The 207,321-nt window shown below is 38.6% G+C and overlaps 1 protein-coding gene and 1 pseudogene across 4 annotated transcripts; one reads left to right on the top strand and one right to left on the bottom strand.

The window, feature by feature from the left end:
* Nucleotides 1–17,525: 17,525 nt before the first annotated feature.
* Nucleotides 17,526–178,645, top strand: LOC138753443 (ena/VASP-like protein). 4 transcript variants are annotated; one of them, XM_069916444.1, is made up of 15 exons: nt 17,526–17,895; nt 19,698–19,758; nt 80,568–80,638; nt 116,136–116,304; nt 125,715–125,892; nt 150,091–150,160; nt 153,539–153,597; nt 160,426–160,667; nt 163,559–163,695; nt 169,523–169,583; nt 170,216–170,276; nt 171,541–171,601; nt 176,952–177,021; nt 177,192–177,249; nt 177,988–178,645. In XM_069916444.1, exons 2-15 carry the CDS (start codon nt 19,741–19,743, stop codon nt 178,023–178,025), a joined length of 1,293 nt encoding a protein of 430 aa, XP_069772545.1. In that variant the 5' UTR covers nt 17,526–17,895; nt 19,698–19,740; the 3' UTR covers nt 178,026–178,645. The 4 variants fall into 4 exon arrangements, with proteins under 4 accessions (XP_069772545.1, XP_069772547.1, XP_069772548.1 ...); XM_069916446.1 differs by lacking the exon at nt 19,698–19,758 and having other exon boundaries at nt 17,528–17,895; XM_069916447.1 differs by lacking the exons at nt 19,698–19,758; nt 80,568–80,638 and having other exon boundaries at nt 17,528–17,895.
* LOC138755938 (U2 spliceosomal RNA) lies at nt 172,425–172,591 on the bottom strand (annotated as a pseudogene).
* Nucleotides 178,646–207,321: the final 28,676 nt, after the last annotated feature.

Genomic DNA, 207,321 nt, shown 5'->3' with positions numbered 1-207,321 from the left:
CATTAGTGGATAATAATTGAGTTTATATAGATGGCCGAGATTTTTATTTATTTGTACACCTAGGTATCTTATTGCTTGCATTTGCCATCTGAATGGTGATTCCTTCTTAAATTTTGAGAAATCCGCATTATTCATTGGCATTGCTTCACTTTTATTTACGTTAATCTTGTAACCCGACACTTCTCCATATTCCTTTAATTTCTTATATAATTCTTTTATTGATAGTTCTGGTTCTGTTAAGTATACTATAACATCATCCGCAAATAAACTGATTTTATATTCCTTGTCTTTTATTTTTATCCCTTTTATATTATTTTCTGTTCTTATCAATTCTGCTAGTGGTTCTATAGCTAACGCGAACAATAAGGGTGATAGTGGGCATCCCTGCCGTGTTGACCTGCTTAAGTTAAATTGCTTTGATATATATCCATTTACTGTCACTTTTGCCAATGGCCCCTTATATAATGCTTTAATCCAATTAATATACTTCTCCGGTAAACTGAATTTTTGCAATACTTTGAATAAATAATTCCATTCTACTCTGTCAAAGTCCTTCTCTGCGTCTAAAGCAACTGCTACTGTTGGCGCTTTACTCCCTTCTACTGCATGAATTAAGTTAATAAATTTACAAATATTGTCTGTTGTGCGTCTTTTTTTAATAAATCCAGTTTGGTCTAGATTTACCATTTTAGGTACATACTCTGCTAATCTGTTTGCTAATAGTTTAGCTATTATTTTATAATCTGTATTAAGTAATGATATTGGTCTATATGACACTGGTGCGAGTGGATCTTTCCCTTGCTTTAGTATTACTGTAATTATTGCTGTTTTACATGAATCTGGTAAGCTTTGTGTTTTATCAATTTGGTTGGTTACTTCCAGGAGGGGAGGAATTAATAAATCTTTAAATGTTTTATAGAATTCTATTGGAAATCCATCCTCTCCTGGTGTTTTATTATTTGGTAATTTTTTTATTATCTCTTGTATTTCTACTATTTCAAATGGTTCTATTAATTTATTTTGTTCCTCTATTTGTAATTTTGGTAGTTCAATTTTAGTTAAAAATTCATCTATTTTCCCTTCTTTCCCTTTGTTTTCAGTTTGGTATAATTGTTCATAGAATTCTCTAAAGTTTTCCTTGATCTCCTTTGGATTATATGTGATTTGTTTGTCTTTTTTCCTTGATGCCAATACCATTTTCTTAGCTTGTTCTGTCTTAAGCTGCCATGCTAGAATTTTGTGCGTTTTTTCCCCTAGTTCATAATTTTTCTGTTTTGTCTTCATTATGTTCTTCTCCACCTTATATGTTTGTAGTGTTTCATATTTTATTTTTTTATCTGCCAATTCTCTTCTTTTAGTTGTATCTTCCTTCATTGCTAATTCTTTTTCTATATTTACTATTTCCCTTTCCAACTGCTCTGTTTCATGATTATAGTCCTTCTTCATCTTGGTTACATAACTTATTATTTGCCCTCTAATGAACGCTTTCATTGCATCCCATAGTATAAACTTATCTTTCACTGATTCCGTATTTATTTAAAAATACATTTTAATTTGTCTTTCAATTGATTCTCTAAAATCCTGCCTTTTGAGTAGCATGGAGTTTAATCTCCATCTATACATTTTTGGAGGGATGTCCTCTAACTCTATTGTCAATATTAAGGGTGAATGGTCCGATAATATTCTAGCTTTATATTCCGTTTTTCTTACTCTATCTTGCATACGAGCTGATAACAAAAATAGGTCTATTCTTGAGTATGTTTTATGTCTACCCGAGTAATATTCCTTTTCATATATCCAAAAGTTGCATTTCTTCTATCAATTTAATTATAAATTTGGTTACTTTGTTCTTTCTGTTAATTTTTTTCCCAGTTTTGTCCATACTTGAATCCAAATTCAGGTTGAAATCCCCTCCTATTAATATGTTCCCTTGCGTATCTGCTATCTTCAAAAAAATATCTTGCATAAACTTTTGATCTTCTTCGTTAGGTGAATATACATTGAGTAGATTCCAAAACTCCGAATATATCTGACATTTTATCATTACATATCTCCCTGCTGGATCTATTATTTCCTCTTCTATTTTAATTGGTACATTTTTACTAATTAATATAGCTACTCCTCTTGCTTTTGCATTATACGACGCTGCTGTTACGTGTCCTACCCAATCTCTCTTTAATTTCTTGTGCTCCAATTCAGTTAAATGTGTTTCTTGCACAAATGCTATATCAATTTTTTCTTTTTTCAGTAAATTTAGCAGTTTCTTCCTTTTAATTTGGTTATGCATTCCGTTAATATTTAAAGTCATATAGTTCAGCGTAGCCATTTCATACTTTGTTTATCTTCCCTTTCTGTTTCTCCATCATCACCTTTCCTTCTTATCCATTTCTGCTTTCTTGTTTTGAACACTTTATAAGACAACATTTCTAAGACATCAAAGATTTTCCTTATTCTCCTATTTAAAACTTCTTTAACCCCATTCTCTCCTCCCCCTCCTGAGTTGCCCTTTATCCCTTGTCGGGCAACCACATCCCCCCTCTCCATTTGGATTTGCGAATTCACTCGCAAACGTCAACTGATTTTGTAGTGACCGTAACTCCTCCCCACCCAGCACCCCCCCAGAAAAGATTTCAATTTTCATATGTAACAAAGGTCACTCTTTTAATTCCCTCCTTATTCCCTCTATTCCCTTTCCCTCCCTTATTAATTCTTGTCTATACTCTATATATTTTCCTCTAAATATGCATACATTCATGTATACACACTATATATATACACACATATACCCCTTTACACACATACATATAGTTCGTGGTCATTTTTGCTCTCATTACATGTCTTCATCTCTCTGCTTGTTTTGTAGTTGTTCTGCAAATTTCCTTGCCTCCTTTGGATCCGAGAATAGTCTGTTTTGTTGCCCTGGAATAACTATTTTAAGTACCGCTGGGTACTTTAACATAAATTTATATCCTTTTTTCCATAAGATCGTTTTTGCTGTATTGAACTCCTTCCTCTTCTTCAGGAGTTAAAAACTTATGTCTGGATAGAAAAAATTTTTTTGACCTTTATATTCCAGTGGCTTTTTGTCTTCTCTTACTTTCTTCATTGCTTTCTCCAATATATTTTCTCTTGTTGTATATCTTAAGAATTTTACTAAAATGGATCTTGGTTTTTGCTGCGGATGCGGTTTCGGGGCTAAAGTTCTGTGTGCCCTCTCTATTTCCATTTCTTCCTGTAATTCTGGTCTTCCTAGGACCCTGGGGATCCAATCTTTTATAAATTCTCTCATATTCTTGCCTTCTTCATCTTCCTTAAGTCCTACTATCTTTATATTATTTCTTCTATTATAGTTTTCTATTATATCTATCTTCTGAGCTAACAGCTCCTGTGCCTCTTTAACTTTTTTATTAGATTCTTCTAATTTCTCTTTTAATTCCTCTACTTCCATTTCTACAATTGTTTCTCGTTCTTCCATATTTCCCACTCTTTTTCCTATCTCTGACATGGCCATTTCCATTTTATTCATTTTTTCTTCTGCATTCTTAATTCTTCTTTTTATCTCATTAAATTTGTAATTGCCATTCTTTCACTGATTCCATATATTCTTTAAAAAAAGATACATCCATTGTCTTGCCTTTCTCTTCTTCTTCCACTTCTTTCTGTTCTTCTTCTTCTTCCTCTGGATTGACCATCTGTTGTTTCCTCGTTTTCTTTTTACCCTCTTCTTTCTTGTTGTCATTATTGTCTGTGTTCTGCACCTGCTGCTGTGCTGCAGGTGTCTCTCTCAGCTGTGGAGATCGACTCCGCAGCTGTTCCCCCTCCCATCAGTGTGTTTTTTTTCATGCGCATCGCGCATGCGCGACTCCTTGCGCGTGCGCGGTTGCGCACTTTTACTCGGCTCTGCGAGCCATTTTTGTTGTCCCGATCCCGGGACTTCCACTGACCTGCGGGAGCGGGCTTCTCTCTCCGCGGTGGGCCTCTTCGGACAGGTAAGGCCTTCACCTTCTTCTTCCGACATTCTTTCTTCCTCTTTTCTTCCCGTTGTTTTTGACTTTTCTCTCTTCGCTGCCACTTTCTTCTCACCTTTATTTTTACTTTAATATAAATTTTAATCTTGTACCTTTGTGCTTTGTGTGTTTTTTTTTAAAACTTTTCGGGAGAGGGCTGGAATTCCCTGACCGGCCACTACTCCATCACGTGACTCCTCCCAAGTTCCCGCTGCTTGCGGCAGTCTCAAGCAGCTGCACCCGGTCCTGGCGGCAGCCCAGCACCTGAGTCTAATGACTCTTCATGTTATATCTGGACTCACGTTAAATCGGGGTTCCACTGTACGAAGATTATTGGGGAAGTAGTTAAGGGAGAGAACATTTGAGTCCGCAGCAGTGACTTTGAAGAACAAGTTTTGGAGATTTCTAATGATTTTTTTGATAACATATTTTGTAAATTACCGTAATGAGTGCTTTACCTCTGGGACTCTTGCATGTCCATGAACAGGGAGAGGAGGTCAGAAGGAAAAGCTCCTTCAGAAGAAAAAAGTGGGAGAAGATATCTGGCCAGAAAAGCAGATTTTATCAGGCTCTTTCTTGAACAATGCTCCTATCCCAGCTGAACTATTTTCAACATTATCATTACTTCTTGTATTCAAACTGCAGAAATGAAAAGCATTACAATTTAAAAAAATTCACAGGCATGGAAACCCTTAAATCGTGGGTTGTGCTGGCTAGAAGAAGATTGCAAATATAAGATAAATTTAATTTTGGCTTAACAAAATCTACAATAATTCTGCACTTCCAAGGATATTTAGCAAAATGGTATTTTTTTTATTGTAATGTCAGTAAGTGTCTGAAAATCAATTAATTTGGCCTTTGAAACTTTATAGTCAATGTACATTATAATTATACTTTATTTCTGATTATATTTATCTAGTGGTTTTAAAGTTCATAGCCTCTTGAATTTTTTTCTCTAAAATATTAATTCCAAAAAACAAGGATAAATTTGTTACGAATAGAAACCATAATTGTAAACATTAAAGCAGTTAGATATCTGATTCAGATATTTGAAATGAAGCTTTCCTTTCTTCATTTAGTAGGGCAAAGGATACAACTCTTAGCAGTGAAGCAAAAATTGGCATCATTCCAATCTTTCCATTAACATTGCTTGAGACTAATATTGTGAGTTAATAAATCAAGTATTTTTTTTTAGTAAAGACAAGTACATTTGCCCTTGTAAGACTGACAAGCCAATTGATGTTTATTTTTGGAAAACCAAGGCCCAAGGTTGAATTGAACCAAGCTGAAAATTTGAGTTCAGAAATCCAATCACACATGAAAACATAATGAAGTTATACTGTATGGGGAACTGAAACTAAGGTCCTGGTGTCATTTGTCCAGGGGGTTTGTGCAATGCAACGATTATGCAGCAATAATTGGCACTTTTGTACATGAGTGTATAATAACCATGAGTAAATTCAGGAGTTCCCTGGTCCATCTGAAACTAAGCTGACCTAATCGATGCCCAGCCTGCTGCTCTTAAACTGCAATTGGAAGTTATTATGCTATCTTTTAAAGACAACTTTTTCAAATTTCAACGTTTTTAAGGGGGTGAGTCCACAGATTGGGCATTATGTTAAAAAGAGTGCCCATTCAGTGTAGTAAATCAGAGGAAACTCGAGTTTTGAGAGATGAGTGTTTTCGAAGTATTGTCCATTTTCCCAGAGTTTTCAGATTGCCAGGCACACAGCAATACTTCACAAAGTAACTATGAAATTATTATAATATTACATCTTAGAGTCAGGCTATTTATGAATGTTAAAATGCATATTTATCCAAAGGATGGTCAAAATCCTGGAACTTTTTCACCAAAGAGAATATTTTAATGTTGTGAGTGAAAGGCTTTCATTAGGTCAGGGTTTCAGGGATTGGACTGAGAAGCAAGGTGGAGTTGCAGAGCAAACATGAGTAGCCCAACTGCAGTTTCTCTTTCTCCTTTTCTTAAGAGATCTTTCAAACTTCAGGAGTTAGCAAATTCTTTTTACTTGAGTGAAGTATACGCCAGAAGAACAACATGTTAAACAGTACTTCATAACAAATGAAAGTAATTACTGCATACTAAATATTGTACCATATATTTTGCTAAAACAATGCACCTAATAGTTTCAGCAATAAGTTACACTTGGCCCCTGGACGTTTGTCCTACTAATTTACTGAAATAGTGAGATGACGATAGCAGAGAGAAAAGCCACTTTATCTGGGATCATTATAAACAGTGTAACAAAAGTTTAACTGTTGAATAAAAGGAGAATTTATTTATCAATTAAATTCAAGATCGGGGGGCGGGGGGAAAGATCTGAAGACTGGGCAGGGTAAATTAAATGAGAAGGATTCAACATTGAAACGAATACAGAGATTTTAAAAAAAACACTAAGTAGGAAACCAACTGAAAAGAGTATTTTAATTTGTAAGTGGTCATTAGCCTGAAACAGGTACTTTGTTGATATTGATCAAATACATTTCATAACTCCAATGCAAAAGTGTGTGGACTTACCAACATGCAGAATATTTGCCATTAACTACATTTCTGCTTGTTATCTGAATTTGCAATACCATTTACTCATGAATGAGCACCATTTATTGTGGCACAAAATGCTGATGCAGTTAGCTGGTATTTTTTTTTCTTACAGACCCAATAAGGTTACAAGGAAAGTGATCTAGGCAATGACCACCAGTAGAAGCTGTGTTCAATAAATCAAGGCTTCTCCTTGAAATGCAAACATCATTACTCTTAAAATTTTGGATTCTTTTTTTTAATCTTAGATTTTCTTCAGCCTTTTACATCTTGGATCACCTTTCTAGTTAAGATTTATTCCTTTAGGAGGATTTCTACCAGCCTTAATCTGTCACTCAAAAGTGGCGGCGTTGCTGTAATGACAACACAGCCGCTGGTGTGAAGAGCACAGGTGCAAAGACAAAGCACTCCCCCCTGGGGTCCTACTGCTCAGTTCTACTGCTGATAGGTCCATACAGATTTTTGAATGGCCTGTTAAAGGAGCCATTGGTGTTTTATTTAAAATCCTGCGACCACAGGGTCTGACGCAAGATGGTGAAGCTTGTGTTAAGCAACAGCCTCGAGGGGGAGCAGCAGACTGGCACAGGGCACCAGAGACAGGGAGAACAACCCACACTGACAAGGAGAAACAGAGGAGATGACCCTAAGGATGTTGACCGTGTGGTGGGCCAGCAAAGGGGTCTGTGGCTAAAGGACACAGACAGACGGTGAGCTGTTGGGGACTTGTGAGCTAGGAACTTGCACTAGGATGCGGGCTGCTGGAGACTGGCTCATGGGAACCAGGTATCAGAACTGGGATTCAGGAGGATGCTGAGGACATTGAGGGCGACCGAAGGCTTCCTCATCATGTCAGAGGTTTGGATCTGCGGTTGGGTTGTCAATGGTTTGAACGGAACTTGAATTTTGTGTGGCTGCGGAGTGCTGGAGTCAAATCTATGGATCATTCTAAATTTCCATTGGAAACTTCTCCATTTTATGATACCTTATGAATTATTACAATGCCTAACCTTGTTTCATTTTGAATTCCTAAGTAAATATATTTCTGAAAGCTAAGTTGCTGGAGTTCTGCTTCAAGCCTCAGAGACTACCAGTTGAAGGTGGTCCAGTGGCACAGCAGATAACTATCACTGCTTTACTGCTCCTGTGACCCTGATACAATCTTGAGAAGTTTAGAAGTTTTTTTTTGTCACAGCATGGGTGTCCTCCCAGATGCTGCAGTTTCCTCCAACTTTCAAAACTTTCAATTGGCATGCGCGTGAATACATTACTTGGAAAATAGGTGAGGGATTAGAATTAATCTTAGAGCAGGTAGAGACTTGGAGGCTGAATTGGTTCCTTCTACAATATAGGGAAAAATAAACAATATGAATATGAAACCATTTGTATATTGTTAAACTTATCATAAAATTTCAGGCATTTCAATATTTTATTGCAATTCTATTCACATGGAGAGCTGCCCGTGGAACAAGACAAAAAAAAATCTTATTTTTGTTAACAATTTCATTCTCTTTGAAAGACCAATTTTGAGGAGTTAAAGAGCTAACACTAGTGAACCATCACATTAATAATAACGTACATAAATATAACTTGTATCTTTAGGAGATCTCAATGCCTTCCAGCCAGTTTGTGGTCATTTTTGACAAAATGTGGCAGAAATGCACACACTGCAGTGTCATACAATTAAGAATGGAATATATTACCTGTAGTATTCAGTTATTACTTTTAGATTCTTTGGCTTGGCTTCGCGGACGAAGATTTATGGAGGGGGTAAAAGTCCACATCAGCTGCAGGCTCGTTTGTGGCTGACAAGTCCGATGCGGGATAGGCAGACACAGTTGCAGCGGCTGCAGGGGAAAATTGGTTGGTTGGGGTTGGGTGTTGGGTTTTTCCTCCTTTGCCTTTTGTCAGTGAGATATGCATGTACTAAATATATAGGTTTGTTGTAGTTATTATAATGGTACTGTAATAATTTAATTTTAATTTGGGGATACAGCACAGTAACAGGCCCTAACAGCAAAGGAGACCATGTTGCCCAAATACACTCATGTGACTACTTAACTCTATTAACCCCGTATATGTTTTTGTGTGGAGGATACTGGAGCACCTGGAGGAAACACACATGGACCTTGGCAGAATGTCCAAACTCCTTACAGACAGTAGTGGACTCAAGCCCATGGTGCTGACATTGTAATAGTGATGGACTAACCACTACATTAACCGTGCCACCCTTTATGCTTTAATAATCCATGTCTTTGTTTTTCCAGAGTCATTCAGAATAATGTTGGTTGAAATAGACTTGTTGGGGGGGGGGGGGGGGGGTAGTCACCCTCTACCCCTGAGCAGCAGGGATCATGGCAGTTTCCTTTCCAAGTTACACAACAATATAATTTGGAAATGTGTTGTTAGGTTCTAATCTAGGAAGTCCTCACCTAACAATGCTATGGTTGCAGCTTCACTGGAAAAAAATATTATTCAAGTTGGAGACTTACTACAATCTCTGAAGGTCAATTAAGGGTGAGCAATAAATTCTAGTGTTGTTAATAATAATTTTTAAAAGACAGATGCAGCAAATAATCAAAGAGCCCAATAGAATTTAGTCTCTAGCTACAAGACTGAAGTATAAGGAAAAATAACTTATTCTACAGTTGCAGAAGGCCGTAGTTAGAGAACTCCGGAACTACTGCAATCTAGTACATCTGAAAAACCATTGCTTATCTTTAAAAATAGTAGATTGGATTATTGAATCCCTTAGATTTTATAAGGAGAGATTTTGGAAAGCAGGATTGTATCTACTGGGAAAATTGATCTGAACTAAGTTTTCAGGATATCAAGATGAGATGATAGAGTAGCTGGAGAGAAACTATTTCTGTTGCTATGGGAAACTTGGATGCAGAGACCTGATCTAAACGCTGCTCAGGAATAAACCTAAAAAACATCGCCATGGCAAAAGTAGGTGAAACTCTCTTCTGCAAACAGCAATTCCTGCTAAGTCAATGGCTTATTTTAGTTTTGAGACTGTCAGCTTTTTGATATCTAAAAGTATTCAGGGATATGTGAAAAGGCAAGTTTATGGAGCTCAATCACATTAGTCATTGTTTCAGAATGCTGGACTACGTTTAAGTTTAAATTAAATAGTTTATAGTTCTTGTTAAGTTCTGCTGTTCTCAAAAAGGAATAGCCTAGGTAGTGTTCCCTCTAAGCTGTGCACGCGCACATGCGCCCAAACTAGCCATGTGCACGCACACACATGCGCAAAGGTGCGCATGCTGAGTTCCATGCGCATGCACAGCTTAGAAGGAACACTGACGAGGGTACTTGATGAGTGACATAGACTTGTTGGGTCAAAGGCCCTGTTTCCCTGCTGTATGACTGTATAGCTCCATCCCTGTTGGGAAGCCATTCTCCAGTTGCTGCCTGTGGGAGGGCTGTTTTGAATCATCCTAAATTTTTAACTGACTGTTTTCACAGAGAGCAATCTGGGTCAAGGGTTAAGACAGCCTGTCTGGGCTTGATACCTGTTTTAAGTTAAAAACGCACACATTTTGTTCATTTAACAGCTGTATTTTAACGGATTTTTATTTTGCAGACTTTCCCAATAATAATTAAAAGTGTTACATTTAACAGTACATTGTGAAGATTTTGCTTTTACACAATTTCTTTACTATAAGAGAACAATAAACAATGTATGAAGAATTAAATCTTGATAAGAGATGGTTGAATGTGACTATAAATAAAACCACTAGAGGGTATATTGTCAAAGATACATTGAGCTAGCATGAGTTTCAACAGCTTTCTGTTCTATTCTTTTCATTACTTTCCATTTTGCCTAAATACTGAATGTGGATAACAGCATGACTTCAGGGAATTGGGAAGCTCCACAATGCAATGGAGTTTTGTTTGCATGTATTTCTTGATGCAGAAAGAGTCTGGACTAACAAGATGCTCCTTTATACATTTAAGCCCCTTAAGCCCCTTTCACACTTGCATCCCACTAAATTGGCCATTCAGTGTCCTGGGATAGGAATGGGGATTTGACTTTTCATACTCGACCACTCCTAACTGGGACACTGAATGCTTTCACATTTGCAAGGAGCCATCCCCAGGGTTAGGACTGTTCTACCTTCTACTGGTGCAATGACCTATTTAACACTTGCCTGATTGCAACGCAGGCATCTGCAGATGCCGGGGATTGTATTAGGGGTAGAGGCCCTAATCCCTGGAATGAGATGACAGCATCTGATGCTGGGTTTGAGCTGATTTTGCTTTCACAATTGGCACTTTAAAGGCTGATTGACGTTTGATTCCTGGGATCACTTGCAAGTGTGAAAGGGGCTCAATGATCCATACTCTTTTAAAATCTCAGTTTATTTAAAGAAATGCACAAGAAAATTAAACTAGAAACCTAGCAGTGATATAAGGCAACTCTATGGATTTTCCACAGCATTGCCTGGATGTGAAATGAGAATTAATTTTTTTTGCTAAACAATTCCATTTCCTTATTTATAGATTCACTATTTAATATATAAAATCCAACTGTTATTCTCCATGGTTAACAGCTTAAAGAAAATGTATTGTAACAGTACAACAATTCCCTTAAATGGCATCATTGTTTCTCTTAAACCTCTTTCACACTTGCCAGTGATCCCAGGAATCGAACGCCAATTTGCCTTTAAAGTGGCAAGTCCGAAAGCAAACCCTCAGTGTCCCAGTTAGGAGTAGTCTAGTGTGAAAGGCCATCCTATCCCAGGACACTCAATGGCCAATTTAGTGGGATGCAAGTGTGAAAGGGGCTATGGACTTCCAGACTTCTGCAGCCATTCATCTACAGACTTTTTGCTTTGGAGAAATATTTGTGTGGGGTGTCACTTTTTTAAACTCTGTAGCAAGTTTATTCTTCAGTTCTGAGCTACAAAGCATATTAATGAATAAATATGCATTTTAGTAATTGAATTGCATTTCTCCTGCCTTTATGCCTGACAATGAATAAGGAGATAGTTTTTTAACAGATTATTAGTAAGCCTAAGGTTGCTGTGTTCAGTTCATGTCACAAGTTTCGTTCACTAGGCACAAAATCCACCCCTCATGGAGGAATGAAGTAAACTTCTAGCACACGAGAGGCTGCTGATGCTGGAATTTGGATCAAAAAACAATCTGCTGGAAGAACTCAGAGGGCCAAGCAGCATCAGTGGGAGAAAAAGAAATGCTGATGTTTCGAGTTGGAAAGCTTCATCAAGGAGAAGAGTGGAGAGGAGAGATATCCATTATAATGAATGAATGGGGAACTAGGAAAGGGTTGGCCGATGAATGAGGAGGTGGAGGCAGTTGATTCGAAGGAGCCAAATAAAGGAAGAGAGAGGCAGGAGAAAAGGGAGTCAGGTGAAGGAAGACAAGTCATGCGTGGTGATGTAGGAGACTGCTAGAGGACGGATAAGTGGAAAACCTGTTGCTGACATGTGAGTGGAAAAGGATGGAACCTCAGAGGGGGAGGGATGAGAATGGGTAGGGGACTGGGTCAAGGTGGGTAGGAAACTGCCTATAAATAGGAGGAGGGATGGAAATTCATAATATTGGGTTGTAGTATGTCCAGGCAAAATTTGAGGAATTGTTTCTCTTTTTTGCAATGGGTTTTACTCTGACAGTGTAGAAGGCCAAGGATGGACAAGTTGATGTGAGAATCAGGAGGGAAGCTGAAATGGCATTGTACTGACAATAACCAGACCAGCAGTGTGAGTATAAGACAGCTTTAATAAACTAATATGTACACTAAAAAGTCTTGTCTCTCTGCAAGACTAACCTGGAAGGCTAGACTTTAGCTCTGGACTGCTTTAGATACAAGGTCACTGGGATGACCCCTGGTGACCTAGTGGTGTAATTACATATCACCACAGGCATACACTGGGAGCTCCGAGTAACAATCTCTGCTTCCACCTCTCCATCATCCTTCACTACACCCTGGTTCCCCCATCCCCTACTATTCCCCATTCAACCCTTCTACCTTGTCCTCATTGTACTTGCTATCTTGTCTCTGCACTCTCAGTCTTTAAATTTAAATTTGGACATACAGCACAGTAGCAGCCCCTTCTGACCCAAAAGCCAATTAACCTGCAACTCCTGTATGTTTTTGAAGGGTGGGGGAAAAAAACCAGAGCACTCGGAGAAAACCCACGCAGACACGGGGAGAACATACAAAGTCCTTACAGACAGAGCTGGATTTGAACCTGCGTCGCTGGCACTGTAATAGCATTTTAACACTGCTATGCTAACTGTGACACCCCACTGATGAAGAATTCTGACCCTGTTCTTTTTCTTCCTCCACTGATGTTCGACCAGCTGAGTTCCTCCAGCTGACAGATCTTTGAAGTTGATACTCAGGTAACCTATTCATCACTTATCCAAAAAAGCTTACTTCCATCTCAGCTACAGTGTGTCATTTTAACAGCTGCTGAAAGAGTTGAGGGAGGAGCAAAAGTGAGAAATCAAACATGTGTTCTTTATGTAAAATACAAATCAAGCAGAGGTTTAGAAAGCTACAGGTAATCTTATGTTACCAGTAACTTTGCTGTGTGGAGTGAAAAATCCCTCATCATCATTAAAATCAGATTCAGAATTTATTGTTCTGAACATATGTCATAAAATGTGTTGTTTTGCGGCAGCAGTATTGTCTGTTATAGGTGCAAACATTAATATAAATTGCATGTCCATAACTACACTATTTTTAAAAATAAATAAATTCGTGCAAAAGAGATGAAAGTGACGTAGCATCTCTGTTTCATTGTCCATTCAAAAATCTGATGGCAGAGGGGATGAAGCTGTTTTTGTACCATTGGGTGTTCGTCTTCGGGCTCCTTCCTCCTGACGGTAGCAATGAGAAGAGGGCATAGCCTGGGTGTGGGGGTCCTTGATGATAGAGGGTGCTTTCTTGAGATACTGCCTCTTGTAGATATCCATGATGGCACTGGCTGAGTTCACAACTCTCTGTAGTTTGTTTCCTGTCCTGTGCATTGGGACCTCTGTACTAGACAATGATGCAACCAGTCAGAATGCTCTCCACAGTACACTTATAGAAATTTGCAAGAGTCTTTGGTGACATATCAAATCTTCTCAAACTCCTAATGAAGTATTGGAACTGATGAGCCTTCTTTGTGATTTCGTTGACCTGGAGACCCCAGGACTGATCCTCGGAGATGTTGACACCCAGGAATTTAAAGTTCTTTATCCTTTCCACTGCTCATTGAGGAATGGTTTGTGTCTTCTTGGTTTCCCTTTCCTGAAGACTACAATAGGTTCCTTAATTTTGTTAACAATGAGTGCTAGGTTGTTGTTCTGACACCACTCAACTACCTGATCTATCACCCTCCTGTGCACTTCCTCATTGCTGTCTGTAATTCTGCTGACAACCATGGTGTCATCAGCAAATTTGTAGATGGCATTGAATTGTGCCTAGCCCCCCCCCCCCCAGTCATTGGTGTAGAGAGAGAGTAGAGCAGTGAGCTAAGCAAAAATCCTTGAGGTACCACTGTGTTGGTGAGGAGTAGACCTTATTACTGATTCCCACTGACTGTGGTCTTCCAATTAGGAAGTCATGGATACAGTTGTAGAGAGAGGTGCAGGGGACCGTTTAGAAGCTTGCTGACCAATATTGAGGGGATGATAGTGTTGAAAGCTGAGCTGTAATCGATAAAAGCAGCTTGATATATGTGTCGCTTCTGTCTAGGAGATCCAGGATTGAGTGGAGAGCCAGAGAGATTGCATCTGCTGACAAGCAATTGCTATGGTAGGTGACTTGCACTGGGCCCATATCTTTACTTAAGTATGAGTTAATTATGGCCGTGACCAACCTCTGAAAGCATTTTGTTATAGTAGATGTGAATGCTACTGGGCGATAGTCATTAAGGCAGCTCACACGCTCTTCTTTGGGCACCAATATGATTGATGTCCTTTTGCACCTCCAGCAACAGCAATGAGAGATTGAAAATGTCTGTGAGCACTTCATCTGATGGGTTGACACAGATTTTCAATACCCTACCAGAAATGCTATCAGGGCCTGACACCTTATGAGGGCTCACCCTTGTGAAAGATGTTGTAATGTTAGCCTCAGAGACAGATATCGTAGGGTTGCACGGATTCTCATTGATACCATTGAAATCTCATTTTCAAAGCAATTATTAAATGTATTCAGCTCAATGGGGAGTGAAGTATCACAGCCATTTATGATGTTAGGCTTTGACTTGTAAGATGTAATGGCCTGGAGGACCCACCATAGCAGTCAAGTATCAGATTCTGTTTCTAGCTTTACTCAGAATTGCCTTTTTTCCTGTTAAAATAGCCTTCTGTAGGTCATACCTGGACCTCCTATAAAGATCTGGATCATTGGTCTTGAATGTCAACATCCTAGCCCTCAGCAGGTTGTGAATCCTTTGATTCATCCACAGCTTTTGGTTGGGGTACTTCCAATATATGCGCTCATCCAAACAGGTCCTGATGAAGTCAATGATAGCTGTGGAATTTCATTCAAGTTTGAAGATGAGTTCTTCAATATGGTCCAGTCCACTGATTCAAAGCAGTTCTGCAGGTGCTCCTCCACCTCCTTTGATCATACTTTCACTGTCTTCACTACTGGTGCTGTAGTCCTTGGCCTTAGCCAGGTGACCAGGGGATGGCTCAGTAGGAGTTCTTGATGGTGGTGTCGCAGTGGTCAGGTATGTTGGCTCCTCTGGTTGCACAGATAATATGTGGGTGAAGGTTTGTCAGAGACTTCTTCAAAATAGACTTTATTTATACATCCTTTTGTGAATGATACTGATCTGGAGGACATGAGAAAGCAGTAGATTTTATTGACCTGGATTTTTGAAAGGGACTCATCACACCAGGACATCACGACAGAGAATGGAGAAGGAAGAGGACCAGCATTAAAGAGAAGGGGAGAAGTCAGTGAGTGATAGATGGATACAGGATGAATTAAGGATGGCAGGTAGATGGAGGTGGAGTTGAGAAACAGTGATAAGTAGAAGCAGACAGGAAAAGGCTTAATTCTGTCACTCAGAACAAGCTGTCGCCACAAATTTGGATGTGCTGACAATGCCAGATGGAAAATATATCATTCAAAAATACAAAATCATTCTTAAAAATAAAAAAAATAACTCAACAATTAAAATAAAAATATTTAAAAGTTAAAAGTAAAAACAATCAAGTATTACCTATTTAAAATAATTGGTCTAATTAGTTGCACCACAGCCTCTCTCTCTCTCTCTCTCTCTCTCTCTCTCCAGAGATCCATATGTTTTGTAAATGCATCATGAGTGATTAATTTCTCCAGGTCAACTAATACTTGGTCAGGATTGCTTTATATTTTAGTATTATAATGCATCTATATCTCTCATTTATGTTTATGGTATGACATCTGAAGATTTCCAGTCCATCAAATAGATCCTTCAGTAATCCAAGATCTTCCCATGTTAACTGATGCCCTTTTCTGATGTTAATAAGGCAGGAATTTGTCCTTGATCACGTGCAAAATATGTCTAATTTGGATGTGGATTTTGGAAACACAATACCAAAGCCTCAAAGGATATTCAGATTTGTGGGCAATACAAAATTTGAACGAACTTACCAGCAGGGCTGGTGGAACAAGGGTCCATGAAAGAATTTAAAAGCACACTGAAAAAAAAATGATATTTAGGGAAGGAGATATGGGATTACTACTTTGTAAGTAATGGCAAGCAATCTTTTGGCTTGGCTTCGCGGCTGAAGATTTATGGAGGGGTAATGTCCACGTCAGCTGCAGGCTCGCTTGTGGCTGACAAGTCCAATGCGGGACAGGCAGACACGGTTGCAGCGGTTGCAAGGGAAAATTGGTGGGTTGGGGTTGGGTGTTGGGTTTTTCCTCCTTTGTCTTTTGTCAGTGAGGTGGGCTCTGCGGTCTTCTTCAAAGGAGGTTGCTGCCCGCCAAACTGTGAGGCGCCAAGATGCACGGTTGGAGGCGAGATCAGCCCACTGGCGGTGGTCAATGTGGCAGGCACCAAGAGCTTACTTTAGGCAGTCCTTGTACCTCTTCTTTGGTGCACCTCTGTCTCGGTGTCCAGTGGAGAGCTCGCCATAGAACACGATCTTGGGAAGGCGATGGTCCTCCATTCTGGAGACGTGACCCAAAACGATCTGCTTTGGATTCTAGATGAAACAATAACTATTTTGAACTATTGCAGGAAGGATATTTTCTTTTCTTGAGATGACTTCATAGGGTGGATCAGGTTAAGGTTGCAAACCGTTAAAAATACAGAGCAAACAAAGAATTTCTGGAAATATACTGCTCTACCATAGTCCTACATACTTACCGCAGACACACACATCGACCACACGCGTTTGGCAGTGAGCAATATAAGAGGAGAGGAGGGAATATTTCTTGCAGCAGCTCAGAGAGGTAATACTGAACTCAATCTTCATTTAGATGATGTTTTTTTTTAAAACAAAACCCTCCAGAAATGGGGAAGTTTTCGATTTCAAGTGATCGTTCCAATTGGTTTGATTTCAAAATGTGTGCGAGAAATCAGTAAAATGCAAACACTGGGGCGAGAATTGGAGGGTTTCCCACCGAGAGTTTGGGTCGAGCCCAGCCAATGTTTAGTTTGCCTGCATGTCACTTCGATCATTTGCTATTGGGGTCCCTTCCCACTGTCTGTCCCCGCTTCTTTCTGGTTCCTTGGTTCTAATTCATTGCTTCTCGCCATTCCCTTCTCTTCGCGCCCTTAGACGAAGAGCCGCAGTTTCTTCCTGCAGCAGGTCAGTGTCACCACTCCCCGCGCTCGCCCGGTTCCCCAGCGTCGAACAGAACTGCTTGTGTTAGGTCCGCGTCCCCCTCCTCCTCCCGCTTTGCAGCAGAAGCCCCCGCCTCTCTCGCTCTCGCTCTCTCTCCTGTCAGGCCATGTCTCCCCCTGGGCTCCTGCGGCTGTGCGCTCGGTCCCAGAGGGGAGGAGGGTGAACGAATCGGGCGAGCCCGGGGAACGCGAGCCCGCCGCCACAATCGGCCAAGCTCCTCATTGTCAGCCATGGACGGAAGGGAAGGGAGTCGAATAAAAATGTGGGGAGGGCAAAGCGTTTGAGAGGGGAGGCTGGAAAGTGCCATTAAATCGCAGCGGGAGTCATCGCCGCCAACAGTGCAATCCCTTGGAAGCGGGTGCACGCGGGCGAGGGTGCGCGCGGGCGGCGCGCGGCGGGAGCGGACAGCTGGGCTGTGTAAACACAGAGGCGACACCGAGCCGCTGGCAGCAAGCGGCCCCTTCCCCACACGGGTGGACACGTTCACACACAGCACACGTACATTCTCCTGGAAATGAGGTAAGATTTAATAGCATTAACCCCCCCACCCCGCCTGGCAGCAGAAGAATAACTAAACCAATTTTTTTTCCGGCAGTGGGGCTCATGCTGAGAGGAGGCGTTTGAAAGGGTGGGCGAGTGATGGGTTGTGCGCTTCCCCCCCCCCCCCCCCCCCCTCACTCCCCCCTCCCTCCCTCGCACAGTCGCCGCTGCCCTGGGGAGCCCCGGCTGATCGGTGCTGGAGCTGAGGTGACTGTCTTCATTCGGCATCCACACCTGTCCCGAGATCAGCCAAGTTATTCCAGTGTGGTGGTCTCGCCGAACTCAACCCAGAACCTCTCTTTCGGTGCAACGTGACCTGGTCACAATTGGATTTAAAACAAAATGAACGTGACGGTCCATGGACTGTGAAAGAAACCAATGTCCTTGGAGGGATTGTTTCTTTCAGGACACGGTCCAATCGCCAGGTGTGGTTTGCAGTAACCCGGGTTGGCAAAGGAGGAACCGGATGGGCCGAACTTCAGTCGGCAGCAGACCATTGCGGGCTCGTTTTTATTCTGAGTTGCAATATTTGAAATGGACTCGTGGCGAGCAAGAAGAGGAAGGTTGATCTACTGATCCCTGCAAGCTGGCAAAGCCAATCTGACAGGTGCATCGCCTGCGAGTCAACGATTCAGGATATGCATCTCACCAGAGGGGGGGAAAAGCCCTTTTTTTTTGCTGGGTGGGGGGGGATGTTCGTTTTCCTTTCTGGCAGTTTGCTTAATTAAGCTTTATCAAATCAAATGATAACATCAAAATAAATTTCATACATCCCTGCCATAAACTATATATTTTTTTATAAAATAGCTGATCTTGTTACTTATGCGGCTGTAACAGTTGTGTATTTTATTACAGCTTATGCCAGATTCTTTAGAAAATGATAGGAGAAATTAATGTGTGTAAAATACACAGTACTTTTGAACAGTCTACATGTATGTGTTACATAGATGGCATCAGGATTGTGAAGGGCTCTTCATATTTTAGCTATATCCATAGTCCTACCTTTTGAATGGGTAAGGCAGAGGTCATGCCAAAGGCATGTATTTGAATACCTATTTCTGGATGCTTGCCGTGACATAGTGGCATCTTTTGTAATAATACAAGACTTTAAAAAGAATGTCTGACCGCCATTTTTGAGAGGGGAACCTCAAACTGTTTCCGAGCATGGACTTGAAGAAATGTTTTCAGCCTTCAAAAGTCCAAGCAAAGGAGAGATTAATTGGGACAAGAGATGATGAGAAGAGACTCCTTTACAGATTATCTGGAATTCCGGGGATCGAAGCCAGGTGGGATACGATGAGGATTTGGTGAGAAGCAATTTGGCTAAGGGGCGTGAAAGGTAAAAGTTTCAACAAAACCAGAGGAATGAATCCAGAGCCAGTTGGGGAAATGTTGTTCAAAGTGGTAGAGGGAACTTAACTGGAGAGGAAAGTGGAAATGAATATATCCTACTGGGTTGGAAGTAAATGTGAAGTGCAACCTGAGAGATTGAGCTGCATAAAGCAGAGAGAAGATGACCTTTGCTTCGAGCTTCAGTGTTTCTCGTCTCAATTCTAACCTCTTGAGTTTAGTCTCAGAGATGATGGCAGGTCCTTGTATCACATCCAATTGCTATCCCTGTAGCAGGCTAGACTTTGAATGTCAGCTAACTATTTGATCACTGCTAAGGGTATGGCTGACATATGTAGATGGACTCCTTCCATTAGGAATCACTGGGTGGATAGCTGTTTGCAAAATAAATCCTGTTGATTTTTTTCTTATTGTATTTACTTTTGCCCCAGTTGAAGTCAGCTAATTTATCACAAACCAGAGAATGAATGAAGAATGTTCTGCATGATTCAGGTAAACCTGGAGTTCATTTCATACTGTCCAAAAGCAACATACAGAATTTGGGTCATAATTTCCTTTGTGTCATAATTTTTGCCCATGTTTAGGTGTGTAAGATAATTGTGTGTTACTTTAAGCTCAAACTGACATTCATCTGTTCAAAAAATTGGGAACAAAGTGATTCTTAAACCTTAATATGTTTTGTACTAGGTACAATAGACAATTTTACAACAGCACTTGAATTATTGTACTATTTAGTTAAGTCTTTATGTCATGCCCAAAGATGATAAACTGGTATTTTGTTTGCAAACCTATGCCAGTTCTGCTCTGTAACTCCAAATTAGGACATGTTGAGGTTTCATTTTGGCTTCTAATTTTTCCTTCCTTCTTAGAGAAGTGTTATTAGAATTTATAAGGATGGAATTTTGACTCCATATCCCTGCAGTGCAGTCTCTGGACCATTATCAAAAGCTATTTAAGGACAAATACTAAATATATGTCTTATAGTTGGGTTGCATGTTTCAAAGATCATACCTTTGCATAAGTTGAAAGGGGACAGAGATAGTTGCTCCCAACTTGACCACATTTACTGTACCCCAAAAAAATTATTTAAAAGGCTATTATTTATCCTAAGCTCCTGCTTCTCAGAACTCAGTACATTTAATGGAAGTTGCTTTCCACTGTTTAAAGAAAATGCAAGTTTGAAGTGATACAATTTCCAAAATGTAATTTCCATGACTACCTTCAGTAATGTAAAAAAAAGAATTCACCCCTATGAAATGAACTTCAGTTTGAAGTTACATATGCTTTAAACAAAGGACAAAAAAGAATGGGCATTAAAATCAAGTTGCCAAAGGATCTCAGTGGGTCAGGCAGTACCTGTGGAGGGAAATAACGTCGTGACATTTTGGCTCAATACCTTTCGTCAATACTGCATATGGAGAGGGAAGATAGCAAGTATAAAGAGGAGATGGGATCGGGGCATTATGTCTGCGGCCCCAATCCAGGCACAGGGTGAACTGCGGCGTCCTCGGCCCTGGTCCGGGCAGTATGGACCGACCTAGGAGGGGAGGCAGGCCCCTCCAGCCCGGGTAAGAAACCTGCATAGGAGAAGGCCACTCCGATATAAAACCTACGACCCAAGGACCTCGCTGCCACGTCCCAGCTTGCTTGGCCACGGCACACGAACCATGGGTGTAAAGGGTGGGGCCAGTACTGCGCGCACTGCACTCCACCTAAAAGCTCCTTTGCGCAGGCCCGAGGACAGGTCCACGTCCTCCCCCTCAACGTCCTCCCCCTCCACATCCTCCCCCTCCACGTCCTCCCCCTCCACGTCCTCCCCCTCCACGTCCTCCCCCTCAAAAGATGCTCAACCTCACTGACAAAAGGCAAAGGAGGAAAAACCCAACACCCAACCCCAACCAACCAATTTTCCCTTGCAACCGCTGCAATCGTGTCTGCCTGTCCCGCATCGGACTGGTCAGCCACAAACGAGCCTGCAGCTGACGTGGACTTCTTGGTCTAATCAATCAACATGCCAATCAAATACTGGTCCCTTGACCTTGTCCCCACTTCTCTTTATACTGCCTACCTTCTCTCTCTACATTGATGAGGGGTCTTGGTTTGAAAAGCATCTCCATAGATGCTGCCAGACCTGCTGAGCCTCTCCAGCAACTCGTGTTTTGTTTCAGATCCAGCACCTTTAGTCTTATGTCTCAAGAATAATGATCACCTGCACTGTTTAGTAATTCACACCAATATTGCCTGTTAGTACAAAATTCTGATGTCTATTATTGGATGATATTACAAAATTGGTAGTGACAACATATTTCTAGATGTAATAATGGGAGGTTATTAGTTGTTAAAACAATATTACACATCATCTAAAAGCGAAAGATAAGATAATTATTGGATTGATGTTATAAATCATAAAGAGGTTATTTGTAACTTGGAAAAGTGAATACGTCATAGGGTAAGGATCAGAAATTATGAACATAATGGTTATCATTGTGAAGCTCCCTTACTGTAGCATTTTACTGGATTTCACAATTTTGATCCAGTCAAATGCTGTGTTGGGAAAAGTATCAGGTTTGGTGGGTTCACAGAGAGATGAGTCTGGACACAAATGTTACAATCACACGTAACTTGAATTAACACACGGGAAACTAACAGGGGAGAATGTTAAATGGTGCTCAATTACTATTTCACTTAAGCAACAGTATAGGCATTCACCTCAGACCTAGGTTGGACTCCAACAATAGTTAACACACTCACACTCTTGATTATACACATTACAAACAGGGACTCTTACACACACCCAATTCCCTGTACCAGTGCGGGGTGTGCCTCTCTGCAAGTACTGATCTATCGCAGTATTATGGCTCATCTGCAGTGACACTTTCACCGATGTCCACAGTAGTGAGCTGGCATGGAGGAATGACTGGGGCTTGAACCATGAGGCAGAGAGAAAGAATGTGCTGTGCGTTGGAGTTGTATACAGAGCCAGTCTGTGCTTCTAGCCAATAATGACCCAAGGGCATTTAAATTAGCCAATGACAAGGTATGCACTAATGGGTGGCTGGAGTCCAACCTTGATTGACAGATAATATGGTAAATATGTGCACCTTTCCACTTGAGCAGGCAGGGTCATTCATGAGGTGTCAGAGCCCTCTCTTGGCATGCACATCCCACACTTGAGAGGTCCCTACGCAAAGAGCCCAGATGCCTGTGACTATGCTTTCTAGTGAGGCAGAGGGCAGGCTGGCATGCATACAGCCAGGGTGTTCCCGGAGCGCCTCATTTTTCTGGGCTGTCATTTAGCACCAGGATGCCGTTCCTGTTCGCATTCTCTTTACACGGGTTCCACAAGTGCCTGTGTTGGATCCTTGTAACTATAGCCAGGAGGAATTGGGAATGAAAGTTAGCCAATTTGTGATTTTAAATAAAAGCCCTTGAAGCACCCACCCCATGGGTATTTGTATCTGTTAATGGAATTGCTGGGGTGATAGCGTCATTGTCAAGTGAAACAAAATATGTATGTTTCTTTTCAGTATTTGATCTGTGACACTCTACTTATAAACTGTAACTTTTCAACAGTGAATTGTAACTCCAATTCCCTGAGTGTGCTTAAAGATATTATTAAGACAGCTTGGGGTGATTAAAAATGAGAAAAACAAAACAAAAGGTCCATTACAAAATCTGCAGCTGGAATGTGCATAACAAAAGATGTGATCGTATGTCCAATAATGAGGTTTAGGTTTCCATGGTAACAGCTATTGCCTGTCTTGCTGAGAGTTCTTTGCATAATAAGTGACAAGTGTTTCTTGTTGGTTGCTGGAATGGTGCTGGCTGAAATCAGTGATGTGATCGCAGCACTCTGTTGTGAAGACCAGTGTGGGGAATTGCAGCTTTGTGTTGTGCTTGGTCCTGCAGGGTGGTCTTCTATACCGTCAAGTGGTCTTTGCCCTGCAAGGCGGATGGAATTTTTCAAGGGTCTTGAAGGTCAACCTCATCTAATTTTTGATGTGCCGATGTGGCCAAATGTCTAGAAAGTGAAACCTCCACACCCCCCCCCCACCTCCATCCTGTTCAGAGGGGCATGAATTTAAATGGTCTACCACTTCTTGTAGCACTCTGAGCCACCCCTTGAACATGTTGTTGGGTGTCAGTAAGTGCATCTTTTGCCTGAGGAGACCATTCATGCGCTCTATTAATCCTGATGCTTTGGGTGGTAGGGGATGTGAAAAATCCCTAAGATACTTGCCTTTGTGCCCAGTTTTGTATCTTAACCCCAGTAAAATGTGAGCCCTGATTAGACTGTACCTGCCATGGTGTTCCATAAATGGGTATTTCAGCCCCCAAATGGTGTTGTCCTGGTTGACCCACTCGCAGGGCACCACCAAGACATCAGAATAGGTATCCACCATCAGTATATATGCTTTTCTTTTGGTATGGGAGAGGGCTAGCATAGTCTACTTGCCAGACTTGGCCTGCTCCTGTGCGTGTCAAATGTGCCCTGGTATCCCCATCGGCCAGCCCCATGGTTTATCCTGCTGGTATGTGGGGCAATTATCTACCACTGTCCGCACTTGATCCTGGGTTAATGCCACCCTAAACCCTGTCGAACCCCAGGTGACCCCTCTTCCTGTGACTCCATGTTGCCAGGCCACCCTGTCTTGTGCTAGCGAGACATCCACACCGCCATCCCATTCACCACACCCCATGAATCAGTATAGATATTCACCAGACCCATCATCGATTTTATTGCCAGTGCTACTGCAGCCAATTTTGCGAGCTGGCTGGATCCCACCCCCCCACCCCCTCTTGAGTAACGGTGCATGGGTGTAGTGCCGCTGCTCGCCATAGCTGCTTCCCATTCTTCCAATAACTGGAGCCATCCAAAAACTAGGCTTGTTGCTGTTCTTCCTTGGTGAGGGAGTCAAATAGCTGACCCCAGGATACAGGAGAGGGATTGATGGCAGGGACTTCAGATGGGGGATTTTGATTCTCAGGGAGGGACATGACTTTCTCATGCAGCCTGCTGACTCCTTCTGGACCTACGTCGCTCCTTGTGGGTGGCATCAGAGGACTTGATCCACCACATGATGGGGAGGTGAGGCTAGAGAATAACAATCTCATTGGCAGTTTGGTGCTCTGTGGTGAGGAGGGCCAAGTAGGAGCTGGCGTTTGAAGGGGGTGTAGCGTGAGGCAGGCTCGGCTAGGGATTTCGTCCAGAAGCTGAGTGGAACTCTGCAGCCATTGATTTCTTCCAGAGGCTCCACTCAGCTGCTGTGGTGGAGGCTGAGACCTGGAGTTCGAAAGAGACTCTGGTCTGTCACTCCATGGCTTGTTTTACCATTTCAAAGGCTAACTACTGTTCAGGGGCCCAGTGAAAGATGGTATTCTTGGTGGTCGTAGGCTGGGCAGTGGGTGCCCACGATGTGGATGCCACACCAACAGGGCTACAGTGGAGTCCATCCACAATCCCGCTGTGGACCGTGCAGCTCAAATAGTGTTGGGCCCATTGACCTTGATGCCCTCATTAATGGTGTGCCAGTGAATTTGGTAAGTCAGGTCCTAACAGCATGGGGAACCTGGCCTGCACTTCAGTCACTACCCGGATCCATAGCAGGTTTCACTCCTTGATCCCCTCAGGTGGCACTCGCAGGGAGTCATTAACTGAGTGCATTTTAGACAGTGCTAGCTTCTAAATGGGAAAGGTGAATATGGGGAGCCCTCTCATCCCACAGTCAGAGTAGCCAGGCAGCTAAATGGTCACCCAACCGCTGGTGGTATCTGTCCTCCAGTGCAACCAATTCCTTGGTGGTGTATTCCCTCTCTATGATCTTGCACCATCCCTTCTCCCATCCACTTGGACTCTCATCATTCTTGGCACTTTCCCCATTGTGGAGAACCAATGGGGACCCTCATGATGGGGCTAGGACCATGTGGTCATTGGCTGGGCTTGCAAGGTCTCCAGGGTGCATGTAATTTTGGACTTGACCTCTGCAGAGTCAACAACATCCAAACACTCATCCCTATCTCCCAACCCAGCATCACTCTCCTCACCACGCATAATGATCATTTTGATCTTAATAAGGTCAACCTGCCAGCCATATCGGCGGGCTGCCTGAAGCTGCCGTGCTTTGACCAGCTGGCAGGCAGCTTCAGTGTACTTAGTTTCTAAGTGACTGATGCGTGTCCTGGCAGCATCCAGTGCCTCCCACAGGGATCCGTGCTGGATTGTAGGGATTCTATCTGCTCATATTTCTGGATGCCCTGACTGCTTAACTCAGATATGATACCCCAGTGGTTCCTCAGTAGAGATATCAGTAACTATAGGGCTCCCCCACCATTCCCCCAGTCTCAGGAAATCCTGATTTCTTCAGAAGGGAGACCACATGGTGCCCTATCTTCTCTCCATGGGGGTCCAACCTGTCAATCAAATCACATGGGATGGTGTGGCTTGTTAGTCAGTTAGTCACACTGCCAAATGACTGAACCCTTGACAGTCATTGGTCCACCTGAGGGTTTTATGATCCTGCTGCCCCTGTTGGTGAGCAGATACACAATCAACATGCACCTGACAGGACATGCGCGCGCGCACACACACACACACACACAAACACACACACACACACACACACACACACACGCTCACACTCACACACGCTCACACTCACACACGCTCACGCTCACACTCACACACGCTCACGCTCACACACGCTCACGCTCACACTCACACACGCTCACACTCACACACGCTCACACTCACACACGCTCACACTCACACACACATGCGCACACACACATGCGCACACACACACGCGCACACACACCACACACACACACCCCCACACACGCACTCGCACAACGCACACACACACACACACACACACACACACACACACACACACACACACACACACACACACACACACACACACATATTAGTAGGATCTCCCACATTGTTAGTACAATCTCCCATTCCCATATGGTTAAGACTCCACATGTGTCCAGCTGAAACTCTTTGAACCCTGCTCGCAGCACCAATTGAATGCCTTTCGATGAGTATCAAGTTTAGTGGGTTCAGAGAGGGTTGAGCCTGGACACAAGTGTTATAATCACATGCAACTTTAGTTTACACACGGGAGACTAACAGGGGACTAAATGGTACTCGATTACTACTTCACTTAGGCAAAAAGATAGATTAATCTCGGACCTAGGTTGGACTCCGACAATAGTGAACCTATACTCAATACACTCACACACCTGAGTACATGTGCTACAAACAGAGACTCTTACACACACCCGGTTCCCTATATCAATGTGTGGCTCTCTTCATGTATTGATCTATTGCAGGGGTGTCAAACTCAAATTCACGGAGGGCCAAAATTAAAAACTTGGACTAAGTCGAGGGCCGAACTAAATATTTATTGAAAATTTTCAACAACGTCTGCATGTTTTCTCTTCTTTCAACATATGTAATGTTAAACTTTTTCTTATTAAAATAAATGTTTAATAATAGTTTTGGATAAACTCTTTCCAGAAGCATTAACAAATGAGAAATAAAATATTCAATAAATAATATTTCTCTATAGAGGATTTGTCAAATGTTGCTAGTGTGCTGTCGAATAGTAATATCTGAGGGCTATTGAGAATGTGGGAGAATAACATGATTCCTGAAACAATCAAATGGGTGACTGATTGTGGGCATGAACTCTAGCAGGGTTATTTGCCATGCCCTTTTTCCATTGGTACAGATATCCTTTGATTTACACACTTTTCAAGTTTTATGCCTAATGAGCTTGTATCCAGGTGCAGGACCATTTTTAACCAGGAATATATTTATCACTGTGACATGAAACTATTGGAAGATCGTTTTATCCTGAGATTAAAGTTCATAATACTTACTCAGGCCTGTGTGTGGGAGGGCGGGGTTTCCGGGTGATCGAGTTGGACAACGACAGTGCGGGGGCATCGGCTCTCGCTGCAGGGTGGCATCTTGGTGGATCAGCGGCCCCGTCACCGTGAGTCGCGGGTCGGCCTGCGGCAGGGAGGGGGAGAGGGCAATGGTCCTGGCGAGGTCAGGCCCGAGGCCTCCAGTTCCGGGCGCTGGGAAGCGGCCTTGGCTTCCCCGACACCGGCCAGGCCCCAAAACCAGAGTCCACGGTGAGACCCTGCAACATAAACAGAGGAGGTGGGGGCGATTACCAGGCTGACGCCAATGCATTCTGGGATTTATAGTATTAGCTGTGCATGCGCTATACTGGCGCGGCGGCCAGCGGGCCACCTCTAATAGATTTTTGAAATGATCTTGCGGGCCAAATATAATTGGCCCGTGGGCCAGAGTTTGACATGTGTGATCTATTGCAATACTATGGCTCAGCTTCAGTGTTGTGCACACCTTACCCATGACACTTCCAGTGATGTGCTCAGTAGTGACCTGGCATAGATCGATGCTTGGACCACAAGGCAGAGAAAAAGAATGCGCTGTGCATTGGTGTCATATACAGTGCTAATCTGTGCTTCTTGCCCAGTGGTTCTCAACCTTTTTCTTATCCACTCACATACCACTTTAAGAATTCTATATGCCTTAAGTGCTCTGTGATTAGTAACGGATTGCTTAAGGTGGTGTGTGAGTGGGAAGGGAAGGTTGAGAACCACTTCCCTAGACCCAATTGTTACTGAAATATTTTACTTCATAAAAATTGTCATTGGCCCATTTCCTTTGGAGCTATGAAACCGTGCACATAATGAGTCAATTCAGTACAATTAAAACAGTGGTTTTCAACCTTTTCCTTTCCATTCACATACCACCTTAAGCAATTTCTTACTAATCACAGAGCACCTGTGGCATAGGGAATACTTAAAGTGGTATGTGAGTGGAAAGAAAAAGGTTGAGAACCACTGTTCTAGCCAATAATGACCGTAGGTGATTTAAGTTAGCCAACAGCAAAGAGTGCACTAATGGGTGGCCATAGTCCAACCCTAATTGACAGGTGATGTGCCTTCCAAATAAGTTTCAGACATGGAGAACACATGACCACCCACAATACACATATTCCAACAGGCAGGGAGCCCACGTTTCCTCCACACATAACATCAACCAAGACCAAATTTTAGAATTGATAAAATTATGAATTATACAGATCAAATTAAATTGTAGTAATCTAAAAGAAAGAATGAAATATGAGTATATGACCTCTTTCCATTGACACACTTTTCTTTATTTCATAAATGAAGTACTTTGGAAGTGTTGACACTGTTACAATGAAGGGAATGTGGCCACAAAATTTTACATGTAGCAAATCCCCACAAATATAAAGATTTCAATGACAAATTCCTTGTTGGAAACATTTGAATGAAGGTTAAATATTTTTTAGGACACTTCAGATAATTCCTCACTTCTTTATGAAATTCCATGGCATCTTTTAAGACTGTCTGAGGATGCAGAAAGCACACCAATAATTAAATTTAAAATGCTATGCCAGTGATGGAATTTTATTCCATTTGTTTTGAGAAGAATATTGCCATGTAATTTCCTCATTGGCTGGTATACTATTGCATGTTGATCCATACCATTGAATTAAATCAATAAAGAGTTAATATAATCCTACTGAAGGGCCACTGATTTGATGGTAATATATTTAGAATGACTGTGATGAAATTAACTGCACAGCTTCCAAGCAGGCAAAACTTAATATTCCTATATAAAGCAAACGTACTTGCTTTATACAATGCTGTGGTATTCAGAACATCTTGGTTCTTGTTTAAAACTGTATTGTGATCTTCATTGAGTAGGCTTTGCAATTTGATATGTTCTTTTGGATAATTTCTACTGTCAATCCCTGACAAGATTCTGATGCAACAGTATGTTGGGTGCACACTTTAATGTATATCACTTGTAATTATGTGGTACCATGAAACACTTCATTATGCCCCCAAATGACTGTAGTTTCAATACAATGACATGTTACATACACACCCACTCGAAAGATCTAAAAATAAATAGGATCTAGTTCTTCATTTAAGGGTATTTTTACATAAATGCCATTGATTTAATTATAAGTTTCAATTAATAAGATGGCAAACTGGAGCTGATATTTGCTTTACAGTTTTATGTTCTTTAACTTAATTTATGCCACTCAGTAGCAAATTATTTTTGATAAGACATTAATAATTTAAAAAGCTTGGCATATATTAATGTTTGAATTACTGTGCTGGAACCTTGGTATCAAAAATACAAATTCATCAAGTTTTAATTTTTGTCTTTTATAGAATATAGTGATTTATTTAAAGATGTGTTTTGGCTTTGTTTATAACCTGCATAGTAAAGTCATCAAAGAAATATATGGAACTGAGATAGCTGAGGAACTTTTTCCTGGTGTTGTTTATTACACTGAGTTAAAAATGAACATGTGTGAATCAGCCAGACAAACCTTCAGAATCCAGAAGGTTCAACCAGAGATTTCTCACCTTGTTAGGTATGCAAATAGTCCATGCATAAAAAGAGGATGAATATTCTCCAAATATATAACAAAATAAAAGGATATTTTGGATACACATGCACTCAAAACAAATTGCGTTTGAGTTGAGCATTGCCCCTTTCAGCCATAGAATAATCAAAGAGTTGCTAACTAACCATGGACTGATGAACAAAACATTCCAAAAATGGAATAGGCTTGACAAATGAAAAATGAATGAAATGTTAATTTAATTTAACACCACAAAAGGAACAAAATCTAACTATCAAAGGTTGTAAAAGTCTGGAGAACAGAACTTTAAATGGAAATGTTGCTTCATCTCAGAAACTCCTTATTTTCTTTAATAAAAAACAAAACATTGTGCACAATTTATTTGACATTTTATTATTTTAACTTGACTGAATTTGATCAATTACAGTAGGGTGCTACATTTGTATCATTTCCCATGGTAATATTGAATACAGTTGTGTAAAGTTGTACCTTTCAAATTTTTATGGATTCAGGAAGAGTTTCACCAGAAAATGTAGCCCTATTATTTAAAAAAGGGGGATAGAGTTTTGGCCTGACATCAGTAATGTGGTAATCCATGAAACAAATGGTAACAGGACACTTGAAAAGAAATAGGGTGTTTAGGCAGTAATCATGGAATTATGAATTCATGTTTTATGAGCCTGTTGGAACTTTTGGATGTGAAGTTTTAATGAGAGAATGTCTAAAGCTAAAGCAGTTCATGTGCCAATTTCAGAAGATTTCAGTTAGGTGCTACACAAGAAATGATGTTGCAAAATTTGAGTGCATGGTATTGGATGTAATATATAGATGTGGAAAATGAGGAATTTTGATGAACAGAAAACAGGGATGCTGAGGCCATTGGGGGTCACACCATAGGCATCAGCCCAAGGGCCCGATCTGTTTAGACTTTAAAACAATGTTTTGGATGATGAGATCAAGTATAAGAAATACATGCTTGCTAATAATACATAGGTGGGTGGAAATGCGGGTTTCATGGAGGGTGGAAAGATGCTCAAAGGAGACATTGGCAGACTGGGTAAATAGGCAAGGAAAGTGGCCAACGGAACATAATGTAGAAAGACATAATGTTGTCTGGTTGAAAAATGTGCGATGGAAAAACCTTTTTAAATGGTAAGACATTTAAAGGTATTGTATTTAAAGACACCTTAACATCTTGTAAATAAATCACTTGAGTTGACATGTAGTTTCAGCAAGAGGATTTCAGTACAAGATTTGAGGTGCCTTGCTTCAGTTTTAGAGAACTTTGGTCAGATCACATATGGAATATTGTGCCTGGATCTGATCTTTCTACCCAAGGAAGGTTATACTTGTGACTGAGAAAGGGCAGCAAATGTTCATGATATTGATTCTAAGTTTGGTAGGTTTGTTGTAGGTTTGTAGGTTAAGTGGTTTGGGCCCATCATATCTTAGGTTTGAAGAATAAGAGTTGATCTCAATAAAACAGACAACATTCTTATGGTTCCCAATTCCAATTGTAGTTCCATTTTCAGATAACCCTTAACTTCTCTGTTTCCTGCTGCTGTTAATCAGTAGTCTGATTTTGTACTGCATCAAGTTTAGTTTGCATAGTCTGCATTTCCACTTTAGTACTCAAATATTGGATGGTTTCTGCTGAAGCTACAATACTCCTCTATGGTTGGGTCAAGGGTCTGATGCCATTGATCACCATTTTCATGATAAAATGGACAGGCTGCATACTTTATAAAAAGACAGTCAAATGATTGATGCCCGAGTTCTTTCATGCTACTTAACCATTGATAAACAAGAGGAAGTTATTGGATGAAGGGTTAAATGATGTGGTATGCCATCTTTAATGATGAGGAAAGTGTGTTAGTGAGTGCTATACTTATGATAGGGTGATGTGTATTCATGTGTGCTTGCAAGTGAATGTTTGTGGTGGTCAAATAATATGTGCAATCTGTGAAATCTTGGTGTGGGTACTACAAAATCTTTGAGCCTGTAAGCCTGATGTGAAGCAAAGAATGTCACGGTTGAGCCTTTAATTATTGTTGGGTGCATGTTATAGAATGGGAGGTGATGTTGCTGTATTGAACAATGTCTGATGTAGTTGGTGGAATGTGGCATTTGAAGGAGCAAACCATTGATTCTCATACTACTTGTGTGAGCCATGAATCCAGGACATGAGGAGCTAATCTTTCCAACAAGTTGAATGTTTTTTTTTCTGGAAAGAGTGCTGTCTGTATAGGAGTAATGGGTCAATCTTGTTTGTCATTCTTGTGACTATTTTTGGAGTTATACATTCCTCCTTTTGCCTTGTCCAGTAAATCTTCGATAATCTGGCATATGGCTATTTGGAAACTTGATGGATTGGTTTCTGGCTCAACTCCTGCCTTCCTATGCTTTATTTAAATGCACTGAAGGCCCATTTCCACATTCTTAAACCTAATGGCGGCAATTTCTACATTTCTTTTAAACTCGCTAGGGTTCTGTTCCTTTAACACATCATCAATAACCTAGGCAACTGGGAAGTTTATCATGCTGTAGTGCCATTTCTAAAATATCAATTGAAAGTGTGCCATTTTCATTCAATTATACATAATCAAAACACCATATTTATGCTGACCAGTGCATTAATGCCATCTTCCATCACTTGGTCCATTGTGTTCAATGCCTAGTGATTTAAGTGTTCATCAAGGCACATTTTAACTTCTATTTGTGACTTCCACCATTCCCTTAGTCTATTCCAGGGAAACACTGAAAGAAGCTTAAATATCTGAGAGCATGTGCTTAATGTGAAGAGTTGATGCTGAGTGAAAATGATCAAAGTCAATAGAAATGTGAATATTAAAAGTTTAAAATTTGAATATAAATAGGGGGCAGGGGTTCACATTTGTGGATCATTGGGATCTCTTCTGGGGAAGGTCTAACCAGTACAAAAGGGATCGGCTGCACTTAAACTGGAGGGGGACCAATATCCTGGCGGGCAGGTTTGCTAGAACTGGGGAGGGTTTAAACTAGTTTGACAGGTGGATGGGAATTAAAATGAGAGTGTGGAGATTAGGGTAGAAGAACACCAAGATTTGAAGGGAGAGAGGGAGAGAGGAACCAGAATGTTAAAGTTAATGAAGGGTGTGGGGTTGTAAAAGTAGATGGTAATCAAAGGAGTGTATGTGACATTCTCTTAAGTGTGTATATTTCAATGCAAGAAGTATTATAAGATAAATGGATGAGTTTAGAGCTTGGATTGACACATAGAAATATGATATTGTAACCATCAGTGAAACTTGGTTGGAGGAGGGGCATGATTGGCATCTAAATATTCCAAGATTCCTTAGTTTTAGGCATGATGGGGGAACAAAAAGTGGAGGAGTCACATTGCTTGTTAGAGAAAATATTACAGCGGTGCTATGGCAGGAGAGATTGGTGGGCTCGTTCATTGAGGCTATTTGGATGGAAGTGAGGAATGGGAAAGGCATGAAAACACTAATGGGCTGAGGGAATTAGAGGAGCAAATTTATAAGGAGATAGTATATATGTGTAATAAATACAAGGTGGTGATTATAGGAGATTTTAACTTTCTACACATTGACTGGGACACCCATACTGTAAAATTGCTGGATGGGTTGGAGTTTGTCAAATGTTGTTCAGGAAAATTTTCTAAATCAATACATAGAAGAACTGATTAGAGAGGGGGCAGTATTGGATCTCCTATTAGGGAACGAGATAGGTCAGGTGACAGAGGTTTGTTGGGGAATGCTTCGGGTCTAGTCATCATAATACTATTAGTTTTAGGTTAATATCGAGAAGGATAGGACTAAGGTTGATATTCTTGATTGGAATAAGGCAAATTTTGAGGATATGCAAAAGGATTAAGAGGGTATGGATAGGGATAATTTATTTTCAGGGAAGGATGAAACAGACAAATAGATGATATTCAAATGGGAAATTTTGAGAGAACAGAGTTGATATGTCCCTGTGATGATTAAAGCAAAGGTTAGAAAATTCAAAGGATATTGGGAATATAGCTCTGAGGAAGAGGATGTACAACAGGTATAGACAGCAAAGAATAGATGAAGTGCTTGTGGAATATAAGGAGTGTAAAAAAAATCTTAAAAAATAAATTAGAAAGGCTAAAAGGAAATATGAGGCTGATATGGCAGGTAAGGTAAAAAAAAATCCAAAGGGTTTCTACAGGTACATTAAAAGTAAAAGAAGAGTGAGGGATAAAATTGAGCCCCTTGAAGGATATAAACAAAGTTATGCATAAGAGGTTAGTTAGGAAGGTTCAAGCATTAGGTATTAATGTTGAAGTAGTGAAATGGATTCAATGATGGTTGGATGGGAGATGTCAGAGAGTAGAAGTGGAAAATTGTTTGTCAAATTTGAGGTCGGTGACTGGGTCCATTGTTGTTTGTCATATATATTAATGATCTTGAAATGATAGGGTGGTAATTTAGGTTAGTAAGTATGCAGATCATATGAAGATTGGTGATGTTGTGGACAGGGAAGAAGGTTATCAAAGCTTGCAGTGGGATATCGGACAGTTAGAAGAGTGGGCTGAAAGATGGCAGATGGAATTAATACTGATAAAGGTGATGTGCTACATTTTGGTAGGACTCATCAGCAATGGTCATACACATTAAATGGTAGACAGTTAAGGAGTGCAGTAGAACAAAGGGATTTAGGAATTCTAGTACATACCATGAAAATTGACTCACATATAGATAGATGGTGAAGAAAGCATTTAGTATATTGGCCTTCATAAATCAGAGTATTGAATACAGGAGTTGGGATGCTATGCTGAAGTTGTATAAGGCATTGGTGAGGCCATATTTGGAATATTGTATGCAGTTTTGGTCACCGAATTATAGGAAGGATATAAACGGAATAGAGAGAGTGCAGAGGAGATTTACAAGAATGTTACCTGGGTTTCAGAATTTGAGTTACAGGGAAAGGTTGAGCAGGCTGGGATTTTATTCCCTGGATTATAAATGATTGAGGGGTGTGTTGATAGAGGTATTTAAAATTATGAGGGAGACAGAGAGATTCAATGTGGACAGGCTTTTTCCATTGAGATTAAGGGAGATTCAAACAAGAGGACATGGATTGGATTGAAGGAGGAAAGGCTGAGGGGAAACATGAGGGGAATTTCTTCACTCAGAGAGTGATGGGAGTGTAGAATGAGCTTCCGGCCAAAGTGGTAGATGTTGGTTTGATTTTAATATTTAAGGAAAAGTTGGATAGGTATATGGACGAGAGAGATGTGGAGGGTTATGGGTCAGGTGCGAATCATAGGGACCAGGTGGGTGAAGATGTTTGGCATTGACTAGAAGGGCTATATTGGCCTGTTTCTTTGCTGTAATTGATGTGTGGTAATATAGACAAAATCTGTAGCCAAACAATTCAGTACTCTATCTGGGGCATCCTAAGCCTACATGTTTAATCCCCTACTCTATTCCTTGCACATCTATGACTGCATAGCCAATTTTAGCTCCAACTCAATCTACAAATTTGCTGACGACACCACTGTTGTTGGCCAAATAATTGGAAATGATAGTCAGAATAGAGAATAGAAATTGAGAAACTGGTTGGGTTGTGCCAGAGCAACAATCTTGTTCTGAATGTCACCAAAACCAAAGAGCTTATTGTTGATTTTAGGAAGGAGAGGCTGAGGGGCCAGATACTCCTGTCTGCATTGATGGGAAGGAGATGGAGAGAGTCAGAACCTTCAAATTCTTGGAAGTTCAAGACAACCATGAAGAAGGCACAACAGCCCTGCTACTTTCTAAGGAGTATGAGGAAATTTGGCATGATGTCATATACCCTATCAAATTTGAATTTAAATATTGTAGCAAGAATAGAGCATAGGAGAATGCTTTAATTGAAAAGCAATACATCTTAGACTGTAAAGAGGGACATCAGAGCTGCTGGTACTGGAGTGAATCATGAAATCTGCAAATGCTGTGATTGTAATAAAGACAAAATGTGCTATAGAAATTCAGCAGGTCTTACAGCATTCATAGGAGGTAAAGATATATTACCAATGTTTCAGACCTGAGGCCTTTTTCAAGATATGATCAAAAATGAGGTAGGCATCTAAATAAAAGGGCTGGGGAGAAGGGAAAAAAAAGAACAGGGGGAATGAGCACATGTTAACATCCCCTCCAATTTCAGGATAAAACTACATCAATTTAAAACTGAGATGTTGAAAAAATTCTTTAGTTAGAGGGTTGTGAGTCTGTAGAATTTGTTACCACAGGCGGCTGTGAAAGCAAAGTCGATGGGTGTATTTAAAGCAAAAATAAGCAGGTATTTGATTAGTTAGGGAATCGAGGGTTACGGGGAGTGGGGCTGAGTGGGAGGATGGATCAATTCATGATTAGAATGGCAGAGCAGACTCAATGGGCCAATAGGCCCTTCTTCTGCTCCTATATCATGATCTTGTGAAGTAGATGGTATTAACATCAACTTCTCTAGTTTCCGTTAGCCACTTCCCTTTCTCTCTACTTTCCCTATCCTGATTTCTCCTTTCTGTCTCTCTCTTTTCCTTTCCCTCCCTCTCCTTTCCTCCAGGTCTTCCCTTCAATTGTCATCTTTGCTCTCCTGTCCTTCTAGCCATGTCCAATTATCACTTTTTGCCCATTGGTACTGGAGTCCTTTGATTCATCTTTGAGTAAAAGGGTAAAATAAATATATTTTAGAAGATTAGAAAGTAGGAGAAAATTTATAGTTTTCAAAACGATGGAGGAATTTGAAAACAAGGATAAAGGTTTTAAAATTGGCTCCTCGTTAAACAATCCCCCAATGTTGAACAATTTTACAGGGTTAACAATTTATGGTTTTTAGACTGCAATGCCAGGAAAGTCACGGAAAAAGTTAACATAATTACTACCCATGTAGTCGTTCACACCGGGTGCCTTTTTGGATTGCAGGTACCTGTATGCAACAGTCCCGGTGGTTAGACGTGCAGTAGTGAATGACAGACAACAAATTTTTCTGCAGGGGTCCTGCAGGATAAATCGCAATGCAGGAATTGACTCAAAATTTCTGCACATTCCTTTTTAGACTGCCCGTGTAGCAGCAAAATTCCTTGATTGTGCTATTGCATGCCTGAAGTCTAAAAACCATAACTGAATGGGATTTGCTGTGAGTTAAGACAGGAGTAGCAGAGTTTTAGATAAGGTGAAGTGTGTAGGAATTAGAATGAGGTAGTTTACTGGTTCAGTCACAGGCTAAAACAATAAAGGGCTTCAGCAGTCGAATAATTGAGGCTGTGATGGCTTTGGGTGAAGACAGAGTTTGGCAATTTTGGTGATGGGTTAGATGCAAATTCTTGATGTACTTTAGTGAATGGGTTTAAACATTGAAATAACTGATTGAATTGAAGAAGGAAGCAGAGCACTAATGAACAGAAGAAGAATAGATCTTCTGCAGCTGATGTCAAACAGCATGTTTAAGCAAATCTTTGATAATAAAATAAATAGCCTGGGTTTTTGTTGCTACTGAATTGTCAAGGAAGATGACTGTTTCATCCCTTTCTTTCATTCAGATAAAACCTCTTATCTTAGCAAATAGCGGTTTCATAAATATTCCAAGGTGTATGTCTTTGCATCCTGCATAAAAACATTTTTGGGTTAATCTTTATTCAAAAGCTTTCTTCCTTGTGTCGTAAATTTGTAAGTTGGCAATCAAACATGTATCTGCTCATTCCACTGTCACAAATTAATTTGAATTAGAATTCCAAATATACCTTCTTATAACTCCTTTTATATAATTTTTTAAGCCCTATTTTTTTTCTAGTCATGTCTACTGATGCCTCTTCAAGAGCTCGAAGTTAAGTGATTCAGCCTTCAGATATGCAAAGTGTTGCATAGTTTTGGCATAACTTGGATGGTGGGGTTTCTTTTTGGTCCATAATTCAGCATTCTCCTTGCTCTAATTATTGTTCCAGTGTCCAGATAAGTGAACAATCTACTCAATCACAGAACACTCTAATTGTGTTTATACAGATAGAATTCCATCCATATTTGTTCCTAAGTACAATAATTTAAACATAACAATGTTACATTTCATCAGTTTCCAGTCCACCCTTGAAATAACATTCACCTAGTATTAAAGCTCCTTGACCACTGCTTCACAATGAAAACACTGTTTCCTTTACCTGCTAATTAGATCAGCTTTCACTGTCCATTTTTTGTTGTAAATTAAAAGCTCTCGGCTAGAAATACAATTTATAACACTTGTCTTTTCCAGGGTGATAAGTGCAAATAACCAGTTCCCTGTCTGTTAGAATTCAACTGGATTTTTCTAGACACAGTTATCCTTGAAACCTTGACAATATTTTCACATTAGGCCACAAGGAACGGTGGAATTATCTGTAGGATTATCAGTGGGATTGTCTCTTACATTGTTCGGACCATGTTGGTACTGAAATTACTTTCTATGGAAGGTTTAAAATAAATTTATATATATTGCTTAGAAATAAACATGTTTTTATATGATATAAAAAATATGCAGTTAACAGTCAGGGACTTACCACCTGAATTGTGATATCTATGATTCTTATTCTGGGGATGCTTAGATGTCTGCCTTGTTAATGTGTGGGAGACTATGCACTTGGACTCTACATCTTGGATTTTCAGTGGCTATTGAATGGATGTACCATTTGTGACCATTGTCAGCTTTTGCATCATCTAAAAATAAATCCTCTGACCAAGTTCTAGGCTGATACTATAAACCAGATCCTCTATCAGTCTTGGAGTTTATGGAGTCATATAGGACATAAATAGGTCCTTTGGCTTATGACGCCCATGTTGACTATGTAATTGTGGTATGCTGTTAGCCAGAATCAGACACACACAAGGTAAAGATTGTACAACAGGCTTTAATCCACAAAGACTTCCACAGAGCCACGCTGGCTGTAGCTGCAGTAACTCTGAGTGAGCTTCGGGAGGCCGGTGCAGGCTTATATCCCAGAGGGTGATTGACACTCGACCGGGTGGGGCTTGATCCCTTCAGACAGCCAGCCAGGTGTTGTCCTGTCCCCTTACACTCCTGCAGGTATAGAGGTTGCCCCCTGCAGTAGGCCGGCAGTACACTCCTGCAGGTACAGGTGTTGACCCCTGCAGTAGGCCGGAGGCGTACCACCACAGTAATACACAATTTTCCCAATCCCAACTACCAGTACTTGGTATGCAGACTTCTATGCCTTTGCAATTCAAGTGTTTGATGCATTTTAAATGTTATAAAATTCCTTGTCTCAGGCAGTGCCTACCAGATTCCCACCACCTTTGGGTGAGAACAAAATATTCTCAGATCCCCTCCAAACTAGCTAATCTTATCTAAAACTTATACTTTCTGATTTTAGAAACCTCTAACATGGTGAAAAGTTTCTTAGCATCTATGCCCTCATAATTTTGTATAGCACCTTCAGCCTCCTCCACTGCAGAATGGAACCCCGTCTGCCTTCTCTGCTCTGGTGTAGAACTCTGTCAGGCTCCTCGATTCCAGAGTAGAATCCTGTTAGCCTCCTCCACTCCAGAGTAGAACCCTATTGGCTTCCTCTATTCCAGAGTAGAACCCAATGGGCCTCCTCCACTCCACAGTGGAGTTCTGTCGGCCTCCTCCACTCCGCTTCACTTCCTCGTAGTTGAAAAACTTCATCCCAGGCGACATCCTTGTAAATCTCTGCAACCTCAATTAACTAACTTAATTAGCTTGCTCTCATTAATTCTCCACCAACCCTCTACACTAATACCTCCAACTCTCTTCCAATCTCAGAGACTTGCCCAGCATTTTGGTTCTTGTTTACCAATTTGTATTTCAACATCTACCCCACCCCCACATCAACACCCAAAAGAAACCCACAGGCAGATTCTTGATATAACTACCACATTTCCTAGCTGTCAATTTCTCTGCAGACTAGACTACATGATTAGCAGTAGCCACCCCTCACCTTGATTCTCCTTCCTACTGATTCTCATCATGGTGCCCTACTTAGCAAATGTAGACCACACAATTCCTGACATTTTCTTCTTTGTCTCATAGACCAATCAATTTATTTTCCTTGGTCCAAATTCTTGTAGGTATCCTTCATGTAAAGGAATGTTCTTTCCTTATGTTGAGAATTTCCAGTAATAGACCCTTGGGTCACTGCTCATTGACTGATGAACATACCTGTACAAGTGCCATGCAATTTTGATGCTACACTCTTTTATTACAAGATTGAAAACACTGGAATATATTCAATGGCTGTTAAGTGCCCTACAGTTTATAACTTTGTGTAGCTGATTGCAGCCAACCTCACTTTCAAACCACTTTGTAAGTATTTTAAGATTAATGTTCAGATTGTGGATAGAGAAGGCCGTAAAATAATGACCCAACATTATTTAACTCCTCTAGTTCCAGAGTGAAGTATATAATAGCTGTTTGCAATTATCTTTCTAATTTTGTTTTAATTTTTGCTTTGTCTTTTGGAATAAAATGTTTTAATTAACACGGCTGCACTGCATACATTTACTGAGAGTTCAGGCAGTGTACTCTGTCACAAACCCTTCTGTGCTGCTTTATTAAAATTGTAAGAAGTGAGTAAATTCTCCAGCATATATTTTTTTTAAATTTAATACCTCCTTTCTTATCAGGCAATGTTTGGACTATACAAAGTGCTCATCCCAAAGGAGGTAGTCAACATTGAGAATTTATGTAGGAAGTCTCAAAGTCTCGTGCAGTTTTAAGCATTTGAGATACAACTGCTTCCTCCTTTTCTGTAAATATATTTTTTTCAACTATAGGAAACTTTCCCACTATCAGCTGTCACCTCCATACCAAAATGTGAGTGAATAAACAGATATTTAAAATGCTTGTTCTATTTTTTAAAAATTTGTGAATTGGCTAAAAATCAATTGAAGTAAATTTGTCCACTTCATTTTCATGTTTTGTTTTAAGATAATTTCTGGCAGATACACTAAAGTGGATAGATGTAAAATGTGGCATAATAACTAATTATGTATCATGTGGAAAAATTAACTGTAACAGTATTTTGTCACATGATGCAAGACAACACTATTTTCTTTTGTGAGAACACATGCATATCCGCTACACGTCACATTTAAAAATACCGTGCATTTTCATGTGTTGTCTAATCTTGCATTTTATTTTTTCACAGCCAATTTTAGTTCATATGAGGCAATAATCCTTTAGAATGTGTCATCGTTCTTTCAGCAATGTTAAATACAAATGCGGTGCTAAATTCTAGCAAACGTTAAGTGATAAGCAATAACCTCCCTAAAAGTCTAGGCTTCATTGTTACAACGATTTTAACACATTTTAAATTGTAGGCCATCAGGATAAACATAAATTTAACAATGAATTTTAGAAACAGCATATAAATCAAGGCATGGATAGCAGTACATTGTTGAAATTAAACCTCAGTGTGATAGCATTTGAAAATTAATAAAGGGAGAATATTTAGTATTTAAAGTTCATGCTCGTTTATTATCATCTGACTGTACATATACAACCAGATGAAACATTACTTCTCCAGACCACAGTGCACAGACATACTCACATAATGCATAATACATAATAATAAAGTATATACTTAAAGATATAATTTGAAATAAATACAGTATATTTAAATATTTGGGTATGATTTACTTGGTTACAGGATACTGTACATCAATCTCACAGTCTGCAGGCAGAAGCTATTTCCCAGCCTGGCAGTCCTGATTTTGATGTTCTTGAGTATCCTTCTTGTTAACATTAAAGGTTAAGGAAAAGGTTCCATTATTGTCACGAAATTCTTTGACTTTTATATACCATAAGGCAGACAGGGAGTCATCACTTTGTTCAGCCCAATCACAGAAACGTACAGCACTGGTGTTCCTAGGCAGTCTTCACTCCAAGTACTGACCAGCCTGAGCCTGCTTAGCTTTGGAGATCAGACAATCACAGGTATATTCCAGCTGTTAGGCTTCCGTTAGTAGTAGGTCCAAGATACTGTGCTGGAAAGAGTCTTCAATAATTCTTTGAGATCTCCTTAGGCAATGGTTGTGGTAAATGTCATCAATAGAGGAAAGGGAGACCCCAGTGATCTTCTTGGCTGTTTTGATAATCCTCTGTATTGACCTTCAGTCCAATGGTTTGCAGCTGCCATATGACATGATACAGCCAGACAGGACACTCTCAATTGTACTCCTATAAAATGTTGTCAGAAGTCGATGCTTGTATGCTACTTCACATAATGCAACTAAGAAAGCCTAGACATTAAAGCTGTTTAAAATTACAGAAAAAAGTTTAGGAATTAAGAGAACAAAGGAAATGTTTGTAATATGGTGAGAGAGACCAAATATATTTAAGTAGTGGTGTGGCATCTGAGAGAAAATTAACTTCAAGTGTTTTGCATAGAAGTTCCCTGGTCACATTTAATTTCCATCTGTTCATGCAAGAGAGTAATCTGCTGATCTACAGCTTTTTGATGTTCACGGAGAACATTAAACTGCTGCTGTGTAGCATCCTTATGCTCTTGTTGAACTGCACACTGCATGGTGATAAGATCTCTTGTCCACTGAGAGCAGCAATCTTCTCATTAATGGCATGAACACAGGGGATTCTCAAGGATGCATGGTTAGTCCCTTGCTCTGTTCTCTACATGTTCACGATTGCGAAGGAGCTTCAACACAACATATTAAATTTGCTGACAACACCATCATTGTTGATTGAAAAATGGGAAATGATGAATTAGAATGCAGGTTGGAGATCAAGAATCTGATGGGGTGGTGCCAGAACAACAATCTTGCTCTCATTGTCAACATTACCAATGTGCTTATTGTGGATTTTAGGAAAGGGAGGCTGAGAGCCCATGTGGTGGAGATAGTTAGTACCTTCAAGTTCCTTTGATTCTACATATCAGTGGATTTCACCTGAACCAGCAGATTAAGGCAATTGTGAAGAAGCCTGAAGTCAAGGTTCAAGAACAGCTTTTATATAAAGGCTATCAAGCTCTTGAAACTCTGCTTGATACCCTAAACATAAATTACTCCAGGATTACCTAAAAGATTTGATGACAGGACTGAAACACCACTATTTTTTCTCCTTGCTCTGGCTATAACTATGAATAATTATTTATCTCTCTATCCTTTATATTTATTTATTTTTCCATCCTGGGGTAATTTAATATATGCTATTGTAGTTGGTGTACCTTTATACATGCTTGGCTGCAGCAAGTAAGAATTTTGGTGCGTATGTACATTGCTCTATGTAAATGATAATGAACATTTGCTCCATTAGCATTTGCTCCATCTTCCTGCTGCATTAAGACATCATGTTGATCCCTTAATGTAGCATGTCAAGGTTTCTGAAGAGCTTCAAGTTTTTCCTTGTTGCCAAAGACCAGGCCTTAACTTGGATGTGTATGAAATTCTGCAGAGCTGGAAAGAGATCAGGTGACCACGGCATATCTCTCCAAGATCGTTGTCACTTGAACATCTTACTTCTCGGACAGAGTGTTGTTCTGGATCCGCACAACCTTTGCATGAGAAGATATATTCCTTGGTCCATGTCATCTCTTGAATTAGGTCAGGCTTGACAATGTGCTCACTATCTCAGTGAGCATCTGCATTTGTCTTGTCACAAAATCTTCTCAATCACAGTACCCATCCAAATTTGCTGAGGAAGATGGATGCAGGGTCCCGCCCTCAAATCCTTCCATCTATCTGACTTGGCTCATCTGTTTCAGTGCCAAACTCTGAGATAGTACAGGGTGGTGCCAGATGTAATGAGGCAATGTGCTCAGCACTGACATCTTTCCTCTACTCCTCCCTCTTGGTGTTATATCTCCTTTTGGTCAATGTCCTGATGTCTTGGTGAGTGGGAGCCTCTTGGTCACGTCCTGAAAAGTCGAAACTGAGCAAAGGTGCCTTGAAGCACAGCAAGTGGAGAAGTGAGTCACCCCTAGGAGGCACAATCCCTACAGCAGCCAAACAGCAGTGACACGGAGGAAGAATAAGTGGTGAGCTACATGTCAGAAACATGTAGCTCACATGTGGGGGGTGGGGGGGGGGATAGTGGGGTGCACAACAAAAATCTTAACTTGCTTCCTCCATGACTGAGGCCAAATGTTTGCTTTGTGGGGCAACTTTATAAATAATGTTTCAAATGACTATAAATCTGATATTAAATATGATGAAAATTATTTCACTAAGTTCAAATTTGATATAAGCACTTCCCCCAAATGAACAACATTTCCGGGATATTCTTCTATGACAACCAGACTAAATTCTAAATGAAGTATTTAGTTAAAATAAAATGTGTCCCAATAAAAGCTTGAATAAACTCAAAATTATCATGGGTTCAATGCTCCAAATGTATACTTCAAATAGTTTTTTCTCAAATCTCATAGAATTTAATCGATTGGCACATACCAATGTCAGTTTCTATTATTCAGGTTTCATATTGGAACTTTATTCTAAATGAGCTAGTGATTCACTGATTCACTAAAGCTATATTTAGAGCTCTTCCAATAACAGTTTTTTAAAATAATTATTCACATTTTCACAAACATTCTGTTTTCCTTTGCAGTCATGCAACAAAGACTGAGTTCAAATAGACTGTATTGGAGTTCATGAGTTTAATGACAAAGCACTCAGTGTCTGATTATTATTTTCATTCAGAAGGCTGATTATACTAAATTCTTTGAAATTACTGATAAAGTAAAGGAAGCATTTCAACACTATTAGTTTGCTGTATTGGCCCTATCTAGATCCATACTCACTGCAGTAATCTGGTGCAATGTGTGGTACTGGGCTCGTAGATAGTCCAGACTATTAGATGCCATTCCAAATAATACTTTAACGCACTTTTAATTAATTTAAAAAAAAATTACACTGCAGAATAATTCATTTTCCAGCAGCGGTGTTAAATTTAAAGGTAGTGTGGGAAACGGAATACAATGAATTTAAAGGAAACATTGGAAATAGTTTTTTAAAGAGAGTGTGGAGCCCAGGGCCTCATTGGGTTAATGGGGAACAAGAATCAGCACTTGCGAAGTCAGATATAGCATAATCAGGATTTCAATGAAGTGAATAGTGCATTACCAGGGTATTACAGTGCTTCTTGCCAAATGTGATAAATTCTTGATTTATGACGTTTGATATAGGTGTCTGATAAACAATAGGCATCTTCCACTAAAAATATCTTCACGGTCGACTAGTTGGTTCCTTGGCATGTTGTTCAAATTATATAAAGATCAAAATCCTCCATAATTATTGCACTGCTTCCCACTTATTTGTTGATATATACCCTTTCCCACAGAGAGGCTTTTCATTGGGAGCCTAAACAATGCTTCCAGTGTCTTTTTTCCTTGATGTTCTTAATTACCCAAATGAAAAATACGATAATTCCTCAATGGCTGGTTGAGAAATTATCCTCGCTGGGACTCAACACCCCTCTCTGTAATTGGATCCTAGACTTCCTTATAGAAAGACTACTGTCTGTCCAGGTCAGTAGCAGAATATGGAGCACAGTCATGTTGAGCACGGGCCACCTCAGGGCTGTGTGCTCAGCTACTGTTCATGATACTGACCCATGAGTGGATTGCCAAATCCAGCTCCAACAAATGGCGCACCATTTAGCCAATTTTAAAATCTCCCTCCCGTATGCTGACTCATTGCCCCTTTTTGTACAACCCACTAGTGTGGTATCATCAGCGAATTTTTAGATGGTGGTGTTGTCGTACCGAGCCACACAGTCATAGGTGTCAAGTGAGTAGAATAGGGGGGCTAAGAATGTAACCCTGCGGTGCTCCATTACTGATGGAGATTGTGGAGAAGATGTTCTTACCAATCCTCACTGATTGAGGTCCATTTGCATCTGAGCATTGTCTGTTTTTAAACATGGTAACATATGATGTTAAATTCTAATTTTCATGTAAATGATGAAATATTTTCTAAACTCAATTATGATAATTATTTCAATAAAGTCAGTCCTACTGCTTTATTGCTGTCAGTTTTAGCCCTGCTGGATTAGCTAAATATTAGGTAGGAATCATATGAACACATGTATTGATTTACAATGTCAAACTATTGGGAACAAGATTTCTTGGTTCTAATTCTTAACACTTCAAGATTTATCAGCAGTAATTTATAAACCACAACATATGGGAAATAATGTCTGACATCACATGTAATGTAAGTGATTAGAGCAACTCAGGGCCAAGTTTTTAATGAAAGCTAATAATAAAATACAATAATTCAATAAAGAAAATGAGATAAATAATTTGATTAACAATAAACAAATTATTTAAATATGTAAAATTATGAGTTGTTGCCACAATATTTAAGAGTTTGTGGACATTTTCATACATGGTAAATTTATTTCCCGTGAATGTATGCAACTTGAAGAACTTCAGCTCTGCGTTGATGAGCTGGAATCTAAGCTATGACTTTGGAAGACAGGATGGAGAACATTATCTGCATCTTTTATTCCTGTTCTTTTCTTAAATACTTTAGAATTGATGTGTGATCAGGGAGAAGAAGGTGTTTCTGTGTGTAAGGCAGCTATAGGGATCAGAAGCTTGTATTATACAAGCTTCAGTCCCTTCATTTATCCAACTGACAGGAGATTTTATAGGGTTTAAAATCAATATTGAGAATTTCCAGGGCTACAATTTGAACAGGTTACCACCGTGCAACCAACTTTGGATGCTGCATAATTAAATCAGGGCTCTGAGTTTGTAATATTTACACAAGAGCAGATAACTCCACTTGTGCAATGATATCCCATTGTCCTCCATATCATTGATGCGATTGTAAAAATACTTTATATATAGATCTTCCTTTCAACAAATACTTGTTTGCAAATCCACCCAGCCTCTCTAAATTGCTTCAAATATATACAGTTTATTCAAAAGAAATCATAAATCTGATTATATTTAGAAATTTTTTACTAAACAGCATCCCTGTATTCATAAATAATCAAACAAGGACAAAAATCATAGCAGAAAAGGAAAATATATGGATTTTTTTTTGTTGCTTTCAGTGGAGAGACACAAGGAATTTGTTTTCACCTTTCTCCCTGAGTTGTACAAAATCATTTTACAGACTAAATATCCGTCTTCTGTAAAATTATTTAAAATGATTGAAGCAAATGATTTAATTTATTGTTTATCCCATCAAAGGTGCCATTTTAAATTTATGCACAATAAAATGGATGTTAAACATAGAAGACCTCATTAAAATTGTTTCAGTGAATGAACAGCTGCCACATTAATGAAACTTGCTAGAATAGTCACATGGTTAAGAGCATTCCTCCATACATGCTGGTCATGGAAGGCAGCATCCTGGCATGAAGGCTGCAGGCATTCACTTGGGTGCTATTCTGTAGAACATCATATTGACTATCTGTATGTTCCTCCACATTTATGGCCCAATACTTCTGATGTTGATTGTTTTATTTGTTATATGCTCTAGGATTTATCCTTTATATTAGACCATGTACCTAGCTGAAGAATTCAGGTAGGAATCATGCTTGCTCAGTGTTTTTTATTATTGAATTGCCGAAGGCTATCACTGTAATATTTATAGAAAGCAACAGAATGTCAAACCTTTTTTTATGTATACTTAAACTTGGTGAGTAGATTTAAACCCTCATGTTCCACAATGATTCAAAATTAATTCCACATTGAATTCTTGATTAATTTGCTCAAATAGGGTTCAGCATTGTACATTTAAGAAAATATACTTTTTATTGTCTTTCAGTGTGTTTTTCATTAAAGATTTCCACATGTAGCTCACCAAAAATTGAATATTTAATAAATTACAAACAACTGTGGAAGCCCGATTGATGTAGTTTCAACGCAACGCTGGTACAGCGCCAACAATCAGATTGAGGTTCGAATCCTGCACTGTCTGTAAGGACTTTTTACATTCTCCTGTGTCTTCGTGGGTCTTCCCCAGGGACTCTGGTTTCCTCCCACCATTCAAAACATACTAGGGGTTGTAGGTTAATTGAGTGTATATTGTTTGGCACGGGCTCATGGGCCGAAAAAATGTCCTGTTACCGTGCTGTATGACTAAATTTAAATAAATTTTAAATTAATTAAAAAATGGTCATCTGCCACAAGTCAGTAATGAATGAATTCTTCCCTCAACACTGTACCATATCTTATATTATAATTCAATTGTATTAACACATAGTAAACTTATCTGCAGTTCTCAGTTCAGGAAGTCAGAGTAACATGTTTATTATAACATTATAATATTAATAACTGACAACTGCTATGTGAATACAATACTACGAATTGCCAATACAATTCACTGTAACAAGGTAAATACAAATGAACCCTGTGTCCTGTTGAAATATACACCATGCCTAAATATACGAGTTGTGAGAATCCATGAATAGGTCATTTTCTCTTTTGAGGTAATAGCTTTTACTGATCAGGAAATCTTCCATTTATTTAACTAAATCCAATGCTGTATTCTGTGTCATTTCATGTAAAATGTCCAACATTTTGTAATATAATGCTTTGTATCAATACCAATTGGTATATATTAGTATATGAGGGAATAGTTAATGAAAAAGTGATTGCTGTATAAATTATTCTGTCTTCAGCCTTCATTAATAACCTCATCATGGATTGTCATAGTTCATGTTTTAGATGTGGTGTATTATTGATTCCCACAGCTACCTAGATTACAGGTAGGCAGTAGACCCTGACATATGATGGGGTTTGGTTTTGGGGCTTGCATCGCAAGTAGATATTATCCTCCCTGCTGGGAGGCCGATGTCCCTGCTCCTGCCAGGACGCCAACGACCCCGCTGCTGCCGAGCCTGGGAGGCCAACATCCCCGTTCCTGCTGGGCCTGGGAGGCCAACATCCCCGCTCCTGCTAAGCCCGGGAGCCTGACCCTCCTGCTCCTGCTGGGCCGACGTCCTCACTGCTGCTAGGATCCCAATGTGGCACCAGGTAACTAGGGGCAATGACATCACCTGGCAGCCTAGGTTATGACTTGGAATGCATGCACAGATTGCCATTGTTTTCTCTCCTTCTTCATTCTCTCTTTCCCTCCCCAGTGACGGCAATCTATGCGTGTGTTCCAAATCACCTTTTTTTTGGGTCTGTCAAATCACGTTTCCTTGATGTCACTACAAGACAAGCATGAAATGATGATGTTTATGGGCGGAGGTGGCAATGGAAAGTGATCTGATTGCACTGATTGGACAGAAGCATTTCCTTCAGAGAAGGAAAAGCAACCACATTGATACAAGTAGACCCAGACTTACCTTTATCCAAAACTGATTCTGATCATTATAACTGTGAAATATCGTAAGTTGGAACATCGTAAGTCAGAGTCCATCTCTATATCACTTCCCTCCCTGTCTCCCAATTCCTCTGCTGCATTTGTTTTCAGCATGAAACCTTCCACTCCAGGATATCTATATGGCCTCTTTCTTTAATAAATGTGTATTCCCTTTGACTGTCATTGATAAAACCCATTCTTATATCTCCTCCATTTTTCATATTTTCCCCCTCACCCTGCCTCTCGCCAGATTGATGAAGGGCACAGTCCCTTTGGTTCTCATTTTTCACCTCACTGGCCTCTGTATCTGTCACATTATCCTTTCACACCTCTGCCAACTTCAGTACAATCTACCACCAGCCACATCTACCACCCCATCCACTTTTCACAGGCTAATTCTCTCTGAAATTCCCTGGTCCACTCTTCCCTCTCAATTTACCATTCCACCCACTAGATACTCCCCCCTGTGATCACAGTGTTACGAGCCCAAAGGACTCAAAAACCATCAGCAACACAAATTCACCAAGATAATGATTACTTAAACAAAAATAGTTTTATTTTCTTAATAAGATCAATATTTAACTTATTACTATTAACTTAACCACCCCCTCCCCCTTCTAATTCTAATTCTAAGCGCATGTGTATGTAATGTTTTTGAGTTCAGGAAAGTTCTTTTTCACTTTTCACTTCTCCAAGTTCACTGGTATCAGGCAACCATCCATACTGTGCACAGAATTAAACATTTATTATCTTCACCAGGCTCTGGTGCTTTAACTTAAATTATTACTGCTCAGAAAAGGTCTTTGTTGATATCAGAGAGATATTCATTGCTCATTGGACACACACAAATTAATCTCCTTCAATCAGCCACTGAGGTGTCTTACCTAAGAAATTTGCTTCTTCTTGGGTTTTCCCAAAAGATAGCCTCTTCTTCCAGGTTACCATAAAGAATTCTACTTTTTCCTCTCTTTTAGGAGAAACACATTAACCAGCCACAACCTCTGCAATTGACCTCAGAAATTTATAAAGGCTGAACTTGGAACTCAAACCCCGTCTTGAAATGGGGTCTTGCAGCAGGTCTGCAAACTTGCAGTCTTCAACGCCAAATGCTGCTGAATCTCTCAGTCTCTCACTGTCTCCCAAAAATAAATGTTTTTACTATCTGTTTACAAAACCACATGATCCCTCTTAGAACAGCAACATTCAACCAGCAATTTAAACTTCTGGCACCAGCCTTAATAGCAAAATCTTATCAGTTCTTCAGCCTGGGCCCTGTACAAACATGTTGATTGATTAACACCTACTTGTAAAACTCTCACAGGTACTCTCCCATCTTCTCAGAAAAGCCCATTGAAGTCATGAAGTCTACTCCTGTATTGCAGTTGAGGTGTTTGTGAAATGTGATCTAACAACTAACCTCATAATCTTATCCCTTTTAAGATATATTTTATCATAATTTTATTAAACTATTCCATAACAGTCGAAAGTATGAAACTTGTTCCGACATCTCCCTCCCTTCATTCAGGGCTACAAACATCTTTCCAGGAGAGGGAGAGCATTAGATGTACATTATCCAACTTGATCTACTTGCTTTTACACCTATGACTGTTTGGCTTGGTGCTGCACCACATACATATTTGCTGATAATACCAATGCAGCAGGCTATAAAAAGAGGTACTGAGACAGCATACAGGAGGGAGATTGAAAACATGGCTGAATTGTGTACTAACAACAACCTGGTGCTCAATGTCACTAAAACCAAGGAGCTGATTGTGGACTTGTGGAAGGGAAAACCAGAGGTGTATGATCCTGTTATCATAGAGGGAATCAGTGGTAAAGGAATGAGCAAATTTGAATTCCTGGAGGCCACTATCTCAGAGGTCCTTTCCTGGACCCAACATGCTAATGTCATTGTGAAGAAAGCACATCAGTGCCTCTACTTCCTCAGGAGTTTGCAGAGAATGACATTGGAATCCTTGTCAAACTTCTACAGATGTGTAGTAGAAAGTCTGGCTGCATTACGGCCTGGTATAGGTGCACCAATATCTCTGAGCGAAGGCCCTGCAATTTGTGATGGACACCGCCCAATAAATCGCAGGGAAACTTGCTGCTGTCATAAAGCATCAGGCAATCATCAAAGACACACTCTGTTCTTGCTGCTGCCATCAGGAAAGAGGTGCAGATGCTACAAGACTCCTACCCAGGATCAAGAGCAGTTGCTCGCCCTCCACTATCAGACTCTGAAATCAATCAGAGACTTATTTAAGAGCTCTTACTTTGCACATTATTTATTGCTAAATATTTAATTTTTCTGATTGCAGTTTGTTTACATTTCTCTCTTTGGTATACGTATCTTTTTCTTGAGTGCACTTTGCACTACCGATAAGTAAAAATTCTGTCTGGCCTGCAGGAATCTTTGGGTTGTATGTGTGTCATATATGTACTCTGACCATAAATCTGAACTTTGAACCTTTTGCACTGATTTACTACATTTGATGTACTCGGTGTGGCCTTCTCTACATTGGTGAGTCCAAACACAGATTGGGTGACTGCTTTGCTGGATGCCTGCACTTTGTCTATGGGTCTAAGCTGCAGCCAACCATTTTAATTTCTCTCAACATTCCTATGCAGACATATTTGTACTTGGTCTTGCCCATTGCTAGGATAAGGCCAGATATAAACTTGAGGAGCAATGTATCATATTCTTCTTGGACAAATTAAGCCAAACAGCATGAAAATCGATTTTTCTTATTTTATGAAATCCTCACCTCTTTCTGGTCCACTGTTTCCATCTCTTGTTTACTTGTTTTTATTTTACTCTCTGTTCACCACACCCCCATGATCTTTCCTTCTACCCTCCTCCACCTCTCCCACCTTCATTCCAATACCCTATTACTCTTTAGCCTCTGTAGACAGCCGCTTTTATTGGCTGTTTGCACCTGCTGCAGCCACTGTACTCGCTATGATGCTATTGTGCATGCGCGAGTCCCTGCGAAGCACACTAGTTGGTTGGTGAATTTAACAGTAAAGTATTCATCAGAGGTTGCCGTTTTGTGTGGTCTGGTTATTTGATGCATCAACAAACATGGTGTCAGAAGTTTGAACCTAAAGCCTTCAAGTGAAAAGTGAGTAACCAATGCCACGTTTGCAACACATTTGTGACTGCGCCATAATGGCAGACTGATTCAGAAGGCCTGACCCGCTCGTGTTTGAAGGCAATGTGGCTTAGAACTGCAATGTATTCGAACAAGAATACAACATTTTCATTGCGGCAGCACATAGTGATGTCTGCCCGAGTCAAAGAGTACATTTTACTAAATTTAGTGGGCTCTGAGGTCATCGAAAGGGAAAGGTCATTTGTATATGCAAATGAGGTGCATCATTATCAGCCCTGCTGAGTCAAGAGAGGACCCTGAGTGTTTAAAAAGAAATTTTCGAGACACATGCAATCCACAAAAGAACTTAACGATGGAAAGGCACAGATTTAATACCAGAAACCAGTGGCCTGGCGAGTCAACTCAATCATAAATCAGTGACATAAAAATAAGGACAAGGACCTGTGACTTTGGAGCGCTCTGTGATGGGTTGATGGGTTGCGACAAAAGCATGAGAAAGTCACTGTTTCAAGGTAATGAACTAACGCTTACAAAGGCCATCTCCACGTATCTAGCTTACAAAACCATGGAAGAGGACAGCAGAAAGCTAGCCCCTCCGCAGCAGCAAGCCATGAGCATAGATGCAGTCCAGACAGGACCTGCAAACAGGCAGTGCCGGAGGTCAGAAGGAGATGAAGCCAACCAAGCCCTGGTATGCTCTCACCCAGGACAGAGTGTGGCAACTGCGGCGACGACCATGTGGCAAGACACGAGATGTACCTGGCTTTGAGCCAGCAGTGCAAAGCATGCCAGAAATGGAACCATTTCAGCAGATGATGCAGAGCTAGGCAGCAACTCATCCCGAGACCCAGATACTGAAAGATGATTAACCAGTTGGAACCTGAGCAAGGACAAACCAACTCGGATGCTGATGGATTGACTCTGCAGATGGCAGGAGACCCAACAAGAATCAGCAGGAAATAGCGAAGCATTTGCAACAATAACGATCAATGAGAAAGCAACAGACAAGAAAGTTGACACTGGAGCCAAGTGCAACAGGTATGTCATGAAGAACGTTTATTCTACTGAGTCCACAAGTCTAGTGGCATATAAGGACAGCAAAATTAGAACCGACAGCTAAAGAACCTGCAAGAAATTAAATCCCAACTGCTGAACAGGAGGCTAACGCAGAAAAGGTGCTATGACAGAAACAGCCAGCCGTTCGTGCCATTAGCAGGAGGGCAAGTCATAAGGATGAAGAGTCCACAGGGCTACGACCGTATGGGCATAGTCGAAAGGAGCTGCCAGGAGCCCAGGTCATAGCTGGTAAAATCAGAAGAAAGGGTGTATCGGAGAAACCATCAACACATCCTATCTATAAGGGAGCCACCCCCAATCCCGAACCATTCCTGATGAGACTATAAACCAGGATCTAGAACATGAACGGAGCTCCCTCAGTAACAACCTATGAAACAAATGGCCACAACCCCTACACCACGGATGGCACATCCTTTCAAGCTGAAGCACCCCAAGCATCCATTTCCACCAATGGCTACTACATAATACATTTTGGGCGCACTTGTAAGCCCAACCCAGAATATCAAGATTAAACTGAGCTGACTGTTCACTGCTGAACTATAATTATTATAATCTATGACACCTACATGGACTGAGGTGTCACCTGCTGCAGCCACTGTACTCGCTACGATACTATTGCCCATGCACGAGTCCCCGCGAAGCACGCTAGTTGAAAAAGGAGACAGATTTTGGTTGGCGGTGGACGCCATTTCCAGGGGCTCCTGTTATACATTGTTTTGTTGAATTTGATACATCAATAAACAGCCCCTCCCAGCTTCTTTCACCCTTTATATACACAATATCACCCCTTCTTACTTAATTCTCGATAAAGGATCTCAACCCAAAATCTTGATTGACCTTATCTGCCTCTGAATGCTGACTGACCTGTTGAGTTACTCTGTGTTTCATTGTTTGCTCAAAATTCCTGCATCTGCAGTTCTTGTGTTTTTCATTAAAATGTCTGCAAGTTTTGAATTATCTATTCTACTTATTGTCGTTGAGGATTCTGATGGTGGAGGGGTAGCAGATGTTCTCTAACCTGGTTGTGCAGGTTTTGTGGCACCTATACCTCTTTCCAGAGGTATAGGAGTGTGTGTTGGGTAGTCTTTGATGATTGCTGCTGGTGTTCGACAGCAGTGTTCCCTGTAGATGTACACAGTAGTGGGGTGGGTTTTGCCTGGGCTGTGTCCATTACCTTTTGGAGAGCTTTATGCTCAAGAGTATTGGTGTCCCCATACCAGACCGTGATGCAACACCATACCTCTGTAGAAATTTACCAGGGTTTCTGGTGTCATACCAAACCTCTGCAAACTCCCAAGGAAGTAGAGGCACTGATGTGCTTTCTTCATGATGCCATTGATGTGTTTGGTCCAGGAAAGATCCCATTAGATAGTGACTCCCAAGAATTTAAAATTGCTCACCCTCGCCATCTCTGCTCCCCAGTGATCACTGGATTGTCTACCTCCGGCTTTCCTTTCCTGGTCAACAATCAGCTCCTTAGTTTTGGTGACATTGAGTTTTCAATCTCCAACCTGTATACTGACTCATCCCCCTCTTTTATACAACCCACTATCATGATATTGTCAGCAAATTGTAGATGATGTTATTGTCACACCGAGCCACACAGTGGTAGGTGTAAGATGAGTAGAGGAGGGGGCTAAGAATACAGCACTGTGGTGCTCCAGTACTAATAGAGATTGTGGAGGAGATATTCTTATCAATCTTCACTGATTGTGGTCTGGAGGTGAGGAAATATATGATCCAATTACACAGTGGGTCAAGTCCCAGGTCTTGGAGTTTGCTGCTCAGTTTTGAGGGGCCAATGGAGTTAAATGCCAAACTGTAGTCAATAAAGAGCATCCTGATGTTTGGACCTTTGGTGTCCAGATGTTCCAGGGCTTTGTGTAGAGCCAGTGAGATGGCATTTGCCATAGACTTATTACTATGATAGGTGAACTGGAATGTATCCATGTCATCACTCAGACAGGAGCTGATAAACTTCATCATCAGGCTTTCAAAGTTAAATTCTGGATTTCAATTGGATTTCATTATTCTTTAAGCTTTCAAGGTGAATATATTCCCTCTTAGCTCAGACCTTGACCTTGTGAATCAGTTCCCTGCCTCTGCACAGAGTTTAAAATATCTCTCATATATTTTGTACTAGAACTGCTGCAATATTTAAGGTGTGGTCTGATCAGAGTACAAGACTATTTGATTATTACTTTCATGACTTATTTAGGTTATAGTTTTCAACACCCTACTGCCTGTGGCTCAGTGGGTTTGGCTCCAAAATCCAAATTCCTCTTTTATACAGCACCACAGTTAGTAGAGCTACTGTCAATCTTGACCTTTGGTGTCTTTGTGAGTCTCCATGTTTTGTCTGTCACCATGTGGGTTTCCACCAGGTGCTTTACTTTCTCCTACATCCAGTTAATGTTTTGGTTGTTAGGTTAATTGCTGCTGTAAATCACCCCTCCTGTTGATGATTATTAGAGTTTGTGGGGAAAACAAATAAGGTTAGAGAAGTATTTCTATGTTTTTAATTTCTATGTGTATGGGTCCTCTACCGGCATCACCTACGGCTCCTAGAACGCTTCCATCAGCGCTGTCTCCGCTCCATCCTCATCATTCAGTGGAGCGACTTCATCACCAACATCGAAGTACTCGAGATGGCAGAGGCCGACAGCATCGAATCCATGCTGCTGAAGATCCAACTGCGTTGGGTAGGTCACGTCTCCAGAATGGAGGACCATTGCTTTCCCAAGATCGTGTTATATGGCGAGCTCTCCACTGGCCACCGTGACAGAGGTGCACCAAAAAAGAGGTACAAGGACTGCCTAAAGAAATCTCTTGGTGCCTGCCACATTGACCACCGCCAGTGGGCTGATATCGCCTCAAACCGTGCATCTTGGCGCCTCACAGTTCGACGGGCAGCAACCTCCTTTGAAGAAGACCGCAGAGCCCACCTCACTGACAAAAGACAAAGGAGGAAAAACCCAACACCCAACCAATTTTCCCCTGCAACCGCTGCAACCATGTCTGCCTGTCCCGCATCGGACTTGTCAGCCACAAACGAGCCTGCAGCTGACGTGGACATTTACCCCTCCCTAAATCTTCGTCTGTGAAGCCAAGCCAAAGAAAGAAAGATGCTCAGAGGACCAAAGGGCAGGGCCTGTTTCTGCACTGTAACTCATTACTCGATGACTTAAGGGCATCATTTAGGCTAACACTTCAGGGGTGTTTGAGGGGTACTCTACTATAGAAGTAGGAACCTAAACTTTGATATATTAAATTAGTAATTCAGGTGGCCATATCATTACAGCATATTATTATTTTAAAAGAGATCAGGAGGGTTAGGCACAGTGCCCAAGCCAAGATTTAATCCTTCTTGTATATAACTGAAATTAAATTATCTAGTCATTAAATTATCCTACAATGCAGAGGCTGGCTAGGGTGTTCCCTAAGTTGTAAATATCTATCCACATGTCTTTAATTGCAAAATGCTTTGTACAAAAATTGTACTATCATGAGATTGTAAAAGGGACTCAGGCAAGAAATTCTGTTGCATTCACATGGGTGGACAGCAAACTTCAGCAGTATTTCAAGGACGAGGGCATAGATCAACAGATTTTTGCATTTTGAAGGAAGAAAGTGCTGCTTGCTACCCATTCCAAGGTTAGATTGGGAATGGCTAGTCGCCATTTACTGAATTGAGATTGAGACTGAGGGATTGTATGGGTTAAGACCAAAAGACCAGAAGACATTGGAGCAGAATTAAGCTATCCAGCCCATCGAGTCTGCCTTGCAATTTTCTAATATTTCTCTAACCTCACAAATTCTAATAATCATCAACAGGAGGGGAAATTTACAGCAGCAATTAACCTAACAACCAGAATGTTAATGGGATGTGGGAGACAGTAAAGCAGCTGGTGGAAACCCACATGGTCACAGACAAAATATGTAGACTCATAAATAAACTTCAGCCTCTGCAGCAGAGTGTGGCAACAAATTCCACAGATTTACCCCCCTCTGGCTAAAGAAATTTCTCCACATTTCTATTCTAAGCAGACAGCCTTTCAATCCTGAAGTTGTCCTCTTGTTCTACATTCTTCCATCATGGGAAACAACCTTTCTACATCTACTCTGTCTATGCCTTTTAAAATTCAATATGATTCAATGTGACTCCCCCCCCCCCCCAATTCTCCTAAATTCAAAGAAATACAGGATGAGCTGTCATATGCTCCCATATGATAACACTTTCATTCCGGGAATCATCTTTGTGAACCTCCTCTGATCCCTTTCCAATGTCACAATACTCCAAATGAGGTCTCACCAGTGCCTTATGAAGCCTTACCATCACACCCCCTGCTCTTACATTCTAGTCCTGAAATGAATGCCAGCATTGCATTTGCTTTCTTCTCCACCAACTCAACAAGCAAGTTTACCTTCAGGCTATCCTGCACGAGAACTCCCAGGATCCTTTGCATGTGGGTATTTTCAATCTTGTACTCAATTAGAAAATAGTCTTCCTGTTTATTTTTTCTACCAAAGTGCATTATGTACACTTTCCGATATTGTTTTTCATTTGCCACTTCTCTGCTCAATCTCGTAATCTGTCTGTCTTTCTGCAGCCTCCCTGTTTCCTTAGCATTAGCTGCTCTCCACCTACCTTTGAATAATATGCAAACTTGGCCACAAGGCCATTAATTTCATAATCTAAATCATTAATATACAATGTAAAAAAGAAGCAGCCCCAACACCAACCCCTGTGGAACATCACTAGCAACTAGCAGCCAACTAGAATATGATCCCTGCATTCTCACTTTCTGCTTCCTGCCAGTCAACCAATGCTCAATCCATGCAGGCATGTTTCCTCTTATACCATGTGCTCCTATTTTGTTATGTAGTCTCATGTATGGTATCTTCTCAAAGCTTTCTGAAAATCAAAATAGACTGTATCTCCTTTATCTAGCCTCCTTGTCACCTCTTCCCTTAAGGAAAATCATGCAGTCTTTGGCTTATTTTGTCTTGTGCCTCTGTAACCTCATCGGCTCCAACATCTTCCCATTCACTAATTTCCTTTCTGCTGCCTCCCTCCCTTCTCGAATAGTGGGGAGACATTTGCAATTTTCCAGTCCTATCAATGCCTCCACAACCTCTACTGCTATATATCTTTCAGAAGGCAAGGGTGCAATCCATCTGGTCTGGGATGACCACCCTTAGACTATTCAGCCTTCTGAGCACCTTCTCCTTTGAAATAATAACTGCACTCACTTCCCTTCCCTGATGCTTTTCGACTTCTGACGTATTGCTCATGTCTTCCACAGTGAAGACTGATGCCAAATTCTAATTTAGTTCTTCTTCCATCTCCTTGATTCCCATTATTATTATTATTATTTCTCCAGCTTCATTTTCTAGTGGTCCTAACCTAGATCATCTCTTTTACTCTTTTTTTAATCCTCTTTAATATTATTTGCTAGCTGACTTTCATACTTCATCTTTTCCCTCCTTATGAGTTTTTAGTCACCTATGGTTTTAAAAACTTCCCAATACCCTGTCTTCCCACTAATTTTTGCTTCCTTATATGCCCTCTCTTTGGTTTTACTTCCTTTGTCAGTTGTAGTTATGACATTTTTCCATTTGAATTTTTTTCCTTTTTTGGTATGTACATATCTATCCTGTACCTGCCTCGTTTCTTGCAGAAACTCCATCCATTGCTGCTTTTCCCTTTTTCCACTAATAGCCCCTTCCAATCGACTTTGACCACTGTAATTCCCTTTACTCCACAGAAATACCAACACTTCTGGCTTTAGTTTCTCATTGTTAAATTTCAAATTTAACTCAATCATACTGTGATCACTGCCCCCGAATGACTACTTTTCGCTCTCTAATCACCTCTGCTGCATTACACAACACCCAATCTAGTATAGCTGATCCTCTACTGCAGTGGTTCTTAACCTTTTTCTTTTCACTCACATACCACTTTAAGTATTCCCTATGCCATAGGTGCTCTGTGATTAGTAAGGGATTGCATAAGGTGCTATGTGAGTGGAAAGAAAAAGTTTGAAAACTACTGTTTTAATCGTACTGAATTGACTCGTTATGTGGACAGTTTCATAACTCCAAAGGAAATAGGCTAATGACGATCTTTCTAAAGCAAAATATTTCAGTAACAATTGGGTCTAGAGCAGTGATTCTCAGAGCAGTGATTCTCAACTTTCCCTTCCCTTACTAATCACAGCACTGATGATTAGTATATAATTCATTGCATCATGCCTGCTGATCTGTAATTGCACTACAAGGTCATCCACTTTATTTCTTGTGCTGTGTGCATTTAAATATGAAACCTTTAGCCCTGTATCTGTTATTTATTTGCCCCTGTTGTGTTGCAACTCATCCCAATTGGCTGCAATTTTATCCTTTCTGCCAGTCATTCCACATAAATTCCCTACCATCTGTCTCTACTTGTATGCCAACCTTTGCCTCTTCACTTTGGTTTTCATTCACCCCCCAAATCCCCCACAAATTTAATTCAACTGTACCCCTCTCCCCGCCCCCCCCCCCACCCCACAAACAGCATTAGCAAACCCCTCTGCCAGGATATTAGTTCCCTTCCAGTTCAGGTGCAATCCATCCCACTTGTACAGGTCACCCTTCCCCAGAAAAGGTTCCAATAATTCCAAGAAGCTGAAACCCTTCCCCCGGGTGAGTAATAGGGAATACTAGGACATTGATGGTTGGTCAAAGAGATTGGCAATGTGGCCAAGGTGATGAATGTTCAATTTCTGGCAGTGCTTGATTGCTTAGGTGACATTCACAACAGGAAGAGACGGCACGCCGCGTTTCCGATTTTTATTGCAGCAGCCTTCGGAGGAGGACAAGAATATGGCGCTCAAGAGTCCGCTCGTCCATGCTTTTGGCCTCTCAAGTGGCCCATTTACTTCACTTGGATGGCTTGGGAGACAGGACCCCTTCTGCGCTTGTGAATGAAATGCTGGCACTAGCAGAAGGGCATAGGCCCTGCCTCCTGTTGGAGCAGGCTTTCTTGGAGCAGTTGCCAGAGATAGCCACATGCTGCAGGCCGATGAGGATTTCAGTGACCCACAGAAAGTTGCAACTGTGCTGACATTCTATGGCGGTCTAAGCAAGAAAGCGTGACATCTGAAGGACAGGTCACCAGATCCTGCTTACAGCAGCAGGACTGTGCAACTCCAACGTTTGACTGGCAGCAGGGTTGATCAAATCCATTGTCAGACCACCAGTCAGCTAGGAGACAACAGGACAAAGATAGCACCCATTGGTATTTCTACCATCAACGATGGGACACAGAAGTTTGCCGCTGCCGACCTCCCTTTTGCATTTCAGGGAAAATACTGGGGTCAGCTGTCGCTAATGGCTGTGGCAGCTGGGCATTGAGACAGCCTTTTATATGACTAGGATGGGCATTCTGACTGGTGTTTCTTGGTAGATAAGGGGCTGAGATCAGTGTGTTTCCCCCTTCGGGGCATGATATACATAACTGAAAAGCTGGGCCATTATTGAAAGCCACAAACTGCAGTACTATCCAAACATTTGGCATGCGAGGGATCCCACTTCAATTCGGTGATATTAAATTCCTGTGGACGTTCACATTGGCCACGGTCGCACAACCGCCACTGGGAACTTATTTTCTCAGAGCTCATGGCCTGTTCATTGATCTAGAGGGACGAAGGCTTGTTCATACCAACACTATCCAGGCCTTAGCCCTAGGTGAGGCCAGGCTGCCAGACCCGCATTTAGACTCTTACTCTTTTGGAAAATGAATTCACCAGTTTATTGACGGAATTTCCTGGAATAATTACACAGCAATTCACCTCGGCAATGCCAAAACATGAGGTGCAGCACCACATACCAACCAAAGGGCCACCACTGCATGCCCAAGCTCTCAGGCTCTCTCCAGATAAAGTTCGTCTGGTTAAACAGGAGTTTGAAAGGATGGAAGACATGGTTATTGTACAATGGTCCAATAGCTCCTGGGCTTCCCTGCTCCACATGGTACCTAAGGCCACAGGTGAATGGATACCCTGCGGTGATTACCGCAGGTTGAATGAAGTTACTGCACCAGATATCTATCCGGTGCTGCATTTATAGGACTTCGCATCCAACGTGCAGGGAGCCCACATCTTTTCCAAGGTAGACCTGGTTCAGGGGTATCATCAGATCCTGGTCCACCCAGATGACATTCCAAAATGGCTATTATTACACCCTTTGGCCTTTTTTCAATTCAGAGGATGTCTTTTGGGCTCAAGAATGCCACACAGACTTTTCACCATTTAATGGACAGATTGGGACACGATCTCAACTTTACCTTCATAAACCTAGACAACATACTTACCACAGTCGTCAGGAACATCTGTCCCACCTGCGCAAGTTTTTCTACTCGTTTGAATGAGTTTGGGCCGACCATCAATCTAGCCAAGTGTCAATTCGGGTTAGCAACCATCAACTGTCTTGGCCATAGAATCAACAAATGCAGAGCAAAGCCACTTACCAGCAAAGGTCAAGGTAATCCGGGCATTTGCACAGTTAAAGGCCTCCAGGAGTTCATTGGAATTATAAACTTTTATTGCTGGTTTCTGCCATCAGTGGCTCTCATCCTGCGCCCCCTCTTCACTCTGGTGTCAGGCAAGTCAAGGGATGTCACCTGGGACAAAGAATTGTTGGCAGTATTCGAGAATGTCAAGGAAGCACTGGCTAATGTTGCATTGCTGGTCCACCAAAGAACGGATGACCCAACAGCCCTGAAAGTGGATGAGTCCAATACAGCAGCAGGAGGGATGCTTGAAGAGTACATTGATGGGCATTGGAAACCTTTGGCTTTCTTTAGCAAGAACCTATGACCACCAGAACTCAAGGGCAGTGCTTTTAATCGAGAATTGTTGGCACTGTATCTAGCCATCAGATATTTCAGGTACACGAACACAATCCTTTATCCAGAACCCTTCCAAATTTCGGATTTTTCCGGATTTCAGAAAGTCCACCTGAATCGTGCTGCCGTCTCCCCCAACCGTGGACCCTCAGCCGCCCGGCAGTCTCCCCTAACCGTTGGTCCCTCCGCTGCCTCCCCCAACCGCCGGTCCCTCGGCCACCTGGCTGCCTTCCCCAACCACCGGTCACTCGGCCGCCTCCCCCAACTGCCGGTCCCCACTTGCTGGATTTTGGAGCTTTCCAGATTTTAGATGTCCAGATAAAGGATCATGTACCTGTACACGGCAGGCATTTCATGGATTTTACAGACCACAAGCCGCTTACATTTGTTTTCACTAAGGTATCAGATCCGTGGTCAGCTCATCAACAGAGACATTTATCATATATTTCTGAGTTCCCGATGGCCATTGAACACATCTCAGAAAAGGCCAACATTGTGGCAAATGTACTGTCTCGCCTGGCCATACAATCCATGCAGACTTTAGCCCAAGGGGTGAACTATATTGCAAAAGTGCACAGGCAGACAAAGAAATTCTGTGTTATGGAACAGGAGGCTTGAACCTGCAGCTGGAAGAAACTCCTGTGTGACATATGTACAGGACATCCTCGTCCAATCTTTCTGATGGCCAGAGGTGGTTCCATTGGCAGACATGACTCTGACACCTCATTTCTGCCTGAATAGCATATTTTGGTCTGTCAGCACACATCATGTCTGAGAGGGTGCCCAATTCATGTCAACTCTGTGATCAGCAATGGCCACCCTGCTTGGAACCAGGTTGCACCACCCAACTGCGTACCACCCACAATCCAACAGATTAGTAAAAAGATTCCACGCATTTGAAATTGGCCCTTATGGTGCATCAGCAGGGACCTAACTGGGTTGACAAATTGCTGTGGGTACTCTTGAATATATGAATGGCATCTAAGGGTGATATTGGTGCCTCATTGGTAGAGCTGGTCTATAGCATGCCCTGATGGTTCCAAGAGAATTTGTATCAGACTCACAAGGACGAGAGCATTCACCCGCAGCTGTCCTACGCAAGCTCCACAAGAACCTTGGTTCTTTAGTGCCCCTACCAACATTTCCACATGGACAGTCCAGGTCCTATATACCTCAGAACTTGCAGGACTGCAAGTACATTTTCGTACAGAAAGGAGCAGACTGAGCACCATTCCAGTGTCCGTATGAGAGTCCCTTTGAGGTACTAAGACACAATGGTTCGACGTACTTTTTGGACATTGGAGGTAAAGAGGAAGCTTTTGCAACTGACCACCTCAAACCCGCGCATCTGGATCTGAATGGACTGGTCGTAGTTCAGGCACCTCGGTGGAGAGGAAGGCCACCCAAACAAAAAAATATACAGACTTTGGGGGTCCATTCAGGATTTCCAGTTCTTTGGGGGGGGGGGGGGGTCATGTGGCAACCCATTTACCAGCAAGTGAACCAGCTCCCAAAATGACAATCGTGTCTGGAAAACACAGGAAATTGACTTGCATTTAACTCACTGATGGTGTCACTTCCTGTCCAAGTGACAGAAGCAGTGATGTATATAAGCCCAGCATGCAAGCCTGGAGGTATCACTCGGCTCTACAGCGTGTACATTGACTTCCCTGCATATACATCAATTCGACAACATGTACACTGATGTCTATAGTAGCTCAGTATCGAATACTTCGCTACAATGCAATTGAATTTCTAGTCAATTATAAATAGATTCATTTTTCATTTTATTGGCTCTACTGGTGCACTCCGGATAGGACATTTTTAATGTTTAAATATTTATTTCTATAACTCGCTACATCAATACTATTTGCCTGTCTAACTTTTATTCATATAATTAATATTTAATTTATCAGCTTTCTGCATATTTTTATATTTTACTCAACTGATTAAAGAGCAGTTAAAGAGCCCTCCAAGTTGAGAACCTTTCAATGAACTTTTGAATCCAAAGCATTTTTGTAAATTAGAAACTTTCATTGGTGCCACGCCAAACCTTGAAACACATCCACATTCATTCCTTTTGAAAAATACTCATCTCTTCACCACCCTCTCACCCCAGCCCCCTAGCATTTTTTGTCCATTCCCAAGTTTTATCTGGAATTCCTGTGGCATTGAATGGTGTTATTAGTATTTTCTGAGCAATTTTAATGGTGCTTAAATGCTAATTTACTGAAATCCTGATCATCAGATTACATATTCAACATGGATCATCATATAATACACTCTCACTATGATAAAGATTTTTTCTTATATACACATGTAAAGATTTGTAAATAGTTGATTCCCAGCTCAGTGAAACAACAGAAGAGTACATTGCAGCATAAGGCTAGAAATGCAACTGGATAAACCATAAATCTGAGATGTGACCATGCACATTTAGGTAATAGTACAAATAAATTGTTTTTAAAAATAAAAGTTATGACTCATTCTGTTTTCTGTTGTGCAGCTAGTTAGAAAAGTATAACACATTTATTGCGATTTATGAGCAAAATGTCAATGGACCTACGTAGCTAAATATACCTGAATTAATTAAGTCATATACATAAGTACAATGTGTAGATGCAGAAGTTTTCCTTGCTGCAGCCACCCATATATGTAAAAGACAAAATATGAGGCAGATAAAATGAAAAAAAAGTAATATAAAAGCAATAGAAAATTAATAAAAAAATAAATATTCACAGTTGGCTGTAGTGCAAAACTATATGCTGAGTCAGTAGTGGACAGATTTTGATGGTCTTTGATTAGATGAGGAAGTCATTGATCAAAATGCCAAGTGAGGAACAGAGTCCAAAATCCTTGAGTTTGATCATCAATTTAAATGGTATGATAGGTAATTCAGACTCTTGTATGTCTAAACTTTGGTCAAGTGAAGGCAATCTAATGGAGAAATTGCAAAAATTGTTTATACCGGTTTGGCATAAAAATAAACCAAAAAAGGTGACTCAACCGTGGATAACAAGGGAAATTAGAGAGAGCATTAGGTCCAAAGAGAGAGCATATCAATTGGCCAAAAAAAGTACCACAACCGAAGACTGGGAGCAGTTCAAGATGCACCAAAGGAGGACAAAGGGATTAATCAAGAGAGCAAAAATAAATTACGAAAGTAAGCTTGCGGCAAATATAAAAACCGACTGCATAAGCTTTTATAAATATGTCAAGAGGAAAAGATAGGTGAAATCCAGAGTAGGTCCTTTGCAGTCAGAATCAGGGGAATATATAATGGGGAATAAGGAAATGGCAGACCAATTAAATTCTTACTTTAGTTCTGTTTTTACAAGAGAGGATACAAATAACCTCCCAAGGATGTTGGGAAACATAGAGACTAATGCAAGGGAGGAACTGAAAGAAATCAGTATCTCTAAGGACATGGTCTTGGGGAAATTGATGGGATTGAAGGCAGATAAATCCCAAGGGCCTGATAATCTACATCCTAGGGTACTTAAGGAAGTAGCCATTCAGATAGCAGATGCTTTAAGAATTATTTTCCAGAACTCGATAGACTCAGGATCGGTACCCATGGATTGGAGGGTAGCTAATGTTACCCCACTATTTAAAAAGGGGGCAGAGAAAAAGCAGGGAATTATAGGCTGGTGAGCCTTACATCAGTAGTGGGCAAAATGATGGAATCCATTATTAAGGATGTAATAGCGGAGCATATGACTAGCAGAGAAGGGATCGGACAGAGTCAACATGGATTTACAAAAGGTAAATCGTGCTTGACAAATCTATTGGAATTCTTTGAGATGGTGACAGGTAAAATAGATGGGGGAGAGCCAGTGGATGTGGTGTACCTGGACTTCCAAAAGGCCTTCGATAAGGTCCCACATAAACGACTGGCTTCCAAAATCAAGGCTCATGGGATTGGGGGCAAAGTATTGATGTGGATTGAGAACTGGCTGGGAGGTAGAAGACAGAGTTGGGATAAATGGCTCATTTTCTGAATGGCAGGCGGTGACCAGTGGGGTGCCACAGGGATCTGTACTGGGACCCCAGCTGTTCACAATTTACATTAATGATCTGGATGAGGGGATTGGATGTAATATCTCCAAATTTGCAGATGACACTAAGCTAGGAGGGGTTGTGTGCACGGAAGAGGGGGTCAGGAAGCTCCAGTGTGATTTGGATAAATTGAGGGACTGGGCAGATACATGGCAAATGCACTACACTGTGGATAAATGTGAGATTATCCACTTTGGTAATACAAACCGGAGGGCAGATTACTATTTGAATGGCAATAGATTAAGAGATGGGGAAGTGCAGAGAGACCTAGGGGTACTTGTACACCAGTCTCTGAAGGCGAGCATGCAGGTACAGCAGGCGGTTAAAAAGGCAAATGGTATGTTGGCCTTCATATCAAGAGGGTTTGAGTATAGGAACAAGGATACCTTACTGCAGCTGTACAGGGCCTTGGTGAGACCCCACCTGGAGTATTGTGTGCAGTTTTGGTCACCTGATCTAAGGAAGGATGTTCTTGCAATGGAGGGAGTGCAGGTGCGATTCACCAGGCTGATACCTGGAATGGCAGGAATGACTCATGAGGAAAGTTTGCGCAAATTGGGATTTACTCGCTGGAGTTTAGAAGATTGAGAGGGGATCTCATAGAGACATATAAAATTCTGGCAGGACTGGACAGAATGGATGCAGATGGGATGTTTCCAATGATGGGAAAATCCAGAACACGGGGCCATGGATTGAGGATAATAGGCAAACCATTTAGGACCGAGATGAGGAGGAATTTCTTTACCCAGAGGGTGGTGAATCTGTGGAATTCATTGCCACAGAGGGCAGTAGGGGCAGGTTCATTAAATATATTTAAGAGGGAATTAGATGTATTTCTTCAGTATAAGGGTATTAAAGGTTACGGAGAGAAGGCGGGGACGGGGTACTGAACTTTAAGATCAGCCATGATCTCGTTGAATGGCGGAGCAGGCTCGAAGGGTCGAATGACCTACTCCTGCTCCTATCTTCTATGTTTCTATCTTACTCAGTTGTTCAACAGAAAACATTTTTTTTTAAAACCTGGACATAAAAAGCACTTTCCAGTGTGTGGACATATCAAAGTATTTTTCAACCAATTAAGTATTTTTCGTCACTTTCAGTCTGTTGAATAGAAAAAGCCAATTTATATAAAGCTGCCCACAAGCAGGAATGAGATAATCAAACGATCTGTTTTTGTGTTGGTGATTAAAGGTGACATTTTGATCGGACACTAGGGATAATTCACACGATTATTCAAAACACAGTAAAATCAGTTATCTGGAATTCAAGCAACCAGCAGCCTCAAAATAAATTACAGAAAATAAATAGGTAAATAATATGAAAGTTTAAAATTGGCACCTCTTAGCGGTTAGTTCGTCAATCATGCAACATGCAATCTCAAGCAACCAGAAAATTCACTTATCCTGGAGATTTTACTGTGCCAGAAGATTTTTTTCCATTCAATAAAGAGAACAGATTCCATATCTCATACATCAGTACTGTGCAGGATCATGTAGTTGTCTTCAGGCCTCTCTGATGTCTTGAATCCATGGCCGACTCAAAGATGATAACTAAACCACAATTGCCACTGGAGGAGGATGGTCCACAGCAGGGAGAAACATTGTACTGACAAAGGGGATGACAGTTCACTTCTGACTTCAAATTCTATTGTTTTATTGCTGCAGCCAAGGTGGTAACTTAAATGAGGAGGTTCATGAATGAAGTTGCAGGAAAGAAGAGCTTTATTATATAACACTTTCATATATTTTCAAATGGACATTAGTTTACAGAGTCAGTGAGGGTGCATTTTTATGGAGGGTTGATGAAAGATTAGGGCTCAAGGACCTGAGCAGAAGGAAGTGGGAGCCATATGAGTAATCTCTGCTCCTTATGATTTTGTAAATTTCCAACTGGAAGTTATATGACAATATGAGAGGCTTAGATTAGGTTTATAATAAAAATCTTTTACCCATGGTAGGGATCTTCTTTGGCTTGGCTTCGCGGACGAAGATTTATGGAGGGGTAATGTCCACGTCAGCTGCAGGCTTGTTGGTGGCTGACAAGTCCGATGCGGGACGGGCAGGTACGGTTGCAGCGGTTGCAGGGGAAAATTGGTGGGTTGGGGTTGGGTGTTGGGTTTTTCCTCCTTTGTCTTTTGACAGTGAGGTGGGCTCTGCGGCATGATAGGGATATGAAAACAAAAAAGGCAAAGATTTAAGTCAAGGGGAATATGTTTTCATGGGCATTAGAGGGAATGTTTTGAAGAGAGTGGTTGAACTGCCACAAGAGATGGTGGAGACTGGTACAATCACTATATTTAAGACACTTTAAACTGCTATTTAAATAGAGATGGCATGGAGAATATGGTTTTAATGCAGACATATATCTTGGTTGGGGTACACTAGCAGAAAGATTGGTATAAATATGAAGGTTCCATTTACCTGCTCTACTAATTACAGAATCACTTGGCATAAATTTTGGAATCTTACACAAACTGAGTTTTAATCTCTGTGTGGCATGTGGCTATGCTTTAATTTGCTTTGGCCCTTGAGCCTGGGATTCCTTGCTAAAATTCTATCCCTTTAAGATGTTCCTGTGAACATTACTTGGTAAATTGTCCATCTCTTCCCACATCTTGGCATAGATATTTGATTACTTCTGCTTTGGATTTTTAAAAAAGTGTTAATGATACTATATTAATGCAAACTATTGTTATAACTTATTGGGTGTACTAATAAGATTTAAAAGAAAATTGGAGGAAAACTAAAGAAAATAATTGATTCAGGTCTAGGCCTTAGGAACTGAGGGAGACATATGAGATAAGTGGGTATGGGCAAAATCAGCTAAACAGATGATTTCAATCTTGGTGATAAAGGTTAGTTTATACTGAGCTTTAAGGGCAATAATATTGGGAAGGGAGGTTGAAATGGCTCTTAATTGCAGAAAATGACATAGAAAAGCATTGTTGGTTCATATTTATTAATTGTAGTGAGGAAACAAGTTTTGTAGGTCTCAAAGGCAAGGACTCTGGACACAGTTTTGGTGGGGAAGTATTTTATTTACAGAAGGCAAGTGTGGGAAATGGTAACTGATGAAGCACACACACACACACAGAGTTCACAGCAGCTGTGAGAAAGATATAGTGGACAATTAATAACAAATGTGGGTAAAATAGCATGGGAATGAAATATATACACACACACTTACAATGAACTGGTGCATTCAATGATCAAGGAAAAATTACTACAATGCTCCACTACCCCTTGACTCAGTGCAGGCACAGCTCTATGCTAAAAGGGACACTAATTAAACGCTCCCAACCCTTTTAACAGTGCACATCTTACCAACAGTTTCTCTAGCACCCTTCCACATTTCTAGGCTTGGAGTGAAGCAGGGTGGTCCCAAGCTGGCAAAGAGAGAGAATAAAGAGCACATGGCACCTTTATAGTGCTGGAGGGACAAGCCCAGATCATTTACAGGGATAAATGGCTTGGTGCCAGGAGGATTAATCCAATTACAACAGCTCATGGCCCAAGTACAGGGAGACAGAGAGTACAGAGAATACAGAGAGTGCAGTCCAGATAATTTACATGGATACAACAGCAAGTTGTCCCCTAATGGTTGAGGCAGAACCAAATCTTTATTGGCAACTGATATGTCCTCTGTCTAGGTAGGGGGACAGTGCTGTCACATGACAGCCCCAATAGAAATGTGCTATTGTGTAAATAACTTACTGCTAATGTAAATATTTTAACCTAAAATAATCAAATTATGATGAGAACTTTTTCATATTTTGAAGAACCTTCTGGAGATGGAACATTTATTATATTGTGTTTGAGAATATGAGTAAGAAATAGTGATGAATAAATTTGTGAAAACATAATTGAGATAAACCAACATTGTGACCTTTAATTTCAGGAAGTCTGTAAAGTCAAATGCACTGAGACATATTTTAGTATATTTTAGAATATATTAGAATAGTATATTAGAATTAATATAGAATTAATATATTAGAATTTAGTATATTTTAGAATAGTATTGAGAAGAAAGGTGCAGGCTATCTAAGGACAATGTACAAAATCAACAAAAGTTTCCACACAAATGGTGCATAAACATTGCTAAATCATGTTCAATATGAGCATTCTGATTCATCTATTAGGTTTAAACATTTAACAAGTCACAGTCGATGATTGGTACAACTTACAGAAATAATAACTTCAATTTTGAATTTTACAGAATTAAACAGTGGTGTGATTTTGTCAGATTATACAGTATGTCAAGAGGAATAGAGAGAAATGTAATGGTTGTAAAAATCACAGAACAGCTCACCCAGTCAAGCACATGTGGACTACATCAGGACATGGTTGAAACAATTTGAGTTTTAAAAATGACTAAAATAGTGTTTGACATTCATTTAATTTGTTTCATTTATTGATTTGAAAAATATGAATAATGCATTTTAAAATCAAGCACAACTGCTGTAGAGCTGCTTTTTGATTGTGGATTGTTCTTATTGAGTAGAGACTTATTTTAAATAGATTAAACTATTAATACTTATCAGCTGTCTCCATTGGTAGAAGAAATAAACTAAAAGCTTTGGTACGAATTATAACATTACATTCAGCATGACACCAGGCTATATTTCTGCGTCACTTTGGTTTATCATCTGGAATGCATAATATTAATGTAGCAAGTAACCAAAACTGAGACTCTTACACAAAATAATCATTACTATTAAAATAAATCACCCATCATTGATAACTACAAAAAGGAATTGGTAAAAATCCAGAGTAAATCAGCAATTTGGCAAAAGTCTAAGGAATAAAAATGGCATTAAGGTATTTTAAGGGAAATATGTGTACATCTAACTCAAAATCATAATATAAGATGATCAGAGTATGGATGTATGAAATATATTTTAGCCTGCATGCCACTGAATCAGGAGTTTCAATTCGAGTACCCCAGCAAATTTTATATATGTTTATACTGAAATTTTAGAAGTGCTGTCTGCAGCAAAAAACAAATAATGAATCCATTTTTTTTTATATATCCTCATGTGGCAAATAAAAATAACTTAGTAGAAAGAGCAAATGATCAGACAACCTTTGTAAGCCACTTCTGTCGATGCTGAAATTGCTGGATAACGTAGATTTTGCTTCCTGAACACTTTTAGGTAGATTTTATTGATTTTGGCAAATGATCATGAAAATCAACAAAATTTTTGTATCATGTACCATTTTTTACATATATTGTTATGAACTAAAATAGCAGCAATGGGAATATATCACAGACAATGATATTTCAAAATCAATCATTTTTAATATTAATAACATAAAACATTACATAACTTTAAACTTAACCTCGCTACATGCAAATGTGCTAAAACCCAGACCATTACAATTTAAGCTTGATTCTGAAGAGTTGCTTTCGAAGTTCAGTGTCAAAAATCTTTTGCGTTGAAACTCAAAATCTTTACTGCTCTTCAAAAGCAATTCTGGAGTAAGAGTGAGACATCAAATTTCTTTAAATTGTTGTTCAAAAGCAAGTATTTTGAAACATCAAGTCATCAGACCTCTTTAGAACACATAAGTCTTTTGATGAGTTGTTTTTCAAAGCAATGTTTCTTCATATGAATGATTTTTCCTCTCTTGCTTGGAGATTTTGGAATCTGTGTTCCACATGATGAATCTCTTCTCTTAAAGAGACAGTCAGAAGTGGTCTTCCTTATTTCAAAAGCCACTTATTCTGTGTTACCTTTTTCCTGGAATAACACACAACAGTGCCTCTTCTAGTTACTGTATCTTCAATCCTGAAACTATTCTCTTTTGTCCAAGAGAGACAGTGAAGTGGTTCTTCTTTATTGCCACTGATTTTGCATATCTTCTATGACAAGGAAATACACAATACAGAACATCTCTCTCTCTCTAGAAGTTAACTGTTTATCAATCCTGTCTTTTACAGGATGGTCAACCTCTTTTGGTCTCAAAATCTCTGGTTCCAGTGGTATCTTTCTCTGAAAATTCTCATCACATGACACATGACATCATTTCTGTCTTTGATTCATTTAAAGCATGAATCATGGGAGATGGCCTTTTTGAAGACACTTCACGTATATATGCTAAAAGTATCTCTGGGCACTTAGAACCACTTCAAAAGTATGAATTATGAGTCCATGGACTCTAAACTGTCTGCAGACTATTGAATTAAAAGTCCTGCTTGTTTAAACAACTGCCAGCAGAATGCTGTGTGTACACACAAATGCTTTTAAGCCAACACCCATTGTTCTTGAGTTTCAATTAAGAAACCACTTCAGCTTTATGGCTCTCTTTTTCCAGACATGTCAACTCCATAAATGACCTCTCTTCTGAATGCAACTTTGTGTCTCTGGGTGACACTGAATCCAGCTCACAACTTCCCTCACTAAATATAATTCCATAACGTAACTTTACTCAGAAATATATATTTTATAACTGAAGATTTTAACTTTACATATGCACCGATATTCTTGCTACAGCCAAACAGGTACTTTTAAAGGAAAACTATATTAATAAACTAATTAAATGAAAAGATACAGTAAATACACAAGATAGATAATTAATATTCACAGTAATCCTCATGCAGAAAAAGTGTCTTGTGCTGTTGGACCCATATATGATTAGTGTTTAAAAGGGAGATTCAAGAGTCAGATAGGTGTTGGAAAGAAACTGTTCTTGAACTCATCACCTCATCACCTCTTTTTATGCAACATACAACATGGCATCATCAGTGAATTTGTAGATGGTGTTGCTGCTGTACTGAGCCTCATAGTCATAGGTGTAGAGCAAGTTGAACTAATTACGCAGCCCTGTGGTACTCCAGTACATATGGAGATAATGGGGGAGATGTTCTTCCCAAACCTCATGAACTGGGGTCTGGAGGTGAGAAAATCCAGGATCCAATTACACAGATGTTGGAGTTTGCTGATCAGTTTTGAGGAATTGAATGGTGAACTGTAGTCGATAAAAAGCAGGACTTTGGTTAGAGCCAATGAGACCTGTTGCTGCAGTAGGCAAATTGGAACAGATCCATGTCATGATTCAGACAGGAACTGATATATGCTTCAACACTAGCCTTTCAAAACATTTCATCACTGGATGTGAGTGCCACTGGTGGGTAGTCATTTAGGTAGGTTACCTCACTCTTTTTGGGCACTGGTATGTTTGAGGCCTATTTGAAGCAGGTGGGTACTATGCCCTGCCAGAGTGACGAGTTGTCAAGCATAACTTCAATCTGACTATTTACATCCCTAGCTATATTAAGATGCCCCAAAATAATTCAAGACAATTTAAGTTTGACTACTTTCACCCAATTGTTCAAATCAGCATTAAAAAATAAACAAAATTCTAAATAAATATGTTATTATGAACATGTTTCTCTCTCTACAGTTCCTGATGAGTTGTTCTAGTTTTTTTAAATTTTATTTTACATTTCCAATACCAGCAGAATTTTGTCTTAAAAAAAGATTTACTTTTATCATTCCCTGCAAGACAAATTGCAGTTTTAATAATCATCTTGAATTATTTATGTTAGAGCAAAGGATGAGGGGGATTAATGAAGATGTACACAATTATGTTAGGTCTAGATTGGGTAAATGGAGATATAGTTCTATTAGCAGAAATAACAAGAACTGAAGAAACCAGATTTTAAATAATTTCCAAAAGAGTCATGAGTGAAGTGATAAATACTTTTTTTATATTTGTAAAGTGACTAATCAATACATTGCCTCAAAGTATTGCTTTCATAAGTTAATTAGATAAATATTTAAAGGTTGAAATATTTACAAGGTGTTGGTAAAAGACCAAGGGGAATGGAACAGATTAGTTTGCTCTACCAGGATGGCATAATGTCAAAAGGTTGGCTGGCTTCCTTCTGCATTGTAATAATTCTGCTTACATGAAGATTGTCATAGTTGCAATTTGTTTAAGACAGGGGAGTTTTCTTTTGTTTATAATTTAGTTAAGTGGAAATTTAAATATGTACTGTCAAACAGAACCAAGCGATATGATATTATAATGATTCCATATTTGAAACTAGGATTGACATTGTTATTAAAAAAAGTTTCAGATGATGACCAAATAAAATCATTCAAAATGTGAATAAGAGCTGATTTATTTCACTTGTTGTAAGATTAGATCATAGACTAATTAATGAATCCTTTAATTTGGTGTTCATTAGTTTGATCTGAAAAATGAGAAATGAATTAAGATGCTCAAGATGTTAATTAAATATCCAATCAAAGCAACCCAACAAAGATTTTCAAAACAAGATAGACACTCTGACAAAAAGGAAGATATAGATATATTTTTTTAAATTTTGTAAAAATGAATTCAGACTTCTTCCCTAGTTGGAATCACCTCTGTGGTTGGTGATAACCAGAATTGGTGCATTCAAGTGTTCTCATCAATTGTAAGTTAGTCTTTAATGAAACTGTCAATTTGTGGTTTACTGATGCTAATATTATGGAGTTTCCTGTCTAATTTGGGTGGCACAGTTGGCATAGCAGTTTGTGCAGTGCCTTTAGAGCACCAGTGATTGAGACACCGGACTGGGGTTCAAATCCTACACAGGCTGTAAGGAGTGTACACATTCTCCCCGTGTCTGGGTGTGTTTTCTCTGTGGGGTTTGGTTTCCTTCCACTGTACCAGGGGTGTAGGTTAATGGGGTGTAAGTTAGTGGGGTGTAAATTGGGTGGAACAGACTCGTGGGCCGAAGTGGCCTGTTACCATTCTGTATGTCTAAATTTTTAAAACATTTAAATTCTTGGCTTTTTTTAAAATATGAATTATATTGCCTACTTCAATGGTTGATGAATTCGTAATTGTCTCAGGCATCATATCTGATTTTCATGATCCCGTACTGCTTTACAGCTTCATTGACAGATTGCAGCAATCTTTCTCTGCAACAGTTGACCGCTAAGTGAGGAGTTGATTGATAACTGTTGGATCATACTTGATCTGACTTGGTGCTTGAACTTGCTGTCTACGATGTCCACCCACTCAATCTATCTTGATCAAGATATAAGATGGTCATCAAAGTGGGTAACATAATTCAATCAGTTTATTTAAATAGATTTAAATAATTTAAAAGGTAATGTTTGAAAATCCAAAAAGAAGTACCTTAAAGTCCTAAATATTAATTAAAATCATTAATGTGAAGAAAGATAAAGAAATAATTTGTCAAATTTACCTTTTTGCTCTGTTTCAATGAATAGGGTACTTCAATTGAGACTGGTGAAGTTCATTTTGTATTCAGTATATTAGTACATTTTCATTGGATATAATGGCTAGTCCAGTAACAGAGTAGGCGATCAGATCGATGATGCTTCACCTCTAGCTTATCCCTACTCTGTATTTTAGTGCTAACCAGCAAGGAGCATGTGGTACCTGATTCAAGAGTTTTACTTGAATGTTGACTCAAATCTAGTTGTTTTGAATTTTCCAGAACCATGAATAACTGCAGATGCTGGAAATCTGAAATTAAAACTAGAAATAACGGAAACATGATGAATGTCAGAGGGATTCATGAAAAGAGAGAAACAGAATTAATATTTCAAATCAATGACTTTCACTGTGTTGCCAGTCTATATACCGCTGACCCAACCTCTGTGCATTCTTTGTTTCTCCTCCCTCCTAATCAACTGGCCCCAATCAGGCTTTCGTTTATGGCAGTGTCTCATCAAAATATCCCAATAACAAACCCTTTAACCAGCCCTGGGCCCAGACTTTCTGTATTTTCATTTTATGCTGTCCAAAAACATAGAGAATGGTGTATAATTCTGAAATTGGCATAGGCTTACAGAGTTACTGAAGTCTTCTGCAGTGGGAGCAAAACCTAAATTGTTGTTAACGCATTGAGCTGAGTCCCTCAAAGTGTCAACCATTTTGTTCCCTTCCTGTTCCCACCCCCTCCCATCGGCCACCCAATATTACCATCTTAAGCCAAAAAAATGCAAAATGAAATTATGAAAGTTGACATTGAGATCAGAGTGTTCCAACTGCAAAATTGTTGTTAATCTTCGAAATTACCTTTATCTTGGTTAGAACAAAGACAAGTGAGATCATAAAAAGTAATACATAACCTGGGTTACTCCTCCAGATAGAATGCAGGTGTTTGATACTTACCAAATTCAGAGTTTGAGAGTGATGTAATGGAAAAAGTATAAAAAAAGGTTATCATTTACATAAAGTGAGAAGATACTTTTTGGTCTAGGATCCATATAACCATTTACGGAGCGGAAACAGGCCGTGTTGGCCTTTCGAGTCCACACCGGTTCACTGATTTTGTGCACCCTCTTCAGGCTTTGGTCCCAGTAGATCTTCATTCAATAACGATGGGCGAATTCAATGCAGGGGGAATCAGTCGTAGAAATGTTTGTGAAACGTGCAGTTCAATACTTCTGGGCACATCCACCTTAAGTATTCCCATGTTCAAAGAGAGAGAGAGAGGTGGATAAAGGAAAGGTCTGTGATTGGGCAAAGATCAAGAGAAACATGTGACTTTCCCATATAGAATTTTTTATGGTTAATATAACACTTTACTGCTTTGGCTCTTTATATTTACCATATGTATAAATGCCCTTAATTAACTTTCTGTATGTCATCTATAATATCACAGAAGACATTTTACAATCTTTTGTTTTTGTCCTTCTAATAATACTCAATTATTTCCTATCTCATATTGTAGCTGTGTGTCTTTGTTCAATTTCTTTTTAAAAGTTGATCATCTGTAATTTTTGTGCCAAAGGAATACCTGAATTTTTAACTTGTTTAGCTTCCCAACATGAAGGTGGAGGTGTAGAAGTGGTTAGTGTAGAAGGTTGTCATAGGTTACTGCAGGATATAGCAAGGATGAAGAGTTGGGCAGAAAAGTGGCAGATGGAGTTCAATCTGGATGAGTGTGAAATGATGCATTTTGGAAGATCAAACATGAAGAAAGAGTCCATGGCTAATGGCTGAATTCTTCACAGTGTGAAAAAACAGAGGGACCTTGCAGTCCAAATCCATAGATCTCTCCAAGTTCCCGCATAGGTTAATAGGGAAGTTTTATGATATACTGGCCTCCGATAGTTGGGGGATTGAGTTCAAGAGCTGCGAAGTAATATTGCAGTTCTATAAAACTCTGGTTAGACACACTTGGAATATTGTGTTCAGATCTGGTCACCTCATTACAGAAAGGGTGTGGAAGTTATGGAGAGGGGGCAGAGGAGATTTACCAGGATGTTGCCTAGATTGGAAAATTGTCTTATGAGGTGAGGTTAGCAGAGTCAAAAAGTTAAGAGGTGACAATAAAGGTCTACAAGATTATGAGAGGTGTAGATAGGGTGGACAGTCAGCACCTTTTTCCCAGGGCTAGAGTAGCACACACCAGAGGGCAGCTGTGGGGCAAAGTGAGGGAAGGAAATTTTAGGAGAAGTTTCAGAGGTACATTTTTTATACAGGGAGTAGTGGGTGCTGGAGTCCATTGCCAGGGATTGTGGTGGAGGTAAAAGAATCCACGCTGCTGAAGATCCAACTGCGCTGGGTGGGTCACATCTCCAGAATGGAGGACCATCGCCTTCCCAAGATCGTGTTCTATGGCGAGCTCTCCACTGGCCACCGTGACAGAGGTGCACCAAAGAAGAGGTACAAGGACTGCCTAAAGAAATCTCTTGGTGCCTGCCACATTGACCACCGCCAGCGGGCTGATGTCGCCTCAAACCGTGCATCTTGGCGCCTCACAGTTCGGCGGGCAGCAACCTCCTTTGAAGAAGACCGCAGAGCCCACCTCACTGACAAAAGGCAAAGGAGGAAAAACCCAACACCCAACCCCAACCAGCCAATTTTCCCCTGCAACCGTGCCTGCCTGTCCCGCATCGGACTTGTCAGCCACAAACGTGCCTGCAGCTGACGTGGACATTACCCCTCCATAAATCTTCGTCCGCGAAGCCAAGCCAAAGAAAGAAGAAGAGAGACAGGCACATGGATGCAAGAAAAATAGAGGGTTCTGGGTGTGAGTTAGGGAAGGTTGGTCTATTGATTAGGTTTATCATATAGGTTGGCACAACATCATGGACTGAAGAACCTGTTCTGTGTTATAATGTTCTATGTCCATGTTCTATTGACAGGTAATGACTAGTTCCAGTGCTGAATGTTTTCACTCTACATCCAGAGTTGAATATCTTCATATTTCATCTTGTTCTTTGTTAGTAGTCCAGCTATTTTGTGAACATGGCTCTTTGTTCTTGAATAAGACCCAATTCATGAACATGTGAAAATAAACTAACCAAACCATCTCATACATTAAAACTTTGGCAGAATTTAAGCTAAGAACATAATTATAAAGTGGCAGACCTAGATAGAAAAAGGAGTTGTCATTCATGTAGAAAAGGAACATAATTTAAAATATTGAAATAACAGTTCTAGACCCATCACTCTTCATTTTTATATTTCTTTTTGGTTGAAATTCATGACAGCGGTTATTTATGTAATTTCAACAAAAGAGATAGCTATGGTTGTTGGAAGACATTCATCTTTCACGTCTGGGCATCACTGCTAATTCAACTTTCATCTTTAAGTCTGAAGTGGGGGTGTTTACCTGATGATTATATAAATGTTCAACACCTTGGCAAATGAATTAAGGATTTCATATCTGTATGCAACAAGATCTGGACCCATTCAGGCATGTGGTCATAAGTGGCAAGAAGCATTCATAACACAAAAGTGCCAGATGATGTCCATCCCTAACAAGAGAGAGCCTAACCATCACTATTGACATTCAACGGGACCTCTATCCCAAAGATTTTGATCATCAATATATTGAGAATTATAACTTGCGGAAACTCTACACATTCAGCTTCATAAATACAGTGGCAAATGAGAGGTTGGCGGTGGTGCATTTTATAATGAATGCCTCACCTCTTGACATTTGAAAACCTTTCTACTGTGGTGGTACACATCACAGACGGCAAACGAAGCGGCTTCACATGTTACGGTCACATTAGCAGAACAGCTGTGTCAAGATTGCACCGCCGGGGCCGTCTTTTCTGTTGGCCGGGTTAGGCCTGCATCCATATGGGGCAATGTCATGACATCATTTCCAGCGCAAGGGTGGGACTCACCGTAGCTTTACAAGGTGCATTGCGGGAAGTTTCAATAAACAACTGGAATGCAAACGAGCCCATTGACTACTGGTCTCATTCTTCCTGGCTCCATTTAGCTGCTGCAACTCTACCATCCATAATGCATGCTAGAAATATACTAGAATGTTTTCAACTTTCCAGTATAATTATAGCTCAAACTACATTCGAGATCAACAGCAGCTAGGATAGATCCATGTCCTTTATTAGCATCCCATTCACTCACTGAAGCATGCATTTTCTCCATAAGAGTTGCAGTCATTTCAGAATGCACTATCTACAAAATGAACTATCATTATTTCAATCGTACCTCCTGGAAAGACAATTGTAGCAGGTGACCACTACTTGCAGCTTCTCTATAAGTTGTATGTCATCTTGATTTTGAAATGTAATTTGATGGGTCTAAATCTTGAAAGACTCTGTCCACAACAGCTGAGAAATAAATGAATGATTCAAGATGATGTCTGACTATCACCAACTCTAGAATAATTGGTGAAGTACAGTAAATTCAGGCCTTGCCAATGATGTTTGAATCCCATGAATGGATTTAACAGAAAAGATTTTATGGTGAAGTTCGGGCCATAATCTTCTGATTTCCAGATTATTTGCACCCATTCATTAAAAGGCAATAAACTGCAGATACTGGAAATGTCACATAAAACCAGCAAGTGATGGACTTGTTCAATAGGTTTTGAGAAGAGATTGGGCTTATAATCACAGGTGATGACTTTGCATCAGAACTCACTAGATCTGACAGGATGGTATGGTTATCTGAACTTGTTCCTCAAGGAAATTTAATCTTTAGATTTCCACGAACTATTTTGTTTTTCATCATGCAGTCCCAGCTTTTTTTTTTAAATCAATTTTTTGCATTCATCTGCCTTTAATTATATTTCTCTTATACTTCACGGAGAGGAATTGTCATCCAGACAACCTCAGTCTCCACCCCATGACTGATGTTCTTTTATTCTCAATATGAAGACAAAGGGGATTACAAATGTTGCGTTCAAGAATAAAGAACAGGATGTTTGAAAAATTCAGTGTGTCACGAACCATCTACTATGTGCAGGCAAAAGGTGTATGCCATTATTTTGGGTTAAGACTCTGCAACAGGATGCTTCTTGACCAGCTGATGACCTCCAGTGTTGTTTTTATTCCTTTATTCTCTCTCTCTCTCTCTCTCTCTCCATCTCTGCAATCAGCTTGTTTTTTCAATTGAACAATTTTGATGAAGAGTCATTGATCATAAACGTTAAAATTTCTTTTCATCCATAGATTCTGCCTGACAATTTAGCAACCCCAACGTTTTCAGCTTTTCCTTCATCACGTATATTGCATATGTATCCGTGAGTATTACTTGTACTACATAGGGTCTCTTTGTTTATTTGAATGTGGAGGAAATAGACTCCATTAATGTTGAAGGAATAGATCTAAAAATCATATAGTTACCCAGTTTTTTTGCACTTGTGTATCTTTATAATTCTCATTGTTTGTTAACAAGAAAAATTGCAAATGCTGAAAAATAATGAATAGCAAGAAAAGGGCAGAAGTCCAACGGAAAGGTAATCAGGAATAGCAACTGTTTGTTAAGTTGTTTTGAGAAAGCATAGATAACTGCCAACTTTACAAAAATGTAATTAATACAAAAAAGATCAGCCAGAATTGACTAAAACACCATGGTGATATCATATGACAAATGACAAGTGCAGGAATCCAATGATTCTATGTCCACGTTTGGAAATATAGATGCAGTGTAATTCCAACTAGTAAAGGGCCTGACTGAATTTCTGTCCCTTTTCTTTTGCCTCACCAAGGTTTTGGTTCGTTAAATAAGCTTAACATCCTGTGAAATGCTTTCTTGTACTTCCTTTTCCTGCTTTGTTCTCGAGACTTTTTGAAGTTGAAATATCATGTAGCTTAGTCAGTGGTAAATATATCTTACTGGATTGCATGCAGTATTAATTAGATCCAAGTTAAAGCAATTATCTCTAGAAAAAAAACTTCAGTCATGACGCCAACTGGGTAAGTAAATATTTAAGTTACTTTGTAAATAAAAGTATTTAACTTTTCAAAAGTTTTCCCAGATTCTGTACTGATCTATATTAATCAGCTGCTTAATTCTATAATGTCATCTGGGTCAGTTATCTTGTGTATCTTTATCTATGTGACTGCGTTCTACCAATTTATGAATCCTGACTCAGTATTGAGTATTTTATGAAGTTGAGGCAATGAAGAATAAAGTCACTGAAGACAAAATTGATCAACATGAACAGGAACACAGATATGAAGCTCTTATTCAAAATTGTGTATCTTTAAGGGATTGTGTTTTTGTGTGCCTGCGTTTGTATGCATGTTTCTGTAAACATTGATTTTGTATGTGTGTATGCACACTTATTTTATTTTGATGAGCCTGATCTTTGTTAGATCTGAGTATCCTCCAGACTGCTCTCGTGTGGCTCTGTGCTAGGTTGAATGCATATGACTGAGACAGAAATAGATAAAATAATTGTACTGTGTTGGGACAAACTTCATCAAATGGACATAGAAACAGTCAAAGAAGAAAATATTTTTCAACCACATACACATTAATACTCAAGCATGAGTGATGAGTGAATCCTTTAGTCCTGAACATTTCTTGGATCTGAAAATGTGCCCATAATGTGGCAATATGTTTAAAGACACATTGAAAATCAAAGGAAAAAAGATATTTCCTGCCTACTCGTCAGGGTCTTTAGTTTGCCACAATTTTGCAGATGTAGAATTTGCATTTGATTCAGACATTTCTTACCACTACCAACCAGGTTTTGGACACAACTTCATCAATTTGAAGCAATGTCAAAAAAACAGGTTTATGCTGATGTTTTAAGTTATCAAAAAGCTTAATTCTTTAATAAATGAATGCATAAACACAGTGGACATATTTAATATTCGCTAATAGAATTATTGAATCAATCTAATTACTGTTGAATGCAGTGTTCTTGGACAATGCAAAAAATAAGTTGATTCATACAATTTATTGAAATGGACTATTTTGTATGTTGAAAATAAGTGTATAACAAATAGATTGTTACTCTACAATTACCGAGAAACCAATATTTTCATCAGTTCCAGAGGTTTTACATTTAACTCTATTACTTTGACAGGAAATAATTTTGTACATTAATGGGAAAATCTAATATCACCTTGAAAGTTTTAAAAATGAAGATTAGAAAGAAACATGTGGAGTTATTGTCCCTCATCTTTGATCTTCACTAAAGGCGTTCTTGCTGCTACGTTGGGAAGTTGACATCCTTTAGATTCCAAAGGCATTGGTTTGGAATAAACATTGCTACACTCAGAATCTTCATGGTAGTTGAGAGCTGCTGATGCGAAAATGATTTCCAAATAATGGTCCCTACACCCTGAAACCTCCACATGTTTATAGTGGCCCAAAAAAGAAAAGTAGAAGATCCTGAAGAAATAGCCTAAATCTTTATGAAGGTAACATTTCTGCAGAAATAGAGGAGCTGGATTTCTCCAAGTTATTAAAAAAAATATTGTGGGCAGCTGAAGTCTTTTATGTCCTTCCCAGCTTCATCCTACACTTATCTCACAAAGTCAGCCTTTTGGGAGCATAGGCAACGACCCTATAGGAAGGTATCCACAGCAGTGGACCATCGAGGGGCTCAACAGCTGAGGGATCCCCACAGGCTTGCAGGCTGCTAGTGACTTGCAGCTGAAGGTCTCACAGCCACCGCTGGCTGCTGGCGACTCAGTCAAAGGACCTTTCCAGGCTGCAGGCTGCTGGATATTGGCTCATGGGAATCAAGTATTGGAACTGGCATTCGAGAGGGCGTTGAAGGCAAGAAAGGATTCCCAAAGGGCCTCAGCGATGAAGACTTCTGAATCATATCGTAGGATTGGACCTGGAGCTCTTCCTGTCCTTGGATTAAACAGAAGTCAGTATGGATGCAGAGGTTGAGGGATTGCTGAAGGCAAATCCACAAACTCTTAGAGTCTCTGAAGATTCTCCTTTTTGCTTCTCCTTCTCTTAATGTTAGGCCACCAGGAAATGCTCATGACAACTCTTTGTTTTCCCTACAGCAGACAGAAGTTAAAGTATATCATACATTACATTTTTAAGTATTATTGTGTGACAATAAAAGGAGCCTTGAACATTTTGCTGTCCTCATACTCTGGCTTTATTTGGTGTACTTGTATTGTGTTTAGAAATATATAACCAGATGCTGTGGTATAATTCCAGAATTTGACTTTGTTACCATGTAAAATCACACATGATGTTTTGCCTGATCAAAACTAATAGGTTTCTGAAATATTTTTAGTGTTAATATTAACTCAATATTAATATAAAAGAGCAAAATAGTGTATCAACTTACTCATTTTATACCAGCATAATAAAAAATACATTTTATCTTGAATAATTTGATGTGAAAAAAAATCCTTCAGGTTTGAAGACAGTTTCATGATGAAAAGTAACATGATGGCACAGCAATGAATGCTGCTGCTTCACAGCTTCAGGCACCTGGTTTTGATCCTAGACCTAGTTACTCTCCATCTGTGTAGAGTTTGCATTTTTGCCCTGTAACAATGTACTTTGGTTTCCTTCCAAAAATGCCAAAAGAACTAAAGGAGAGTTGATTGAAACATGAAAGTCTGCAGACGCTGTAATTGTAGTAAAAACTCAAAAATGTTGGCTGAACTCAGCAAGTCTTGCAGGGGAGTTGATGATCTGAGAGTGAATAAGTCGTAGGGACACGGAGACAGGGTTAGGACTGATGTAATCGTCTTCTAATATCGGTTGTGGATCCGATGAGCTCAATGGCTTCCTTGTGTGGCGCAAATAAGTAATTTAAAGAAATATGTTGAGCTAACATAGTGATTCCCAAAGTGGGTGCTGCTGTCCCCCTGTGGATAGTGGAAAGATCCAAGGGGGCGGTGAGGGAAAAGAGAGCATTCCAAATGCTCAAGTCTTGTTATTATTCAGTCTGCTGCAAAGTTTAATGAAGAAGCCAGGGCAGTAATTTTCTGGCCAGATCTCATGAGAGTTTGTTTCAGTAACCACCAAGTTGTACTGGCGTCACTACCCCTTGCTTCGCACCGCCACTACTCCCCCGCTCAATGCTGCCAGTACCCCCCACTCAGCACAGCCATTACCCCCTGCTCAGCGCCACCTCTAACCATCCTGCTCAGTGCTGCCACTTATCCCCCTGTTCAGAGCTGCCACTACCCCCTCTCAGCACTGCCACTACCCCCCACCCCACTCAGCACTGCCACTAACCCCCCACCCCCACTGTCTTTTCTATGAATAAATTTTCTACAGTGTGGAAGGAATTATAAAAGTATTATTAAGGAGCCTCACTTTTGTAAAAATTATTTCACTTCAATATTGGACATCATTGCAAGCCTGAATGGTTCACCCATGCCAATTAATTCAAGGGCAATAGAGGAGCAGTTTTTGATCATGAGTACTTTCATTTTCTACTCATTGATCACTGGCCAAAGAGGGCAAACGGTGCAATTATTTAGAAACATAGAAAATGGAAGTAGGAGTATGATCTTCAAGCTCAATACATCATTAAATGCAATCAATGCTGATCCTCTACCTGAATACCATTATTTTCATGCCATCTCCATACTACTTGATGCCTTTTGTGTGTGGAATTAGAAATGGATTCAGTCTCTTGAAGTTCACTGCCTTCTGTAGTAGTGTATTCCATAAATTCACTACCTTTTGGGTGAAGAAATTTTTCCTCATCTCAGTACTAAAAGTCTTAAACTTTATCCTGATATTGTGACATTTTAATTCTAGACCTGTAGGCAGAAAAATAGTTTCCCATATCTAATTCATCTGGTCTTGTGAATTTTTGAACATTGCTCTCATGTTTCCAAGTACTGTGCAAATTGTCCATAATATATTCATTTGCTACAGATATCAGTCACACATTCTTTATTTTACTTTGGTTCTAGGTAGCACTTTATTGAGCTGTACACCTCTATTACTCAATGGAAGCTACATATTCTAAATCTATTTCTGTAACTTCCTCAATATATGTATGTTGAGGGAAAATTTCTCTGTCCTGACTTAACCATAGACAATTCATGAATGTAGGTTAAGTCCAAATTGAACATAAAACCTAGAAATGTGCAGCAGAAGGACATGCTATTTGGCTCAAGATATCTGTGCTGTACATGATGCTAATATTCCTTCTATTTCCTGCATATTCAGGTATTTATCTGGATGCCCCAAGGTAGCCTATTCCGAGTACCAGAAATGTTTCCTGGATTATGAATTTTCTTTTTTGAAAAACTATTTAATTGCTTCTGTATTCTTAATAAAGTACATCACAAGAACAAGCTGAAAATAAACATACGAAAGTAAGCATATTAATTCATGCCTCAGCATTTCAATTAATCTCCCAGTTAAAATTAGAATTCTATAACATTTAAAGTTGAATGCAGTAAAAGTTGGAGAAATTGTTTTGCTGCAGAATTTTGAACTGTTGCTTAGCCCCCATTCAACCAATTGCAGCTATTGCAGAAAAGCCTCAGCAATGTGGTTTCCTTTTGCACTCTTTAATATAAAAATGCTGTGCTTTCAAAAGCAAGTCCCGGATATGCATCTGCACACATTGGCATTGTGTTTTGGAGCATAAAATTGTGGGTTTTTTTGCTCAGTTTTTAGAAACTATTAGAAAATGACAAGAGGGAAATACAGTTAAGTCAATTAATGCTATATATTAATTTATTAATTTGGCATCCTAGTTTTGGGCCACTTGGAAATATCATAAAATTCATAGTCTATAAATGATGTGCTGTTTAATGTTAACATAGGCTATCATATAGAATTTTATTCAAAGCCCCAGAAGCAGGAATCTAACATATTGATTTAAAAATCCACATTCTTCTTTTAGGATCTTTTATTTGCTAACAGTCCAAGGCAGACAGATAAACATAATGAGATCCAAAGGGACGAGCCATTCATGCAGAAGCATACATGAAGATATTTTAGTCTGAGCAGTGCTGGGGTCTAATTTCAGATGGTCGGCTAAATGTAACAATAGTTCTTTTCCAATGTTTCTTGCCTCTATTTAACCAAGCTGGAACCCTGACCACCTTACCCATCCCCAATCTGATCATGTCCCAATTCCAGTGCATCCTCTGACTATTAAGACACCCATCACCTCTTGATTGACAGTCCAATTTGTCCTTGCCTGGCAGATGTTCAGTTTGACTCTGTTCAACCTGACACCAACTGCTTTCCTCCACTCACTCTACAATAGCACAGCAACTGGAAGAACGTTTTTAGAGTGCATTAATGAAGCAATGCCTGTCCTACAGCTAACAATAATTAAACTTTGTGCACAAGAAAATTTTGCAGCCACAAGTCCTGACTTGTTGGCCCACTATGAATTCTACATTTAACATACCTTTACATGACTTTTTAAATTTCTAGGCCTAAAATTCCATTCCTCTCAAACATGTTCTATGGAGAATGAAGTTAAGAACTCTTGCTTCATTCCCACTGGATTCATATGTTTTTATTTAAGGATGCTGCTTCCAAAACATTTATATCACTGAAATAGAAGAATAATTTCCAGCAAAAATGCACAATTCTTGTTGGAATATTAACTTGCATCGATTTCTTACTTGCAACAAATAGATGCAATTTAGTGTAGTGTAGGTAGCACAATTAAGCGTAGCGGTTAGCACCACGCTATTACAAAGCCAGCATCCTGGGTTTTAATCCTGTGCTGTGTGTAAAGAATTTGTACATTCTCCCTGTGTCTGTGTGGGCTTCCTCTGGGTGCTCCGGTTTCCTCCCATCCTCCAAAAACATACAGGGGTTTGTAGGTCACTTGGTGTATTTGGGTGGCACAGGCTCGTGAGCCAAAAGGACCAGTTAGGATGCTGCATATCCACATTTTTAAAAAAATGTAAAATCTTAAATATTCATATTTAAATTATATCTTAAATATTAACATGATCAGCTGTGAAAAGGTCATTGATCAGTAGGTTACTGGTGCTTGTACTTCTCTGGTAGTTTCTGATTTGGACAGGTACATAAATTTGAGAAATTTACTCTTCAAGATGTAGCTAATTTATTTTTCAATTCCGGCATTTCTAATTGCTCCAAAGCTATTTAGCCATGTAACTATATATTTTAATGTCTTTATGGCTTATAGTCTCTTCAGATGGTGTTAAAATCTAATCCGAATATTTGGCTTCTAAGTGATGCATGCTCCAGACAGTGTTGGAGGGTAAGTGTGGCCAGGTTCTACTCACTAAAGAACATTAAAGAAACCTCTGAGTTTTTTCAACAATATGGTAATTTTGCAACAAACCAAAATTCCACCTTTGGGTATACAATATAAAAAAAATCGTAAAAGTTAGTTTAAATTCAGTTGTGGTGTGAATAATAAATGAGTCATCGAATCATAGTCGGGTCACTATAGAAGGAACACAATCATCCCATCACAACTCAATAAATTGCCTTGGATCCCTCAGAGTCCAAAGATTTTCTGGAGATCAGGTTTCTCAATGGCACAAGGAATGATTGTGTACAAGCATGTTACATTGAAGGATCCACCTGAAAGTTGAACCACCAAGAGGAATATATATCACTTCCACACTGCAGTTTGTCTGGGATCATTATACCCATGCAGCATTCATGGCACCAGAGCTCACTCTCCCTGTGAGTTTTACCCAAGGAATCAAGGCAAAGGGAAACAACATTCATTAACACCTATCTAGATGTTTAGTTGACCTGCCCTCAGAACAAACTTTCTCATTACACCTTGTTACATCTGACAATAAACTTGAACTTGAACACCTATTAGAAATACATGGAGGTAAATGTGAGAGAGATGTTGATGCTTCCTACATGACTGACCTAATGCATCACTTGCCCACCCAAGACTGTTTTGAAGTGGAGTACAGAATGGTGTCTCATCTGTTTATTGTGTTGGAGCAGGGTGATCACAAAAGTCTTCAAATGAGCCTTCTGAGGTAGAACTCTTGTGAAATTTCAACTTGTAATGGAATGATGCTGAGGCTATCATTTCCCCACTTTGACCAATTACAAGGAGACTAATTAGGTGGCAATCCTAATGTATTTAAGAAAAAGGTGAATATATTTAAGAACAAGCTAAATAGACACAATTAAAAAAAAATTAGACATACAGTATGGTAACAGGCCCTTTCAGCCCACAAACTCATACCCCCCCAATTGATCTACAATCCCCAGTACATTTTGAATGGTGGGAGGAAACTGGAGCACCTGGAGGAAACCCACCCAGACATTGGGAGAATGTACAAACTCCTTACAGATAGCATGGAATTCAAATCTCAATCATTGGCTCTGTAACAGTGTTGTGCTAACCTTGCTGCCCTCATTAGGAGCTAAGAGCAGGAATACGATACTAAGACTAACAGGCTTGTAGGGGTGAATGGTCTATTTCTACTTCTCTTTTCCTGTGTTTCTATGAGTAGAAATGGAAAGCGAGAGGTCAAAGCCAGATATTATCAATATAAGATGGGCACTTCTGAAATAAAAGATTCTTTGCTAAGATGTTGAGAATATGATACATGCTGGAAGTATTGATGGTCAGAGAAACCACAACATATGAAGGATATAAGAGGTACACTGATAAGAGTTTAATGAGAAAGGAAGGCACGAGGCCTAAATTTTAAAAAAAAGCTAGTATGAACTAGTTGAACCAAATAGCTTGTATCTTTGCTTTTTATTTTATATAATTAATATAACTTTCATTTAAAGATGTTTCAACTTTGCAGCAGTCCACGCTGATGTGACAGTGATGTTATTCAGCATTGTCAGTCTCTCCCAGTACTGTGTGAAGATTAGAGAACAAACAAGGATCGATTCAGGCACTCTACAGCTTTTGCTTCTCATATTACTATTGATTAAACAGTTGGTAATTCATTCCTAGAAAATACATCAAAAATATTTCCCCGCTTCTACAAGTTCAATTTGTCTGATACTGGAAATGGTAAGTAGAAGATTACACTTCAAGGAATTATGACTTCAGAGTTAAATTTTCAGACTAGGGAGTTTTTAAACAAGAGTCTCAATGTGTAGTTAAAGACCCTACCTCCACAGCCTTGCTAAAATGTTTTTGAACATTATGTTCAATTTATTTTAAGAAACTGAACACAATTATAAAACAGAAAATTGTATAACCACTTGGAAGAGCCAGGTTAATAATGATGTTTAACAAATTAAATTTATCCCAGAGAACATGAAATGGTACGTTTTGATATGAAGAATGAGGAAAGGAAATTGGCCCAATGTATTATTAAGATATGTCAGTAGTTCTGTGTGTAACTGCTCAGTTTTCCCCACATAATTCTCAGGAATAAATGGAAGTCCAATTTTGCTGAGAGGCCCTTGCCAGCAATTTATCCACCATGATTCCTATAGTGGAGTGCTAACTTTACCGACTAAATTTGCATTTTTATTTCAATGGAGAGGATGGCTGAAATGAAGAGACATCATTTTTGGACAACTTGCATCATTTTGACATAGTTTGCAATTATTGGTATTTTATTGCTTTGATTTTTTCTACTTTTTTTAACTTTTAATTTAAAAATAATTTGTATATTAACTTTTAAACTGAGCTGTCTGACAACTTTAATAAGCAGGATATGTGCAGCAGGGAGCCATTTCTGCGGGCATTAAAATCAAAATGTTCTGCCCTATCCAGATCATATTTGATTTTACAATTGATGCTTCTGTGTTATTAAGAACTACATTTCCCAACATGCAATGGGCATGGTTTGGCAGAATCTGAAAGTAGAATATGATGGGAGTCGGTTGAAGCAACGAAAGGAAAATAAGTTGGTTAACTGATAAGCCCATGTAAAGTCATTCTTCTTGAAAGAACAGGCATAACATGGTGTCAGACGTGTCTGAGTGAGTAAGAGAAGACAATAGTTTGTAAGCATGGTTAGTTAAGTCCTCCCACATCGATGCAGTTTACCAGCAATCTAGCTGATAATTAGAAAGGCTTCAAACAGCAATTCAACATTTATTTAGAAGCTGGTGGAATTAGATAGATTGATCGAAAACGGAAAGCGTCTATGTTTCTGCACGTGATGGGTGAGGATGCCTTGGACATCCATAACAATTTTCAAAATGATGAGACAGCTTTCACGTTGGACATTCTAATGTTAAAATTTGAGGAGTATTTTGTTCCAAATAAAAATGTCGCATTTCTCCTGTGACCAAAAACAAGGTATGAGTTTTGACCAATACTTAGCTGAGTTTCACACAGTGATTAAGTCCTGTGAATTTGGAGATTTGAAAAATTGACTCATTAAAGGCAGAATAATTTGCAGAATCAAATTATTGAAAGACTATTGAGTGAAAAATATTTGACTCAGGAAAAGGCTGTGAATATGTGTAGGGGAGCAGAGACCACATAAGCACAAGCTAAGGAGCAGCACAAGATAGACATGACAGTTAAGGAGCTGCACAGGATACATACAACAGTGCATGTGATGAAAACAGATATGCGGAGTACCAGGGGTTTCCCAAAGCAACAACAAAACAAAGTAGTAAATTCAAACAGCAAATGCAGCAGGTGTGGAGGTAGATATATACCAAAGATGTGCCCTGCCTATGGAAAGTCCTGCTATAAATGTGGGATGAAGTAATGGAGGAATTGGTTGTGGATTCACTACACACTGCTTCTGGCAAAATGAAATAGATTGTTCCAGTGACTGTGAATATGAGACAGTAATTCCATTTAAGATTGACATTGGAATTCAGGTGAATCTGTTATCTATGGACGATTACAAGACCATCACCGTAAGAGCAAGATATATCCTGTGAAATTAAAAGTGACGGGCCACACTGGAGAGAGCATTCCAGTAAAAGGGGGCTGTATGGTGACCTTCAAACACAAAGGGTGGCATCTAAAGTCACAGCTACTGATCGTAGAAAGGGGAGTACAGCAATATTAGGTCTGAGAACATGTGAAGAGCTCGACCTGGTGAAAAGAGTTTTCATAATGGCTTCATGATGAAGCCCAAGATTAATTGCTATTGGCAAAACAGGAAAATAAGAGTGAATAAATATTTGGATGAAATTGTGAAAGAAGTGGAGATGAAAGCTCAGCTTGTGAAGTGCCTGTGTGAAGAATATGAATGTGACCAAAAATCTGTGGCAAATATCTCAGCTAAATTAGAAGATGCCATGAAGGAAATTAACTGTGCACAAAAATACTCTGATGAGACGAATAAGCATGCTTCATTATTCAACAGGGAGAATCAGAGATACAAAATGCAGGTGTCATGGCGTTCTTGATGGAACTAGAAGATGTGCAAGGAAATCATATTTTACATGAAGATGAAGTTAGTTCTGCTGACATAAGCAGTTCCTCTGAAGCAATTTCTCAGTATCTGGTGACCTATTATAATGCTGAGGAACTACAACACCAAAATCAACAGCTACTAATGACTGTTCATGACCGCTGCTAAACAGGAAAAGGAAGAGCAGAAAATAAAACCTTTTCATGGATTTCTGAACTTCAGCTGAATCTCGTGGATGCCTTGAATAAACTTGATTGACTTCATGAAGGCAGAAGTCATCAGATGCAACTGGTAGAAAGAGACTGACCACGGAATGTAGATACTTTTGCTATGTTAACAGCATTGTGTCTGTACTTTTTTTAAAAGAGAAAAGATTTATGCATGTAAATAAGAATGACATTTCCTAGTATGCAATGTGGTTGGTGCTATCTGGAAGTAGAATAAGACAGAAGTCAGTTGAAGCAACACAAAGAAAATAAAGTCGTGTAACTGATAAACCCATGTAAAAATCATTCTTCCTGAAAGAACAAGCATAGCAGTTTCCACTAAGAGAAATGCATCTGATAAGTGTGGACTTGATTGAGTATGGCTAGAACTGACAGCTGCCCACTCCTTAGCAGTTAAGGGCCCATGTAAAGGAGACATTTGCAAAGAAAGTGTTGGAACAAACAGATCAAGATGGATATAATCACAAGTCTTCGAAGGTGGCAGGACAAATTAATTTTTTAAATAAAAAAAGTTAAAGTAGAAATAGAACCAAAGAGTGAAAAGACCAGGAGGCCACAAAGAACAAGAGAATTATGTACAATTATGAGACTCCTTCGCTATAGGATAGATGTAAGATTTTACAGGTGGTGGCGGTGGGAGCGAAGGCAAGGGGGGGGGGGGAGTCCTGCAGAATATGAGGGAGAGAAGTTTTTATTCCATCCGGACATAAGAGTGACACTATTGAAGCACGAGAAGGAATTTGACCCAATCAAAAGGAGCCTGAAACAAAAAGAAATTGAGTTTACCCTCCTTCACCCAGTCACGGCGGGAGGGCAAAGAAAGTCTTTTAGGGATCCAAGGGAGGCAATGGACTTCATAAGAACCCTGCCATCAATTCGGGATTAAATATAAATGTAAATAAGGGGGAAAGAGGGAATCAGGGGAATGATGGACTGTAAATACCTAAAAAAGGCAGATATCCTTTGAAGCCAGCCTCATATAGGACCATCTCCTTATTGAACACAGACTATAAAAATTATTGCAAAGCACTGGCTAGTAGGTTGGCAGAACATTTGCTGAGATTAACAAACCTGGATCAAGTGGGTTTTGTAGAAAAGAGGCAATCAGCAAACAACACAGCTAGATTTCTAAGTCTAGTACACCTGGCACAGTTGGGGGTGGACCCAGGAGTAGCCATTAGCTTTGGATGTGGAGAAGGCCTTTGACAGATTGGAGTGAGATTTTTCTGTTCAAGGTACTGTAGAAATTTGGACTGGGCCAAACATTTATGAATTGGGTTAAGATACTTTATCATAAACCCCAAGATAAAATTATTACCAATGGGCAGATGCCTCTAGTATTTCCATTGAGCAGGTCAAGCAGGCAAGGGTGCCTATTATCCCCAGTGCTGTTCATATTAGCCATTGAGCCAACTGCTGGTGGAAGCCATTTTGTGGGATCCAGACATAAATGGGTTCAAGGTGGGCCAGGTGGAACACAAAATTTTGCGGATGATGTGATAGTATATTTGACAGACCCAGGGGGGACGTTGGCCAGGTTGAGTACACCACTGGAAGATTATGGAAAGGTTTTGGTATAAGATAAATTTGAACAAAAGTAAGATAATGCATTTGATGAACAGGGATTATAGGCAGTATCAAGTAGGAAGCCAGTTTAAATGGCTGCAAGAAGGCATTAAATATCTGGGGTTAAAGTAGATAAGGATTTGCATAACTTACACAAACTTAATTTTATCGCTGCTCCAGGAAGATTAAGGAGGACATGATTAGGTGGAAGACTCTGCCCATAACATTGATGGGCAGACTCAACTTTGTCAGAATGAAGGTGTTGCCAAGGCTCCAATATCTTTTCCACTCGTTACCCATTTCATTGCCTTGGGGTTTTTTTAAAAGCGCTCAACGAGGGTGTCAGAAAGTTTCTATGGAATGGAAAAGTGGCTAGAATCTCCATGGAAGAGTTGACATGTGGCAACAACTTGGAGGGGGGGGGTTAAATTACCTGATTTTTATAAAGTATTATTGGGCACCTCCCCTCATGGGTGCAAATTAGATTACACTTTATATATAAATTAGATATCAAGTTACTCTGAAAGAAAATGGATAGCCCCATCCTAAAGCATGTACTCCAGACATGGAAATTAGTAAAACAATGTATTGGATGGAAGGTGGGGATATCCCCCCAAATGCTCTTGACCTAGAATAAGTTGATACCCTTGACTCTGGGTAATAAAATCCTGGATACCTGGTGCCAGAAAGGAATCAGGTGTATCAAGGATAGTTACAAAAGAGGGCAGCTAATGTCTTTTGAGCAGTTGAGAAATAAATATGATTTGTCTAACAGAACATTCTTCTACTATCTGCAAATAAGATCTTTCTTATGGGAAAAATTAGGACCATCCATGACTCTGCCTGTCTGAGGTGACATGGAGATGATAATTCGAAAGGGGAATGTGAGCAAATTTATTTCTAAGGTGTATTACATATTCTAAAGTGAGGGCCTGAAGGTGGGCTTACACAGGTCGAGGGATAGATGGGAGTCGGACTTGGGCAAAACAATTAATGTAGAGTGGTGGCTAGACCTGTGTCTGGACCGCGTGACTGGAGTAATCAATGCCAGGTACAGGTTTCTTGCATCGCTGTACATCACACCACAAAAATTCCACAAATCAAAGCCAGACATTTCAGAGATGTGCTTTAGATGTGGTGAGGAGGTGGGAACTTTTGTCCACTCCACCTAGCTATGTACTAAGGTAAGATCTTTCTGGGAAGACCTGGGGACATTCTGAAACAAATCACAAAGGTGGATTTTCTACAGGATCTGGAGTTGTACCTTCTGGGAGATATACAGTTTAGATTGACCAAATACCAAATTTCATTTGTAAAGGTCCCCTTGGTGGTATCCAGGAAGTGTATAGCGGTTTCATGGAAGTCTGACTCCCAACTAAATACTACATGATGGAATGTGGAAATGCAGAGTTGCATTTCCCTGGAGAAAATCACATACAATCTAAGGAGGAAGCATTACAATCTATTGGATGGAAGGCATTCATTGGAGTACCTGAGATATATTGACACTCAGAGAGATTAGTTCCCCCTCCCCCCTCCACCGAAATAGAGATACTGTAACAATCTGTCCTCAGTAGGAAAAAAAGTGTGATTGGTGAAACAGGAAATGGTGCAATTGATGTGTTTTTTTTTTCTTTTCAGTTGTCCTGGGTTTTATTTTTGAGTCGCTTTTTTGCATGTTTTAATCTTTGTTTCTTAGTAATTATCATTCCTAGTTTTCTTTTCTGTTTAGGTTTTTGTAGGAGTTGATGGCCCTATTGATTAACATAAATTACTTGACTGTATGTTAAATTGCATGTGGGAGGGGGAGGGGATAAATACAGACTCTGTATACAAAGGGATGTTGGAAAGATTGAATGGTTTGCTGAGTTTTGTGAGTCTATGAAAATCATAAATAAAATATTCAAAAAAAGAAAGGGATTGTCTATTAACTTAGTTGAAAGTGGAAGCCGAGAACCACTTTACATTGGAAAATTTGAGAGGAATTCAGCTCCATTGATACAAACAATGGGCAGTCAGAATGATTGTGATTGTGTAAAAAAAAAGACCAAAATGTGATACATTGTATATTGACTGCCCTATAATAACATCTAAAGTTAGGCAGAGCCATACCACCATCTCTCTTAGATATCCGTAGAAGAACTTCATTAAGGCAAGGGTACTTACCCTTCCATATGCAAGACAATATAGCCAAATAAAGTAAGTCAAAAAATGATTTAGGAACAAAAATGGGAACAGATTGAAAAAGATATAAAAAATTTAGTTTAGATTTTCATTTTAATGGAATTTATATGGCCACCTAAAGTGGTCGACAATTATAGGAAGGATATAAACGGAGTGGAGAGAGTGCAGAGAAGGTTTACCAGAATGTTACCTGGGTTTAAGCATCTAGAGTATAGGGAGAGATTGGACAGATTCGGTCTTTATTCTTTGGAGCGTAGAAGGTTGAGAGGGGATTTGATAGAGGTATTTAAGATTATGAAAGGGATAGACAGAGTGGATGTGGATAGACTATTTCTGTTAAGAGGAGGAAAGATTAAAACAAGAGGACATGAGTTAAGAATTAAGGGGCAGAGGTTTAGAGGTAACATGAGGGGGAACTTCTTTACTCAGAGAGTGGAATGAGCTTCCGGGAGAAATAGTGGCGGCGGAGTCAATTGTTTTTTTCTTTGGCTTGGCTTCGCGGACGAAGATTTATGGAGGGGGTAAAAGTCCACGTCAGCTGCAGGCTCGTTTGTGGCTGACAAGTCCGATGCGGGACAGGCAGACACGGTTGCAGCGGCTGCAGGGGAAAATTGGTTGGTTGGGGTTGGGTGTTGGGTTTTTCCTCCTTTGCCTTTTGTCAGTGAGGTGGGCTCTGCGGTCTTCTTCAAAGGAGGTTGCTGCCCGCCAAACTGTGAGGCGCCAAGATGCACGGTTTGAGGCGTTATCAGCCCGCTGGCGGTGGTCAATGTGGCAGGCACCAAGAGATTTCTTTAGGCAGTCCTTGTACCTTTTCTTTGGTGCACCTCTGTCACAGTGGCCAGTGGAGAGCTCGCCATATAACACGATCTTGGGAAGGCGATGGTCCTCCATTCTGGAGACGTGACCCATCCAGCGCAGCTGGATCTTCAGCAGCGTGGACTCGATGCTGTCGACCTCTGCCATCTCGAGTACTTCGATGTTAGGGATGAAAGCGCTCCAATGGATGTTGAGGATGGAGCGGAGACAACGCTGGTGGAAGCGTTCTAGGAGCCGTAGGTGATGCCGGTAGAGGACCCATGATTCGGACTCGAACAGGAGTGTGGGTATGACAACGGCTCTGTATACGCTTATCTTTGTGAGGTTTTTCAGTTGGTTGTTTCTCCAGACTCTTTTGTGTAGTCTTCCAAAGGCGCTATTTGCCTTGGTGAGTCTGTTGTCTATCTCATTGTCGATCCTTGCATCTGATGAAATGGTGCAGCCGAGATAGGTAAACTGGTTGACCGTTTTGAGTTTTGTGTGCCCGATGGAGATGTGGGGGGGCTGGTAGTCATGGTGGGGAGCTGGCTGATGGAGGACCTCAGTTTTCTTCAGGCTGACTTCCAGGCCAAACATTTTGGCAGTTTCCGCAAAGCAGGACGTCAAGCGCTGAAGAGCTGGCTCTGAATGGGCAACTAAAGCGGCATCGTCTGCAAAGAGTAGTTCACGGACAAGTTTCTCTTGTGTCTTGGTGTGAGCTTGCAGGCGCCTCAGATTGAAGAGACTGCCATCCGTGCGGTACCGGATGTAAACAGCGTCTTCATTGTTGGGGTCTTTCATGGCTTGGTTCAGCATCATGCTGAAGAAGATTGAAAAGAGGGTTGGTGTGAGAACACAGCCTTGCTTCACGCCATTGTTAATGGAGAAGGGTTCAGAGAGCTCATTGCTGTATCTGACCCGACCTTGTTGGTTTACGTGCAGTTGGAGGGCGGCGGAGTCAATTGTATTATTTAAGAAAAGGTATATGGATGAGAAGAAGATGGAGGGTCATGGGCATTGTGCAGGGAGGTGGGACTAAAGAGGGGTGTTTGGTTCGGTGTGGACTAGAAGGGCCTAATGGCCTGTTTCCGTGCTGTAAGTTGTTATGTTATGTTAAATGCTTCACTTGTTTGAACGTAGAAAGATAATTCTCCTTAAAAAGGTGTTTATAATTCTTTGCAATTATAATACCAAGGGAGGTCAGTTGATTTTTAATGATCTTAATATGCAGGAGAATTCAACATCAGTAGTTCACATTTTGCAAATTCAATTTATATCTTGAAAATTTAATTGTGAAAGTAATGACCATCATATGGGAGAGGGAGGCAACTGGATCTGAAATAAAAAGTAGGAAATCATCTGCATAAAGGGAGATCTTATCTTAATTTCCGTATCACTGAAATGTTCCTGCAACTCACAAAATGTAATGCTAATGATTCAATCGCCAGATCAAATAATAAAGGATGCAATGGCCATCCTTGATGAGTGCCACATTGAAGATTGAAAGGCTAAGATTAGTGAGAATTGTGGCAGATGGATGTGAACACAATAATTTAACCTGTGTATTAAAATTAGAACTAAAATTAAATTTTTCGAGTTGTAAGCAGATAATCCCATTCTGTTCAATCAAAAGGTTTCTCCGCATCCAATGAAAGAACACATTCAGAAGTTTTCCCGGAGGACAAATTCATAATATTCAATAAGTGACATATATTAAAATAGGAATATCAGTTTTTAATAAACCCCGTCTGATCTTCAGAAATAACTGACGGTAGAATGTTTTCCATCCTATTAGCTAAAATAGGATGGAAAACATTCAGTAAGGAAATTGATCTATAGGAGGAACATTTGGTTGTGTCTTTACCTTTCTTCGCAATTAAACATACGCAAGTCTCACTAAATGAATCTGGAATTTTACCCTGTTCAAATGAATCCACAAACACCACCTTTAGGTAAAGTGTGTGAAATTGAGAAAATAATTTGAAAAATTCTACAGGAAATCTATCAGGTCCAGATTATAATGAAGAAATAGCAAGATAAATTCATCCAGCCTAATTTGAATAAATGAAGAAATCTTGGGGATATCCAATCAATCTAGAAAATTTTTCATCAAATTTATGTCATTCATGCATTCAGAAGAGTATAATTTAGAATAGAATCTTTGAAATGTAATAATTTATCTCAGAATGATTTGAAGTCATAATAACATTATCTTTAAGCACTTTTGTTATTTGCTGCTTAACATCAAATCCTCTCAATTGATTAGCCAAAAACTTGCTTGATTTATCACCGTGAATGTAAAATTGACTTTTAGACTTTAAAAGTTGGCATTTGACTAGATATTTTAACAGAAGATCAAATTTAGTTTTAAGTTCAATCCGTTTTTTGTATAATTCTGAATTTTTAGTTTGAGCATATTGTTTAATTTGTTTAAATAACTCAGATCTTTCTTTATTAGACTTCCTTTTTTTAATTAACTATACAAAAGTATCCCACATAACAAAGGTAGAAGTCTCTGAAGAGACATTAGTATCAAAAAAACTGTTTTTCCATAAATTTAATAAAATCCTTATCTGATAATAATACTGAATTAAAGCGCCAATGTCTTTTAACTTGAGGAAAATTAGCAAGAGTCAATGATAATGTAACAGGGGTGTGATCAGACATTACAATACTGTGGTATTCAAGATGTGAGTAAGAGTGATGAACATGAGAAAAGAAAGAATACTCTTTATTAGTAGGATTTTTTAAAATGCCAGACATCTGAAATGACATAATCCGATAGAAAATAATGTATTAATAGGCAGATTTGTTTGATGTGGCATGATTACAAGATGAACAATCCAAGTTAAAGGGCCTATCTCACTGGCCTGGAGACGAGGTGGAGACCTGCTGGCGACTTGGGTCTCCGCTGGTTGCGGAGACTAACCGGGTTACCGGGGAATCGCCGGAAAATCGAACATGTTCGATTTTTCTGGAGACATTTTCCAGTCTCCACCAGGTCTCCGTGATGTCTCCATCAGTCACAGTGCCTAATGTTGTCCGCGACTGGGGAGACATCTCCGCAACCTCTCTGTGGTGTCGCTGGGACCTCTCTGCAACGTCTCCGCGACGTCGCCATGACCTGCTGGAGACCAAGGAGAGGTCGCGGTAACGCTGCGGAGAGGTTGCAGAGACGTCTCCCCAGTCACGGACAACATTAGTCGCCGTGACTGATGGTAACCTCGCCCTGGCGTCGCCTTGGTGAGAACTCAAGCTGTGTTTTGGTCACCCGAATTGCCACGACTCATCATTCGTGGCAGTCGCAGCAACGTCTCCACCAATGAGATACTACCTTAAGGTCCAACTAGCAGTTGAAATCCATGCCTAAAATAGTGAATATAAACTTAAACCTGGCAAAGTAGTAAAGAAAATTTCAAAAAATCCTGGATCATCAGCATTAGGAAGAATAAACATTTGCGAAAAACACCATTTTATCATTAATCAAGCCATGAAACATCACAAGCTAATTTAAAGACTTGAAAGCAGAATAAAGTTAGATGCTAAAGATAGTTGCCAGGATATTGTAGAGCAAGGATGTCAAACTCAAATTCACAGAGGGCCAAAATTAAAAACTTGGATTAAGTCGTGGGCCAAACGAAATATTTATTGAAAATTTTCAACAACATCTGCATGTTTTCTCTTCTTTCAACATATGTAATGTTAAACTTTTTCTTATTAAAATAAATGTTTACTAATAGTTTTGGTTAAACTCTTTCCAGAAGAAGCATTAACAAATGAGAAATAAAATATTCAATGAATAATATTTCTCTTGCCTTTAAGCTCCTTTTAAATGTATTTTTTTTCACAAGCCAACAAGTCAAAAAAATAACAACTTTCTTCAATGAAAATCCAATCTTTCAACGATGAACAGTCCAAAGTGAACCAAAGAAAATATGAATCCAAGCTTAGCTTGCTACACTGTGATTTACTCTGATGCACCTGGGTCTAAAGCAGATACTTGGCATCTCTTCTTAGATGCAAGTTCATCAAACTCTGGGGTCAGAGTTTGCCTCCCACTTGTCTTGAAAGGTCCTGTTTTCTGTCTTTGGTTTGGCCATTTTCCGTAAGGGGTTTATTACACGTGAGTTGGGCGACAGGTCGCAGATGTTAATGAAAGTAAAGAGAGGAGGTGGGGGCAATTAGCGGGCTGACGCCAACGCATTTGCAAAGCATTCTGGGATTTGTAGTATTAGCTGTGCATGCACTATACTGGCGTGGCAGCCAGCAGGCCAGCTCTAATACATATTTGATATGATCTTGCGGGCCAAATATAATTATATCTCGGGCCTGAGTTTGACATGTGTGTTGTAGAGGATTCAAAGACAAATAGATGAAAGGAGAAGAATGTTGCTGACATGGAGTGAGAGACAAATTATTGTTATGATTTGGAGGGTTTTGGGTCTCTTCATAGTCCACATAGTTAGTGTGCAGGTACATCAAGCAATTAAGAAAACAAATGACATTTTCACTTCTATTGTGTGAGATTGAGCACAAGTAAGGTAAATGTTGTAATCTTAAGGACTTAGTATGGTGCTGAGCTATGGTCTCCTTATCCAAGAATATATTTGACCTGTTGAAGGTTCCTAGCTTGAGAGCATTGTCCTTATGATAAGATATTGTGTAGAATGAAGTATATTCTCTGTATCTTCAAATACTGAGATATACTCTAATCAACAAAAACAGTCTAAAACTACAAAACTGAGAGCAACTGTTTGTAGGCAGTAGGGGAATTGGGGATAATAGTGAAATGAACATATGACTTTTTATTTAGTTGAATGAGCACGAGAAGTATGGTCACATACTTCAGTTTTTCATATTTAAGCAGGCTTGGAAAATATTGGAAGAATGACTCACATTTTTGGGAGTTCTGCAATTATCATTGCAATGTTCTCCAAGTGAATTATACCACCACCAATACATTTTACATATTTAAGCTCGGAGTTTTTCAAATGGGCAGCTACTATCTTTTGACATCAAGATCCCACGATTTCCTAGGAGTATCATAGCTGAGGCAGTGGATCTAGCAGAGAGGGAGTTTTCATTCATATCCCAGTGCTTGTTAATGATGCTCCATTCTGCTTCATAAATTTGTCATGATTCTGAATTAATATTTTCTCAAAACTGCTGCCAATTTCATAAATTACATAGGTCTGCCCTGATATTGTGCATTTAAAGATAATCAGTGCTTTTTTGTTCCATTTTGAATATTAATTCTTCAACTGATTTCAGCGAGTCAGAAAGCTTAAGATTAGGAATTGCAGATAAGAGATACTTATTACAGCCATGGACTGAAGAAATTACTCGGTTTATCTGATTAAGTGCTGCTTTCTTGAGGAAACTCAAGTTCTGGAAATCAACAGATTCTAACCTTAATGCTCAATTCACACAGTGTGCTAATGAGCACTTGGCTGGTTTTATTCATTGTGTGGAATTATTATTAAAGCTATAAAACTTCTTTCAAAACATTGTGGCAGTATTTCACCAGTAACTTGGCATGAAATCTATGTTAAAAGTAATTTTAGTTTATGAGCTTTGGAGAAGAGTTTTGCTATATGTTCTCCAATATTTATTTTCAAATATTTTTTTCTGAATGTTTCATTTCTGATCTTTGTGTCCCCCTGTTCTTCAGCTACACTTTATTGTCAGAAGGACAATTTGCATCTTGTTGTTTTGTTTGGTTAATCTCTAAAAGAGAGGATTTTCTTGAATTCAACTCACAAAAGAATAATAGCTTTTACTTCATCGATGGCCAGACGAGCAATTTTGATAAGATGGAAAGACAGCAGAGCACCAACTCTTATGCTATGGTTACAGGATGTTATGTCTTGCTTGAGTTTGGAGAAAATTAGATATAATGTTAAGGAGATCAAGGTTGAATTTGACAAGATATGGGGCCCATTCATAGACTGTTAACACAATTTGATGACTTAGGCAGGGTTGCTCTGGGGGTTTTCTATCCGATGTCCGAGAGCCAATACTTGATTCTTTACAATTTATTTGCTGGTAACCATATTTAGTGGGATGGTTTAGATTAGTATGGATGTTTTTTTTCTTTTGTTTTTTTTTAATATAACTAGAACAGATTGGTCTATTTAATATAATCACAATGTATATCTCAATATTAGTATATGAGGTGAATTTCTCATAAGGATATTTCACTTTTTTAGAATTATACAAGACAATATAATTGATATGTGACTAATATTCTGTATTGCATTATGTAAAAGCAATATAATTAATATCTAAACAATATCTACATGTAATATTTTTCTCTATCAAATTATTTAAAATGTTTTAAAAAGAAAAGAAAAAGCACAATTCTTAATTGAATCTGTCAATTGGATATAGAGAATGAACAAACTTGAGTATTAGAAAGAAAGACATTTCCATCTGCAGTAATCTTGTTACACCTTGCCTTGCCCACCAAGCTGTTCGTTCATAAAGACCAAGGCTCACAGATTTTTGTTGATTTGGCAACCTACAATGTGTGATATGATAGCCAATGTAAATCTATGAAAATGTGGAACCTTACTTCAAAGCAGGATAGAAACAGCTATGTCAGTAACTTCCTAGGTAACTCCTCCTCATGCTATCATTCAGTCTCTCATAATCCCCATCCAATCAGAGACATTCCCTTGGTCTCCACAACTTAGTACATCTTTGATTTCTAACTTTGGTCATTGTCTTGAAACTTTAAATGTTTTTCCCTGCTGATTCTGCCTTATTTCCTGAGCATTTCAGTTTTATTTAAAGTCTCTAGTAATTTTTTGATTTTCATATTTCTTGTTTCCTTCAGCTGTAGCAAAAATTAATTGTCCAATTTCAAAAGAAATTTTGCAAATACAGGGACAGCCATCTCCCATTTAATGGCTGACTTTCATTAGTTTCTACAAGTGACACATTCAATTGCGCATTAAAGCACACTTTGATTCATGCACGTGGTCTCTGAGCTATCTATCTTCCTATATTATTTTTGCTGTCATAATTTGCTTTCCTCATTTGCAAAAATTCTTATCTACTCCCTTAAACTCATTAATTTTGGGTTGGCTGTAGAAAGTGCAGAAATTTGTTGAAGGATGTTTTGCTCTCCATCCCTTCAAGGAATGCATTGACAGCCTGAATACTTCTTTAAAAACTTTGCAATGTATTGAACTTGATGGTAGGAAGTATATGGCTCTTACAATGAGCAAGAAGGAAGAAAATGACATGACACTTGCCTTAAAATTCAAAGATCTTTGTGCCTTCTCCTTCCTCTCTGTACCTGTAATTATTTATGTAAAGATATGGAGATCAATCTCTTCAGTGGGACTTGAGATTCTGTGATTCATGAACTTTTCAATTTTGGTCAACTCTAGAGAGTTATAGAAGTGAAGAAGTACTTCTGATGTAGGTGGCAGCACTCTGTTAAAATATTAAAAGCACTCATTTGAAATATTGAAAATTTGAATATTGAAATATTCAAATAACATACATAAAATTTTTCTGATTTTCTTTGGACACAAATAGTCTTCTATCTGGCATCACTTGTTGAGTTCAAATAATTTAATTCCAAAATGATACTTGTATGTTCTCCATCTCTACTGGGCTGCCAAGGCACATGACCTTGTTAGAAAAAGCTTTTACAAATTCCTCATTAGCTCATTCATTTCATGAATGGGCCCAATGACTATCATAATTAACATATTAGAAAAATTGAAAAAATTTATAAATCAAATTGTCACTACTGAGCAACAGGATCCCAAATCTCAAAGTGTTCCATTTTATGTGGGCAATGCTGCAACCACATTGATGCCGGACGCAGGGGGATTTAGTATTCAGAGAAGTATCAACATGAAAGTGCCCTCAATTATTCTTCAGGAACAATTAGGCATGTACAATAGATGCAGACCATGCTGACTATAACAGTGAATGGAAAATTAGTTAGAAACAATAATTTTCGACTGCCTTTTATTTAATCTTAAATATAGGGCTTGACATTTCATCACCATATACTAAATACCTATTGGTCAGAGGTGACACCATTTTATTCAAACATAACTTTTATTGAAACTTTATTCTGGCAGCAAGTACTCCGCTGGCTGAATGTTGGCTCTCCCTCACCAATGGGTTGTGCGTTACTTCAGAGAACATTTACTTTTACCATTTTAATCTTTTATTTAAATTTTTATTTATTCTTATTTATTTCAATCTATTTATTTCTTTCCTCCGTTTTTTTTGTCAGTTGCCTGGGGTTACTGCTTGCTTGAATTCCAGATACAAATTCACTTAACCTAGAGTAAATCACATTTCTGGGTCACATTGATGGGGAGATTTATCCATCCTTCTGATTGTGAGTTTCAAAGAATTGCAAGGTATTTTGGCACAAGATGTCCTCAGGGTATGTGTCATGAACGTGCTGGAAAAGCAATTGTTTTGCTTTTGGCTCAAAGACACATTTTCTGTTTCTTGATTCTTTTCTGAAACCGCATTCAAAAGGTCAGTCTTGGGAGCATGTTGGTAACCGTGCAGTTCTTGTATGCTTACAAATAAATTATTTACCTAAATTGTAAACCACATGCTGCACAGAAAGTATCCTCAGCCACAACATCATGGTCTTGTGATCAGATCCTATGTGAGTGCAGAATATGTGATCAGGTGAGGTTAGTCTTTTGTGATGTACAGGAAGTGTACCCGGACCAGTCAGACGAAGCGAGAGGAAACTTCCAGGCAAACCTCAAAGCAAAGCTCGACGTTGCAACCCGCCTCACGGACCCGTCCCCTGAATCCCTCTGGGATCAGTTGAAGGCTACCATACTGCAATCCACTGAAGAGGTACTGGGCTTCTCCTCCAGGAAAAACAAGGACTGGTTTGACGAAAACAGCCAGGAAATCCAGGAGCTGCTGGCAAAGAAGCGAGCTGCCCACCAGGCTCACCTTACAAAGCCGTCCTGTCCAGAGAAGAAACAACCCTTCCGTCGCGCATGCAGCCATCTTCAGCGCAAACTCCGGGAGATCCAAAATGAGTGGTGGACTAGCCTCGCCAAACGAACACAGCTCAGCGCGGACATTGGCGACTTCAGGGGTTTCTACGAGGCTCTAAAGGCTGTGTACGGCCCCTCACCCCAAGTCCAAAGCCCGCTGCGCAGCTCAGACGGCAAAGTCCTCCTCAGCGACAAGATCTCCATCCTCAACCGATGGTCAGAACACTTCCAATCTCTTTTCAGTACCAACCGCTCAGTCCAAGATTCCGCCCTGCTCCAGCTCCCTCAACAGCCCCTAAGGCTAGAGCTGGATGAGGTTCCCACCCTGGATGAGACATATAAGGCAATCGAACAACTGAAAAGTGGCAAAGCAGCAGGTATGGATGGAATCCCCCCAGAAGTCTGGAAGGCTGGCGGCAAAACTCTGCATGCCAAACTGCATGAGTTTTTCAAGCTTTGTTGGGACCAAGGTAAACTGCCTCAGGATCTTCGTGATGCCACCATCATCACCCTGTACAAAAACAAAGGCGAGAAATCAGACTGCTCAAACTACAGGGGAATCACGTTGCTCTCCATTGCAGGCAAAATCTTCGCTAGGATTCTACTAAATAGAATAATACCTAGTGTCGCTGAGAATATTCTCCCAGAATCACAGTGCGGCTTTCGCGCAAACAGAGGAACCACTGACATGGTCTTTGCCCTCAGACAGCTCCAAGAAAAGTGCAGAGAACAAAACAAAGGACTCTACATCACCTTTGTTGACCTCACCAAAGCCTTCGACACCGTGAGCAGGAAAGGGCTTTGGCAAATACTAGAGCGCATCGGATGTCCCCCAAAGTTCCTCAACATGATTATCCAACTGCACGAAAACCAACAAGGTCGGGTCAGATACAGCAATGAGCTCTCTGAACCCTTCTCCATTAACAATGGCGTGAAGCAAGGCTGTGTTCTCGCACCAACCCTCTTTTCAATCTTCTTCAGCATGATGCTGAACCAAGCCATGAAAGACCCCAACAATGAAGACGCTGTTTACATCCGGTACCGCACGGATGGCAGTCTCTTCAATCTGAGGCGCCTGCAAGCTCACACCAAGACACAAGAGAAACTTGTCCGTGAACTACTCTTTGCAGATGATGCCGCTTTAGTTGCCCATTCAGAGCCAGCTCTTCAGCGCTTGACGTCCTGCTTTGCGGAAACTGCCAAAATGTTTGGCCTGGAAGTCAGCCTGAAGAAAACTGAGGTCCTCCATCAGCCAGCTCCCCACCATGACTACCAGCCCCCCCACATCTCCATCGGGCACACAAAACTCAAAACGGTCAACCAGTTTACCTATCTCGGCTGCACCATTTCATCAGATGCAAGGATCGACAATGAGATAGACAACAGACTCGCCAAGGCAAATAGCGCCTTTGGAAGACTACACAAAAGAGTCTGGAAAAACAACCAACTGAAAAACCTCACAAAGATAAGCGTATACAGAGCCGTTGTCATACCCACACTCCTGTTCGGCTCCGAATCATGGGTCCTCTACCGGCACCACCTACGGCTCCTAGAACGCTTCCACCAGCGTTGTCTCCGCTCCATCCTCAACATCCATTGGAGCGCTCACACCCCTAACGTCGAGGTACTCGAGATGGCAGAGGTCGACAGCATCGAGTCCACGCTGCTGAAGATCCAGCTGCGCTGGATGGGTCACGTCTCCAGAATGGAGGACCATCGCCTTCCCAAGATCGTATTATATGGCGAGCTCTCCACTGGCCACCGTGACAGAGGTGCACCAAAGAAAAGGTACAAGGACTGCCTAAAGAAATCTCTTGGTGCCTGCCACATTGACCACCGCCAGTGGGCTGATAACGCCTCAAACCGTGCATCTTGGCGCCTCACAGTTTGGCGGGCAGCAGCCTCCTTTGAAGAAGACCGCAGAGCCCACCTCACTGACAAAAGGCAAAGGAGGAAAAACCCAACACCCAACCCCAACCAACCAATTTTCCCTTGCAACCGCTGCAATCGTGTCTGCCTGTCCCGCATCGGACTGGTCAGCCACAAACGAGCCTGCAGCTGACGTGGACTTTTTACCCCCTCCATAAATCTTCGTCCGCGAAGCCAAGCCAAAGAAAAAAAAAACAGGAAGTGTAGATAGAGTTGTTGGGAGGTGGGGGGGGGGGGGGGGGGAGGTGTGCTTGTGTGATGACCTGAGTTGTGTTCACAACTTTCTGTAGTTTTTTTTTACTGTCTTGGGTAGAGCAGTTCCCATATCATACAGTCTTGCATCCTGCACAGGTTACTTTTGAGGGCTCATCTGTAGATGTTGTTGAGTGATACACGTGAATTTCCTCAGGCTTCTGAAGAAGTAGAGGTGCTAGTATGCTTTCTTGACTATCATATTGGCATGGTTGGAACGTGACAAGTTGTTGGAGATGTTTACCCCATTAACTTAAATCTGACTACTATCTCTACTTCAGTGTCGTTGATCCTCTTCTGGAAGTATGTGAACAACCTCGATAACAAGATGCAGCATGTTCACTTTCCAAAGACCCTGAGGAACTTGGACACACATAATGATTTAAATAAATTATTTAAACATAAATGGTATGTAAGAAATGTAGAGCTCGTCGAAAGAGCCAAAGACTTGTTGATCCAAACCAAGGCTTTTATTAGCAAAAGACAGGAGCTCTTCACAGGTGGCCGACCAGTCCGGAATGATCTGACCTGGCTAGGGACACAACCCTTTAAAGCCCAGACAGTAGGTGTGGCTAAGCTCTCAGCCAATCGCTGTAAGCACAGTCATTACATACTCTAGATACTGTAACTATACATTGGTGATAGGTCTGTACTATCACAAGAAACCATTCTGCCATTCACAGATTGAATCTTCTGCATCTATGAATACAAGCTATGTAAAGCAATTTTAATGAAGGAGGTGATAGAAAGAGGAATGTAGACATTTTTTACATACAGAGAAAGCTTTTCCTTGTCTGAATGATATCATGTGAATAGTATTAAATAGGTCTGAAAGCAATTGCCAACGATTTTGTATGAAGAAAAACTTCAATCTATTTTTATTAAACATGTTTTCTTAGTTTGCTGATTTTGTTGTATTCATTCCTAAATTAATAACATTGCTTAATTCTTTTTATAAAAATTCATTTGTTTTATTTAAGTTGACTCGTTGTTAATTTCAAACACTTCCAGACAAGGCTTTGAAATTCATTCCTATGATTGTCTTGGGGAAGCTGCTTAGGAGAAGTTTAATCAGGTTGATACATTATCCACGATATTGGAGGTGTACAAGCTATTTCAGCTATTCACAGTTGTCTCCCGTACAAATTCTATTCCATGGTGATGACATAATGCAGACGACGTGTTCAGTGCCATGACTTTTATTTCTGAATCCCAAAATACTAAGGAAATGTGATTCTGCAAATATTTTTGTTCTTTATTTTAGTGGTGGATGGAGGCAGCAATTTTTGTTTCTGTTTGGAGGCTAGACGATGGAATGATTTGTGTATAGGGTCAGAATGATTGTACCAATACAAGTTAATCATGGTGGCTTAAAAATTTGATTTTGTGGTGCTATATATTGTGGCATTACATGATTGAATTTGGACCGTGGACAAAGCAAAACATAATAGCAATAATTTCTTGATTATTTGGTGTCACTCTGAAAACTCCACTGACATTATTTGCCAATGCAAGTTGCACTAGTGAATTTATCACAACATTAGCATCAAATGCATATATGGCGAGCTCTCCACTGGCCACCGTGACAGAGGTGCACCAAAGAAAAGGTACAAGGACTGCCTAAAGAAATCTCTTGGTGCCTGCCACATTGACCTCCGCCAGTGGGCTGATATCGCCTCCAACCGTACATCTTGGCGCCTCACAGTTTGGCGGGCAGCAACCTCCTTTGAAGAAGACCGCAGAGCCCACCTCACTGACAAAAGGCAAAGGAGGAAAAACCCAACACCCAACCCCAACCAACCAATTTTCCCTTGCAACCGCTGCAATCGTGTCTGCCTGTCCCGCATCGGACTTGTCAGCCACAAACGAGCCTGCAGCTGACGTGGACTTTTTACCCCCTCCATAAATCTTCGTCCGCAAAGCCAAGCCAAAGAAGCATCAAATGCACATTATTTCATGAACAGTTTTTCAGGGTTGGGGGGGGGTGTTGGGGAATTAGACTCATGATCCAGAAGCAACCATCATTAGTCACTGCTGAGGCCTCACTGACACAAGTCCCACAATTAGCTTCTGAGCTTGGTTCCTTGTCCCTATTATAATATTGGGAATATTGTGTGCAGATCTGGCTGCCACACTACAGGAATTACATTGGGACTTTAGAGAGGGTTCACAAGGATGTTGCTTCAATTTGAACAAGTTAGCTACAAGGAGACTTTGGATAAATTTGGATTGTTTTTCTAGAGCAGTCTTTCTCAACCATTTTTTTTTAGCCATTGTCTCCTTTGGACTGCTCAAAGTTTACAGGCCCCCTTCTCTGGAAAGCAGTAATTTAGTTGGTTTCTTCTGTACTTCCCTCCTACTGACTACATAAAAATATGAAAAAATATTTTATGATTTCAGTCCATGGCCCCCTTAAATGTACTGTGGCCCACAGAGAGGCTGTACAATCCCTGTTGAGGATGGTGGTCTAGAGCATCAAAGGTTGAGGGGCAACCTGATAAAAGGTTTTTGAATTTTGGGAGGCATAGATGGGGTAATTGTTTGCCAGTTTTTTTTTTTAACCATGGTGGAATTTTCACTTTAAGGTGAGAGGGGGAAAGTTTGAAGGAAATGTGAGGAGCATATTTTAACATGAGGGTGCAAGGTGCCCAGAAGCAGGAGGGATAGCAACATTTAGACAGGCACATGAGCAAGCAGGGAATGCAAGGTCATTTAGCACCTGTGCAGGCAGATGGGATTAATTTAAATTCAATCATGACTGGCCCGAACATCATAGGCTGATGAACCTGTTCCTGTGCTATACTGTTCCATGTTCTGTATTGTAGGCCTAGGCCTCAAAATGCTGACATCTAAATGCCCCTGGCTCTTCCCATAACTTGAGACCATTAAAATATAAGAGCAGAAATATACTGTTCCATGTTCTATATTGTAGGCCTAGGCCTCAAAATGCTGACATCTAAATGCCCCTGGCTCTTCCCATAACTTGAGACCATTAAAGCATAGGAGCAGAAATAGGCTATTCAGCCCATCAAGTCCACCCCACCATTTAATCATGAGCGAGCTGATCCATTTTCCCACCCAGCCCCACTGCCAGGCCTCTCCCCATAACTAATGCCCTGACTAATCAGGAATCTATCCAATCCTGAAAATTCTATTCCTGCAGTTTTATCTTTATTAGCCCAATTTAGTAATTTTTCGGGATATAAACTGAATTTAAATAAAAGTGAATTATTCCCTTTTAATGGATGGGTCCCTATTTATGATAGTTTACCTTTTAAAATAGCTAGAGACCATTTTATATATTTAGGGATTAAGATTACTAAAAAACATAAAGATTTGTTTAGGACTAATTTTTTCCCTCTATTGGACCTGATCGGCAGTTTACTTACCAATTGGTCACCATTATCCCTATCCATGATAGGCCGAATTAATGCTATTAAGATGATGATCTTACCTAAATTTTTATATATATTCCAAGCTATACCTATTTTTGTTCCTAAATCTTTTTTTGATAAGGTCGATTCTAAATTGTCCTCGTATATCTGGCAAAACAAGAATCCTAGATTGGGGAAAAAATATTTACAGAAATCTAAACTAGAGGGAGGGTTGGCATTACCCAACTTTAGAATTTATTACTGGGCAATTAATATTAGTTACTTAAGGTATTGGTTGAATTATTCAGAATTATCTCTAAATCCCCATTGGGTAAATTTAGAAATTAAACCGATACAAAATTTTTCAATTAGCTCTATTTTGGGAGCTGCTCTCCCTTTTACTCTTACTAAATTATATAAACAAATTGATAATCCAATGGCTAAACATACACTACGTATATGGTTTCAATTCCGGAGATTTTTTGGCCTAAGTCATTTTATCTTGGAAACTCCTATTGTACTAAATTTCCTTTTTCATCCCTCTCTAATTGATCAAGCTTATTTACTCTGGAAAGTTAAAGGTATACATGCTTTTCGGATTTATTCTTGGATAACTCTTTCATGTCATTTGAACAATTATCCATGAAATATGATTTACCTCGATCTCATTTCTTTCGATATTTGCAGATTAGGAGTTTCTTAGTTTCGACTTTACCCTCTTTTCCTAATCGGGAGACTACGACTGTTTTAGAGGATATATTATATTCAAAATTCCCTCCAAAAGGTGTGATATCTAAATTATATAATATAATTACAAAAATAAATTCTGGGACTTTTGAAAAGTTTAAAAATTATTGGGAAAGAGAACTCAACCTTCATATTTCTAATGAAAATTGGAATAAAATTCTGCGACTGGTAAACTCTTCTTCTCTATGTGCAAAACATTCACTAATACAGTTTAAAGTTGCTCATATGTCTAAAGATAAACTCCATCGCTTTTATTCTCATATCGATCCTATATGTGATAAATGTCAATTGGAAATAGCTTCCCTTACACATATGTTTTGGTCCTGTCCCTCTTTACAGAATTATTGGAAGGAAATTTTTTCCATTATATCTACTGTTTTGAATATTGATTTACAACCACATCCCATTACTGCAATTTTTGGATTACCTATGATAGATTTGACTTATTTATCTCTTCCTGCGGATCGTATGATTGCTTTTCTTACACTAATGGCTAGAAGATCTATACTATTAAATTGGAAAGAGGTAAATCCTCCCACTGTTTTCCAATGGTTTACCCAAACTATACTATGTTTAAATTTAGAGAAAATTAGAAACTCTGTCTATGAATCCCCTTCTAAGTTTGAGTTAACCTGGCGACCATTTATTCAATATTTTCATTTGTGGTGAGTTGATCTGGCTCTGTTTTCTTTCTATGATTATGTATGATAATTGGGCTGTAAGATGAGATCGGAGTGATCGGCGTGGTTTAGCTATATCTGTAGGTTTTTTTAAAGTTTTTTTTAAATTCAGATTTGTTTTTTCTTCTTTTTTGGGTTTTTTTTTCTCTTTTTTCATATATTGTTATTAATTATATCTTTTTTTTAGAGATAGTTCACACCCTAAACTGATTAAAAAAAATTTTTTTAATGATATATTTTTATTCTGTAATATTATTGTTTAATATCTCTGTATTAATTCATTGCTTACTATGTATTTTTTTTTATCTCTTTGAACTGTATGTGTTTATAAATTATAATAATAATAAAAAGATTGAAAAAGAAAGAAAGGAGTCTATCAATGTCTGTCTTAAATACACCCAATAATCTAGTCTCCACAACCACCTGTGCCAACAAATTCCACAGATTTACCACCCTCTGGCAAAAGAAATTCTTCCGCATCTTTGTTCTAAGCAGATGCCATTCAATCCTGTGCCCTCTTGTTTGAGGCTCTCCCACCATGGGAAACACCTTTCTACATATATTCTGTCCATGCCTTTCAATATTCAAAATGTTTCAATGAAATTCCCCATCATTCTCCTAAATTCTAACTAGTACAGCCAAAAAGCTGTCAAACGCCCCTCATTTTATAACCCTTACATTCCTGGAATCAAGTTTACCTTGAGTGTCTCCTGCATGAAGACTCCCAGGTCCTTTTGCATCTGAGTGTTTTCATTTTTTTTTCCCCATTTAGAAAATAGTCTGCCCATTTTTTCTACCAGAGTACATGACTGTATAAGTTCCATTATTGTATTTAATTTGCCACTTCTCTGTCCGTCCTTCTAATTTGTGAAAGTCATTCTGCAGCCTCAATGTTTCCTCAGCACTACCTGCTCCTCCATCTACCATCTGCAAACTTAACCACAAAGCCATTCTAAATCATTAATATACAACATTTTAAAAAGTGACCACAACACCAACCCCTGTGGAACACAATTAGCAACTGGCAGCCAACCAGAATATGATCCCTGTATTCAGATTCTCTGCTTCCTACCAATCAACCAATGCTCTACCCCTGTGTGGTATGTTTCCTACAATACCATGTGCTCTTATTTTGTTAAGAAGCCGCATGTGTGGCACCTGTTAAAGGCACAACACCCATTTCATCTCCTTTATCTAGCCTGCTTGTCACTTCTTCAAAGAATTCCAGTAGGTATGTCAAGCAAGATTTTCCTTTAAGCATATGACAAGATAGGCTTTGGCCTATCTTGACAATTGACTCCAACATCTTCCCAACCATTGACATCAGGCTAACCAGTTGATAATTTCCTTTCTGATGCCTCCCTCCATATTTGAATAGGGTGACATTTGTGATTTTCATTCTTCCGGGACCATAGCAGATTCTACTGAATCCTGAAAGATCATTATCAATGTCTCCAGAATTTCTACAGATAATTCTTTCAAAAACCTAGGGTGCAATCCATCTGGTCTGGAAGATGTAGCCACATTTAGACCTTTCAACTTTCTGAGTTCCTTCTGCCTTGAAATAGTAACTGCACTCACTTCCCTTCCCTGATATATCTGCCACATTGCTAATGTCTTCCACAGTGATGACTGATGCAAAATACTCATTTAGTTCCACTGCCATCTGCTTGTCTCCCATTATTATTTCTCCAGAATCATTTTCTAGTAATTCTTTACTGACTCTAATCTCTCTTTTACTCTTTATATACTAGAAAAAGCTTTATATACTTGAAGAAGCTTTTTGTATCCTCTTTGATATTATTTGCTAGCCTAGTTTCACACTTCATATTTTCACTCCTATGAGTTTTTTTAGTTACCTTCAAGTTTTTTAAAATTTCCCAATCCTCCATCTTCCCATTAATTTTGCTTCCTTCTTTTGTTTTCACATTGGCTTTGACTTCCCTTGTGACATTTTTCCATTCAAATTGTACCTCAATTTTGGTAGATAATTGTCTAGCCCCTTCCTCATTTCTTACACAAAAACTCCATTCATTGCTGCTCTGCTGTCTTCTCTACTAGTGCTCCCTCCAATCTACATTGGCCAGTCCCTCTTCCATGCCACTGTAATTCCCTGTACTCCACTGAAATACTAACATTTCTGACTTTAATTTCTCCTTGTTAATCCTCAAATTAAACTCACTAATATTGTGATTACAGCCCCCTAATGGTTTTTTTTTTAACTCTAAGCTCTCTAATCACCTCTGGTACATTACACCACACCCAATCCTAGTGGGCTCAACACTCTCTACTCTAAAAGCCATCTCATAGACATTTGTCCTGGGTAAACTTGTACCTCTCACTTTGTTCATTTTAGATTGGTCACAGTGTTTGAGCTACCGAAAGAAAATAGACACACACACCGAGAGCAGTTCAGTTTATACAAATGTTTATTACAAATTCAAAAGCTGATTTCAAACTACAATATGCTAGCCCTTCCCAACTATATTTATCAACGCCTGGATTGGTCCCAACTGCCGAAGCGAGGCAACGACTGCACACTTGTAGTAGATTGTCGGGGCGCCAGTAGCAGCTTCTCCACCTCCCCCCGACTGGGACGTTGGCTGGACTCTAGAAGTTCTTCTTCTTGCTGAGAGATGTTGCCACCTCTTGGAGAGTCTCAAACTTCAGCAGCGGGACCATGACTTATATTACCCAAAAACTGCTTACCCAAGCACCTATTCCCAGCACAGTAAGAAAGATAAGCGAGCAAGCTAGCATGCTTAGGCTTCTATCGAATAACATAATTTTCAGATTATCACTTTGAATACAATGGTTTATTTTGCATCAAGGCTAGGCCTCTGACAGTCTGTGACCAAAACTAGCAGGAAGATTAAATGTTCTTGGTACACAGATGTCCTTTCGTCAGATAACTGCATCTCTGGCCCATCGGTGGAATTTAGCTTATGTCTGCTGATTCTAAAAAAACAAGCAGGTTCTCAGCCTTGCAGAAGCAAAGGCTGCAAAAGTAAAAAACATGATTTAAATCTTCCATTACAACATTCTAGAAATTAAAATGGCTGGCAACCGGGAGTTCCAGTTTCTTCCCAAGGACAGAGAGCCTCTTTGCAATTTAGTCCTGACAATGGTTCCCGAGAGAAAATGTTGACTAACTGTTTCTCTCCATGAATGCTGCCTGATTGAGTCCCTTCCACTTTTATTTATTCACTATAACTTTCACATCAATGTTTACTGGTGTATCTGTGTTTAAAAGTTTTGCAAGTAAGCTTGGTTGAGTTGGTATTTGTATTAACCTAGATTTCATGTTCTCACTGTAGCTGTTGTTTATAATGAGTAAACCCTTATTTATCATTTTGCAACAAACAACCCGAACTTTGCAGACACTTGCTTTTTTAAAAAATTTTCATTTGTGTAATTTAGTAGATCCCACAGTAACAGGCCATTTTAGTCCATGAGTCCGTGCCACCCAATTTGCACCCAAATAACCTACACCCCCAGTACGTTTCGAACAGTGGGAGGAAACTAGAATTCCAGGGAAAAATCACACAGACGTGGAGAGAACATACAAACTCCTTACAGACAGCACGGGATTCAAATCCCAGTCCCGATCACTGGTTCTGTAAAGGCGTTGTGCTAGCCGCTACGCCAACCTTGCTGCCCTGTAAAAGTATTCCAGAGAAACACACCAACACTCATTTTTATTGCTATTTGGTTGGGCTAATTCCTTAGTATAATTGTCATTCATTCCTCATTTCAGTGAACAGAGCATCTGCCAAGCACGTGCTTCGGTTATGGTCTATGATGATTCAAGCAAAAAATGGATTCCAGCGAGACCTGGACAACAAGGATTCAGCAGAGTTAATATCTATCACAACACCTCCAATAACACCTTCAGAGTTGTCGGAATGAAATTACAGGACCAACAAGTAGGTAGAAATAATTAACTTAGTCTACACAGTCACTTTTTAGATTGTTGACTCAATCAAATTTGCAACAATCCTGAATGTATTCTTAATTAAGAACATTTCTCTAGAAAGTAGGTCCACTTGCTAATTTTCTTTATGCTTACTTTTCACAAGAGCTACTGTGTGCCTGTTAATTGTGCTGGAAGCCATTTCCAGGCAAAATAGTGTATGTTCTGAGAATATTTGGAGGAATTTCTGGTACTAATTTCAACAATGTCTTCTGTTTGTTGTATATAGCAAGGACATCTCAAAACACAATGGGAAGCCTTCACGTTCTCATATCACATTGTCATTATATTGAAGGCCTATTTGCCACTGCATTCCCTTTTAAATATGCATGTAGTTCCTCACTAATATTCTGTATAAATAAGCTCTATGCTTATTAATTGAAAAGAGCAATTCTTCATTTAATGTACATTTTTAAACAAGAAACTATACTTTCCCTGTATAAGTATCAACATAAAACTGAACAGTATTTAGGCTTGTGGGCTGGCAAAGATCATTGGAAAGTTGCCATTTTATTTATGTTTGCATTTGAATAGCATGTTTATCTGAAAATATTTGCTAAAATGTTTATTATTGAAGTATTCTAGAAACAACCATCAACAAATTATCCAGTTGATTAGACAACTTCACAAGTTTAATAGACTGTTTCACTTATGGGCAAGGAGACATTTCTTATGTTTTCCTTAAAATTATTCTGAAAATTATGCAGTAGATTCGAAGTAAAAATAAAGTGAGAAGCTGCTATTGCATCAGAAATAATTGAAGGTGCCATTAATCACTGCAATTTCTATGGATGTAAATTGGGGGCCATTAGGTGTAAGCAGAATATATGGAATTCAAATCCAGAAAGAATTGTTTGTAGGTTTTTCAAAGCACTGCTTGTTGAAATTGAAGTAATTTTAACACTTTAGGAACGTTTCTGTAATAATCATACAAAGCTGCCATTGAACCAGGACTGAACATTATTGGAGCTGTATTCAAACATAATATGAGATAACCTTTCTTTACTCAATGACCTTTTATGTGCCAATCACACTGTGAGAAACACAAATATTGCAGATACTAGAATTTTGAACAAACAATGAGGTGTTAAAGGAGGGGGTAGCCATGGACACACACAATTGTCCCAGCTGTGTCCGCCTTTTTGTTGGGTATGTCCAAGCTTACTGGGTAACATTCCCCAACTCTTCCTCTGCTACATTGGTGCTATCTCTTGCACATGTAGAGAACTCTCCCTCTACCTGTCTCTCCACCTCTCCCACCATCTGTCCACCCCCATCACATTTCAACAGCTTGATATAGTTTTTATCACCTCATCCTTCTTTAGTCTCAATGAAGGGGAGAATATTGCTAGAGATAGTCCAAGCTTATCTTTGCCCCTCATGATTCTTTAAGGTCCCCCCTCAGCCTCCTATGCTCCAAGGAGAAACATCCCAGTTTATCAGGTCTCTTCTGAAAAACTAACCCTAGTAACATTCTTGTGCATCTCTTCAGCATCATTTACAACTTAATATCTTCCCATAAGATGGGTGATCAGAACCATGAATAACACTCCAAGAGTGGTCTCATCAACATTTTGCATATCTGTAATATGCAATGCCTTGAACTATGAAGGCAAGAATGCCAAACACCTTCTTCTCCATCCTACCTGCCTGTATCACCACTTTTAGGTTAAGGTTAAGTCAAGTTCATTGTTATCTGATTGCACAAGTACAACCTGACAAAACAGTGTTCTCTGATCCTTGGTGCAAAACACGCAGCCAGACATAACACACATTTAGAGAAGCAATATGTATGCAGGACAAGTATTGATATATAAAAATAAATAAATACTGTTTCACGAATATGAAAGTCTCAGATGGTTAGTGTGAGCAGTTCCTTTGTCGTTCAGCATTCTCACTGTTTGTAGGAAGAAGCTGTTCTCAATCTGGTGGTGCTGGCTCTGATACACCTGTTTCTCTTTCCCAAAGGGAGCAGCTGAAAAATTCTGTGTCCAGGGTGGAAGGGGTCTTCGAAATCTGCCATTTCTTGGCCCACTTTCTTAGTTCATCTAGATCCTTTTGTAATCTCAGATAACCTTCTTCATTGTTCAATATTAATTTCTTTGTTGATAAAATAAGAAATAAATGTTACCCTGAAGCAAAATTTTGCACAAAAATCCATAAATTAAAACAGCCAACTAAGGTTCGCCAATATTGTACACCATTTCCTGGTTCAGGGAACATCACACTCAAAATATGTTCAAAATTCAGATTTATTGACAGAATACATACTTGACATCCCTGAGATTCTTTGTCCTGCAGACCAGGTAGAATTTCTACTTATTGATGGTGCACAATATTGTACTCAAGAGAAGATAAACATACAAAAGAGAGAAATGTAACAAAAAATATAAATAAACTGACTATGTAAAACAGAAAAAAAATTAGTAATAAAGAATGTGCAAGTAAGAGTCCTTAAATGAATCTCTGAGTTTGTTGTTTAGGAATCTAATGGTGGAGGAGTACCAGCTGTTCCTGAACAGTATGAGTCTTGTGGCACCTATATCTCTTTCTTAATGGCAGCAGTAAGAACAGAGCATGGGTGGTGTAGATCTACAACATCAATGTTCCATGTAGATTTTCTTGATGGTGAGGAGAGTTTTCCTGTGATATACTGGCCTGTGTCCATTACCTTTTGCAGCACTTTCTGCTCAGAGATATTGGTACATCCATACCAGTCCATGATGTAGCTGGTTAGCACAATCTCCACTACACATCTGTAGAAGTTTGCAAAAGTTTTCAATGTCATACCAAACCTCCACAAACTCGTGAGGAAGTAGTACTGATGTGCTTTCTTCACAATTACATTAAGATGTTGGGTCCAAGAAAGGTCATCCGAGATAGTGGCTCCCAAGAAATCAAATTTGCTCATCTTCTCTACCACTGATTCCCCCTATGATCACTGGATTGTAAACCTCTGGTTTCCCCTTCCAAAAGTGCACAATCAGCTCCTTGGTTTTGGTGACATTGAGTGCCAGTTGTTAGTGCACCAATCAGCCATGTTTTCAATCTCCCTCCTGTACACTGATTCAATACCTCTTTTTGTACAGCCCTCCTAGCCTGTAACATTGGTAAGCAATGTAAAATATCTTTCAAAAAGCATAACAAAATGATAGAAGAAAATATTTAAACACTGAAAAAGCTAAAATGTTGCCTGGTAGTTATTTGCTTGAATCCTAAGGTGTCAAGCTGAAAATATATTTCAGAGCTTTTGCTATGAGATTCTCAGGTTTTCATAGATGATTAACATAATGAGCTATGAGATAAAAAGGCACATTAATTTAATCATGCAATATTTTTTGAAGTGTTCAGAGTAGTAGCAAAACTATTTGCACATTAAACAAATTCCTATTTTGTTTATGGTAGCATAAGAGTTCTACTACTGTAATAATTACTAGGAGGCTTGCAAGTTGATGTGGAGACTTGAGTTAAAATCCCACTGTAGTATTAAAGAATTTAAATTCAGTCAATCAAATGAAATAATACATTAGTGTCAGTAAATAGTGACTGTGAAAGTACTAAACTCACAGGATCCAGGGAAGGAAATCTACTGAACTTATCCAGTCTTGCCTAAAAATGTGATTCCAATTCTGAACAATATCCTCTTTCCTTATTCCTTGAAGAAGGGCTCAGCCCTGAAATGTCAGCACTATATCTTTATCTCCTATGGATGCTGCAAGATCAGCTGAGTTCCTCCAGCATTTCGGTGTGTTTTTACTACAATCACAGCATCTGCAAACTTTTGTGTTTCACTCTGAACAATATGGTTGACCTGTATCAGTCCTCTTAAATATCCCAGCAAACCATTTAGTTCACTGGTGTTTTCACACAGACAGTAATTGTTGAGCTTGCCATTTAATAAGTTATCCTCCAATTAAACTGTTAAAACCGAGAACAAATCCATGTTTCACGTTTACAAGTAAATAGAAAATAAGAACCATTACATATGTTGTAAATGTGAACAAATGACATAATGCTGGAAACATAGCAGGTCAAATTGTCATATGCGGATGGGGGAACAATTAACATCTGTCAGAACTGGGAAAGAGAGATCAAATTAGTTTTAAGATGCAGAGAAGGTGTGGAGGGATAGAAAAGGCAAATGGAATATCTCTGAAAAAGGTATAGCCAGGTTGCTAAGGGGATAAGCAGATCAAGAGGTTGTAAAGTATTTGGTCCATTGGCTTGCTGATGGGAAAGATGGGTGAAGGAATCTGACTGAACTCTGTCCTTGCTCGGACTGGGTGGAGAGGGAGGTGAGAGCAGAGGTGAAGGAAAAAGATGAGATGCTCTTTTGAGAGATCTGTCACCTTTTATGTTGGATAAGCTATGGTTAAGGAAGCCTTGGTATTAGAGCAGATATGATGGAGAAAGAACATGGAAGCAGAGTAGGAATATGTTCTGTCAAAATAACTTGGGAACTGTGGGTTTGTAATGGAGATTGGTGGAAAATCTATCTGATGAGGCAGACAGAGAAACCCAGCAATTGAAGAGTTGCAACTGCCAATTTCCACCCTGTGCTCACTTTCACTCAGATTATTTCTGACTCCTCATTTTCTCTTTTATTGAATTGCTTTGTTGTGTCAAACCTGTACCTACCAGTATTATAACCATTTTATATTTAACTTTTTGCTGTGCTAATACTAATCACAAAATAGTAGATATAATTCAAGAAGCCAAGTTGAAGGCATCTTAATAACGAATATATTGTCATAATGTAACCAATTTCAAATGAGTCCTAACCTTTTTTCTTTTTTTAAATATAGCCTGAACTATATGTTGTGAAACTAGTGTATGAAAGTTCTGTCATTTAATTGTATTTAAATATGCAGTTCTGCTTTTAATTAATTTTGTTTTAATAGCACTTTGGACTGCAGTTGAAACATGAAACTGATTTATCAAAAATCTTATGGAAGTATTATTCCATCATAGAATTTAAAGTATAAAAATTTCATGAGCTTCCCCAGTGAAATTTTTATCTGGGAGTTTTGACAGATATCAATATTATTTAACTTTTAATTTGACAACTTTCAAAACCTACAGTGAGTAGCATTGTACTGATGGGTACAGGTCTAGAAAGGTGAGTGGACCAGTATCGGAGCAGCCTAGCCCAGCTAAGCAGAAAATCTCTGTTTTTGTGAGTGGACTACAATTCTGCTGGTGTCCAGGATAAATCGCGCCACCCACTGGCTACCTATTGCATTGCTGATTTGCCAGCATGCTGTTCCATGCACAATTTCTCCTTTGTTGTTTTATACCTTGAATAATTTTTTCCCTCCAATACAGACTCAAAAACATTAATGATTAATTATATCTGGGACTAAAATTGAACAAGGACATAGATCTGGACTTGGGGACCAGAACATCAGACCAGACCCTATATGGTCCCAGATCTCTGGTCCTTGAGTATCAAACTGCACTATCCCTGTTCCTGGGCCCATTCAGATTGTGTAGACCTGAGGTCCTGTATTTGGTGGATCCCCAATCCCAGACTCTGTATTGATTAGACCCTAATAACTAGGTAGGCAACGAGGGGAGATTCATACAGTCTCCAGTTGCAACATCGCAGCATTCCTCTCAGTTTCCACTTGCTTCCCCTATTTTTAAGAGATGGTGCTGTCCTGAGTATTCTTGGCCAGTCTACAGTGGAACTGTTGGCATGACAAATGTCCAAGCAGGATAGGGGCAGAGCTGTGCTGACATGAATCACAAAAGGTTGACTTGAAGGTGCAGCAGGCTATCAAGAAGACAAATGGAATGTTGGCCTTCATTGCAAGAGGGATTGAATTTATGAGCAGGGAGGTAATGCTGCAACTGTACAAGATACTATTGCAACCATATCTGGAGTACTGCGTACAGTTCTGGCCTCCTTACTTGAGGAGGTGCAGAGAAGATTTACCAATTTGATTCTAGAGATGAGTGGGTTCACCTATGAGGAGAAACTGTCTTTTGTTTTAAATTTAGACATATAGCATGGTAAAGGCCATTTCGGCCAATGAGTCCATGCTGCCCATTTACACCTGTTACGGGTCCACAGGGCCCCAAAACCCAGCAGCAATAGATATTCACCATGACAAAGGATTACTTAAACAAAAGTTGCTTTTAATTATCTTTGAACATGAAAATAGCATCAAACTTTTAACTTATCTCTTTTGACTCACTTAACCTACTTAACCCCCTTCTAATTCTAAGCACACATGTGTGTAATGTGTGTGTAAGTTCAGAAAAGTTCTTTGGTTCACAGTTCAATCTCACTGGTTGCAGGCAATTCATATACTGTGCACAGAATTTAACATTAATAAAGTTCACCAGGCTTTGGTGTTTAATAGGTAAATGGTTACCACTCAGGAAGGTTCTTGTTGGTTTTCAGAGAGTTTTCTTGTTCCAAGACATCCACAACTGATTCCTTTTTAATCAGCCACTCCAGTGTCTTGCTGTCGAAACTTGCCCCCTTCAGGGTTCTCCAGATGATAGCCTCTTTCTTTCAGGTCACCACAGAGTTCCTTTCTGTTTCTTCAAAACCACACAGCCAGTCCTCTCCTCCTGCATAAACCACAAGGTCTTTGACTAGGCCATCTTCCAAAAGCTTGCCAGCTAGTCCTGTCAAAATCCTAGCTACTATCTGCTGGCTGTAACACTCTGGAACCTCTCTTTCTCTGTCTCCCTCCGACTCCGAGAGCAAAGCCTGTTTTTTCTCCTCTCTGCCTGCAAAGATCACATGACCTTCCAGATAGTAAATTATCTTTTTCCAGACTGCATGTTGTTGCATTTGTTGCCTTCTGCAAACAACACTCCATTATTGAAGTCTGTGAGCACTCTGCAAAAGCTCCTGCAAAAATTCTGTGTTTTAAAGTGTTTGTGTGTGACCTGCTCTAACAAACCTTTCTCAATTTATCTCCTAAAACACATCTATATACTCTGTCACACATCCAATTAACCTACACCTCTAGTATGTTTTGAATGGGGGGAGGAAACTGGAGGTCCCAGAGAAAACCCACACAGATACAGGGAGAATGTACAAACTCCTTAGAGACAGCATGAGATTTGAATCCCGGTCCCAATCGCTGGTGCTGTAAAGGTGATCCGCTAACTGCTACACCAACTGTGCCGCCCTATCATCTGGGACTGTACTTACTGGAATTTAAAGGGGATCTTATAGAAATACATAAAATTATGAAAGGCATGGATAAGATAGAGGTAGGTAAGCTGTTTCCATTGGTGGGGGAGACTAGAACTAGGGGCCATAGCCACAAGATTCAGGGTAGTAGATTTCGGAGGGAGATGAGGAAGAGCTGCTTTTCCCAGAAGGTGGTAAATCTATGGGATTTGCTTGCTGTTCATTAAAGCAGTGGAGCCAACTCCAATGAATATATTTAAGACAAGGTTGGATAGATTTTTACATAATAGGGGATAGATTTTTACATAATAGGGGAATTGAGGGATATGGGGAAAAGGCAGGTAGGTGGAGATGAGCCTATTATCAGATCAGCCATGATCTAATTGAATGGCAGAGCAGGATGGATGGGCCAGACGGCCTCCTCCTGCTCCTATTTATTATGTTCTGATGTGTGCAAAAAAGACCAATCCCCAGGAAAAACCAGGCCATAGAGTTGTAAAACACAACTGTGACTAAGTTCTAGTTGCCCTGCCTGATCTAGAACTACTCAGTTTAAAGGAATAGTCCTCCTAGAGTGGCTCTCAACTGGCTGGGTAAATGTATTGACCAACTAGATTCCTTTGGGCTTCTTCAGCCCAAGGTGATCACTTCCACACCTTTCAAACTTATCAACTTCACCAATACCTTAGCAGCATGAACCTCTGCCATTTATAGTCCTATATCACTTACAATATATGACCTCAGACCAGACACCCTCCAGATCAATGGCACTCACGCATCATCAGTGGCCTTTTCTGGACTACTGACAGTATATTCAGTAACACTAAACTCTTCGATCTTGAGTTTTTACTGTATTTGTCCAAATTAAATGTTTTCTGCATTTGCCAATGAATTTCTATGATTGGCTATCTTATGAGAATATACATTACAGTGAATATTCACTGTAGATTTAACTTTTACTTCAATAACTTTGACATCCTAGTTTAATCTTAACATGTTTTTATTATATGCTAAATATGTATCAGGCTACTTCTGCCACATAAAATATATATGAAAATGTTATCATCCGGTCTTGCTTTTGTATGAGCCATAGATCAATTTATAGCATTCTTGCCTCAGAGTGAAACTCGGGTTTTCAAATACCACTCTAAAGATTAGAGAACAAAAGTATAAGCTGACAGCGCAGTGTGGTCTTGGGATAGTTCTACATGCTCAAAAGTCTTGCCTTTCAAATGAACATTAAACGGTAACCACAAATTTCTTGGAGATGTAAAAGATCCCCTGCTACTACTTGCAAGAAGAAGAATGAGTTATCGCTTCAGTGCTGTCAGTGTTCATCCCTTAAACAATAGTCAAGTAAGAATGCCTAAATGCATCCCTATCCTCTATAATTAGGCATGCCTTAGTACTTATGGCATCTGAATGCTGCTGGCTCTGGGCCTGATGCTTCCCTGGGCTGGATGCAGTGGGTCACACCAAAAGACCCTCGGAGCTGAGCTGGCATTTGTTGATATGTGATGTGATCTGAGGGTCTCAAGTGACAAAATGCTGAGCATATTACCCCAAACTCGGAGAAACGCAGCTACCTTTGCCAGAAGGTGGCAAACCTGAGTTAGAACTTTATCCACTTTCAAAACACGTTTTGAAAGTGGACAAATTTTAGAATTAAATTTAATTGCTAATACTTTAATTGTTTAAAATCAATTTACATTTCTGTATATGTTTAAAAGTATCAATTAAAACTAATGAAAGCATTTTTTTTTTAATTACTAAAAAATAAATTAAACAATTTCGCTCGTAATCCCCAGGGTAAGAATCTCTAAGATAGTGAACGGGTTGTCTAATACCAATGGCAAAAGCTCAGATCCCCCATTATAATGCTGTTAAATCCCAGGCTCTCCCCTCTTGCAAATGAATAGTGCCATATGTGCTACCATCAGTAGCTTAGCATGTCCCAGACTTAAAAAGACTCCACGCAAATCCAAGACTTGTGCGAGAGCATCTGATATCAGAAGTACAATCCAGAATCATTGCAATTTGGCCCTTTATATTGTTGGAATGTTTTCTGGAGGCAGAGTACCAAATGCTAATTTACAGCATATATTGGTTTCCATTGTTGCAGGGTTATTGAAACTAAATAATGCATTACACTTACAGTCAAAAGATGCATGCAATTCTCAAAAATATAATTTGCATTTTGTTTGTAGGTTGTCATAAATTATTCCATTGTCAAGGGACTGAAATACAATCAAGCTACACCTACGTTCCACCAATGGCGTGATGCCCGACAGGTATATGGGTTAAATTTTGCAAGCAAGGAGGAAGCTACAACCTTTTCAAATGCAATGGCATATGTGTTGAATGTGCTGAGCTCGCAAGATGGAGGTATGTACCATTTGCTCTGTTTCACAAAGACCAACAAGTTACTTTGAGTGCCATCTACTGTTGATGTTAACAGCAGAGTTTACAGGAGCTTTGAAACCTTGGCTATTTTTAGCTACCCCAGCATGCTTTCCACATTTGTCATTTTTAGCAGAAGCTCCACTTGGCTGCATTCAGAACAAGCTGTGTATTTAACATTGAAATTATTGAAGGGAAGACATTAAAGATTCAGGCTTTCAGCACATTTGGTCATCTACACACACATTACAGCTGGATTTGTGTTTGATTAGAAAAGTATTTGCATGTCAGCAGTCATCAGATATATTATGAACCAAGCCATCTAGATAGCATCTTAAAACATGATTTTTCTCTTTATTTTTTGTAAAAATATTTCTTGATAAAATTGTCTGTTTGTAGTTTGATTACATCAAATTACACGGAGTTCACGAGTGAGTAAAGAATAATACAAGAGCATAAAGCCCTGCAAAAGGTAGTGGACATCACAGGCAAAACCCTCCGCACCTTTGAGAAAAAAAGGGAACACTGCCATCGAAGTTCAAACCTGAGGGAATAGTGGAGTACAAGAACTGTGCACGTGACTGGATCTATGAAGAGCAGCAGCAATCAATCAAGGATCCACACCACCCAGCACACGCTTTGTTCTCGCTGCTACCATCAGAAAAGGTGCTGCAAGATTCTCACCACCAGGTTAAGGATTAATTGCTACCCCTCCACCATCAGATTCCTCAACAGCAAAGTCAATCAGGGACCCATTTAAGGACTCTTACTTTTGCACTTTATTTTTTTCTCTCTGTATTGCACAGTCACTTTGTTTACAGTTCTTTATTTGCTTACATGTATACTTTGAGTAGTTTTTTTTTGCACTACCAATAAGTGGTAATTCAGCCTCACCCACAGGAAAAAGAAGCTCAAGGTTGTATGTGATGTCATGCATATACTCTGACAATAAATCTGAAATTTGAGTAAAATAATTTACAATAATGGAAAATAACAAAAAAACATTTGATTTTCATTTCCTCAGTAAGCATAAAATTATAGATTCCAAGTGATTTTTGATGTCAGTGTACTTGTGCAGAAAAGAGTTAGTTTTAGAGTTGTCTCGGGGGTTTGTAAAGGCTGCAGTTAACAATAATGTTCAATGGTGATTAATTTAATTTTGGAGGGTAAGTATTTTTAAACACATGAAAAAGTTTCAGAAGCCCGATTTGTATAGGGTGATGTATGATCAATTACACGAAGACTGAAGTTGCCAAAACTGAAGCAAGAGATCGACAGCATCCCTGTGTTGGTCGCTCACACAGGGGGCAGGCTTGTGGCATGACAGCCTTTAGGCGGAATGAAAGGGGAGAAGTCACAGTCAACCAGGAAAGGTCATATTATTTACATAGGACAAATATGTACAATAATGATTTCACCACATTCACTCCCTCTTTTAAAGAAAATCCCAGGGTGTGTGGTGTGGTCAGCTACCCCTTGTAAATTCAATCTGCCCAGGATTTGGAATTGTGACCAGCAAGTCACTGTCCGGGCATCCGTAGTGGTCTCTGTCAGTTTCAGCTGATCCATCCCAGTTGGCCTGGTGGGGGTTCTTGATTGGGCTAGGGAAGTGGGGGTGTTGTGTATTGACTGTCAGATTGGCAGAGGTGATGAGGGTTGGGAAGGTGGCCCCTGGAGATCGGGGGGGGAGGGGTCATACCTGTCAGCTGGTGGGGGGGGGGGGTTCCAGATGCTCCCATATGTGCCAGGTCCCAGATAGATACCATATCCTCACACCTGTCCAAGAATGCCACATGGGCATACTGTGGGTTTGCATGGTGCAGCTGGAACCTCTCAACCAGAAGGTCATACATATGTGTCCTCATGTGCCTATGGAGAAGGACCAGCCCGGGGAACATCAGCCAGGTAGGTAAGGCGATTCCCGATGACAATCTCTTGGGGAATGTAAATGAGCCTTATTGGTGGCTGTACACAGGAGGGACAGGATAGTGTGGAATGCCTCTGGGAGAACCTCTTGCCAGTTGGGGACAGGGAGGCCCATGGTCTTTAAGGCCAGAAGTACTGCCTTCCAGACCGTGCCATTCTCCCACTCCACCTGGCCATTCCCTTTGTGGTTATAGATGGTTGTCCAGCAAGAGGCAATGCCCTTGGATAGCAAATACTGATGCAGCTTATTGCTCATGAAGGCCAAACCCCCATCGCTGAGGACGTAGCAGGAGCATCCAAAAATGGTGAACAGATTGTTCAGAGCCTTTTTGACGAAAGCTGCAGTCATGTCCAGGCAGGGGATGGCAAAAAGGAAACATGAGTACTCATCGATAATGTTGATGAAGTACACATTGCGGTTTATGGGGGGTAGAGGTCCTTTGAAGCGCATACTTATACATTCAAAGGGGTGAGTGGCCTTGATCAGGTGTGTCCGGTCAGGTTGGTAGAAGTGCGGTTTGCATTCCATGCAGACCCAGCAATTTCTGGTCATCATCCTGAATTTTATTGTTGATGGGAAATTTTGAGAATATAACTCTTAAATTATCTTTATCAGATTTTCAATTGAAATTTGTTAAATTAGTTTTGGTAATAGCAAGGAAATGTATTGCTTTTACTTGGAAATCATATGTTTCACTAACACTAAGAAGATGGCATATAGAGATTCAAAGCTGTATTTCAGTAGAAAAAAATACATATAATTTGATGGACAAATATTCTGTATTTTTACAAATTTGAAGTCCATATGCTCGAATAATGGGATTAAAATTATAAATACTTCTCTTAAGTCCTCCAGACCAGTGAAATGACCTAAAATGAGTAAGGATTTTTTATAGAGGAATGTTTTTTTGGGGATCCTTAAGCATCTTCTGAATCAATCCAATTCAATATATAGTCATGTTATATATTTTAGATATAAGGTTTTAGTGGGGTTAGTAAGGGTAGGTTGGGGGGGGGGGGGGAAAGAGGCTAGGAATCAGTTGGGATTTTTAGGGTTTTTTCCTTTTTCTTTTTGTATATAAATCACCATATATTTGTAAGTTCTGTGATATTGTGATTTATGATTTTGTTAATTGTTATAATTGTCAAATATGTGTTAATTTTAAATAAAATATTCCAAAATAAATGAAAGTTCCAAGGTAAACTCTTCATTTTCTGTGTTATTTAGATCTTTGAGAGCCATGGTTCACTCCCATCTGATGGTTAAACTTTGAATAAACTTGTAAGGCACTTATCACACCTCAAAGCTGTGAACTATATTTGTTTGCATTTGATAATCCAACGAGCACTCTTTTTCTTTCCTAATGAAACCACAATACCCATGTAACTTACCACCAGCTCACTCACACTTTCTTTACTAGCCTTCATGATATTTTCTCTCCTCAGCCCACAATATTGTGTTGACCTATATAAATCTATTCCAGTATTAATCTAACCCTTCACAACCTCAGCGCATAACTTTTTCTTGTATCCATGTGCACACCTAAGAGTCTTAATTGTCCCTATTGTACTTGCCTCCACCACCAAGCGCGGCAATAAATTCCAGGCTCTGGCCACTCTCTGTAACCCCTTTTATAGTAGAAAAAAAAATGATTATGAATCACTTTACTTGCCTCCATAAAAGGTCCGAAGGAAGATTGACTGGTCAAACTCGTTTCATCTTCCATGAGCCTGAGGGGTAAATGCAGAGGTGGAGTGAAGTTGCTCCACCTTCTCCATAAAAAGATTGCTGCTGAAAGTGGCTCCAAAGGGGAGGGCTGATGACATCACAATGATGTCATCAGCCTGCGACCCTTGAGTGCAAATGAAAAAAAACACATATGGTTAATAGAGGCTTTTTTAAAAATATTTTTTCCATAAATATACCTATCAACATTTTCTATTTTAAATATATATATATATATAAATAACTTTTTCTAACAAAACAAAACACAACAGCCCCCTCCCCCCCAACCCCACCCCCACCTCCTGCACAGTATAAATCTGTACACCATCAGGTCTTACAGATGGGTTTTAAAAAAAAGAAAGTCTTCATTGGGGCAATCACTTACATTTTTATAATAGTAGCACTTTTTTATTATTTATATTTGGGCCCCTATATAATCCAAATATGGTTGCCATATTTTTATTAAGCACATTGTGATCGATTAATGATGATCTAAACTCACCAGTTGTTATAGTTGAGTTAAGACCATCTGCCTTACTCAACTCTGATGCACATTTTTTAAAAGCACCCACGCTCCTGATGGCCTTTGCGACATTCGGGCTGGAAATGACGATGTCTCTTATGATTGACAGTAAGCCCCAGTATTCCAGTGCTTCCTGTTCTTGCCGACTCAGACATCCTTGAGCCGATTCGTTGTTTAGCATGGTTCATCCCACTACAACATCATATTTGTTCTTTAGATTGTATGTGATTTTTTTTTCCTTAGGTATACAACTGTTCTTCTCTGTCTTCCATTGTGCTATCTGTAGAGGGGAATCAGATTTCCAAGTAACCACAATACACTTCTTAGCCACAGCTAAAGTTATTTTAACAAATAAAATTTAGAATTTAGTTAGTTTGTTACTTATTTCAATAAAATTACCAAAAATAAAGCTCTGGGCCATCCACGAAGGCCACCCCTGTTATCCTTGTTAGTGTTTCAGTAATATCTTTCCAAAAAGGTCTCACCTTCACACACAACCATGTAGCATGTACAAATGTTCTTATTTCTATACCACATCTAAAACACAGATCCAATATTTGCGATTTTGATTTATGTAATATCCGTGATGTGAAGCATAATTAGTGTAGAAAATTTTATTGTTCTACTCCATATCTTGCACTTATAATTGATGTCATGCTATCCAAGCACCAATCAGAACAACATCTTTCCATTATTCCAACTCCTAAATCCGACTCCCATCCCTCTCTCAATTTCTGGTTTTGCACTTTCATTTTGGAGAGCAAAGTACATCTTAGATATAAATTTAGGTATGTTCCCCAGCCAAATCGTTCATTCTATCTCATTCATTTCAGGTGGGGCAAAGTTTGGTCCACACCTTTTTCTTAAGAACAATCTTAAATGGAAAAAGCAAAAGATGCCCCATTAGCTACTCCATTCTTATTTCTTAGTTGTTCAAAAGACAGAAGAGATCCTTCCATCTAACAATCATCAACATATCTTATTCCTTTGTCATACCATGAATTCAGTATTTTGTTACCCAGCTTCTTTAGCAATCGTATATTTTTACACAATGGTGTCCTCAGTGATATTCCTGCTGTTTTCCTGATACATTCATTTATTTCTTGCCATATTCTAATTATGTGTATTAATATAGGATTGTCTGTTTTTTGTTTTTGTTTTTGACTCAACATTTCACTTATAAATAAAGTCCTTCATTGTCTCCTCTTATTGAATTCAGTCCCATCTGAATCCACGAAGTGGGGGGGGGGGGGGGGGGGTGCTGGTTTCTTCAAATAATGATAGTGGAAATCTTGATGTGCTGACAGATCATACTTCTTAAAGTCCGCAAGTCTAAGTCCTCCCAATTTATAGTCCCATGTTAACTTTTCCAGTGCAATTCTTGGTATTTCGTAATTCCATAGGAATTGTCTTAAACAATTATGTAATAATTTAGAGAAATTTGTAGTTAGTACAATAGACAATGATTGAACGAGATACTATAGTCTTGGCATTACCTTCATCTTTATACTATTTACCCTTCCTATTAATGAGATTGGCAGATCTTTCCATTTTTGTATATCTTTTTTTCCTAATAGAGGGGTATAGTTAAGCTTATATAAATTCTGTAAATTATTATCTGCCATTATTTAGTTCCATCCTTCTTCCATTTAAATCTACTATCTTTTAGGTATATTTCATAATCAAAATTTTGCAATGACATTATCTCACTTATAGAAACATAGAAAATAGGTGTAGGAGTAGGCCATTTGGCCCTTCAAACCTACACCGCCATTCATTATGATTATGGCTGATCAGTAACCGGTTCCTGCCTTCTCCCCATACCCCTTAATCCCCTTTGTCACAAAGGCCAAATCTAACCTACACTTAAATAATGACAGGGAACCGGCCTCAACTACTTCCTGTGGCAAAGAATTCCACACATTTACCACTCTCTGAGAGAAGAAGTTTTTCCTCATCTCAGTCCTAAAAAATTTCTCCCTTTTCCTTAAACTATGGCCCATGGTTTCTGGTTTTTCCCAGCAATAGAAACAACCTTCCTGCATCTAGTCTGTCTAAACCCTTAAGAATTTTATACGTTTCTATAAGATCCCCCCTCAATCTTCTAAATTCCAGAGAATACAAGCCTAGTCTATCCAACCTTTCTTCATATGTGAGTCCCTCCATCCTCGCTATCAGCCTAGTGAACCTTCTCTGCACTCCCTCCAAGGCAAAGATATCCTTCCTCAGATAAGGCAACCAAACTGCACGCAGTTCTCCAGGTGTGGTCTCACTAAGGCCCTGTACAGCTGCAGCAGGATCTCCCTACTCCTGGACCCAAATCCTCTCGCTATGAATCCCAACATACCATTCGCCCTCCTCACCACCTGCTGCACCTGCATGCCCACTTTCAATGACTGATGCACAGCAACACCCAAGTCTCGCTGCATCTCCCCTTTTCCTAAACAGATACCATTTAAATAATAATTCTCTTTCCTGTTCTTACCTCCAAAGTGGATAACCTCGCATTTATCCACATTATACTGCATCTGCCACGTCCTGGCCCACTCGCCTAACTTGTCCAAATCACCCTGCACTATCCTAACATCCTCCACACAGCTAACCCTGCCACCCAACTTAGTATCATCTGCAAATTTCGAAATACTGCTATCTATTCCCACATCTAAGTCGTTGATATCGTAAACAACTGCAGTCCCAGCACTGAGCCCTGCGGTACCCCACTAGTCACTGGCTGTCATTCTGAAAAGAACACATTTATTCCTACTCTTTGCTTCCTGTCCCTCAACCAATTCTCTATCCACATTAATACCATACCTCCTATACCATGCTCTTTAAGTTTATATGCTAGTCTTCTGTGCGGAACCTTTCCAAACGCCTTACTAAAGTCCAGATATACCACATCCACTGGTTCTCCCCTATCCACTCTACTGGTTACACCCTCAAAAAACTCTATTAGATTCGTCAGACATGATTTCCCCTTCACAAAACCATGCTGACTCTGTGCGATGATACCACCACTTTCCAAATGTACTGCAATTGCATCTTTAATAACCGATTCTAGCACCTTCCCTACTACCGATGTCAGGCTAACTGGTCTGTAGTTTCCCGATTTCTCTCTCCCTCCCTTCTTAAAGAGTGGGGTTACATTGGCCACCCTCCAATCCTCAGGAACTAATCCAGTATCCAAAGTGATACTGTTTGAAACATTATCACCAACTCATCCACTATTTCCTGGGCTACTTCCTTCATCACTCTTGGATGCAGACTATCTGACCCCAGGGATTTATTTGCCTTTAATCCCTGCAATTTAACTAATACAACTTCTCGACTTACAATTATTTCCCTTAGTCCCTCCGTCACAATAGATCCTCAATCCTCAATAATTTCCTGTAGATTAGTTATGTCTTCCTTGGTGAAGACAGAACTAAAATAGCCATTCAAACAGTGTGCCATACCCTTGTTCCGCATGATCAACTCACCCATTTCTGTCCGCAACTGACCCACATTTTTCTTAACTAACCTCTTTCTCTTAATGTATCTATAAAAGCTTTTACAGTCATTTTTTATGTTCCCTGCCAGCTTCCTCTCATAATCCCTTTTATCTTTCCTAATTAATCCATTTGTCCTCCTCTGCAGAACTCTGAATTTCTCCCAATCATCAGGGATATTATTCTTTTTGGCTAATTTGTAAATTTCTTCTTTGGATTTGACACTCTCTCAGATCTTCCTTGTTAGCTTTCTATTTTTCTTTAAATGTAATTCTCTATTGTACTCATGTTATAAAATTTTAAATAAAGTCTTCAAAAAAAAAGATCTTCCTTGTTAGCCACGGATGCGCTACCCTCCTCGATTTATTCTTCGTACAAACTGGGATGTACATTTTCTGCAATTGCTCCAGACTATCCTTAAATGATTGCCATTGCATTTCTACCATTAGTCCTTTAAGTACCATTTCCCAATCTATTTTAGCCAATTCACATCTCATACCATCAAAGTTACCCCTCTTCAAGTTCAAAATCTTTGTATCCGTATCAACTCTGTCACATTCCATCCTAATGAGGAATTCCACCATATTGTGGTCACTCTTGCCCAAGGGGTTCCTCACAACAAGATTGCTAATTAACCCTTTTTCATTACTCAATACCCAGTCTAGAATGGCTCGTTCCCTCGTTGGTTCCTCAACATGCTGATTTAGAAAACAATCTCGCATACATTCTAAGAAATCCTCTTCAATCTTACCCTTACCAATTTTGTTCACCCAATCTACATGTAGATTAAAGTCACCCATTACAACTGCCGTCCCTTTGTTGCACGCATTACCAATTTCCTTCATAACTCCTTCACTAACCTCACTGCTACTGTTAGGCGGCCTGTACACTACTCCCACTAGTGTCCCATATGGATTCCACATCTTTTACACTGATGTCCTTCCTTTCTATGGCATTCACCTCTTCCCTAACCAATAAGGCTACTCCACCTCCTTTTCCATTCTATCCATCCCTCCTGAATGTTGAGTAACCCTGAATGTTGAGCTTCCAGTCATGTTACCCCTGAAGCCACATCTCTGTGATCCCATATTTATTTTATATTTTGATATTCTTCTATATTTTTCTAATTGTTTAATCCTATCAGTGATTTAGCTGGGTTAGACATATGTAATAGCACATCACCAGCAAATAAATTAATTTTATGTTCTTCCTGCCCAACCTGAAGCCCTTAATATCTGGATCTCCTTTTATAATCTCTGCCAGAGGTTCAATAGCTAGTATAAATAATGCTGGTGTACTCAAGGGAAAAAAATAGATGGCATTTGGTTATTAGTTATGACTTTAGCTTGTGGCTTATGATAAAGAATTTTTATCCAATTTATAAAGTTTCTATCTATACCAATGTTTTATATAAGAAGTACTATTCTAGTCGGTCAAATGCCTTTCCTACATCTAAAAAAATAGTCATGTTTGGATTCAACCTTGATTTTGCCATATGTATTATATTGAATAGTCTACCTGGACTATTTGAAGAATTATTTCCTTTAACAAATCCCACCTCATCTGGATGTATAAATTTTGGTAAATACTCACCCAATCTGTTGCCTGGTGCCTTCATTAGAATTTTATAGTCTGCATTCAGAAGTGATATTGGTCTGTATGATGGGGTTTTTAATGGGTCTCTACCTTTCTTCGGTAGCACTGTAATTATAGCAATTGAAAATGCTTCTGGGAGGGTCTGGGTCTCCAGTGCCTCGTCTAGCACATCCATTAACAGAGGCATCCACAAATCTTGGTCTCAACCTTTTTATTTCCACTTACATACCATTTTAAGTATTCCCTATGCCATAGGTACTCTGTGATTAGTAGGGGATTGCTTAAGGTGGTATGTGAGTGGAAAGAAAAAGTTTTAAAACCAGTTTTAATCATACCTAATTAACTCATTATGTGTGCAGTTTCATAACTCCAAAGGAAATGGGCCAATGACAATTTTTCTCAAGCAAAATATTTCAGTAACATAACTATTTCTTTAGATACAGAAAAGTCATTTGACTGATTAGAATGGTCTTATATAAAACACTGGTATAGGTATAAAATTTATAAATTAGATAAAAACATTATCATAAGGCACAAGCTAAAATCATAACTAATAACCAAATATCATCTATTTTCTTCCCTTGAGTACATCAAGTGATTCTCAACCTTCCCTTCCCACTCACATACCACCTTAAGCAATCCCTTACTAATCACAATGCACCGATGGCATAGGGATTACTTAAAGTGGTATGTGAGTGAAAAGAAAAAAGTTGAGAACCACTGCTTTAAATTTTCTATAGAATTCAGGAGGGAATGCATCTTCCCCTGGGGACTTATTAGCTTGTAAAGTATCTATTTCTTCCCTTGTAAAAGATGCATCTAAGTCATTTTTTTTCTTCTACTTTAGGAAGTTTAACATTTGTGAAAAATTCTTCCATCCCATTTTCATCTCCTACTTTTTCTGATTTATATAGCTTCATATAGTATTTTCTAAATGTACTATTTATTCCTTTTGATTATAACATCTGTTTCTGTTTCTATTGCATTTATCATTCTGGATGACTCGTCTACTTTAACCTGCCAAGATAACACTTTATGTGGTTGTTCTCCTAGTTCATAATATTTTTGTTTAGTTTCTAATATAATTTTATCCATTCTCTACTTTATAGTGTGTAATATTGTAACATTTTGTTCTCTAATCTATATTTTTCTTGTATTCCTGATATCTGATATCCTTTTTCTAATTTTGTTATATCCTTCTCTAGATCTTATGTCTCTTGCATATTCTCTCAAGATTTTTAGTATAAGAAATATTTTTTCCCCTCAATAATCTTTAAGCATATCCAATATTAAAAAAACTGTTGTCAGTGGAAGGAAGATTGTTTTCACAAAATATTTCTGTCTTAATAAATTCACTAAAACCCTTCCTCTTTAATAATGTAGCATTAAGATGCCATTTCTTAGTTTTCTGTTATCATAATAGTTAACTCTAATGGCAAGTGATCTGATAGAAGTCTTGCCAAGTACTCTGTTTTTACCATTCTACTTTGTAGCTGGGCAGATATTAAAAATAAATCAATCTTTGTATGTGAATCATGTACCCTTGAATAAAACAAGTAGTCTCTTTCTAAGGGGTTGAGCCGTCTCCATATATCAATTAAATTTAAATCCTTCATAAATATTGTTTTTGCAGTTTTCATCCTTGTTACTGTTCTTGCTGATTTGCCCAATATTGGATCTAAACAAAATTTGAAATCCCCTTCAATCAATATATTTTGACTTCCCCCTGCAGTTTAAAAAAAAATGATATCCTTCATCATCATAATTTGGGGTGTAAATATTCATGAACATCCACGATTTTACACTGTTCCATTACAAATCTTCCAGCTTGATCAGTTAATGTCCCTTCTATTATTATTGGTATATTTTTATTAAAATCACTACACCTCTTGCTTTTGATCCAAATGAAGTTGATATTACTTGCCCCACCATTCCTCTTTTTTAATTTTGCGTGCCCCAATTTGGTAAGATGTGTCTCTTATAAAAAGACTGAATTTGCCTTTAATTTTTTTTAGGCATGCCAAGACCCATTTTCTTTTCACCGTTCTGTTAATTCCTTTAACATTAAGACTAATAAATTTTAATGTTCTATCCATATTCTTCTATAAAACAATATTTTTTAACAGTAAAATCTCTTTGACTCTTTAAATAATAAAGTGGCTCCCCTTTAAGAAAAATGCACAATGTCCCTGTCCTGGCAGTGATATATATGTAGAGACTCGAAAGCCCGTGAATAAAGCCCATGCAATCTCTCTCTCGAAGAACCCCTCCCTTTGATGCCATCTTTTTTTTTGCTATTCCTTTCCAGGCACCTTTCTTCCCCTTAGACTGGAGTTTTCACACTGATACCACTTTTCCTAGATTTTCCCTATCCCAAATACCCTGTGAGAATCTCTTCAATCAAGTTTGTGCTCCTGGCATTGTACCAAAAAGATCAAAGTCATTGATGAGATGCTATGTGACTGTGAAAAAGAAAATAATCCAACCCTGCAACCTTTGGCTACAAAGCATCTCCATTATCATGTGTAAAATGTGTCCATCATCTTGCAGAGAGAGAACTGCCCTCATTTGATTACATTCTTATCCAATCAATCATAACCAGGTGTAGGAACTGGATTTCAACATGTTAAAATGATCTGTGGTGTTCATTATCCTTTCTCTGCATAATGGCTGGAGGTCTGTCACTGAGACTTTTCAAAGCTCTTAAAACCTAAGAACAAGTCTGCCATTCATTGAGATTGTAATAATTTTTTTTTTACCTTAGCATTATTGTTCTTCACTAACCATGTATCTTCGCAGTGTAAAAATCTATTGATTTCTGTTTTGAATACATTAACTTTTTAAAGTGTTCTTGAATAGAGAATTGACAGATTCACTTTCCTCAGGTAATGATATTTCTTCTCACCTCTGACCTAAATGACAACCCCTGATTTAGCAGCTGTGACCATTGGTTCTAGATACCCCAGTGAGGAAAAACATGATCCTTGCATCTACCCTGTTAAGCTACTTGAGAATTTTGTATCTTACATAAATTTAGAAAAATGAGAGGTGATTTTTAAATTCCTGCTCAAATCCAGAATCCCAGGAATCAATCTAGTGAATCTATACTACACTCCTTATATTTTAATTATACGAGGAAGAGTTTCTACTCTTCTTTTCAAATCTTTTTGCAATAAAGGCTAACACATTATTTTCCATCTTAGTTGCTTGTTAATCTTCAGGACACGCTTTCTGCTCTGAATGCTCACACCTTTTAAATCAAAATTACTCTGCGTATCTTTTCCCCCCAAAGTAAATGACTTCATTTATTTTCCACAATGTATTCAAGCTGCCATGTCCTCATCCATTCTCTTAACTTAACAATTTCCTTCTCAACCCTGTCTATATCCTCATAGCTTTATATTATCATTGCTTTATCTCCTTGTCTGAATAATTGATGTGGACATGATCAGCTAGAACTTGAGCACCAATCCTTGAAATATTGTGAAATCAGTTCATCATGTAACTGATGTCTGTCTGCCATGCACTTGCACTGGATGTATTGATCCATTAAGCAGGACAGCAGCTCATTGACTAGATTGCCAAACTCAGTCCACAGTTTTAACATTCTATCAGCATTTTTATCAATGGCTCATAAATAACATTAAAAATAATATCCAGAGAGGTAAAAAGCAATATTTTTCTCTAGGCCCAAATCATTCATTCTGATATCCTGCTAGGGTCCATCCTTGCTTTCTCTTATTCATCTCTAACATCAAAAAGCATGGGCCAAGATATTCTTCTCTGCACGTTTTCTGCCCTAACCTCTATTAGGAATCTCCCAAAAACTATTTTATAATTTATTGAAAGGATGCGGGTTTCACAGGCTGAGTTAGGGAGCTCATCCCGAATTGCCTTTGAGAAGGTGGTAGTCCTCATTTTGTGCACAACATCGTTTACTAAAATTTAAGGTGGCGCATAGAATACACGTGTCTAAAGTTAAATGATCTTGTTTTTGTTCTAATATTGATTCACTATGTAATAAGTGTAAAATCTTTGAAGCTTCATTGATTCATACGTTTTGGGAGTTCCCTAATTTAGAAAAGAGGGTTGGATTATTGGGGGGGGGGGTCCTCTTTCCTTTATTTTCTTTTTTTCTTTTTTATTAGTAGAGATAAACTAGATAAAGATGGGTTTAACTGTGGATCATCAATATTGATCAAATCACAGAATAAGATGAAAGTACCCAAGAAATATAAAATCCCTTTTTTATATAAGGGAATCTTAATTATATCTTATCTATTTTCTATTCAACATTAATTTTGGCTAGATGATGAGGAATAGATTAACTGTTAACTCAATATAATCATAGCATTTGATGTTTTAATTGGGATAATTAAGTAAATAATTATGATTATAATTCTGATTTACAATTTTCGTGTGATATGTATATGATTTGATTCATGTTATTAATTAGAAGACCACGTATAAAGGTTTTTTTTTATTAAACACATTTTTAAAAGAAAGAGAAGGTGATAGTGAGATGCCTTCATGAACCACTTCATTCCTTAAGTGGTGGGAAAGGTGATGTATTTCCAAGTTGGGATGGTGTGTGGCTTGAAGGGTAACTTTCAGGGAATGGTGTTTTCATGCTTTTGTTGCCCTTGTCATTCTAGCTGGTAGAGGTTGTGAGTTTGGAGGTAGTTGTCAAGGGAATCTTGGTGAGTTGCTGCAGAGCACCCTATAAATGGCACAAACTGCTGCTACTGTGTGTCAGTGGTAGAGTGTGTAAATGGTTGTAGATAGGAGGGTGCTTATCAAGTGAATTGCAATGTCCTGTGTGGTATCATGCTTCATGAGTATTGTTGAAGCTGCAGTCATCCAGGAAAATGGAGAGTATTCTATCACCCTCCTGATATTTCTATTGCACTTATTTCAAAAAGTTGCAAAATATTTTATACAACACCATGGGCTGCCTCATATAATGGTGTTCTGTTCAAAATAATCAGCATTAGTAGTATCTTCCCTCACAATATGATCTTACTAAGTGGACCTCAAGGCCCCCACCACAAGATAACCTGTACTCTTTTAGCCAAGGAGGAGTATTGACGAGGGTTGAGAAGCAAATTTTACAGAAAGCAAGAGGAAACTGCGCAACCTGATGAACAGTGCAACTTGGAAGCTAGTCTTCTGTGCAAAACATCAGTTCAGACAGGGTACAGCCCTGAACTCCATCTCAGTACTGAGCCACCACATTATTTCACCTGGCCAAACCAACAACACCCCTCATAAATAGACTCTCCACACTCGGTCTCTGCTGTGGATGACTTTTTCCTGAAGGGTAAGGTATTTCGCAGGGTCCATGTGCAAAGCACAGACTGAGCTTTGTTGGCTGTGAGACCCACGAAGGTTATAATGAACTAGTGCCAGAAGATTGGAGGACAGCTAATATTGTTTTGTTATTTGAGAAAGGTTCCAAGAATAATCCTGAAAATTATAGGGTGGTGAGCTCTGACATCAGCAGTGGGTAAATTACTAGGGGGTATTCTAACAGATCAGATACATAAAATCTTGGATGAGGAATGATTATAGACAGTCAATGTGGCTTTGTGCATTGTATATCATGTCTAACCATCTTATAGAGTTTTTCAAGGAGGTTACCAAAAGTTGATGAAGGAAAGACAGTGGATGATGTCTACGTGGATTTTAGAAATGCCTTTGACAAGGTTCCACATGGGAAATTGATCAAGAAAGTTCAATCATTTGTTAGACGGGTAGTGAGTTGGATTAGACATTTGCTCTGCGGGAGAAGCCTCTGACAGTAGGCCTGCGACTTACTGGTGTACCTCAGAGATCGTTGCTGGGTCCATTATTGTTTGTCAACTATATCAGCAATCTGGATGATAAAATGGTAAATTTGATCATGCTGGACCATAGAAAATGCCAGAAAATAGAAAATGCACAGAAAATAGATGTCAAGGCTGCGGAAGGTGTTTCGATCAGACCCATTTTCTGAGCTAAAAGGATCAAATATATCACAAATCAAATCCTGGTTAGTGCAGCAGTTAGCTCAATGCCTTTACAACTCCACCGATTGGGGCTGGGGTTTATAAGGTTTGTACTAAAGGTGACAGATTCAAAACATGCTGGATCATGAGAGTTGCTGGACCATAGAGCGCCAGATAATAGAGGTTCAACTAGTATTGCATTTACCGCAATCTGCAGTGCCCTTCAGTTTACTGTGCAAGATCGACCCTGATTTGTCCTCCCAGAGTGCAAAGTCTCACACATGTCTGCATTAAATTTCATCTGCCATTTTGTAGCCCATTTTTCCAGGTGGTCCAGATTCTGCTGCAAGTTTTGAAAGCCTTCCTCCCTGTTCACCTTTTCCCCAAAGATGATGTTTTGGTCACCCATCTGTAGGACCATTTCACAAACTAGAAAGGATACAGAAAAGATTCATGGAAAAGATACTGGGTTTGATAAGCTTCAGTTATAAGGGGAGGCTGCATTGACTTGGACTTTTCTCCCTGGATTATAAGGGGACCTTATGGATGTTTATAAAATCATGAGGGCCATAGATAACATAAATAATCATCTCCTTATTCCCATGGTGGGGAAATCAAAAACTGGATGACAAATTTAAGGTGAGAGGAGAAAGATTTCAAAGGAACTTTCTCCACACATATTGAAACAAGCTGTCAGAGGAAGTGATAGAAGTGGGGGCAATTTTAACATTCAAAAGACATTTAGACAGGTACATGGATAGGAAAGATTTACAGTGGTGGTTCTCCACCAGTGGGCCATGCCCACTGCTGGGTTGCAGCATGTTTCCATGTGGGTTTTTAAAAATGTTAAATAAAATACTTTAAATTAGATAAAGATGTGTTCTTATAAAGCTACCTTTGACTTGAAATATTGCTAAGCTATTGCCACTAATTAGGCCAGAAAACAGGTGAGCCTTAGACTGAAAAATATTGAGAACCACTGATTAGAGGGATATGGTACAAAATCGGAGAAATGGATTCAGCTTATTGAAGGATCTTGACTATCCAAAAAAATTCAGCATGACTTCTTTACATCAGGAAAGATCACATTGGTTTATAATAGTTATTTTAAGTTTAACTTCTGTTTTTGTAAGTAAGCTTATTTCCATGAGATAACTAATATCCTTCAATAAAAACAAAAAATGGTGGTCAGCCAGCATCTGCTTAAAAAAACAGCTGAAGTTTCAAGTCAAAGACCCTTCATAAGAACTTGTTTTCCTGATCCTGGATTATAGTCTTTTGCAACAGAATTTTCTGCAAGTAACTGATGCAAAAATTTCCAGTCAAAGACCCTGCCACACAACAGAAGTTCTATTAAAATGCCTTCAACTTAAAACATTAACAGAGCTTGTCTTTCTACAAATGCTGTCAGCATTTTTTCTTTTATATCAGATTAGTAGCATCTGCAGATTGTTTTTAATTTTAATTTCCTTGAGTGATGTGTCAGGATGCAACTTGAGCACAGGTTCTGCCAGTACTAATGGTGGTTCTGGACTTTTCCCTAGCTTTTCTGAAAGATGTCATTTAAATATTCTTGAAAGAAGTACCTGACAAACGTTGGTTCTAATTTCCCTTTCCACAGTGGATGGCAGGTGTATTTATGTGCCCAAAGTGGCTTAAAATATATCTAAATGTCAATATTAGATTCTGGCAGAAAATATTTGGATACGTGGGAATGAGAAATATAATTGCATTCAACAGAAGAAATTATCATGCAATACTATCGTACTGCTGAATGAGACTCAAGAAATTTAACATATTTTGAGTTAATGATAATGGCACTGTTTTAGAAAGTATCTGCATGCTCCAGCCATAGGCATTGGAATAGTGTTACTTCTGTCAAATAAGATGGTCTTGATGTATTGCCTAACCAATTTTTTTTCATTTCATAAATATAGATAAGTTGGTGATGATTTCTGCATTTGAAGTGATGTCATTTGATAACATCTGAAATAATTTTTAAACAAATTTCAGTGAAATCATTAAAAAATCCAGATGACTTTTGTCTACAGCTGACATTCCATATTGCTGTGCCCATTAGAAAGTTTGTTTTTCCATGATTAAAATCAGCTATTTAGAATATTGAACATTTTTAGCCTCGATTTAATTATTGATGATACACTTAGAGTTTATTTTCTGGCAGTGTATCGGTTACATTGATGCCTTATCTTTGACGTTTGGTAGAGTATTAGATGCTATGTATTATGTCAGGTGTGGAACAGACTTAAGTAAGAAAACCCTACCTGATCACATCATGCTTAGCAGGGAATACATCTGTCATTGTGTCTGTTCCTGTTCCTGCCACTGTAGTCGTGTGCTCTTCTGCAGAATATTCTGTAGGTAACTGCATCTAAATAATTTGTTTCTATTAATTTTGAATATTTGGTTTTCATTTCTGCACAAGCTGTAAGGAAAGTGACAGAACTGGGAGATACCAGATCTTGATAATTGGGCAGTTTATTTATTTGGTATCGCAATAAAAAAGCAACTAACAACATAGATCCTTTTGGTTTCAGTGACTTAAGAAAGTTTTTCTCTGGTCTGCATTTACATTCTGATAGTTGCAAGTTCATGTTTTCATGTGTATTGGTAATTGTTCTAAACAAGTTGTTCCTGGGTTCATATCTTTTCATGATTTTAACTGCTTGAATGCCTTATATTTCCCTCATTGATAAGTTAATATTTGTTTAAAGATTAATTGCTGACCTCCAGAAAAAAATTAAATGTAGAAGAAGCTTATGAAATTTGTTTTAAATTTAAGTAACTGTTGGCAGCTTGAATTTAATGACCATCCTTTCTGGAATTTTCCTTAGTGTGAAAATAAATAATAATCAAGCTGTCTATTCAATTTAGTGCTGCCACTGTTGAGTTACTAATCATTTGATTATATTATTGTCTCTCAGTATTCTTTTTAGTTCCTAAAATTATTTTTACTCATGTAGTTAATTCCAATTATGAGGGCATCATTTTATTTTATTATTTACCAAATTACATTTTAATTTGATCAGGAAAACATGAATTTTTTGGTTCACTGTCGATTGTTCAATTCTCTTTGTCCATCTTAGAAGGTTTATCCATTGAATTTGGAACTCAATGTCATGTTCTGATGCTGCAGTCGCAAATACTGCATGAAAATGTGAATAAGAAGAAGGACACTCATTGCCACAGTCCAATTCTGTACTGGTGCCAAGAGGCACATCAATCCAATGAAGGAATTTCCGCTGGAAGTGAAATTGGATATAGTGCTGCATATGGCATTGTGTGCCATCAATATTAGGAAATTAACTCCTGTTGTCATATCTAACAATAAGTTTTGACCTGAAACAGCTATCAGCATTGAGCTGATTATGCATACTGGTTTCATAACTTCCCTTTGAAATATGAGAGTTTTTCTGTCCACATTCAATCATCAATATTGTGTATTCTATTCAGTGATGGTGACCTAGAGAGACAGTGCATGTGTAAGGCTTCATCAAATGACAATATTCATAAAATAGTGATGAGTCGTAATAATTATCAATCATTTTATAATGATGGAATTCAGATGTACATCCAAAGTAAAAGTAGGTTGTTTAAAAAAAAAGCCATGCTTTCATCTCCTGTGCCCAAGATGAAACTGTCAACTCTGCAATTAGATTTAATGAGGAAAACTGTAAATGAGGTGTAATATTAAAGAAAGTTGCAAAATATACATCTTCAAGGAATTATGATATGGCCAATCGTGAAACATGGTTGCAGGATGGGCAGGACCGGCAGCTCAGTGTTCTGAGGTTCTGTTGTTTCAGACGCGATAGAGTGGGAGGGATGAAAGGGGGAGGAGTTGCATTGTTCGTCAGGGGAATTATTACAGCTGTGCTCAGATAGGCAAATTTATGGAATGGGCCTGCTGGAGTACTGCACATACAGCTGAGTCAGAAGGTGAAGTGCTGGAAGTAGGAATATCTAATCGTATTCACTGCATATTTGAAGGCAGTAATAAAAATGATACATGTTAGGCAATGATGCTAATTGAAGGAACAACAATAAGTATGTCCATAAACATGAGTACAATGTTTCTGTGATGAGGTAGGATGTGTTCTTAGAATATTTCCATTAATGAACATGGACCAGGAGAGTTGATGTATCTGTTTTGGAGGCATGCTCCAAATAAAGGTATTAATATAGCAAACAATTCATTATCAAATTAAACAGATGCCACAAGATGATTCAAAAACCTGGAATACAAACATTACTGGATTTTTTTGAAGGGATGCCAGCCAGGTAGGAGGAGCATGCACTGCCATTCAACAGAAAGTGTAATCATTTACCCTTACCATTCAATGGCATTACCATTGCCATCACCCACCATCAACAGCCCAGAGGGCACACTATTGACCACAAGCTCGACAGGATGAGTTAGATGAATATTGTGGCTACAAGACCAGATCTGAGATTTGGTTTTGCAATAATAGATCTGTCACTGAACTTAAAGTCTTTTGACCATACATAAACAAGACATCAAGTGCATGATAGAGCTCTATCCACTTGCCCAGAGCTTCTGGTACTCAAATCTTTAACAAAGCAGCTCTCCTGATTGGAACTTCATCCACTTCCTTAAAAATCATTCATACCATCACTAGTGAACTGGAATGACAGTGAGTTCATCTGCAAAATGCACTACAGTTACTCAAACTATTTTGATAGCATCTCCCAATGTCTCTTACCCTCTTTCTTAAGGAAGTCCTGCAAAGAGAGTTCAGGGAATTAGGCAGTAAAAATAGAATCATGGAGAAACTCAGTAAGTCAAATAGTGACCTTATTATAGCAAAGGTAAAAATAGATAACTGACGTTTTGGGCTTGAGCCCTTTATCAAGGTGTTTTACTTCAGGGCATTAGACATTGTTGAAGGACAGGACCTCAGGATTGCTACCTATGCCTCGTGCAAGTGAGATTAGAAATAGGAAGATAATGCTGCATAATATGTAGCTAAAGAGAAGTCTTCATGTTTCAGGATCTTGGGCTCTTTTCCAGGGAAGCTAGGATCTGGTCCAATGGGATGGTTTGCATCTGAACTGAAGGGGGACTAATATCCTTGCTGAAAGGTTTGCTAGTACTGCTCCAAGGGATTTAAACTAGATTTGCGGGGGATAGGAACCAGAGTGCCAGAGCAAATAGTGGAGTCAAGGAGGAAAAAGATGATGTGAAGACTACATGTAAAGTCAGAATTCAAAGAGTTGTATGTGGTGCATCTATTTCAATGCAAGGAGTATTATAGGAACAGCAGACAAGCTTAGAGCGTGGATAGACACGTGGAATTATGATATGGCCAATCGTGAAACATGGTTGCAGGATGGGCAGGACCGGCAGCTCAATGTTCTGAGGTTCTGTTGTTTCAGACGCGATAGAGTGGGAGGGATGAAAGGGGGAGGAGTTGCATTGTTCGTCAGGGGAATTATTACAGCTGTGCTCAGATAGGACAAACTAGAGGGCTCATCTCCTGAGGCTATATGGGTGCATCTGAGGAAATGGAAAGGTATGACCATACTCATGGGGTTGTATTATAGATGGCCCAAAAGTTAGCAAGAATTAGAGGAGCAAATCTATGGAGAGATAGCAGACAGCTGCAGGAAACATAAATTTGTGATAGTAGTAGATTTTAACTTTCCATTTATTGATTGGGTCTCCCATATGGTAAAAGAGCTGTATGGAGTTTGTCAAAAGAGTCAGGAAATTTTTCTAAATCTATATATAGAGGTACCAACTAGAGAGAGTGCAATAGTGGATCACTTATTAGTGAATGAGACAGGACAGTGACAGAAATATGTGTAGGGGATCAGGATCGAGTGATCATAATGCCATTAGTTTCAAGTTAATTATAGATAAGGATAGGTCTAGTTCTCGGGTTGAAATTCAAAACTGGAGAAAGGCGAAGTTTGAGGAAATGAGGAAGGATATAGAAAGTGTAGATTGGGACGTTGTTTTCTGGTAAGGGTGAATGTGGAAGGCATTCAAAGGCAAAATTTTGAGTGTACAGAGTTTTATGTTCCTGCCAGGTTTAAAAGCAAAGTTAACAGACATAGGGAACCCTGGTTTTCAAGGAACATTGAAGGACTGGTTCAGAAGAAGAGAGGAAGTGTATGGCAGGTATAGGCAACAAGGAGCAAATGAGGTAATGAGGAGTATAATAAATTCAAGAAAAAACAAGAAGAAAATCAGAAAGGCTAAAAGAAGACATGGGGTTGCTTTGGAAGACAATGTGAAGAAAAATTCTAAGGGTTTCTAAGTATATTAAGAGCAAAAGCATAGTAGAGGACAAAATTGGTCCCCTTGAAAATCAGAGTGGTCGACTTTGTATGGAGCCAGAAGAGATGGGGGAGATCTTAAATGGGATTTTTGCATCTGTATTTATTCAGGAAACTGGCATAGGATTTAGGGGAGTAAGGAAAACAAGCAGTAAGGTCATCAAGCCTATACAGATTAAAGAGGAGGAAGTCCTCGCTGTCTTAAAGCAAATAAGGATGGATAAATCCCCTGGGCCTGACAAACTATTCCCTCAGATCTTGAGGGAAGTTAGTGTAGAAATTGCAGGGGCTCTGGCAGAAATATTTAAAATGTCCTTAGTCACAGATGGAGGGTGACTCATGTTGTTTAAAAAAGGCTCCAAAGTAACCAGGAAATTATAGGCCAGTGAGCCTGACATCAGTAGCAGGTAAATTATTGGAAGGTGCCCTAAGAGATCAAGTACACAAGCATTTGGATAGCCAGGGACTGATTAGAGATAGTAGGTCATGTTTAAACAATCTTATAGAGTTTTTTGAGGAGGTTACCTGGAAAGTTGATGAAGGAAAGGCTGTGGATATTGTCTACATGGATTTTAGTAAGCCCTTTGAAAAGATTCCATGTGGGACGTCAGTCAGTAAGATTCAAATGCTCAGTTTTCATGGTGAGGTAGTAAACTGAATTTAACTGGCTATCTGGGAGAAACCAGAGAGTGGTAGTGGACTATTGCTTCTCAGACTGGAGGCCTGTGATTGGTGGTGTGCCTCAAGGAACAGTGCTGTGACCATTGTTGTTTGCCATCTATATCATTGGTCTGGATGATAATATGGTAAATTGGATCAGCAAGTTTGCAGATGACATGAAAATTGTGCATATTGTGGGCAGTGAGGAAGGCTTTCAAAGCTTGGAGAGGGGATCTTGATCAGTTTGAAAAATGGGATGAAAAATGGTGATTGAATTTAATGCAGAAAAATGTAGCTGTGCATGTTGGAAGGACAACCAAGGAAGGACATACACAGTAAATGGCAGAGCACAGAGGAGTGCGGTAAAACAAAAGGATCTGGGAATACAGACAAATAACATAATATGACTGATTGCACTCAGAGACTTGTGAGGAGTACAAATACACTTTTATTAGCTTTCAATCAATGGCCAGTAGATACAATAATCCTCCGGTGAATTTGAGGTAAGGCGAGAAAACCAGGGTTTATATTGGGGTAGGTGAGGATGGAGCCAAGAGAGGAGCCAGCCATCTGAACTACACACAGACTGTGAATTCCAGTTCACTCCACATAATTCCCTGAAGTGATGTCACAGGTAGAAAAAGTTATGAAGAGATCTTTTGGCATATTGACCTTCATAAATCAAAGTACTGAGTATAGAAGTTGGGATGTTATGATAAAGTTTTACAAGACATTGATGGAGCCAAATTTGGAGTATTGTGTGCAGTTTTGGTCACCAAACTACAGGAAAGTTATCAATAAGATTGAAAGAGAGCAGAGAAGATTTAGTAGGATGTTACAGGGAAAGGTTAAACAGGTTAGGACTTTATTCCCTGGAGTGCAGAAGAATGAGGGGAGATTTAATAGAGATGTAAAAATTATGAGGGGTGTAGATTGAGTAAATGCAAGTATGCTTTTTCCACTGAGGTTAGGTGAGATACAAACATGAAGATATGGGTTAAGGGTGAAAGGGGAAAAATTTAGAAGGAACAATAAGGGAAACTTCTGAAAGAGAGTGTGGAACGAGTTGTCAGCTGAAGTGGTGACGTGTGCTCGATTTTCACATTTAAGAGAAATTTGGACAGGTACATGGATGGGAGGGGTATTGAGGGTTATGGACTAGGTGCAGGTCAGTGGGACTAGGCAGAAATAGTTTGGCATAGACTAGAAAAGCAGAGGGGCCTGTTTTCTGTGCTATAATGTTCTACAGACCTGACTCCTCCTATGGAATGTTCTGCTATTGTGACTCCAAAATTCATTTGCACCTCTGCTCTCTGAATTCTCCCCCATTTAGAAAATATTCTATGGCTTTATCCCTTCTAAAGATAGACACTTGATAGTCAGCATAGATATGGTGAGCTGCAGGATCTGTTTCTGTGCTATAATGATCCTTAGCACAGGCATACATTGGTTAGGCTACAGTTCAATTACTGTGCGTAGTTCTGCTTGTTACTTAGGGGAATAAGATTGCCCTGGAGAAGGTGAAGAGAAAATTTACTGGGATTTGTCCTGGGATGGAGCATTTCATTTGTGAAGAGAGGCAGGAATGGCTGGGTTTGTTTTCCGTGGAGCAAGGATGCTGAAGAGAAACTTGACTAAGGTATATGAAATCACAAAAAGCAAAGGTGATAATAATTTTTTTTCCCCATATCCAATGTATATAAACCAGATTTTAGGTAGGAGGTTCAGAAGCGATCTGAGAAAGACTTTTATCACTGAGATAAGTACTTGAAGAGCCACATCATACAGGGCTGAGGATCAAGTGCCAGAAGGACACATTAACTGAACATTTCTTTTTACTTTGGAAATAAAAACAGAATGTGATGGAAGTAGTTAGCAAGTCAGATAATAAATGTATAGAGAGAAATATTCTTAATGCTTCACAATGGTGACATTTCACTGGAAATCCTCTTATAGGTCCTACAGTGCAACGTCAAATTCAAGTCCAGAATGGGCCACCCTCTGAAGATCAGGAAGCACAGCGAAGGTAAAAAATAATATATCGTTGATAACATTTTCATATTTTGTCCCAAACAGTTTAAGGCGGCACAGTTACCATAGTGATTAGCCCAGTGCTGTTGCATCACCAGTGCCAGCGATCAGGAATGGGGCTTGAATCAGGCACTGTCTGGAAGGAGTTTGTATGGGTTTCCTCTCGGTGCTCTGGTTTTCTCCCACCATTCAAAGTATATCAGGGGTTATAGGTTTATTGGGTCCAATTGGACAGCATGGGCTCATGGGCCAAAAGGGCCTGTTACCATATTCTATGTCTAAATTATTTTTGTTTTAAATAAAACTCTGTTTCTAAAGTAATTAGCTTGAACAAGCATTGTATTCTCACTCTTAATAACAATGAAAACTAAAACTGCTGCTTTGTACATCTGAAAATGAAACTCAAACATTATAAATTAAGTAATTCAAAATACTGTAAGATCTGCAGGACAAACAGATCATTACATGGTGTTTTGGACGATATTCTTTTTAGGGGAAAATTGTTTTCTGAATTTGTCACATTCAAGGCTCAACCTTCTCATTTTAACATTTTGTGTTATAATATATGATTATGTAAGCTCTTCCATCCTTCCAAGAATATATCCTTCAATCTTAAATGATGAAATATAGTTCTGTGTTCATTTGAAGGATGAGTAAGGAACCATGGCATTTTTCACTCTGCTTCGATTTTCAGTCACCTGATGTTCTGCTAATTCTTTTTCTATTAGCAATGCATGTTGTTTGGGGCCAAAAGCAATTATTCAGTTCAGAACCTGATTAATAAGACCACAGGATTTGGAAACTGATCACCCAAAATTATAATTCATATTTTATGAACATTAATTTTTTGGAATTTTCTGGAATTATCACGGACAGGTTCAAGGCATCACAATCTGGAAATTCCGGTGCACCTAAAAGAGTATTCCAGCAGTGTTGTTCACCTGCTGCAAACTTTAACTACCTCGGACAAATAAAGGTGGTATATCTTCTTGATCATCAGAAATCTGCACTTAAATGGAAGGGTGGAGTGTGTTCATGAAGAGAACTAAGCCAAAAATGAGATGTATTGGAGGGGAGTGGAGTGGGTGTTGTGCGAGATTTGGAGATCAACCCTAGTAGATTGAGTGGCATAAGACAGGGACTCAGGACTTTATATGAGTATGACATGAAGTGAATAAGATCTATTGTGAGGACTGAGGAATGTAAAGCTGAGGGAGAGGTCTTGGGGATGAGTGGAGAGCATCTGATTGAGGAGCTAGTTGAGCCCCCTGATAGAATGACTAGATTGTCCTAGAGCTACACTGTAATTGTAACTGTTGGATAACTATTATATGTAGATTGTTGGGGAACATGTAGCCTCTCTGCTTGGAACATTGTGGATTGCCAAGGGTCACATAACTCCCTATCTGAAACTTACTGAAAAGTTGCATCACCTGCTAGTCAAGGTTGGACTCTGACCTTCTATTAGTGCATACCTTACCATTGGCTCATTTAAATGATTCAGCGTCATTACTGGCCAGACACCCAGTTCAGAACAGTATAAAACAGTGGTTCTCAACCTTTTTCTTTCCACTCACATAACACTTTAGGTAATCCCTATGCCATTGGTGCTTTGTGATTGGTAAGGGATTGCTTAAGGTGGTATGTGAGTGGGAAGGGAAGGTTGAAAATCATTGCTCTTGACCCAATTATTACTGAAATATTTTGCTTGAGAAAAGTTGTCATTGGCCCATTTCCTTTGGAGTTATGAAACCGTGCACATAACAAGTCAATTAGGTACGATTAAAATAGTAGTTTTCAAACTTTTTCTTTCCACCCACATACCATCTTAGGCAATCCCTTACTAATCACAGGGCACCTATGGCATAGGGAATACATAAAGTGGTATGTGAATGGAAAGGAAAAGTTTGAGAACCACTGGTTTAAAACATTGATGCACACCATATTTCTTTCTGCCTTGTGGTCTAAGCCCCGGACATCGCTCCATTCCAGGTTACTACTGTGGACATCATTGGAGGAGTCAAGGTAAGGTGTGCACTATACTTAAGTTGAGCCATTGTATTGCGATAGATCAGGGCTTACAGAGAGCCACACCACTGTTGGTACAGGGAATCAGGAGTGTGATTGAAACCACCTGTCGGTGAAATGTGTACACATGCAGGAGTGAGTAGAAGATAGGTGGGTACTGGTAACGGAGTCCAACCTGGGTCCGATATGAATGTTATATAGTTGTTTATAGTAGAGTAATTAAGTATCGTTTGACGTCTTCCCGTTTGCCTCCCGTGTAGTCAATAAAGTTGCCTTTGATTGTAACACGTGTGTCCAGACTCATCTCTCTGTGAATCCACTGAACCTAATACTTTCCAAATAATACAATAACATGATCCAATTCCCCAACAATTCATTAAATGGGGATTGCTGCACTCAATGTGGAAATCAGGAATCAAATGGCCTGGAAATGGTCATTAGTTCATTTCACTCTTGGTAAAAAATTATCTTCTATTATATAATGTTGGGAAAACAAAAGCATGTAACAGGAATTTCCAACCCCTCGCTTCGAAAAAATAAACAGACTTCACCACTACAGCGTGTTATCTATCCATTTCAGAAGGCATATAGAGGCATTTGTTGATATTGCATATGTATAAATATTATCAGATGAGCCCATAATTATTAGATATCAGAAAATTTCACCTATTTACATTCTTCCCTAAACTCATGTTAGAGGTAAGTTTAGTAAATTCCATCACAACAGCATTATTTATCACTCAGGCATTGAAGATAGAAATCTATTCTAGCTTGTTCACCTCATGAGTAGAGTTTTGAGCTGAATACTTGCACTGTTCCACACTAGTGGAATAAACTTAACAACTGCTTTAGCAGATGGTACAGTACAATATAATCTGAATTTTCCAAAATTTTATCAGTTGAAAAATTGAATTTCACTGGAGATTTTCAAAACAGTGTATTTAATCAGTAATATAAAATATTAAACATCAAATAATGCACTTATATTTTTTTAGTTTTCATTTAGAGATACAGCACGGTAGCAGGTCCTTCCAGATCACAAGCCTGTGCTTCTCAAGTACACCCATTTGACCAATTAACCTACTAATCTTGTACACTATACATCTTTGGAATATGGGAGGAAACCCATGCAGACACTGGGAGAACATATAAACTCCTTAAATATCACTGGATTTCAATAATGTTTATTTTTAAAGAAACATTTAAGTAAATTTTTTTAAGACTAGGGTATATAACTGGGTAAAGCTTTAGATTAAAGTACATTTATTTATTAATAAAATTTAAGTTTTATTTAATCTTCACCTTAAATGAATTTTTTCACTAATTATTTTGAAAATTTCTTTAGGCAATTAATGGAACAACGACATGAGCAAATGGAGAGAGATCGACGGGCTTCAATGTCAGGTGGAGTTTATTTTTGCCATTATTCAGGACGGTGTTGATTCTAAGTTTCAATGTTATTATCTAATCCCCTTATGGAACTTTTCAGGGACAGTGAAAAATGGTACAACATTAAGAGAAAATATTCTGAAGTTTTATCTCAAAATTATATATGGCATGTAGGAATGCACACAAGGCATCTGGGGAGACATTCAAGTTTGTGTTTAACTGATAAAATACACGAACAGCGTTTAAGATAGAAGCAAGAGACTGTGAAAGTGGGAGAGAACATTTTAGCAGCACTGATATTCCCAAGGGATTTAAAAGCCCAAGGCAACCCAGCACCAAAAAATAGGCATGATACTTTTGAAAGAAAATTGGGGATCCTTTGCAGTGATAATCTTAAACATTTTTCATTCAAAAGTGTGATTTTGAAATTAATTTGTAAGGGTGAAAATACAGTTGAAAATCATTATTTTCATCCCTCTCTGTCAGTGTGATTTTCATCAATGATATAATTTTTATGGAATCTTTAAACTTTCGTTGTGCTTTTCTGTTTTGATTTTTAATATTCTTTACTTATTTTTTTCCTCTCTTTTGCTTCTTTTGCTTAGTTCACATAACCAGTCTCCCCCAGCTGGGTGTATTACCTACAGCATAACCACATCTGCTGAAGCTGCCCTTCATTATCTTATTTGAAGAGCTAGCTCCTTTGATTCTGTAGTTTCTTTAAGCCAGTGTTTGCTGATGAACATTGCCACTTTCCACATAATGAAACTTGCGCCAAATCCCCACCTCTTGGGTCCTCTGCATTGCAATGATGTACTTCCCTAAGGTCTGATTTCTCACCTGCATAACCACACCAAGAGACTATACATCAACATATTAGACATATCCCATTATCCTTAATTATGATGGTTACCCTAGTGACTGGCACAATGCTGTTACGGAGCTCGCGACTGGGGTTCGAATTTAAAGGAAGGTACACCAAGGGCCTTGTGTGGAAGTGAGTCAGGTTGCGTGAGAGTCTGACTGGGACACTGGCAAGGAGTTAAGTTGGGTTACACCAAGGGCTTGACCTGGACACTGTCATGGATGTGAGTCAGGTCATCAGCCAGAGGGAAAGTGTGCTGAGGGCTTGACTGGGACACTTGCATGGAGGTGAGTTGGATTGTGCTGAGGGTTTGACCAGAAAACCAGGATGAAGAACTAATCGATGCCACTCACCGCTGGGGTTACTTTCCCAAAATGTCTTTCTAACTCTGTCTAGTAAGAGTCTATATCATTATTTGTATTAGGTTATTAGCAAGACTTTATCTGTAAATATGGGGCAGGAGGGTTAATTATGATGGTGGCACAGTTAGTGCAGTGGTTAGCGCAATGCTGTTCCAGTGCCAGCGACCAAGGTTCAAATTCAAATTTTGTTAGTTGCAGGAATTATTAAATTAAAGTGACCTTTACATAATAAAAGACTACAATACTGATTTTTTTTTCAAATTACTTTACATTTTGCGCTCTGTTTTGTCTTTTGCATCTTAATGCATTTCTGGCAACCACAATCCCCGTAGGTGCCAATATAATGGGGATTTTACTGTACACTAAATTTCCTTTAGTCTATCGTAAGGCAAAAATTGCCCAGAAACTCTTACTGTCAGAAAGTGAAGCAAAAGGAAGTCCTGCCAAAGTCATTGAATGTCCATGGCTTCACCTCCAATGCTCTCATCTGACACTGGTCAGAAAGGACAACATGAAAATTATTTTCTCATATCAACTCACCCTGCCTCATCCAGGCCTCAAATAAAAACAAACAATATGGTAGGTTCTTGCACTTGCTGTATAGAATCAGATCCTGAATCTCACATGCCAATCTTAAATGCTCCATCCATTTCCCACATTCACCCTCAGCTACTAGGATTGTCACCACTTGCTGTACAGCAGCTTTACAAGCCCATCTCACACTTCATTACATCTCCATTTCATGCTGCTTTCTCTGAGGCATCATTGTCCATGAAGATCCCATCTCCTATGATATCAGTTACTTCAACAGCTATTTCCCAGCTGGTTAAGTGGTGTTATGCCAACATCATGCAACATATTTGTTTTGCTAATGGGCTGTCATTTTATTTTAGGTTTTTCCTCTGTTTGGCTTGAATGTCAAAATACTTGTTTTTTGATGTTGACATGTACAATTTTTTCTCTTTTAATCTTTTTTATTGTTTTTTTATAAGAAATACAATATATTGAAGAAAAGGGAACGAAACTGAAAATACAATATCACATATGTGACTATGTATATAAAAAGATAAACCTTTAAACAGTATAAACTTGGTCCCCCCTCCATTGCAATGGGTGAAAATAAAAAAAATAAGATAAACATCAAAAGTGTTATATAAAAACAACCCCATCTAACCTACTCCAATTAAAAAAAAAAGAAAAAACTAACAAAAAAATCTGAGCAGCTTATCCTGAGGGTTATATATATTTTGTAGTTTTTGGTTCTTAATATAAATCAAAAAGCAAAAGTAAGGTTATATCTTCTCTGGAAGAGTAAATACATCTAACCACATTAGAAATATTTATATCATGTGAAAATAATAAAAGGTTGCTATGTAAATTCAAATTTCACCAAGAAATCAAATACATGATATCTAATTTTTTTCTAATCTTAGACAAGACATAATATGAGAAAACTATTGAAACACTGTTGGAGGTCTAGAGTCTTTCCATTTGAATAGGCTGGCTCTTCTAGCCAACAGTGTAGAGAAGGCCACAACCCATTGAACAGGTACAGAAAAAACTCCCTATGTCTGGGTCAATAACCCAAAAAGAGCAGTTATTAGATTGGGTCATAGCTCCACCTGGAGTATAGTTGAAAAGATATTAAAAAATTTCTTTCCAAAAGTTTTCTAAGGATGAACAAGACCAAGACATATGTGTCAATGTAGCAATTTCAGATTTGTATCTGTCCAAATAGGGTTAACATTAGAAAAATACTAGCCAATTTATCCTTGGACACATGAATACTTTGAATTGGATTAATGAATGCCAAACACATATAGAAAATGTATTTACCAGTTTAAAAATCGTGTCACATAGATCTTGCAAGTTCCAGTTTCCAAGCCTTTTAAATCTTATCATGAAGTACTGAAGTAATTTTAATAATCTATCATATAGAATTCAAATTAATCCTGAGAAGGATTCAATTGAAAAATATTATCAACTAAATCTGGTGGACATGCAAATGGAAAATTCAGTAATATGGTATTTAAGAAATTTCTAATCTGTAAATATCTAAAAAAAAGAGAATTTGTTAAGTCGTATTTACTTTCAAGCTGTTCAAAAGACATTAAACTAAATAAATTTGCAAAAGAAACAATATCTTTGATTTTCCAGATAAAAAAAGATTGATCAATTATTGATGGTTGAGAAAAGTAATTATGATAGCACAAGATAAGACAACATTTTTAAGATACAAAAAATTCTTAAATTGGACCCAGATTCGTAATGTATGTTTGAGTATTGGATTAGATATGTTTCTATTGATCTTGGAAAAGCTAAATGGAAGAGAGGCACCCAATAAAGAGACCGTGGAACACTGCTGTAATAAAGAGACCACGCAACACTGCTGTATAGATCTCAATTCTAAATCTATCTATAATGGACGGACGATCTAATTTATCAGAATAAAAAATACAAAAAATTAAATAGCGAATATTAGCTGCTCAATAATAAAATCTAAAATTAGGTAATGCCATACCTCCATCTTTTTTCAGTTTTTGTAAATGAAATTTACTAATTCTAGGGTTTTTATTCTTCCAAATAAAGAAAGAAACTTTTATGTCAATATTGTTTAAAAAAAGATTTCAGGATGAAAACTGGGTTTGCTTGATATAAATATAAAAACTTTAATATAAAATATATAAAATATTATCTAAATATACAACCATTGAGTAAAAGACAATTTCAAGTACTTGAATAGAGGAGAAAAATTGAGTTTATACAAATCTTTACATGTTTTAGTAATTTTAACCCCTAAGTATGTGAAACTAACTTTAACATTCTTAAATAGAACTTGTGTAGATAGGGGCCTCCATATTAATCAGAAAAAGTTCATTTTTATGAAGGTTTAATTCATATCAAGAGAAAGAACTGAAAAAACACAGGTAACATAATTGGAATAGATCTTTCAGGATCAGAAATATAAATTAATGTCACCTGCATACAAAGAAACTTGCTGAGTTACTCCATCTCTGACAATTCCTGAAACCTCATGAGACTCTCTAAGGTCTATTGCCAAAGGTTCTAAAGCTAGTTCTCTTAAAACAACCTAAATGAGGAGGATTTGTTATTATTAGTAACTACCATAGCTAAGGGAGTACTATAGATCAATTTAATCCATGATATAAAGCCCATACCAAAATGAAATATCCTTTATGTTTCAAATAAATAGTTCCACTCCACTCAGGCCTTTTCAGCATCGAGAGAAACTACACATTCTGGAATAAATAATATTCATTGATCTACGGATGTTAAAATGTGAATAGTGACTTTTAATAAATCCCATCTGATCTTTAGCTATAACAGAAGGAAGAATATTTTCAACCTACCGGCTAGAATCTTAGAAAGAACCTTAAAATCTACATTCAACAAAGAAATTGACCGATAGGAAGTATATTCAGTCAGATCTTTTTCTTTTTTTTGGAATCAATGAAGCTGATGTTTCATAAAAAGTTACTGATAAAGTCCCAGAGAAAACTGAATTTTCAGATATTTACATAGTTGAGGATTAATTACTGTAAATTAGTAAATGATTTTTAAAATTCCACCGAAAAGCCATCTGGACCTGGGGTGCAAAATTTTAAAGGACCAGTTTAATAGAGGATTTCTTCACAGTTTTATATTATTTTAACTTCAGAATATATTGTAGTAAATATAGCGACTGTTTTCTCCCTATCGTTTTTCAAAAAAATCCAAAATCTGGATCTTATTGCAGGCTATTGTATTATCCAGTACAAAGTCGACAAAGCAGGATTGCTTAGCAATAATCAATAATTGGCAGATTCACCAGCTGGTTTGCTTGCTTCCTGTAGATTCTACTCTTTTACTGCTTAATAGTTTATTTGAAGGTAACTAGAAAAGGAAATAATTATTTGTTTTCTTTCTTTTTAAAATATTTTTGAGTGTAATATAACCCTATACGCATGTTCTAATAATATAACAAAGGAATATCATAGCATATACACATCATATAATTAATTTAAATGCATTTTACAACAAATTTACCCATAATGGTTAATTTGACATTATTTATTAAAATAATTATGAATATAAACCATTTGATTTACATTATACCAACACTCATCATACCTTGATTTAATATCTAAGTAATTGTTATGATCTTGGACTATCATAATTAAACCACATATGATTAGCTTATCTAAAAAGCAGAAAAAAAGGAAAAAAAATCTAAAACAAATACTTATCTAACCCTTCCCTTTAATCAATCTTAGTTAATAGGACCTCAAAATTGGTCAAGTAGCGACCCTCAGAGGACAAACGGAGCATCACTGGAGCATCCACGTTACCTAAAACTACCAGTTGTGATAGTATACTATGAATGGGCCCCATAATTTTTCAAATTGAAACTTTCTATCTTTAATATTGTGTCTAATTTTTTATAAATATAGATATGTCATTACATCATTTAACCATTGTGCATGAATCGGTGAGAATTCATCTTTCCATTTCATTAAAACTGCTTGTTTGGCTATCAACTTACTAAAAGCTGAAACTTTCTCTTGAGATACCAACAAAAGTTCATCCGGTTGGTGAGAAAAAACAACCAAGGCAATCAAAGGGCACGGGTCTATTTTAATCTAAAAAATTGTTGATAAAGATGGAAAAATATTCTCCCAAAATCTTATGAATTTTGGATACTCCCAAAGCATATAAATTAATAAGGCTTCAAAAATTTTGCACTTTTCACATCGTGATTCAACATCTGCATAAAAACGAGATAATTTAAGTTTAGACATATGTATTCTTTGTACCACTTTAAATTGTAATAAACAATGCCTTGCACAAAATGAAGAATCATTGATCAAACTAAAAGTGCAATATCAATTATTTGTTTTAAGGTGAAAACCAGTGATTATTTTTAAATTTATTATGTTAGTCCTTTAAAATAGTCCTTATTTTTATATATATTATATCGGACGTCAGCCACAAACGAGCCTGCAGCTGACGTGGACATTACCCCTCCATAAATCTTCGTCCGCGAAGCCGCCAAAGAAACAATATATTTAATGATAATTCAATTAATATATACAGTGTATATATTTATATTTATATATAAATATATATATATATATATACAAATAGATAGATAGATATAGATATATTAATTAAACATATTCTACTTTATTTTAACCAGTAATATTTAACTTGAATAATTAACCACAGAAATAAAATTTAAAATTTAGCAGCAATGAAGTCCAGTATTAACATTTTATAGAATTTTATCCACTGAATATTTATTTGTTTTATTATTGTAGGAATTTGTTGCCACAGGTGGTTGTGAAGGCCAAGTTATAGGTGTAGTTAAGGCAGAGATTGATAGGGTCTTGATTAGCCAGGGCATCAAAGGTTATGGGCAGAAGGCCGGGCAATGGGGCTGAGTGGGAAAATGCATCAGCTCTAATCATTGAATGGTGGGGCAGACTTGATGGTCTGAATAGCCTGTTTCTGCTCAAATGTCTTATGTCTTAATAACATTTCCATTATTTTGCATACAAGTGATGCTCTTGAAATAGACCAACCCTGTGCTAAATTTATTTTTACTTTTCTTTTCAGTTCCCCCTGTTCCTCCCGGTGGACCCCAAACACAACCTACAGGTCCCCCACTGCTTCCTGCTGGTGGTCCCCCACCACCTCCACCACCACCAGGGCCTCCACCAGCTTCTGGAGGTGGACCACCTCCTCCTCCTCCTCCATTGCCAGCTTGTGGAAACTCTGTAGCTAGAGGTGATGAGGGACACTCAGCTTCAGGACTAGCAGCAGCACTTGCTGGCGCCAAACTGAGGAAAACTAGCCGGGTAGGAGCTTTGTTATTCTGGCACAAACACCTTTGCACCATGTAAAACAATCAGAATATTTTTTGAGCTCTCCCAAGTACTGTAATAGGTTGTCCATTGTGAACATTCTCTGTGAACATCTCCTTGTTTGACAAAATGTAGTTCAGATTCTTGTATAACAAATTTGTGTTTATTAAATTCTTATGACCAGTTTAATTTGTTCAAGCAATGTTGAAATTAATTTTGAAAATTGATGTGTATTATTTATCTGAAAATATGAACAGATATTTCACAGGATAAGTAGTGATTTTCAAAATTAAGAACTACAGTATAAAAATGTAAAGTGAAACATGTCTCCTTTGAAAACAATATTAGTGAAGAGATTATTATACAACATAGACAAAGGCATTACTAAGGCACAGTCTTTTGGGAGAAATGAGTAGAAATTATCACTGCAGAAAATATTTTTTACCTTTTTGATTCCATTAGCTTCATAGTTCAAATTTTGATTCAAAATTTTGAATTAAAACTTAAAATTAATTTACAGTTTGAGTGAATTACATCATTCAAAAATTTTAACAATTGCACTCAATTTCTGTAGTTGCAGACAATGAGGAAAAATAATTAAAATATTGTATGTATATAAATAAGATGGTGTTATTAATATCATGGGTTACATTAATTTGAATTTTTTATAATCCAGAATTTCATGGCAGCAAAGATATAATCAGATTCCATTTTAAATTTAAATTAAATTTTTTTAAAAATTAATTAAATTTAGACATACAGCATGGTAACAGGCCCTTTTGGTCCTGTGCCGCCCAATTCACACCCAATTGACCTACAACCTCTGGTACATTTTGAATGGTGGGAGGAAACTGGAGCCCCCAGAAAAAAACCATGCAGTCACGGGGAGAACATACAAACTCCTTACGGACAGCACCAAATTGAAACCCCAGTTGAATTCCAGTCACTGGCGTTGTAACAGTGTTGCACTAACTGCTACACTAACCATACCACCCAAGATCTAGTGACAAAGGCATTTTCTGGAACAAACATTTTTTTTTTAAATGATTGTTGATTTTTAAATGATTGTCGTAAAAGAAGATTAAATAATTTTGAAACTAAATCAAAGAAATTTGTGGACCAGCTATTAGTATTTGGTAATGTAGGATCGTTTTTCTGTATGTCAGTCGCAGCTTAAGATTTTTAATGCAGGGTAGTATGTCTGAATGATGACTGCTATGAATAAATAAATGAAAGAAAAATGAGGAGCTTGAATACAACCTTCGAGTGAAAGCAATATGGCCATCTCTGGGTCAGTTGTTGATTCAGTTCCAATATTAAATTGAATACAATAGAACAGAAAATTAAACAGGGCGTACGATGATTCATTCCTGCCTGCCATTATTACCCCTGCCCATCCCTGGCTGAATTTGAATTTCATTGCCAGTGATGTTAGTACCAGCTGGCAGTTTTTCTCATCCACTTTCAACAAACTGAAAATTACACCCCAGTGTTGAGAGGATTGAATTACCATGCAGAACATCCTGTGTGCATTTAAAAGACAAGCAAATACTCTTCACTGCGTACTGAAATCAACAATTTAAACAGTCACCGAGATTAGTTGCAATTAGCCAAAATTACTCCATGTATTTCGATGTTTAAAACCCATTTGTGTCAACAGTATTGTAAGTCACAACTGAGCCACATTTGCCCACAGCTGACATATTTAAGGCAATATGTTTTCTTTCTTTAATAAATTTACAAGGTCCTTGCCCTACTCTGCTTTCAGAACCTTGATTTATACAGAGACATGGGGAAAAAATGGAATTGCAACATCCACTGAGAAATATTTGATTGTGTTATTCATTGTACGCTGTTAAGCAGCTTTCTAAGCATTCATCTTGGACAAGCCATTACATACCTGTTGTGCCACCACCATCAGAGCCTGGGCCTAAGCCTTTGTTTATTTATTATGGGAGCAAAATCTCTGTTTAAATTAATGGATTTCCCTGAATAAACCTGAGCCGGTTGCATTTAGGAAAAGCAGTTCTATATGATGCCACTGAGGTAGGTAATTTGCCCAAGAACTTCGTTGATCTTGCTTGCAGGTTAAGACTCAAATTGTGCACACATCAGTCTATCCCTTCAAGTATAAGATTGTTTTCTGTGGTTCATGTTCACCATTTTTGAATACCAATTTCTAATAGTTTATTCAAATGTGCAGAGCCCACCTCACTGACAAAAGACAAAGGAGGAAAAACCCAACACCCAACCCCAACCCACCAATTTTCCCCTGCAACCGCTGCAACCGTGTCTGCCCGTCCCGCATCGGACTTGTCAGCCACAAACGAGCCTGCAGCTGACGTGGACATTTTACCCCCTCCATAAATCTTCGTCCGCGAAGCCAAGCCAAAGAAGAAATTCAAATGCAGCATGGAAAATAGTTGTACATTATAACTGCCCTGAGGAAACATACTGATAGCAACAACCTCAAAGAATCCTTCGTTTCTCATTTAAGAAGGATATTTAATTGATTCTTAATACTATTTCTGACGAAAACTCTAAAATCTTGGTAGGTAAATTAATTAGTTTTAAATTTTAAAAAATGAATGGTCATTTATGTCTCTTCATCTGTATTTTGTATTGTGGGTACTTGTTTTCAATTAAAATCATGGATTAACTTTTGTAAAAACATTTGGTGTGGAATTTAATTTGTTGCTGATTCCCTACAAAGATGTCATTGTCACCCAGCTAGTACCCAGTTTTTTTAGAGCAACATTTCACAGTCATCGTTCTTAGTCCATACAAATACTGTATGCGGAAATTGTTGGAATTGTGTATCAGAAATGCAAATTGATTCAAAATTTTGTTAATTGTTCTGCTTTCTTAAACTTTTTTTTTTGCAGCCTGAAGATGGTTCAGGAAGTTCTAGTCCTGGGGGCGTTACAAAAAATGAGGCCAATCGAAATAGCTGTGGGGCAGCACCTTCTGGGGGAGGAGGAGGAGGACTGATGGATGAAATGAATAAACTGCTAGCAAGACGGTATGTGCTAAGCCATTAAATGGTATGTTCTTATCTAATGTTCTATACACTCAACAATTTAAAGCTAGGCTTATATTCCAGTAAAATATCATGTGTTACCTCACGTAATGAATATGAATTCCACGTGAATTAATCAGTTAAATAAAATATCAATGAGAGGTGGCAGATATTTAAAGACAAGATATACAAGAACCAGGTAAAAAAAAACAGCATGAGAAGTGAGGACATACATTAAGGACTGAAATTCCAAAGGTAAACAGGTGAAAACAAAAAGGCATCTAAATAAACAATGACAAGAAACTGTAGAGATGTTAGGAAGAGGGAGATTATAAAGGTTAAGGTGTATGAAATAAGATTGATAATTAATGTAATGGGATCAGCAACGTTAACACCAAATAGCAAGCACAGAAATACATAAAAAATAGCCAAAGTGATTGTTCAAGATAAAAAACCAACTGGATGCAGGAGTTAAAGGATGGTGCCGATGTTTTTTTTTAATATACTTTGCTTGTGCTTTACTGTGGGAAGGAATGTGTGGATGTTATGAATGGAGATCATGCTTCAAATGAATGCAGTTAAAAAATGAAAGTTGTTGAGAAATACAAATGTGTAGCTTTGCACCATGACATTTTTTTGTGTTGAACACCCACCTAATTACATCTTTATGCACAGACCATAGAAAACTACAGCACAGCAATGGGCCCTTCAGTCCATCTAGTCCATGCCAAACCTTTTGAGCTCATTGATGCACCATCAATAACTCCAAAAGACTGGAAGTTATGTAAAACTGATAGGCTTTTATTCACAATAGAATGGAAGCATGTCCATGCTGGTTGATTGTCCTGAACTGGGGAGGGGGGTGTGGAACAGTTACCTTTATTCAGGATTCTGTGGGAGGAGCCATAGGTACAGTCAGCCAATGGGCGTGCCAGACAGTTAAATATACCAACAGTGGTTTACCACACTTGTTAATGGAAATTAATTATTGTGGATCTGAACTGCACCTGTTATTGGGCACCCTCAAATAATTAATGCCTTTCCTTCTCGAGCAACTGCTTTAAAAACTGTATTCTGCCCAGGTTCCAGAACATGGAGTTTGGCCCCGGGACATCAACTCAGGCATTTTCCCTTTAACTTACTTTCTTACTTGCGTTTCTTCAGGCTTCCCATCACTGCATTAATCATATAACCATATAAAATAACAATAACAGCATTAAATATAACAATTACAGCACAGAAACAGGCCAATTTGGCCCTTCTACCAATCAGGTCATAAACTCAACTGACTCCTCTTCCAAAATCCATCAATCTGATACTCAAAATCTGATACTTCATCCACTGATCTCTTTTAGCCCATCTACCAAAACTACCTCTTCACTCTGATCATCCCTCATTTTGGATTAAATGACTCTTTACAATTCCCCGGCTCTATCCAACAATCCCTTGCCCATCTAGCAAATGACATACCTTACAGAGAGGGCTATTGAATTTTAAAGTGGTAAGGCCACAACTAAAGCAGTCATTGGTAATGTAAAGGACTGCACACACTAGGCCTTTTCACACCGTGGATGAGTGGTAACCCTACTTGGATCCTGATGAAATTCCCAGAAAGGCAGGACTTCCTGGGCCTTTCACACCACGGTCCAAATTCCATGGAACATGCTCTCCCCAGCAATTTAGGGGGTCCTGCCCCCAGCAATGATACGTTACACTCTGAGGCTACTCTAACCAGAATTCTCAGGATCTCGGAATTGGACTTTTATGTCACTCCCCATTATTCATTCAAACCGACCTTCACTGATATGTGAACTGGATGTGGGATGTTTATTTCATCAATACGTTAACACATGTCTTTAAAACATTTCTTTACCCAGTTCTCCAATCAGCATTAAATGAGATTCAAATTTGATGATATGGTCCAAGCGTTTAATGAGATGCACCCCCTGCCCCGCTTCAGGGTCGCTTCGGCATGTCATAACAGTGGGATCAATGGCTGACTTCAATACCCACAATCTCTTACACAGCTGGAACTGCTCTGGGAATGCAGTTCCAGCTGCATGGGGGATTATGGGTAACATGGACAGCCATAGATCCCACATTGAGCCACTGCTGCGAGATGCCGGAGCAGCCCAGAAATGGCCCGCTGTTTTCAGGATTTCTGTGGTATGATTCTTTATTTTAATCACCTATGTAATGCAGCACACAAGTGCTGATGTCACAAGGCTTCCCCTGCTTAGCCATTTGCCTTTTCACACCACAGGGAGAGGGTGGTCCAGAAAATATTACCTGGGTCCATGGCCCTACCTTGTAATTTTCCAAGGCCACCATTTTCACACTACTGGTTCACAGGAAAATTTCATGGAAATTCCCCATTTTACATGGTGACATGAAAAGACTTACTGGAATCCGTAGCAAAAAGTAAGTTGCTGGAGAAACTCAATGGGTCTGGCAGCATCTCTGCAGAGAAATGGAGAGTTGGTATTTAGAGGACTTGGGGAAACCAGACCCCCCCCCCCCACCACCAGAGGAAAACTACGCTGTCACAAGGAGAATGTACAAACTCCTTATAGATAGTGCTGGATCCTGAAGTTTCAGGTATTCAATTTACTTTTTTGCCCCAGACTCTTTGTCTTGGGAGACACACTTGGGTTATTTGGGAATAAATGCTCTGAAAATTGGATTCAAACAAGTATAATGGTAGAAAGACAAATGTCACTTAGAGGTTGGAAGAATTTGGGGGGAGGGGGATCCATCATTTCAGGAGTGGGCCTCAGAAATGGACAAAGTGACAGCGTTTGAACGCACGTCTTACAAACAGTTTGATAAATTGGACATAAATACACAAAAATGGGGCAAATATCTAGGTTTCCAAGGGAGGAAATCGTGGTGGATGTTGTGAAGAACCATATTAATGAACAGCAATTTTTTTTCTGTTATTAGACATCTAAATAGACACACACATGGTTATTATATTGATATATTTTCCTGCCATGTTTGTTTCTATTTTATGGATAAATTTTTGTTTTGTAACTTATGATTTACATAACTCAGACTGACTCAAGGGTTTGAGAAAACTTTTTTTAAAGAACTCAATAAAATTTAAATCGTAAGAAGAAATTATTAGCCATTAAATCTTATCTTGGTACTAGACAAATATCTCAAATCCACAATGTAAAATGAGCTATTTAAATACATAGACATGTTGCTCTTTATAAAGAGAAAATTAGGCATCATTAAATTAATTCTTTTCAGGAAATGGTTGTATATGCAGTATGCACATGGGAAGGATGATATTTGGATTTTGACATTGAACTTTGAGAAGATTATTTAATTTCAGTAAAACCCAGTGTGCTTAGGTTGGTAAAGACTCCAGCTATTACTCTATCAATCTTTCTCTCAATTCCTTCATCACCACTGTATCTGCTCCCAGGATTTCAATTCCAGGACATCTGAGATACCCTCCTTCTTCAGAAAATGTGTCTTCCCTTTGTAGAGCGCATCGAAAGAATCAAAGGCTTGTTGATCCAAACCAAGGCTTTTATTAACTAGAAGACTGGAGCGTATCACATGTAGGTCGACCAGTCCAGAATGACCTGGTCTGGCTAGGAGGAACCCTTTAAGACCTGCCAGTAGGCGTGGCTATGCTCTCAGCTAATCACAATCATCATACACTACAATCTATACATATACACATTGGTGATAAAATCTGTACTATCACACCCTTCCACTGCCATTAACTCAGCCATAATTTGTATCTCCTCTTTTTCCTGTACATAGGCCCTGGCCTCTTCACCCAAGGTACACAACAAGGACACAACAAGGTTCCCCTTGTCCTCACCTTCCATCCCACCAGCCTCTTCATCCAACTTATCATTCTCTGCAATTTCTGCCATCTACAATGGGATCCAACAGACAGGCACGTCTTCCCCTCCCCTCCACTCTCCGCTTTCAAAGGGATTGCTCCATCTGTGATCCCATTTTCCACTCATATCTTCCTACCAATCACTCCTGTGACCACAAAAAGTGTTGTACTTGCAGTAACATCTCCTTCCTCAGTGCCACAAACAGTTCTTCCAAATGAATCAAGACATCACCTATAAATCTGTAGGGTTCATTTACTGCATCCAATACTCCCAATGTGGCCTCCTCTACATCAGGAAGACTGGATGTAGATTGGGAGATCATTTCATTAACAACCTTTGCTCTGTCCAGTGCAACATTAAGGACCCCCCCAGTAGCCAACCACTTCAATTCCACACCCCATTGCCACACTGATGCATTTTCCATAGTTTCTTATACTGCCAGGTTGAGGACACCCATAAATTGGAGGAACAACAGCTTACATTCTGCTTTGGCCGTCTCCAACCAGACAGCAACAATATTGATTTCTCCACTTTCCATTAACCCCCTTCCCCAATCTCTCCTTTTCCTTTATCCCTACATCTCTCCATCTCCCCATTCCTACCCTTCCCTCTCCTATCAAAGAACTATCTTTCTTAGCCCTCTGCCCTTCTCAGCTACGTTATCTTCCTCCTCCCACCTGTATCCACCTATTATTTGTTGACTTGTTTTCCTTCCCATTCCCCTCCCATCTGCCTGATTTGCAGCACTCTTATCAAAGGGCTCAGGCCCAAAATTTTGATTGCCCTTCAATTTCTTTGGATGCTGTGTCACCTGGTGAGTTTCTCCCGTACTTTTTTGTACTGCAGTCTCTCATGTATTTAGTGTTGGTCACCAAAATTAATTTCTTCCCCAAGAATTTATAAATAGCAGCGCTAAGAATAAAAGCAATACAATAGTGCAGAATTAGCATATGGCATTAATCAAATAACATTTGGATGATCCTGGAAATACTCAGTAGGTTAAGCAAATTGAGAAGTATAGCAGAGGAGCAAGAGATATAAAAAAAATTTGAAGAAACTCTGCGATGCAATAACATGCATTAGTTGCTAGAAGTCTGAAATGAAGAAAATGATAGAAATACTCAGCAGGTCATGCAACATTAAATTATTGTATAAATTTACTCATTTAAAACAAATTGATGTTGACGCAATCTACCAACTCAAAGGTCCTTTTGCACATCAGCCAGCCTTTCTACATGTAACCAATTCAGCCAGGTCATTGCAAGACAACCTGAGGGACAAACAAAATGTCATGTTTGTTACTTCTTGAGCTCCTTTCACCCATACTCATCCTTTGGGAACAGGTAGATGATGCTAGCCGGCTCTGAATGTTTGCATAGCTCCAACTATGTCTGAGATCTTTTCCTTCCAAACTTGCCATCCTTCATTGTGACAGACAACTACCATGATTAATTATTTCCTACCAATTGGTATTAACTTCATGCAAAAAAAAATCATGTCTGTTTTATTTAATTAGAGAGATTCTAAGAGTGAAATTTTTTTAAAAGCTGCAGATTCTAAATATCTGAAATCAATAAACAGAAAATGTTAGGAATATTTAGTAGAAGAGAAATGATGTTTCACTCAGAGGCTCTTCTTCAGAACTGATTCTAAGACTGAATGGCTATCAAAGCAGGAAAGAAATTTATAAAACTACTGAAAAGGAGAGGGGCATCAGAACTATAAACAAAAATCTGCCAGCTGCTCTTACCAATGTCAAGTCATACTTTCTAAGAAAATTGAAATTATCTCCAGCATATTGTCTCAAGAATGGGGAGAAAGGGAGAACATTTATATTCTCAGCACAGTCAGGTTTGAACAGAAATAAATCCATCAAAAATTGCATGACTTCATATATTTAAACATAATTAATTATTATAATCACTGCATAATACTAAATTATGTTTTTTTTTCTCTTTATTCAGGAGGAAAGCTGCCCAACAAACAGATAAACCAAGTGACAAAAAAGAGGAGGAAAGCCAGAATGTGTGTAATCAGCTTTTTTATTAAGATTCACTGCAATCACAACCTTGTACAATAGAGTCAGAGTCACGCAGGTTGGAAAAAGACCCTTTGGACCAAGACCCTTTGGACTACCAAGTCCACACCAAACACCCATTTATGCCAATCCCATTTTTCTTTTATTCTCTTCATGTTCCCATCAACTCTCCCCAGATTTTACAACTCACCTACACTTGGGTTAATTTACAGCAACCAACTCTCCTTCCAACCCATATGTCTTTGTGATATGGGAGGAAACTGTGGTGCCCATGGAAACCTACACCATGACAGGGAGAGTGTGCAAAGTCCGCAGGTCAGGATTGAACCTGCATTATTGAGCTAATGAGGAGGAGCTCCTCTGGCTGTTGTCACAATGTCACTGCTATTGCTTTCAGCAAGCTATATGCTGCAAATAGAAAGACAATTGTGTTTCTATATTTCTGACATGTTCTGGGAAGCATTGTCATATCTATTTGAGAATCTAACACAAATTGCTGCACAGTGATTGAAGGATACCCTAACCCTAACCCTTAATCATCAATATTAACCAAAACGGAATAATAGACATTTATTTTTATTGTAAGAATAGTGATAATCAGTGTGATTACTTTAACTAGGAGGATGCAAGTCTTTCACCTTCACCCAATTCACGAGGACTTGGTTTGCAGAATTCAACAGGTGAAGTCCATAATATGTTCTCCATAGACGTTTGAGCATGTAAATAATTTAAATGATAAGATGTTGCAGTATTTCCTATATCGCACGTATAAAGTCCATACAGATTGGTTGAAGAATGGAGATGGGGTTGTGCCAATTTAGAATAATCGTTGTTTATGTACAAGGATCACAATAACCCAAGGAAGACAGGAGTCTACGTTGCCCTTATTAATAAATCCATTCAGCAGGATCCTCAAAAAAATCTATTTTAACCCATGATTGTTTCTAAAGTGTTCTGCTGTTTTCATCTCTTCTAATTCCCTGATGGATCATTATTTGTAAAATTTCCTGATATTATTCATATTATGAATAGGGTTGATCAAGGCCCAGTATTATTTTCATGAAATGAACCATTATTCCTAACTATCTCCTTCAGTTTTACTTCTATTATTATATACCGTAATTTTGCCATTTCTGGTCACGCCAAAACTCTGCTTATTTTAAATCTTACATAAAACTACATATATGAGTTCTTTAATGAAAAACATTTAAGCAATATTTAGAACTGTCAAGATCCTTTCAATTATCTTTCCCAGTTTTAATTGTATCTGAGGATATCCATTTAAATTAGGTCGTATCAGCTCATTGCTTCACAAAATTATTTATGGAATGGAGAATGGTCAGTCCTCTTTCTAATGAGTAAACCACAATGGATATTGCTGATGGCATGGTCTCACAGAGGACAACAGTAGCAAATGCAGTTTGTGGCACCATAGAGGCATCACAGTGGATTGTTGCTGGGCTGAAGTGGTGGAAAAAGACTGGGAGAACAATAGTGTAGGGTATCCGTTCAAGGCTGAAAACAGGATTGCTGCTCTCAGCTGTAAATAAAAATACAGTACAAAAAATTTAGTACCTGAAAAGAGTTTATAGAGTGTAGGTGTTCAACACAGCCAAGAGCACATAATAGTAAAAACACAATCCTGGAGAAACTTAACAGTGTCCTTTAAAGATACATAACCAACATTTCAGGCTTGAGCACTTTGTCAAGTCTTACTTTGCTCTATAAAGGACACTGTTTGACCTGCTGAGTTTCTCCAGGATTGTGTTATTGTGTTCTTATTTCATCTGAGGGGTCTGCAGATTTTTGTGTTTTCCAAGAGCACACAATATTCTTTGAAGCAAAATGCACAAATGTCCAGTAATTTGTTTTTACCAAGAATTTACAGAAAATATCACTGCAGTTCTTGAAATGTGTTCAATAAAGATAAATATTTCTCAACAGATGCTGGTAAAAAGCCATGGGAAAGGACCAACTCCGTTGAAAAATCGGGAACTATTTCGAGGTAAGAAGAAGGGATAGCATTATTTTGAGATTATGAAACAAGGTTATCTTTAATTGTTGATGAATTGTATGTTATGAAATACATTATTGAAATAGAGTTAAGAGTAAGTTACCTGTATATTGTGTATTTTTTGGAAAAACACAGAGATACCCCACTTACATATATATGGAATGATGCTATTGGACATAGGAAACTAACAAAAACCCCAAATTCCTTGATTATTCTGAGATAATGTGTAATCAGAATGAGTGAGAACACTGTGGTTTGATCTTTAGAACAAATAACAACATCAAATTAATGTGAAACAATATTCTCATCTGATCATGGGTGGTTAAAGGTAATATTCCATTTCACAGCTAACTCAGACTTTGCATAAGGTTCACTATTGGTTGTGATATTATTTAGATACATTATGTGCCCACAGTATCTTAGAATCTTAGCAGCCGATCAATTCCAGATAGATATCCAAATTCCTACTGTTGTGTGTGCCATCATTCATATTTGATGATAAACTATGGAGATTCTAAATCAGTAAAGAGATTACAATAGTTATCTCAATATCCTGATCAATGTTTATACTGTAATCAACATCATAAAAATGGCTTTTTTTCTTCATTATTGCTAGGATCTTGTTACATACAATTGGTTGTCATGTTCCTTTATATTACACATTGACCTCGCCTTCATTTAATTATTCTAAAGTACTGTGAAAAATCCTATGGTTGAGAAGATAAATGTGTAAATGCAGAGGTCTTTTATTTATTTATTTGTCCAGCTGTTTGACTGAATAGAATAACAAAAATAACAAATACATTCTTGGTGTAATTGTTGCACTATAATTCCTGGGTACACAAGTTATATTGCACATTGGGATCACTGTGCAGTGAATACGCCAACCATTACATGAAAAGTAACTTGACCAGTATTTCAGCATTTTTATTTCACACCATTATGCTACACTTGATCTTAGCCAAAAGGCCGAGAAGCGATTTCACACCATAATGATAACATCATACTTCAGAAGATGCTGTTGTCGGAGTTAAGAGCATAAATGATTTTCCATGGAGGAGTCAAAAGAGTTTCTCCATTTCACCTATAGCCATTGCTACTGAATAACTGAGTAGTGATAACTATTCTTTAATTCTCGTCTATAAATATTTTAGAACTATTTCTTGAAACCCAAGGTTCCCAGTGCTATGGAACATGACCTATCTTTATGGAAGAAGAGTGGATTCATAGTTTAACCTTGAAACTCACAGCTTTATTCTTGATTGCTTTACCTTGTCCAATAGCTTTAGAAGGTAGATGGAACTAATTGAATGACAACTTATATTACTGAACCTCAGCAACAAGTCTATATTTTCACCAGAAATCAGGAAAAGATTTTCCCCTTGAAAGAAATAATTAAAGCCCTTAAACAGAAATCTTTCAGGCTCTGTATGCTGCTGACAAGGTAAAATGATGTAGTGTGGCAGTTAGCACAACACTGTTATAGCGCCAGCAACCAGGGATCGAATGTGGTGCAGTCTGTAAGGAGTTTGTACTGTATGTTCTCCCTAAGTCTACATAGGTTTCCTCTGGGTGCTCCAGCTTCCTCCCACACTTCAAAATGTACCAGGTTGTAGGTCAATTGGGTATAATTTGGCAGCAGGGGCTCGAGATCCAAAAGGGCCTGTTACTGTGCTGTATATCTAAAAAAAATCTATAGAAAAATTAAAATGAACAATTTGTTGCATGTTAGATTTATTATGAATAGAACCCACATGACACGCGCAGTGTAATTGTACCATTTCAATTGGAAAAGTACATGTGTGGCTGCAGTCTGCATTTAGGCTGAGTTGACTTATAAAATACCGTAAAGAAATTGCAATTATCTGTAGTGATATAGAAACGGTGAAACAAAAGAACAAAAATACTTTGTTTACAGAAAATTTCCATAGATAGAATGTTCATATAAAGGCAATTAATTCATGAATTGTTTGCAGTCATGAAAAAGCCTCTAAACATTTGTGCTGTTGAAAGGATTAAAAGATGCTTTCAGATTTCCAATTTTACCAGACTTTATTTTCAATGGGATGCGACTGTGTTATTGTCCTTTTACTTCTTGTCATCGCAATGAAGTACTTTATATTGCTGACTGTCTGTTTTCTATTCAGTCTGTTGATATTAGATGCCATGTAAGGACAAGCCAGGCATTCACAACAGTTGAAGTGCATTCTTGCACAGATGGATTTCAGTGTTCATATGTCTAAGCAGTATAGATGTTTCACACTTCAGTTGTTTACATTTGTTGTATTATAAATGCAGAAACATTGCTGCCTAAAAATTGGACTTAAAGCATTTTTAGAACTCAAAATAGAAACTGTATATGATAATGCAAGATCACACATCACAACAAAATCAAGAAATGGGTATCTTGCTTTCAGCAATCGTTATAACAGGTCGCGCAACTTTAAAAACATTAGAACAGTAGCTTTCTAGACAGGAGAGGATAATGGTACTTGGGTCATCCAGAGATGCACTTTGATAAGGAATGGGTAAGATGGTACCTTGGCACAGGTGGCCCCACACACTTTCACTCAATAGCAGTCGACTGATCAAGAGGCTTGTGACCTACAGAAGCCTGTATATTTACAGAGATTTTACAGAATAAAAATTACAATGGAGAACTATTATTAAATGGGGTGACTTTATTTCATGCCTACCTCACGGCAGTCAGCATGGTGTTGTTGATGTTTTAATGAGTGTTAACAACAAATGTTGCCTTATCATGACTTTTGGTCTAATTTCTGTTGCTAAATAATTTAATGCAAGATACTCATTGATATTGTCACGTGTAGGAATGAAGGATCATTGATACCAACATCTGCCTCATCCAGTTTCCCATGGGCAAGATGTACCCAACAAATACACTTTAAAATATCTCATTTCACTTTTTGTGCATGATTTCTACATGAAAGTCTGAGAAAGTGTTGCAAATTGTTTTTTTTTTCTCAAATATGGATGCTAGCGAATATTTCATTCAATATTTTTCTAATTCCATTCCATTGTTTTAGAAGTGCATTAATGACGAAGAGTCCTGAAGCCAAGAATATTGCATCCTCTAGGTACAAGTGAAAGCAAAAATTTCATACCTTTTTCAGCTTGTCCAATCATGGACATGCATCTCCTTGCCAAATGCAGGCTGAATATCCACAAACAGCAATTTTTAACACCTTGCTTCAACGTGCTTCCCTGATAATGCAAATGTATGCAATGTGCTATTTTATGGATGTATCCAACCAGAAAGTTTTGCCCTAGTTCATATATATTCAAAAATGTTCCCAGTAACTGAATGTAATAAAAAGTCTATGAAGTTAAATAATTAACAGAACAGGACCATATTGCTATTAGTAGGAATTGATTTGCATCTATAAGAAACCAAAATTTAAATAATTCAACAGATGGGGAGTGACATTATAAATCAAGCTTGCTATCTCTCACTGACACTAAAATTTCAAAGGACAGTGCAATTAAATTCCATCTCTTATCTGCTCAGGTTAGAGAATTTGTTGGATGAACACATGAAGTAATAGCATAAGGAATATTTGGTCATGAACACCAGCAGAGTATTTGTGAAATGTTGACTGTTGTGGATAACCTTAAGTTCAAAGTTATTGCTGTAATCATTGCCATAAATCCTGCACGTTTATTAATCTACCAGGTTCTTCGTTGTTACTAGTTAACCATTCCACATGATGTCACAACTGGTAATAATTTAATGCACATAGAAAAACAATTTTTTTTAAATGGATGCTTGGAGATTTAAAGGTTTGATATTCAGGGGAACCTGGATGTTTTTGCATATGAATCACTGATAGTTAAAATATAGGTAAAGCAAACAATTCCAAAGATACTTCAGTCTTCATTGCAAGAGCACTTAAGTACAAGAATGGAGAAGTCTTGCTTCCATTATGTAGGCCCATAGTAAGACTGATGCTGGAATATTGTGTACAGGTTTGGTCTTCGTACAACAAAGGTTTGCAGGGATGGCAGGTTTGTCATCTGATGAGTGATTAAACAAACTGTCCCAATATTCACTTGAGTTTAGAAGAACGATAGGCAATCTCACTGAAACATGCAGGACAGATGTAAAGTTAATTTAATCTGACTGGAATGCATGGACCAACAGTCAGTCTCAAAATAAACACTCAGCCATTCAGTACTGGGATGAGAAGAATTCTCTTCACCCAGACGCTCATGAATCTTTGGAATTCTCCATCCAAGAGTGCAGTGGAGGCTTAAGGCTTCAGGATAATCTGCACACGTTGAAGTATTTTAGGTATTAAGGGAATTGAAGTGTATGAGGTTACTCAGTGAAGTGACACTGAGGTAAAAGATCACCTGTTTATCTTGTTGGATGGCAGAGCAGGCACAAGGAGCCAAATGGCTTAGTCCTTTTTTTGTTTACATTGTTTTTACATTCTAACATTTTTGTCATTCTATCTCTGTTGCAAAGCCAACTGCATATGGTGACAAAATGCATCTGTGTATTACTCAGAGATGATGCGACCAGCAGGACAGCCTATGTAAAAAGACTTAACATTTTGATAACTATGAAGTAATCCAGAGATACTATTACACTGTGTGTTTTTGCAGTTGGAGAACATAACCTCCTAATTATTATAATCACACACAAAGGTCCATTTTAAAGTGGATCTGGGAAACTGACAAGCAGGTGAGATTTATCTAAAAAGATTACATAACAGGGGTCAAGAGTCTGCCTCCTAGTGGTTATGAAGTCACTGAATTAGAGAAAAATTAACTCTTGTTTCACCATAAGATTACATTATATTGCTTATCTCAAACATACAGAAGAATTCCTGTAGTAATTAATTGTATATTAGTTTATCATGCGGAAATTAAAAAGCAAGTATAGTTCAGATGAAGGAAGGTTAGAGGTGGACAACAAAAAAAAACAATCTGCAGATGTTGGAATCTGGAGCAAAAAACAGGCCTCCAACAGATTGTTTTTGCTCCAGATTCCAGCATCTGAGGGTTTTCTAGCTGTGATCTGTCCTGTTTTAAAATTAAAGCATTTTGTTGTTGTTTGATTATAATTGTATATTTTCAAATCAAATAAGTCTATTACACAATGATAGACATCATCACATCATGTGATAATGTAAGAGCAATATTCTAAAATGCAGGTATGAATTCCAAATAAGACTTGATACTAAGACTAAATTAGTTTTTCTGTGAGAATGTTAGCTTGTTGCTGCTTGCTGCTGTACAGTTTTGCACAACTAAATGTAACTAGCGTAGAAATCCATACCTAATTTCAGTGCTTCACTCATTTCCTACTCCATAGACTGAAAGCAGGGAGCAGTACCTGTAACGATGTGGCCACAGATGCCTTAGATTTTGATCGATTAAAGCAGGTATGTAATGTACTCCTGAAAACATTTATAGTATATTTTCTTCAGAATATATTTTAAATCTTAAGAGTAATGACAAATATTATTTCAGCCTTATCCATCCTGCCCATTAAATGTATGGAAAGGAATCCTTCCAATATATCACATGGCATTTTTACAACTTAAACCCACAGGAAATACTGGAGGAGGTTGTAAAGGAGTTGCACAAGGTGAAAGAAGAGATTATAGATGGTAAGTATTATATTTGTTATTAGCTGATGCATAAAGCTACCTTCATGAGGGAATAAGTTCCAGTTCTATGCCCTTGGAACCTACACCATGCTCCAGATTTCATTGCATCTGATCAGAATTTTCATAATTTTTAACATTATAGCTGAAATTCTAGTTCTTGATGGTAGACTCAGGTGTTCTCAAAAAGAATTTAAAAATTGAAATAAAAGCATAAGTGCTCCAAAATTTGTGTCCCTGGAGAACTCTCTTCGAATGAAAAACTGTCAGAAAATATATTAACTTGGTTTTTCTTTCAGTAGATTTTCAGTATTTGTAAATTTTGACTCTTTCACATAAATAATCATTTTCTGTATTAAATATATTTTGGTACAGTCAAATCAAGACTCATGCCTTTCATACAAAACATTCCAGTATTTTAGTGTGGCCCCTTAATGGAAGATCTGAAAAATGGACCTTGTCTGTTTTGCAAATTTCAAAAATATCACAATTGCAAATGTATCACATTCAAGTAGCAGACACGATAGGTAATGGTACATCCAATCAATGGAAAGTTCAATGGTTTCATTATTCAAGCATTCAGACGATATTTAATACAAAAAAGTGCTGGTGATATTTTATGGCCATATGCTCATAAGCATTGGCTTCAATTTCTGGTGTACTTTAAATAAAGACCCATTGTGTTCTTGGCTGTGGCATGGCTCCAGCTTTCCCATTAATGACAACTTTCATGTTTTTCAGCCATTAGACAAGAATTGAGCAGAATCAGTACAACGTAATGAATTTTGCACTTGAGAATGTGGGAAGTCCTCAAAGGGAGCTGGAACAATGAGAGACAGCTGAATGGAGGATAGTGTGGAAGATGACTCGGAGAGAAGCTATGCACTGAACGTCACAGTCGCTTTTAAATCCTTCATTTAAAGGACTCAATATGCTCTGTTGGTTGCTGCCTTGGATCTGCTTCACATGAAAAGTCTTAATAATTTTCCAAAACAAAAAAAATTCAATGATTTTAATAAAATTTGTGAATCTTATTTTCTAGGTTTTACAAAAAAAATTGCACACCTCTTTTATGTTAGCCTTTATATTTTTATTAGGTTATTTAAAGGTTTACATTACTTCTAGATTGTGTCTTTAGATCACACACACACACACACACCCACCCACCCACCCACACACCCACACACCCACACTCTCTGCTTTTTATAGATAAATATGTTATTTTTACCAGTAGACATTACCACAGTATTAATTCTGTATTGAAGTCTTTGCCAACAAAGACATCCTTGTAACATCACCGAAAAGGCAGAAACTTGTACTAGTTATGATAAGATGAAGGTAACTGCTTTCTCAATCAATCTTGCAAACCTTATTAAAACAAGGTACATCAATGCAACAAGAGACTGCTGTCCATTCTGTCCATGTTTGATTTAAAGTGGTACAAAGTCATTCAAATTATCTGCACATTGTTGATGTATAGCTAATCGGAATTACTCTACTCCATGTAACAGCTATGTGATCCACAAAGATGCTTCTGTGAAGATTCTAAAAGCATTCCAATGTAATCAAAATTTCACAAATTGAGATGCAGCAAGAAGAGTTACAGTTACATTTACACTGTTGGGTTTTCAATCAACTTGTTAAACTAGAAACAATGTGGATGTCTAATGAAAGAAACATGATACATTTGCAAGCATTGCTGTCATAATGTGTACTGGGCCAAAATCAACCATAGACCTATCCCATTAAAAAAAAGATTCACTTGTTTTTGAAAGGACTTGACTGTCCATGTGAAATGTCGCTGAAATCTATAATGCAGATGCAACAAATAGTTAGGAAAGCCAAATGGTAGTTTGGCCTTTATTGCAAGAGATTTTAAATATAACAGTAAAAATATTTTACTCCAGTTATATTGGGCCTTGATAGACCTCCTGTATATAATTTTGATATATTTTCCTGAAAGATTATGAACTTGCTGAGAGGCAATGTGGTGAATATTTGCCAGACAGGTTCCTGGGATGGCAGGTCTTGCAGTTGAAGAGAGATTGAGTTGATTCGGAGTTACGGAGAATAAGACATGTTTTCCCTGGAAAAGACAATTGGATGGTTCAAAGGGATATATGGAGGATTTTTACCTTGGTTTAAAAGTCTAGAATTAAGGGTTACAGTCACAAACTAAGATAAAAGCTTCTTAGGACTCAGATGAAAATAAATTTCTTCGCTCAGAGGGTGGTGAATCTTTGGAATTCCCAAACTCAGAATCCTATAAATTTCTATCAATGATTGGATTTAAATTTGAAATCAATAGATTTCCAAGATGGCAGAGGCCGACAGCATCGAATCCACGCTGCTGAAGATCAGACTGCACTGGGTAGGTCACGTCCCCAGAATGGAGGACCATCGTCTTCCCAAGATAGTGTTATATGGTGAGTTCTCCACTGGCCACCGAGACAGAAGTGCACCAAAGAAGAGGTACAAGGACTGCCTAAAGAAAGCTCTTGGTGCCTGCCACATTGACCATCACCAGTGGGCTGATATTGCCTCAAACCTTGCATCTTGGCACCTCACAGTTCGGCGGGCAGCAACCTCCTTTGAAGAAGACCGCAGAGCCCACCTCACTGTCAAAAGACAAAGGAGGAAAAACCCAACACCCAACCCTAACCAACCAATTTTCCCTTGCAACCGCTGCCACCGTGTCTGCCTGTCCCACATCGGACTTGTCAGCCACAAACGAGCCTGCAGCTGACGTGGACATTACCCCTCCATAAATCTTCGTCCGCGAAGCCAAGCCAAAGATTAGAGAAATCTAGTGACATAGGTGTAGGGGAGGAAATTAGTTTTGCGGTAGACAATTAGCCACGATCTTGTGAAATGACAAAACAGGTTCAAGTAACCAATTGATTTAGTCCCATGCTTGTTCCTTGGGATCTTGTATTTTTTTGAACCTCAGTTGGGTATAAGAACTGCTTTGAATTATATTCCTGTGGTTTATGTAAAGCGTTGTTTATTTCAAATTCTATTATTAATATTACAGAACTGGATAGAAAAAATGCAACTAACTGCATAGTAAATAGTGCACACTAAATGGTGAAATATGCATCTGATGAAAGTCAAAGAAATGGATGTAAAAACAGATTCATATTTACATGAAATCCTGGAATTCCAAGCACCATCTTAAAAATTGTTAGCCTCTTAAGCACAACTCTTCAGTGTTATGCATATTCAAGACTGGTGTTTTAGCAGTCCTTTCTCACTCTATTCCCCTACAATATGTCCAACTATCTTTGAGCGGGACAACAAGCCATTTCTTTTGTTCTATTATTTACTGAATTGTCTTTGTACACCTGCAAGAAAGTATCACTGACAACCTTTTAGTTGACAATTTCATGCTCTGACTCGGAGACTTTTTTGGAAAGCATGGCTTTATTCACCATGTGTACATGAGGTTGCCAAAACTTACCTCTCCTCTTGGCCCTCAGCATTGTCTAATATAAATTTTTAATTTAAATTTAGACATGCAGCCTGGTCACAAGCCATTTTGGTCCACAAGTCTGTGCTGCCCAATTTATACCCAATTAACCTACATTCCAGGTCCATTTCAAATGGTGGGAGGAAACCAGAGCTCTGGTGAAAACCCCTGCAGACACAGGGAGAACATACAAACTCCTTACAGACAGTGCGGTATTCAACCCCTAGCCCCAGTCGCCGGCACTCTAAAGGTGCTGTACTAAACTCTACACCAACTGTGCTGCCCTATGACAGACTATTTGTCCTCAATAGAGAACAAAATGTGTAGAAGTTTCCTCCAATTAATTTATAGGAAGACCATTGTCTGTTGTCCCTCAATCAGATTCAAAGTTCCTACCAGATTCAAGGATAGTTCTTTCTCATTGTTATCAGTCTCTTGAATGAGTCTCTGATTAGTAAAATCAAGATGCTTTTGCACTGTTTTAACAGAACGTACTTTACTCTCCACATTTATATTGCACTATGAATATGGGTTGACTTGCCTGGATAGCACACAAAACAATTTTTTCCTGTATCTCGGTATATGTGACAAACAATTCAATTCATAAACCATTCCCTTATCAACAACTCTCTATCCTTCTCCCTGTCATCTGCCTGACACTGAAATAGAATGTTCAGAAATCATGGTTAAAATCAAAGTTACCTTTGGAAAACAAATCCTTGCATTGCCAATACCATGAATTTCCATCTCAATAATGTGCCAGATTCCCTTGTCACATCGGTCCACTTGCTGCTGAAATCTTCATTCACGTCTTTGTTACATATAATCATTGTTGCCCAGCCGTCCTCATTGCATTCTCCATAAACAGAGTCTTAACAAAACCCTGCAGCCTGTGTCCTATTTCTCTCTTCACATGCTGACCTATGTATGCCAGGTTCCAATTAAGCAAAGGTTCAATTTTAATCTGTTCCAATCTTATGAGTCAGTGGTTCTCTAATTCAGGCAACCTGTTCATCTCTGAATAAAATCAATCCATGATCAGTGATTATGTTTCCAGTTTCCAAGGTACTTAGTTCTGAAATTCCCTCTCCAAGCTATTTTTTTCTCACTCAATATTTCCACCTTTGAAACAGGTGAATAACTTTTTGAATAACTGTTGATCATCTGTTATAATATATCCTTGCACGGAAAAGTGGCAATTTCTCCCTTGAAAATAATCGGTTTATATATGCATATAAGTGAATATTCTACAATAATTCTAGAATAATTCTAGAATTATTGTCTTTTCAACTGTGTATTCTTAATTCAGGTGTATTAGTTAGGCATTCTAAGAACGTCTCAAGCAATCGGAAAATACACTTATCCACTATCTGCCAAGCCCCATTGGTGCTGGATACCAGGGGTCTTACTGAATTTTAAACTGATTGCATAAAGCAGATGGTCCTGAAGCAGTATATTGTCATTCTCACAAATTCAACTTTGTATGAAAAGAAAATGGAAAAAATGTTTTTAATATGTATTCTCCTGTCTCCTGCTTTTTTTAAACAACTTCAGCTAAATTGTACCATTTGCAATCTGCCTTAAAGCCATGCCATGTGGAAAAAGGCCCTTTGGCCCAACTTGCCCAAGCCAATCAAAATACTCCACCCAAACCAGACCCTCCTGCCTGTGTTTGACCCATATCGTATCCATGTATCCGTCCAAATACCCCTTAAAATGTTGCAATAGCATCTGCCTCAAATACCTCCTCTTGCATCCTGTTCCATACACCCACCATCTTCTGTGTAAAAAAAATGTTACCCTCAGGTTCCTGTTAAATCTCAACCCCCTCACCTCAAACTTGAGTACTCTGGTTACCAATTCCCCTACTCTGGGCAAAAGGCTCGTGCATTCACCCAATCCCCCTCTCATGATTTTGTACACTTTTAAACTCTCATCCTCCTGCACTCCAAGTAATAAAGCCCTAGACTGCTCAACCTCTCCTTAATATCTCAGTCACCCAAGTCCGAGCAACATCCTCATAAATCTTCTCTGCACCTTCTCCAGCTTGACAACATCTTTCCAATAGCCTGGTGACTACAACTAAACCCAATGAATGGGGCCTCGCCAATGTCTTGTACAACTGTAACATGACCTCCTAACTTCTGTACTCTACTCTGATTGATGAAGGCCAATATGCTGATTATAGACTTGTTCAGATTATGGAGCAAATTATTTCCAGAGGTAAGTGGATCGAAAAGAAATTTCAGCAATAGACTTTGCATTTGATTGTGCAGCAAATGGTTGGAGATAGAAATGTCAATGTATGCAAAATATTGAGGCTGACTTGACGTTGATGATCATAAGCCAGGATGCATTGCTCTTTGACCATGACATTATACACTGTGTATGTAAACAGACTATGAGTAGTTTAATAGAGAGGTTTAATTCAACAGCATTGGGTTTTTTTCATGTATTTTCTCACTGTATTCTGACTCTGCTCTATTATGTGGAGCAGTAAGTGTCTGCCTATCTGAATGTAAAACAATTACTGCAAGTGTTAATGACAGACGTCAGACAATTATTAATTGAGGGCTGCTATTATGTTTGCCTTATGGTCTTCAAACAATGTATTCAAACAAATTCTGCTGTGAAATTAATTTCTGGATAAACTTCAGAATTTGTATTATAAATGCAGTAGAAGTCCTAAAATCTGGACTGCTCTGCATCGGGTCATTCTGGATTTTCAGATTCTCGAGCAGTACTTTTAAAATTCAAATTTAACATGGAATAAAGATGAGATGATTAGGTAATTTAGATAGTATTCATTTATGAATGTAGTATGCTTCAGTTACCAAAATGACCAGTTTTTTTTAAAAAGTCAACACTTGACAAAAATGTTTTTAAAAATTTCACTACAAAAAAGAAAGTGTAATGCTTGAAATTATGTTTAAAAATGAGCATTGTAAAGGAAAAATACACTGTACAAATGAATTTATCTGTGATAAGATTACCTGTACTAAGCATGGTCGCTTGTTGCCATGTGCTTCAGTGGCACTGACGTGTTCACACGTGCACACAAAAGCCTGCTAAATTTTTTTAATTTTGAAGTTTTTGAAAAGTCCGGATTCTCAAGTGGTTCGGATTTCTGGCATCTGGATTTTTGGACTTTACATGATTTAAACATTGACCTACAGCCAACACAGTGCGCTTCCATACCTACAATGCCAAGCCTGAATAAATCAGTTCTTCTGGATGGCTCATGACCAAGCTTTTGTACTTGATTAGGAATGTTTTGCTAAAGACACAACATAAATGTAAATTATTGTCCCAGTTTTCTTTTCCCTTCCCTTCTTGCCTCTTAACAATCCAGTGTTGCCTCTCTTTAATTTAAAGTCAGCATAATTTGGTCTGTGTATTTCACATCAGTGCCATTTGAGAAGTATTTGTTCTGCACTATGTTGTTAGTTTAATGATTAAGACATCTTAACCATTAATGGTTAAGACAGAGCTCTAATGACCAAGATGACAATTAACAATGACTTCCAACATTTAAGTGAGATAACTCTGCAATTCAAAATCTAGGCCTCTCTTGAAGAGTTCAAAACACCACTTCTACTAGTAAATGAAAGGTCATGTGTCATAAAACACCATAATACTGTGTACTATGAACTTAGACCTTCGATAAGATGTTTATATTGCTCAGTGGCACCTGCAAAACATCCCAGCACTTCATAGAACTGTAATCAAACTCCAAGTCACAGGAAGAGTTAGTAGGCTGAGTAGCCAGAGGTGGAGTTCAAGGATTCTTTTAAAAGAGAAAAGAGATGTACCGAGATTTGGGGAGGAAATTCCAATGTTTATGATAAACACAAGAGCAATAACTACTGATAGCAGAATTTATGGGTTATCTTCTCCATTCCCTCATAAATCATTGTCCTGCTATCCCCATTGAAATCAGCATGATCTGGAATTTTGTGCCAAATCAGACTTTATACAGCTCTTGAGAGATTCTTGATGTCCATCAAGTTGGGACCTCCTCACTGAATTCTGCAGTGCAGCCAAAGGGATGGATTCAGGCCTCTTGGAATGTTTTGATAAACCCTGAACTTCAGTCTTTCATTATCCATGAGCAGAAGCCTTCAGATCCAGTGATTGAGCCTCAGTGGTTCTGATTGCAACCTGATAATGTCAGCAAAGTCTGGTAAAATGGGCCAGTTGCTTGTAAAACAACAGGATAGTATTAAATGGTCAAAACAGAGTGACACTAGAAACATATTTAAAGTTTGCTTTGTGTACCCATGCTAAATTCACAAAGAACATATTGTGCTCGAAGTGTTGAAGTCACTCAGCAGGTCACACAACATCTAAAGGAAGCAACATTTCAGGCCTGAGCCCTTTGTCAAGGTGTGAGCACAAAACAGGCAGGTGTCTGAATAAAAAGGTAGGTGGAAGGGAGAGGAGAGGAGGGATGAAGGAGCAGGGGAAGGAACACAGGCTAACAGGTAAGTGGTCATAGTTAGTTATAGGTGGGAGGGTAGAAGAGAAAAAAGCTGAGAAGCGCTGGGGTGGGGGGGGGGGGGGCTCTCGAGTCAGAGACGAGTTGTTTAAAGTTGTGATATATCTAACAATTCAATTATTGTAGTTTTTATGATTAGAGAGACTATGTGTCACTAATGGTAGCATTGAATTTGAAGATTAATTATTTTCACTGACATCTTTCAAATGGTCAACACTATGCCAAAAAAATTAAAATAGTTCAAACTATCTTATTGCAACAAGCTGATATTTATTCCCTTGTGTTTCAGAAATGGAATTAATTATAATGCATTGACTTGGAAGAGAAACCTAAAGCCACAGATTAGCAAATGTGTGGATTAATAATTCTGCCTTCCTTGCACTAAGGCAAGAATATAGAGATAATTTAATGTTTATCTGAATTCTCCATCAAATATCCTTTATCCTTGTTGATTTTACCATTTCCAATCCATTTGCTGAATGTAGCTCTATAACATTAAGGTACTTTGAATTATTCTATCACATGATCAATTGTTGTGGAATGTAAATTCATTGTGTTAAGATCTTAGTGGCCTTTTGTAGCCTGAAAGCAGGATCATATTTTAACTTATTACTATTAACTTAACTAACCTAACTTAGCCCCCTTCTAATTCTAAACGCATGTGTATGTAAGTTCAGAAAAGTTCTTTGATTCACAGTCCAATCTCACTTCTCATTCCTCCAAGTTCACTGGTTGCAGGCAATTCTTAGACTGTGCACAGAATTTAACATGTATGAAGTTCACCAGACTTTGGTGCTTGAAAGGTAACTGGTTACCGCTCAGGAAGGTTCTTGTCAGTTTTCAGAAAGATATTTGTTGTTCGCTGGACACAAACCGATCCCTTGTAATCAGCCACATTAGTGTCTTGCCGAAGAAACTTGCTCATCAGAGTTTTCTAGATGATAACCTGTTTCTTTCAGGTTACCACAGAGTTCCTTTTTGTTTCTCTTATTTCAAGTGAAACATTAGGCAGCCAATCCTCTCCTCTTGTATGAACCACAAGGGGTTTGACAAGGTTGAACTAAGCACTCACAACCCATCTTCCAAATGGGGGTTTTCCACAAGCTTGCCAGCTTGTCCTGTTCCAGTCCCAGCTGTTGCTGCTGACTGTAAAACTGCAGAACTGATCTCTCTCTCTCTCTCTCTCTCTCTCTCTCTCTCTCTGTTGTGGAGAAATACTGTCTTATAATGGTATAACTCGGCCGAGGCACCAGGGAGTCGCTTCAGAAGGAGCCTTTTATTTTCAAGGTATCTTGGAGAACAGTCCCATAAAAATACTGGGGCTGCTCTGCCTGAGCACGGACAAGCCGGTTTAATTTATACAAAGATACAAACAATAGACACATGACACACTGAAGCTCTGAGAGCATCCACCATATAAGGGAGAAAGCAATTGTCATTGGTTGATTCAAAAAGAAACAATTCAAAGTCTGTGGCGGAATGCAGAGGGTGTACTGTATGTGTGGTTATATGTAATTACACCACTAGGTCACCAGGGGTCATCCCGGTGACCTTGTATATAAAGCAGTCCAGAGCTACAGTCAGTCTAGCCTTCCAGGTTTGTCTTGCAGAGAGACAAGACCTCTTAGTGTACATATTAGCTTGTGAAAGCTGTCTTCTACTCGCACTGCTGGTGTAGTTATTGTCAGTACAATCTTATTCAGCAGCACACAGCTTAACGTACTGAGCGTCCTCGTAATGATTAATAGACTTAAAAGTGGCAGCGCACAGCTTACTTTTAACTCGTTGTCACCAACTAAAACTTTCATAGGAACATAGGAACATAGGAAGTAGGAACAGGAGTAGGCCAAAAATGGCCCATTGAGCCTGTTCCGCCATTCAATACGATCATGGCTGATCTAATTTATGACCTAACTCCACCTACCTGCCTTCTCCCCATATCCCCTAATTCCTCTATCATGTAAAAATTTATTTAATCGAATTTTAAATATGTTTAATGAGGCAGCCTCAACTACTTTCCTGGTTAGAGAATTCCAAACATTCACTACTCTCTGGGAAAAACTATTTTTCCTCATCTCTGTCCTAAATCTACTCCCCCGAATCTTGAGACTGTGTCCTCTCGATTTAGTTTCCCCGGCCAGCTCAAAAAACCTTCCTACATCTATCCTATTCATACCCTTCATAATCCTATATGTTTCTATAAGATCTCCTCTCATTCTTCTGAACTCGAGCGAATACAATCCTAGACGATTTAATCTTTCATCATAAGTCAACCCCTTCATCCCAGGGATCAACCTAGTAAACCTCCTCTGGACCGTCTCCAAAGCCAATATATCCTTCCTCAAATATGGAGACCAGATTCTTCAAGGAGTTAAAGAAAATAATAAGGAAATTCTTATGGAAAGGGGGGAAACCGAGGATAGCACTAGATAAATTAACAGAATGGTACAAACAAGGAGGTTTACAACTACCAAACTTTAAGAATTATTATAGAGCCGCACAATTAAGATACCTATCAGATTTTTATCAAACAAGGGAAAAAGCAGATTGGACCAGATTAGAACTAGATAAAATAGGGGAGAAGATACCTGAACATATACTATATAAATTGGACAAAAAATTGGTGCAACGTAGATATTGCATCATCTGCTCAACATTTGGAGGAAGATTCATGTAGAAAGGAATAAAACAAATTACCAACTACCAAAACTAATATTGACGCAAAATCAACTAATCCCTTTCACAATAGATAACCTTTCCTTTAGAGAATGGGAGAGAAAAGGGATCAAAAGAATAGAAAATTGTTTTTCGGGAAATAAATTATTATCCTTTGAACAAATGAAGGATAAATATAATATAACTCATGATACAATGTTTGCATACCACCAACTGAAAACCTACTTGAAGGACAAATTGGGAAACAGTCTGAGGTTACCAGAAGGAAATAATTTTGAATATGTGATTACAGACACAATGATAATTTAAAAATTTGTAACAAACATGTACATCAAAACTGCAAGAAAAAGAGAACGAGGAAACAAACGGTAAACCTAAACAAAAATGGGAACAAGATCTAAACATAAAGATAAAGAATGAAACATGGGAGAAGCTATGCTCCGGAACTATGAGAAATACAATAAACACGAGGTTACGCATGATACAATATAACTGGATACACAGGCTATACATCACACCTCAAAAGTTAAATAAATGGGACCCAACAGTATCAGACAGATGTTTTCGCTGTAAAAAGGAAACGGAAACAACAATTCATGCAATTTGGACATGTGAGAAAGTGGAAAAATTTTGGGAAGATCTAAACCAGATATTTAATAAAATCACAAAAAGCAATATATGAAAAAACCCAGAGATCTTCCTCCTAAGTAATATAAGAAACAAAGAATTTGGACTCGATTTGGATGGAGCACAAAAAAGATTTGTTATGATAGCCCTAGCTGTAGCAAAAAAATGTATTATGTCAACCTGGAAATTAGAAGACAACTTGAGAATACAACAATGGTATATAGAAATGAATAAATGTATTCCATTAGAAAAAAATAACATATAATTTAAGAAATAACAATACAATATTCGAACAAATATGGGAGCCATACATGAAATACAATAGAGAAATCCTACCGTGGACTTCCACCACCTAAAATGACAGAAGGAGAAGACAACGAAAAGAACTGACTCAGTAAAATTTCTTGTTTATTTTTATTAAGTGACAACATTGTTTAACAGGTTTAATGTATCTTATAGATTGAACTTTAAATAAATGGGGAAGGGAGTGAGGGAGGGAAGGGAGGGGGGGAAAAGGGGGAGAAAATGACACTGTATATATTTAAGAAGAAAAATGTCTGTATGTATCTTGGTCAATATGGTTTATAGTGTGAAAAATAAAAAAGTAAATAAAAAAAATATGGAGACCAGAACTGGACACAGTACTCCAGGTACGGTCTCACCAGTACCTTATACAGTTGCAACATTACCTCCCTACTCCTGAATTCAATTCCTCTAGCGATGAAGGCCAACATTCCATTTGCCTTCTTAATAACCTGCTGCACCAGCAACCTAACTTTTTGCGATTCATGCACAAGCACTCCCAAGTCCCTCTGCACTACAGCATGCTGTAGTTTTTCACCCTTTAAATAATATTCAGCTCTTTTATTTTTCTTGCCAAAGTGGATAACCCCACACTTACTAACATTGTACTCCATCTGCCAGACCTTTTCCCAATCATCCAGCTTAACTATATCCCTCTGCAGACTCTCCACATCCTCATTACAATTTGCTCTTCCACTCAATTTGGTGTCATCCGCAAACTTGGCTACACCACATTTTGTCCCCTCCTCCAATTCATCAATGTAAATGATGAACAGTTGTGGGCCTAACACTGACCCCTGCAGCACCCCACTTACCACTCTCTGCCAACCTGAAAAACTTCCATTTATCCCGACTCTCTGCCTCCTGTCAGACAACCAATTTTCAATCCAGGCCAATATACTTCCCCGGACTCCACTTTCCTGTAACTTACTGATAAGTCTCTTGTGCGGCACCTTATCAAACGCTTTCTGGAAATCCAAATATACAACATCAACCTGTTCCCCTCTATCCACCGCACCCATTATATCCTCAAAGAATCCTAACAAGTTTGTCAAACAAGATCTTCCCTTTCTAAAACCATGCTGATTGAACCCTTTACTAATTTTTTCTTCCACACTGTCTCAGAGAAAAAACTGTTCAAACTTTTGCTTGCAAAAACCACATGACCCTCTTAGAACAGCAAGCTGCCCTCCTAGACAGCCTGCAGCTCTGAACCTACTCCTCTGAGTACTTTCATCTGTTGCTTTTCAAAACAACAAACTCCCCAAAGTTTTTGCAAAGGCCCGCAGGAGCTGCCATGCCTGGCTTAAGCAGAGCTCCAGTATTGTAAATGAGATCTGTTTTGAAGTGTTTGTATGCGACCTACACTAAAAAGCCTGCCCCAATTTATCTCCCAAGAACATATCGATATATAATACAAGTACATCGTAATCTGTCACACAGCCAATTTATCCAATGTTTCCAGCATGATAAACAAAAAGGTTCAGAAAACTAGAACTTTGGAAACAACAGCTGTTGCCTTTAATTCCAGCTCATTGCTTTGAACAAACCATATGGGAATCATGTGCATTTATATAACTTAAAGTCTTTGTTATCCTTTTGTTAGATCAGTTTTACATAAGCTGAATGGGTACAGAATAGTAAAAGTTTTTTCTTAATCCATAGTTTATGAGTTCTCATTTAATAACTAATATCATTAGTTTGAGTGGACCATTATTGTTATGTTAACTTCTTTTTACCACTTTAATGTGATTTCAAGCATCTAAATTGCAGAATTTAATCCTTACATAGTATCCAATCTGATTTCAGGAAGCACTTTCTGAGCTCATGAGAGCTCTTTTCGGGAGTATAATTTTACACAATGCAGGCTTTTCCTCACAATGCAGTGTCTTGCCGGTTTTTAAACGTGTTTAAGACTGCTGTCACATGGCCTGACTGCTTCAATGATATTGCAGATTTAGTCATGTTTTGTTAACCCCAGTCACATGTTGGAAATACACCAAATGGAAATCCAGGTGAGTCCTAAATCAATTGTGAAATATAATTCAAAATTAAATATTTGACTTTCTACGGCATTGTGCCATGTTAATAATAACGTTCATGGTGAATGAACACAGCAGCTCAATCCTTAAATATAAACATTTGTTCTTCATATCACTCCCAAAAATTTTCATTTACAAAAGAACTTGATAGATTTATTCAGCAGAGAGAATAGAGAATGCATTTCTAAAGTAGCAACCATTACAGTTGCTCTTATGGCGTTGACTATGAGTTAATGCTTATCAGGGGAGTAGCTGATGCAGAAAACAGGCGAAAACATCTGACTGTCTATTTTCCAATCTTCAGCTGTGGCCTTTGTTCTTACAATGGGAAACTTTTAATGTGATTTGCTATAAATTAATTTTCAATATCAATTTTCATGTTAGCATCATAAATCATTTTCTAGCTTTGATCATGAGACTGTTCCTTATTGCTTATGTAAAATTATAGAAAAGAATCCAAACAGATTATTTTTAGGAGGAGTTCAGAAAGGAACGATATTCCAATCTCTAGGCAACAAGATTTGTTTTCTGCTATCTCTGGTTGTAACCCAGGTTTCTCACAATCAAGCAAAATGAAATATTTTAGCTGTAATGAGATTTTATTTGTCTCAAGTGTATGTTTCCCTCGTACGGTAAGGGCTTTTCTGTTGGGCCTCCAACTGGAAAACACTAATCTGCATTTATCTCGATAAGCCAATACAACTTTGTCTTTCATTGTCTGGCATATATCTCCTTCTGCCCTAACTGATTCATGCAGTCCATGTACCAGCATGGATACACGAGTTGGACATGGACAAAATTACAAGGGTGTTGTGTATACAATCATACATAAATTAGAAATAATAAAGTTAGTGGAAAAGAAAGAATTTGATGTGGATTCATCAATGTTCTCTGATTAAGAGCTCCAATAACTATGATGAATGTTGTGGCTTCATCAGTTGTACTTTGGAAAAAAAAGCCAGTCCAGTCAGATAGGTTTTGTATGAGTCATTATTTTGGAATATTTGGAATGTCCAGCATTTTCTGGATCCTTGCTGATTGAAAAGTCTAAGTACTTTTTTGATAAGATAGAGGCATGTTTTTGGATGAGCAGATGTTGTGCTTTAAGGTTCAGTATAGATACTTTGATGAAGAATCTGCTGATTAAGAGAGGGCTGAAAAATATTAAGTTCTTTCAGAAGTTGATAGATGAACGTGATCTTTCCCCCAAGCAAATCCACATTACTAATGAGACTAATCCACCATTATCCAGTGCAAATGAAAAAGTCTTACTGTTCTCACATGTGGCCAATGCATCAGGCATGTGCAAGGTAAAGTTACTGACAAATGTAGCAAGCCAAGAGCTTTCAAGGCAATCCCACAAGCATAGAATATAAACACATCTTGCTATCTGAAAAGATAGAGACATCATCCTGCATTAGTTCCATTGTGTTTTTGTGCCTCAGTAAAAGGAACACCTCAGGAAAGTCACAAGATACTAAGGTGACTTTTATACTCAATAAGCGTAGAAACCACCTTTCTGAATCAGTAATTGTCGAAATCATATTTTCACAACTTTCCTGCCTACCACTATGACATCCATTCATAAGTTGACGGTTCAAGAATTCTCCATGAAGTGAAGTTGTTCTACAGGAAGAATTTCATGAGTGAGTTGGCAACGTTCAAATATTTCAATCCAAGATCACCAAATCTGGCATTTTATAATTTAGTATATGTGGGAAATTCTGTGCTTTGGGAGCCTAGCAGAAACTCTTACTGTCTGTTTTGTGCAAGAATCATCCCCTGATGAAGAGTTTGAAGATTTAAAGGAAGCCAAATAAAAGCAAATTAGTGAAATCCTGAACAACTTCTGGAAAGGTGAACCCTTTAAACCATTTGCAGAATCTGAGGAATGGGTGATTTTTGACACTGATGTCAAAATCTTTTCAATTTCAGTAGATAATCAAAGCATACGAAGGGTTGCTAATCTAGAGGACACCACTGCAACAGATGAAGATTCTCTGAAGAAGATGACAACCCATTGGATCAGCCAAAAAAATATCCCAGACATGCCAGAAAAGAAATGAAATCATTCATCAAACTCTGTGAGGAGAATTCCCATTATTCTGCTCAAGAAGTGATTCCATGTTATCTCCAATTCTTTTCTAAAGTAAAGGCAGCTTTGTTTTAGGCAATGGACATTTGAAAATTGTTGCAAGGTAGTTCTGTAGCATGCCTGAAGCTCTGCATCTTCATCAAAACTCCAAGCAGATTCCTCTCTTGAGGCAAAAAAAATTAGTGCAATGTACAGATACTAAATTACAGTGTGCAGTTATACAAGTAAAATTGTGTACAGTATTGTGTGGTATGTCAATGCAAATTTAAGTGTGCAGTGTACTCTTACATTATAGTGTACAGTATGATAACTCACTAGACAATGATAAGTGAATAATGGTACAGTGGAATACTGCATTTCATTTCCCCCACTCTTTAATATTGTTGATTATGTGAAGCCATACTTAGCTGTTGAAACTAAGCAACAATGCCATTCCTCATGTTACATATGATCACAGTACATTAATAAACACACATTTATTTAAATTAATGAGCACTTTTCAGAAATGTCAATGTTTACCCAGCAAGGAGCTGAATCCAAATCTCCCTGCTTTTACAATCAAATATCTTGCTGACACAAGCTTGTTCAGTGATAGCATTCTCACATCCAAGCCAGTCAGTCATGCCCTTGAGATTCAGTTCCCATCAGCACATAAAGTGGGCTGATATGGAACATGCAACACATGAGATGAACAATAATGTTTGAAGTACTATGTTTTGACTATGATGGCAAATTGATTCTCCACCTGCCTTCATAGGTGAATGATTGCATGACTTTGTTTGAAGGAGAGAATTGTCCTCTAATCTTTTGGTTAATATTTATTCCTCACATATCACTGTAGAAACCAACCATCTTCATTGTTTGTAAAGTATGTTTTAATTGGCTGTGACTTTATACACTAGAAAGGAAAACATTTGAAAAATATGTGGCAGGTTTTGAAGTCCTTTGAATATCTTAAACATCTGAAGGATGATGTATAAATGGAAGCTGTTTATTAGAAGAATGAGCTTTTAAATGTAGTCAATTTATCTCTTTTTTTAAATGTAAGTACAACTGGCAAGGGTGGAATTTCATATCCTTCACTCTTTGCCCATGAGAAGGTGTTGACAAGCTCCCCCTTTGAATGACTGCAGTCCTCTTGGATTTATCCAGTCATTTATTTCTGCAGTTTCTCCATGCAATTAAACACACTGATAGCAAAGTAAAAGAAAACAAGTTTTACACCCAGTCATTGCAAGCCCTGATTCAAACAGGAAATGTGTCATTGACTGGAAACATTAATGGTTTCTTCCAACACCCCCCCCCCCCCCACCTAACTCAAATGATGCCTGACCTGAGTGTTTCCAGCACTTTCTATTTTTTTATTTCAGAATTCCAGCATTAACATATTTTCCACTATTGTTCAATTTATAGCTATTTTCTTTTGCTTTTTGAAGATGTTCTATTCCTCACTACAATGGGATTTCCACCAGCATCTTTAAACATGGCTACTCTCAATGGTTTATGTTCCCCTTCTTGTCTTTGAGCTATTGACAACACTCGTATCTCACATTTCCTTAACAAATGTCTGCACCTCTTACTTTCCATTATTCACAGTTTGGGTCTGCCCATGATCACAGATTTGTTCCAGCCATTCTCAACCTTTTTTTGACTATGGTCGCCTTAGAACTCCTGCTCAACCAGGAGATATGCAGGTGAGGGTCAGTTGATGGTAGTAGAGGGGAAGCCACAAATATGCTCTATTTTTTTAACAAATTTGGGAACTATACATAGAGTTTATTAGAAACCACCAATTTCAAACCTTCATCTCTTGACGTGATAAGTTACAATTATGAAAATAATTAAATATGAAATATCGGATGACATAATTTCTTTTTCTTCTCTTTTGTGTTCTTCTATCATTTATTTATTTCTTCTCCCTTATTTCTTTCATTTCTTGCTTTAAGTTATAGGGGTTGGGGAGGGTGAGGGGAAGGGGGGAAATGAAAATATCACTGTGTATTTATTAATACTGAATATTTGTATATATTGTTACTGACGTGGTTCGATGTGAAGTACTAAATTAAAAATTATAAAAAAAGGAGGGCATCTGAGATAAAACTCCGACTGTTTTATTTCTCTCTTTAAGTTTTGACAGCTGTTGTTTAATTTTCTACAAATCACAATTTCCACAAATTTCAGTGAAATATATATCTTATTTTATGAGAGGTTAAAAGAAGCACATGAGCAGACATGTTTATATCTAATATTATTGTTAAACTCACTTTCACCTAACCATGAAAGGTTGTTCATGCAGATATAGAGGCATAGATCACCACAGCACTCAAAACTGCTCATTCAGCCCCTTTAGTCTGTATCATCCCCCTCGTCCCACTGACCTGCTCCCATACCATAACCCTCCAGTCCTCTCACATCCATGTACCTATCCAGTTTACTCTTAAAACACACGATCAAGCCCGCATTCGCCATATCAGATGGCAGCTCATTCCACACTCCCACCATCCTCTGAGTGAAAAACTTCCCCCAATGTTATCTCTAAACCTATCCCCCTTCAGCTTAAGACTATGACCTCTCATATATATCTCTCCCAATCTAAGTGGAAAAGGCCTACTCACATCCACTCTGTCTAAACCACTCATAATCTTGTAAACCTCAATCAAATCTCCCCTCATTTTTCTTCGCTCCAAGGAATAAAATCCTAACCTGTTTAGTCTATCCCTGTAACTCAACCCCTGAAGACCCAGCAACCTTCTAGTAAATCTTCTTTGCATTCTTTCTATCTTATTGATATCCTTCTTGTAGTTAGGCACTCAGAACTCCACACAATATCCAAATTCTTAATGACTTAAACAACTTCAACATAACACCCCAACGGAAGGAAAACACTACTAAAAGAAGGGAATTGGTAGATAAAAAAATAAAATATGAAACATTTCAAACATATAAGGTGGAGAAAAATATAATGAAGACAAAGCAGAAATATTACGAACTAGGAGAAAAAAACGCACAAAATTCTAGCGTGGCAGCTTAAGACAGAACAAACTAAAAGAATGGTATTGGCATCAAGGAAAAAAGACAAACAGATCACATATAATCCAACGGAAATTAATGAAAATTTCAGAGAATTCTACGAACAATTATACCAAACTGAAAACGAAGGGAAAGAAGGCAAAATAGATGAATTCTTAACTAAAATTGAACTACCGAAATTACAAACAGAGGAACAAAATAAATTAATAGAACCATTTGAAATAGTAGAAATACAAGAGACAATAAAAAATCTGCCGAATAATAAAACACCAGGAGAGGATGGTCTCCCAATAGAATTCTATAAAACATTTAAAAATCTGCCGAATAATAAAACACCAGGAGAGGATGGTCTCCCAATAGAATTCTATAAAACATTTAAAGATTTATTAATTCCTTCCCTCCTGGAAGTAATCAACCAGATTGATAAAACACAAAGCTTACCAGATTCGTGCAAAACAGCAATAATTACAGTAATACCAAAGGCAGGGAAAGATCCACTTGCACCAGCATCATATCGACCAATATCTCTACTTAACACAGATTACAAGATAATAGCTAAATTATTAGCAAACAGATTAGCTGATTATGTACCAAAAATAGTAAGTCTAGACCAAACTGGATTCATAAAAAAAAGACGAACAACAGATAATATTTGTAAGTTTATTAACTTAATTCATGCAGTAGAAGGAAATAAAACTCCAACAGTAGCGGTTGCTTTAGACGCAGAGAAGGCCTTCAACAGAGTAGAATGGAATTATTTATTCAAGGTACTACAAAAATTTAGTTTACCAGAGAAATATATTAATTGGATTAAAGCATTATATAAGGGGCCATTGGCAAGAGTGACAGTAAATGGATATGTATCAAAACATTTTAACTTAAGCAGATCAACAAGACAGGGATGCCCACTATCGCCCTTATTGTTCGCGTTAGCCATAGAACCACTTGCAGAACTGATAAGAACAGAAAATAAAATAAAAGGGATAAAAATAAAAGGCAAGGAATACAAAATCAGTTTATTTGCAGATTATGTTATAGTATACCTAACGGAACCAGAAACATCAATAAAAGAATTACATAAGAAATTGAAGGAGTATGGAGAAGTGTCGGGATACAAGATTAATGCAAATAAAAGTGAAGCAATGCCAATGAATAATGCGGATTTCTCAAAATTCAAGAAAGAATCACCGTTTAGATGGCAAATGCAAACAATACGATACCTAGGTATACAAATAAATAAAAACCTCAGCCATCTATATAAACTTAATTATTATCCATTAATGAAAAAAATACAGGAAGATTTAGAGCATTGGAAAGACTTACCATTAACACTAATAGGAAGGATAAACTGTATTAAAATGAACATTTTTCCAAGGATACAATACCTATTTCAGGCACTGCCAATACACTTGACAGAAAAATTCTTTCAGGAGTTAAAGAAAATAATAAGGAAATTTTTATGGAAAGGGGGGGAAACCGAGGATAGCACTAGATAAATTAACAGAATGGTATAGACAAGGAGGCTTACAACTGCCAAATTTTAAAAATTATTATAGAGCCACACAATTAAGATATCTATCAGATTTTTACCAAACAAAAGAAAAGCCAGATTGGACTAGATTAGAGCTAGACAAAATAGGGGAGAAGATACCTGAACATATATTATATAAATGGGATGAAAAATTGGTAAAACATAGGAATTCTCCAGTATTGCACCATTTACTTAATATTTGGAAGAAGATTCATGTAGAAAGAAATAAAACAAACTACCAATTATCAAAACTAATACTGACGCAAAATCAGCTAATCCCTTTTACGGTAGATAACCTGTCTTTTAGAGAATGGGAGAAAAAAGGGATTAAAAGAATAGAAAATTGTTTTTCGGGGAATAAATTATTATCCTTTGAACAAATGAAGGATAAATATAATATAACTCAAGATACAGTGCTGGCATATTACCAATTGAAATCCTATTTAAAGGATAAATTGGGAAGTAGTCTGAAGTTACCAGAAGGATACAATTTTGAATATCTGATTACAGACACAATGATAATTAAAAAATTTATAACAAACATGTATATCAAATTACAAGAAAAGGAGAATGAGGAAATAAATGATAAAACTAAACAAAAGTGGGAACAAGATCTAAACATAAAGATAAAAAAGGAAACATGGGAGAGGTTATGTTTAGGAACTATGAGAAATACAATAAATACGAGATTACGTATGATACAATATAATTGGATACATAGGTTATATATCACTCCTCAAAAGTTAAATAAATGGGATCCAACAGTATCTGACAGATGTTTTCGTTGTAAAAAAGAAATAGAAACAACAATTCATGCAATCTGGACTTGTGAAAAGGTGAAAAAATTTTGGGAAGATCTAAACCAGATATTAAATAAAATTACAGAAAGCAATATACCAAAAATCCCAGAGATCTTCCTCCTAAGTAACATAAAAAATAAAGAATTTGGACTTGATTTGGAGGGTGTACAAAAAAGATTTGTTAAGATAGCCCTAGCTGTAGCAAAAAAATGTATTATGTCAAACTGGAAATTAGAAGATAATTTGAAAATACAGCAATGGTATATAGAAATGAATAAATGTATTCCATTAGAAAAAATAACATATAGTTTAAGAAATAATATAACATTATTTGAACAAATATGGGAGCCGTACATGGAATATAATAGAGAAAACCTACCGGGACATCTATCACCTAAAATGACAAAAGGAAAAGAGAATGGAAAGAATTGACTCAGTGGAAGTTTTTGTTCGTTAATGTTGAGTGACAACATTGTTTGATGGGTTTGATGTATCTTGGACTCAGAGTTTTGAATGGATGGAGGGGGAGGTGGGGGGGGCAGGGGAGGAGGGAGGGGGGGAGAAAACGACACTGTATATATTTGAAAGGAGAAATGTGTATATCTTGAATAATGTGATCTATAGTGTGAAAAATAAAAAATTTAAAAAAACATAACACCCCAACTCCCATACTCAATACTTTGATTTTTAAAGATTAAGATATCAAAAGCGCCACCTTCAGGGAACAATGTATCTACATTCCTAGATCCCTCTGCTCCTCCAACCTCCTTTGCTGTATATCTCCTACCTTGGCTTGGCCCTACCTTGGTTTGCCCTAGGCAACTTCCTCATTACTGGCCCATCATCTACATGCATCGAAGGAAATGTTCTATTCCCAGGAAGCAGCTCCTCAGGCAAGATCCAAATCATGACAAACCAGCAGCAATCAATTTTTGCAAAATCCTTAACTTCTATGATGCTGAATCGTTTCCAGCAATGGGAGTGTGATAGTACAGATCTATCACCAATGTATATAGTGTATATAGTTACAGTATCTAGACTGTGCTTACAGCGATTGGCTGAGAGCTAAGCCATGCCTACTGTCTGGGCCTTAAAGGGTTGTGTCCCTAGCCAGGTCGGATCATTCCGGACTGGTCGGCCACCTGTGAAGAGCTCCTGTCTTTTGCTAATAAAAGCCTTGGTTTGGATCACCAAGTCTTAGATTCTTTCGACGAGCTCTACAGGGAGGGATTCATCTATATTATCCAACAGTAGATCATGGATGTATGAGAGGTAATGGATGTTTTGTGTGCCAAAAATAACTCCTTCATCAATTCCCCTGTGGAAAGCATCCCATAGCACAAGAAGCATCATATCTATTTTCCATTTTGCAGATTTCCTAAATGCATGGGAGATTCTGATCCCAATTTCAAAATTCACAAGTTTTATGCATATTTATACACATCAGTATGCTGTAGATTTTTAAATATGTATCTCCAGAATGAATGCTCAAAACCTTGCGAGCAGATATGGCAATATTTATTTACAGAAATGTACATTAAATTTTTAATTATCCATCTTGTGCCCAATCTGATCTTTCTGTTCTCAGTCTCCTGTGCTGTACGAATAGGTACAGAATCATTTCAAATCAGATGTAAGCTCAAAATCCAAGTGATAAACTCTATCACCCTAAACCAGAATTCCCTAGAATAGGTCACTGTGAACTGGAAATTGATATAGGGAGGCATCTGTGGTTGTTGGGAATATACAAATGCCAAATCATCCAAAATATTCAGATATCTTGTCTGGATTCAGGAGAGAGTCATGATACTATTCCCTCCTGATCCATCATATTCCAACCTTCCCAAGGTAGCTGCAGGTAGTTACCAGGGGATGGAAGGGAGAGGTTACCCAGTGCTACGAATATAAAACTAAGATGTGGCAGAAAAGAACATGAGAACTGCTGTAGCAGCAGCTTTTCAGCACACAGAAATGGTACACTCTGCCACTGCCACTTTCAAAAAAGAACATTTTGAAGCAGCCTGGACTCTCATCTGCAGCAAGAACAGAAGGTTCTGGAAACTTTCAGCAGAACTGTGACGTGGTTTGTCGAGCTGCTGCCTCATCGTTCTAGTGATCTAGGTTCATTCCTAACCTCTGGTTCTATCACACATTTTCCCAGTAATCTCATGGATATTCCCAGTTGTTCCATTATCCTCCCAAAGACATGTAGAGTGAGAGGTTAAATGGCTGCTGTAACTTTCCATTATGGTGTAGGTGAGTGATAGGATCTTGGTGGGGGTGGGGAATTTGTGGGAATCTGGGGAGAACAACATGGGATTTAATGCATGATGGTCAATGCAAACTTGTTCAGCTGCTTCTAAGACGTGTGAGAATTTGTTTCTGAGATCGGACAACACCTGTGGAGAAAAAAACAGAATTAAGTAAAAAGGTAAAAGCCAACAACGGGATGGAAGACACAAGAGATTAAAAGGTATAATGTGGTAATGAAAAACAAAATTTCAGAGTGGAGAAGGTATAAATGGGTGAGATTAAATAATTATCTGAAATTACCAAAGTATATATTAAGACTACATCATGGACTGGCATGGGGACCCCAATAACCTTGAACTTAAAATCCTCCGAAATGTGCGTGTGTGAGCTTTAAAGATATGACCTCAAAATTTTAGGCTAATGACTTGTTTCAGAAGCATTTGTTCAGCAATCATTACCCCTGATACTGTTTCGTGGCAGCCAGATTTGATTAATGACTGTATTTCTATTCTGCCTTTTTACTGAGAAGGATTTATTTAGCCTCTGAAGTGATAAAATCACTCTATCTCTGTTGAGATCCTTTTTTTCCAGTGCAGAAAACCATAATGATAATATACAAACAAAATGCAATCATGAAGGTTCGCCAGTGGCTACATTTCATTAGGAGTTTGAGGAGATTTGGTATGTCATCAAAGACTCTTGCAAATTTCTACATGTATACCATGGAGAGCCTTCTGACTGGTTGCATCTCTGTCTGGTACGGAGGTGCCAATGCACAGGACAGGAAAAGACTACAGAGAGTTGTGAACTTGGTCAACACTATCATGGACATGAGCCTTCATTCCATTAAAGATGTCAACAACAAGAGATAGAGTTCCAAGAAAACAGCCTCTATCATCAAGGACCCTCGGCACCCAGGCCATCCCCTCTTCTCACTTTTTACCATCAGGAAGGAGGTACAGGAGCCTGAAAATTAACATTCAATGGTATAAAAACAGCTTCTTCCCTTCGGCCACTTGTTTATTTATTTTTGAAATGCGTAATTTATTGCAGTTTTGCACTGGGACGCTGCCACAAACAACAAATTTTGTGACACGTTCATGACAATGAATTCTGATTCTGAAATAGAAAGATACTGTCTGTTAATTTACAATTTTAGTATTTAAATTAAAATTTGTCTCGAGCAATTTTTTTGTACATGAATAGCTGTTCTGCAAAACCAAGGTACTTTCAGACTTTGGAGAGCCCGTGAGTTGAAATTACAGACCTGATGGACTGGGAACTTGAATTAGTGCCAATCTCACTGCTCTGAATTGGAATTTAGGGATTTGAATGAATTTCAACCAACATTTATGGCTCCCAACTCCAAATTAACATGTAACAAGGTCTTGGCATCTGGATAGATGGTCCACTGGTTCAATAGGTTGTGGCTTTCCTTTAGCTAAATCAGAAATGTTTGGTTGTGATCCCATCACAGATGGTCATAAGACTAATGAGATAACTTTCAATACTGGAGGATCTATGAATATGATGAATGGTCAATGTCCTTTGTTTGCCACCATTACCTTCAAAGTTCAGAAGGTGATGGTGGCATGACATCACATACAACCCTGAGATTCTTTCACCTGTGGGCAAGGAAGAATTACCACTTACTGATAGCGCAAAAAAACTGTATTGAAGATACATATACATCTAAATAAAGAAATGTAAACAAACTCTGCAATACAGAGAGAAAATCATCAATGAAATGCACAAGAGTCCCTGATGAGTTTGTTGTTGAGGAGCCTGATGGTGGAGGGGTAGCAGCTATTCCTGAACCTGATGGTTTGAGTCTATTGACACCTATACCTCTTTTCTGAGTGAGAACAGAGCATGTATTGGGTGGTGTGGATCCTTGATAATTGCTGCTGTTCTCCAACAGCAGCGTTCCCTTTATCCCACTAACTTTCCACCCCACCAGCCAGCAACACATTTGTGATAATCTGACCACAATCTACTAAGGAACAAAAATGCCTTGCCTTTAATAATTCACCTAAAAATCTTGTCAGAGGCTTGAGCTCAGACCTTCCCTTGAAAGGAGTAGCTTAAATCTCAGATTGCCACTCCCTGTAACATTGTTCCCCAACACCAGGAATTTGACCTACAAGTGGAATATATTTTATTGCCTGGTTTATGCTAAAGTAGTCAAGCAATAAAAACTCTTGCAGTGCCAAAACCATGCTGAAGCCCTGAAAATGCAAACCCAGCATTAAAATGACCTCCTGGAAAACTACATGTTTTCATTTTCTATATGTCATAGTGGGTTTATTTCTTCCATTCATTAAATTTATGAAATTTGGTTCTAAAGAAATAATAACACTATTGTCATCAGGTAAGTGTGTTCACTATGGATCAAACTGTAATAATTTGTATCACGTGAACTGAAGCCTGCTGAAATTTTTTTATTAATAAGTATTCGGTGCTAAAGATATCAGTTCTAGATTCCACTCACTATTGTTTTCATTGAAGAAATAAGATTGGACTTGTCCAAGTTCAATTTTATCGGCCATTACTTGGCTCACTTTCCAAGTTCATCTTCTCACTGTCCACTATACCCACCAATTCTGGCATCATCCACAAACTTGCTAATCATGTTGACTACAATTTGAGCTGAAAAGGAAATTTTTATAAAGCAAAAGGAAATTGGCACGGTTGGCGTAGCGGTTTGCGCAATGCCTTTACAGCGCCAGCGATTGGAACCAGGGTTCAAATCCCATGCTGTCTGTAAATAATTTGTACGTTCTCCCTGTGTCTGCATGGGTTTTCCCCAGGGGCTCTGGTATCCCCCAGCCTTCTAAAAAAAACATGCAAGTTCATTGGGTGTAACTTGGGTGGCATGGATTCATGGACCGAAATGGCCTGTTACCATGCTATATATCTAATTTTAAAAAAAAATAATATCACTTAAGATAATAGTATATGCAATAGATCTTCACCACCCTGGAATATTCGAGTTAAGACCTGCATAAATGTAATCATCAGGCATTTATTGATGGAAGAAGCCCTGAAAACTTAAAAATCGTACTCCTAACTAGCTAACAATTGAAAATCCTCAGTAGAATTTTGTCAGATTAAGTTACCAAAGGATATGGAGAAAGCAGTCTTAAATGTCAACATTTGGGCTGTGACAGCTCATGACGACTATGCAAATCTTGTAACTGAACAAAATAATTGTTTTGATGAAATTGCGATGTAAATCAACCGATGATCCAACAAAGGGGTGGACAAAATTTAGTGAGAAACTCTTGCTCCTATATTTTATATATAACAGGGAAATGAAACAAAATGACCATTCATTTCAATTGTGTGTACTCTTTAATCAGAAAAACAACTTAATTCAGTGCATTCTTTGATAACTGGAAGAGCATAGTGAAGCAGACATCCTCTACCACCTCTTTCCCTGGTGAAAGGGAACATCTCTCAAGCAAAATCACCCGAGCCTCCTCTCTCACATCTAACGAATAAGGGGAGAGTTTTCCTTCATGCTTTCTCAGAATAGAAATTTCTGCCCAAGTAGAGATATTTGCATCATTGTTAGATAGAGATGAGGTACCAGAGGTTGGAGGGTGTCTAGTTTTGTACATTTATTAGTAAAAGGCTGTAAGGACAAGCAGGGTGAGCTTAATGGGGGGATTCTGAGAGACAGGATCTAATTGGAAAGGTCAGAGATGGTCAACCAGGGGAAATTGTGGCTCATAAATTTGATAGTTTTTTGACCAAGAAGATTGAGGAGGGCAGGGTGTACAGATATTATATACATGGCCATTGGCGAGGTCCCACATGATAGGTGTTCCAGGTCATGTCACTTGGCATCCAGCGTGAGCTGGCTAATTAGGTACAGAATTGGCTTGATGGTAGGAGAAAGAGGATGATAGTGGAGAGCTGTTACCCAAATTGGAGACCTGTGACCAGTGGTGTGCTGCAGAGATCAGTGCTGGGTCCATTGTTGTTTGTCATCTACAATTAATGATTTGGGTCACAGCATAGTCTACATAATTAGCAAGTTTGTGGATGATGCCAGAATTAGTGATATAGTGGACAGTGAGAAGATAACAACAGAATCGAGATGAACTTGGAAACTGAGCTAAGTCATGGCAGATGGAATTGAACTTGGACAAGTGCAGGGTGTTGCTCTTTGGTAAGTTAAACCAGGGCAGGATAGATATACACAAGTACAGATACACTGAGAATCTTACTTGCTGTAGCCATGCATGTACTTAAGTTATTACCAATAGCAATAGTATACATTAAATTACCACATTACACCACAAGACATGAAAATAGGTAATAAATATTAAAGGTTGGATATATAAATATTTTCAGTTACAGCATGTGTGCAAAAATGAAGCCATGTTTCAATAGTGCAGTCATATCTTTTGGTGGTCTCAGAGTAGTTTAGGGCTAGGGTAAGAAAAGTCTGGGGGAGGTTTTAGAGTCTGATAGCTGCTGGGAGTTAAAAAAAAACTTGAACCTTGAAATACTGGACTTCCAGCCTCTGTACGTTCTGCCTGAAGGTAGCAGAGAGGGTTGCAGAACTGAGACTTGTGAGTAGAGCCACATAGTTCCATTGAAGTGGCAATGCAAGTATGTGGTGTAGGCATTTGCTATGCTTTCCTTCATTGGTCAGGGTATTGAATATAGATTTCAGAAGTGTCATGTTACAGTTATATAAGGCATTGGTGAGGCTGCACTTGGAATATTGTGCACAGTTCTAGTCACCCAGCTACTGGAAAGATATCAAGCTGGAAAGGGTGTAGAAAATATTCCTGCGACTGTTACCTTGACTGGTGTTTCATCTTGTGTGAGTTCTTAAGACAACACATGGATGAAGGAAAAAGTTCTTTACTTTAAAGTTGATATGAACAGCACATGAGGCAGGCCATGAGGCTGCAAGCCTTCATTATAGATCCAGCATACTGTGTGTCTCTTGCTCATCCCCTGGTGGCAGCCAAGTATAATCAAACAGTACGACATTGCTAGTTGCTTGCAACCATGATCACCATCATTACAACTGGCAGGCTTGAATTATAAAGATAAGTTTGGACTTATCTTTCAATTGTGTAGGAAGCCCCTTGGATGGAGTGGAGGGAGGGGGGAATATTTAGAGATATTTATAAAATCAAGAGAGATTTACGGGTTTTTTCCCTCAGGGTAAGACAGTCTTAAACTCAAAAGCACAGATTTAAGGTGAGAGGAGAATGATTAAAAAGATACCTGAGTGGCACCTTCTTGTGTAGTGAATATATGGTATGGACTGCAAGGCAAATTGATAAAGCAAGGACAATGGAATGTTTATAAGACATTCAGACAGGTACATGAAAAAAAAAGACCGAGGTATATTGTTACAGAGTTCTGTGTTGTGTATTGGCCTATGTATTGTGTAGTTTTGTGTTGAAAAGTGACAGTTTGCCTGAGAGAGCCAAGGTGAAGGTGGACTGCTGAGAGAGTGGGAGACAGACTGGGCATGTGCAGAAAATGATCTAAAAGTTTCTGGACTTGGACGATAAACCACCACTGGGGGGTGCTGTGGAGTGGAAGAAGGCCCAGAGCATGAGACATCGTCTGGAGGACAGTTTAGAATGTTGGGATTTCAAAAAGGATGAACATTCCAAAGGCACCCAGAGGGATCTGGACCAAGCCAGTTGTTCCTCTCTCTGCAAACAACACAAGACAACTTTAAATTTTGCGCTGTCTCTCTCTCTCAAAGATCTTTTGGCTTCAGTTCACCAAACAAACTGAATTTTGTTTATGATCTTTGCTTTGGTTGAGATCGAAGTTTTGTGTCTAAGATTTTCTGTGGGCTGATTGGAAATATAACTTAGACTTTAATTACATATGTTATATTTAGGCTGGGAAATTTATTAGTTTTACACTGTTATAGAAATTTGTATATTAACCAGTGGACATTGTTAATAAAGGGGGGAATTTTGAATTAAAGTTTGAAGGTGAATTTTTGTTAATAAAATAATTGTTCATCTTTACCCCTGTGTGATCTGCCTTCTTTGTGGTTGCTGATTTGATCTTGTAACAATATGGATTGGATACAGGTGAATGGGACTAGGTTGGGGCTTGTTTCTGTGCTGTAGAACTCTGGCAATGATAGAATTGTCACATAAAAATGCTAAAAATCCCAATCAATATTTGAAGAGTTTAAAGAACACATCCCTCCGGATTAATTCCTTTTCTAAATGAAAACATTGGTTAGCGATCAATAGATTAAATATTTGGCTAGGATAACAAAACTTGAATGAAACAGGACAAGTTCATTACTGATTATAAGAAAATAATTAACACAATGTGTGTTAAGTGTTTTTTTTAAATAATTAGCATACAAAGGCTTGAGAAGATTTATTGTTTATGGGTTCTTAATGCTTTTTCCTTAGTTCAACCGCTTTCAATTTCTTGTCCTAATGCTGTTCATTAGGATGTCCTCTTCTGCTGCCACTGGTTCTTTAAGGTCCCATATGCAGATTCTCCGTCCTGCTGTGATGATCATGTTTCATTCTCTCTATCCCTCTCTCTCTATGTCTACACCAAGGATCTCCAAAGTGGTTGATATCGATTGAACTTTTGCAGTCGAAAGCAGGGGTGTTACTATGGAAAATAGCGCCTATGGTAGGCGTGGCCAACCTCTCACAGGAATTGGCTTTGATGGCTGCCGTGTTGTATATGGCTTCAGGAGGACGATGAATGCAAACAAAGAAAGTTTGTA

This window comes from Narcine bancroftii, chromosome 2 (assembly GCF_036971445.1).
Source record: "Narcine bancroftii isolate sNarBan1 chromosome 2, sNarBan1.hap1, whole genome shotgun sequence".
Classification (NCBI taxonomy): Eukaryota; Metazoa; Chordata; class Chondrichthyes; order Torpediniformes; family Narcinidae; genus Narcine; species Narcine bancroftii.
The sequence above is the reverse complement of the archived record's forward strand: the minus strand, read 5'-3'. Positions and strand labels throughout refer to the sequence as shown.

Excerpts from the sequence above, each read along its gene's own strand:
- LOC138753443 (XM_069916444.1), top strand. Across the intron at positions 150,161-153,538 it reads GATCAGGAAGCACAGCGAAG|GCAATTAATGGAACAACGAC; the intron begins GTAAAAAATAAT and ends AAATTTCTTTAG. Across the intron at positions 177,022-177,191 it reads ATTTTGATCGATTAAAGCAG|GAAATACTGGAGGAGGTTGT; the intron begins GTATGTAATGTA and ends TTAAACCCACAG.